This window comes from Trachurus japonicus, chromosome 9, assembly GCF_045865225.1.
Source record: "Trachurus japonicus isolate A0001 chromosome 9, Traja_1.0".
NCBI lineage: Eukaryota > Metazoa > Chordata > Actinopteri > Carangiformes > Carangidae > Trachurus > Trachurus japonicus.
The window spans coordinates 5,197,680-5,425,101 of NC_140915.1; the positions used below are offsets into that span (position 1 = coordinate 5,197,680).

At 41.9% G+C, this 227,422-nt stretch overlaps 9 protein-coding genes and 1 long non-coding RNA gene across 13 annotated transcripts; 5 read left to right on the top strand and 5 right to left on the bottom strand.

Annotated features, from left to right (window-relative positions):
- Window positions 1-6,943: 6,943 nt before the first annotated feature.
- LOC146980759 (dematin-like) lies at window positions 6,944-50,547 on the bottom strand. Its single transcript, XM_085785761.1, has 17 exons — window positions 50,526-50,547; window positions 29,709-29,772; window positions 25,941-25,975; window positions 24,634-24,714; window positions 24,379-24,507; window positions 23,022-23,066; window positions 22,072-22,255; window positions 19,603-19,647; window positions 19,320-19,472; window positions 19,115-19,218; window positions 16,543-16,648; window positions 14,949-15,007; window positions 14,806-14,848; window positions 14,245-14,252; window positions 13,062-13,118; window positions 12,886-12,966; window positions 6,944-10,191 (listed from the first exon to the last, which is right to left on the bottom strand). Exons 3-17 carry the CDS (start codon window positions 25,950-25,952, stop codon window positions 10,078-10,080), a joined length of 1,221 nt encoding a protein of 406 aa, XP_085641887.1. The 5' UTR covers window positions 25,953-25,975; window positions 29,709-29,772; window positions 50,526-50,547; the 3' UTR covers window positions 6,944-10,077.
- Window positions 50,548-54,601: 4,054 nt separating this feature from the next.
- Window positions 54,602-69,818, bottom strand: rsph14 (radial spoke head 14 homolog). 2 transcript variants are annotated; one of them, XM_085788062.1, is made up of 7 exons: window positions 69,639-69,818; window positions 66,340-66,442; window positions 64,679-64,797; window positions 62,872-63,145; window positions 57,488-57,624; window positions 54,934-55,013; window positions 54,602-54,882 (listed from the first exon to the last, which is right to left on the bottom strand). In XM_085788062.1, exons 1-7 carry the CDS (start codon window positions 69,808-69,810, stop codon window positions 54,670-54,672), a joined length of 1,098 nt encoding a protein of 365 aa, XP_085644188.1. In that variant the 5' UTR covers window positions 69,811-69,818; the 3' UTR covers window positions 54,602-54,669. The 2 variants fall into 2 exon arrangements, with proteins under 2 accessions (XP_085644188.1, XP_085644187.1); XM_085788061.1 differs by having other exon boundaries at window positions 54,602-55,013.
- Window positions 69,819-74,582: 4,764 nt separating this feature from the next.
- srp19 (signal recognition particle 19) lies at window positions 74,583-81,566 on the bottom strand. Its single transcript, XM_085788063.1, has 5 exons — window positions 81,338-81,566; window positions 79,762-79,837; window positions 77,981-78,052; window positions 77,784-77,892; window positions 74,583-74,884 (listed from the first exon to the last, which is right to left on the bottom strand). The coding sequence occupies exons 1-5, from the start codon at window positions 81,373-81,375 to the stop codon at window positions 74,754-74,756; spliced, it is 426 nt and encodes a 141-aa protein (XP_085644189.1). The 5' UTR covers window positions 81,376-81,566; the 3' UTR covers window positions 74,583-74,753.
- A 5,334-nt stretch (window positions 81,567-86,900) lies between these two features.
- Window positions 86,901-106,295, top strand: LOC146980762 (serine/threonine-protein phosphatase 2A catalytic subunit beta isoform). Its single transcript, XM_085785754.1, has 8 exons — window positions 86,901-87,006; window positions 89,137-89,175; window positions 92,302-92,472; window positions 96,800-96,973; window positions 97,823-97,912; window positions 100,085-100,246; window positions 101,382-101,500; window positions 105,320-106,295. The coding sequence occupies exons 1-8, from the start codon at window positions 86,905-86,907 to the stop codon at window positions 105,390-105,392; spliced, it is 930 nt and encodes a 309-aa protein (XP_085641880.1). The 5' UTR covers window positions 86,901-86,904; the 3' UTR covers window positions 105,393-106,295.
- LOC146980763 (GTPase IMAP family member 1-like) lies at window positions 106,193-111,161 on the bottom strand. Its single transcript, XM_085787995.1, has 4 exons — window positions 111,143-111,161; window positions 108,601-108,697; window positions 108,115-108,411; window positions 106,193-106,238 (listed from the first exon to the last, which is right to left on the bottom strand). The coding sequence occupies exons 1-4, from the start codon at window positions 111,159-111,161 to the stop codon at window positions 106,193-106,195; spliced, it is 459 nt and encodes a 152-aa protein (XP_085644121.1).
- Window positions 111,162-125,714: 14,553 nt separating this feature from the next.
- LOC146980764 (uncharacterized) lies at window positions 125,715-126,867 on the bottom strand. The gene is made up of 3 exons (XR_015036664.1): window positions 126,769-126,867; window positions 125,939-126,106; window positions 125,715-125,810 (listed from the first exon to the last, which is right to left on the bottom strand). It is a non-coding gene; the product is annotated as an uncharacterized LOC146980764 (long non-coding RNA).
- Window positions 126,868-128,070: 1,203 nt separating this feature from the next.
- Window positions 128,071-154,736, top strand: LOC146980765 (NACHT, LRR and PYD domains-containing protein 3-like). 2 transcript variants are annotated; one of them, XM_085785766.1, is made up of 11 exons: window positions 128,071-128,112; window positions 128,293-128,421; window positions 130,031-130,275; window positions 132,928-134,968; window positions 135,416-135,589; window positions 140,031-140,213; window positions 142,443-142,619; window positions 145,363-145,536; window positions 148,425-148,601; window positions 150,520-150,696; window positions 153,976-154,736. In XM_085785766.1, exons 2-11 carry the CDS (start codon window positions 128,312-128,314, stop codon window positions 154,028-154,030), a joined length of 3,513 nt encoding a protein of 1,170 aa, XP_085641892.1. In that variant the 5' UTR covers window positions 128,071-128,112; window positions 128,293-128,311; the 3' UTR covers window positions 154,031-154,736. The 2 variants fall into 2 exon arrangements, with proteins under 2 accessions (XP_085641892.1, XP_085641893.1); XM_085785767.1 differs by having other exon boundaries at window positions 130,037-130,275.
- On the top strand, window positions 154,377-159,704 carry LOC146980766 (caspase recruitment domain-containing protein 8-like). Its single transcript, XM_085787933.1, has 7 exons — window positions 154,377-154,443; window positions 154,900-155,147; window positions 157,214-157,266; window positions 157,512-157,726; window positions 157,946-158,202; window positions 158,323-158,381; window positions 159,557-159,704. Exons 1-7 carry the CDS (start codon window positions 154,377-154,379, stop codon window positions 159,702-159,704), a joined length of 1,047 nt encoding a protein of 348 aa, XP_085644059.1.
- Window positions 159,705-171,719: 12,015 nt separating this feature from the next.
- shld3 (shieldin complex subunit 3) lies at window positions 171,720-180,413 on the top strand. The gene is made up of 4 exons (XM_085788064.1): window positions 171,720-171,810; window positions 175,143-175,588; window positions 177,376-177,758; window positions 180,130-180,413. The coding sequence occupies exons 2-4, from the start codon at window positions 175,273-175,275 to the stop codon at window positions 180,331-180,333; spliced, it is 903 nt and encodes a 300-aa protein (XP_085644190.1). The 5' UTR covers window positions 171,720-171,810; window positions 175,143-175,272; the 3' UTR covers window positions 180,334-180,413.
- A 2,242-nt stretch (window positions 180,414-182,655) lies between these two features.
- LOC146980768 (phosphatidylinositol 3-kinase regulatory subunit alpha-like) lies at window positions 182,656-215,677 on the top strand. Of its 2 annotated transcripts, XM_085785768.1 has the most exons (17): window positions 182,656-182,825; window positions 187,741-188,267; window positions 192,068-192,197; window positions 195,317-195,409; window positions 195,497-195,568; window positions 196,137-196,253; window positions 198,326-198,524; window positions 199,917-199,999; window positions 206,503-206,605; window positions 208,176-208,274; window positions 209,536-209,716; window positions 210,693-210,818; window positions 212,179-212,321; window positions 213,123-213,299; window positions 213,387-213,461; window positions 214,369-214,539; window positions 215,324-215,677. In XM_085785768.1, the coding sequence occupies exons 2-17, from the start codon at window positions 188,076-188,078 to the stop codon at window positions 215,511-215,513; spliced, it is 2,151 nt and encodes a 716-aa protein (XP_085641894.1). In that variant the 5' UTR covers window positions 182,656-182,825; window positions 187,741-188,075; the 3' UTR covers window positions 215,514-215,677. The 2 variants fall into 2 exon arrangements, with proteins under 2 accessions (XP_085641894.1, XP_085641895.1); XM_085785769.1 differs by lacking the exons at window positions 182,656-182,825; window positions 187,741-188,267; window positions 192,068-192,197; ... (3 more) ...; window positions 198,326-198,524; window positions 199,917-199,999 and adding an exon at window positions 204,173-204,200 and having other exon boundaries at window positions 215,324-215,603.
- Window positions 215,678-227,422: the final 11,745 nt, after the last annotated feature.

A 227,422-nucleotide genomic window follows, 5' to 3' on the forward strand; every position in this document is an offset into this window, starting at 1 on the left:
TGTTTTGTAGCGGAAGCTTCTCTTCCCGGTTCGTCCAGGGTCTGTCCTCTTCCCAGTTCGTGACAATTCGGGCCATTTTAATTAATAATCACTATTATTATTATTCTATTTTATTTTATTTTATTTTATATTTTTTTTCTTTCTCTGCAAGTGGCAATGCGTCGCCTAGCATTGTCCCCTGCACTATTATTATTATTATTATTATTTTTTTTTTTTCTTTATTATTATTATTGTTTCTTGTTCATTATCTATTCATTTATTGTTCTTTCCCTGCAAGTGGCAATGCGTCACCTAGCATTGTCACCTGCATTATTATCTATCTATTTTTATTTTATTTTATTTTATTTATTTATTATTATTATTATTATTTATTTATTTTTTTTTCTCTCTTTCTGCAGGTGGCAATGCGTCGCCTAGCATTGTCACCTGCTGAGTAATTTCAACATTGTAATTGTAACTGCTGCTAAACACCCTATGGAGGTTATTGTCTATCGTTTTAAATGTCTGAGTGTAATTTTATTTAATTATGTGTCATGGGACTGCGGATGGAAATTAGCTTCCAGCTAAATCTGACATATTTACAGCAATTAATTGTTTTTTTTTTGTATGTTCATGAATATGTGAGGTCCCATTCCAAATAAACCTTTAAATAAAAATAAATAAAATAAAAATTTCGCATTTCGGGGCTTCAATACAAGACGGACATTACACATACGAGCAGTATGGAGGTATTTGGATGTTTTTTGATGTGTCTTTTTGTTACGAAGACAGTTGGTATCCATTTGCAACCGTCATATGGACATGCACTGCTACGCCGAGACCCCCTGTAACTCAGAGAAGCCACGGAGGACTCTGAAACTTCTCCCTGCAGCCTTTATTAGTCCACATGAGGGGGAGTAGTAGATAATGAGTGAAATTTCAATTTTGGGTGAACTATCCCTTTTATGTGAGAAGAAACACCAGATTCTGCCGGTGAGATGAAAACAGCAGCAAACATCTGCACACGTTCCTTCACACAGTTCACATTCAGCATTATTATGTTTTACTTCCTGTACAGTGTCTTTGACTTCTTGAAAAGCGCTTTATGAATAAAAATGTATTATTATTATTATTATAAAAACTAAAACCTGCACAACAACGCCATCTATATACTGTATACAGTATATTCTGTTTAAAGGCCTTTATGCTGTACAAGCATCTCTACATGTACTGCACTCATTTCATTCCAGTTTTTTTTTTAAACACCAACACAAACACAAACTCATTCTGCTTAATGAGACACTGATGAGGTCATCACCTGAACCACATCTGGTTTTATAGGAAGATTATAAACACCCATACAGTAGGTAAAATCACACCAAAACCGATGTATAAACTCTTCCTAAGTTAAAATATTCCTCTTGTGTTGTTAAGGAATGAATATGAACATGTTTTTTTGCACTATTTAAAAACAGATTAAAAACCTTTTTATCTTTTTCAACAGCTTCTGTTGAACTGTGTGTGTCCATGAGTGGTTGTGTGTGTGGGTGCACATGTGTGAGTTTAAGTGTGTATGAGGATGGCATACATGTATATGATTGTTTACTTGCACTTGCACTCTTCAATTGATTTCTAATTGATTTTTCTATCACTGTTTTTACTCTATGTATACCTGTTGTGAAGCACTTTGAGTCTGCCTTGTGCATTAAATGCGCTTTATAAATAAAGTTGAATTGAATTGAATATTCAAGGTCCATATTTTTTGTTATTTTGATTAGTTGTCATTTTCCACCAATAAATGCTGTAAATGATAATATTATCATTTCAATTTTGGGAGAAATGTTGTCAGTAGTTAAAGGGATAGTTCAACATTTTTGTCAAATTGGCCCATTGCCATAATAATTGCTATTTTTAGAACGGCGGAGCAGAGCCGTGAGCTGCTCAGACCTACGCTACGGAGGCGCATTATGGGATTTCTTTGTTTCAAACTCATCAAACTCATCAAATACACAATCCAACAACTCCACAACGCTCTGGTGGACAAGTTGTGAGCTGCACATTCACCACACTATGAGATAATAACACAACGTTACCAGACAGAGTTGTTTTAGAGGGAAATTCATGCAAAACCACTGATGCATGTTGCCTTCAGGGACAGTTTTTCATCAACAGTCTCTGCATTTCCCTCTAAAACAACTCTGTGTGGTAACGTTGTGTTATTATCTCATAGCGTGGTGAATGTGCAGCTCACAACTTGTCCACCAGAGCATTGGGGAGTTGTTGGATTGTGTATTTGATGAGTTTGATGAGTTTGAAACCAAGAAATCCCATAATGAGCCTCCGTAGCGTAGCTCTGAGCAGCTCACGGCTCTGCTCCGCCGTTCTAAAAACAGCTTGCACCGACAATTAAAGGTAACAAACCTACTGCTATGACTATAGGGATTATGGCAATGGGCCAATTTGCCAAAATGTTGAACTATCCCTTTAATAGAATGAAACAAAAATGTTCATTTTACTCCAACACATACCTTTGAATAGTAAAACCAGAGAAATTCATCATTTTGAAGTGGTCTCTTCATTTTTTCCCCCCATGGCTGTACATATATATATTCATATTTACAACTTGTTAGTTTATGAATGAGACTCTGGTGTCGTAGAGGAAGTTGCAAATAGAAATGCTCTTTATTATTATTATTATTATGGTCATTATCATTATCATAATTATTATCATTATCATTATTATAATCATAACTCATGGTTAATCATTCACGTCACCATTCATCTGTTACTTCACCAACAGCAACAATAATAATCCTCATGTTGTCATTCAGTGGTTCATATGTACATCAGCAGGACGAGTCACTGTCCACTGTCGTTAACAACTATCTGTTTCAATAAAGGCCAAATAAAAAACGTGACATCATCATCATCATCATCATGACATCATGCATACAGCAGTTAGGTACATTAGCCAATCAGGAGAGCAGACAGTGACACGCCCCTCCCCCCTTTGGGAAGTCGCCCGGCGTGTTCAAATAATTCAATAAAAACAGAATAAAACACTTTAAAATGTACAAAAAGAAGAGAAAAAAACAAAAACAAAGTCATGGAACAATCTTTTTGTGTCATCATGGTGTTAGTCACGGCAACCCACTTCACTTCCTGTTTCTACTGTAGCCTACGTCAAACTTCAACCAATCAGAACAAAGCTGAAACTCTCTCGGTGTCACAATCACTGCGCAGAAAAATCTAAAGGAAAACAAACAAAAAAGTAAATCATCTCAACGTAAAGTGACCGATGCTGCTCACACACACACGCACACACACACACATGCACACACACAGGGCCGTTGTATAGGGGGGAAAGGTGATGATAACTCTAGGGGCCCAGCGCCCAGTGGGGCCCATAAAAAACCCCAGTAGTCTAATCTTTGTATGACTGATTTAAAAAAAAACTCAACATCTTTCTAAGAATATTTGTCTTATTTCTTGTCCAAATGTCTCATTTCTAGTCAAAACTAATCTCTTTCCACTTAAAATAAGACTCATAACCTAAAAATTAACTTGTTTTTAGATCATTTTCACTTAAATTCACAATTAATAGAAAAATCTGCCAGTGAAAGTAAGTTTTTTGTGCTTGTAATAAGGAAGAAAAACTTGTTCCACTATCAGATTTTTTCTACTTATTCCAAGTGAAAATCTGCTTGAAAGAAGTAAAAAAGTGTCTAAAAACAAGCTACTTTTAATATGATGAGTCTTATTTTAAGTAGAATGAGATTTGTTTTGACTAGAAATGACATTTTGACTAGAAATAAGACAAATATTCTAGGTAAGATACTTGAGTTTTTGCAGTGTAATGCTGCATTAGCATCAAAACAAAGAAGGCTAAATAAAAAACGATAATACATACGTTAGTCTAAGAAAAAAAAAAAAGGAAAAGTTAGGGGGAGGGGCCCACTTTAGTATTCTTTAAGGGGGCCCAGAATTCCTAGCAACAGCCCTGCACACACACACACACCTTCACACTCCTCAGTCGCTGCTGCACTCAGGCAGGAAGCGTGGCGGTGGCAGACGTCGCGGCGCGTGACGGCGGTGATGATTTTACAGTGAGAGTAAACTTCGTCGGAAAAATTCACGTCAGCAGCTACCTGATCGAATAATATCTAATGATTTAAAACATAATGAGACATTTCCTGCATTTAATACGTTTAAACACGGTATCTATGGAAGCCCTGAAAGGCAAGTGAAATATAAATCTTATATATTTTTGTTAAAGGGACAACGAGGAGTTTCTATTTGGTTATAAAAAAGTCTTACGTTAATGTGGATGAATCTACGTTACCACTTGTTAATGGGCCCATTTTCGATAAATATATCGCTTTGTAATACTCATTTCAGCCACAAGGAGGCAGAGGTGCACAACTAACTAACTATCTAACTAACTAAGACTAAAAACATGCTTTTTCCAGGTGATTAAAATTCCTCCACATACTTTTTATTTAGCTGAAAATGTCGTTTAAATCTGCAAACAAAAGAACGATCATGTGATGAGCAGGTGGGGAAAAGAAGAGAGGCCTTCAGGGCTTCCGTAGAAATAAGTATTCAATGCGAAAACTGGCCCCTTGTGGTGTCTTACTACATTATAAATCATTTGACGCATTATTATGACGTTATATGAAACGGACGATTGTCTTCATTAGTGAAATGTCGTCATAATTGAAACAGAAGTGCAACAATTTAAAGGAATAGTTCGCCAAAAAATGAAAAATTCAATTTTTTATTCCTCAAAGTGCATCTGGAGACCCGGGAGGCCGGTTCGTAGTCCAGCGAAAACTTTATTTATTAAAGCGCCCGACACAAAAACGTCCATAAAACTACACAAAAACCATTTAAGGGAAGGGAATTAGTCCAGAGTTTACTGGAAACAACGTCATTTAGGACATTTTTACAGCCTAAACAGTGAATTTGCCTGGTGCACTTGCCTAAATGAGGTAGTTTCCAGTAAACTCTGGACTATTTCCCTTCAGGACACTTGGATTGCAGTGGACGAGCAGTGTGAAGGAATATTAAATGGTTTTTGTGTAGTTTTATGGATGTTTTTGTGTCGGGTCCTATTGACTCTCATATAAAGTTTTCGTTCATTGGACTAGGAACCGGCCTCCCGGGTCTCCAAATGCACTTTGAGGAATAAAAAACTACTCTGGAGTATTCATCAGCATGAGGGTGAGTCACTATTAATGACTGAATTTCATTTTTTTGGTGAACTATTCCTTTAACGGGAAAGTAGCAAAACCTCACACTGAAGAAGCTGCAGTTTTCTAATCCAACATCTCATCGCTGTTTGAAGCATAAAGTGTCAAAGTTGGGTGAACACTGACGACTTTATAACTATTAAACACTTCTCTCATTGGTTCACAGTCGTTCCCGCCGCCTGGCTTCGATTTATTGCCACATGAAATCCTCCTTATTGCACCTTTAACACCTGTGCTGCTTTTCCTAACGAGTGACACGTGTTCAACAAGTCGACTACTACCGATCAGCTGTAATTGCAGTGCAGGTCTATAGATCGAACCCATCCACGTCGTCGTGTATGGAGATCAGATATACAGGGCCGTTGTATAGGGCAGAAAGGTGATGATAATTCTAGGGGCCCAGCGCCCAGTGGGGCCCATAAAAGACCCCAGTAGTCTAATCTTTGTATGACTGATTTATTCTGCGTAAGACCCTGACTAATACTCATAGTACACTGTAAAAACTCAACATCTTTCCAAGAATATTTGTCTTATTTCTTGTCCAAATGTCTCATTTCTAGTCAAAACTAATCTCGTTTTTTTGTGCTTGTAATAAGGAAGAAAAACTTGCTCCACTATCAGATTTTTTCTACTTATTCCAAGTGAAAATCTGCTTGAAAGAAGTAAAAAGTGTCTAAAAACAAGCTACTTTTAATATGATGAGTCTTATTTTAAGTAGAATGAGATTTGTTTTGACTAGAAATGACATTTTGACTAGAAATAAGACAAATATTCTTGCTAAGATACTTGAGTTTTTGCAGTGTAATGCTGCATTAGCATCAAAACAAAGAAGGCTAAATAAAAAACGATAATACATACGTTAGTCTAAGAAAAAAAAAAAGGAAAAGTTAGGGGGAGGGGCCCACTTTAGTACTCTTTAAGGGGGCCCAGAATTCCTAGCAACGGCCCTGCAGATTCATATAGACGCTGGTGGACGTTAATACTTGATAGATATTTAACTACGGTGCTGAAGTGTCTCCGTGAGTCTGTTCATTTCACCTCGACTTCCAGCTGCGTCCAGGTGATGAATGTCCAGTGATTTCCCATCCGTCCTCAGAAAAGTCCAGAAGGGTTTCTTTTGTCCATTTTTTTTCGTCGGGATACATTTTCCTTTTTCCTCCCCCCCAACGTTCTCGTAGTACTGACGGATAGTTTTTTTCATTTTAAGGTTTTAATAACAAACATGCCACTTCTCTATGGAGGTTTTAAAAAAATAGCTGCACATCATTTGGTCACTAAGCAACACTATAGCCGACGCTAAATGTCTACAACCTGCTGAGTGGACGAACCAGAGCCGCGTAGAGACTCTGGTCCGAAGGTTATTATTATTATTATTATTATTGTTTTCTGCACAGCAACAACCCCTCATCAGTGTGTGTGTGTGTGTGTGTGTGTGTGTGTGTGTGTGTGCCTAGACACAACAGGGCAGTGGCTTATGCTGAACTATAAGGAAAGAAACAAGGAGACAGTTTAATCACCGTCTCGCGCTAATGAATCAACACACAAACTTTTTTCAACTGTTGTTTCCTTTCAGGTTCACTAAAATATTCCAGTTTTCTCCTTTAAAAAAAAAGCCTGGAGCTGTAACGTGAAAGCTAAATGGTGAACGATGGAAGAATTTGACTTGTACGGAAGACGACTGACGCCAAATGTGATTTTTTTCTTTTAATCCATTTTAAATCCTGAGATTCAAGTCTAAATTTATTCCATTTAAATGTAAATTAAACCTGTATTTCAGGCTGAGTGACTTCTATCAAACTGTCTCCTTGTTTTTCTTTTCAGTGCTGGGAGAGAAATGCTGTCACTATGACATCATAGCTGGCTAAGCCAATAGGAGCAATGCTCAATTCTTTTTTTTTTCTTTTTCTTTTTCGTCTTATATGACTCAGGAAGTCAGCAGGAATGTTGTTTGTTTTAATGCCCTGACTACAGCTGGAAGATCAATAATAAAATCCTGACTTCAGTCGAGTGTGTGTGTGTGTGTTGTGTGTGTGTGTCTGTGTGTGTGTGTGACCTTTAACCTGCTGTGGTGTGGAAAAAACTTCTTAAATAGTGCGATTAACATTTAAACCCTCTATAATCCAGGATATATTGAACCACCACTACAACCAAGCACCTGAGCGGTTTCACTTTCAGCTGCTGAAGAACATACTGACTAGAGCACTGGAAAAGAGAGTAACGACACCACCATTGACTCCCGTGGTAAGGGTTTAAGGGTTTAAGGGTTTAAGGGTTTAAGGGTTTAAGGGTTTAAGGGTTTTGCGCCCCGAGTGGCAGGATATGGGTATTGCAAAAGCGCCCAGAAAACTCATTCACTCCAATGTATGTGTGTTGCCCACTTGGTTGTAAATGGATGAAAACGGCCGTGTTTTTGTTTTTAGGTGTCTTGGTCATATCAAATTATACTTATAATTTGTTTATTACAAAATGTAGATTGAAACATTAATGTAGACAACTGTTTTTCATTTCACGTCGTAAATACATCCCAGAAACAACTGGGATGTATTTACGACGACAGAGTCGAACTGAAGGCATATAGGATTTTAGCAGATCCTAGTCACCCCCTAGCCAATGAATTTTCAAAAACTCCCCTCAGGAAGGCGCTATAGAGCTGCCAAAACTACGAAAAATATTTTTAAGAAATCATTCATACCGCATGCAATCACAATATTAAATTCATAAATGCAATTCAGGACACTTTGGAGCTATGTATATCACCTTTTTACTCTTTTATTCTTTTACTCTTTTGCTATGCTATTTATTGTGTGTTATTGTATTGTATTTTATGTGGTCTTATGCGTACTGTAAGTGGTGAAGCCAAAGACAAATTTCCACATTGTGGACAATAAAGATATTGAATTGAATTGAATTGAATTTTTTTTGTGTTAATGTTTATCTGTAAAGGATCCTCAATGATGCTATTAACGTGGGTGATCTATAAATGTCCTTAAATTATTGAAAACACCACACTTGCTCATTCACCAACAATGCAGAGATGTCAGTTCTTGGGCGCTTTTGCAAAACCCATATTCCTCCACCAGGAGGCGCTGCCATTGGACCAATGCTGTCGTTACTCTCTTATTCCAGTGACTCTAATACTGACCTCCTACTTCCTCCCTCTGACCTACAAACTTGCTGTGATGAACCTCGACCCCTCTACGTAGCCGCCATGCCCGCTACCCAGCGCCCAGAACCCACTTACCTGCACCCAGAACCCAGTTCACCGACTCTGTGCCGAGTCCCTACCGCATCACAATTCACTTGACTTTCAAAGGAGCTGTTTGTAAATCTGACGAGTTTCAGCCATCGTCGTCTTTATGATAGGCTACAAGATGTTTAGAGCTGCAACAATTAATCGATTAATCGAACAAAAATCGATTATCAAACGAATCGTCAACTATTTTGATAATTGAATAATCGGTTTGAGTAGTTTTTATAAGAAAAAAAGTCAAAATTCTCAGATTTTAGCTTCTTATATGTGAATATTTCTGGTTTCTTTGTTTGCTTTATGACAATAAACTGAGTCTCTCTTTGGTTTGTGGACAAAACAAGACATTTGAGGACGTCGTCTTGTGGTTTGGGAAACACCGATTGATATTTTTCAACATTTTATTGACCAAACAACTAATCGATTAATCGTTTAAATAATCGATAATGAAAATAATCGATAGATGCAGCCCTAAAGATGTTATAACACGTCCTCTGAGTTTTTTCTTTTTTGCTAACCTGCTCATCAACATCATCACATTGGTCAATCAGGCTGTTAGCGCTGCAGACGTAGGAGCTAGCTAGTTAAATCGTGTCACTCTAATAAACACACCACAGAGTGGATCACGTGCAAAACATTTTTTAGCAGTTATTTATCTGCAGTGATATATTCCCCAACATCTACAACGCTCTGGTGCACAGAGCTGGAGAGGTGATGCATCTTTGTAGGCTAACCCAGATGTTAGCATCACTGGTTCTGTTCAGTAGAATGTGATGAAAGATCTAAAGATGCTAATGTGATGTTAGCAGGCTATTTACTGTTTATGTTGTATAATTAAAGACCTTATTTCAGTCACTGAACCAAAACCACATTAACGAAACTCAGAGAACTCGTGGGGGAACAGGCGGTAATGAAACAGGCTGGGCTAGCAGGTTAGCATGCTAATTTCGGTAGGTAAGTAAAACGGGATGCGACAGTTAACATCGGTGTTTGGTTTCAACATCTAGAGACAGATGTCGGTGAGTAAAGGAATAAAGTTTGATCCTCCTCTTGACTGGCAAGTGAATATCTGCGAATGCTAATGTTAGCTATGTAGCAATAGCATAGCTTACAAACAGCTCCTTTAAGTGCCACAGTCGATTTCAGTGGCTTTGTCCTGCAGCTGAAGTTGTTTATTTCCTCTGGAGTTTGTTCAGAAAAAACTTTTCAAAACAACTTCTGAAGCCTAAACGCCGCTCAGTGTTTTTGCGTTTCCACGTCCGTCGCTCCCGCTAGCTCTAAAATCTTCACCGTGATCATTTGTGCTCAGTAGTTTTGTTGCTGATGAACTTTTAAAACAGACGTCTGAGGACTGAAGCGTCTTTTCTGGTGATTCAACGACGTGTGCGGCATCAAACCTTCACTGAGTCGACAGCCGCTGCCGCTGTGATGATGATAATAATGGTGGTGGTGGCGGTGGCGGTGGTGTTTGTGCTGCTGATTATGTTGTTTTATTCAGAGTCTGTGTTTGTTTTTTTTGTGTTTTTTTTTACAGATTCTGCCAGTGATCCGAGAAGAGCAGGGGATTGTGGGAGTTGGAGTCTTATAGCAGCGGCCACGTCAGAAGAGACAGACCCTCCTCTTCAGGTTGTTCCTCTTCCAGAGCGAGAGGCCGTCGAACTCCTCGATGGACATCCCGAAGACACTGAAGAACTCCTCCTGAGAGAGGTGTCTCTGCCAGGGCGAGGGACATCCACAGAGACAGGGACACAGAGAGAGAGAGAGAGAGAGAGAGAGAGAGAGAGAGAGAGAGAGAGAGAGAGGTTGCCGTCATGTAAACTTTCTGTTTCAATAGGCTCATGGACTCCTGCCAGCAGTGGCGTGCACAGACTTTTTGAAGGGCAGGGGCGAACAGGAAAAAAAAGGGCACATAATAGCACGTTGCCACTGAAGAGGGCACTTTAGCACGCGTTTTGGCTTCCCTGAGGGCAAGAAAAAAAAATTGGCCTTTTTTAACGTCGATTTGGCCCCCAAGAGGACACTTTAGCACGCGTTTTGGCTCCTAGAGGTCATTTTACCACATGTTTTGGCTCCTAGAGGCCATTTTACCACATGTTTTGGCTCCTAGGGGGCACTTTCAGGGCTGCCAAGTTTCAGAAAATGACAAGAGTGAGACTGTAGCGACATGGTGCGTTTGGCCGGCGACCACAGGTTGGCGGCGAAAAAAAATTGGTCTTTTTTAACGTCGATTTGGCCTGTTTTAACACATGTTTTGGCTCCCAAGAGGGCACTTTAGCACACGTTTTGGCTGCCATGAGGGCACTTAAGCACGCGTTTTGGCTCCTAGAGGGCACTTTAGCACACGTTTTGGCTCCTAGAGGGCACTTTAGCACACGTTTTGGCTGTCATGAGGGCACTTAAGCACGCGTTTTGGCTCCTAGAGGGCACTTTAGCACACGTTTTGGCTGTCATGAGGGCACTTTAGCACACGTTTTGGCTCCTAGAGGGCACTTTAGCATACGTTTTGGCCCCCATGAGGGCACTCAGCATGTGTTTTGGCTCCTAGAGGGCACTTTAGAACACATTTTGGCTCCCATGAGGGCACTTTAGCATGTGTTTTCCAAGAGGGCACTTTAACGCGCGTTTTGGCTCCCAGGGGGCACTTTAGCACGCGTTTTTCAACAATTGGGCCACGAGGGGGGGCGACCGTCCCCCCTGCCCCCCCTGTGCACGCCACTGCCTGCCAGGATAGTACTGTATGTTACCAGTGTTGCGCCATATGCAGACGATGTGTGTGTTTACTACAGTACAATATATTCCCATTATAGCAATATAATATTAAAACAAAGTTATCAAAATGTGATCATAGACCTCTGAGGGATCATTTCATATTTTAATAGACATCAAACCAATTCATATTTCACATTTAAAGAGGAACTAGGCTATGTAGGTTGCTTTTCCGCTGTTTTGCTAACCCTCGTCCTGGCCATGTGCATTTGTTTACAACAAAGCCAGCAAGAAATCAATCAATAGAGCGGTAGATAATGTTTTACGATGTTACGTGTATATTCATCTGTCATAAACAAGACATTATGGGTTACAGGGCGTGTTTGTGTCCAAAGCTGTTTAATCAAGGTAAAAATGTAGCATAGTTAAACTTCAAATAGCATAGTTCCTCTTTTAAAATTGATTTACAAATAGTAGAATAAAACTTTATTTGAATTAATGATTTACAGATACCGTACTTTCCGGACTATAAGCCAGCTCTTGTCTTGACACAAACGCGCTCCGTAACCTGTAATCTTTTGTTTATGATGGTTAAGACAACACAAACACACACACGCCGTAACATCGTTTATGTAACGTTATCCTGTCGCTCCATTTATTGATTTTTCGCCGGCTTCGTTGTGAACAAATGCACATGGAGGAGAGGAGCGTAACCAGAACAGCAGAAAAGCGAGTGGACTGTCACAGTTCCCCACTGTCTTTCTGTGTAAACATCTCATGTTACAACATGAAAACCTGCGGCTTATATTCAAGTGCGGCCTAGATATGTGTTTTCGTTTCAAATTTAGCTGGTGCAGCTTCTACTCAGGTGCGCTCTATAGTAGGGCTGGACGATTATGGCAAAAATCATAATCACGATTATTTTGGTCAATATTGAAATCACGATTATTTACACGATTATGCGGGGGGGGGGGGGGCTATGCAGGATTTATAGCTTGTCCATGCTACATTATTACCTTAAATAAACAGTGCCAATGTGTGTTTAAGGTTTTTAAGTTTATATTTTTAAATATTTATTCAAAAAAAAGTTTTATGATCCAGCAGCAGAAACTATACAGGGTGGGGCGGTGCGTGGCGCAGTGGGTAGAGCGGCCGCCCCATGTAGAGGCTACAGTCCTCGCCGCAGGCGTCCCCGGTTCGAATCCTGAGTCGGGCGGACCTTTCCTGCGTGTCATTCCCCCTCTCTCTGCCTCCCCATTTCCTGTCTATCTCTACTGTCATCACTATCAAATAAAGGCAAAAAGCCAAAAAATATAAAAAAAAAAAAAAAAAAAAAAAAGAAACTATACAGGGTGTTTAGCTTAACTAATAAACAGATTTGGAGTAATTGTCATGGTTGAACTTATTAAGAGGGAGAGTGGAGGCTCTCTGCTTCCGTGTGTGTCACTTATTGCATCTGTGGGATGAAATCCAACCTGGGAAGATCAGAGCCTCCGCCCCGCTGCGCTGTCCCAGCTCTCGTCACAAACGCACCCCATAACTTTTTTTTTTTTTTTTTTCCAGCCCTACTCTATAGTCCGGAAAGTACGGTATATTTATTAGTCATGAATAAGTAACAGAATATGAAAACTTTGAAAACCGTTTCTGTTTTCTGGCTGCTTTTCCTTTTCCTGATACAGTTGGCTTCTCCTGTTAGTTTACCTCCAGTCGGGTCCGGTCCACTCCGGGGGGCAGTTTGCTGCGTCCTCTGTGCGTCACCACCAACATCCCATAGGGGAAAATCTGCAGACGACATCGACCAATCAGCAGCAGCCGTGTGTTAGTCACAGACACAAAGAAAACAACGACCATAACAGCAACAAACACACTGATGTCACCTTGTGGTCCAACATGCTGGGCAGAGAATTCCCTCTGTCCATCCTGGAGTCTCCATTCTGCAACACACACACACACACACTCAGGCCTTGTCCACACGAACACGGGTATTTTATGGACCCCGGTTAAAAAAAAATTCGCGTCCACACCACCGGTGTGATAAAAAATAACTCCGTCCACATGAAACCGCAAATCCGTCTCAAACAATGTCATGTGCATTCCAAAGCAGTAGGTGATATCACTCCTCACAGGAAAGCAGCTGGAACTGGAGACGAGTCCGTGCTACTAATGTAACAGAGTTGAAATGCACCTTTATTATTTATTATATTTTGTTTGTGAATTGTATCTTATTTAAATAGTTTTCTTTTCTTTTTGCCTCTAAGAGGACGTTTTGCTTTCTTTTTGTCCCTCCTGGGCACCTGTAGCCCTACAGGTTTGTGTAGCCCCTCCCTTCTTCCCCTCACAGAAATGTTTTCCATGACTGAGGGCGTGAGCCACAAAGACGGATGCCGACATTTTGTGCATAATTGTCGCCCGCAGGTTTGACTGGAGAAAATAAATGCTGTGAACACTGCAGACCCCCTCTCCTCATTGTGTCGATCCACAAGTGTTACACTAACACACCCCGCCCGTAATCTCTTGTTTATGACAGATACGAAAATACACAAATACACACATGGTAACGATAATCCATCGATCCACTGATTGATTCTGAAAGGCTTCATTGAAAACAAACGTACAGGACGGGAGGAAGCAAAACAGTGGGAAGTGACCGCAATTTACAATTTGATAAAAGCCTATTTTCGCCATATCAACATTATGTTTACATATGGTGACCACGCGGTTTTGTATTAGTGTCCGGCTGTCCGCATAGTGATTATTGATATTCACAGTAGCGTCTGAGCGGTCAGCACATGGTCAGCGTCGGGAACAGTAACTAGGGGGGCGGGGGGGGGGGTGATTTATGAAAAATGTCCGGTTTTCCTGTCCACACATGAAGCTGAAACCGGAGTTTTCTAAAAAGTTAGTTCACCCTGGACTCCGGTTACAAAAAACTCCGGTTTCAGGAGCCCACAACTGCGGTTACGTGTGGACCGTGTAGAGAAACACACGGTGTGGACGGGGCCTCAGTAACAAACACACCAGTAACACAAACATCGTCATGTTGGTAAAGTCTGACTGTACCTGAAGGCCTGCAGGAAGAGAGAGACAGAGAGACAGAGAGAGAGAAAAATCTGAATTACAATCTCATAGTTCCTCGTTTTCACAAACACAACAACATTTTTTTTAAAGGGACAACGAGGAGTTTTGGAAAAGCGAAGTGTTTTCACTCTACATTTATGAGCCTCCGCACCGTGAAATTGTTTGACCGGCGCAAGACAGACTCATGTTTTCATTCATCAAGAATTAAAGTCAGAGGTTGGAAGACGATCACATACCGTCGTAGTTCCCACCATAAGCGGCGATTCGGCGGCGTTATTCTCATGACTCGCCACGAAACCGAAAGTAAAGAAACGCTGGTCGGCTCGCCCACCACCACTAATAATAACAAAATAACCATAGAGACAAAACCATAGATTTATCTAAAATGGACCATTAACAAGTGGTAACGTAGATTCATCCACATTAATATCAGACTTTTTATAACCAAATAGAAACTCCTCGTTGTCCCTTTAAATCTTTGATCAATTGATTTGACAACATAACGTCCTCGACTGATGATGTCATAAAACAGAGCAACTTTACCTGCAGCCGTTTTTTCTGAAGAGCTGAACTCTGCTGACTGCAGCTGAAAACACACACACACACACACACACACACACAGGATCATCTCATGTTCATCATGTGATCGTCAGCTCTGCTCTGATTGGACGTCGGCAGCTACTCACCCTGGACAGGCCGGTCTTAGAGGACGCTGGGAAATACACGGACTTGGAGGACTTGGACCCTGGAGAGGAGCAGGAGGGAAATAACATGGGTTTGATATCAGCTATTGATCATTATTATTATTGATTATTAGCATTTATTAATTATAACTATACAAAGAAGAGTTTAATCCTCCTGTCGTCCTTCTGGGTCAAACTGACCCAATCTGTTCCCTTCCTCCATCCTTCCTTCTTTCCTTCCTTTCTCTCTTCCTTCCTTCCTTCCTTCCTTCCCTTCGTCCTTACTTCTTCCTTCCTTGAACAAATCTGTTCTCTCCCTCCATCTTTCTTCCCTTCCCTTTTCCCTTCTTTCTTTCCACAATCCTTTTTGCTTCCCTCCCTCCCTCCCTTCCTTCCTTCCTTCCTTCCTTCCTTCCTTCCTTCCTTCCTTCCTTCCAGCCTTCCTTCCCCTCGTCCTTACTTCTTCCTTCTTTTTTGACCCAATCTGTTCCCTCCCTCCATCTCTCTTTCCTTCCTTTTCCCTTCCTTTTTCCCTCCCATCTTTCCTTCCTTCCTTCTTTCCCTTCGTCCTTCCTTCCTATCTTCCTTCCTTCCTTCTATCCCTTAGAAATTCCTGCATTCCTTCCATCCTTCCTTCCTCCTTCTTTCCCTTCGTCCTTCCTTCCTTCCTTCCTTCCAGCCTTCCTTCCCCTCGTCCTTACTTCTTCCTTCTTTTTTGACCCAATCTGTTCCCTCCCTCCATCTCTCTTTCCTTCCTTTTCCCTTCCTTTTTCCCTCCCATCTTTCCTTCCTTCCTTCTTTCCCTTCGTCCTTCCTTCCTATCTTCCTTCCTTCCTTCTATCCCTTAGAAATTCCTGCATTCCTTCCATCCTTCCTTCCTCCTTCTTTCCCTTCGTCCTTCCTTCCTTCCTTCCTTCCAGCCTTCCTTCCCCTCGTCCTTACTTCTTCCTTCTTTTTTGACCCAATCTGTTCCCTCCCTCCATCTCTCTTTCCTTCCTTTTCCCTTCCTTTTTCCCTCCCATCTTTCCTTCCTTCCTTCTTTCCCTTCGTCCTTCCTTCCTATCTTCCTTCCTTCCTTCTATCCCTTAGAAATTCCTGCATTCCTTCCATCCTTCCTTCCTCCTTCTTTCCCTTCGTCCTTCCTTCCTTCCTTCCTCCTTCTTTCCCTTCGTCCTTCCTTCCTTCCTTCCTTCCTCCTTCTTTCCCTTCGTCCTTCCTTCTATCCCTTCGAAATTCCTGCATTCCTTCCTTCCTTCCTTCCTCCCTTCCTTCCTTCCTTCCTTCCTCCTTCTTTCCCTTCGTCCTTCCTTCCTTCCTTCTTTCCCTTCGTCCTTCCTTCCTTCCTTCCTTCTATCCCTTCGACCTTCCTGCATTCATTCCTTCCTTCCTTCCTCCTTCTTTCCCTTCGTCCTTCCTTCCTTCCTTCCTTCCTTCTTTCCCTTCGTCCTTCCTGCCTTCCTTCCTTTCCCTTTCATCCTTCCTTCTTTGACCCAGGAGGACAACAGGAGAGTTCTTTGTTGTCTATTCTCATCCTGACCACCAGGTGTCACCAGAGTTGTGTGTGTGTGTGTGTGTGTGTGTGTGTGTGTGTGTGTACCTGTGTTTTGGCTGCGGTCCGGCAGGGAGCGGGTTTTCCTCCTCAGAGGAGCTGCAGACTTGTCCAGCTCCTCCTTCAGGATGATTTTACCCAGATTGGACTGGATCTGACAGAGAGAGAGAGAGAGAGAGAGAGTTGCCATGGTTACAGTCTGTGTCCATCTTCACATCAGGTAATTTCCTGGTTTTACTTTATTTAGCGACTCTTTGTTCTGTTATTGTTTTTGCATCTTTGAAGTTCTCAGTTTAGAAAAGTAGCTACAATGTAAATAAGGTAATAGTGATGTTAAAGGGATACGCCAACATTTTTTTTTGCGTGTCTTGCCTCACTCCTGAGTCCATGACCAGCAGATAGACACCATCCTTTCGACTGTGTGTGCAGTAACCATGGAGATAGAGCCGTATTTCCCGTAATTAGCTTAGCTCAAACACTGGAAGTGTATGGGTAGTGTTAGCCTGCCTCCTACCCGAGCAGAAATCAGCAGTCAGAAGCTGATTTCATTTTAGCTCTAAACTCTGTAAATATATCACCTTATCGACATTTCAAACATGTTTAGGTGAGAAAGTAGCCGTTTAGATCAGCAGTGTGTCGTTAATTTGTCTAAATACCAGCTGTTTACAATTTTGTTCGGACGAATTCGGCGCTACTCAAGCTAGCCGTTGTGACCAACGCACTTCTGGTTACTTTCACAAAATAAAACACCCGTTGCCCTTTACATACAGAAAACCATTTGTGTTTTTACTTTGAAATAGGAAGCTAACCTACCCTCGATGTAGCTAGCTTGAACCAAAATAAAGCATCTTTGCTTGAACCCTCAGTTTTGACCGATCTCGTCCCGTTAGCGGCATTTGACCGCTCAAGATGCCTTACCGGAGAGTTTTGTCAGCTCTGAGACGAAGATCGGCCCGCCGGTTTCCGTTTAGAGTTGCTGAAGAGTTTCTCTGATGACTTTAGGTGGAGGCAGGCTAACACTACCTATACACTTCCAGTGTTTGAGCTAAGCTAATTAGCGACTTTAGATGGAGGCAGGCTAACACTACCCATACACTTCCAGTGTTTGAGCTAAGCTAATTACGGGCGATACGGCTCTATCTCCCTTGTTACTGCACGCACAGTCGAAAGGATGGTGTCTATCTGCTGGTCATGGACTCGGGAGTGAGGCAAGACCAAGGGGGCAGTCGTCGGTCTGAGAAGTGAAGCTCACTTCCGCGTTCAAAAAACTGCAATCCCCCCGGCTTCCTCTGGGGGCTGGTGTCAGAAAGCAGCATTCTCCATAGACCCCCATGTTAAAATCGCCGATTTTACATCCTCAATAAACATGTTAAAAGCCTGGTGTCAGAACTAGGGATGGGCATGATTAATCGATGATCGATTATTGATCGTTAAGAATTTTATCGATCACGGAAATTTTTTATCGATTTATTATAAGGGATCATGTAGAGGGCAGAGGTTGTCATGGAGAAATAAACCACGGGTTTATTTATTCATAACAACCAATAAACTCCATATAAGTGTTATTATACAGGCCTATTATTATTATTACATGGTTTAAGAGTGAAATAATTCATTAAATATGACGGGGTGCGCCTGTGTAGCGGACTTGGTGCAACAGAGACGTGAGCTGTGACACCGCGGCTCCGCCCGCTCTGATCAGCAGGTTTGGTTTTCAGCAGCGGTGTGGAAGGAGCCTCCACTCTCTCTGTAAGTTACAAGCTACAAGTCATTTATGTAACATCACAATTAGTCCGAAGCTGTTTAACGACGGTTAAAATGAAACTTAAGGTAAATATCCTGCATAGTTAGTTTCTCTTTTCTGTGCCGCGCTGATCAGAGCGCCGCTCCGCCGTGTGTTGGCCACAGAAAAAACAATAAAACACACGCTTTCACAGTTTGAAAGTGCTTGCGATTGTTTTTTTGTATAAGTGCAGCCAAACACGAGGCTGAAGAGAGGGACAGCAGAGCTGCTCTGACAGCTCAGCTGCAGGTGAGCCAGGCAGCGCAACGGTGCTTTTTTTTTTTTTTTTTTTTTTACCTAAATGATGCCGGCACTGCCCTGGATTACTGGCACACGCCATAGCCGCACGCATTTTTTTTAAATTATGAATATTAATATTAATATTAATATTAACGATTAATCGATAATTGATCGTTAATTTTCCCGAAGATCGATCAAAAATATTTCTTCAAATGCCCATCCCTAGTCAGAACGTTTTTTCGTCTCAATCGATAGTTTCTACCCCCGCACACACTCTGAGGGGGGGGGATTTTTTTTTAACTCTACCGTTTTACTGTTATTAGGTTAAAAATCTGGCCAATTAGGGCGCGGAAACGTTGAGTGACAGGTCCGAGCAGCTCCGTGGACAGCTGCTTCGAGGCCAGTGGGCGGGTTCTCGGCCGGCCAATCCAACATGGCGCTGTTCAGGCCGCCATATTGGAGTCACAAAAACGACTCCGCAAAACCAATGGGGGACGTCACGGACGCTACGTCCATATTTTTTACAGTCTATGGGAAAGACACGAAAAAAAAACGTTGGCGTATCCCTTTAAACACACCTCACCACCTCACTCTCACCTTGTTGAGTTCCTGTTTCTGGAGCGCCTGCAGACCCCAGAGCTCGTCGTCCAGCTCCTCCTCCTCCTCCTCGTCCCTCTGCTCCTTCCTCCTCAACTCCTTCTCTGGAGGACGACAGTTTGAAAGGTCAGTATCGGTGTGTGTGTGTTTGTGTGTGTGTGTGTGTGTGTGTGTGTGTGTCTGTGTGTGTGTGTGTGGACCGTACCAATCACAGCGAGCGAGGGGGGGCAGGGCCAGTAGTCGGTCTCGATCTTGGACGGCAGGTTTGGATCTGGAGGTTGAGCTGCGGGAAACTTTGACGACTCGATGATCAGATCCTCGATGTGTTTCCCCTGAGGGACGGCGGGAGAGGAGGCGTCTGCACACACACACAGACACACACACACACACACACACACACACACACACACACATAGACAGTGTTAACACATGATGCCGAGCTCAGTGTGTGTGAACCACAAAGCGACAGTTTGAGCGTCAGACTGAACCTTGTTTGTAGATCGGAGGCTTCTTGTAGATGTTGGAGCCGTTTTCTGAAAAATAAAATCACAGGAAGTTAGTTTAGTTCATTAGTTCAGTTCGTTACTGAACATAACATTAGTTCAGTTAACGTTAGTTTCGTTCGTTATTCAGTTAACATTTCTTCAGTTAACCTTTCAGTTTTGCCTCAGTTTGTTACTTCTGTTAAAGCAGATATCAGTGGAATGTTTTTGTTAATATAAGTCCTAAATAGTCCTATTTTCCGTCAGCAATCACTTACATGAAGTATTTCAGCCTAAACACGAGTCTCTCCGTCACTCTGCTCTGCTGTAACCCGAGGAGAAAATTTTCCTTGTGGGATACAAGTGTTATCCAATGAGGGGAGAGAACGGCATGAAGGGCTGTGTGTGCAGCCAAGGGATGCGCGTGAATGTGGTGACGTAGCACGAGGACCAATTGATGCCTGACAAGGGCGGGGGCTGCTAACTCATGGTGCGTTCAAGGAAACTCGTACTTTGTGTTTTTCCTTCCTGTGAAGTCATACCAGTTCGATCTGGTACGAGTTCACGGGTCGGAAGTTACGAGTGGCCGTTATAGGGAACTTTCACAGACAACAGGACGGTAAAAACACGAGCTACGGGTTACCTGGAACGCTACCAAGTCGTAGTTGTGACTTGAAGCTGTAACTTACGGTTTCAAAAGCCTGCCTTGAACACAGCATTAGCCGAAACGGCCGTGCCGCTGTTATCTGCTTTAATGTTAGTTTCGTTAAAGCAGAAATAAGCGATATTTTTGTGTTAGTATGAGTCTTAAATAGTTGTATCTTCCGACAGCAATCACTTACATAGAGTGTTTGGTCTGAAACACGGGTCTGTCAGTCACTCTGCTCTGCTCTGAGCCGAGGAGAAAACTTTTCTCGTATCCTACAAGTTTTATCCAATGAGGAGAGAGAACGGCATCAAGGCAACTCGTAACTCGTGTTTTTCCGACCTGTGAAGTCGTACCAGTTCGATCTGGTACGAGTTCACGGGTCAGAAGTTACGAGTGGCCGTTATAGTGACTTTCACCGGTAAAACAGGTCGGAAAAACACGAGTGGGTTGCCTGGAACGCTACAAAGTCGTAAGTTGTGACTTGAAGCTGTAATTTACGGTTTCAAAAGCCTGCCTGGAACGCAGCATTAGCCAAAACAACCGGATTGCTTACTTCTGCTTTAACGTTAGTTTAGTTAACATTTGTTCAGTTAACGCTAGTTCAGTTATCCTAAATTCAGTTCACGTTAGTTGAATTCATTCTTTTAGTTAACATTAATTCAGTCCGTTAGTTCAGTTTGTTACTTCAGTTAATGCTAGCTCAGTTAACATTAGTTCAATTAACGTTAGCTTCGTTAACATTAGTTCAATTAACGTTAGCTTCGTTAACATTAGTTCAATTAACGTTAGCTTCGTTAACATTACTTCAGTTAACATTATTTCAGTTTGTTACATTAGTTCGTTACTTCAGTTAACGTTAGTTTCATTAACTTTATTTAACGTTAGTTCAGTTAGCGTTACTTCACTTCGTTACTCCACTTGACGTTAGTTCAGTTCAGTTAGTTTATTTAATGTCCATTTTTAAAACTCGTCCTAAAACCCATTTTTATTCCTTGGCTTGTTTTTTATTTTAATTGTTTTATTTAAATTCTAAATTGTTTTATTGCTTTTAAATTGTTTTAAAAGCAATAAACAATTATTATTTTATATTTATTCTTCTGCTAATTATTTTATTTCCATATGTTGCATTATGTAGCTACAGCACTTTGTTTCAGCTGCGGTTGTTTTAAAGGGCTCTATAAATAAAGTTGAGTTGAGTTGAGTAATGTTAGTTAAAGCAGATAACAGCGGCACGGCCGTTTCGGCTAATGCTGTGTTCAAGGCAGGCTTTTGAAACCGTAAGTTACAGCTTCAAGTCACAACTACGACTTGGTAGCGTTCCAGGTAACCCGTAGCTCGTGTTTTTACCGTCCTGTTGTCTGTGGAAGTTCCCTATAACGGCCACTCGTAACTTCCGACCCGTGAACTCGTACCAGATCGAACTGGTATGACTTCACAGGAAGGAAAAACACAAAGTACGAGTTTCCTTGAACGCACCATGAGTTAGCAGCCCCCGCCCTTGTCAGGCATCAATTGGTCCTCGTGCTACGTCACCACATTCACGCGCATCCCTTGGCTGCACACACAGCCCTTCATGCCGTTCTCTCTCCTCATTGGATAACACTTGTATCCCACAAGGAAAATTTTCTCCTCGGGTTACAGCAGAGCAGAGTGACGGAGAGACTCGTGTTTAGGCTGAAATACTTCATGTAAGTGATTGCTGACGGAAAATAGGACTATTTAGGACTTATATTAACAAAAACATTCCACTGATATCTGCTTTAAGTTAACATTACTTCAGTTCATTATTTCAGTTGACGTTAAATTAAATGACGGGTTTTACTCACCCGGCCTGTGGAAGTGCTGCAAGGCGATCTTTGCTCCAGACGTGTGTGTGTTCGGTGTGTTCGGTGTGTTCGGTGTGTGTGGCGGTGGCGGCGTGTGTGTGCTGTGGGTTCTGCTGGTCTGGATGGTGGAACTGGGAGAGGAACCTCCAGGAGAACGGTTCTCCAGCCACTCTTTGGACAGGTTCTAGACACGGAACACAGAGAGATTCAACCAGCGCAGGAAGTAGAACGTAAACAGGAAGTAGAACGTAAACAGGAAGTAGAAGGTAAACAGGAAGTAGAAGGTAAACAGGAAGTAGAACGTAAACAGGAAGTAGAACGTAAACAGGAAGTAGGCTATATAAGCAGATAAGTGCCATTTTGAAAAAAAATGGGCTGAGGCTTTGTAATTATTCTTTGCTAATTATTCTTTTCAATAAAACTTTATTTTTTTGAGATATGTCTGTTTTGTTACATCTCAAAGTCACTCAACTTTGGTTTGACTGATATCACCTTATGTAAATAAAAAATAAAAAATGAAGATTCTGGAATTTTTTAAAAACGGAGTTATCTGCTTTTGCAAATGAACTCTTCGAATGTAAACAGGAAGTAGAACGTAAACAGGAAGTAGAACGTAAACAGGAAGTAGAACATAAACAGGAAGTAGAATGTAAACAGGAAGTAGAACAGGAAGTAGAATGTAAACAGGAAGTAGAACATAAACAGGAAGTAGAATGTAAACAGGAAGTAGAACAGGAAGTAGAACGTAAACCGGAAGTAGAACGGAAACAGGAAGTAGAACGTAAACAGGAAGTAGAACATAAACAGGAAGTAGAATGTAAACAGGAAGTAGAACAGGAAGTAGAATGTAAACAGGAAGTAGAACGTAAACAGGAAGTAGAACATAAACAGGAAGTAGAACGTAAACAGGAAGAGGAAACTACATCGTGGTGGGGGAGGGGGGGTCTTACCTCTGGGGAGGGGGGAGGAGAGATGGAGCGAGGAGACAACGACCGCTGCAGGAGAGAAAGCACAAAGTCAAACATGAAAACAGTGCATTGCATTCTGGGATACGTTATGTAGGAGCCATATAGAGAACAGAAAAACCTGGATTATTTAATGAGAAAACGTGATGATTGGTTCAATTAAAAAAACTATTGTTAAGTTTGAAACACCGAACATTGTGTTTCTTCTTTTTGGGGTTTTTATTTTGCAAATCTAAAAACCATCTCAGTGTAGTGTAGTAACGACAGGTCGGTGTCAGCCAATCAGAAGAGAGGTTATATATGTGACAATGTGTAAACACTAAAAGACAGACATGTACTGTATGCTCAACAACTTTTTCAGACGTTTGCATATTTGCATACACAGGTCAAACAGATATTGAGTGTTAAAGGGATACGCCAACGTTTTTTTTTCCGTGTCTTGCCTCACTCCCGAGTCCATGACCAGCAGATAGACACCATCCTTTCGACTGTGCGTGCAGTAACAAGGGAGATACGGGCAGAATTAGCGCAACGCTAATTAGCTTAGCTCAAACACTGGAAGTGTATAGGTAGTGTTAGCCTGCCTCCACCTAAAGTCATCAGAGAAACTCTTCAGCAACTCTAAACGGAAACCGATCTTCGTCTCAGAGCTACAAAACTCTCCGGTAAGGCATCTTGAGCGGTCAAATGCCGCTAACGGGACGAGATCGGTCAAAACGGAGGGTTCAAGCAAAAACGCTTTATTTTGGTTCAAGCTAGCTACATCGAGGGTAGGTTAGCTTCCTATTTCAAAGTAAAAGCACAAATTCTATTGTCATGGTTTTCTGTATGTAAAGGGCAACGGGTGTTTTATTTTGTGAAAGTAACCGGAAGTGCGTTGGTCAAAACGGCTAGCTTGAGCAGCGCAGAATTCGTCCGAACTAAATTGTAAACAGCTGGTATTTAGACAAATTAACGACACACTGTTGATCTAAACGGCTACTTTCTCACCTAAACATGTTTGAAATGTCGATAAAGTGATATATTTACAGAGTTTAGAGCTAAAATGAAATCAGCGATCTGACTGCTGGTTTGGGCTCGGGTAGGAGGCAGGCTAACACTACCCATACACTTCCAGTGTTTGAGCTAAGCTAATTACGGGCGATACGGCTCTATCTCCCTCGTTACTGCACGCACAGTCAAAAAGATGGTGTCTATCTGCTGGTCATGGACTCGGGAGTGAGGCAAGACACGAAAAAAAATATGTTGGCGTATCCCTTTAACATTGTAGGCTACACTAATGTACATGTGGTAATTGTATGATTGCATTCTGACACTGAGGGAAAGCACTTGAACGCCTCACCTCCAGTGGACTGTAGCTGTAGTGCGGCTGGTAGATCATCAGGTCCGGTCTCTCTATGTCCAGGATGGCTTTGTCTCTGGGCAGCGCCGCCAAGTCCTTATAGCCGATGACTCCGTCCTCCACCCGCGCCTGAGGGGGGGTGAGAGGGGGGGGGAGGTCCGGAGATTAGAGATTAATGCCTCAAGATTAACTGAAAGATAATATAGCTCTGGATCTGTCTGTGTGTGTGTGTGTGTGTGTGTGTGTGTGCCTTACCACAATGGCGGCAGCGGGGGATCCTGGGATGCTGGTTCCTCTCAGCGATAACACACTCCCCGGAGACGTCTGAGCCAGCTGCTGCTCACACACACACACACACACACACACACACACACACACACACACACACACACACAGTGAAACCGAGTTAATGACACATTTAGCTTTTTGTTTTGTGTTTTTTCACTCTAATGATGCACTAATTGTGCTGCATTCACAGTCAACAGCTGACTGAAACATGAAGCTATAAATATTCAAAGTTTAAAGGTACAGTATGTAAGAATGTGGCCAAAAACGGTTACTGCAGTCAAATTCAAAACACAGCGATCTCATTTTTTCTCCCAGTCGTAGCGGCAGCTCAGTGGACCAGACCGGAGGCTGAAACGCCACTGACGCCGCCATGACTGGGAGAGAGGGCTAGGTGGCGCAACATGTAAACACGTAAATTCAAAACATAAACATGATTTGCAGTCTGCAAAAAAAGATTTTTAATGCGAATACTCTGGCTGTAGGATTGTTGTTGGTGAGTTCATCATGTTATATGAACATTATTCCTGAGTCTCTGTGACATATTAGGAGGATTTTACGGCCAGTTGCTTTAGATTTCTTACATACTGTACCTTTAAACTGGAATAAGTCTGTGAATATTCATATTCATCGTTATCCCCATAGAAATTTAAGTCAAAAGCAACTGGACAAATAACCAAGTCCAGTTGCTTTTGACTTAAATTTCTTTGGGGAATAACTGGAATAAAGACATATTTATTCAAGAAAGCTTTCCGCTAAATTTTAGTACACTTTTCATTGTCTTTTTATCAACTTTTATTAACTTGTGTCCCTTTTAATTAAGCCTGCACTGTAGCACTTTGAGATTGTTGTTGAGATTGTTGATTTTCCTTGTTGTGGTTCTGACACTCGTCTTATACAAAAGACGTATTGGAAAGAAAATTACATTTTAATTTGGCTTCAGTAATTAATGAAGGGACTTCTTTACTCATATAATTTTTATAATTATTATTTCTTTAGTCTGGAAAAATCCAAAAAGACTTGAGCGGATGTTGACGTTGTGTTGACTGGTCTGATATCTAGGTCAGTCACTGATGTGGTTCAAGTAAAAGAGGATTTAGACAGAAGTTGGTCTCAGACGGCGATAATCAGCACAAACACGTCGACACAACAGAGACGGAATCATCCTCCTTTTTTTTGATGATTTTTTTGGTGATTTTAGATCCTAAAAATAAAATAAAAACACACACACACACATTGATCATCAGAGGAAGAAACAGTGAACGCAGCATGTTTACCTTGGGCATCATCCTGACTTCTGATTGGTCAGTTTCTGAGAGAAAAACATAGACAAGGTGACGTTATTATTATTTTTTTTACATAAATGAAGTGTTGTGGTGGTAAAGAACAAATTGCAAAGAAAAAAATACGAACATTTCATTCCATTTTAATTTTACAATGTGCACTGTAGTGGACAACGGGACTATATAGCAAACATGCAATATTTTGATGCTTATAATGTACGGGGAAAGACTAGAATTAATCAACTAATGTCAATGATGGGGTTTTCATTCTTTTTTTTAATCAACTACACTATTTATCTTTGTGATTTCCTCATTAGACATTCTTCCTGAGGTGGAATTTCATTGAGCATTTATATTAGACGTTTTAGAGCAAAAGAGAAACAGGCTGCATCTTACGCTCCTATGCTAAATACCTCAACAAAAAGCTTGTTGTCCATCCATGAGCAGTTTTCATAGATTAATCATTATTTAGAGTCAAGAATTAAATCATGGGATCTGTTTTCTGGAGCATTTTCCCATGGGCAATTCATTTTGCACTGATTTAAAACCTCAAAATCCCATGTTTTGGTTTGGTTTTGGCCGATGGTTCACCTCAGCAGCTCTGTGTCTTAAAGGACACTAACGGGGGAATTCAACTCAGGCTGTATGTTCCTAACATTTTAGGTCTAAAAGAAGGAATCTGAAGAGTTTCAGTTTAATGTCTCCTGTTTTGCGGTAGTTGTGTCTGTCCCCGCGTCGCCACGGCAGCAATGAATGGGAGCGGATGGGAGTTCTGCTGCTTAGGCTGTTTCCATCCCTCAAAGCCACAGACAGCGTCAGATGGAGACTCAAGCATGCAGCCAGAAGTTTATTTACTTCAACAAGCCGACATGTTTGTAAAACTAGATCTAATTCAAAGTCTGGCGGAGTCGAGACCCAAGTTGAGGCTCGGTGTGTTCAGGTGCAGTGGGAAGCTCCCGTTTGTGTCATAAACACAGGAATATCAACTCTGGACTTGCTTGAAGTAAATAAACTTCTGGGTTAGGGATGTCACGATTACTTGTTTTCACAATTAATCGCGGTATTAAACGCCGCAATTAATTGATCACAAAGATTCCTAAATACCATTACTTTCCAAAAAAAGATTATGTATGAACCGTGTCGGCAGATGTGCGCCAAAGTAAAGGTAAAAGCACAGATACTGGTCCATTTACCTAACGTAGCATTGAATTGGTAGGAATTTAAATGCTAGAGTGTCATTTTTAATTTAAAAAAAAGATTAAAATTAACTTAAACATTTGGTATCGATGACAAGTAATGACTTTTTTCAAACTTTATTTCAAACACTTCCCCTAGCGGATTAATAATTGGTCATATTTTAATAGATATTTAAAATATTTTATAATTAGTAATGTATATTTTAACTATATTTGATTTTACACATTAATAGTGTTGTGAAATTAATTAATGCATAATAATCATGGTAATTGTGATTATTTCTCTGACAATAATCGTACCAAAAAAATCTATTATCGTGACATCCCTATTCTCGGTGCATGTTTGAGTCGCCATCTGACGCTGTCTGTGGCTTTGAGGGATGGAAACAGTCTAAGCAGCAGAACTTCAATCCGCTCCCATTCATCGCTGCCGTGGCGATGCGGGGACTAGGGATAGGTCACGATTACTTGTTTTCACAATTAATCGTGGTATTAAACGCCACAATTATTTAATCGTAAAGATTCCTAAATAACGTTACTTTCACAAAAATTTTATGTTGGAACCGTATCGGCAGATGTGCAAAAATAAGGTAAACGCACAGATACTGGTCCATTTAACTAACATAACACTGAATTGGTAGGAATTTAAATGTAAGCGTCTCATTTTTAATTAAAAAAAAGCAAAACAAAACAAAAAACGATTAAAATAAACGCAAACATTTGGTATAGATGATAATTTATGACCTGAATATTTCACACATTTCCTCTGGGGGATTAATAATTGGTCATATATTAATAGATACTTGAAATATTTTGTGTAAACAATGAGTAATGTAATTATATTCTGACTGTATTTTATTTTACACATTCATAGTGTTGTGAAATTAATTAATGCAGAATAATCGTGATAATCGCAATACTGTGATTATTTCTCTGACAATAATCGTACCAAGAAAATTTATAATCGTGACATCCCTATAGCGGGGACCGACACAACTACCGCAAAACTGGAGCAATTAAACTGAAAAACCTTCAGATTCCTTCTTTTAGACCTAAAATGTTAGGAACATACAGCCCCGAGTTGAATTTGCCCGGAATTGTCCTTTAATCTCCCTTTACCTGAACTTGACTCTCATCCTCCAATACAGTAAATCTATTTCTGAATCTCCCTCAATGATTTAGTAAATAATTCACTCAGCCTCTGTCTAAAGGAGGCTATTCAACAATGTAAAACCTTTATTTAGTCGGACAGAAGCAGGTACATGAAGAATCAGCTGACAGACGACAACGTGTGTGTGTGTGTGTGTGAGTCAGCTGGAAATCTGAAATTTGCTGCAGAGGCTTTCTATGACCGACAGCTGCAGAGCCAGAGCCGTATCTACTAGGGGTGGGACAAAAAAATCGATTCACATATAGTATATCGCGATATGTTTTTTGACGATTTTTAAATCGATTTTTTTTTTCAAAAATCGATTTTTTTGGGGGGGAAAAAAAATAATATTTGTTTTGAATTTTTTTTTTTTTTTTTGAAATTTTGTTCGCCTTTTTTACATACAGAGAGTCCAGGTTTTGAAAAGGTTTTAAGTTCACTTTATAATGGAGTATGTTAATTTCTAGGCTTCTACAGTATTTGTGTGCAGATAAATGTTAAAAATGCTAAAGACTAAAAATCGAGAGAATCGACAATATCGTAGAATCGTAATTTAAATCGAATCAGCATCCAAAAATCGTAGAAGAAAAAGCGTATTGTCCCAGCCCTAGTATCTACACCGCGGTTCGGTCGATCCCGGCGGGTCGCAGCTGCACTTTCCTCACTAGGCCACTAGGCCACTTCCTTAATCAGCGGTCGGTTAAATATGGGCAGAAATATGTGCCACCAGAAACCGAATTTGAATCATTCATATTTGAATTTGAATTGCTGAACTTGAATAATTGAATTGAATCAAATAATTTGAAATTGTATTTGAATTTGAATTGTGAGAGAGTTGGATTTTCAGCGAGGATCAAATTTCATTGGCTTTCAATTTCAAATTATAGCCTACTATTCAGATACAGTTTTTCAATGCAATGATTCAAATTAAACAATACAATTTTACAAATTATGTGATTCAAATTCATATTTTCAATTCAATTATTCAAGTTCAGCAATTCAAATTCAAATATGAATGATTCAAATTCAGTTTCTGGTGGCATGGCACATATTTCTGCCCATATTTAAACCAGATTAATGACGAGTCGACGCAACTCTGAGTCCACGCGGCTCTGCTCGGCCGCAGCTGCTGGAGCTCAGCGCTGCTTTGTCTGATGTGACCGACAGACACAAAGGGATTATTCCAGAGTCCACAGCTTTGTCACACACACACACACACACACACACACACACACACACACAGACACACAGACACACACACACAGACAAACACATGTGGAGGGATCTGGTGGGTAACATGCGGTCAGCAACAAGAAAAGTCCTGCACATGCTCGTGATGATGAAATACAGTCAGTGTGTTTGTGTGTGTGTGTGTGTGTTTCTGTGTGTGTGTGTGTGTGTGTGTGTGTGTGTTACCTCAGGGAGAATAAGGGATCATGTCTGTGTGTGTGTGTGTGTTGCTCTTCAGCCCGGTCAGCAGCTGCAACACAAAACACAAAGAAAAAAAACAGTCGTTAAGATTTCCCACCATCGGCAGCAACACTTAAACTACACACAGTCCAACACAGTCAGCGTTTCTGTTTTTGTGAATGTATCAATAATAAACGGATCAATAAATATCCCAGTGACGCTGAATGAATGATCTCTGCCGTCATGGTTACGATAACAAACATGCTCGCCGTCTGCATGGAAACTATAGTGATGTTTGTTGTTGTTATGTTTAGGAGCAGAATCGAACACGCGTCTGCCTCCTCATGATGTGGACTCTGTCTCTTTAATTCAGGGTTTATACAGGAATCTTGAAGTTAATTTTAATACCCTTTTAAGACTTTTTCAAGACCTTTTCAATATTTTTCAACACCTCACCGCCACTTCAAGCTGTAACCATTTACATCAGTGACACTTTTAACTTAACAGTTCTAGTTTGTGATAAAGACTACGTAGACCACTATGATACAACAGAATTCAAAATAGGCTGAGATAATAAATCAAAGGCAAAGTTTATCAAAAAAAACAAAAAACATTGCTCCACTCTCAAAAAACAAAAACAACAATCTTCTTTTCTTTTTTATGTACCGGTTCATCTTTGTTTTTTAATAAAATGAATAAATTCACACACTTTTACAATGTTTTTAGGACTCAAACTCTTGGACAGCTAATTCTGAAAAAAATACCTTCAAAATTTAAGACTTTATAAAGTCGTGAAAAGACTTTTTAATACTTTTTAAGGGTCTTAATTTTCCCAAAATTGATTTATCACCTTTTAATACTTTGCAAGACCCCGCGGATACCCTGTAATTATACGACGTTGCTCTGGTTCTGTTATTACCGCCAACGACCACTAGGTGTCACCTAGCAACAACAGCAAACAACACCCCCCCCCGCCCCGGTCCTGTATTGATCTCCGCTGGCGTCTCTGACTCTGAATAATTAATGAGTTCAAAAAACGTCCATTAAGCTTTTACACAGGAGAGCGATGACGGGACGATGTGTTCAGGGTCACATGGGAGAAACGACGCTGCAGCAACACCGGCGTCCTGAGGGTCTAAGGACAGAGGATGTTGTTACGATGCCATGTAAAGCCCTTTGAGACAAACTGTTTGTAAAAACGGGCTATACAAATAAAATTGCCTTGCCTAAAATTGCCTTGCCTCGTTCTTCTCAGAACCTTCGCTCAAACAAAACACACAAAACTTTATTGATCAACGTTCTGCACTGAGGACGCCCACGCTGCTCCTGTGAAAGATGAAAACTACTTTAGAAACGGAGCGATGTATCGTATCCCTCCGCCACTCTAGTTCCAGTCACTTCCTGTTTATCCAGAGTCATGTGACATGTTAAACGTCTTGGGGACATTAACCGACCTTGACCTTTGACCTTTGACCTTCAGACACCAAAATCTGAGGGGGGTAGGTAGAAAGAAAGAAAGAAAGAAAGAAAGAAAGAAAGAAAGAAAGAAAGAAAGAAAGAAAGAAAGAAAGAAAGAACTCAAAATCAGGAATAAAAGAAATGAGGTAGAAGGAAGAAAGAAAGAAAGAAAGAAAGAAAGAAAGAAAGAAAGAAAGAAAGAAAGAAAGAAAGAAAGAAAGAAAGAACTCAAAATCAGGAATAAAAGAAATGAGGTAGAAGAAAGAAAGAAAGAAAGAAAGAAAGAAAGAAAGAAAGAAAGAAAGAAAGAAAGGTGTCTATCTGTATCTGGAGAGAGATCAGTTACAGTCTTGTGGTTCTTGCTGATCAATAATCTGATCAATAATCTGATCAATAGCAGGGATCAGGTATCACCTCCTCCTCCTCCTCCTCTTCACTTTCACATCCACACGTTTTATTTTCAGGAAGTCGATTCTGTTGCTAAGCGACGACGACAAGCGTCAGAAAAAAGCCAAAACATCATCTGACTGAGAGTTTTCACAGTTAACGAGTGAACGAGGACGTTGATTGATTATTGATTATTGATCCAGAACGCTGAGTCTCCGGCAGCGACAGCTCTCATAGGAATGCTGCTGGGAGATATGGCTGCTAGGGTTGCTAGGTAACCGCATCCGGGCGTCCAAAGAAAGAAAGTAAGAAAGAAAGAAAGAAAGAACTCAAAATCAGGCATAAAAGAAAGGAGGTAGAAGAAAGAAAGAAAGAAAGAAAGAAAGAAAGAAAGAAAGAAAGAAAGAGGAGGGATAGAGAGAGTGGAAGAAAGAAAGAAAGAAAGAAAGAAAGAAAGAAAGAAAGAAAGAAAGAAAGAAAGAAAGAAAGAAAGAAAGAAAGAAAAAAAATCCGGCATAAAAGAAAGGAGGTAGAAGAAAGAAAGAAAGAAAGAAAGAAAGAAAGAAAGAAAGAAAGAGGAGGGATAGAGAGAGTGAAAGAAAGAAAGAAAGAAAGAAAGAAAGAAAGAAAGAAAGAAAGAAAGAGGAGGGATAGAGAGAGTGGAAGAAAGAAAGAAAGGAAGAAAGAAAGAAAGAAAGAGGAGGGATAGAGAGAGTGGAAGAAAGAAAGAAAGAAAGAAAAACGAAAGAAAGAAAGAACTCAAAACTGCTAGGGTTGCTAGGTAACCGCATCCGGGCGGCCGTCCAATCAGCTGGCAGGAATGTGGTAGAGACAAAGAGAGGTCAGACCACCATGACCGGCCCCACAGGTCGCCACGGTTACACACCAACCACACACACACACACACACACACACACACACCAGTCTTCTATCAGATTTCCTACATTTCCCAGAATTCCTTTTTCCAACAATCCCAAAGTGAAGAGACTCCAGCTTGTTGCTCTCGGCAACTGACTGTGTGTAGGAGGAGGAGGAGGAGGAGAGTGGTAGTGAGAGTGAGTCACAAACAACACAACACACACACGCAGAAAAAACAAAAACAAAATGGAGCCACATGAAGATGAAGAACAGCGTCTGGGAGTTTATCTGAATTTAAAGGAATAGTTCACTCAAAATTGAAATTTCACTCATGTGGCTTGAACTCTGAGTTACAGGGGGTCTCGGCGTAGCAGTGCATGTCCATATGACGGTTGCAAATATGGATACCAACTGTCTTCATAACAAAAAGACACACCAAAAAACATCCAAATACCTCCATGCTGCTCGTCTGTAATGCCCGTGTTGTATTGAAGCCCCGACATGAGAAATTGTTCCGAAAAAAAATGTAATAAGTCTATATTTCAAGCTTGTTTGCAGATTTGGATGGACCGGGAAGAGGAGCTTCCGCTGCAAACAAGCTTGAAATATCGAATTATTTAATTTTTTGGGGGACAATTTCGCATTTGGCCAGCCAGAAACATCCCCAACAACAAAACACAAAAACAAAGATAAAGAAAGAAAGAAAGAAAGAAAGAAAGAAAGAAAGAAAGAAAGAAAGAAAGAAAGAAAGAAAGAAAGAAAGAAAGAAAGAAAGAGGAGGGATAGAGAGATTTGATTTTTAAAACCAAACTTTTATTATCAGTCTGTCCTTTGTCACACAACTCTATCAAAATCAATCACAGGGATAAAGGGATAGAGAGAGTGGAAGAAAGAAAGAAAGAAAGAAAGAACTCAAAATCAGGCATAAAAGAAAGGAGGTAGAAGAAAGAAAGAAAGAAAGAAAGAAAGAAAGAGGAGGGATAGAGAGAGTGGAAGAAAGAAAGAAAGAAAGAAAGAAAGAAAGAAAGAAAGAAAGAAAGAAAATCAGGCATAAAAGAAAGGAGGTAGAAGAAAGAAAGAAAGAAAGAAAGAAAGAAAGAAAGAAAGAAAGAAAGAAAGAAAGAAAGAAAGAAAGAAAGAAAGAAAGAGGAGGGATAGAGAGAGTGGAAGAAAGAAAGAAACAACAACAAAACACAAAAACAAAGATAAAGACCAAAATACAGGCAGGGGGAGCTACAGTACTAATCAACTGTATAAACTAAAAATAAATAAGTAAATAAATTCAACATCTGTAAATATTTAAGTGCTGCCTTCACTTTGTGTTGAATAATGTCCCGAGTTGTTTGTACAAGACACTCTTTAAAAAAAAAAAAAGGTTCCCTGAAGGCGTCGCCCAGATAAATTGTTGTAAATTCAGATTGGACGAGCTCAAGAAGACGACAACTGAACCGACGGACGGAAGGATGGACGGAGGGATGGATGGACGGAGGGAAGGATGGACGGACAGATGGGACCTGACTGGTTGAGTGATGCGAAGGGGGCGGAGCTTCGTGTCTGAGCGAAGAGACAGGAAACGAAACGAGCTCGTTAACATCACAGAGGAGGTCGTTAGTGCCGGTCAGCGCACAAAACACAAAGCACAAAGCACTGGTCCTCCTGAGAACGTGCAGACCTTCCCCACAGATTTACGACTGACACACACACACACACACACACACACACACACACACACAGTCAAACCCACTTGATAAAATCAAATTTAACGACTTTTGTTTTCTGTTCTATTGGTTTTTCACAAGTGTTGTTCAGCGTGCTGCCTTCACTGACCCTCTAATATTTTTAAAGTCTGAGATGAAAACATAAAAACTATGAATTAAAAACTTTACGTTTTTAAAGGGATAGTTCAACATTTTGGGCAAATTGGTGGCGCGTTACCAGACAGAGTTGTTTTAGAGGGAAATTCATACAAAACCGCTGATACGCGTTGCCTTCAGGGACAGTTTTTCATCAACAGTCTCTGTATTTCCCTCTAAAACAACTCTGTGTGGTAACGTTGTGTTATTATCTCATAGCGTGGTGAATGTGCAGGTCACAACTTGTCCACCAGAGCGTTGTGGAGTTGTTGGATTGTGTATTTGATGAGTTTGATGAGGGAAACCAACAAAGAAATCCCATAATGAGCCTCCATAGCGTAGCTCTGAGCAGCTCACGGCTCTGCTCCGCCGTTCTAAAAATAGCTTGCACCGACAATTAAAGGTAACGAACCTACTCCTAAAACTGTAAGGATTATGGCAATGAACCAATTAAACGCCAAAATGTTGAACTATCCCTTTAACGTTTAAACTTGTGGCTGTAATTGTAACAGAACTTTTATTATTTCACTGTTTTTGGAGGGAAAACAGAGTGATTATGACTTTTTATCTCATTAAATTATTTCTTCTTCATCCTAGAAATTTCAGATGTTTTTCCTTGTGCGTCTTTTACAACAACAAATACGTAGGGTGAATTCAGGTATGTTGGGACAAATTTTGTAAATTCATTTTCTGAGCCATTTTTTGTCATCAAGATTAATAAATAACCCAACAAATGAGATATGTCTGGATTCCTCTAGGTGTCTGCATTCTTTATGTGAAACAATTATTCTTTTGTGAGAGCACAGCACTCTATTTTAAACTATTTTTTCGCAACTTGTTTGGTAAATTGGGACACAGGCTTGTGCAATGGGATTTTGCATGGAGCTGCAATTACATTAAAAAAGACATGAATAGATTGCTTATTTATGTATATTAGACTATTGACCTCAGGAGAAGCAAGCATGTTTTTAAAAAATACATTTATTTATTATATTTTATTATAGTTATATTTTGTTAAATATAAATATATAAAATAAAGATAACTCATGACATAATAAGAGATAAAACAATCTGACCTATTTTTGAACGTCACTTCACATATTCAACATTAACCGCTGATTTGATATTCTGAAATGTACAAAGGTACTTGTTTTCCCTATATGTGTAAGAATTTCTCACTTTTAAGCGTGTAAGATATGACTACACTATTGAAATATTTCAATATAAACCCAGAAACACTGTCCCAAATAACCTGAACATGCTGTCCCAAATTACCATACCACTATTGGTAATTTGGGACAGCAAGAAAATGTCCAAATTAAGAAAATGTAAACATCCTCACAAACCAATGTCCCAATATACCTGAATTCACCCTACATGTGTTAAATAATACATTTTATTTGTGTTTATTTATTAATAAGTTTAACTTTAATGTTCTGAATAGACACGGAGAAGATCAAACATGACATGAAGAAATGCTGATGTTGCGTTCACTGACCATGTTCAGTGTATGCAGTAGCCGAAAAATTCAGGGGGGATGGTCTATTTTTTTCACCTTAAAAAAAACGGGGGAGTAGCCTAATTCATGTAAATTCGATATCAAAACAAAACACTGAAAATAAGACTTCTTAATCCACTCAAATCAAATCAAGCCAAGTTTATTTGAATTTTTTTATTTGTGCCCTCAGATTTTATTATTTCTTTTATTCAACTCTCTAATGATGAAATAATTAGGGCTGTCAATCTATTAAAATATTTAATCCCGATTAATCTCATGAATGTCATACTTAACTCGCGATTAATCGCTAATTAATCGCACATTTTTATCTATTATAGCCTAAATGTCCCTTGAATTATCATTTTAATACTTTTATCAACATGGAAAAGTGGATATAGGCTTGATTTGTGCAAATGTTTTTTAATGAAATCAACTATCAATAGATAAAAATAAATTGACGCCGTTAAAATTGATTTGACAGCCTATAATTACAAGTTATATGTCCAACATTTAATGTAAAAAGGGGAGGGATGGTGAGGGGGGATGGCATTTTTTCAGGGGGGATGATTTTGATCGTTTTTATTTCAGGGGGGATGCCATCCCCCCTCATCCCCCCTCAACTCGACTACTGAGTGTATGTAAAGGTTGTTAACTGCTGCTTTCTATTCTACACCTACAGTATAGGCTACATCTGCAGTGACGCATCCAGATGTGGCGTTCAGGTTCACAGCAGCAGGGTCGTCCCTCTGGAAGGATGTTATACGTTACATAAAGCCCTGAGTCTGGCAGCGTATAGCCTATACTGTCTGGTCACGGTTTTTGTGCTGAGTCGTGAGTGACGCAGTGAAATGTAGAAACGTGTGGACGCCTGCGGCTGCAAGTGGGTCAGAGGATGAAGAAGTGCTGAGTCACAGCTTCAGTCACAGATTCTCACTGAGATCTCAGCGTCTGGATGCACCAGAAAACACACGTTTCCTTCCTTTTCCAGCCACACTGCATCTCTGAAGGAAATTCATTGCTCCATCCGCTATTATTATTATTATTATTATAATAGTTAAAGGGATAGTTCAACATTTTGGCAGATTGGCCCATTGCCATAATCCCTATAGTCACAGCAGTAGGTTTTGTTACCTTTAACCCTCCTGTTGTCCTCCTGGGTCAAGGAAGGAAGGAAGGAAGGAAGGAAGGAAGGATGAAGGGAAAGAAGGAAGGACAAAGGGAAAGATGGGAGGAAAGAAGGAAGGGAAAAAGGAATGAAAGATAGATGGAGGGAGGGAGGGAGGGAGGGAATAGATTGGGTCAATTGGGTCAAAAAGTAAGGAAGAAGTAAGGACAAAGGGAGGGAAGGAAGGAAGGAAAGAAGGAAGGAAGAAGTAAGGACAAAGGGAGGGAAGGAAGGAAGGAAGGAAGGAAGGAAGGAAGGAAGGAAGGAAGGAAGGAAGGAAGGAAGAAGTAAGGACAAAGGGAGGGAAGGAAGGAAGGAAGGGAAAAAGGATTGTGGAAAGAAGGAAGGGAAAAAGGAAGGAAAGAAAGATGGAGGGAGGGAGGGAACAGGTTTGTTCAAGGAAGGAAGAAGAAGGAAGGAAGAAGGGAAAGAAGGAAGGAAGGACAAAGGGAAAGATGGGAGGAAAGAAGGAAGGGAAAAAGGAATGAAAGATAGATGGAGGGAGGGAGGGAGGGAGGGAGGGAGGGAGGGAGGGAGGGAGGGAGGGAATAGATTGGGTCAATTGGGTCAAAAAGGAAGGAAGAAGTAAGGACAAAGGGAGGGAAGGAAGGAAAGAAGGGAAAAAGGATTGTGGAAAGAAGGAAGGGAAAAAGGAAGGAAAGAAAGACGGAGGGAGGGAGGGAGGGAGGGAACAGGTTTATTCAAGGAAGGAAGAAGAAGGAAGGAAGAAGGGAAAGAAGGAAGGAAGGACAAAGGGAAAGATGGGAGGAAAGAAGGAAGGGAAAAAGGAATGAAAGATAGATGGAGGGAGGGAATAGATTGGGTCAATTGGGTCAAAAAGGAAGGAAGAAGTAAGGACAAAGGGAGGGAAGGAAGGAAGGAAGGAAGGAAGGAAGGAAGGAAGGAAGGAAGGAAGGAAGGAAGGAAGGAAGGAAGGAAGGAAGGAAGGAAGAAGTAAGGACGAAGGGAAGGAAGGAAGGAAGGAAGGAAGGAAGGAAGGAAGAAGTAAGGACGAAGGGAAGGAAGGAAGGAAGGAAGGAAGGAAGGAAGGAAGGAAGGAAGGAAGGAAGGAAGGAAGGAAGGAAGGGAAAAAGGATTGTGGAAAGAAGGAAGGGAAAAAGGAAGGAAAGAAAGATGGAGGGAGGGAACAGGTTTGTTCAAGGAAGGAAGAAGAAGGAAGGAAGAAGGGAAAGGAGGAAGGAAGGACAAAGGGAAAGATGGGAGAAAAGAAGGAAGGGAAAAAGGAATGAAAGATAGATGGAGGGAGGGCCAATTGGGTCAAAAAGGAAGGAAGAAGTAAGGACAAAGGAAGGAAGGAAGGAAGGAAGGAAGGAAGGAAGGAAGGAAGGAAGGAAGGAAGGAAGGAAGGAAGGAAGGAAGAAGTAAGGACAAAGGAAGGAAGGAAGGAAGGAAGGAAGGAAGGAAGGAAGGAAGGAAGGAAGGAAGGAAGGAAGAAGTAAGGACAAAGGAAGGAAGGAAGGAAGGGAAAAGGATTGTGGAGAGAATTTACCTGCACCATTTTAGAATGACATCACGTCTCTATGACAACCAGTGTTTCCACCTCATAACAGCAACAACAGCATCAGGAGTCAAACAGAAACAGGAAGTGATCGCAGCTCTGCAGTAGCAGCATGTGTGTGTGTGTGTGTGTGTGTTGTGTGTGTGTGTGTGTGTGTGTGTGTGTGTGTGTGTGTGTGTGTGTGTGTGTGTGTGTGTGTGTGTGGCAGCCTGTTATCTCGGCTCACAGAGATGCGACCGCGCCCGTCCCGACACCGTTGAGGTAACGGCTGCTCTGATTGGCCGACACCTACGACATCACAGAGTCTGTGTGACGTCCAGCACACGTTGTTGTTCTGATTAACAGCTGCTTAACATTCCTCCATTCCTCCTCCTCTCCTCCTCTTCTCCTCTTCTCCTCCTCTTCTCCTCCTCTCTCCTCCTCCTCTCCTTCTCCACTCCTTCTCCACTCAAACCCCTTTTCCTTTCCTTTCCTACTTCCCTTTCCCCTCCTTCCTATTCCTACTTTCCTTTCCTTTCCTTTCCTTTCCTTTCATTTCTTCCTTTCCTTTCCTTTCATTTCCTACCTTCCCTTTCCTACTTTCCTTTCCTTTCCTACTTTCTGTTCCTTTCCTACTTTCCTTCCCTTCCCTTTCCCACTTTCCTTTCCTTTCCTTTCATTTAATTTCCTACTTTCCTTTCCTTTCCTTTCCTTCCCCCCTTTCCTTCATTCCCCTTCCTCCTCTTTACCCTTCTTTCCCATCTTCCTTTCCTTTCCTCTCCTTTCCTTTCCTCCTCCCCTCCTTTCCTTCATTTCCCTTTCTGACTCCTTACTTCCTTCCCCTTCCTCCTCTTTCACCTCCTTCCTTGCCTTCCTTTCCTCTTCCAATCCTCCGATACTCACTCTTTCCTTATACCTCCTTCTTGCCTCACCACACTACACCTCTTCCTTCCTCTCTTTCTTTCCCTCATCTCTGCTTTTATTTCCTTTCATTCCATCCTTTCCTTTCGTCCTCTTTCCTCTCCTTTCCTTTCCTCTCCATCCTTCCTGACTCCTCACTTCCTTCCCCTTCCTCCTCTTTCCCCTCCTTTCCTTTCCTACTCACTCTTTCCTTATACCTCCTTCTTGCCTCACCACACTACACTTCTTCCTTTCTTTCTTTCCCTTCCCTCTGCTTTCCTTTCCTTCCCTTTCGTCCTCTTTCCTCTCCTTTCCTTTCCTTTCCTTGCTTCCCAACTCCTCACTTCCTTCCCCTTCCTCCTCTTTCCTCCTCTTTCCTTTCCTTTCCTTTCCTTCCTTCCTGACTCCTCACTTCCTTCCCCTTCCTCCTCTTTCCCCTCCTTTCCTTTCCTTTCCTTTCCTTCCTTCCTGACTCCTCACTTCCTTCCCCTTCCTCCTCTTTCCTCTCCTTTCCTTTCCTTTCCTTTCCTTTCCTTTCCTTTCCTTCCTTCCTTCCCAACTCCTCACTTCCTTCCCCTTCCTCCTCTTTCCCCTCCTTTCCTTTCCTTTCCTTTCCTTCCTTCCTGACTCCTCACTTCCTTCCCCTTCCTCCTCTTTCCTCTCCTTTCCTTTCCTTTCCTTTCCTTTCCTTTCCTTTCCTTTCCTTTCCTTCCTTCCTTCCCAACTCCTCACTTCCTTCCCCTTCCTCCTCTTTCCTCTCCTTTCCTTTCCTTTCCTTTCCTTTCCTTTCCTTTCCTTTCCTTTCCTTCCTTCCTTCCCCTTCCTCCTCTTTCCCCTCCTTTCCTTTCCTACTCACTCTTTCCTTATACCTCCTTCTTGCCTCACCACACTACACTTCTTCCTTCCTCTTTGCTTTCTGTGTGAGAGGCTGTTGCCATGGCGACGTCCATCAGTGATGTGATGGATGTTTATAAAGTATAAAGTAGTAACTGCCGCTTCGTTTCAGCAGCTCAACTTAAAATTCCTGCGGTGACACACACACACACACACACACACACACACACACACACACACACACACACACACACACACACACACACACACACACACACACACACACACACACACACACACACACCGGCCTCCTGCTGCTCTCTCAGATAAGAGCTGAGGCCTCCGTCTCCGTGGAAACAAACTGTTATTAAAGGGACACTGCTTTATTTACAACAACCACAGCAGCAGCAGCAGCCGGGGGCACGACCTTCCTCTCCTTTCCTTTCCTTTCCTTTCCTTTCCTTCCCTTTCCTTTCCTTTCCTCTTCTTTCCTTTCCCTTTCCTTTCCTTTCCTTTCCTTTCCTTTCCTTTCCTTTCCTTTCCTTTCCTCTTCTTCCCTTCCCTTCCCTTCCCTACTTCCCTTTCCGTTCCTTTCCTTTCCTCTTCTTTCCTTTCATTCCCTTCCCTTTCCTTCCCTTCCCTTTCCTTCCCTTTCCTACTTTCCTTTCCTTTCCTACTTTCCTTTCCTTTCCTTTCCTACTTCCCTTCCCTTTCCTCTTCTTTCCTCTTCTTTCCTTTCCTTTCCTTTCCTTTCCTTTCCTTTCCTTTCCTTTCCTTTCCTCCCTTCCCTTCCCTTCCCTTCCCTTCCCTTCCCTACTTCCCTTTCCGTTCCTTTCCTTTCCTCTTCTTTCCTTTCCTTCCCTTCCCTTTCCTTCCCTTCCCTGTCCTACTTTCCTTTCCTTTCCTCTTCTTTCCTTTCCTTTCCTTTCCTTTCCTTTCCTCCTTCCCTTTCCTACCTCCCTTTCCTTCCATTTCCTACTTCCCTTCCCTTTCCTCTTCTTTTCCTCTCCTTCCTTTCCCTTTCCTTTCCTTTTTAAAGGCTTAAAAAAAAAAATCTTGGTTTGAATTCTATAAAAGTGGGTTGTGACTTAAAGACCATGGGAAGATGTGGAGCCCAGAGTGACACTAGTTGAGAACCCCTGTCTTAGAGTGTTTTATGTTTTATGTAGTGATTCCTTAAGTAGAAGACTAAGATAAAGAGAAATTCTCCTGTGGTCCACATGTTTCCAGGTGTTTCCAGGTGTTTCCAGGTGTTTCCAGATGTGCTGGCAGCCGCAGAGCGAGAAGCTGCTTCTATTCCTGCTGCAGTCGAGTCTCAGCGGAGCAAAGTTTCTATTGTGTAACAGAGTGAAGATGACTCATGTGTCCAGAAATAGACGAGAACGCCCACGGTGAGGCGTTCAGGGACCAGCAGCAGCACGGTGGTGAGGCGTTCAGGGACCAGCAGCACGGTGGTGAGGCGTTCAGGGACCGGCAGCAGCACGGTGGTGAGGCGTTCAGGGACCAGCAGCAGCACGGTGGTGAGGCGTTCAGGGACCAGCAGCAGCACGGTGGTGAGGCGTTCAGGGACCGGCAGCACGGTGGTGAGGCGTTCAGGGACCGGCAGCAGCACGGTGGTGAGGCGTTCAGGGACCGGCAGCACGGTGGTGAGGCGTTCAGGGACCGGCAGCAGCACGGTGGTGAGGCGTTCAGGGACCGGCAGCACGGTGGTGAGGCGTTCAGGGACCGGCAGCACGGTGGTGAGGCGTTCAGGGACCGGCAGCACGGTGGTGAGGCGTTCAGGGACCAGCAGCAGCACGGTGGTGAGGCGTTCAGGGACCAGCAGCACGGTGGTGAGGCGTTCAGGGACCGGCAGCAGCACGGTGGTGAGGCGTTCAGGGACCACCAGCAGGGTGGTGAGGCGTTCAGGGACCGGCAGCACGGTGGTGAGGCGTTCAGGGACCGGCAGCAGCACGGTGGTGAGGCGTTCAGGGACCGGCAGCAGCACGGTGGTGAGGCGTTCAGGGACCGGCAGCAGCACGGTGGTGAGGCGTTCAGGGACCGGCAGCAGCACGGTGGTGAGGCGTTCAGGGACCGGCAGCAGCACGGTGGTGAGGCGTTCAGGGACCAGCAGCACGGTGGTGAGGCGTTCTGGGACCGGCAGCACGGTGGTGAGGCGTTCAGGGACCGGCAGCAGCACGGTGGTGAGGCGTTCAGGGACCGGCAGCCCGGTGGTGAGGCGTTCAGGGACCAGCAGCATGGTGGTGAGGCGTTCAGGGACCAGCAGCAGCAGCATGGTGGTGAGGCGTTCAGGGACCAGCAGCAGCAGCACGGTGGTGAGGCGTTCAGGGACCAGCAGCACGGTGGTGAGGCGTTCAGGGACCAGCAGCAGCACGGTGGTGAGGCGTTCAGGGACCAGCAGCACGGTGGTGAGGCGTTCAGGGACCGGCAGCACGGTGGTGAGGCGTTCAGGGACCGGCAGCAGCACGGTGGTGAGGCGTTCAGGGACCGGCAGCACGGTGGTGAGGCGTTCAGGGACCGGCAGCACGGTGGTGAGGCGTTCAGGGACCAGCAGCAGCACGGTGGTGAGGCGTTCAGGGACCGGCAGCACGGTGGTGAGGCGTTCAGGGACCAGCAGCACGGTGGTGAGGCGTTCAGGGACCAGCAGCACGGTGATGAGGCGTTCAGGGACCAGCAGCACGGTGGTGAGGCGTTCAGGGACCAGCAGCAGCACGGTGGTGAGGCGTTCAGGGACTTTCCTTTCCTTCCCTTTCCCACTTTCCTTTCCTTTCCTCTCCTTCCTTTCCTACTTCCCTTTCCTTTCCTTTCCTACTTTCCTTTCCTTTCCTTTCCTACTTCCCTTCCCTTTCCTGTCCTTTCCTCTCCTTCCTATTCCTACTTTCCTTTCCTTTCCTTTCCTTTCCTTTCCTTTCCTTTCCTTTCCTTTCCTTTCCTTCCTATTCCTTTCCTTTCCTTTCCTTTCCTTTCATTTCCTACCTTCCCTTTCCCACTTTCCTTTCCTTTCCTACTTTCCTTTCCTACTTTCTCTTCCTTTCCTACTTCCCTTTCCTTTCTTCTCCTTCCTATTCCTACTTTCCTTCCCTTTCCTTTCCTACCTTCCCTTTCCTACTTCCCTTTCCTTTCCTACCTTCCTTTCCTACTTCCCTTTCCTTTCCTTTCCTCTCCTTCCCTTTCCTTTCATTTCCTACCTTCCTTTCCTTTCTTACTTTCCTTCCCTTTCCTACTTTCCTTTCCATTCCTACTTTCCTATTCCTACTTTCCTTTCCTTTCCTTTCCTTTCCTCCCCTTTCCTTTCCTTTCATTTCCTTTCATTTCCTACCTTCCTTTCCTTTCCTACTTTCCTTCCCTTTCTCACTTTCCTTTCCTTTCCTTTCCTACTTTCCTATTCCTACTTTCCTTTCCTTTCCTTTCCTACCTTCCCTTTCCCACTTTCCTTTCCTTTCCTACTTTCCTTTCCTTTCCTACTTTCTCTTCCTTTCCTACTTCCCTTTCCTTTCCTTTCCTCTCCTTCCTATTCCTACTTTCCTTCCCTTCCCTTTCCTACCTTCCCTTTCCTACTTCCCTTTCTTTTCCTTTCCTCTCCTTTCCTTTCCTTCCCTTTCCTTTCCTTTCCTTTCCTACCTTCCCTTTCCCACTTTCCTTTCCTTTCCTTTCCTTTCCTTTCCTTTCCTTTCTGCAGGACCAGCAGCATGGTGGTGAGGCGTTCAGGGACCAGCAGCACGGTGGTGAGGCGTTCAGGGACCAGCAGCACGGTGGTGAGGCGTTCAGGGACCAGCAGCACGGTGGTGAGGCGTTCAGGGACCAGGACGAGTAGCAAGAACTTTTCAACTGAGTTTCTGTTGTTTTGACGCAACGTGAACTTTGTTCTCTCCAGGTCGATCGATACTCGACTGTGTTGACTCGGCCGCTCTGTCCTCTCTCTGTCTTCACTCGCTCCACCTCTTTTTGTTTCTCTTTTCTATTTTCTCTTTTTGTTTTTGTTTCTTAACAGACATATATATTACAGATACTACAGGCTCTAATGAATGAAGTCTCTGTGTCTTCATCTACACTGAAGAATCCTCCTATTTTTTTTACTGTTTTTGACTCATTTAAAGGGACATTCCTTTATAAGTTTAACCCGTGCTCTATCTCAGGGGTTCTCAACTAGTCTCACTCTGGGCTCCACATTCTCCCGTGGTCATTAAGTCACGACCCACTTTTATAGAATTCAAACCAAGATTATTATTTTTTTAAGCCTTTAAAAACTCATTTAGCTCTTTATTGAGCAAAGTGCATTTCAGAGCACATGAATGAAACTGAGGAGTTACCATGACAACTGCATGTACGGAAGTGAATAAAAAAATATCAAACTGCACAAAATGGAGACCAACAAAACGATATATTTGACTTCTAATGCATCTCTGCATTCAGAGCATGTTCACTAAAGTGAATAAATATCAAATTTAACAAAATAAAGACCCACAAAACAAAACAAGATTCACTGCATTCAGGCCACATTAAAGGGATAGTAGCATTGTTTTAAAGTGTGGTTGTATGATCTCCAAATAGCCCCTAAGTACTTTAATTGCAGTAGAAGACTCTCTGCACTCCTCCCGTTAGCAACGCCAGCCCATAATAGCCCTGCCCAGAGATTTACATACAGTGTTGTGAACAGACCCAAAGAAACGGCCTATTTTCACGGCCTAAAAGAGGTTTTACCTGAAAAAAAAATACACAGTTCCATTGTTCACTATAATATAATTTTTTCCAGGAAAAACGCAGTTTTTATTTGGAGCTAACCAACTGCTGATCGGCGGGCGCTAACCCTGGGCGGAGGGATACGTGAGTTGGTTAGGTCCAAATAAAAACTGTGTTTTTCCTGCACTTTGAAGGGCTGGAAAAAATTATATTATAGCGAACAATGGAACTGTGTATTTTTTCCAGGTAAAACCTCTTTTAGGACGTGAAAATAGGCCGTTTCTTTGGGTCTGTTCACAACACTGTATGTTGTAAATCTCTGGGCAGGGCTATTATGGGCTGGCGTTGCTAACGGGAGGAGTGCAGAGAGTCTTCTACTGCAATTAAAGTACTTAGGGGCTATTTGTAGATCATACAACCCCACTTTAAAAAAATGCTACTATCCCTTTAATAAGAAACTGATATCTTTGCATTCAGAGCAAATGGAGCAAATAGTAAGAAACTGAGGAGGGCCATTACAACTGCATGTGTTCACGTGTCTCGTGTGCCTTTCAAAATAAGTTATTTTTCAAAATAAAAGTCCAACATCAGATGTGCATTAAATATTATTTACTTTTTTGACCGGCTGTCCCAGTGACCCATCCAGAACGGGTCCACGACCCACTTTTGGGTCCCGACCCACCAGTTGAGAACCACTGCTCTAGAGATCAAGTTTACTGACCACAAACTTCTCTAGTTGTAGCAGCTTCAGCTCAGACAGACAGAAACACACTGCTGTCTATGGAGCCACCAGCCGAACACCATCAAAATAATGCTCAGAACAGCACCAGACTTCATCAACAGTACAAACATGGTCCCATCCCATAATACGAGGCATGAAACACCTGCTAGCTTTGACTGGTTTCTATTAAAGCGATAGTTCAACATTTTGGCAAATTGGTCCATTGCCATAATCCCTAGCAGCAGTAGGTTTGTTACCTTTAATTGTCGGTGCAAGCTGTTTTTAGAACGGCGGAGCAGAGCCATGAGCTGCTCAGAGCTACGCTACAGAGGCTCATTATGGGATTTCTTGGTCTCAAACTCATCAAATACACAATCCAACAACTCCACAACGCTCTGGTGGACAAGTTGTGAGCTGCACATTCACCACGCTATGAGATAATAACACAACGTTACCACACAGAGTTGTTTTAGAGGGAAATGCAGAGACTGTTGATGAAAAACTGCCCCTGAAGGCAACGTGCATCAGAGGTTTTGCATGAATTTCCCTCTAAAACAACTCTGTGTGGTAACGTTGTGTTATTATCTCATAGCGTGGTGAATGTGCAGGTCACAACTTGTCCACCAGAGCGTTGTGGAGTTGTTGGATTGTGTATTTGATGAGTTTGATGAGGGAAACCAACAAAGAAATCCCATAATGAGCCTCCTCTGTAGCGTAGCTCTGAGCAGCTCACGGCTCTGCTCCGCCGTTCTAAAAACAGCTTGCACCGACAATTAAAGGTAACGAACCTACTGCTATGACTATAGGGATTATGGGCAATGGGCCAATTCGCCAAAATGTTGAACTATCCCTTTAAAAAGAGACCAAAAACACAGCTCGATAGTTATTGTTAGAAACAGAGAGGAACACCAGCTGGGTTTCCATCACAGTTTTTCACAAAATGAAAGCGTTATTTATAAAAATTTCCAAAAAAAGCAACAATTGCCATTTGCAGGTGTCGACAAACCTAATGAGAGACTCGGTTTATTGTCATAAAGGAACAGAAACCAGAAATATTCACATTGAAGGAGCTGGAATCAGAGAATTTGGACTTTTTTCCTTATAAAAAACGACTCAAACTGATTATTAGATTATCAATTTATCAATTTTTAATAATCGATTATTGTTTGATTAAATGTTGCAGCTCTAATGCTGTGTATGTAAATATCTAAAATTAATATCTGAGTGTGTGTGTGTGTGTGTGTGTTACGGCTAAAAAAAGAATCCCTAGTGTGAAGAGATTTAATTTAACTTAAGCACCAGTCCAGTCTGTCGGGCTGCGCACACACACACACACACACACGCACACACACACACACACTGCAGGCTCTTTCTAGCTCCCACAGGACTGAAACCCATTATTCACAGCTACTGTAGGTTCAATGGGACGGAGAGCTGATCTGTCATCAGTTACTGTGTTACAGTGTGTGTGTGTGTGTGTGTGTGTGTGTGTGTGTGTGTGTGTTGCCATGTTCACACAGCTGTGACCTCTGACCTCTGACCCTCAGCAGCAGCTTTTATTTTTTGTTGTTTTTTTTGCTCTTCACTAAAACCAACAGTTTTCAAGTCTCAGCGGTTCATCGTCGATCGGCCCGAGATGCTGTTGTTCACGCGTTACCATGACGACGCCCGTCTCCGAGCCGATCTGTTCTGTTCTCCACGGCAACAGGAAACATGGAGCCTGGTCGGAGCTGAACTTGGAGGAAAACCACCAGGTGCAGCAGCCAAAGAGGCAGCGACACCTGAACGCATCACTGCTTCATGTGCTATTGTGTCACCTGCCAAGTGTTTTTATTATATATACAGTATATATAGGCTATAAACGTCTCATTATGAGCTTTTATCAGGTAAATTCATATGTAAGTTACGTTACTTAAAGGGACAACGAGGAGTTTTGGAAAAGCGAAGTGTTTTCACATTTATGAGCCTCCGCACCGTGAAATTCTTTGACCGGTGCAAGACAGACTCATGTTTTCATTCATCAAGAATTAAAGTCAGAGGTTGGAAGACGATCACATACCATCGTAGTTCCCACCATAAACGGAGATTCGGCGGCGTTATTCTCATGACTCGCCACGAAACCGAAAGTAAGGAAACGCTGGTCGGCTCAACCAGCATTTCCACCACCACTAATAATAACAAAATAACCATAGAGACAAAACCATAGATTTATCTAAAATGGACCATTAACAAGTGGTAACGTAGATTCATCCACATTAATATGAGACTTTTTTATAACCAAATAGAAACTCCTCGTTGTCCCTTTAAAAGGTTCAGAGTTGTGATGTCACCATTATAGATTTTCTTGGTTCGATTATTGTCAGAGAAATAATCACGATTATTAAAGGAGACTATGAGACTACATTTCCCATGAGCCTCAGCGTGCACGGTGAAATTCTTGCGAAAACATTTGCCAAGAATGTTTTTATTGATCAAGAACGAAAGTCGGAGGTTGGAAGACGATCAGATACCGTCGTAGCTCCGACCATAAACGATGCCAACTAGCGTAGCGATCCGGCCGCGTTATTCCCATGACCCGCCGGGTTTATTTATGTGTGCGAAACTCACGCCCCTTGCTATAAAAGAATAATTATAAGGCTACGAAAACCAAACAAATTAGATTTTAGAGCGGTTATACACTTATACACGTATATTCATGGGTAGTTTATTCAGATTTTGCCAATAAACCTTGACAATTTTAACACACTGGATCTTTAATGTTGCCCTTTTTCAGTTTTTCGGTTTAGGCCTTTAACATCTGGACCAGGGACAGCGGATGAGAATTAGCTTTACTGGCAAACTCCGGATCTTCACTTTACAGTTTCTTTTAAATACTACTGTTGATTAGTGTTGCACTGTCCCTGTCGAACAAACCAATAAATAAAATAAAATAAAATAAAATAATAAATAAAACAAACAAATGTGTGCTGCCTTCACTGCCACCTGAGATAATCGGGAACTTTCTGTTCGCTCTGATTTTGGAGCAAGACGAAATAACAATTAATTGTGTCATGAAACAGCTTAGAAATAAGGGTCAATACCAGAGAAATATAACCAAGAAATAACTATTGATTGCGTATAGAAATAGCTCAGAAGTATCGGGCAATTGCAAGAAGACTTGGTGGAGAATAATTCTGGCCTTTACCCCAAAAAATTCAAAGCGTGAAATCTTTTTTTGCCTTCATGAAAAACATGACACTGACCGTTATTTCTAGGGTATTTCTAGACATTAGCGGCCTTTTTTTTAATTAAAGGGTTTCCCAAAACTCTTGTTCAAAATACTACTGTAAAACAACACAAAGACTACAGCAGATAGATAGATAGATAGATAGATAGATAGATAGATAGATAGATAGATAGATAGATAGATAGATAGATAGATAGATAGATAGATAGATAGATAGATATTTGTCCATGTCAAATAAACCAATAAATAAAATAAAATAATAAATAAATAAATAAAACAAACGTGTGCTGCCTTCACTGCCACTTTCTGTTCGCTCTGGTTTTGGAGTAAAACTCAGTAACCCTTTAATTTACCGGCCGCTAATTAGCTACGTGATAATGTCAAGAAATAGCCCAGAAATAACAGTCAATTCCATAGTAACGTAGAGAAATATAGACAAGAAATAACGACCTGTCAATTGCAAGAAGACTTGGTGGAAAAAAATTCAAAGCGTCTCTGCCTTTATGAAAAACATGACATTATATTAAACTGTTATTTCTAGTTTATTTCTAGACATTAGCGGCCTGTGAATTACAGGGTTTCCCAAAACTCTTGTTCAAAAGACAAAAATAAAACAGCAGGTAGATAGATAGATAGATAGATAGATAGATAGATAGATAGATAGATAGATAGATAGATAGATAGATAGATAGATAGATAGATAGATAGATAGATAGATAGATAGATTTTAACATATTAACTTGCACCATACCTGATTTATACCTATTGTAATGTATTTTATATGTAATATTGTGTATTTGTTATATTGAAATATGTAATATTGTATATATACTTATAATATCGAGATGTCTAATATTGTATATATGTTATACTGAAATATCTTTGTAAATAGTTTGTAAAAGGCTTTGGCAACAACAGATTTCTGTTCATGCCAATAAAGCTGTTTGAATTGAAAAAAATTGAAATAGAAACATGACATTATATTAAACTGTTATTTCTATTTCTAGACATTAGCAGCCTGTAAATTATAAAGGGTTTCCCAAAACTCTTGTTCAAAAGACAAAAACAACAAAAAGACAACAGCAGGATAGATAGATAGATAGATAGATAGATAGATAGATAGATAGATAGATAGATAGATAGATAGATAGATAGATAGATGTCATGGGGAGGATTTCAGAGAGGAGACCGGCAGATGTTAATACTGAATGAAGGGGGGGTGGGGGGGGGTTGTTACATAAAACCATCCTCCCCTCCTTAATCCATCCCTCCATCCCTCCTCTCCTCTCCTCCTCTCCTCCGCGCGGTGTGTTCACTTTTCCAGCGGCCTCTTACATAATTTGGGAGCATCACCATCATCATCATCATCACCAGCAGCACCTGACTCACTCACTTATCATGACGGGAGGAGGAGAGGAGAAGGAAGAGAGGAGAGGAGGAGAGGAGAAGCTCCGCAGACCGACCGGCTCTCTGCTCTCCCTCTCCCCGGACAAGGTCGCTCGGCAGCCGGGGAGAATCCGGACGGAACTCCCGCTGAAAAACCTCCGACCTCCACCGCATTTTGTGATTTCACCGCAACACGGCAACTTCTAGAAACGACCGCTGTGTGCGTAATGTCTAATGTAATGTAACGTATTGTAATGTAATGTAATGTAACGTAACTCCACCATCAGTAGGCAGGTATAGGCTACTTGTTTGTTTTTAATGGACTCGAACAGAAGCAGAGAGAAGCAGGTGAGTCTTACCTGGTGGTGGTGGTGGTGGTTAGAAACATCCAGCAGCTCTGATCCTCACCGCGCACCGTCCCAAATATAGTCTGAGTCTGAGTGTGTGTGCACGCGTGTGTGTGTGTGTGTGTGTGTGATAACAGCAGTGTGCCTCTCTCTCTCTCTGGATCAGTCCATTTGCAGTAGTGAAAGGGGGGGGCGGGGTTAAAAACATGACAGTGCAACATGGCCATGTGGAAGCTGTGTGAATAAATAACTTGTTTGTTTGACCTGAATTTAAAAAAAAAAAACTGTATTTAAATGAAATAAGATAAAATAAAAATATGAAAAGTCTTGGATTTCTTGTTTTTTTTTTACCTTTATACTGTATGGAAATTTAATACAAACATCTACCTTTATTTTGAAGGAGCTTTAACACAAACAACTACCTTTATTTTGAAGGAGCTTTAACACAAACATCTACCTTTATACTGTATGGAGCTTTAACACAAACATCTACCTTTATTTTGAAGGAGCTTTAACACAAACAACTACCTTTATTTTGAAGGGGCTTTAAAACAAACATCTACCTTTATTTTTGAAGGGGCTTTAACACAAACAACTACCTTTATTTTGAAGGGGCTTTAACACAAACATCTACCTTTATTTTGAAGGAGCTTTAACACAAACATCTACCTTTATTTTGAAGGAGCTTTAACACAAACATCTAGCTTTATTTTGAAGGAGCTTTAACACAAACATCTACCTTTATTTTGAAGGAGCTTTAACACAAACATCTAGCTTTATTTTGAAGGAGCTTTAACACAAACATCTACCTTTATACTGTATGGAGCTTTAACTTGAACTCCTTCGTTCACTGTTTGGTTCTTAAAGTCACGTTTATTCATTTACACATTACTTTTATTATCTTGAAAGTGATAATTGTGATAAAGGAAACATTGTATAGTTTTATAAAAGCAGTGACCTTCCCCCTCCTCCTCCTCCTCCTCCTCCTCCTCTTCATCGCCTGCAGCTCGGTGCATTAGGAGCTGAGTGTGGCTCCCAGATAAAGCTCCGTTATGTGGCTGCGGTGGCCTTAATGTGGCTGAAGTGCAGCTGCTTTCAGATCAGCAGGTCACAGGGAAACTATTCAGCAGCTCCGACGCTGTGAAGGTGACGCTCCACTCTCCACTCGAGCTGCCGAGTGTCGCCCTGCCGAGGTCACCGAGGTCACCGAGGCCTCCGCAGGATCCAACCTGAACTTAAAGGGATACGTCAACATTATTTTTTCCCGTGTCTTACCTCACTCCCGAGTCCATGACCAGCAGATAGACACCACCCTTTCGACTGTGCGTGCAGCAACAAGGGAGATAGAGCTGTATCGCCCGTAATTAGATTAGCTCAAACACTGGAAGTGTATGGGTAGTGTTAGCCTGCCTCCACCTAAAGTCGCTAATTAGTAGGGGTGTGACGATACACTCATCTCACGAGACACAAGATCGGGTTCACGAGATCGAGACGAGACGAGATTTTAAGAAAACTACAATGACAAAATATATGACTGGACCAACAGACTTTTATTTAACCAAGTTGCACATGCATTTTGAAATGTTTTATTGTAACTATTTACATGCATGATGTAAGCATGAGCTTTAAATAATTTTTTTCTTCCACAAATTGAAACTAAAACTAACATTTATAAAAGTTAAAATAAATGAAATAAAATTAAATATTTATTTCTTTTTTTTCCCCTCCCTCCCTCCTACGTCAGATGGTCTAGCGCATATGTTTATTACCGTCACAACGTGACCTGTCCATGTGCCCGTGTGTGTGTGCCAGCGAGAGAGAGAGAGCGTCGCGGCCGCCATAGAGTCGTTAATTAGCGCTGGATGCGCTTGGTTGATAAGTTTCGAACTCAGCTGTGACTGAAAAGCACCTAAACCAAGTCGAACCCTGCTTTACATTTTTTAACATTAAAAAAAAAAAAAATCTTGCGAGACAGATTTTTAACGCGACGAGAAATATCGTCGAGTTTAATCTCGCGAGATCTCGTTGGACGAGATCTCGTCACACCCCTACTAATTAGCTTAGCTCAAACGCTGGAAGTGTATGGGTAGTGTTAGCCTGCCTCCACCTAAAGTCGCTAATTAGCTTAGCTCAAATGCTGGAAGTGTATAGGTAGTGTTAGCCTGCCTCCTACCTAAAGTCGCTAATTAGCTTAGCTCAAACACTGGAAGTGTATGTGTCGTGTTAGCCTGCCCCCTCCTAAAGTTGCTAATTAGCTTAGCTCAAACGCTGGAAGTGTATAGGTAGTGTTAGCCTGCCTCCACCTAAAGTCGCTAATTAGCTTAGCTCAAACACTGGAAGTGTATAGGTAGTGTTAGCCTGCCTCCACCTAAAGTCGCTAATTAGCTTAGCTCAAACACTGGAAGTGTATAGGTAGTGTTAGCCTGCCCCCTCCTAAAGTTGCTAATTAGCTTAGCTCAAACGCTGGAAGTGTATAGGTAGTGTTAGCCTGCCTCCACCTAAAGTCGCTAATTAGCTTAGCTCAAACACTGGAAGTGTATGGGTAGTGTTAGCCTGCCTCCTACCTGAGCCGAAATCAGCAGTCAGAAGCTGATTTCATTTTAGCTCTAAACTCTGTAAATATTTCACTTTATCAACATTTCAAACACGTTTAGGTGAGAAAGTAGCCGTTTAGATCAGCAGTGTGTCGTTAATTTGTCTAAATACCAGCTGTTTACAATTTTGTTCGGACGAATTCAGCGCTACTCAAGCTAGCCGTTGTGACCAACGCACTTCCGGTTACTTTCACAAAATAAAACACCCATTGCCCTTTACATACAGAAAACCATGACGATAGAATTTGTGCTTTTACTTTGAAATAGGAAGCTAAGCTACCCTCGATGTAGCTAGCTTGAACCAAAATAAACCGTCTTTGCTTGAACCCTCCGTTTTGACCGATCTCGTCCCGTTAGCGGCATTTGACCGCTCAAGATGCCTTACCGGAGAGTTTTGTCAGCTCTGAGACGAAGATCGGCCCGCCGGTTTCCGTTTAGAGTTGCTGAAGAGTTTCTCTGATGACTTTAGGTGGAGGCAGGCTAACACTACCCATACACTTCCAGTGTTTGAGCTAAGCTAATTAGCGACTTTAGGTGGAGGCAGGCTAACACTACCCATACACTTCCAGTGTTTGAGCTAAGCTAATTAGCGATTTTAGGTGGAGGCAGGCTAACACTACCTATACACTTCCAGCGTTTGAGCTAAGCTAATTACGGCGATACGGCTCTATCTCCCTTGTTACTGCACGCACAGTGGAAAGGATGGTGTCTATCTGCTGGTCATGGACTCAGGAGTGAGGCAAGGCATGTAAAAAAAAAAAAAAAACAATGTTGGCGTATCCCTTTAAGAAGAAACGCTACAGGAAAAAACACTGTTTTTTCATAGTGGAAAGAAATCACCAAAAGTTAGTCTGACCCATGTCATGTCAGGTATCACTGAAAAATGGTCATTTCCTCCGTATCTGCAAAAAATTGTAAAAGTTCGATTGACAATAACAATCTCTGTAATTTTACAGTCCAAAAGGCCGTTTTCTCAGAAATAGTTTTTCAGACTCTGAGCTAGAAATCTCCACTTCAGCAGCACTTCCAGACACCAAACCTTCCACTTTGATCCCTTTCTATATTCTGAAGGTTTTTACAGAGGGGATTGTTGATATATTATTCACAGCCTCATTTATACAACATTTTATTACTAAAAACATGGAGACATTTCTTTTCTTTTTTTTTAGGGCTGGTGACAGTATTTTCTCATTTACAAAGTGATAAAAAGAGATATCCAGAATCCTCCTCTGTAAAAACTTCTGACTCTAATATGTCAACAAGATAAAACAAGAATTTTGAAAGTAGCTTTATCCATTGTTCAGATTTCTGTTCTGGAAATGTATGAAAATTATTGAAACATAAAATTTGACAAAACTTGTAATACAAAAAACATTTGTCTTAATGTGAGTGATAAACTTGGGAAGTTTCATGGTGATATCTGTTAGTTTAAATTGTATAATGTCTCACCTCAATGCGTTGATTGATTATCAATAATCAATAATATGACACAGATTGATGATAACGTGCATAGTTAGTTGTTTTTTTTAATTTTTATTTTATTCTGGAGGGGTCAGAGGTCATCAGGGCGTCCAGGTGACGACCCTGACGGCGGTCTGAGCCGCGCGCCGGACGTCCCGGTCCTCCTGCGCGTCGCGGCTCCTCCTCTCCAGCAGGGGGAGCTGCTCCAGCAGGAGGCGCCGCCCGTCAGGAGCCTCGGCCAATGAGGTGAGAGCGCGCAGCGAGTACAGGACGAGCGCCTTCCTCCTCCTCCTCCTCTCCTCGTCCTCCTCCTCCTGCTCCTGCTCCTCCTCCTTCTCCTCCTGCTCCTTCTCCTCCTTCTCCTTCTCCTTCTCCTCCTGCGTCTCCTTGGACACCAGGTGGAGGAGGACAGGGACGACGTCCAGGTCCAGACACCGCTCTTTACCTGCAGGAGGGGGGGGGGAGCCAGTTGAAGGTCAGGTGGGCGGAGTCAGCTGAGTCACTGCTCTGAAAACACCTGGTTGGTTGTATCGAGTGTGAACTGAACTCAACTACAACTCCCAAGATGCATTTCACCGATACAAATACAACCAGAGCTCCAGACTCAACTAAACGTTGTAATTCGAGAGAGGGGGGTGGATAGATAAAAAGAAGTAGACAGATAGAGATAGAGAAGGGTAGATAGAAAGAAAGAAAGAAAGAAAGAAAGAAAGAAAGAAAGAAAGAAAGAAAGAAAGAAAGAAAGAAAGAAAGAAGTAAAAAGACAGAACGGTGGTAGAAAGAAAGAAGTAAAAAAAGACAGAGAAAGGGGTAGAAAGGAAGGAAGAAAGAAAGAAGGGTTGAAAGAAAGAAAGAAAGAACGGTGGTAGAAAGAAAGAAGTAAAAAGACAGAGAAAGGGGGTAGAAAGAAAGAAAGAAAGAAAGAAAGAAAGAAAAAAGACAGAGAAAGAAAGAAAGAAAGAAAGAAAGAAAGAAAGAAAGAAATGGATGGATAGATGAAAAGAGGTAGACAGATAGAGATAGAGAAGGGTAGAAAGAAAGAAACAAAACTGAATTCAACTACAACTCCCAAGATGCATTTCACCGATACAAATACAATCAGAGCTCCAGACTCAACCTAACGTTGTAATTCGAGAGAGGGGGGTGGATAGATAAAAAAAAGATAGATAAAAAGAGGTAGACAGATAGAGATAGAGAAGGCTAGATAGAAAGAAAGAAACAGAGAGAGAGGGAAAGAAAGAAAGAAAGAAAGTAGAAGTAAAAAGACAGAATGGTGGTAGAAAGAAAGAAGTAAAAAAGACAGAGAAAGGGGTAGAAAGAAAGAAAGAAAGAAAGAAAGAAAGAAAGAAAGAAAGAAAGAAAGAAAGAAAGAAAGAAAGAAAGAAAGAAAGAAAGAAGTAAAAAGACAAAGGGGGTAGAAAGGAAGATGGAAAGAAAGAAAGAAAGAAAGAAAAAAGACAGAGAAAGGAAGATGAAAAGAAAGAAAGAAAGAAAGAAATGGATGGATAGATGAAAAGAGGTAGACAGATAGAGATAGAGAAGGGTAGACAGAGAAAGGGGTAGAAAGAAAGAAAGAAAGAAAGAAAGAAAGAAAGAAAGAAAGAAAGAAAGAAGTAAAAAGACAAAGGGGGTAGAAAGGAAGAAAGAAAGAAAGAAAGAAAGAAAGAAAGAAAGAAAGAAAGAAAGAAAGAAAGAAAGAAAGAAATGGATGGATAGATGAAAAGAGGTAGACAGATAGAGATAGAGAAGGGTAGAAAGAAAGAGAAACAGAGAGAGAGGGGTAGAAAGAAAGAAACAAAGAAAGAAAGAATGAAGGAAGTAAAAAGACAGAATGGTGGTAGAAAGAACGAAGTAAAAAGACAGAGAAAGGGGGTAGACAGGAAGATGGAGTGTGTGGTCATGTGATCAATGGCAGCCTTAATACTTCATATGAGGCGTCGCCCCGTTAAACATATTTCTGTTTGCCAGCTTTGTGTCCATGCAGACGCAGTAAACTATCCATGCCTGTGTAAAACAATGCATTGGGATGAAGCGTTATAATCACCAAGAAAAGCTAAATGATTACATGCATATTTAGCCATGAATTATGGAGGACCACAGGGGACACATTAATTAAAAAGAGGAATTTCAAAAAGAATTTGCAAAAGCAACATTAAAGCGCCAGTATGTAACTTTTTTGGCTTTTTATCAGCAAAAATCAAACATGTCTTTCATAAATCCGTATTTGACTGAAGGTGAATCACAGCTGCATCCAAAGTAAAGCTTTCTGGTTCCTTAGAATGAGTTGTTACAAGTCGTTACAAATACATAAGTGGGCGACGCACCGAACCGAGGCGGCCATGTTGCATCGTGACCGTAGGTAACCACGGAAACTGAGCGGAGCTGTGGGCTCGGCCTGTTAAAACTGTCACCACTGTGTAGTGTGAGGAAGGACGGAGGCACTGGTGTTGCATTCAGGTGCAGTCAGGCAGACGGCCGTCGGCAAACCAACCGGATGTTATTTTACTCCACCAGAGAAAGACGGTAAAACAATACCACATCACCATGACAACATGTTGTCACGCCTGTATTGTTTTGACCACTTGTTTACATAGACGCTTGTTTATCCTGTTACATGCAGCGTCTGTTGTCTGTCTGACGTCTGCCCCATTTCACCTGAATGCAACATCAAGAATACGTTCAGATATGCAACCGCACCGCTAGATGGGGGGAATTCCTACACATTATACCTTTAAAGGGACAGTATGTAACTTATTTGGCTTTTTTTTGGAATCAAATATCGCTTTCATAAATACGTATTTACCGAAGTCTAATCACAACCGCATACAAATTAAAGTGGCCGGTGCCATGTTGCCATCTTTAACAGACTTCACAGATTGTGTGTGTTTATGGTATTGCAGTGTGTGAGTGTGTGAGTACCCGTGGTGATGATGACAGCGTTCATGAGGACTCCTGCGGCGTTGGCCTGAACCTCGATGTCTTGGTCCTGCAGCAGCTCGACCACGACAGGAAGCACCGTCTCCTCGCACACCTGCCGCTTCCCGCTCTCAGGAACGCTGACGATGACAAAACAACCAATGAGCTGCAGTTCCTCTCCTGACCGACAGACCTTTGACAGCTGAAAGCGCGACGCATTCTGGGTAAAGACGGCATTGAGAACGAATACGAATCTCCTTGTTGTTTACAACTACTTCTGGGTAGAAAACCAGCATGAGAACAATAGTGACGGACGAGAGTTTCACTATATCTAATTTTTCATGTCACTATATCACCGTTTAGACTAATCTGATGTTTGTAAAGTCTATAAAACCAATGATTGGACAAACATTACTATTTCTGTGCGCATGTTTTTGTAATGAGTCATGGTTATCATAGATTAGCTGGGCTAACGGTTAGCTACCTGTTTAACTTTAATAACTCAGTGACTCAATAAACGCTCCATGAAAAAATATTTTCTCCAGCGGATATCTGAGTTCCAACATGACTGAGCTAACTGGAGTAGTTTCATGTCGTGTCCCACAACGGGAGGGTTTTAACAGCTGACGTCCTGGTGTTAGCTTAGCTACCGCCGTTAGCTTAGCTACCACCGTTAGCTTAGCCAGAGAATTTCTAATATTGAGGAGAAGTGCCACTCTCGTCCAACTTCCGGGTTTTCGGAACACGTCTCTGTCCATGTGGGGGCGCTCGCAGGCGAGTGCAGAATGAATGGGAGTCAATGGGAGTACACCCCTAAAAATCCACTTTTCTCTGGAAATAATTTTTGTCAAGTAATTTGAATATTATTATCAAAAGGGGGAAGCAATAAAATGCACTTGGCTGAATATTGGATTTTTTAAGTTCACTTTTCTGTTCTAAAAAGCTGTTCAAAAAACATGATGACGTCACAGACAAGAGGTGCTGCTTTACGGTAATTTCTGAGTCACCTCAGAGCACGATGACAGCCCGTCCAGCCCGTCTACGGAACCGCGGACTGTAACCATGTTATATAATATAACATAATACAAAATAAAATAAAAACATTTAATGCAGACGATCGGTTCATTGTCAAACATTTATTTATTTATGTAAATGTGGTGAACGTAGGAGGCTACAGAGCCCCCAGGCAGCGCTGCTCTCTGTCCAATACACACATGAAGCTTCACTTTGCATTCAAACAATAAACTAATGCTACTGCTACAAAAATTTCATCAATGAGACCAACATTTATCTCCTAAAAAGAATTTAACCAGCCGGTGGTAAACCTCTAAAAACCAACGGGTAAGTTAATTAGCGACCGTTTTCTCCGCCGGGATCAACGACAGAGGTAGGCCGACCGAGCACGTCAGCAGACCGGCTGTTGCCGCTGTGATGTCCCGGTCATTGCTCCACAGGTGGAGCTTCACTTCTCCGAAAACATCGGAGCAGACTTCTAAACAGCCGTTATTTGGATAAACTGACCGCATATTGGGAGACTAAACAGTTACTTTCTCGCTTGAAAAAATATTAAAAGTCAATAAAGTGCATAATAACAGCGTTACAGAAGGAAATAAAACAGCTTTTCGCCCGTTTTACAGCTATTGTGTCATCAGGTGGGATCTCTGGTCGTAAATAGTCGCAAGTCCGTCACTGACCAATCAGCATTCATTAGCAGAATGCTAGCGTTTTATGGGCAACAACAGCCCAACCTGTAGGAAATCGAAAGGACAAAACTTCTCAACAATTTCACTTTTAATCTATAATCCATATTGATCTAGCAGAAAATACAACAATATTTGCGATTTTTTGACTATTACCAGGTGCAAGGGACAAATTTAGCCTTCTAGCTCCATAGGGTCCCATTCATTCGGCACTGCACTCCTAGTGGAATTCTGGTGGAACTGCAACCAAGCAGAGATGGGGACTCGAGTCACTGTGACTTGGACTCGAGTCGACTCGAGTCGCCTTTTTGATGCGACTTGACTTGACTTGACAAAAAATAAAAGACTTGCGACTTGACTCGGACTTGAAGGTTAAAGACTCGGGACTTGACTTGACTTGAGGCACGATGACTTGAATGACTTGAATGACCAGCCGCCACCGCTGAATTTTTCACCGGCACGGCACCAGCTCAGTCGGTGTTTTGTTTTTTTTTTCCCAGACTTTTTATGCACTTATTTTGAAAGGAGCGCTGGAGAGAGAGAGGGAGGGGGAGAGAGTGAGAGAGGGGTTTGGTACGGAGGGGCCTCCAGGGTCGCTGCAGCGGGCGTGCTACATGGATCTATTATAATATAATACATCCATGGCGTGCTATGACGCTCGCAGCTCAGTGTTTTTAAACGGAGATTTCATCCGGAGTTTCAGTGACGGTGAGCAGCCTGACGCTGCTTCATTAGAGTCGGGACAAACGCACAGTAACCAATAGACCTAACAGTCACCTGTTACCAGCGTTACCATAGCGAGAAGCTAACGTGTCCTTTTTAAAAAATTTAAAAATCTCCTCTCCTTCACCCTCACGTTCTCACTGCTGCAGAATCTGCAGTGACTACACAGCTGTTTGCCTGTCAGTTAGCATCCAGGAATGTTTCAATGTTACACATTCTTTGACTTTTGAATATAAAATATCAAATTAATATCTAACTACTTGGTATGAGTGCAGGCTGAGAATGGTGTTGTCATGATAGAATATAGCTAATAGATTTTCTATTCTATTCTATTGATGTAGTAGGAGTTAACCTTTTGTGATCAGATCAGGTATGAAGAGGCTCATTAATGCATTATAAGACATGATAAGACATGAGACATAATAGATGTTCTATTCTATTCTATTCTATTCTATTCTAATATATTGTCTTCACTTTATTTAGATCAGATTCTGCGGGTGAAATTGCAATAATAAGGTGACTTGACTTGGACTTGACTTGACATAACCTGTGACTTGACTTGACTTGACTTGCCCAAAGAAAAATGACTTGGGACTTACTTGAGACTTGAAGGTTAAGACTTGAGACTTACTTGAGACTTTCACATGTGTGACTTGGTCCCATCTCTGCAACCAAGTTCGATACAATGAGGCTAATGGAGAGTGGCTTAGCTACTGTTAGTTTAGCTACCGTTAGCTTAGCTGCTGCCGTTAGCTGTCCCTGTCAGCTGCAGCCACTGATGCTTTCTAGACACCGTGATTCCCCCAAACTGAATAAATACAACACATAGCAACACAAAACACACACACAGAAATAGTAATGTTTCTTCAATCATTTCAGATTTGTCTAAACGGTGATAGGGCGTGAAAAACATGATATATAGCTAAACTCTCGTTCGTTACTACTGTTCTCATTCAAATTACGTGCTGGTTTTCTACCCGGATCATCGGGCATCAGGTTTTTTTTTCCTCAGCCAGATCACACTAGTCCACTTCATGCAGCACTACAGACACGGTGATCAACGGACTAGTGCTGCGGATTTCTCATTCCCCACCTGTTTGATTCAGAGTGTAACGGGATGATGAATGAAAGGGCAACATGAAGACAGATAAAATTCTGCTCGTATCAGCTCTATATCGCGCACTGGGCTGATTTTATATTATTATAGCCTATAGACCGAATCGCCTTGTTGTTTACATTCTACTTCCGGGTAGAAAACCAGCACGTAATTTGAATGAGATCAATAGTAACGAACGAGAGTTTAGCTATATATCTCATATTTTTCACGCCCTATCACCGTTTAGACAAATCTGAAATGATTGAAGAAACATCACTATTTCTGTGTGTGTGTTTTGTGTTGCTATGTGTTGTATTTATTCAGTTTGGGGGGAATCACGGTGTCTAGAAAGCATCAGTGGCTCAGCTGACAGGGACAGCTAACGGTAGCTAAGCTAACGGCGGTAGCTAAGCTAACACCAGGACGTCAGCTGTTAAAACCCTCCCGTTGTGGGACACGACATGAAACTACTCCAGTTAGCTCAGTCATGTTGGAACTCAGATATCCGCTGGAGAAAATATTTTTTCATGGAGCGTTTATTGAGTCACTGAGTTATTAAAGTTAAACAGGTAGCTAACCGTTAGCCCGGCTAATCTATGATAACCATGACTAATTACAAAAATGTGCACACGTAAATAGTAATGTTTGTCCAATCATTGGTTTTATAAACTTTACAAACATCAGATTAGTCTAAACGACGATATAGTGACGTGAAAAAGTAGATATATATAGAGAAACTCTCGTCCGTCACTATTGTTCGAATGCTGGTTTTCTACCCGGAAGTAGTTGTAAACAACAAGGTGATTCGTCCTATATCATTATCACATATCATTGAGGTTTCAATTTGTCCAATCAGACTGACCGTATGTATTCAACCAAGACCAAACTCAATGTAATTTTGCGTTTACACCAAGGGGGCAGTTGTCGGTCTGAGAAGTGAAGCTCACTTCCGCGTTCAAAAAGCTGCAATCCCCTCGGCTTCCTCTGGGGGCTGGCTCCAGAAGGGAGCAACTCCATTTGAGCCCCATGTTAAAATAGCCGTTTTTACAGCTTAAACAAACATATTTACAGCCTGGTACATTTTATTTTTTTGGTCTCAACCGATAGTTTCTACCCCCGCACACACTCTGAGGGGGGTGAATTTTTTTTAAACTCTACTGTTTTACTATTATTAGGTTTAAAGTTCTGGCCAATCAGGGCGCGGAAACGTTGAGTGACAGGTCCGGTGACCGCTGCTTCGAGGCCAGTGGGCGGGCCCTCGGCCGGCCAACGGCCGCACCGCTCCAAATATGGCAAGTAGAATCCAACATGGCGCGGTTCAAACCCCCGTAGCAGCGGCACAAAACAGACTCCCCCAAACCAATGGGGGACGTCACGGTGCTACGTCCATTCTTTTTACAGTCTATGGTTTACACCAAGTGTCAGAATTTCCAAAAGCCGCACATTCCCATAATGCCTTGCGCCGCATTAGGCTGTTTACGTCACAGTAGCAGGCTCTATCCACCTTTTTCCGAACGTCAAAAACGTAGCCTGTTTTGCCGGTATTGGAATGTTATGTTTACGTTTCCATGGTTTCAGTAGCCGCGGTAAATGCATGGATTTTTTTTTTTTTTTTTCCCCAATGAAAATCTGTAAAACGCATGGATCATCACAGCAGCTTTTAACAGTGGATATCACACAAATTGACATCTGTGTTAAAAGCCAGCGTTAATAGATCCATGCGTTTACCGCAACTATGACAACGCCTGAAAACCATGGAAACGTAAACGTAAAATTCCACCAAACCGGCAAACCGGAAGCCAGTTTTGACCATAGATGACGTTCGGAAACTTGTGGATAGAGGTTAGGTGAGGCGTCACCTGACCTACCTGAGCGCCAACATGGCCGCCGCCGCCTCTCTGCGGATGTTCGGGGAGCGATGTGAGAGTTTTTGTCCCAGCAGCGAGACGCCGTCGCAGGCCAGCGCCGGCAGAGCGTCGAGCCGGGAGCAGCAGGAGACGGTGGAGAGGAGCAGCACCTCCTCCTCCTCCTCCTCATCCTCCTCCTCCTCCTCACCTCCTCCTCCAGCAGCAGCAGCAGCAGCAGTCTGCTCTCGGAGCTTCAGCATCAGTTTAGGAACCAGAGTCAGGAGAGACTGAGCACCTGGACACACACACACGTTTCTTAAAGGTCCCATGATGCTGTTTTCACACAGGTCTAACTGGTCCAACTACTGTATTACTAGCGTGTCGCCATCAAATCAATCTGTGGTTCCAAATCTCAGCAATCTAAAAAAGACAGAGAAGGGGGGTAGAAAGGAAGAAAGAAAGAAAGAAAGAAGAAAGTAAAAAGACAGAGAAAGGTGGAGAAAGAAAGAAAGAAGACAGAGAAAGGGGGTAGAAAGGAAGAAAGAAAGAGAGAGAGAGGGGGTAGGTAGAATGAAAGAAAGAAAGAAAGAAAAAGACAGAGAAATGTGGTAGAAAGAAAGACAGAAAAAAGGGAAAGAAAGAAAGAAAGAAAGAAAGAAAGAAAGAAAGAAAGAAAGAAAGAAAGAAAGAAAGAGGGGGTGGATCGATAGATAGAGATAAAGAATGGTAGAGGGGTAGAAAGAAAGAAAGAAAGAAAGAAAGAAAGAAAGAAGTAAAAAGACAGAGAAAGATGGTCGAAAGAGAGAAGTAAAAAGACAGAAAAGGGGTAGAAAGGAAGGAAGAGATAGGGAGAGAGGAGTAGAAAGAAAGAAAGAAAGAAAGAAAGAGAGAAAGAAAGAGAGAGAGAGGGGGACGGATAGATAGAAAGAGGTAGATAGTTAGAGATAGAGAAAGGTAGAAGGAAAGAAAGAAAGAAAGAAGTAAAAGGACAGAGAAAGGGGATAGAAAGGAAGAAAGAAAGAGATAGAGAGAGAGGAGTAGAAAGAAAGAAACAGAGAGAGGGGGATGGATAGATAGATAGAGATACAGAAGGGTAGAAAGAAAGAAATAAAGAAAGAAGTAAAAAGACAGAGAAAGGGGGTAGAAAGAAAGAAAGAAAGAAAGAAAGAAAGAAAGAAAGAAAGAAAGAAAGAAAGAAAGAAAGAAAGAAAGAAAGAAAGAGGGGGTGGATCGATAGATAGAGATAAAGAATGGTAGAGGGGTAGAAAGAAAGAAAGAAAGAAAGAAAGAAAGAAAGAAAGAAGTAAAAAGACAGAGAAAGATGGTCGAAAGAGAGAAGTAAAAAGACAGAAAAGGGGTAGAAAGGAAGGAAGAGATAGGGAGAGAGGAGTAGAAAGAAAGAAAGAAAGAAAGAGAGAAAGAAAGAGAGAGAGAGGGGGACGGATAGATAGAAAGAGGTAGATAGTTAGAGATAGAGAAAGGTAGAAGGAAAGAAAGAAAGAAAGAAAGAAGTAAAAGGACAGAGAAAGGGGATAGAAAGGAAGAAAGAAAGAGATAGAGAGAGAGGAGTAGAAAGAAAGAAACAGAGAGAGGGGGATGGATAGATAGATAGAGATACAGAAGGGTAGAAAGAAAGAAATAAAGAAAGAAGTAAAAAGACAGAGAAAGGGGGTAGAAAGAAAGAAAGAAAGAAAGAAAGAAAGAAAGAAAGAAAGAAAGAAAGAAAGAAAGAAAGAAAGAGACGTTTTTGTGTGAACCTTGAAATGCAAATCAGACGTGTGAACCAGGTCTGAACTGTCCCTTTAAGGAACATGAGGTAGCTACAGACCTGCCGGCAGCCGGACGAGACGGTTCAACACTCGGTGGACGTTTCTCCTGCAGGAGGACGAGGAGTCGTCCAACAGCTGAGACAGAGGAGGAAGGAGGGAGGAGGAGAGGAGGGCCTGTCTGAGGGAGGAGAAGAACAGAGACTCTGAAGATAGACAGACAGACAGATAGATAGATAGATAGATAGATAGACAGACAGACAGACAGACAGATAGATAGATAGATAGATAGATAGATAGATAGATAGATAGATAGATAGATAGATAGATAGACAGACAGACAGACAGACAGACAGACAGACAGACAGACAGACAGACAGACAGACAGACAGACAGACAGACAGACAGACAGACAGACAGACAGACAGACAGACAGACAGACAGACAGACAGATAGATAGATAGATAGATAGATAGATAGACAGACAGATAGACAGATAGATAGACAGATAGACAGAGATAGATAGACAGATAGATAGATAGATAGATAGATAGATAGATAGATAGATAGATAGATAGATAGATAGATAGATAGATAGATAGATAGATAGATAGATACCGTATAGATAGATAGACAGACAGACAGATAGATAGACAGATAGACAGAGATAGATAGACAGATAGATAGATAGATAGATAGATAGATAGATAGATACCGTATTTCCTCTAATAGAGGCCGAGGCCTTTATTTACTTTAGCTGCCCAGGGGAACCGGCCTGTATTGGAGACCGGCTTATATTTGAGAGAGGCTATTATTTCTTCCTCTGTTTCATGCTGGTGCTCAAATTTGACAGTTACCGTGCTCAGTTTTCATTCTGCCTACAATTAATTATATTTTTTTACACATTACTGTAGCAGGTACCGCAACAGCAGCGATCAGCTGGACAGGATTAGGCTAATAAACGCTGGAGCACAAGTGGTCAGAATGAATGACCATGAATGACCATGAATGCCGTTAATGCAGTTTTGTCACAGATCGGGTAGCGTCGCAAATCGGGTAGTGACACGCCATGCTGCTAAAGCTCTCTTCGGTCGAGTTGTCAGTGACTGTTTCCTTGAAGCGTGGGTTCATGTGGCACTTCAGATCTAGCTACTGCCATCTGCTGGCACTTGTGGGTTACTGCATCCGTGTTTGGCCGCCTGAGACCAGTGCATCCACAGTGACTGAAATTCAGGTTTTTTCTGTTTGTTTGTTTTTTTCCCATTGACCCGGCCTGTATTTGGGGCCGGCCTTTATTTGTTCGTGTAAACCACGCCCCCGGCCATTATAACAGACCCGGCTATTAAATAGATACCGGCTACTATTAGAGGAAATACGGTAGATAGATAGATAGATAGATAGATAGATAGATAGATAGATAGATAGATAGATAGATAGATAGATAGATAGATAGATAGATAGATAGATAGATAGATAGATAGATAGATAGATAGACAGACAGACAGACAGATAGATAGACAGATAGACAGAGATAGATAGACAGATAGATAGATAGATAGATAGATAGATAGATAGATAGATAGATAGATAGATAGATAGATAGATAGACAGACAGATAGACAGATAGATAGACAGATAGACAGAGATAGATAGATAGATAGATAGATAGATAGATAGATAGATAGATAGATAGATAGATAGATAGATAGATAGATAGATCTACCTGCCGATGCTGTGAGCCGTCAGCAGGTGAAGCAGCTCACAGGTTTTCGCCCTGACTGACGGATCTTCATCTGTCAACAAAACCTTCAGCTGCTCCAGAAAACCTGCAGAACAAGAACAAGTCAGAAAAGTTACGTTTTTTGTTTCAGATTACAGTGAACGCATCATTTATTCCAGAAGTTTAAAGGTATAATATATAGGAGTTCTCCCCATCTAGCGGTGCGGTTGCATATCTGAACGTATTCTTGATGTTGCAATCACATGAAATCAGGCAGACGTCAGACAGACAACAGACGCTGCATGTAACAGGATAAACAAGCCTCTATGTAAACAAGTGGTCGGCCAGCACGAGGCAAAACAATACAGGCGTGACAACATGTTGTAATGGTTTACCGTTGAGTAAAACAACATCCAGTTGGTTTGCCGACGGCCGTCTGCCTGACTGCACCTGAATGCAACACCAGTGCCTCCGTCCTTCCTCACACAGTGGTGACAGTTTTAACAGGCCGAGCCCACAGCTCTGCTCAGTTTCCGTGGTTACCTACGGTCATGCTGACACTCAACGTAAAAAAAAAAAAATGACGATGCAACATGGCCGCCTCGGTTCGGTGCGCCGCCCACTTATGTATTTGTAACAACTCATTATAAGGAACCAGAAAGCTTTCATTTGTATGTGGGTGTGATTCCACTTCAGTGAAATATGTTTATGAAAGACATGTTTGATTTTTGCTGATAAAAAGCCAAATAAGTTACATACTGGGGCTTTAAAGGTATAATATGTAGGAATTCCCCCCATCTAGGTGCGGTTGCATATCGGAAAGTATTCTTGATGTTGCATTCACATGATATCAGGCAGACGCTGCATGTAACAGGATAAACAAGCCGCTATGTAAACAAGTAGTCCGCCAGCACGAGGCAAAACAATACAGGCGTGAGAGATGTCTTATTGTTTACCTGACCCACGTTTTACCGTCGACTAGTAAAGCAACATCTGGTTGGTTTGCCACGGCCGTCTGCCTGACTGCACCTGAATGCAACACCAGTGCCTCCGTCCTTCCTCGCACTACACAGTGGTGACAGTTTTAACAGGCGCTACCTGGAAAACTTTCTCCTCGCCCACTTTAACGACTTGTAACAACTCATTCTAAGGTGGGTCATTATCAAAATACGGTGAAAAACATGTCCCTGCACTTTCCAGACACATAAATGCTTGAAAATTTAAAAAGATCATCCACATTAAACCAAAATTATGTAATTTAAAACCATTTTAAATGATGATGATAATTTCAGTTTATATATTTACTGTTTTGTTTTATTTTTTTCAGTTTTAATTTCCTTTGTACCTAAAAAAACACTTGTCCCACTGCCATGGTTCAACGCTATTGGACAGTGTAAAAATATTTCTTTTTTTGTTTAAAAAAAAAAAAGTGGTCAATAATGAGCAAACACTGGGCTTAATATATGAATAAAATTAAATCTAAATTGGCTGTTTAATAATAAAAATATTTTTAAAAGAATTCTGTCCTTCGATTTGGTGTCATTGGTGTTACTGGTGTCACAGACCATTATTTTGAAAGGTTAAGAATATGTAAGAGAACTCCCAAGGTCAGAAAGAAAAAGAAGAAAAAGAGCCATTTAAGCCAATACATTGTGAGTGTCTCTTTCATGAGTAAAAAGTAAGATATTTCCAATTAAAATGTCATTTTTCAATGTGGTTCTTTTTTTGTATCATTGGTGTTACTTTGATTTGCGCTATAATGAAATATTTTTATGGAAAAAAAACAGTTTAATAAGTATAATTTATAGATTTTAAGGTGCTAACTCATGCTGGCTTTGAGCTAGCTTGGACACTATTTTGTGTAATTAGCCTTTTATAGATATTTGTCATTGGTGGAAAACTAAATACGTTTGATAGATGAAAAAAAAAAGAAAAATATTATAGTTGTCCATTATAGTTGGTAACATGGTCAACATGCTAATAAATAGTTCCCACTAAATTAAATTTGTGAAAACTGAATTAAAATTTTTTACTTTTTTGACTCGGAAAATCACCGTATTTTGATAATGACCCAGGTACCAGAAAGCTTTCATTTGTATGCGGGTGTGATTCGACATAAATAGGTATTTATGAAAGACATATTGGATTATTGCTAATAAAAAGCCAAATAAGTTACACACTGGGGCTTTAAACAGCAGTAAACAGGTGAACTTGACCCATAGATGGACTGACTGTCAGCATATCCAGGCACGTGCACACATAGGGCCCAAAGGGTGCTTGAGCCCCTGCCCTTTTTGCCTCGTATTAAAAAGTGCCCTTTTTGTTTTATGTTTTTTTTTTCTTCAATAAATGCATTCCTGTTGTGCATGAGGATGTAAACAACCGCGCTGTAAAAATGCCACAGTTATCTACCGTACGCATTTCCTTGTAATACACACGGTAGGCTACTGTGTGTAAGTTGGTGTGTGTGTTGTCCGCTGCTGCTCCGCTCTGTCCCTCAGTGAGGGGCGGGGGGGGGGGCTGCCCTGCGGTGCGCGCTCCCTCACATGCACGTCCAGAGAGAGAGAGAGAGAGAGAAGTAGAAGCTGCTGCCTCGTCGATAACTCTGTGTGTGTTGCACATAGATGAGACGTGACAGTGGAGCGACTTGTGTCGAATCTTGTGAGTTATAAATCCACCAACATAACTTCCTTGTCGGTTCTGACAAGTCGCCGTCCACTTATTCAACAGCTTAACATGAGTCATATTTCAGAAAAGCGCCCATTTGTGTTTGTTTAGCTAACTGCTTGTTAAGAGTTAAGCCCCACCCCGTCCTCTGTCTAACATCACCTGAATGTAGTGAACAACAGCAGCAACAGGAGGAATCACTCACTCACACTATTGCTGCTGTTCTGAAACATGCACAGTAGCAGTCACAGTAGTCATTTCTTGGTTTTGTGTTGTAGCCTGTAGGCTTAGCCTACTTCTATTTTGCACTTGCACTCACATGATTTTTTTTTCCTGCAAGCCATGTTAATGTGCACCCAATACCATATTAGCCTTAGCCTACCAGTTCAGAAGTCATGACTCTGTTTCGGGAAGTTGGGAAATTGGTCCAGTGTGTTGACTGCAGTCCTGAAGGCGTGCAGGCTTTCTCTACCGACTAAATAGTAACTGTAATTTATTTTTATTTATTTATTTTGATATTAAGGCCCGAAAAAATTGTAGGCTACATACTGCCCTTTTCTGATGTTGAGCCCCTGCCCCTCTATAGTTATGTGCACGTCCCTGAGCATATCTCTATGAAGTTGAAGTTGACCGACCTCCGTTGACGGTCTCGTAGAGCCGCTCCGGGTCGTGGACCAGGTCGCAGAGAGACGCCAGAGCCCGCAGCCTGGTGCCGCCGCTCGGCTGCAGCTGCTCGAACAGCCGCGGCACCGCCCGCCGGCCGAAGGCCACCGGGGCCCGGCTCGAGTCCACCAGAGCTGCCGCCATGGAGCCGAGGAGAGAGACCAGATAGAAACCAGGTAGAAACCAGCAGGAGAGAACCGAGCCGAGCCGAGCCGAGCCGGACCAGACCGGACTAGATGGTGAAGCGGCGGCTTGTTGCGGCTTGAGTCCGGGCTGAACTCCTAGCAACCGTTGCCTGGCGACAGCATGTAAACAACAGTAGCGACGATGCTGCGTTTCCGGGTCTGTGGGAAAGAAGAGTTTCTAAACTGTTTTTAACCCTCCTGTTGTCAATCTGTTCCCTCCCTCCATCCTTCCTTCTTTCCACAATCCCTTTCCCCTTCCTTCTTTCTCTTCTTCCTTCCTTATTCTTTCTTGAATGAATCTGTTCCCTCCCTCCATCTTTCTTTCCTTCCCTTTTCCCTTCCTTCTTTCCACAATCCTTTTTTCCTTCCTTCCCTTCGTCCTTACTTCCTTCTTCCTATATGACCCAATCTCTTCCCTCCCTCCATCTTTCTTTCCTTCCTTCTTTCCACAATCCTTTTTTCCTTCCTTCATTTCGTCCTTACTTCCTTTATGACCCAATCTCTTCCCTCCCTCCTTCTATCTTTCCTTCCTTTTTCCTTTCTTCTTTCTTCCCATTTTTCCCTTTGTCCTTCCTTCCTTCTTTCCCTTCGTCCTTCATTCCTTCCTTTTTTCCTTGACCCAGGAGGACAACAGGAGGGTTTTAATGTTTTTAATTTTACAATGTTCCGTGTTCAGTGTTATTATTACTGCGAACACCTGGCTCCTCTTTTATTTAATCATTCAGGCTATTTGCAATGGGACGCTGCATATTCATTAACATACATACTGTATATAGGCTAGCCTACAAAAATAATGTGTTGTAGTCTAAATATGCCAGATTTAGCTCAGGATGAACTCATTTCCATCCGTAGCCCGATGGTCCACAAATAAAGACAAAAAACAAAACAAAAGATAAGATAGTACAAATACAATACATCACACAATGGTTGCATCAGTAGTAGTTAACTATATTTAAGATTCAAGATTCAAGATTCATTTATTTGCCATTTTATGTTTAAACATAATTGGAACGTATCAGACAGTAAATGTCATAAAGTGCTATTTGAGATTCACTAAAGTGCATTTATAAGACAGAATCTGTCATAAGTTGCTATTTTTAAAGCGCCTAATGTTGTAAATAAAACAAGATTAAAAAAGACACTGGTTTGTTCTGAACCATGTTTTTAGCTGTTTCTTGAATGCTGTGTTTTCTCTTATGAAGTTATGTTAAACAATCATAAATCCATAAAACTTTTTGTGCAAAATAGGCTATGGACCTCACAGACGAGTCCCCTCCAGAGGCTGACCTGTCTCCACCTGGCTCAGGTGTGTATCAATGACAGAGCATCAAAAAAGTCTTGTACCCGTGTCTTCTTCCTTTAAAAAAGTAGATAAATAAATAAATCTCGTCAGTGGTGAGTTGAGCTCACAGTGTCTCAGACTGAATGAATGTGGTCCACACCAACTAGCAATGTTAAAACAGCTGGCATTGTCCCTTTACTGTCCACTTTCCATAACAACAATGGCCAAATAAAAAAAGAAATCAAGAGTTGTATAATATAAATTTGCTGATCATTTTAGGGAAAGACCATATTCATAAAACCAAATTTAGTCACTCAACTTCATTTTAGAGCCTTTGAAAGTGAAACTGAACATCCAAAGTATATCTGACACAGGATAAAGAAAAGAAAAGCTGCTAAAACTTTTCATTTGTGCTCATTATTTGATATCTTTAGTTGAAATCTCCCTGTTTGCATATCTATTATTTGTGTATTTATAACTGCACTTGTACTTTCCTGCTGTTAACATAAAGACCAAAACAACAACAACAACCAGCGTGTTAGGTCAGACAGGTCAAACTTACAACCTGGATGTTGGTTTCACCTCTGACCCACAAGGTGTTATGGTCACAATGTCGTGTGTGTGATGTCACTGTGACTTTGCCCCCTTTGACGAGTTCAAATGAACCCTTGGGGTTAAAGGGATAGTTCACCCAAAATTGAAATTTCACTCATTATCTCCTCCCCCTCATGTGGACTAAGGGCTGGGAGAAGTTTCAGAGTCCTCCGTGGCTTCTCTGAGTTACAGGGGGTCTCGGCGTAGCAGTGCATGTCCATATACAACGGTTGCAAATGGATACCAACTGTCTTCGTAACAAAAAGACACACCAAAAAACATCCAAATACCTCCATGCTGCTCGTATGTAATGTCCGTCTTGTATTGAAGCCCCGAAATGCGAAATTGTTCCGAAAAAAATTAAATAAGTCTATATTTTAAGCTTGTTTTGTAGCGGAAGCTCCCAGTGTCTCAGTTCACTGCTTTAGTAAAAAACAAAGAAAAACACGCACTCTCCAACAAAACTCTCAGGAACAAACTAAAGAGGTGCACGGCCAAAAGATAAACTTAAAGAAACAGAAGAAAGGCCAGCAGCACTCGTGTCCTTCTCATTGTCTTTTATTACATACCTGTGTGCACACTGAGGAAGACGTTGTCGAAACCGGTCTGTGCATGTTAAGCGTCGACGCAGTATGAAATAAAAGAGAGTGCTGCTGGCCTTTCTTCTGTTTCTTTCAGTTCACTGCTTTGCCTGTGTCTGTGCAAATCGTGCGAGATTTTTTATTATTAGGTATATTTGTATTATATAGGTATATGGATGTTTTTTGGTGTGTCTTTTTGGATGAAGAAAAGTGAGCTCCGTTCTCAACCGTCATATGGACATGCACTGCTACGCCGAGACCCCCTGTAACTCAGAGAAGCCACGGAGGACTCTGAAACTTCTCCCAGCCCTTAGTCCACATGAGGGGGAGGAGATAATGAGATGAAATTTGAATTTTGGGTGAACTATCCCTTTAATTTCTGATCGTGTCACCGCCGACCACTGGTCCACCTCGTGTGCGGTCAATACCTGACACAACAGCTCCACCTGCAGGCCGCTTCACACCACTGACTCTGATCCAAACACACAAATACCTGAAAACCGTCCTCGAGTCAAAGTACAGATACTCACCCCAAAGAAAACTACATGAGTAAAAGTATTCAAGTCCATCACATTATAGTCTACTTGCCAACAATGGGTACCCGGAAATGTTGAGTACCCCAAAGTTTTATGTTAGAAATATATAGTATGGGTCCCCAGTATTCAGAAACTGCCGGATGCTAACTTATATATATTGGACAATTAGCATAACAGACATAATTAGCATAAATTAGCATCATTGCCTATATGGGCAATATTTCAACAAAATTGACTTAACTGATCTGGGCAATATTGGAGTGGTTTTAGGGGTTATTGATGATGCTGAATCCATTTCTGACATTTTCAAAATCCAAAATGGCCGTCTAAACCGATGACCAGATTTTGAAATCCATCAAAATCAGCCCACTGGCGGTTAAAATCTGGTCACTTCCGGTTTAGACAGCCATTTTGAATTTTGAAAATGTCAGAAATGGATTCAGCATCACCAATAACCCCTAAAACCACTCCAATATTGCCCAGATCAGCCAAGTCAATTTGGTTGAAATATTGCCCATATAGGCAATTATGCTAATTTATGCTAATTATGTCAGTTATGCTAATTGCCCAATATATATAAGTTAGCATCCGGCAGTTTCTGAATACTGGGGACCCATACTATCTATTTCTAACATAAAACTTTGGGGTACTCAACATTTCCGGGTTCACAATGGGGCCCTATGTCTAGTAGACTATTAAATGTACTTTAGTATCAAAACTATCTGCTGGTAAAATGCACCTTTAAAAGTACAAGTACGTTGTCGTCTTCAGTGTGGGACAAGGAAGTCGTTTGATTTCCACACAAGAGGAAACTCGTCCTTATAGCTGGACCTCTGCTGTGAAGACTCAGCTTTACAAGGAAGGAAGGAAGGAAGGAAAGAAGGATAGAAGGAAGGACAAAGGGAAAGATGGAAGGAAAGAAGGTAAGATAGAAGGGGGGAGGGAAAAGATTGGGTTAATTGGGTCAAAAAGGAAGGAAGAAGTAAGGACGAAGGGAAGGAAGAAAGGAAGGAAGGGAGGGAGGGAAAAAGGAAGGAAAGAAAGATGGAGGGAGTGAACAGATTCGTTCAAGGAAGGAAGGAAGAAGGCAAAGAAGGGAGGGAACAGAATCAAAAGAGGAAGAAAGTAAGGACGAAGGGGAGAAAGGAAGGAAGGAAGGAAAGAAGGAAGAGAATAAGGATTGTGGAAAGAAAGGGAAAAGGGAAGGAAAGAAAGATGGAGCGGTTTTGCATGTATTTCCCTCTACAACAACTCTGTCTGGTAACGTTGTGTTATTATCTCATAGCGTGGTGAATGTGCAGCTCACAACTTGTCCACCAGAGCGTTGTGGAGTTGTTGGATTGTGTATTTGATGAGTTTGAAACCAAGAAATCCCATAATGAGCCTCCATTAGTAGCGTAGCTCTGAGCAGCTCACGGCTCTGCTCTGCCGTTCTAAAATCAGCTTGCACCGACAATTAAAGGTAACGAACCTACTGCTACTATGACTATAGGGATTATGGCAATGGGAACAATTTGCCAAAATGTTGAACTATCCCTTTAAAATTATAATGAACTCAACTGAACCAGTTAGTTTCAGGACGAGGAGTCGGTTTCTGTGAAGAAAACATTTATTCATCTGGTCTCGTGAGATTTTAACAAAACTTGGGGGGGGGGGGCGGGTGTAAAACACAAACACAGACACACGTCTTCATCCATCCCATAATAATAACCCCCCACCCCCCCACCCTCTTCGTCCTTGTCCTCTTCGTCCTCGTCCTCCAGAGCTGGAAAAAAAAAAAAAAAAAAGAGTCTCCGTGTCGAAACCTCCAGAAGTCCAAAACGCTCCGAGGCTCTGGGTTCGATTCCCGGCTGAAAGCGAGCGCCGCGTTCATGTTCCTCTAAAACCGTCAAATAAAACAGCTGCAGGTCTACTTCTTCTTCTTCTTGCTCTTCTTCCCCCCCTCCCCCTGCTGGGAGCTGCTGTCTCCTCCGCCGCTCTTCTGGGTCCGAGTCTTCAGCTTCGGGATCATCTCCGCCACGTACAGCATCACGTCTTTACCTGGGAGACAACACACACACACAAACGGAAAAAAAAGAAAAGTCTGTTCACATCACAGAAAGAGGCCCAGACTCAGCGTGCAGCGATTATTTACACAATCACACCTGTGACTTCTGATGCATTTTGGTTTCATGTTTATTTTTGGTGCTGATGTCGATCCATTCATGAGAAACTGCACGTTTTATGAACCAGCAACAACCGGTCACAGGAGCTCCATTAGGTCAAAATGTAATAATATACAGGGATGCAAACAGGAAATTCCCGGGGGGGCGGGGGGGGGGGGGGGGTGTTCACCATTAACAAATAAGTACATTAAGTCAATTTCCAGTAGTTCAACCCCAACCAAGTAGTGCATATAGATGGACATAGTTTTCAGAAAGCCAACATTTCTATATTAAAAATGCTTAAAAAAAAAATTCCTTTGCAATATTTCCATTTTGGAGAAACTGATTTTTAGGTCTTCACTGAATGTTAGTCATAATTATTACTATTAAAATAAACTGAATAAATAAAGACATGGGATGTTTCATTCAGTGTGTAATAGGGCTGTCACTTTTTATTCGACATTCGAATATTCGTTCGAATGTGGGGGGAAAAGTTCGTATTGGAGCAGTAATGACCTGCTCCATATGCAGGCTGCAGCAAAGATACTCTATTTACCGTCTTTGGCTGCAGCGCCCGGTGCCTGCATAGCGCCGCGGAACGTCCACCGGACGCGGAAGGGCTGCGAAGAGCCGAGAAACGGAGCCAGTTTACTTTCTGTGCCCATATTAAAGCAGATAACAGCGGCACGGCCGTTTCGGCTAATGCTGTGTTCAAGGCAGGCTTTTGAAACCGTAAGTTACAGCTTCAAGTCACAACTACGACTTGGTAGCGTTCCAGGTAACCCGTAGCTCGTGTTTTTACCGTCCTGTTGTCTGTGAAAGTTCCCTATAACGGCCACTCGTAACTTCCGACCCGTGAACTCGTACCAGATCGAACTGGTATGACTTCACAGGAAGGAAAAACACAAAGTACGAGTTTCCTTGAACGCACCATGAGTTAGCAGCCCCCGCCCTTGTCAGGCATCACTTGGTCCTCGTGCTACGTCACCACATTCACGCGCATCCCTTGGCTGCACACACAGCCCTTCATGCCGTTCTCTCCCCTCATTGGATAACACTTGTATCCCACAAGGAAAATTTTCTCCTCGGGTTACAGCAGAGCAGAGTGACGGAGAGACTCGTGTTTAGGCTGAAATACTTCATGTAAGTGATTGCTGACGGAAAATAGGACTATTTAGGACTTATATTAACAAAAACATTCCACTGATATCTGCTTTAACCGCTGGTGTGGTGTCGCGGCGTGCACCTCCGCGGCCGGCTCGCGCCGTGCAGCGTCTGGTCTATTTTGTGCGAGAGCCGCGAGCAATCGCGTCAAGCTGGGCAGGAAGTCAAACATGAAACAACGAGAGTATCCGGTCAATTTTCAAAATAAAACACCGCGACTGTGTGTGCTGCGGCGGCGCGGCGGCAGCGCCGCGGCGGGGGGGGGTGTAATATTCGAATATATCCGAACGAATTACGGGTCATTCAATAATCGTTCGAACCTCATTTTTCTAAAAACTGACAGCCCTAGTGTGTAATGGACATATAGGCCTATACAGGTAATACTCAGAAAATTAGAATATCGTGAAAAAGTTCATTCATTTAAGTAATTCAACTTAAAAGGTGAAATGAATATATTATTTAGACTCATAACAGGCATTGCAAGATATTTCAAGCTTTTATTTGTTAGAATTTTGATTATTATGGCTTACAGCTTATGAAAACCCCAAAATCAGAGTCTCAAAAAATTAGAATATCGTGAAAAAGTTCAATGTTGTAGCTCAAACTGTCACAGCCTCGTCAGCCAATTAATCCAAAACACCTGCAAAGGGTTCCTGAGCCTTTAAAAGCTCTCTGTCTGGTTCAGTACAGTTCGCAATCATGGGGAAGTGAATGAACTTTTTCACGATATTCTAATTTTCTGAGTATTACCTGTATGATGTGTTCTCACAGAATCTCTTTTCATTTTCACAAGTTGTAACATATTTAACTCAAGGAGGCTTGTCCCCAATTAAATTATGTCTAGTTCAGTTTCACTTTAATTGAACACATTCTACATCACGGAGGCGACGTCTCTCCTTCACCTCTGAAACGGGGCAGATCTCCGTGGGAACACCTGCCTGACACAGCAACGTAGGGAACCGTGCATCTCCGCGCCCACAGCTCCACGGACATGCACGGGGGGGAAACGCCGTCGCACCGACTGCACGCGGTTACGCGCCGCTTTAATGAGCGCACATGTCACGTCATTTTGTAAGAACACTGTTGAACACAATATGTAATGAGCTCTGCTGCATTTTGTATTAAGTTGTGACATAATGCACCGTAGTATAACACAATGCAGGTGTTGCACTTTATTTTATGAAAAAAATGTTTTTAATAATTCAGTGCATTATGTAACAACTTATTATAAAACGCGGCAAAGCTCAGTTATCTCAGTTGGTAGAGCACCTGCCCCATGTGTAGAGGCTGTAGTCCTCGCTGCAGGCGGCCCCGGTTCGAATCCTGCACCGAGCGGCCCTATGCTGCGTCTCATTCCCCCCCTCTCTGCCTCCCATTTCCTGTCTTTCTCTCTCTCAACTGTCATTAAAGGCCAAAAAGCCCCAAAAATATACTTTAAATTTTTTTTTACAAGATACAGCCTTATTACATCATGAGATGAAAATGTATTCATGAAAAACCGCTGATGCGCGTTGCCTTCAGGGACAGTTTTTCATCATCAGTCTCTGTATTTCCCTCTAAAACAACTCTGTGTGGTAACGTTGTGTTATTATCTCATAGCGTGGTGAATGTGCAGAGTGTGTGTGACGTACGGGAGCTGAACTTCTCCAGACAGAAGCTGCCGTCTTCCTGCTTCAGCTGAACTCTGACTCGACCTCGGAACTGAACGTCCCTGTTCCACTCTCTGGGATGCATCTTGTTCTGTCACACACACACACACACACACACAGCAACGTCTTCATGTGATGTGTTTGTAAGTCCGAAAGGAGAGTGTGTGTGTGTTTCTTACCTCCATGTAGACGTTCACCCCAGCAGCCGTCAGGACGTCTCTGATCTCAGAGCAGGACGGATTCTCCACAGCCTGCACACACACACACACACACACACACACACACACACACACACACACACACACACACACACACACACACACACACACACACACACACACACACACACACACACACACACACACACACACACACACACACACACACACACACACACACACACACACACACACACAGAAAATGGACCAATCAAAACCAACCAACGCTGACAGTGCCTGAGCGATCGGATTTCCCATGTCTCCTGAACGCATCCCGAGGTAACTTATTTTGAAAACTCTGCACTTGGATCTTATTTTGAAAACTCTGTGTGGGTCTTATTTTGAAAACTACACACTTCGGTTTTATTTTGAAAACTACACACTTGGATCTTATTTTGAAAACTATACACTTGGATCTTATTTTGAAAACTATACACTTGGATCTTATTTTGAAAACCACATGCTTGGATCTTATTTTGAAAACTATACACTTGGATCTTATTTTGAAAACCACATGCTTGGATCTTATTTTGAAAACTACACACCTGGGTTTTATCTTGAAAACTACTCTCTTGAGTCTTATTTTGAAAACCACATGCTTGAATTTTATTTTGAAAACTACACACTTGGATCTTATTTTGAAAACTACACACTTGGGTTTTATTTTGAAAACCACATGCTTGGATCTTATTTTGAAAACTATACACTTGGGTTTTATTTTGAAAACTACACACTTGGATCTTACTTTGAAAACTACACGCTTGGATCTTATTTTGAAAACTACACACTTGGGTTTTATTTTGAAAACTACGCACCTGGGTTTTATCTTGAAAACTACACGCTTGGATCTTATTTTGAAAACTACACACTTGGGTTTTATTTTGAAAACTACGCACCTGGGTTTTATCTTGAAAACTACTCTGAGTCTTAATTCGAAAACTACATGCTTGAATTTTATTTTGAAAACTACATGCTTGGGTCTTATTTTGAAAACTACACGCTTGGATTTTATTTTAAACTACATGCTGGGATCTTATTTTGAAAACTACACGAGTGGGTTTTATCTTGAAAACTACTGGAGTCTTAATTTGAAAACTACACGCTTGGGTTTTATTTTGAAAACTACACGCTTGGGTTTTATTTTGAAAACTACACACTTGGGTTTTATTTTGAAAACTACACACTTGGGTTTTATTTTGAAAACTACACACTTGGGTTTTATTTTGAAAACTACACACTTGGGTTTTATTTTGAAAACGACACGCTTGGGTTTTATTTTGAAAACCACATGCTTCGGTTTTATTTTGAAAACTCTGCACTTGGGTCTTAATTCGAAAACTACATGCTTGAATTTTATTTTGAAAACTACACGCTTGGATTTTATTTTAAACTACACGCTGGGATCTTATTTTGAAAACTACACGAGTGGGTTTTATCTTGAAAACTACTCTCTGGAGTCTTAATTTGAAACCTACATGATTGAATTTTATTTTGAAAACTACACGCCTGCGTTTTATTTTGAAAACTGCACTTGGATCTTATTTTGAAAACTCTGCGCTTGAATCTTATTTTGAAAACTACACACTTGGGTTTTATTTTGAAAACTACACACTTGGGTTTTATCTTGAAAACTACTCTGTTGAGTCTTAATTTGAAAACTACATGCTTGAATTTTATTTTGAAAACTGGACTAGGCTTTTAGTGTGAATCCTCAGAGGATCTACTTCCTGTGTGAGACTCACCTTGTCCGAGGGGATGCGCCGTCCCTCGGCCAGCGTCTTCTTACTGTTGATGTAGACGGGGTAGACGCAGACGAACCTGCAACACGGGAAGAGGACGAGACGTTTAGAGTCGGGAGTTACAGAAGGAAAACAGAGAATCGTCACCTGAGCTGAAAATGACAAATGTTTGAAACGTTTGCTTTTTTTATTTAAATTATATTTCAGCCAATAGACCAATCAAATCGATGAATCAACATGTTTCTGCAGTTCATAGAGATGAGAAAACAAAGACGCCTCAATGAAAACGAAGTGAAAAAGACATTTATAACAAAAAAAAATGTGATGATACATAAAAATTTAGACTGCATGATCTGTAAAAACAAAACAAAAACATCCCATTGTGATCACATGACCAGACGTAGTGATTACAGTGTGATGGTATTGATCACACACATAGAAAAAATGATGAGTTTCTCTGGTTTTATGTGTGTTTGAGTAAAATTAACACTTTTGTTTTATTCTATAAACTACCGACAACATTTCTCCCAAATTTGAAATGGAAAATATTGTTATTTAGAGCGTTTATTGGGAGAAAATGACAACCGGTCAAAATAAACACAAAGTATGATGTCTTTTCAGACCTTGAATAATAATAATAATAATAATGCAAAGAAAACATGGATATTTTACCTTGGGAAGAGTTTATAAATCAGGTTTGGTGGGATAATGTTATTAATGTTTCATCCCAGCAGTGGTTTTATGGTTCATCAGTGTCTCATCAAGAAGAAAATCAGTTGTGTTTGTGTCATCAAACCTGGAGAGGAATGAGTGCCGTGCATGTAGAGAAGCTTTTACAAAAACATAACTGCTCTCTTCATTTATCTAGAGATGTAATATATATGTTTATATAGTCTTCGTATAACCGGTTATAGAAAAGTTTGTGTGTCATCAAACAAAAGGTTTATAACTCACTGGTTAAAAACAATGTTAGTTTAATTAAATAACTAACTAAATGTGAGACTTGTAGCAGATTTATCTCATGTTATATTTTATATTTTAAGTTGGACACGAGATCGCGGACCGTGGTGCGCCGGGCGGGCGGTGTTAACGACTAGAACACGTCACGCTAAAGACACCGAGCACCAAACCAAACTCCATTAAAAACGACACTGTTTTAGTGTTTTACAGCTTACGACCTCGTAAACCGTCGCTATATAGAATCTACTATAAACTATAGACTTATATACACAATGAGGTTTTAGTGTAGTTTATATTTAGCCTGGGTTGAACACACAGTTAGCCGCTAGCAGCCGTTAGCAGCTGTTTCTGCTGCAGCGAGTCGACTACAACAAACAGGAGGTTTACGTTTCATTTTCGTCTATAAATCAATAATAAACACAAGCCGAGTTGAAGAGTGGTCTTTAAATGTGATATATAGACCACTGTGATACTGAGAAACCGAGTCTGTCTCGGTAGATAAACCGGGTTGTCGTTAAAATTCACAAATCCACAACACGGGTTTCGCCTGTTAGCGTTTAGCTTCAGCTAGGCTAGGCTAGGCTAGGCTAACAGGTTAGCTTGCCCATAGTGAGCTCACCTCTCCTTATCCGCCGGGTTCTGGGTGAGATGAGCCATCGTTCAGGCCGAACCAGCTCCTCTGGTGTGTGTGTCGATAGCTCAGCAGCTGTAAACGCTGTAAGTTAAAGATATGATTCAGATTTTCCCCGCTGAACACACACGAGTCTGTGGGTAAAACACGCAGCCACACGGCCGCAGCTCTGGCCCGTTCACTGACTGTTGACAACCGGCAGGAGCGCTTCATTCAGGGCAGCGAGTGCGACGGAGGGGCGGGGCGTAGTTATTATCAGACCAATGATTAAATAATACAGTATGAATGAAATTAGGTATGTAGAATTAATGATTGAATTAAACACGATACGCGATTAGATGTTGTAAACCAGGGGTCTCAAACTCAAATGAGCTGGGGGCCACTGCTGGCACTGTCATCTCAGTGGGGGGCCACTTCAGTGTTCGAGACAAGTATAAAAAAAAAGTCACAAATATTTCTGAAAATGGGGTTTATTTTCAAATATTGTATGATAGTTAGGGCTGTCAAACGATTCAAATTTTTAATCGCGATTAATCTCAAAATTTCCTGAGTTAATCGCATCTTGTTTTGCTTGAAATACCAGCAAGATTAATGGAAAGCATAAGAAACATCCAGATCTGGACGTTTCTTATGCTTTCCATGCTTTCCAAATACCATTTTCGTGGTATTTAAAAATCAGCTGTCAGAGAGAGAGAGCGGCCTCGTTTGGTGACAAGAAGAACAAGTTCTCTAGTGTAGGACATGAGGAGAAAATGCAGGTTTTCTGTAACATTATAAGACGGCCAAACTACGGAGCGGCCCGAAGTTAGCGCATTAATTGCGCGTTAAAAAAAATAGTGCCGTTAAAAGCATTTTGCATTAACGCGTTAACTTTGACAGCCTTACTTTTTACATCAAGACACGGGCCGGATGTAGGGGGGCCGCGGGCCGGATGTGGCTCCCGGGCCGGGAGTTTGAGACCCCTGCAATACGTGCTCGGTGTGTTCACGTGCAGTCGGAAGCTCCCGTTTGTGTTTTTTTTTTCCGCAGACAGCGTCAGATGGCGACTCAAAACATGCACCCAGAAGTTTATTTACTTCAAGCAAGTCCAGAGTTGATATTCCTGTGTTTCTGACACAAACGGGAGCTTCCCACTGCACCTGAACACACCGAGCGTCAACTTGGGTCTCGACTCCGCCAGACTTTGAATTAGATCTAGTTTTACAAACATGTCGACTTGTTGAAGTAAATAAACTTCTGGCTGCATGTTTGAGTCTCCATCTGACGCTGTCTGTGGCTTTGAGGGATGGAAACAGCAGTGGAACTTCCATCCTGTTATTTTTCTACCTTGCACAAGGTATGTGATTATTATTTCTTGACTGTGCTTCAATTATTTGTTAGAGCAAGGTGAGGTCATGTTATAAGCCTTTCGGGATTCAGACCTCACCTGCACATTTCTTTTTTTTTCGTATCTTTCTTACTAGTAAGAGAGATAAATAAATGTTTTGTTCTATTTTATATGGGCAAATAAATAAAGTCTAAAAAAAAGTCTAAAAAAATCCATTCATTGCTGCCGTGGCGATGCGGGGACAGACTCAACTACGGCAAAACAGGAGACATTAAACAGAAAATCTTCAGATTCCTTCTTTTAGACCTAAAATGTTAGGAAGATACAGCCCCCAGTTGAATTTGCCCGGAATCGTCCTTTAATCTGGTAAATCTATAATATTGTGCATGTGGTGTTGATTTATTGTTTATAAAATATTTAGTTTTTTAAAGGTGTACAGAAACGGCCGTTTGTCCTGTTTGTCGCGCCGAGTCGTCACGAGCTGCCGCGCCAGTTTACCCGAGTAAGGAAAACGAATTTGATTGGTCGTTATCGAGCGGGCGGGATATTCAAAGCTTGGGGCGAGACCGAGCTCCGTGTGTGTGTGTGTGTGTCTCAGACGTTTGAATGACGGATTACGGATCCAATATCAGTGGCTGGTGAATCGTGTACAGGCTGACGTGACGTATAATCCGTGCGCCTGCATTATCCAATGCGAAAAAAAAAATACACACTTTCATCCCGGATTTCTGGTGCGTTCAAGACAACTCGGAAGTCGGAAAAAAACGAGCTCCGAGTCGTAAATAACGAGGGTTGGAGCCTCTGTTTATAGCCTCTGTCTTTATGCTAAGCTACGCTAACCAGCAGCTCGTTGTAGCATCACACCAACACCCAGGTGACAGTGTATTTCCATTCAAACCTCCACAGTGAGACGATTAGATCATGAATTTACAGCTGAAACACGACTGGACGGTTTGACTCCTCAGCTGGTTCACTAACAAAACGTTTTAACTACCACTACTAACGAGCTCCGAGCTGTAAAAAATGAACTGAACGGTGGCGAACTCGGAAATTACAGGTCGGAAACTCGGGTATCATATCAGAGCTCCGACTTTCTGACTTGACGTCACGACAACATCAAAACATGGCGGCCCTCGTCTTAAACTGTTATAATTTATAAATTTAAAGTTGTTGGTTGAAGTTTTAATGCATATTTTTGTGTATTATTGCAGTAGCCTATATGAAATACGTTTATATTGAGCTGTATTGTGTGAAATTGTGTTCCTCGTATGTGACGGAAATAACTGTTATCAAGGCTGTAACATTGTGTGCACTCGTCTGCGGCGTCTCCTCTCCTCTTCATTTGCCTCCAAAATAAACATCATTTACTGCTGCATTGATTTTTCGTATTCAGCGATGAGCCACAATATGTCAAACTTCCTTCAGGTATCCATGTTTTTTTTTTTTTTCTTCCGAGTTCCTGCAGCGTGAACGCAATGATGTCGGAAATTTCCGAGTTGGGAATTTCGACCTCCGAGTTGTCTTGAACGCAGCATCATTTTATGACCCAGAGTGGGCTCAAATTCAATTTTCTTTTCTGTAGGCTACAGACAACCAGGAGTTTCTATTCGGTTATAGAAAAGTCTGATATTAATGTGGATGAATCTCCGTTACCACTTGTTAATGGTCCATTTTCGATAAATCTATGGTTTTGTCTCTATTGTTATTTTGTTATTATTAGTGGTGGTGGAAATGCTGGGCGAGTCGACCAGCGTTTCTTTACTTTCGGTTTCGTGGCGAGTCATGAGAATAACGCCGCCGAATCTCCGTTTATGGTGGGAACTACGACGGTATGTGATCGTCTTCCAACCTCTGACTTTAATTCTTGATGAATGAAAACATGAGTCTGTCTTGCGCCGGTCAAAGAATTTCACGGTGCGGAGGCTCATAAATGTAGTGTGGAAACACTTCGCTTTAACAAAACTCCTCGTTGTCCCTTTAAATATTTTTGATTACTGTATATGATTTTTTTTTTAATATACGCTGCGTCCTCTCCTGCTGACACGGGGTCATGCCTATGTTCCCTCATTTCTAACTTTTGTTGTCACTGAAAATTAGGCCCTATGTTCCCACAGCCCTTTGGTCCCACCATTGGTTGGGTTTAGGCAATGAAGAAAAGAGTTGGTTAAGTTTAGTATAAAGACCAGGTAGAGGCTAGACAGGCCAGATAGGTAGAGAGAGTCCAGAGGGAACATAGGGCTGTGGGAACATAGGCACGCTCCCGCTGACACGACCCATATGTTTACCACTGCTGCCTCACACACACACACACACATGTTGCAGTTCAGCCTGTGTCCGCTGGGTGCTGGGTGACTGACTGTGCGCGTCCTCGCCTGTGCGATATCAGTGGCTGGTGAATCGTGAACAGCCTGACGTATAATCCGTGCGCCTGCATTATCCAATGCGGGGAAAAAAAACCTCACTTTCATCCCGGATTTAAAGGGACAACGAGGAGTTTTGGAAAAGCGAAGTGTTTTCACTCTACATTTATGAGCCTCCGCACCGTGAAATTTTCATTCATCAAGAATTAGGGTGTTTTCACACCTGCAGTGTTAGTGCGCACTAAATCTAGATCGCACTGAATGTGGTCCAGTTTGGGTCGGTGTGAAAGCACATCGCACTCTAATGCACCAGAACTAGTGCGGCCTGAGGAGGCGGTCTGGTCTGGTCTCGGTTCGGCTCCAGCCGAACTCTGGTGCGAGCCAACTGCCAGGCGAACTCAACAAGTTTGAGCTAAAAGGGCTCCCGTAGTCGTTGACAACGGGTTAACGCAGCAGGGAGACGCAGCTCTGTCCCCACAGACGAAGCAGCAGCAGCAGCAGCCGGTCAGTGCGTGTCCGCTGAGTCGCTCAGACACCGGACAGGTCGGCGGGTCTGTCCCTCGGGTCCGCGGAGCAGCTGGTTACCGTGGTTACCAAGCAGCAGATCGAGGTCCGCCCGTGTTTAACGTTTAACCGGGAACTAACGGGACCGAGCTGGGTGAACGCAACCGGAAACCAGCCGGAACCAAACAGAGTTATACATGCAAACAATATAGAAATAAATGACCAGAGCTACTAACAACCGGCCCTACTGGAGTCTCCATCATGGAAGTTTTATCAATCAGCGCTTCCAGATTCCAGCCGGTAGTCATGGAGACGTGACGCTCTCCAAGTTTGGTCCCGTGTGACAAAAAGCAGGTGTGAAAGCAACCGCACTAACTGAAAAATGAAACAATGCATCATTTTAACATTTGGTGCTGCACTAAACAGGTGTGAATACACCCTTAAAGTCAGAGGTTAGACGATCACATACCGTCGTAGTTCCGATCATAAACGGCGATTCGGCGGCGTTATTGTCAACCGAAAGTAAAGAAACGCTGGTCGGCTCGCCCAGACAAAACGATATATTTATTGAAAATGGAGCCATCAACAAGTGCGGGTAACGTAGATTCATCCACATTAATATGAGACTTTTTTTTTATTGTCGCAGAATTTTTCGTTCTGCTGATGGACAAACTCCTCGTTGTCCCTTTAAATATTTTTGATTAGTGTATATGATTTTTTTTTTTGGTTTGTTTTATGTACGCTGCGTCCTCTCCTGCTGACACGACCCTTATGTTTACCACTGCTGCCTCACACACACACACACACACACACACACACACACACACACACCCACCCTCATGTCATGCTGCAGTTCAGCCTGTGTCCGCTGGGTGGTGTCGTCGACTGACTGACTGTGCGCGTCCTCGCCGCCTGTGCGCGCCGCCGCTGCCGCCGCCGCCGCTGCTGAAGTTCCCGGATGTTATTGCAGCTAGCTCTTTTAGCTCCGTGGGCTCGCTGCCGCTCCTGCAGCTACACGGTCCGGTCTCCGCTCTCTGTCTGCCGCATCATCTGGGACTTTCAAACCTCTTTTTTTCTCCGACTTACCTACCTACTCCCCCCGGCCCCCTTTAAAAAAAAAAAAAACCAAACAGATTTTTTATTTAAAAAGTCGATAAAACATCGGTTATTATTTATCATGATAGAGGTCGAGTGAGGGATTCGTTAATTTTTTTTTTTAGGCGTTATCGGTTAGATTTTCCAACCCGGTTTGGCGGGACTAGATCGGGGTTTTTAACCTAGCGAACACGACGACGACGACGACGAGCTAACGGTGCTAACGCGGCTAACGCAGCTAAGCTAACGCGGCTATAACGGCTGTTGTCATGGAAGACAAATCCTTCACTAAAGAGTTAGACCAATGGATCGAACAGCTAAACGAGTGCAAGCAGCTAACGGAAAACCAAGTCCGGACGCTCTGCGAGAAGGTAAGAAGTGTTTTATTTAATTATTTTATCTCCCCCTTTTTTTTTTTTGTCACTCGGCCTCGCTGTGGCCTAGTTAACTACCGTAGATTGCGAAAGCGGCGCCGACTAATTCCTGGATTGGGAGCAGCAGCAGCAGCGGAGAACGAACGAACGAACTGGGGGGCAACAAGGCGGCTATTTTCTTTATTTTTTTTTATTTTTACCCCCCGTTTTCAACCAGGCATCGATGCTGCTTTGCCCATCTGTAGTAATATGATGATTTTCATGCGGTTCCGACCGTCCAGCACCGTGTGTTTTCCGACACCGACTCAACAGGCCGAGGAGGAACTGGTTTCATTACATCATAACCAGCAAATAGACGGCGACCATTTTTTTTTTTTTTTACTGCCCTTTCATTAACAAGCGCTCGGTTTATGTTGCATTTTGTCCTCTTATTCGATGTTACATGTGTGTGTGGATGGGTCTATACACCGTGTGCTCTCCTCGCACCGCGCCCTGTGTTTTATTGATCAGACAGATTATTATTATTATTGCATAAACCTGTCAATGAGCCTCTCTGGTTTTCAGGCGTCACCTCCGGGTTGTTGCACCATCAAACAACTCGTTGGGTGGCTTTTCTTTCTCCTTCCTCCTTCTTCTTATGCATCATCGACCTTTTATTATTTATTATTATTATTATCATAACACAATCTAGTATAATAAAGGTTTTGATGGCAGGGCCGGGAAGCTGCAGGCTGTTGATCCCTCTCCTGGGATAATTCAAGTCCTCTGGGGTTTTTTTTGCCAGAATTAAAGAAGCAAAGACTAAAAAATGTGAAGTGTTTTTTATTTTTTACAGATACTGGGTAAAGAAGGAATGTAACTCAGTGATATTAAAGTGGATCACAACCGGTAGCAGCTCATGTGAGCTCCACAGAGCTGCAGGGCCTCAAACTGAGCTGAAACAGCCACTTAATTATTCAGTTTGTTGAAATAATCAGCTGCTTTGATAAATGATTAAAATAATGAGCTCATTTTTTAAGGTGCTACTGTAATAAAAGAATATTAGAATAAGATGTTTAAACATGTCGCTTCCAGCTTTAAAAAGCAGCTGCACTGTTTTAATGTTGTATTCCATGTAATCGTCTTTTTAATGTGAATTAAGAGCAATCAATCGATCGATCAATCGCTTGTATCCAGGTCTGATGAGCCTGTGAAGCTGCACAGACCCGTCACTCTGTTTTATTTATCTGTTAGTTGTGATTAAAGTCTCTGAATCGTCTTCTACACAGAAAAATGTTCAGTTTTTACACAGAAACACAGAATTAAATCTGTAGCATCCGTGTCATCGTTTCAAATTTGAAGCGATGGATCGATGGATCGATCGGTCGATCGGTGCATCCACATCTGTGCTGGTTTTTTTCCCTCTGTAATTGATCGATCACCCGATGGTTTTAGTTCTAATGCTGCTATTGGATGTTATATATATATATATATATATATATATATATATATATATATATATATATATATATATATATATATATATATATATATATATATACACACATACAGTGAATAAATCCCACTGTAATTAATTTCATTAGTTTTATGGATGTTAAGTTTTTGATTTTCACAGTTTGATCCTGTGTAGGAATACTTGATCACATCTTGTTTGATTGTGGAGCTCTGACCTGGATGAATAATAATAATAATAGTAGTAATAATATAGTAATATAAGTAATCTGACCCTGGGACATGATGAGCATTAACTTTCACAGATAGATATATTTATAGATACTTTATTAATCCCGAAGGAAATTCCTCTGTCAGCTGCTTCATACATTTTAATAGAAATACTAAGAAGAATAATGCCAGATAAATATATATCGGCAACACAAAAACAACTTAAAACATAAAATATATCAAAGAGTTGTTAAAGAGGCCGATGCAGTTTAGTTCAGTAGTTTACGCTCATTTCCACCACTACGGTGTCCTGTGAGGTCACAGCGACTCCACGTCTCTAAATAACGCGGCGCTCGGCTAAACGTGGACGCGTCTGACATGAGTTACTGTTTGTGTGTCTGTGAAGAGTTTTATTTTAACCTCTGTGTGTCTCTCTGTGTGTGTGTGTGTGTGTTTTTCCTCCAGGCCAAGGAGATTCTGACCAAGGAGTCGAACGTTCAGGAGGTGAGTTTCCTCTGGGACCGTTCGTTGTTTTCAGTCTCGTACGAAGGGAATTTAGACGACGGCGATAGAAACTAAATGAAGACGAAACCTTATTGACTGAAGACACACGTTGGTCAACGTACATGTAATTATTAGTGTGTTATATAACAGATCTGTGTGTTGCTACTGATTTACTGGATCGTTTTGAATGAATGAACCTTTATTTGAACAGAATAAAAGACACAAGACGACAACGCAACATAAAACAAGAACAAAACTTACCACATTTATGTTCAAACGGAGTGGGAAGAAGCTGGAGCTCATTAAATCCCACCTCTTCTCCCTACGTTAACTCAATATATATACCATAATAAGTTATAATATGTAATATTTGATTCTGATTCGATATCAATATTTCAGTTTTTATATCAGTTGGCTTGGTTACGAAACAGATTTTCACAAAACTAATGTTGCAAATTGTACAAAGATGGAAGGAAAAATATTCATGTTTACATTAAATTGACTGTAAAGCAGCGACGTCGATGCACAGTTATTTATTTATTTAACACAACCCACTCCAGATTTTTAGTGCAAAAATCACAATTACAGTGCAACAGCATACGTACATTAAAGGATCGATTTTATGAATCAATATCGGATCTTTCAAATGAAGATGATATGAATCAGAAAATAGATTTTTTTAAAAACCCAGCCCTGTTATATAATACGTAGACAGCAGCTCTACTTATTATATAATTGGTCGAGTTAAGTGTGGAGAGTAAACCAGTCATGTTAAATATCTTTACTCGTATCAACCAACTTCAATGGTTTTAAAGGAATCATTTGCAAAAAAAATGCCCCAAAACCCCAAACAACCAGACCAACAACCAGCAGAGAAGCAGCGACACCGAGATGGTGAAACGTTGAGCTGCTGGAAAAGAACTAGAATTAAAATAATAAAGAAAATAGAAAAGATGATGACAGGTTTTTGTGCAAGAAGTCACGTTAACGTCCTGAACAACAGATGCTTCAGCTGCACGAAACTCTGTCTATAATAATTAATAATGGACGTTGATGATGTTTCTAAAGGGGAAAAAACAAACAGAATCTGGTTTTAAACAACTCAAACACTTTGTAGAAACAGTTCCCTCCCAGAGTCGGTACAAGGAGAGAAATAGTTTATTATCAATAAATGTAGAAAAACCAAACAAACCCGTTGTTTCACAGATTAAAGACTCAGTCAGTTTAACCTGGTTGTTTTGTGGCGCTGTGATTTACAGACGTCCCCTAAATGCATCATGTTAAGGTCTGTGTGTTTGTGTGAAGAGTGAAATAAAGTTTTAATGTGAAACTCTCCGTAACCTGCGTGGTGGGCGGGGCTTAACGCACCTGTCCAGGCTTCAGTCGTTAGTTAAACACTGTGAAGTCTCCGTTAGAAGTCGAAGTCTGTTTCTAGTTTCTGTTCAAGTTCATGTAAAAGCCCACGATCGCCTGTTTGAGCCCCGTCTAAGCTGCTGCAGCTCTCAGCGGGTCAGAAGATTCAGTTATAAATGTTTTCAACCTGAACTAGAGCTGCAACACCATTATTTTCATTATTGATTAATCTGTGGATTATTTAAACGATTAATCGATTAATTGTTTGGCCAATTAAATGTTAAAAAATATCAATCAATGTTTCTCAAACCACCAGATGACGTCCAGTTTATTGTCATAAAGGAGCAAAGAATCCAGAAATATTCACATTTAATACAATACAATACATATTTATTTATATAGCACATTTAAAAATACAACGCAGGTTGTCCAAAGTGTTGTACACTTAAGACATTTAAGAAGCTGAAATCAGAGAATTTGGACTTTATTTTCTTTAAAAAAACTACTCAAACTGATTATTAGATGATCAAAATAGCTGACTATTAATTTAATAATAGATTATTGTGTGATCAATTGTATTAAACAGTAACAACAGAACCATTGGAGAGGATTTTCATCTTTTCTGAGCAGAAGATTTGTTCTAAATGAAATGAAAGCCTGTTTCTGCTATTGGAGGATTTACTTTACATATAATAGTTTATTTCAGACACATGGTCCGATATGACGATAAAGAAAATTAAAAGACGGAGAAAGAACGGGAGGAAGTAGATTGTACAGCACTTAAAACAAATTAAAAAACACCAAAGTCTGTTTATAACTTATGGTTAAAGGTTGAATATGTAGAATATTTATTAAAAGCTATATTTTTTCAAAAATAATACATCCATGGGGCCTTTAGAGGGGTACAGAATGAAAGTATTGCTTTTCCATAAAAAAAAATTTTTTAGTCTGAATTATTATTTTTAATTTTTTTGACGGGCTCGACAATGACTTTCTGTCAACGTTCTGTTTACATTCGTACCTGCCTGTAGCCGACACGTGGCTCAGTTCTCCGCTGTTTTCCTGCCTCCTCCCGGTCGGATGCGTTTGTTTTCAACCAAGCCTTTTTAATAATCAATCGGTGGATCAATGGATTATCATATACTTGTTAGGATGGGTGTATTTGTGTAGTCTTATCTGTCATAAACACGTTTATCGTCGCGAACTTTCGGTGCCACGGAGCTCCTTTTTTTTTTTTTTTTCCCAACTTGAGGAGAGCAGTGACAGCGGAGGCTCTGAGGCTCTGAGCAGCAGCGGTGTGGAAGGCAGAGAGCCTCCACTCTCCCTGTAACACGCTACAAGTCATTTATTATGCTGTTAATGACGGTAAAAATGAAACATAAGGTAAATATCCTGCATAGTTCTCCTCCTCTGCTGTCCTCTGATCAGAGCGGAGTCCCTAGCAACGGCCCGTTTTACCTAGCAACGGTCTGGCAATCGACTGCTGGAATTCTTTTTCTGTTGTTTTTCTTGTCATTCTACATAGTCAACCTTTAAGTATTATTATATTTATTGGCTTCTTAAGAAAAATGAACAGCTCAACGTAAAGGGACAGTACAAGGAAAAACAAGTAGTTATAAACATGGTACAAAAACAAACATGTTTTTTTTTTTTTACTTTCACAATATTGTTTGTCTCCAAAATGAAACCGTTTATGAAGAACCAACTTAGAATCTAAAAAGTCCAGATTTAACAGTGACCTGACCTGTCTGCCCCCCCCCCTTCCCTCCGCAGGTTCGATGCCCGGTGACGGTGTGCGGCGACGTCCACGGTCAGTTCCACGACCTGATGGAGCTGTTTAAGATCGGAGGGAAGTCCCCGGACACCAACTACCTGTTCATGGGAGACTACGTCGACAGAGGCTACTACTCCGTGGAGACGGTCACGCTGCTCGTCACGCTAAAGGTACACGCCGCCATCGCCAGCGGCAACGGCAACAGCTGGAGTTCTGTCTGTAATCTATTTATATTACTATTATTATTATTATTATTATTATTATTATGAACAGCAGGGAAACACACTGAGATTTGTTCAGTTTTTGCGTGTTGCAACAAACTGCAGCCTTTTTTTTTTTTAAAGTATATATTTTTTGGCTTTTCATGCCTTTATTTGATAGGACAGTTGAGAGTGTGACAGGAAATGGGAGGCAGAGATGGGGGGAATGACACGCAGGATAGGGCCGTCCGACGCGGGACTCGAACCGGGGCCGCCTGCAGCGAGGACTACAGCCTCAACACATGGTGCGGGTGCTCTACCAACTGAGCCAAACACCGCCCCAAACTGCAGCCTTGATGTAACGATGCGTTCAGGGTCCTCGTCCCCAGTTTAGTTAGGGATGTCAGATTGTTTCTTTCTTGGTACGATTATTGTTATCATATGTCGTATGTATATGTTATCATAGAAATGATCAGAGTATTACGATCATCACGATTATTATGCATTAATTACTTTCTCAACACGATGAATGTGTAAAATCTAATATCGTCAAAATTATAATGATATTACTCATATACACAAAATGATATATTACTCAAATTTGATTTATATAGCGTGTTTAAAAACAACATGAGTACAGTCCAGTGCCAGCAAATATAAACAACAGTTAGAAAACAACATAAATCAACAATAAAAGTTAACAAAATGACAGTAAAAGCTCAAGGTGAGAAGAGGTGGGTCTTTAAAAGTCAGGGACATTGTGTGTTTATATAAGTATCTGTTAATATAAAACCAATTATTGATCCGACATTAACCGTCATCTGGACCAAATGTTACATTTATTTCAATCATATCTTGTTTTTTCCTCTTCTTTTCTTACAAATGACACACTAACATTTAGATTCCTCCCAGTTACATTAGGTAAATTGACATTATGGTATTAACTCATTTATCTTTGGTGGAGAAACACATTACAGACGTATTTAGTTCATTAACGGTGGATTTTAATGGTGAAAACGAGTGATGGAGACGTAAAACCAGGGAAACTTTGGACTTATTCAGATGAAGATGATGATGTGCCGTCCTGTCAGTTCCCATGAAACCCGTGTGTGTGTGTGTGTGTGTGTGTGTTGTGTGTAAACAGAGAGAGAGAGGAACAGAGGACGATTCTCTGGCTCCTTCAGGGACTTTTTTCTTTCTCCACAGTCATGTGAGACGTTCACTGTCCCGCTGGTCTAAACTGGTTTCCTGTGGTTCCCACTCGTGTGTCACAGAGACTGAAATATCTGAGTTGAAGATTAGATTTATTTATTTATTTATTTATTATTTTTCGGGAGTCGAGCAACAAAAAACACAGAAATGATTTAAAATACAAAACAGCAACGGTTTTAATCGATACAAATGAACACAGAACTCAATAAAATAGTACGTTTTATACATTGAGAGTTTTCCGTGGTGTTGGATTAACTTTCTTGATGAATGAAGATCAAACCTGCTCATCCATCTGTATTGATTAACCCTCTAGGCGCCAAAGTCGCATTATTGCGACAGGCAGCATGCTTGGATAAAACAGCCCATATCTTTAAATCTACTGCCCTATATTGTTATTTATTTATTATTTGTGGGTGTGTTTTTCTACAAAATATCTGAGAAAAAAAAGTTTGATTGGTGCACAGGCGCTCCGCTTTTTCTCACGCAGCTCGGAGCGACCAGGAAGTGATCTTCAGGTCTTGAGAAACACCGTGCGCCCCCCCACACACCACACACACACTCGTCAAGGTCTTTGTGAATATTTTTCTCATTTACACCATAGATTTATTTATCTCTGACCACTTAAAAGCTACACAGCCTTGTGAAATCCTGAAATCCAAACTTAATATTTTCCTAAATAAACTCTGGCGCCTAGAGGGTTAAGGTCTGTATTGACAGGTGTCTGTGTGAATGTGTTGATTTGGTCTCTGACACCAGGAACTGAACCTGATGGAAAAAATAACAAATTCCTCAAACAGAAGTGATAAAACAGAGGAACAGGAAGCTGAAGCTGCTACGGCGGCGTTGGTGGTGTTGGCGGTCGTCTCGTCTCGTCTGTGTTGATGAGTTTGAAGTTTCACTGCGTCATAATAAACACGTCTGTAGAAACACGCGTGACTCTGATGCCGACGCAGGAGTTTCTTGGAGGGAAACTGGAGCCAAGATGGTGGAAAAGGAATAAAGATCAATAAATAAAAGAGAATATCATGGAAAAGTCTATGATAGTCCAGTAGTTCAAAGTATTGAAGTCAAAGTATTGAGAGCAGTAGATGGACAAACCTTTCAGAAGGACAACTTTTCCATATTAAAATGTTTTTTTTAATTGGTCTTTTGTCATATTCAATATTTTTTTAGATACTGAATTTTAGGTCTTTACGACGGAGTATTAGGGCCACATTGAGAAAAAAACAACAACACAGACTTTGAGAATAAAGTTGTAAAGTTACGACTTTATTCTCGGTTTGTGATTTTTTTATTTGTCAATGTGGCACTAATACTCCGTCGTAGGTCTTTATTAGATGTGAAGCCGTAATTATTAAAACAAAGACTTGGATCAGATTCATCCTGTGTAATAGTGGATCTATATAATGTGTTGGTTTCACTTTTTTGAATTGAATCACTGACGTAAATAAACTTTTCCATGATATTCTACTATATTGACATGCACCTAATACATAACTACAGTAATAGTAATATCTAAAAGAAGCATCGGGCATCTGAACAGGAGCTTGAATCAATAAATCAATACTGTGTAAAATCAGTCACATGATCAGTGTTTGGTGAGTTAAACCAGGAAGTGATGTCATCGCCACAGCAACGTTCAGTCAGTGCTTCAGTTTTGCTCATAAAATCTAAAACATACCGACCGCCGTCCTTCCTGTCAGCGTTTCAACACATCTCACCTTTATTTATTTATTTATTTTTACCCAGAATTCTTTGCAGTTCCGGTGGTTACGGTTTGATTGCGACTCAGAAAATGAAAACATATTGATTGATCGATCGATTGGCAGAAGAGTTTTTAACTGTTAAAAGGAAACGACACATCTTCATCTTCATCATCAATAATCAAGATGTTAATTGATTATGGAACAACCATCGATCAGCTGTTTGATTGATAGATGGATGGATGGATGGATAGATAGATAGATGGTAAATGGTCTGTATTTATATAGCGCTTTTCCATCTGAACGATACCCAAAGCGCTTTACAGTACATCACATTCACCCATTCACACACAGATAGATAGATAGATAGATAGATAGATAGATAGATAGATAGATAGATAGATAGATAGATAGATAGATAGATATACTTGATTGATCCCAAGCTAGGAAATTACAGTGCAGCAGCAGCATTACACAGACACACAGTGACGATAACAACATATAGGCAAGGCAAGGCAATTTTATTTGTATAGCCCGTTTTTACCAACAGTTTGTCTCAAAGGGCTTTACATGGCGTCGTAGCAACATCCTCTGTCCTTAGACCCTCACATCCACTGAGGAAAAACTCCATGGAAAACCCTTTTAACAGGGAAAACCAGGAGAAACCTCAGGGTGGGAAACAGAGGAGAAAGCTCAGGGTGAGCAACAGAGGAGGGATCCCTCACCCAGGACGGACAGACGTGACATAAATGTTGTTACAGACAAGAAAACAGTTTATAGTTTATGACACAGAATGTGCGAAAAAAAAAAATATTAGTATAAGAATATAAAGAACAAACTATTAGGGGTGTCACGATTCTCCAAATCCTCGATTCGATTTGATTTTCGATTTTAGGGTCACGATTCTCGATTTATTTCCCCTTTTTCTTACAGCACAGACGCCTATACTATGCTATTTTCTGACTAGTCTAGTCTACCATCATTGGTTTTATTCATAAAATTTTGTACAGTAAATCTTATTTCAAAAGATGGGCTACATATAAGTGATGCAATTTCCATAATGTATCACATTAGGCACTAATGGTCAAATTTAAATAATTTATTTACAATATAAAGGTAACAATCCCCCAATTTTACCAACAATGCCCCCAAAAATCATGATCCAGGGGCCAAAATTGCCCCCAAGTTTTCAAGTTTTCGATCCTCTCTTTGACTTCGATGCTCGAGACCATGACGTAATTTTGATCGATTTCGATAAAAAACCGAAAGCGTGACACCCCTACAAACTATACATAATAAAATAGTAAAATCTAAAGAACAAACTGTGGTCGGTGTAGAAGCTCTGGCTCTTTGTCATTAACTGGTTGTTTGTTTGTTTTCAGGTTCGATTCCAGGAGCGAATCACCATCCTGCGAGGGAACCACGAGTCTCGACAGATCACGCAGGTCTACGGCTTCTACGACGAGTGTCTGAGGAAGTACGGCAACGCCAACGTGTGGAAGTACTTCACAGACCTGTTCGACTACCTGCCGCTCACCGCGCTGGTCGACGGACAGGTCAGTCGCTTTGGTGTTCACAGACTGAGAGAAGAAGAGTTAGTGGTTAAAGGGATAGTTCAACATTTAGGCAAATCGGCCCACTGCCATAATCCCTATAGTCACAGCAGTAGGTTTGTTACCTTTAATTGTCGCTGCAAGCTGTTTTTTATCTATTTAAAATCATGGGATTTCTTGGTTTCCCTCATCAAATACACAATCCAACAACTCCACAACGCTCTGGTGGACAAGTTGTGAGCTGCACATTCACCACGCTATGAGATAATAACACAACGTTACCACACAGAGTTGTTTTAGAGGGAAATACAGAGACTGATGATGAAAAACTGTCCCTGAAGGCAACGTGCATCAGCGGTTTTGTATGAATTTCCCTCTAAAACAACTCTGTCAAGCCGACATGTTTGTAAAACTAGATCTAATTCAAAGTCTGGCGGAGTCGAGACCCAAGTTGACGCTCGGTGTGTTCAGGTGCAGTGGGAAGCTCCCGTTTGTGTCATAAACACAGGAATATCAACTCTGGACTTGCTTGAAGTAAATAAACTTCTGGCTGCATGTTTGAGTCTCCATCTGACGCTGTCTGCGGCTTTGAGGGATGGAAACAGCCTAAGCAGCAGAACTTCAATCCGCTCCCATTCATCGTTGCCGTGGCGACACGGGGACAGACACAACTACCGCAAAACAGGAGCAATTGAACTGAAAACCTTCAGATTCCTTCTGTTAGACCTAAAATGTTGGGGAAAATACAGCCCCCAGTTGAATTTGCCCGGAATTGTCCTTTAACCCTGTTTGATGAAGTCATAGAACGAGTGTCTGAGTTGAAAGTGAAACTCGTTCCTCTTCGTGTTTCAGATCTTCTGTCTCCACGGAGGTTTGTCTCCCTCCATAGACACTCTGGATCACATACGAGCTCTGGACCGCCTGCAAGAAGTCCCACATGAGGTACACACACACACACACACACACACACACACACACACACACACACCAGGCTCGTCGTACACCAGGGTATCCGCGGGGTCTTGAAAAGTATTAAAAGGTGATAAATCAATTTTGGGAAAATTAAGACCCTTAAAAAGTATTAAAAAGTCTTTTCACAAATTTATAAGGTCTTAAATTTTGAAGGTATTTTTTCAGAATTAGCTGTCCAAGAGTTTGAGTCCTAAAAACATTGTAAAAGTGTGAGAATTTATTCATTTTATTTAAAAAAAACAAAGATGAACTGGTACATAAAAAAGAAAAGAAGATTGTTGTTTTTGTTTTTTGAGAGTGGAGCAATGTTTTTTGGTTTATTTTTTTGATAAACTTTGCCTTTGATTTATTATCCTAGCCTATTTTGAATTCTGTTGTATCATAGTGGTTTATATAGTCTTTATCCAGGGGTGCAAACTTGTCACCTTTCGGCGAAATTCGCCGTTTTGGATCCCAAATTGGTCATTTGTGTGATTCGTGTAAATCCGCAATAAAAAAAAAATTGAGGGGGGGGGGTCCGGCGAGGCGAGGCGAGCCGAGCCGAGCCGAGCCAATGCACCTGTCTCTTTAAGGTGCATGCACCTTACCTGGATGACAGCGAGTGGTGGCAGCGCTCCTCTTCTGTCCAGCAATACACACCTGAAGCTTCACTTTTAATACAGACTAACTAACGCGACTTTTTGAGCATGGCGAGTGAAAGAGTCGGAGCTAGAAGATGCTCCAGCAGCGTTGTATAGGTGCTGTATGGGACCGCGTGTGTGTGATGATCGCGATCGCGGCCAATTAGCGACTAGCGCGTTTAGCATTTATTAGCTCCAGTGTCTCCTTCTCTGGAGGAGGGTCTGGCGAGCGAGACTAGCTCCAGTGCGACCTGAGCAGCTGCAGCAGGAGGAGCAGCAAGAGGAGGAGGAGGCTGACTGACTGTGGCAGGACTCCTGCCTCTGTTTCACTTTATGTTGCTGGTAAATAATGTGGTTGTAAAAGTAGTAGGCTAAAGTTAAATTATTTAGTATGCACTAATTAAAGGGGCAGAGCTTTAAGAGACCTTTTAGCTTTTATATTTTATAAGATACATTTTTTGTAAGAACCACAATTATATATTTCAGTGAATATCTAATTGTTCTTAGCATTTTAGATAACTTTATTTGCCCAATAAATTAAAACATGTTGGAACTATCGATGTCTCCTCTTGCCGCCAGAATCTCACCGACTTTTAACCTCAGACTGTCACAATAATGTATCAGATGTCAGACTGCCTCATTCTTTCAGTTTTAACCTGAATATACAAGACCTGATTGATTTTCCCAACGATCAAAGTATACCAAACCGAACCGAACCCAAAACCATGACCACAAAACCGTGAACCGAACCGTTTGCTTGAACATCTTTTAAATACATATTGCCGCTTAATATGTTTTATGTAGCCTATGGCATTTTTAAGCTTCATGTGTGTTATTGGACAGAAAGAGCAGTGCTGCCTCGGAGCATAGCCTACGTACAGAAAACACATTACATCAATAAATAAATGTTTCACAATGAACCAATCAGTCTGTATTAAATTTTATTTAGTTTGAAGGCAAGGTTTGCAAGGTTCATCTGATGGACATCAAGGGACAGATTCTCTAAGTTTTGCACAGCTTTTGCTCATGCTAAACCTGCATAGGCTGAAGACCCCCTTCACATATTTAAAACCAAACACAGAGAGACAGATTGTGCAGGTTTAACAGGAGCAAAAGCTGTGCAAACCTGAGTAAATCTGGACCCTAGTCTCATGCTAAAATTGACTGTAAATTCACCTTTAAAGTTGGTTTTAAAAAAAATTTCCCCGGGGGAGCATGCCCCCGGACCCCCCTAGGGGGTCGGTATCTTGTCACCTTTTTTACCCCTGATGAGTTTGCACCCCTGTTTATCACAAACTAAAACTGTTAAGTTAAAAGTGTCACTGATGTAAATGGTTACAGCTTGAAGTGGCGGTGAGGTGTTGAAAAATATTGAGAAGATCTTGAAAAAGTCTTAAAAGGGTATTAAAATTAACTTCAAGATTCCTGTATATACCCTGTACACACACACACACCAGGCTCGACACACACACACAGACAGAAGCTGACGGTGTGTGTGTGTGTGTGTGTGTTTTCCGCTCAGGGCCCGATGTGCGACCTGCTGTGGTCGGACCCCGACGACCGCGGTGGGTGGGGCATCTCCCCCCGCGGCGCCGGCTACACCTTCGGACAGGACATCTCCGAAACCTTCAACCACGCCAACGGCCTCACCCTGGTGTCCCGCGCCCATCAGCTGGTCATGGAGGTAACACACACGCATCACATCACACACACACACGACACACACACACATGAAACACAGGAAGTGGTTGAACTGTGATGTCACATGACTTGAGAACGACCAGGACATGAAGTTTAGATTCAGATTCTCCACGTTTCCACCTGGCGCTAACCTGCGTCTCCAGCCTCCACACTGACATCAGACTGGCGAGCCGCCATTAGTGGCCAAGTCTCGCCCTTCGTTAGCCTCGTAAACCAGCCGATCCCCGTGTCTCCATGGCAACCTGGAGTAATGAGGATGCGAGGCCTCTTCCTCCTCCTCTTCCTCCTCCTCCTCGTGTGTTTCCTGCATCTGTATCGTTCAGTTGGACCTCGACACTCGAACTGGTCTGAGGTTCAGGAGGCCAAAGGTCAAAGGTTACAGTGACGTCACAACTCAAGACTTCACACCAGACGGTTTATCCAGATGTTTCTGGAGTAGGGATGTCACGATTATACATTTTCTTGATACGATTATCGCCAGAAAAATAATCACGGTATTGCGATTATTACGATTATTCTGCATTAATTAATTAATTTCACAACACTATGGATGATGTGTAAAATCAAACATAGTCAAAATATAATTACATTACTCATTGTTTACACAAAATATTTCAAGTATCTATTAATATATGACCAATTCTTAATCCCCCAGGGGAAGTGTTTGAAATATTCTGGTCATGAATTATCATCTATACCAAATGTTTGCATTTATTTTAATCGTTTTTTGTTTTGTTTAGCTTTTTTTTTTTTATTAAAAATGAGACGCTAACATTTAAATTCCTACCAATTCAATGTTACGTTAGTTAAATGGACCAGTATCTGAGCATTTACCTTTATTTTTGTGCACATCTGCCGATAAGGTTCCAACATCAAATTTTTGTGAAAGTAACGGTATTTGGGAATCTTTACGATTAAATAATTGTGGCGTTTAATACCACGATTAATTGTGAAAACAAGTAATTGTGACATCCCTATTCTGGAGACCGTTTGTTGAAGTTCAGAAACATGTGGATAGGGTCAGGGATTCGTCCAGTCGATAGTAAGTTTTATTTATTGATTCTAAAGGTAACTTGAGTCTGAATCTAAGGTGCGTTTGTTTTGCGTTGTTCCCTCAGGGCTACAACTGGGGCCACGACAAGAACGTGGTGACCATCTTCAGTGCTCCAAACTACTGCTACCGCTGTGGAAACCAGGCGGCCATCATGGAACTGGACGACACTCTGAAATACTCTTTGTAAGTACAGAAACAAAAAAGCTATGAAAAGGAACTGTGATAGAAAACCCTGGTTATTGATATTATTGGACTATGATGGATATCTCTGGCAGTGTTTTTTTTTTCTTTCCCTCTTTTGTTTTTCTTCTTTCTTACTTTCTTTCCCTCTGTCTTTCTTTCTTTCTTTCTGTTCTATTTTTTTTGTCTTTTCTTTCCTTCCTTCCCTCCCTTTCTTTCTGTTTTTTCTTTCCTTCATTCCTTCTCTCCCTTTCTTTATGTCTTTTCTTTCCTTGCCTCCTTTTCTTTCTGTTTTTTCTTTCCTTCCCTCCTTTTCTTTCTGTTTTTTCTTTCCTTCCTTACCTCCCTTTCTTTCTGTTTTTTCTTTCCTTCCTTCCTTCCTTCCCCCCTTTCTGTTTTTTCTGTCCTTCCTTCCCTCCCTTTCTGTTGTTTCTTTCCTTCCTTCCTTCTCTCCCTTTCTTTCCATTTCTTTCCTTCCCCCCCTTTCTTTCTGTCTTTTCTTTCCTTCCCTCCTTTTCTTTCAGTTTTTTCTTTCCTTCCCTCCCTTTCTTTCTGTTGTTTCTTTCCTTCCTTCTCCCCTTTCTGTTTTTTCTGTCCTTCCTTCCCTCCCTTTTTGTTTCTTTCCTTCCTTCCTTCTCTCCCTTTCTTTCTGTTTTTTCTTTCTTTCCTTCCTTCCCTCCCTTTCTTTCTTTCTTTTCTTTCCTTCCTTCCCCCCTTTCTTTCTTTGCTTCTTTCCTATTTTCTTTCTTTCTTTCTTGTTTCAACGATTTCTCCAGCTCATTCAGCGTTGCTTCAGTGATGGCGTTCAGCTGCTTTCAGCATTCACACGCATTTCCTGCTGGAAATGCTTTCTTTTTTCTAGTTGTATTTATGCTTCTTTCTTTTTTTTGTTTCCTCTGGCTTTTTGTTATATTTATGTGAATTTACATGTGTGTAGGGCTGCAACTAACGATTATTTTCATTATCGATTAATCTGTGGATTATTTAAACGATTAATCGATTCGTTTTTGGTCAATAAAATGATTAAAAATGTTGAAAAATATCAGACGACGTCCTCAAATGTCCACAAACCAAAGAGAGACTCAGTTTATTGTCATAAAGGAACAAAGAAATCAGAAATATTCACATTTAAGAAGCTGAAATCGGAGAATTTGGACTTTTTTTCTTTAAAAAACGATTCAAACTGATTATTAGATGATCAAAATAATTGACAATTCATTTAATAATCGATTATTGTTTGATTAATCAATGAATTGTTGCAGCTCTACATGTGTTTATAGTGTTTTTTCTTTACTTAACAGTGTTTCAATGTGGCTGTCGTGCTTCTGCGCTTAAAAAATGCTAAAAGCAAAAGTACAAACTACGACGTGTTGCTACGACGACGACAATGATGATGTCATTAACACCCTCTTTCTCTTTTCCTCCTCCTCCCTTCCCCCCTTTTATTCTATCTCTTCTTTCCTTCCTCCCCCCCTTTCTTTCTATCTCTTCTTTCCCTCCTTCCCTCCCTTTCTTTCTATCTTTTCTTTCCTTCCTCCCCCTTCATTCCATCTCTTCTTTCCTTCCTCCCCCCTTTCATTCTATCTCTTCTTTCCTTCCTTCCCTCCTTTTCTTTCTATCTTTTCTTTCCTTCCTCCCCCCTTTTAATTTTATCTCTTCTTTCCTTCCTTTCCCCCTTTCTTTCTATCTTTTCTTTCCTTCCTTCCCTCCCTTTCTTTCTTTCTTTCTTTCTTGTATCAACGATTTCTTCAGCTCATTCAGCATTTCTTTAGCGATGGCGTTCAGCTGCTTTCAGCATTCACACGCATTTCCTGCTGGAAATGCTTTCTTTTTTCTAGTTGTATTTATGCTTCTTTCTTTTCGTTTCCCCTGGCTTTTTGTTGTATTTATGTGAATTTACATGTGTGTGGGGCTGCAACTAACGATTATTTTCATTATCGATTAATCTGTGGATTATTTAAACGATACCTAATCGATTCGTTTTTGGTCAATAAAATGATAAAAAATGTTGAAAAATATCAGACGACGTCCTCAAATGTCCACAAACAAAAGAGAGACTCAGTTGTCATAGTAGTTGTCATAAAGGAACAAAGAAACCAGAAATATTCACATTTAAGAAGCTGAAATCAGAGAATTTTGACTTTTTTTTTCTTTAAAAACTACTTAAACCGATTATTAGATTATCAAAATAATTGACAATTAATTTAATAATCGATTGTTGTTTGATTAATCGATGAATTGTTGCAGCTCTACATGTGTTTATAGTGTTTTTTCTTTACTTAACAGTGGCTGTCGTGCTTCTGCGCTTAAAAAATGCTAAAAGCAAAAGTACAAACTACGACGTGTTGCTACGACGACGACAATGATGATGTCATTAACACCCTCTTTCTCTTTTCCTCCTCCTCCCTTCCCCCCTTTTATTCTATCTCTTCTTTCCTTCCTCCCCCCCTTTCTTTCTATCTCTTCTTTCCCTCCTTCCCTCCCTTTCTTTCTATCTTTTCTTTCCTTCCTCCCCCTTCATTCCATCTCTTCTTTCCTTCCTCCCCCCTTTCATTCTATCTCTTCTTTCCTTCCTTCCCTCCTTTTCTTTCTATCTTTTCTTTCCTTCCTCCCCCCTTTTAATTTTATCTCTTCTTTCCTTCCTTTCCCCCTTTCTTTCTATCTTTTCTTTCCTTCCTTCCCTCCCTTTCTTTCTTTCTTTCTTTCTTGTATCAATGATTTCTTCAGCTCATTCAGCGTTGCTTCAGCGATGGCGTTCAGCTGCTTTCAGCATTCACACGCATTTCCTGCTGGAAATGCTTTCTTTTTTCTAGTTGTATTTATGCTTCTTTCTTTTCGTTTCCCCTGGCTTTTTGTTGTATTTATGTGAATTTACATGTGTGTAACTAACGATTATTTTCATTATCGATTAATCTGTGGATTATTTAAACGATTAATCGATTCGTTTTTGGTCAATAAAATGATAAAAAATGTTGAAAAATATCAGACGACGTCCTCAAATGTCCACAAACAAAAGAGAGACTCAGTTGTCATAGTAGTTGTCATAAAGGAACAAAGAAACCAGAAATATTCACATTTAAGAAGCTGAAATCAGAGAATTTGGACTTTTTTTCTTTAAAAAAACGACTTAAACCGATTATTAGATTATCAAAATAGTTGACAATTAATTTAATAATCGATTATTGTTTGATTAATCAATGAATTGTTGCAGCTCTACATGTGTTTATAGTGTTTTTCTTTACTTACAGTGTTTCGATGTGGCTGTCGTGCTTCTGCGCTTAAAAAATAAAACACTGGAAGCAAAAGTACAAACTACGACGTGTTGCTATGACGACGACGACGATGATGTCATTAACACCCTCTTTCTCTTTTCCTCCTCCTCCCTTCCCCCCTTTTATTCTATCTCTTCTTTCCTTCCTCCCCCCTTTCTTTCTATCTCTTCTTTCCCTCCTTCCCTCCCTTTCTTTCTATCTTTTCTTTCCTTCCTCCCCCTTTCATTCTATCTCTTCTTTCCTTCCTTCCCTCCTTTTCTTTCTATCTTTTCTTTCCTTCCTTCCTTCCTTCCCTCCCTTTCTTTCTTTCTTTCTTCCTTTCTTTCTTTCTTTCTTTCTTGTATCAATGATTTCTTCAGCTCATTCAGCATTTCTTTAGCGATGGCGTTCAGCTGCTTTCAGCATTCACACGCATTTCCTGCTGGAAATGCTTTCTTTTTTCTAGTAACACTGGAAGCAAAAGTACAAACTACGACGTGTTGCTACGACGACGACGATGATGATGATGATGTCATTAACACCCTCTTTCTCTTCTCCTCCTCCTCCTCAGCCTTCAGTTTGACCCCGCCCCCCGCCGCGGCGAGCCCCACGTGACCAGACGCACTCCCGACTACTTCCTGTGAATGTCCCAAAGCCGCCGTCGCCGCCGCCGCCGCCATCCCCTGTCAATCATCCACGAAGCTCCGCCCCCTCACCCTCGCCCTCGCCCCTCCCACTCCTTCTTCATTTTGGATGGAAAGAAGATATTATTAATAATGATGATGATGAAGATGATGATGATGATGATGATGATTACTGTACCAGGGAGAAATAGAAACAAACGATTGGCTGATGATGAATCCAAGATTTTAATAACAAAGAGCAAGAGCGGCCCCCTCTACAGTCGTGTTTCAATATGCTGTCATTAATTAATGCTGTGCTTCTGGGGGAAAAAACAAACGACACGTACAACTATGATGATCTGTTTCCTTTCTTTCTTTCTTTCTTTTCTTTTTCCTTTTCTTTTTGTTTATTACATGTTTGAAAACGAGATAATAAAACTACCAACGTGGACCAAATGTGCCATATTCTGATCCTTTTACAACATGTACAACGCGCAAGGCTTTTATTCTTTTTGTTCTTTCTGTTTTTTCTTTCTCGTTTTTTTGTTTTTTCTGGTTGGTTTTCTTCTTTTTTCTTTTTTTGTTTTTGTTTCTGGTTTTTTTGTTTTGTTTTTTTTTAGACCAGCACTATAACCCGACCTACCTGACATCTCCACCACCTCCACCTCCACCACCACTCATCACATCTCATGGCATATACAGTATGTGCTTTTTTTCTGTTGCAAGATTAATTTTAAAAAACAAAGGAGGACAAAAAAAAAAAACGGTAATAAAAAAAAAAGAAAAAAAAAAGTTTGCTTCAAGTAGTACAGCTGTCAGTTTTAGCTGTCCAGGCTGCAGCCGGTGGTCATCTCAGCAAGTATATTACTGTAATTTGAATAAAGACAACAGACGTATGAAATAAAATGTCCTATTGACAAACTACTGGGCTGCGTCGGTGTCGTTTCTTTAGCTTCACGCCAAACCTGCGAACGTACGATCGGTTAAATAATGCCTTTATTTTGAAAGTACTCCTTCAAAATAAAAGTAGATATTTTTGTTAAAGCTCCTTCAAAATAAAGTTAGATGTTTGTATTAAAGGTCCATACAGTATAAAGGTAGATGGTTGTATTAAAGCTCCTTCAAAATAAAGGCAGATGTTTGTGTTAAAGCTCCTACAAAATAAAGGTATGTTTGTGTTTAAGCTCCTTCAAAATAAAGGTAGATGTTTGTGTCAAAGCTCCTTCAAAATAAAGGTAGAGTTTTTTATCAAAGCTCCTTCAAAATAAAGGTAGATGATTGTATTAAAGCTCCTTCAAAATAAAGGTAGATGTTTGTGTTAAAGCTCCTTCAAAATAAAGGTAAATGTTTGTATTAAAGCTCCTTCAAAATAAAGGTAGATGTTTGTATTAAAGCTCCTTCAAAATAAAGGTAGATGCTTGTGTCAAAGCTCCTTCAAAATAAAGGTAGAGTTTTGTATCAAAGCTCCTTCAAAATAAAGGCAGATGTTTGTGTTAAAGCTCCTTCAAAATAAAGGCAGATGTTTGTGTTAAAGCTCCTTCAAAATAAAGGTAGATGTTTGTATTAAAGCTCCTTCAAAATAAAGGTAGATATTTCTGCTGTTAAAGCTCTTTCAAAATAAAGGAATATGTTTGTATTAAAGCTCCTTCAAAATAAAGGTAGATATTTCTGTTAAAGTTCCTTCAAAATAAAGGTAGATGCTTGTGTTATAGCTCCTTCAAAATAAAGGTAGATATTTGTATTAAAGCTCCTTCAAAATAAAGGTAGATGTTTGTGTTAAAGCTCCTACAAAATAAAGGTAGATTTTTGTGTTAAAGCTCCTTCAAAATAAAGGTGGATGTGTGTATTAAAGCTCCTTCAAAATAAAGGTACATGTTTGTGTCAAAGCTCCTTCGGAATAAAAGGTAGATATTTCTGTTAAAGTTCCTTCAAAATAAAGGTAGATGTTTGTATTAAAGCTCCTTCAAAATAAAGGCAGATGTTTGTGTTAAAGCTCCTTCAAAATAAAGGTAGATGTTTGTGTCAAAGCTCCTTCAAAATAAAGGTAGATGTTTGTATTAAAGCTCCTTCAAAATAAAGGTAGATATTGCTGTCAAAGCTCCTTCAAAATAAAGGTAGATGTTTGTATTAAAGCTCCTTCAAAATAAAGGTAGATTTTTGTGTTAAAGCTCCTTCAAAATAATTTTGTAGGAGCTTTAACACAAACATCTACCTTTATTATAAAGGTAGATGTTTGTGTTAAAGCTCCTACAAAATAAAGGTAGATTTTTGTGTCAAAGCTCCTTCAAAATAAAGGTAGATGTTTCTGTTAAAGCTCCTACAAAATAAAGGTATGTTTGTGTTTAAGCTCCTTCAAAATAAAGGTAGATGTTTGTGTTAAAGCTCCTTCAAAATAAAGGTAGATGTTTGTGTTAAAGCTTGATTCTATAATTTTTACTCTAAACCGGCCACTAGATGTCAGTGTGACACAACTACCAACAGGACTCTGCTTCAATCAGTGATATCAGACACTTTGATGGTAAAAAGATTCTCATTTTATTTCAGACCTTGTTTACATTAACATGTAATGTGTAAAGTGAACATGTTGTAGCTTCAACTCATTCTCTACATAATGTTACAGGACCGTTCAGCCCTCTGACCACCACGCTCCTCTTCCTCCTCTGCCTGCCTCCGTTGTTCCTCCTCTTCCTTCATTCTCTGGAGTTGATTCCGCTCTTCCATTTTCCTTGTTTCTTCCTGGAACTTGTCGTTGGTGTAGTATCCTCCGTTCTCCTGGACCATGTTCCTGACCTTGTGGAGCAGCTCGGTGACCTGAGACCGATCCTTCCCCTTCAGCTTGTTGTTGAAGACGTGGTACCGGCCGTTACACCGGGCCACGAGGTCTCGCTGGTCTGGGCTTCGGTCCAGGAGCTCCTCCATCGTGTCTTCTAGTTGGTCTCCACCGGTGAAGAGAACCATGCAGTATCTGTCCACATCTGGACTGAACATCTCTTTCATGTCCTGCATCAACTGCTTTTCCTCTGCAGTGAATCTGTCCAGCCTGGAGACCAACAAGAAGACATGCGGTCCAGGAGCAGATAAACGGACACACTGGTCTATCAGCCTTAGATGTGGATATTCGATAAGCTCTTCTGGGGTGTCAACGACAGAAATGTGTTGTCCATCTACCACAGCACTGTCCTTGGAGCAGTGAGGAGTTACACGCATCCAAGTATCAATCTTAAAGCACCATTGTCCCAGGATGGTGTTTCCACTGCTGCTCTTCCCAGTCCCATGTCTCCCCACGATGACGATCCTCAGCTCCTCCTCTTGTGTTGAGAGAAACTCTGTGTAGGACGATGACAACAGGTTGTTGACACAATCATGTACATGTACATATAAACAGCATTGGATGTCAACCACCAGGGCCTTACCAAACCATAATATATAATGTAATGTATATTATGTTATTCCAGCAGTAGGTAGCAGTAGCAGTACTAGTACATTGCTGTCCACCAAGTACAACAAGGTGACACATGAATAGGCTGTAGGCTATTACAGTATTACCACTGTGTTAAAATAGTAGCCTAATAGTTAATAAGATTCAATTCAGATACGACTGTAAAGGTTATTCTGTTCATCTAATGTAACACTGAGGACTGCAGCTTTTAGATTATGATTAGAAATAACATATTACAACAATTTATCTTTACTTGATGTAGTAGATCATCAATTATCATAATTATTCTGGTCAAAGACGGCTTATGAATTAAAAATAGAGTATCTTTGCACGGCCAGAAAAGTTTGGAAATTGACTAACGTAGCCTAACAGATGATTGCAGCTTAAACATATGATTAGACGTAGAACATAGGTGAGTGCAGCTGTGGTAGCTGTCATGTAGATCGTCAATTATCATAAAATTTAAAAACAATTCATTGAAATCAGTTTTTTTGTTTTGTTTTTATCGAGCTCCTTCATCAGGGTGTTCCCGCCATGACCGAACATTCATTAAACGACCCAAGAAGTCGTTCTTTGTCGCCATGGGAACATAACAATGGAATGGTGTGACGTCACGAAAGAAAAACTAAGAGGGCGGAGTCTCAGGTAAAGTTTGCTGTCAGGAAAAACCCGTCTGACCGGTATCTCTGTTTTTTGGTTTCTTATCACTGTCGCCTCGCAGCAAAAAAGATTCTGTGTTCGATTTAATCTCTGAGTCCCAACAAATATCCAACAAATGGTCCGCAGTGTGTGAATGTGAGTGTGTTGTTCGGCTTCTATGCCACCCCACCCCATAATGACATGGACTCAGACAGTACAGCAGCTCTTAGGGGAGAGTGGGGTAATGTGAGACACCCCCTATATCTAGAAAACGGAACACATTTATGGTCATGTGACCATTATGTTTTCAAGCCCCCCCCCATTTCTGTGGAAAGCATGTTTTTTTCACAAAAATATGATTTTTGCATGTAAAAGTAAATTTTCTTGCTGTCAACTTAATCAACTGTTGTGCCAAAGCAAATTGATTCAGGTAGAAAAACTTCTATGATACATGATGATGAACTACCAACACATAAAACCATGTGATGATGCTGGCTGAAAATTAGCCTGAATTTCTAAGAGAGGTCGTTTTTTTCTAAAATGGGGGTGTTGGGGTAAAGTGAGACAAATGCTGCGGGGTAATGTGAGACCATATTTTATTCTTTTTATTTTATTTTATTTTATAACTGCTGTACATCGGAGTTGTCTTACACAGGTTCTTTGATGTGGATGATAATCTGATGGTACAGAATTAATGTAAGATTTTGTTGACTTGTCTTTATGTTGTGATTGCAGATTTATGTTTAAATGTATTGGTTTTAACTGTGGACCCCAGGAAGACTAGCGGCGTTCTAGAGCGCAGCTAATGGGGATCCTAACAAATAAACAAATAAACAAATGGATGCATTATAATAAATCCATGAGTGAGACAAGTTGTGAGCACCACACACAAAGATTTACACTAGAATCTCGTCCCCCAAGCCAGAAATCTTGCGTGATCAAACATGATCTGTAGCCACACTGCTTTGTTATGCTAGGTGCTCTCAGTCAGCTCACTTCTTTATTGGTTAATTATCTTGCGTGATCAAACATGATCTGTAGCCACACTGCTTTGTTATGCTAGGTGCTCTCAGTCAGCTCACTTCTTTATTGGTTAATTAACTCAATTTTAGTCACATTCCACTTTGTCGGCTCCCCCCACACACAAGAGGACTTTTGATCAAAATGGTCACGATTGTCGGGGCCTACAATCTGACCCCCAGACTATCTAACTGGTTCTATCTGTCATTTGAATGTTAATTAAAACATTTTGTGTTGTATTTGATTTTGTTCTTGAGTCACTTTGTGTTGAGAAAAAAAAAGTGCTTAATTGACCAATCCCCATGATTCTGTTACTAGTCCGACATTAGTTCTGGGAAGTGTGGTTGTCAAGCAGCTGTCAGGACTCTAACTGTTACAACATGTGTTGTTATGGTAGTTTCAGACTGGAAAAAGTAAGTGGATCAGTTTACCCCCTTGATTTCTCTGGTTTGTCTCAGTTTACCCCTGAGCTGGGGTAAAGTGAGACACGAGACCACTTTTAAAACTATCATATTTTCACTGCCCTTCGTCCTAAATACATTCTGAAAATTTCCATTGCTAGGAAACATCCTGAATTAATGGGAAATGTGTAAATTTTACTGATAAATCATTTTAGCTCGCTTAGAGGGGAGCAAATGTAAAAAGTGTCTCACTTTACCCCACTCTCCCCTACCTGAGTTATTATGAGACATGTCGGCGTCACAGAGAGAGGAGGACACACAGCAGCGGAGGTGAAGAAGCTGAAGAACAAAGTCTCTGACTGACTGCACCGTCAGTCTGCGTTTCACCACCAGCCCCTTCAGACTAAAGTGAAACTAACTCTTTGGTCTCTTATTGGTCAAAGAAGAATCGGAAGATACAGGTGAACACAATGAAAACCAGTCAGGCTACATTACACACAGTTCGTCACACTTTTTTTTTAATTTAATGAAGTTTTTTGTGCCATTTCCGATTGCTTATGAAGGATAAAGAATGACAAATGTATTATTAAATATCTGGGTTTTTTTGACAGACATTGGACATAGAAAAAAGATGCAGGAAAGTGTTTGTACTCAAATATCTTGAAAAATATATTTTTATACAAAATGATGTATAAAGGATGTAGCCTATATTCACCTGGTACAAATTAATTTGGACCACATTCATGGCTGCTTCACACTTTGTTGAAACCATACAGAATTTTTCATTTATTTATTTAAAGGAGCATTATCGCAAATCCAAATCCTTAATTCGGCCACTAGATGGAGCCAGGCGGAGCTTATCAGATATAAACAAGTGGGCAGCTGTCAGAGAGAGAGAGGAGCCCTTCTCCCCCTCCTCCTCCCTCCTCCCCCCTCCCCCCTCCCCCCTCCTCCTCCTCCCTCACCAGGCTGAATTAACGTGCAATCGCGGGAAAAAGAAAACTCGCTAGTGGAAGCGGCAGCTCTACGTCGCGCACGACCACAACAACGACAACAACAGCAACTGCAACTTCCTCCTCCTTAATAACGCTGAGAGGACAGCTGAATAAAGACACGTGACGTGGAGACAAAGTGTTCTACCGAGCGATTCAGTGACTGTAAGCAGCCTGACACTGCTACATTACTATTTACTGTTGCGTTTTTCCGGTTCGGAGGTCGGATTTGCGAGTTCCGAGTGCAATTGAACGCAGCAAGCCCCGGGCCTGCTTGGATCATAACAAAGACAAATTCTGCATTCGGCGATTTTTTTTGTAAATTTAGTTATGGCTCCCCCCGACCCATCTTTTGCATATTTCAGCTTATTTTATGCTATTACTGCTGTATTTGCGATAATGCTCCTTTAATTGTGTTTTTGTGTGCTATTTGCGGCCAACACGGCTGAGTTTATGCAGTTTGAGAACAACGACGACTGGTTTCATTTCAACGGGCGCCAACTATCAGTTTGAGACCGAGTTTACTGAAGACGAGCTGAAGGAAATGGAGGAGAAAAGTGAAAGAGGGAGAGCTGCGGTGGAGTCTAAATGCTGGGGAAGTGGTCAGTGTGGTCACTGCCTGACCATGGCCGCTGAAACCAGATGTTTGTGCTGCTACTCGGACTCGGACGTGTGTGGTCAGGGCCTGGACATGGAAAGCTGCTGCATAGCGTATCACTGGAGGAGAGTGGGTGAGTTGTTTTCGTCTCTTTTCAATAGAAACCAGGCTAAGCTAACAGATGTTTGATGCCTCGTATTATGGGATGGGACCCTGTTTGTACTGTTGATGACGTTTGGTGCTGTTCTGAGCATTATTTGTGGCTTTAAGGGGCTTTTTGATCAGTGGATAGTGGATCCGTATACTGTGCTGTTTGTTATGGTGCGGTCATTGCTAAAGTTGCTACAACTAGAGAAGCTAGCGGTTAGCAGACTTCAGAGGGGGGGTCTAACTCGATGTCACGGTGCGTTGGACCATGGGTTAAACTTAAACGGAATATCCCTTTAAAGCTCCATACAGTATAAAGGTAGATGTTTGTGTTAAAGCTTGATTCTATAATTTTTACTCTAAACCGGCCACTAGATGTCAGTGTGACACACAAGTGTAAACATGTTGTTCAACCAGTTGCAGACTGAAGCTTCAACTCATTCTCTACATAATGTTACAGAAGCTTTCATCACTCTGACCACCACGCTCCTCTTCCTCCTCTGCCTGTCTCCGTTGCTCCTCCTCTGCCTGCCTCCATTGCTCCTCCTCTTCCTCCTCTGCCTGTCTCCATTGTTCCTCCTCTTCCATCATTGTCTGCCTCCGTTGTTCCTCCTCTGCCTGCCTCAGTTGTTCCTCCTCTTCCTCCTCTGCCTGCCTCCGTTGTTCCTCCTCTTCCTCCTCTGCCTGCCTCAGTTGTTCCTCCTCTTCCTCCTCTGCCTGCCTCCGTTGTTCCTCCTCTTCCATCATTCTCTGTTTCTCTTCTCCAATTTTCCTCGTTTCTTCCTGGAACTTCTCGTTGGTGTAGTATCTTCCTCCGTTCTCCTGGACCATGTTCCTGACCTTGTGGAGCAGCTCGGTGACCTGAGACCGATCCTTCCCCTTCAGCTTGTTGTTGAAGACGTGGTACCGGCCGTTACACCGGGCCACGAGGTCTCGCTGGTCTGGGCTTCGGTCCAGGAGCTCCTCCATCGTGTCTTCTAGTTGGTCTCCACCGGTGAAGAGAACCATGCAGTATCTGTCCACATCTGGACTGAACATTTTTTTCATGATCTGCATCAACTGCTTTTCCTCTTCAGTGAATCTGTCCAGCCAGGAGACCACCAAGAAGACATGCGGTCCAGGAGCAGATAAACGGACACACTCGTCCATTAGCCTTCCATCTTGATATTTGACTAACTGGTCTGGGGTGTCAATGACAGAAATGTGTTGTCCATCTACCACAGCACTGCCCTTGGAGCAGTGAGGAGTTACACGCCTCTGGGAATTAGTCTTAAAGCACTCTTTTCCCAGGATGGTGTTTCCACTGCTGCTCTTCCCAGCCCCACCTCTCCCCACGATCACGATCCTCAGCTCCTCCTCTTGTGTTGAGAGAAACTCTGTGTAGGACGACGACAAAAAGGTTGTTGACACAGTCATGTACATGTACATAAACACTGCATTGGTTGTCAACCACCATATAGGACCTTACCAAACCATAATATAATGTAAACATATTATATTGTCCAGCAGTAGGCTATATTGTGCATTGCTGTCCACCAAGTATAATAATGTGACACATGAACAGGCTGTTAACATAGGTTATTACAGTATTACCATTGTGTTCAACTAGAAATAATATTTAATTTAATTAAATACAACTGTAAAGGTGATTCTGTTCATCTAACGTAACACTGATGACTGCAGCTTAAACAATTACAATCAGGACTAGAAGTAATAACATCGTACAATAAATGTCTTAACTTGAAGTAGCCTATAGATCATCAGTTATCATAACATTTAAAGGGACCTTTCCTCTGTGTCTCTAACCCTCCTCTCCTCCATGTGCATCTGTTTCCAACAACAAAGCCGGTGAGAAATCAATCCATGGAGCGGTGGATAAGGTTATTTATCATCTACCATGTTACCATGTGAATATCTGTGTAGTCCAAGGGTGCAGTTGTCGGTCTGAGAAGTGAAGCTCACTTCCGCGTTCAAAAAACTGCAATCCCCTCGAATTCCTCTGGGGGCTGGTGTCAGAAGGGAGCATTCCCCATAGACCCCCATGTTAAAATCGCCGACTTTACATCCTCAGTAAACATGTTAAAAGCCTGGTGTCAGAACGTTTTTTCGTCTCAATCGATAGTTTCTACCCCCGCACAAACTCTGAGGGGGGTGAATTTTTTTTTAACTCTACAGTTTTACTGTTATTAGGTTAAAATTCTGGCCAATCAGGGCGCGGAAACGTTGAGTGACAGGTCCGAGCAGCTCCGTGGACAGCTGCTTCGAGGCCAGTGGGCGGGTTCTCGGCCGGCCAATCCAACATGGCGCTGTTCAGGCCGCCATATTTGAGTCACAAAAACGACTCCCCAAAACCAATGGGTGACGTCACGGACGCTACGTCCATTCTTTTTACAGTCTATGGTGTAGTCTTATCTGTCATCAACAAAAGATCCTGCTTAGTTTCTCTCTTTAAAAACAATTCATTGAAATCAGTTGAGAAACATTAACAATTTTTTTTGTTGTGTTTTTATCAAGCTCCTTCATCAGGGTGTTCCCGCCATGACCGAACATTCATTAAACGACCCAAGAAGTCGTTCTTTGTCGCCATGAGAACATAACAATGGAATGGTGTGACGTCACGAAAGAAAAACTAAGAGGGCAGAGTCTCAGGTAAAGTTTGCTGTCAGGAAAAACCCGCCTGACAGGTATCTCTGTTTTTTGGTTTCTTATCACTGTCGCCTCGCAGCAAAAAAGATTCTGTGTTCGATTTAATCTCTGAGTCCCAACAAATATCCAACAGATTGTCCACAGTGTGTGAATGTGAGTGTGTTGTTGTTGGTCTTCTATGCCGCCCCACCCCATAATGACATGGACTCAGACTGTACAGCAGCTCTTACCTGAGTTATTATGAGACATGTCGGCGTCACAGAGAGAGGAGGACAAACAGCAGCGGAGGTGAAGAAGCTGAAGAACAAAGTCTCTGACTGACTGCACCGTCAGTCTGCGTTTCACCACCAGTCCCTTCAGACAAAAGTGAAACTAACTCTTTGGTCTCTTATTGGTCAAAGAAGAATCGGAAGATACAGGTGAACACAATGAAAACCAGTCAGGCTACATTACACACAGTTCGTCACAGATTTTTTTTTTATTTAATGAAGTTTTTTGTGCCATTTCCGATTGCTTATGAAGGATAAAAAATGACAACTGTATTATTAAATATCTGGACATAAAAAAAGATGCAGGAAAGTGTTTGTACTCAAATATCTTGAAAAATATATTTTTATACAAAATGATGTATAAAGGATGTAGCCTATATTCACCTGGTACAAATTAATTTGGACCACATTCATTGCTGCTTCACACTGTTGAAACCATACAGAATTTTTCATTTATTTATTTAATTGGTTTTTTTGTGCTATTTGCGGCCAACACGGCTGAGTTTATGCAGTTTGAGAACAACAACGACTGGTTTCATTTCAATGGGCGCCAACTATCAGTTTGAGACCGAGTTTACTGAAGACGAGCTGAAGGAAATGGAGGAGTAAAGTAAAAGAGGGAACGCTACTGGTGGAGTCTATGTGCTGGTGAAGTGGTCAGTGTGGTGGTCACTGCCTGACCATGGCCGCTGAAACCAGATGTTTGTGCTGCTAGTCGGACTCGGACGTGTGTTGTCAGTGCCTGGACATGGAAAGCTGCTGCATAGCGTATAACTGGAGGAGAGTGGGTGAGTTGTTTTCGTCTCGTTTCAATAGAAACCAGGCTAAGCTAACAGATGTTTGATGCCTCGTATTATGGGATGGGACCCTGTTTGTACTGTTGATGACGTTTGGTGTTGTTCTGAGCATTATTTGTGGCTTTAAGTGGCTTTTTGATGGATTGATAGTGGATCCGTATACTGCGCTGTTTGTTATGGTGTGGTCATTGCTAAAGTTGCTACAACTAGAGAAGCTAGCGGTTAGCAGACTTCAGAGGGGGGGTCTAACTCGGTGTCACGGTGCGTTGGACCATGGGTTAAACTTACGCCGGAATATCCCTTTAAAGCTCCATACAGTAAAAAGGTAGATGTTTCTGTTAAAGCTCCTTCAAAATAAAGGTAGATGTTTGTGTCAAAGCTCCTTCAAAATAAAGGTAGATGTTTGTGTTAAAGCTCCTTCAAAATAAAGGTAGATGTTTGTATTAAAGCTCCTTCAAAATAAAGGGAGATGTTTGTGTTAAAGCTCCTTCAAAATAAAGGGAGATGTTTGTGTTAAAGCTCCTTCAAAATAAAGGTAGATGTTTGTATTAAAGCTCCTTCAAAATAAAGGTAGATGTTTGTATTAAGCTCCTTCAGAATAAAGGTAGATGTTTGTATTAAAGCTCCTTCAAAATAAAAGTAGATATTTTTGTTAAAAGCTCCTTCAAAATAAAGGTAGATGTTTGTAGTTATGATGTAATCTTAAGAATGATTTTTACTCTGAAATTAAAACTGGCCACTAGATGTCAGTGTGACGCTGATGTACAGACAACCACCAACAGAACTCTGCTTCAACCAGTGACATCAGCTTCATCAGAGACATTCTGCCCCTTTTCCACAGATTAAACTAGTTCCCAGGTTCTTAAAGTCATGTCTGTTCTGCTTCAGTCAATGAAAATCACAGATTTTTTTTGTCAATTCTCACATTTTGGGGGCCGAATGTCAAACCAAACACACAAATATATGTTAAAGAGCCTTCAGAAAGTGATATTTTCATAATATGATATCCCCTTTAAAACATGAAGACACTTCAGATTTTGTTGATTCTCATTTTATTTCAGACCTTGTTTACATTAACATGTAGATTAGATTAGATTAGATTGTCTTTATTGTCATTGAAAAAAAGAATTCCAACGAAATTCACGTTGCTTCTCCGCTGTGATACCACACAACACATACAAGACAGAATAAATACAAAACATAAAACCTATAAAAACATCATGAAATATTAGTATAAAAGCATATGGGAACATTAGTCCACACACAAAAAAAAAAAAGAGATATTGCATATTGCCCGCTGGGGATTGCACAACCCATTGTTGCCTATCTGTTCTTTAGGCTGCTATTTAGTTCTTTAATGGCACAAGAATAAAAACTGTTCTGGAGTCTTGATGTGCGACTCTTCAGGCATCTGTAGCGCTTTCCAGAAGGCAAAAGTGTGAAGTGGTGGTTTCCTGGATGTGATGAGTCTTTAATTATGTTATTTGCCCGTTGTAGGCAACGAGACCTGTAGATGTCTTCGAGGGCGGGGAGTTGTGTGTTGGTGATGGACTGTGCCGTCTTTATTACCCTCTGTAGCGCCTTCCTCTCGGCTTTCGTGCAGCTCCAGAACCACACAAGGATGCCCTGGCAGAGGATTCTCTCCACAGAGCAGCGGTAGAAGGACAGCAGCAGCTCTTTCGAGAGGTGGACTTTCCTCAGAGTCCTCAGGAAATAGAGCCGCTGCTGAGCCTTCTTCACGAGGGCAGTGGTGTTGGTAGCCCATGAGAGGTCCTGTGACATGTGTGTGCCCAGGAACCTGTATTCACCGACCCTCTCGACCTCCACACCCTTGAGGTACAGAGGTGCTGGTTCTGCCCTCCTCCTCCTGAAGTCCACAATCATTTCTTTTGTTTTGTTGGGGTTTAGTGCCAAGTTGTTGTTTGTGCACCAAACTATCAGATTGTGGACCTCGTCCCTGTATGCTGTCTCGTCACCGTTTTGAATCAGCCCCACCACTGTTGTATCATCAGCAAATTTTATTATTCTGTTTGTGTCATGGATTGTTGTACAGTCCGAAGTGTAAAGTGTGAAGAGGACAGGAGAAAGCACACACCCCTGGGGAACTCCAGTGCTGAGCGTCAGGACCGGGGAGTGGTAAGACCCCATCTTAACAGTCTGGGGGCGGTCTGTCAGGAAGTCTTTGATCCATCTGCACGTGCTCTCAGCAACTCCAAGTTCAAGCAGTTTGTCTATTAGCCTGCTAGGGATGACAGTATTAAAGGCAGAGCTAAAATCCACAAACAAAATTCTTGCATATGAGCCTGGGTGTTCTAGGTGGGTCAAAACAGAGTGCAAGGTGGTGTTTATGGCGTCCTCTGTTGACCTGTTTGCTCTATATGCGAATTGATGCTGATCGAGGGAGGGTGGGAGTAATGATTTAATGTGTGCCAGGACCAGCTTCTCAAAACACTTCATCACTGTTGAAGTAAGAGCTATTGGTCTGTAATCATTTAGATTACTGATATATATACATATATATACATGTTGTTCAACCAGTTGCAGACTGAAGCTTAAACCCATCACAGCTAAACTCTCTTTATATAATGTTACAGGAGCTTTCAGGCCTCTGATCACCACGCTTTTCTTCTGGGCACCACTACAGGTCTTCGTTGTTTCCGCTCCTCTTTTTTCCTCGTTTCTTCCTGGAACTTCTCGTTGGTGTAGTATCTTCCTCCGTTCTCCTGGACCATGTTCTTGACCTTGTGGAGCAGCTCGGTGACCTGAGACCGATCCTTCCCCTTCAGCGTGTTGTCGATGACGTGGTACCGGTTGTAACACCGGGCCACGAGGTCTCGCTGGTCTGGGCTTTGGTCCAGGAGCTCCTCCATCGTGTCTTCTAGTTGGTCTCCACCGGTGAAGAGAACCATGCAGTATCTGTCCACATCTGGACTGAACATCTCTTTCATGACCTGCATCAACTGCTTTTCCCTGTAAGTGAATCTGTCCAGTCTGGAGACCAACAAGAAGACATGAGGGCCAGGAGCAGATAAACCAACACACTGGTCCATCAGGTTTCCATATGGACATCCCATAAACTCGTATGGGGTTTTAATGACAGAAATGTGTTGTCCATCCAACACAGCACTGCCCTCGGAGCAGCGCGTCACTGACTCCAAAATAAAGCACCATTGTCCCAGGATGGTGTTTCCACTGCTGCTCTTCCCAGCCCCATCCATCCCCACGATGACGATCCTCAGCTCCTCCTCTTGTGTTGAGAGAAACTCTGTGTAGGACGACGACAACAAAAGGTTGTTGACACAGTCATGTACATGTACATAAACACCATATCAACACCATGTCAACCACCATCAGGGATGCAAACAGCGCGCCGAAAAGCGAAACTCGCTTTTTTCATGACCAATTAGGTGACTTGTGTGAATCGTTCAGATCCGAAGAGTTTTTGTTTTGAGGGAGGACTCAGCGTCTCAGCGTCTCAGCTCGGGTCAGTAAATGTTTTTCTAACAGGCTGACAGTGACAATCACGTGAGGCGAACTCATTCATGGTCTCTGATTATACTGATAACAGCCGACCTCCAAAGTAGACGCGCGACGTGCACGCTCATTAAAGCGGCGCGTATCCGCGTGCAGTCGGTGCGACGGCGACGCCGTTTTTTCCCCCGTGCACCGTGGAGCTGTGGGCGCGGACATGCACGGTTCCCTACGTTGCTGTGTCAGGCAGGTGTTTCCACGGAGCTCTGCCCCGTTTCAGAGGTGAAGGAAGCCCTGAGTGGAAAGACGTCGCCTCCACGATGTAGAATGTGTTCAATTAAAGTGAAACTAACACATTAATATATATATGTCCATTACACACTGAATGAAACATCCCATGTCTTTATTTATTCAGTTTATTTTAATAGTAATAATTATGACTAACATTCAGTGGAGACCTAAAATTCAGTATCTCCAAAATGGAAATATTGCAAAGGATCTTTTATTTTATTATTTTTTTAAAGCATTTTTAATATAGAAATGTTGGCCTCCTGAAAACTATGTCCATCTATAATCAATCAATACTTGGTTGGGGTTGAACTACTGGAAATTGACTTTTCCATGATATTGTAATGTAATTATTTGTTAAGCCCCCTCCCACGCCAGACAATTCCTCTCTTTTTTGGTCCTGACCCGTTTGCATCCCTGCACCATATACAATGTAATGTATATTATGTTATTCCAGCAGTAGGTAGCAGTAGCAGTAGCCTACTAGTACATTGCTGTCCACCAAATACAACAAGGTGACACATGAATAGGCTGTTCAGGGCGTTAGGCTAGTTAGTTACTTATCACTGCAGCCTGGCTCGCAGCAAAACGATTCTGGGCTCAATTTCCTCGCTGAGTTTACAACACATATCTTGTAAAGGTTGATTTACGACTCTAAATTGCCCGCAGTGTGTTAATGTCAGTGTTGTTGTGTTGGTCTTCTTCCCTGCGAGCCACACGCTCACGTTATGAATGCCACCATGCTGATAACCTAATCACCTCCCCGTAATGATAACACTACTTTACAACATGTGGACTCAGACTGTACAGCAGCTCTCACCTGAGTCATTATGAGACATGTCGGTGTCACAGAGAGAGGAGGACAAACTGCACCGTCAGTCTGCGTTACACCACCAGCACCTCAGACGAAAGTGAAACTTAACTCTGTGGTCTCTTCTTGGTCGAGGAATAATTTAAAGAGACAGATCAACACAATGAAAACCAGTCAGACTAGCCTCCATCACACACAGATGATTTTCACCTGGTATAAATTAATTTGGAGCACATTCATTGCTGCTTCACGCTTTGTTGAAACCATACAGCATTTATAAAAAATATTTAATCATGTTTTGTGTCATTTGCGGTTTACTTTTGAAGGACTTCTTTTTAATTTACCAGACGTTGGACTTAATAACTATTTTTCAAAAAGATGCAGGGAAGTGTTTGTACTCAAATATTTTGAACAATACTGAAAAAAGAAAGGAAAGTTTTGAAATGTGATTTAAAACCTAAGGAAGACGAATGTAAATTCTACAAAGGAGCTGATGAATTCAAACTTCAGTCACTGAGAAAGGTAGATGTTTGTGTTAAAGCTTCTTCAGAATAAAGGTAGATGTTTGTGTTAAAGCTCCATACAGTATAAAGGTAGATGTTTGTGTTAAAGCTCCATACAGTATAAAGGTAGATGTTTGTATTAAAGCTCCATACAGTATAAAGGTAGATGTTTGTGTTAAAGCTCCATACAGTATAAAGGTAGATGTTTGTATTAAAGCTCCATACAGTATAAAGGTAGATGTTTGTGTTAAAGCTCCATACAGTATAAAGGTAGATGTTTGTATTAAAGCTCCATACAGTATAAAGGTAGATGTTTGTGTTGAAGCTCCATATGGTAGATGTTGGTTTTCTGAGTTGGAGCTGGAGTTATGATGTAATCTTAAGAATGATTTTTTCTCCACTAGATGTCAGTGTGATGTACAGACAACTACCAACGGGTCTCTGCTTCAACCAGTGACATCAGCTTCATCAGAGACACATTCTGCCCCTTTTCCACAAATTAAAACAGTTCCCAGGTTCTTAAAGACGTGTCTGTGACTGACACGCTTTGGTCAAAATCCCCGAATGATTAAACATCACAGCTCTCTCCGTTCAGAACGGCTGGTGTCAGTGCCTGTCACTGTAAATGCAAATGAGACACTGCTCACCAGGCCCCGCCCCCTCTACCTGTAGCTGTACTGGCAGGTAGGGGTGGGATTATGCAAATATGAAAACTAGAGCACTGGAAAAGAGAGTAACGACACGCATTGGTCCAATGGAAGCGCCTCCTGGTGGAGGAATATGGGTTTTGCAAAAGCGCCCAAGAACTGACAACTCTGCATTGTTGGTGAATGAGCAAGTGTGGTGTTTTCAATAATTTAAGGACATTTATAGATCACCCACGTTAATAGCATCATTGAGGATCCTTTACAGATAAATATTAACACATAGGCGAGTAAAAACAAACGAACAAAAAAAAACTGTTGTCTACATTAATGTCTCAATCTACATTTTGTAATAAACAAATTATAAGTATAATTTGATATGACCTAGACACCTAAAAACAAAAACACGGCCGTTTTCATCAATTTACAAGCAAGTGGGCAACACACATACATTGGAGTGAATGAGTTTTCTGGGCGCTTCTGCAATACCCATATCCTGCCACTCGGGGCGCAAAACCCTTAAACCCTTACACACTTAAACCCTTAAACCCTTACCACGGGAGTCAATGGTGGTGTCGTTACTCTCTTTTCCAGTGCTCTAACAAAAACTAATGACGTCACTGGATAACAACTGAGGGAACGGCTGGTAAAACCACATGGATTTCAACCCCAGGAGCCTGAAAATTACAGAATTTTTAGTCAATTATCAGATTTTGAGGGGTGAAAGGCAAACTAAACACCCTTTAAATGTAAAAAGCAGCGGCTGTGTGATGTTTTTCCCGCCATGTTTGTTTCCATCTCCGTGTTCATGGCGCCGTGGTTCTGGTCTGGGCCGGTGATCATGTGTACATATCCAGTGTTTCCAGTTTCAGACCAGTGAGTCCTGCTGTGGGCGGGGCCAGGGGAGTCCTGGACCACTTCAACACACACTCTGGTTTCTAACTGTGTCCACGTCTGTCTGATGGGGAGGGATCAGTGTGACGTTACTCTTTGCTGTCCTCTGATTGGTCGACAGCTGCCTTCTTTGACTGTGATGTTTGATTTATGGACGAAACCCCTCCCTCACTGCAAAACATCTGACTTACAGGTTTTCAGGCATCTTGTTGCTTGTTCATCATTTAATAACCTGCACGCTGCGTCTGCACCGAAGCCATGTTTTTCTTTTTTAACAAAGGAAGGATTTGTTTGTTTCTTGTTTTTTTCTTTCTTTACTTTAATGCAAAGATTTTATCGAGTGTCCAGGGACCAAAGGGTCAGAAAACTCAACAGGAAGTCACTGGATGTATTAAGAAAACTACATTTTGTTGTGACCAACGCCTTAAGCTTCCCTCGCCAAAGGAAAACACAAACATTTCATGTACAAACAGGAAACAAATACTCACCTAGATGAATATAGAGACAGATTTCTGCCTGTTTACAGTAGTGTCAGCAGGTGGCGCTGTGGTCACAGTTCAGTCTCTGCCCATCTGATTTTAAAGACTTTGTCTCTGTGACTTTGTTCCAGCGTCCACAGATTCCTGATAGTGAACGGAAGTTTATCTCCAAATAATCAAATAGCCACGTTTGTTTTTACAGAGATAAATGTGTGAATGTTTCAGGTAAATGTTGGCACAGATCAGTCAAAAGGGGGCGCTGTAATCAGGCTGAACAACAATTTGATTCTCTTCTTTCTGTTCTGCTGATTTTCTGTCTGCTTCAGTAACAAACATGCTTCTCATGGATCTTTGACTGTTTATATTGGTAATCTGTAATGAGTTTCTCAGCTGTACCTGTTCATTGTACGACCATGGGATTCAGTTATTTGTAAATAAAGTATATATACTGTATATACACCGAGGAGTCTGCTCCATGTGTCATGAAATCAAAAAAAGTGAATCAAGAAGTGTTGGAGAAGAACTTTTTTTTAAAATTGATTTTGACATCTAGAAGATCAGTTCTTATCATTTATCTCCATATTCCTTGTGTTATTCAAGCCAAAAGAGATTCTTCTGTCTCTTTAAGAAAGGTGAAGTGTATGCACAGACACACCCTGAGAGTCACGTGATTTACAGAAGTAGAAGAGCGGAGGAGCAGCTCATTAAATTCACAGAGGGAGGATGGAAGGCAAGGCGAGTTTATCTGTATAGCCCTTTTTTTGTCTCAAAAAGCTCTACACAGCATCATCACAACATCCGCTGGCCTTGGACCCTCACACCCACTGAGGAAAAACTCCCTAGAAAACTCTAAACAGGGGGGAAAAAAACAGGAAAAACTTCAGAGTGAGCAACAAAGGAGGCATCCCTCAACCTGCAAAATGTGTTGAAAACAGTTCACTGGAAAAACGGCCTCTCCAAAAATAAGCAAAAAAAAATTAAAACAAGATATTTTTGCTTGTAATAAGCAAAAAAATCTGCCAATGGAACAAGTGAAAATTCTCTTGGTAAGATTTCTTGAAATAAGACATTATATTTAAGCCTTATAAGATAAGAGTGATCTTGAAATTAGCTGGGAAAACTCATTTTTAGCTATATTTTACTCTTATTGTGATGTTTTGTGTCTCATAATAAGCTTGTGATGCTCAAAAATAGTACTTTCCCCTCAAAAGTAGCATTTTTTGGGGGGTCATCCTGCTTGTTTCAAGTGTATTTAACTTATTTTTAGTTCTATAATTGTGACTCTGTTCTAGATTTAAGTCCACCACCTACTTGAAATAAGATTAGAAACTGGCATTTTGAGACAAAATGTCTTGAAGTTAGCATTCCTGACTCATATTAGGCAATGCTCTTTTGCAATAATAAGCCGTAATTTACCATCCTGTCATCATCTCAAGTGTATTTAGCTTATTGTAAGCTCTACAAAAGTAATACTGTTCTAGATTCAAGACATTCACCTACTAGATTCAAGACATTAACTACTACTAATAAGACAGACAAAATAAAAACTAGTCTTGCATTTAACCAATTTTTTTTTTTATTTAAACAGCAAAAAGTCCCAGAGGACTGCATAAAAGGGAAACAGCTTAATTTTTCTCAACATTTTGGCTCACAGTATTTATGGAACTGCAATATGAAAATAGCAGAGCATGCCAGTTAAGGCCAGGTCCAAACATCTGACCAATGTGCCCCTCAATACACGTACAAAATCTGTGCTTTGCACACACTCAAAGCATATAGACCCCTACTCACACCTGCACTTCTCAATCAAACTCTGTGTGATGACCTGATGATATTTCAGGGGAGTCGCAGGCGTCACCACAGGAGAGGTTACCGCCACATCTCCTACCGCTAGGAGGCAGTTGGACGGACTCACAATCAGGACTGAGCAGGAGAGAGGGCGTTTTCTTTTTCCTGTAACACATAACACAGACATCCTTCTGTCAGGATCATGCATTTTGGTCATTTGGAACCTACAGTAGAGGGTTGTTTACAAACATATAACTTACAAAGCAAAATTCTGACAAAAGTTACAGTACTGAGAAAGCTCCATCTGAAAGTGCCAGCAACACTCAGTGTCTTTCGTTTCAATTTAATGTCTCACTGTCACGATATCAATATCAAACAAAGTGGACTAATTGCAAAATTCAAAAAGCTCCTTTGAATCACTGAACCTGTCCAATGTTTTCTGGTTCAACCTATGAAATGTGTAATCTATTTACCTGTTCATCATGGATGTTTAAAAGCCAGAGCAACTGCTGCCTTCCCAGTTTTTGCTGCCTTCTGTCTGAATAAGGTCATCAGTCGACGAACATGGCAGTCTAGCTCAGAATGTGGTTCTGATTCGTACTCCGCTGGAGCTCTGCATACAGCACAAAGACAAGTCAGCAACAACACTTAAACAGTTCGCACATTTGTAAAGCAGCAAATAGCTGACAAATGGGTAAGAATTACAATTTCCACTTTAAAGAGAGAGCTGATCCATATTACCTCAAACTCTATTTGGAGAGCAGGCCTGAGGTCCATGAGCTCACTTCACTGGTGGGAAGGACATCACTGTCTGTTGGCGCCGGGGAAACAGTCTCCATCATCTTTCTAGTGAGGCCAGGGCAGGTTCTTCTCAGTCTGGACTTCTTCTGCCTCAAACATATCTGTTATCTGAAATTATTGCACACACAGTTAATGTCATATCATCCTCTGAACTCTGATTTATTCATCTTTGTCATGAAAACCAGCTGGCATGCTGAAGCAGAGTTGTTTGTTTTAAAACGGACGCAGGCAGTTAATTTGTGGTCTGTTAACAGCAATCTCTGTGTCTCAGTGTTCATACAGAATTTAAAACGAGCGTCTATAGAAGGTATGAGACACACAGTCAAGACACACAGGCAGTGTGCCCAAAGACGGTTTATATTTTAATATTATTTTATTTATTGAATATCTTTGGTGTGCCTGCCCTGTGCTCTACTAACTTAGTGGCTCTCTAACTCTGTTAACAACGTGGCATTTGAAAGGGGAAAGTCTCCCGATCACACGGATAGTTGAACTGCTTTCTACGGCGTAAAATGACCGAAATAAACAAAAACATGTGAGACCTTTGCCGACCCCAGAGGGTTGATGCAACCAAAAAAACTTCTGACAAGAAAACGGTTGGAAAGCTCTGACTGCAGACAGTTAGCTCTGCTGCAGCCGTTAGCCCCTTAGCCCTGCTAGCACAACGTTTCCTTCCGGGAGAGCGGCAAAAAAGCACATAAATAACACAGACCCGCCGGACAGCACTCAAAATAAATGTTAGTATGTTAACATTAACATTCAAAACTTACAGTAAGTCCGGTGATGCTGGCTGCAGTCCACTGCTCCTCCGTGCTGTTTGTTGTTGCTGCTAACTGCTGTTCCGTTCAAACCGTCCTCTTCTGTTGTTTTCCAGAGCGGTAGCAATCAGTGTAAATGTGCATTAGCGCCACCTGCTGCTTCGGAGGCTGAATCACAGATTAACTCAGAATAAAAAAAAGTAAAAATAAAATAAAGGCTACATTAAAGCGATAAGACAAAGATTCAGAGCGATTAAAAACACCTTCCACTAATGTCTAATGCATTTAAGATGTTATTGTTGTTATTGTATTTATTTGAAATAGAGGACTTTATCATTAATTACTTAATTCTATTAAGTTGTTATTATAGGCTACCAATAGTTTAATTTAATCAAAAATAATTAGGCTAGTTTAAATTACTCAAAAATGAAATAACATGTTACATGAACGTGACATAATTAAGTTAGTAGAACCTTTTTTAAAAAAAAAACTTTTAGTATACTGTACTCAATCTATTTAATTACTTTAAACATTCAGGTTTACAGTGTGAAGGAAATGAAAGAAAAATAGCCCCACTGTACTGTCAGTTGTTGTGAGTTGGGCATGTCAATAATAATAATAATAATAGATTACATTTATATAGCGCTTTTTCCCAACACCCAAAGCACTTTACAGTAACCATTATTCATTCATACACATTCACACCAGTGGTGGTAAGCTACGTGTAGCCACAGCCACCCTGGGGCAGACTGACGGAAGCGTGGCTGCCAATGTGCCAAACGGCCCCTCCGACCACCACCATGATCATTCATACACATTCACACGAGGCAAGTTGGGTAAGGTGTCTTGCCCAAGGACACTATGACAGCGACTGGGACAGAGTGGGATTCGAACCGCCAACCCTCTAGTTATTGGACGACCCGCTCTACTGCCTTAGTCACTGCCGCCCCATGTTGACCTGCAGTTTCAATAAAGCAGATCTGTTGTCTCAATTTAAGTTAAGTCTATTTCTTGAAACAAGACGATTCATCTTTTACAAATAACACAGCAGCTTAAAAATCTTATGAAATGTCAAAAAAGCTTGTTTCATCTGAGATATGACTCAAAACAAGATGTCTTCAAGACTATTTCACTTATCAAGATTTTCAAGATGCACTGTCTAAAAACAAGCTACTTTATCTCAGTTAAATCTTACTCTTTAGGTGATTTTGTCTTATATTAAGTGTGATTAGATATTTTGACTAGAAATTAGAAAAATATACTTGGCAAGATTTTGAGTTTTTGCAGTGTTGACAAATTGCAATATGGAAAAACATGGAATTGAAGTCTTTACTCAGATCAGAGCAGGAGAACAAGGTGAGTTCTGTCTTAATGATTCTGTTGTGTGGACTGTGGAGAAGATGAGGATCTGTTGGTTGTGTGAGGTGCAGTGTTGAGTTTAACCGTGTGTGTGTTTGTGACTTCCTGTTCTGTCAGACTTGGGGCTACTTCCTGTATTTATGCGCTAACCGTCAGTGTTACTGGTTTGACTCTCAGACTGACTGAAGTACAGAAGATGAGTGGTTGTGCAGAGGAGGAGGGGAACACAGGAGAGACTCCAGGATCTGAAGACAGTAATCCATCTGAAGATGATCCGTCCTCCAGTCATGAGCCTCCAGCTACAAGGTAAGAGACCTGCAACATCCAGCATTTTGTTTCTGTGCTGATGGCCGACAGTCCAGAGAAGACAGGAAATGAGAGAGAGATAAAGATAATGCATATTGCAGTTTATGGTTGATGCTTTGATCTGAAGTCCACCAAGTCTCCTCGCTGTGAAGCATTTGTCAGTTTCAGAGCTCCTCTAAGGTTCATCAGGGCCGACAGGCAGGAAGAAAGCCGATCTGAAAAACTACATAGATCCACATGTAGATACATGTTCCTCACTTCTGGAAAATAGAAACTATGATTGAGCAACATTCAAAACTAGAATCTCCGCCTCCTCCATCTCAGAATCCGAATTGTTGTGTAAAGCCTTTGACCTTAAAGACCCACTCCCATGAAAATCGTGTTTTTCGTGCTTTTCACATGTTCCTGTGGCATTTTTCTTGTGTTAGAGGACATATCAGCAGAAAAGGAAGTGCAAAATTGTATTTCTGAGTTTTTCTGCCTTCAAACTGCTGTGAACCAATGGCAGACGCAAACTGGCAGTTTCAAGGAGACTGGAGCTGACGTGTCACAGCTCCAGGGGAGGGCACTAGTGCTACAAGCTCCCGCCCCGCTCTGCATCTGGCTCAGAGGTGAAAGACTTGTCAGCTCGGTGTAGCTGTCAAAGTATAACAGGTATAGCTCACCTGGTAGAGCAGCTTGCACTGTGAGGAATGTCTATGTTCCAGTCTGGGATCAAATCCCAGTGTGGAGTTTTATGCTAAACGCGCTGAATCTGTAATTGTACAATGTCCAGCTGTCAGCAAGCGGGGGGTGGGGTGCGAGGAGGTGGCTGGGCGGGTGCAGAGCAGCGCAGTCTCCGCCCACCCTCCAGAGGTGCATTGCTAATGAGCTGGTTTTAAAATGACCGAAAAGGGTCACGGGAGTGGGACTTTAAAAGGGAAGTGAAACACCCAGCCAATTAAACACAATTCATTAAACTGATTTACTTAAAGCAGAAGTAAGCGATCCGGTCGTTTTCGCTAATGCTGCGTTCCAGGCAGGCTTTTGAAATCGGAAATTACAGCTTCAAGTCACAACTTACGACTTTGTAGCGTTCCAGGCAACCCACTCGTGTTTTTCCGACCTGTTTTACCTGTGAAAGTCACTATAACGGCCACTCGTAACTTCCGACCGGTGAACTCGTACCAGATCGAACTGGTACCACTTCACAGGTCGGAAAAATACGAGTTTCCTTGAACGCACCATAACAGTCCTCGTCCCTACGTCACCACATTCACGGCGTCCCTTGGCTGCACACACAGCCCTGCATGCCGTTCTCTCTCCTCATTGGATAAAAACTGTAGGATACGATAAATGTTTTCTCCTGGGCTCAGAGCAGAGCAGAGGGACTGACAGACCCGTGTTTCAGACCAAACACTCTATAGAAGTGATTGCTGTCGGAAGATATAACTATTTAAGACTTATATTAACACAAATATATCACTTACTTCTGCTTTAAACATGGTCAAACTAACACAGACTCTGGACAAACAGGGGTCAGATCATCTGGAACTCGTCTGAGAGGAGGAGGAAACGACCTGGAGGAGGTGGCTCTAGTTTAAACAGAAATGTGTCCATGTCTTCACAGAGAGAGGAAGAGGAGTGGTGTCTCTGTGGACCAGCAGCTGTCCTGCTGTGGTCTCTGTCAGGACGTCCTGAAGGATCCAGTCTCCACCAGCTGTGGACACTGGTTCTGCAGACAGTGCTTCACCTCAGACTGGGACCAGTCTGGTTCTTCAGGACCCCCCTCCTGTCCCCAGTGTGGACAAAGACCCAGAACCAGAGGTGGACTGCAGACAGCCAATCAGAGCAGCTCTGTGATGGACTGGACAGGTAAGTCTTTGTAGCTGTTGTGTCTTACTCGTCCAATAACACAAACTGATCTAAACCTGAAAATGTAGGTATTTAATTAAACAAATGAAACCAACAGGTGTTTGTTAAATTATAAAATATATTTACGAACAATCACAGCAGTAATGACAGGGAACTGTATTGTAATGGCCTCTAGTCGGACACATGGACGATGTGGTCCATGTGTCATTTTGCTTCATACTGGGTATGTCATGTTCAGGTGCCCTTCTTTTAGTTTTATGACTTCTACCTGACACTTGGCCTATTTTAGGAGGACGGACATTTAAAATGATGTCACTATTGGCAATGAGGAACAATAACTTACATGATTTTCAAACTAATGTAAGATGGAATTCATTTTTGTGAAGAGTTGATTAAACAAATTAAAACATAAAGGGATTTTGTTATTGGTTAGATGTTTTCTATGATTAGAAAAAATCATGATGTGATTAATATTCTGTATACTGTGAAAATTGGGAGCTACTTTGTAGTTTGTCCTTAGTGTTTTCATTGGTTTAGACTGGGCAGACAAGCTGTTCCTTGCTGTTTTTACCCATGAGCCAAACATTTTTAAAAACCAGAGAGTCTCTGATGTTCTCTGTTCTGCTCCTAGAACTTGAGAAATTAAAAAATAAAACATCAACTATGAGTGATGACTTTCATTGTTTCTAATTTTCTCTCTTAAATAATCTGATCAGATTGTCAGACTCTCTGGGCCCTAGTTTGGTGACGCAGTGCAGGTGGCACAAAACCCAGAACCAAAACCCATGGTGAGGTGGCATTTAGCTATTATGGCCCCCACCTGTGGAACAGCCTGCCGGAGAGCCTCAGGACCGCAGAGACAGTTGATATTTTTAAGGGAAGGTTAAAGACACACCTTTTTAGTCAGGCTTTTAACTAGATTTTAAATTCTTCTTATGTTCTTATGTGGTTCTATCTTATTTTATGTATCTGCTTCTATCTTGCTTTTAAAGATGTTATTAACCTTAAATAATTTTACTTGTTTTACTTATCTTTTTATTTATTATCTTACATATTTTTATCCTTTTAAGCTGTTCACTCTGTTTACTTATTTTTTCAGGGTTTTTATCCTATCTTATGTTTTTAGTTAGCACTTTAACTCCAGTGTTTCCTCAGGGGGGTCTTCCACGCTGGGAGCTGTGTCTGGGCTGCTGCTGGGGGCGCTGTCCCTGGGTCCCTTCGGCTCGGCTGGCTGTGGTCTGTCGGGGTCGGGGGGCCTGAGCGCTGGTGCCCCTGTGGCACGGCCTGCCACTCCTCCCAGTGTGGACGGCCCCAAAGATAGCGCTTCCTCAATCCTCAGTGTCATGCCATGTCTCCTTAGTGTCAGTAGTGTGTGTGTGTGTGTGTGTGTGTGTGTGTGTGTGTGCGTGTGTAGTGTAGTATGGAGGGGCTTCATTTGTAATAGTTTTTTCTATGTTCCTATTTATTTTAGTTTATTTTTTAAATGTTTTTTCTTTCTTTCTTTTCTTTTCTTCTTTTTCTCTGTGTGTAAAGCACTTTGTGTTACATGTCCATGTAGGGAAATTGCTCTATAAATAAAGTTTGTTTGCTTGATTGATTGAAGGTAGCGCAGCCGGTGTAATGCAAGTTTCGACCAGCGCAGCCTGGCTCAAGGTCAGTTTGGCAGATTGGTAGATCTTGGTAGATGGGTGTGGCAGCGCAGCAGGGGGAGGCGTCACAGATTCAGCTTGGCGCAGTGGAAGTTTCGTGCGAAAATGCCCCTCCGAGGGTGCGCTGAAAGCTCGCCTGCTCCAACCAGGTCTACTCTCAGCGCAGGGTGAAGCGCAGCCAGCGCAGTGCTAGATTGGTTCACCGGCGCGCAGTGCACACACGTCACCAAGACCTCACAGGCAGGTTTCCACAGTTACAGGCACATTTAGATGCAATAAATAACCACAATAACCACTATTTAATGCAACTAATGGAATCAACACGTAAATTTATATCTATACAGATTGTTACATCTGACGGTCAGATCAAAGGCTGTTGGCACGCGTAATGGAAACTCCACCTGAATTAACACAGCAGGGATGAACTTAATTAACTTTTTTTAATGTTGTGATTAGTGTACACCTCTCATCTTTCTTACACAGGGTTTAAATAAATGTGAGTTTCTTTATTAGTTTATTAGTTGTTGTTTTTTACACTGGGCAGCGGTTCTCAGTGTATCAGGTCAAACCTGATTAAGGGTATTAGTAAACTCATTATTCGGTCACTCTGAGCTCGGACCTCCGGACCAAAACAGCTGTTTCCTCCTGGGAGAGGTTCGGCCTCTGGCATCGCTGTCTCCTCCGTCCATGTCAAAGTATAAAATGACAAACTTGCACCGGCATCGCCCGCGGCGCAGTTAAAGGTGAGGAGAGGAGCTCATTTGATTGGTGAAGATCCGAATCGGCTGTGTTAATCCCACTTCACGCCTTTCTCTCCTCCTCCTGTCTCCCTCCCGCCCTGTCTCCTCCCTCTTTGTCGGACTGCGCTGTCCACCAAAATTGCAAAATACACCTGGACACGCCTCGTTGGCGTGGCGAAGCTGCTCTGCGCTTAGACTGCGCTCGGTCTAGGAAACTAGGGCCCTCTGTCTTCAGTCTGACTCTGTCTCTTCTCTCTCAGCAGATCGTGGTCTGCAGGAGGTTTTATATCAATATAAGATCAGTCTGAGGAGCAGATGTGAACGAGTGACTGAAGGAACTGAGGGAACAGGAAGTGCAACCCTCCTCAACAGGATCTACACTGAGCTCTACATCACAGAGGGACAGAGTGAAGAGGTTAATACCCAACATGAGGTGAGACAGCTGGAGACAACGTCCAAGAAGAAGACCCTCCATGACACTACGATCAAGTGCAACGACATCTTTAAAGACTTACCTGTCCAACAGAGAGAGGACGTCTCTAAGGTGTCACCTGTCCAACAGAGAGAGGACGTCTCTACGGTCTCACCTGTCCAACAGAGAGAGGGCGTCTCTACGGTCTCACCTGTCCAACAGAGAGAGGACGTCTCTACGGTCTCACCTGTCCAACAGAGAGAGGACGTCTCTACGGTCTCACCTGTCCAACAGAGAGAGGACGTCTCTACGGTCTCACCTGTCCAACAGAGAGAGGACGTCTCTACGGTCTCACCTGTCCAACAGAGACCCATCAGAGTGGTTCTAACCAACGGTGTCGCTGGCGTTGGAAAAACCTTCTCGGTGCAGAAGTTCACTCTGGACTGGGCCGAGGGCTTGGAGAACCAAGATGTCAGTCTGCTGGTTCTGCTTTCGTTCAGGGAGCTGAACCTGATCAGAGATCAGCGGTTGAGTCTTCTCAGGCTGCTCCATGTTTTCCATCCAACATTACAGAAGGTCACAGCAGAGCAGCTGGCTGTCTGTAAACTTCTCTTCATCTTTGACGGCCTGGATGAAAGCCGACTGTCACTGGACTTCAACAACAGGGAGGTTGTGTCTGACGTCACACAGACGTCATCAGTCAACGTGCTGCTGACAAACCTCATCCAGGGGAATCTGCTTCCCTCGGCTCTGGTCTGGATCACCTCCAGACCTGCAGCAGCCAATCAGATCCCTCCTACGTGTGTCGACAGGGTAACAGAGGTCCGAGGCTTCACTGACGCCCAGATGGAGGAGTACTTCAGGAGGAGGTCCGGTGATGAAGATCTGTCCAGAAGAATCATCTCACACATCCAGACGTCCAGGACCCTCCACATCATGTGTCAAGTCCCAGTCTTCTGCTGGATCAGTGCTACAGTTCTGGAGCACATGTTGACCACAGACCAGAGAGGAGAGCTGCCCAAGACCACGACTGACCTGTTCTCACACTTCCTGCTGGTCCAGACAAAGAGGAAGAAGAACAAGTACGGTGAAGGACATGAGACGAGTCCACAGGAGCTGACGGAGGCCGACAGGGAAGTTCTTCTGAAGCTGGGGAGGCTGGCGTTTGAACAGCTGCAGGAAGGAAACATCATGTTCTACCAAGAAGACCTGGAGCAGTGTGGTCTGGATGTCACAGAGGCCTTGGTGAACTCAGGAATCTGTACTGAGATCTTCAAAACAGAGAGTGTGATCTTCCAGAAAACAGTCTACTGCTTTGTTCATCTGAGTGTTCAGGAGTTTCTGGCTGCAGTCTACATGTTCCACTGTTTCACCAGCAGGAACACACAGGTCCTGGAGAACTTCCTAGGAAAACAACATGTTGGTTTAAACCTGGATGACTTCCTGTGGTTAGCCATGCAGAAATCCCTCCGCAGTAGAAACGGTCACCTGGACCTGTTTGTTCGCTTCCTTCATGGCCTCTCTCTGGAGTCCAACCAGAGGCTGTTAGGAGGTCTGCTGGGTCAGACATACAACAGTCCAGAAACCATCCAGAGAGTCATCAACAACCTGAAGGAGATGAAGACTGATAAAATCTCTCCTGACAGAAGCATCAACATCTTCCACTGTCTGACGGAGATGAAGGACCAGTCAGTTCATCAGGAGATCCAACAGTTCCTGGAGTCAGAGAACAGATCAGAGAAGGAACTCTCTGAGATCCAGTGTTCAGCTCTGGCCTACATGCTGCAGATGTCAGAGCAGGTTCTGGATGAGTTGGACCTGGACAAGTACAACACATCAGAGGAGGGACGACGGAGACTGATCCCAGCTGTGAGGAACTGCAGGAAGGCTCGGTGAGTCCAGACATGATCAATATAATTATCGATCAGTGGTTTAATTGAGTTCAGATTCAGATTGAGTTCACACAGTTTTCACTGATTTTCATTATTCTCGGTTTGACTTTGAAACATTTCCAAGTGAGTCGTGTTTTATTTTTTAAGGTGAAAAGCTGTGAGCTCCAACATGTGGATCTTCAGCTCGTTGTGGTTGTTGCTGTTTAATCAACAAAAACACTCATTTAGTTTTCTTTATTTTTACCCTTTGGTTTTATTCAAACCTGATGAATCTTCATCTAAAACACAGATCCAGATTAAACCAGTGCAGGTCTCAGAGTTTCCTGTCAAACTGCTGAAGCTCAGATGTTCATCACATCATCACGTCCTGTCATCAGATGCATCAACTGTGTTTTTACTGCAGCTTTCATCTCATTTCATTCTGACACGTATTTTCTCTCTTCACAGACTTGTTGGTTGTTGGCTCTCAGAGAGTCACTGTGAAGTCGTGGCCTCAGCTCTTAAGTCCAACCCCTCCCACCTGACACAACTGGACCTGAGTGGAAACATCCTGAGTGATTCATCAGTGGAGGTTCTGTGTGCTGGACTGGAGAGTCCAAACTGTAGACTGGAGACTCTGAGGTGAGTTCACTGACTGGACCTGTTGGACTTTTGTCTGTGTTCAGTTCAAATGTGTGAAGTTCAGTTTGAAGCAGCGACTGATTGTGACTCCATGTTACTGCAGCTGGTAGAAGGTGAAGGGTCAGAGGTCACTCAGAGGTCAGTGTGATGATGGTGATGATGATGATGATAATGATGATGATGATGATGATGATGATGATGATGATGATGATGATGAGCTGCTCTCAGATGAAGCTGCTAACAGAACAGCTGGATCAGCCACTGTAGCTGAAGCTGAGCAGATGTGATGTAGATCTGAGTTTTCCCTCTTTGCTTGGTTCAGGGTCAAAGGTCAAAGGTCAAAGCAGCTTCCCAGTGTGAGAGGTCAGGTTAAAGTCCTGTAGCTCAGAGAACAGTGTTGGTTTGATGATCCCACTGTGGAGACCAGTGGCGGACTGGCACCAAAAAGAGGCCCTGGCAATTTTGACAGAGAGAGGCCACATCGCCTTCTCAGGGGGATAAGTCTTAAAATGTGTGCAACACCTTCTCATCACAATCCACGCGGCATTTGGCTGATCAGCTGTTATTAAAATCCAACTCATCGATAACAGGATCACGATATTAGACCACCACTCACATTACACAACAAACCATTAATCCACACTCAAACCGAAGCAACAATAATGTCAACTGTAGCCTACTCAACAAGCTGTTACAAGGTATACAACAGATATGACAGACAACCTCCTGTGTGTGTGTGTTGTGTGTGTGTGTGTGTGTGTGTGCGTGCGTGCGTGCGTGCGTGCGTGTGTGTGTGCGTGCGTGTAAGAAAGAGAGGGGGAGAGAGAGATAAAGTAAAAGCTGCTAGCTGTTAGTTACCGTAGCTCAGGCGTTGGTCTCCGTCAGGTAAAAGCTGCCGTTTATTCCTCAAATGAAGTTTAAAAAGTTGTTGAGCCTTGAGTTATCCATCACTGCAGTTGAAATACCCGCTTAACTGCTGGACGCAAAAACCGAGGGGGCGTCTGTTTGTTTACAGTTCACGTCTGGGGGGGCCAGATACACACCGGGCAGGAGAGCCAGAGCAGCTCTGTGCCTCTCTGAAATACAACGAGACGGCGAGTGGCTTCTACGGCCGCTGCCTGGCCGGACGTAAACTCATTGAGTCCCCTGACCGCATGTCCCTGCTTGAGAGCACTGTGTGTGTCTCTCTCTCTCTCTGTGTGTGTGTGTGTGTGTGCCTGTGCGTGCGTGATTGAATGAGTGAGACAACCTACAGTAACCCCCCCTCTCCACCCCTTAGAATAAGTTTTAATGTTGAAACATGTTAAGAGTTAGTTTTGTGTTAGTCCGTGGCATAATTTGCGGCCGCCTATTAACGCAGCCGCTCCGCTTTATTTATGTATCTATTTAGCCTATTCATTCATTTATTTATTTATTTGTGGCTGCAGCCGCCTATTGATGCAGCCGCTCCGCTCCACTTTATCTATTTGGTGGAGCCGCCTGCGGCCGCAGTGGCATTTGCCCACATTGCCCAATGGCCAGTCCGTCCCTGGTGGAGACACTGAGGCTCATGAACATCAACACTGGGCTCCACAGGAAGGAAGCTTCAGCTCATGGTCACATGACATTAACCTCTTCCACTCCCACCCTATTTTGAAGCAAAAACGCATACAATTCCATGCTCAAATTATTATAGCTGTAGCTTCCGAACCACTTTGACTATATCCATAAATGAGGGCTTGCCAGGAAAGGGACACTGTAGAGTTTCTTGTGAAAGTGTCAGAAACACTTCAGGTATTACTGGAACAGAGCAGTGGTCTAGTAAGTGTGCAAAAAATTAAGATTTTTTGTCCGCCTAAAAATTAATAAATGATTAAAAAATAAAAAACAGCCTTTGTGACTTTATCCATGAAGGTAAATTAAAGTATGAATCTGTAAGCACACTATCAATGAACACCAAGTTCAAATTTGAAGAAGATAGCACAAAGTATGACCATTCTGCAGTGTTTTTTTCATGATAAGATCCAGGCGGACATGAGAGTCAAAATGGGGAAAATAGGCTGAATCTGAATCCAAGTCAAGCAATTTATTGAGAATCAAATCACTCAAATCAATGAATGATTCATGATTGATTTAATTGTCAACAACCCCCTCCCACGCACACACACGCAGGAGGGGGAGGGGGGGGCGGTTGCTCCGTGTTTTGCCCATAGCTTACAGTCTATGGTTGTGACATCGTGACGTTCCGTTCAGCTACACAACACCGCGACCGCGAGCAGCCGTTACAGCAGGGACACGGACACACACCATAATACATTCATGACACACACACGCACGCACATACATACACACACGTGTGACGATCGTGACGATTTGCTCCGTGTTTTGACATGACGTTTAACAACACTGCGGATTTGCGCACACTTAGGCTACATTTACAATTCTTCTTCTTCTCCATCTTGTACACATTTACTATGTAATAAGTTAAATCTGTATTTATATTGTCCATTGACCTTTCCGGAAGCTGGTAACATCAACATCCGTCTTCCTGTAACTTCAAAATAAAATTGTGAGACTGTCTCCCTCGGTTGAACAGCGGTTGAAATGAGGGGGAAAAAAAGAAAAAGATTTATAACGACGGTTATACTTTTGGACTGATATTTTGTTTATTCTTGCACAAAGTAAATGATAAATGAAATAAAGACAATGCTAAATTTGAAAAAACAAACAAATAAAAACATAATGAAGCCACAGATACCAAAAATGCCATGTTTAGTGTTGTAGTAGCCTGGGCAAGCTGAGATGCCGGCGTCCCCCGGGAGTTGAAGAGGTTAAAGGAGTTTACTTCCTGTCCACAGTGTGTGTGAAGCAGCCTCTGGTCACATGACTCCAGTGTCAGTGAGGGGTCAGAGGTCAGCTTCAGACAGTGGACAGTGTCTCCTGAGCCACTGTGACTGTGTCCACAGCCTCTGGAGCTGAAGCTCCATCCAGCTTCAGCTCCTCAGCTGCTCTCTGCCAGTGGAGCTGTGAGGAAGAGACCACTTCACAGTCAGTGTGGACAGCAGGAAGCAGCTGGGACACAGCAGCTCTCCGTCTACCTGACAGGAGCCTGAAGCTCGGCCTTCAGCAGCATCTGGTCTGATGTGGATCGGCTGTGGATCCGGGTCCTTTCAATGTGTTTGTGCTGCAGCGTCTCAGTGAAGATCACACTCGTTCTTCTCCATCATCAGTGAGGTCAGCTGAACACCTGTCAGGTGTTGGTGCAGGAGGCTCTGGACGTTAGCTGAAGGTCACCTGGTTGTTTCTGCAGGTCTCAGTAGCTCCGGTGGTGGACTGAGGCCCAGCACTCGTCCTCCTCCAGGTCCCAACAGAACCAGAACCAGAACAGGGACCAGTTCTTCCTCCTGGAGACGCCACAGTCCACTGTCGCTTCGTTTGTTTACGTCGTGAGTCAGAGAGTCACAGAGACTGAACAGAGATCTGATGAGGGATTTATGGTCCACAGAACCAGAACCAGAACCAGAACCAGAACCAGAACAGAACCAGAACCAGAACCAGAACCAGAACCAGAACCAGAACCAGAACCAGCTGTCAGGATCAGACTGAGGCCAACAGGTATTGATCAGATATTGATTGTACATGGACAGACTGAGCTGAGGTCAGCAGCAGCTGATGAATCTGTGCTGACATGTGGATGATGTGTAGAAGGCCACATGATGAAGATCCACCAGAACAGCTTCTCATCATCACTATCAACTGGTTTAACACTTTGAACCCCAAACGAATGAAAACGAAATGAATTAATTTTGTTTCTTTTTGAAACATTCAGTACAAAAAGTGAACGAGCCATCTCAGAGCAGCTTTACTGAACAAACACTTTATGAAACAAGAAGACAGGAAGTGACTGAATGTCTGCTGTAAAAACTTTATTTACAAAGAAACAGAACAATCTGCATCATAGGACCACACGTTCTGATCCACATCACACCTCACATCTTCCTCATCGTCCTGCTGCTCGTCTTCCTCTCCTTCATCTCCCTATTGGTCATGTGACTAAAGAGTCTCAACACCTGAGGATGTTTCCTGGATGAAGCAGCTGGTTGATCTGTTACACAACTTCAATCAGCTGTTTGTCAACAACAATGAAAAGACAAACTCATCAGTGTGTTTCAGTCCCAGTGTGAACTGCTGTTCACTTCAGCTTCAGTTTACAACCAGAGGTTTTCTGTTCTGACAAACAGTGAAAGAAACTCAACATGGAGCTGTTCAAACCTGTTGTTTGGACTTTGTTGAGCTTTAACATTTTTAAAATGTTTTAATTTTGTGTCAAAAGAACAAGAAACATGTTGATTGTTCAGTCCACACAGACTGATGTGATGTTGTGTTCACTGAGTTAAAAGAACTGAAAAAGACACATTAAATAAAACAACAACTCAATCTTCTTCTTTTATTCTTTATTCAGATTGATCGGCTGCAGGTTGTCAGAGATCAGCTGTTCTTCTCTGGTCTCAGCTCTGAAGTCCAACCCCTCCCACCTGAGACTCCTGAGACACCTGGAGCTGAGCAACAACAAGCTGCAGGATTCAGCAGTGAAGGATCTGAGTGGTTTTCTGGAGAGTCCAGACTGTAGACTGGAGACTCTGAGGTCAGTTCACTGACTGTTACTGTTGTAGATCTTAGATCTTTGATCCACAACTGAACCTGATTGATCTTCACTCAGAACTTGAATCATTGACTTTGATGTCATGAATGAAGGACGTTTGAAATAGTTGTTGTCTCATGTTTCCACTTGTTCTTCTCTCACACTGACAATGACTCTTCACTTTCAGCTCATTTCACTCCATAGTCATCAATAATCAATAATCTGATTGTGTGTGTGTGTGTGTGTGTGTGTGTGTGTGTGTGTGTGTGTGTGTGTGTGTGTGTGTGTGTGTGTGTGTGTGTGTGTGTGTGTGTGTTGATGATCCACAAGAACAGCTTTTTACCATCACTATGAACTGGTTTAAACTAGTTTTAACATTTTTTCTAAACTGTTAAAACACAACTGCTGAAACAGTTCATTTAAAGCAAAACTAAAGAACTTTCTGTTTTGGTTGAGTTTGGCGGCGCCAGTGGACCAAAGCAGTAGTGTTTTGCCTGAAGGAAGACTCCATTTCCCATGAGCACCAGCGCGTAGCGTCGTAAACATCCAGATCTCCTGGTGCATGGAAATGAACAGAAGACGTATAACCTAAGTTTCTGTCTCCAGCAGCTGTTTGAGGGATGAATAGTGATGAGCTAATGTATCTGTAGTGGCTGTTTGTCAAAAATCTAAAAAGTATCAAAACACTAAAATAGACAAAATCAAATCAAAGGGCCACTGAGGCACCTGAGCAGTGACTTTACAGCAGGAAGAACATAATGTCCAGGCAAAAAATAAAGTTTCTCATCATGGGTTTATTTCCAACAGTGAAGAGAACAAACAAAGAACAAAGGGTCCTTGCTGCCTCCCTTGTCTGTGGTAAAAAACCATAAGCCCACCCAGGTGCCTGGCCTCCTCTACCTGTCCACCATACTTCTAAACTCCCCGGTGCCTTCAAAATAAAAGCATTAACAAATTACTCAAATTAACTCAAATAATACTAAATATAATAAACAAACTAAAAGTATATTTCTGAAAACTAAACAACAAAATATAACTAAATAAGGGATTAAATATTACAAAAATAACAAATAGCTCCAACACCATCTACACAACCCGACAGGAAGGTGTCGCATTGCTTGAATATCACCATTATTTGCAAGAATCCCTCCTCGTCATGAAAGTGAAAGTGAAACTTAAGTGAGAGCCGGGTTCCTAACATCCACCTCGAAGCTGCTTAGTGCCAGTGAAGGCGACACAGACCCACTCAGGCCATGACAGAGGTGGTGACTTTGTGGAACAGTCTGGAGCAAGAGATCAAGTACAAACGTAAATATATTTAAAAAGAGGTTCACACATATGGAAAGCCGTTTTAGTCATAATGAAATAAATTAATAAATGCATAAATAAATAAATATAGCCATGAAATGAGTCCCGAATTAAATAAATAGGATGATAAATAGATATAAATGAAATATAAATACATATATTTTTATTTTAAAAACAACATTTTAATTTTTTCAGGAGACTTTTATTTTCTAACGTCACATTTATTTATTTCCAGATACTTTTATTTCATAACGTCACATTTATTTATTTCTGGGGACTTTTATTTCATAACGTCACATTTATTTATTTTATTTATTTTTTCTTCTCAACCAGAGTACCAGTACTAACACATAGCGAAGTGGATAGGAAAGTAGATTGTTCAACAATTCACAACAACAGCACTTCCGCACACTAGATCCAGCGCAAAATAAGGTGAATAGGCCGTCGTGTGATGTTTTACTCTGAAAGGGTCCAGATAAACCCGCCCCCTCATTTGAATATTGCAGCATGAAATAAAAGAGCAGTGAAATAAATGTGACGTTATGAAATGAAAGTCCCCAGAAATAAATAAATGTGACGTTATGAAATAAAAGTCGCCGGAAATAAATAAATGTGACATTAGGAAATAAATAAATGAGGCGAAAATAAAAGTCTCCTGAAAAAATAAAAATATTGTTTTCAAAATAAAAATATATGTATTTATATTTCATTTATATCTATTTATCATCCTATTTATTTAATTCGGGACTCATTTCATGGCTATATTTATTTATTTATGCATTTAGTAATTTATTTCATTATGACTAAAACGGCTTTCCATACACACAGACTGATGTGATGTTGTGTTCACTGAGTTAAAAGAACTGAGATAGTTCAGAGACAAACAAAAAACAACTCTTTATTCTTCTTTTATTCTTTATTCAGATTGTGGGGCTGCAGTTTGTCAGAGATCAGCTGTTCTTCTCTGGGCTCAGCTCTGAAGTCCAACCCCTCCCACCTGAGAGAACTGGACCTGAGCTACAACAACAAGCTGCAGGATTCAGACCTGAAGGATCTGAGTGGTTTTCTGGAGAGTCCAGACTGTAGACTGGAGACTCTGAGGTCAGACTCTGTTTTATTTCTGTGCTCAGATGAATGTGATGTGAAAGTTGTGTTGACACTGAGCTGCAGACATGAGGCTGATGTTATGGGAATGGCTAGTGTCACGTCACGAGTCACTTCCGTGTCCAACTCCTGCTGCGAGGTTAACTTTACAGCTGTTTCCTTCGTCCCCACAGTGACTCCCGACACTTAAACCTGAGCTGCTTCTCTACTGAAAAACTCTGACAAGTAAAACTTTAGGATGTTAGAGGACTGATTAATCTGTCTAACCATCTATGACACCTGAAACGGTAAACACAGCTGATCGATCGAAATAAATCACCGAGTGAATTCACTGAAATATATATATATATATATATATGAAGAGCTCTTTTCCAAAACGCGATAAACGCCAAATTTAAAAAAAATGAGTTTGTCACGCCATTTTGCTGTGTACTGAGCCTATTCACTGCTCCATCAACGTCTCACGTCAAATCGCTACATTTCCCTGTTTAAAAGGCACCGCAAGATGCAGTTTCCCTCCAAACCGCGATAAGCGCCAAGTCTATTTTTAGCCAAAACGCGACATCTCCTCCCTCTCCTCAGAATTCTATGAGCAGCGCTCCATGCAGTCCAACATGGCGGTGCTCTGAACCCAGGTCTGTTTTCAGTCATTCATTCAGTAGTTTCTGGGTTCTGTGTTAATTACTGTATCTGTTTATGTGGTGGACACTGTGCCGTTAAGTAGCCTATACCCCCACAGCCCCCGCATACCGTACGAGCCCCGCCCCCGCCTGTAACGCCGGGTGTCCTCCGTATCAACGATCGATTTCTTTTTTTTTTTTTTTTTTACAGCAAAGACGTAGTTTTGTTTACAGCAACATGTGCTCACATCATGATAGCGTCTGTATTTTGACTATTAAAACTTTCATAGTCCATAGTTCTCTTTGTTTAACATGTAAAGAGACAGACATCATTACCGCCCCCCTCCCTCCCCCCGACGTGCGCGCGCACACACACACACACACACACACAGAGAGAGAGACACGCAGCACCTCAGTGATGTTCTCATGTCATGTTGGTTGGTTTTTCAAGACAGAAACCATCAATTTTTGTTTTTTTAAATGTGGATTTATAGCGTTTTGAGAAAAAATAAAATAAACTTTGAGTTTTTAATCAACAATATTGTTGTTTGATTTAATAATCATTGTTCAACATGTCCAGACTGAGCCAACAATCATTTTAACAGGATAAATTGAATATTAACAAAAAGGGTGGGTCTAGGTAAAAAATGTCATTTTCTGGAAAACTATTAAAATGGATTTATAGCGTTTTGGAAAAGAACTCTTCATATATATACGTATATATGCTATATTGTGCATTGAATTCATATACATGAATATATATGTTTATTTATTCATAAATGAAAGCTCCCGCTCTGTTTTTGACCCGGCTCTGCCTATTGTTTCTATCCTGAATATCCTGCGATTGGACACGGAAGTGATGTTTTAGATTGTGATGACGTAGCCACTAGCCATTCCCATACTGATCCACACTGAGGGTCGTCATGGTGACGGCTGTTTTCTTCTTCTCTGCTTTTAGTCCAGTCAACTACAGAAACACATGTAATGTGTCAGACAATAACTGATCTATAATCAATAGCTGGTGGCTCCTCCTCTTTCCTGAGGCTCTGTGGTGTTTGTAGTGAAACATTCAAAGCTAACATCCCATAATAAGCAGATGTGTATGCTGGTCAGCAGGTTTTTGTCTCTGACCTTTAATTGTCATGTTTGTATACATCTGTTGTCATGGCAACACAGTTCAGCCTCACATGTTTGTTGTCATGACAACAGAGTTCAGCCTCACATGTTCGTTGTCATGTCAACAGAGTTCAGCCTCACATGCGTGTTGTCATGGCAACAGAGTTCAGCCTCACATGTTTGTTGTCATGGCAACAGAGTTCAGCCTCTCATGTGTGTTGTCATGACAACAGAGTTCAGCCTCACATGTTTGTTGTCATGGCAACAGAGTTCAGCCTCTCATGTGTGTTGTCATGACAACACAGTTCAGCCTCACATGTTTGTTGTCATGACAACAGAGTTCAGCCTCACATGTTCGTTGTCATGACAACAGAGTTCAGCCTCACATGCGTGTTGTCATGGCAACAGAGTTCAGCCTCTCATGCGTGTTGTCATGACAACAGAGTTCAGCCTCACATGTTCGTTGTCATGTCAACAGAGTTCAGCCTCACATGCGTGTTGTCATGGCAACAGAGTTCAGCCTCTCATGTGTGTTGTCATGACAACAGAGTTCAGCCTCTCATGTGTGTTGTCATGACAACAGAGTTCAGCCTCTCATGTGTGTTGTCATGACAACAGAGTTCAGCCTCTCATGTTGTTGTCATGACAACAGAGTTCAGCCTCTCATGTTGTTGTCTTTAAAACTTGAGCGTGGTCAGTAAACCTCTGATCAATGTGGCTGCTCAACATGAGTTTGTCTGGATGGAGCCACAGGTGGAGCTGACAGGTGAAGAGGCGGAGTCACTGCGTCTGTGTTGAAGCAGCAGCAGCTTCTCATGAATATTAATGAGCTGTTTTCTCTCTATGTGACTGTTTAACCTGCTTCCTGTTGCTTCAGCTGTTGGACTTTGATTTTCTAAACTTGTTCTTTCTGAAGCTTCTTCAGCTCTGAACAGATGATGAGACACTGAACGCTGTCAACAAGGAGCTTTGTCCTCAACTCACTGCTTTTATTCTTTATTCAGATTGGAGGGCTGCAGTTTGTCAGAGATCAGCTGTTCTTCTCTGGGCTCAGCTCTGAAGTCCAACCCCTCCCACCTGAGACTCCTGGACCTGAGTGGAAACTACCTGAAGGATTCAGGAGTGAAGGATCTGAGTGGTTTTCTGGAGAGTCCAGACTGTAGACTGGAGACTCTGAGGTCAGACTCTGTTTTATTTCTGTGCTCAGATGAATGTGATGTGAAAGTTGTGTTGACACTGAGCTGCAGACATGAGGCTGATGTTATACTGATCCACACTGAGGGTCGTCATGGTGACGGCTGTTTTCTTCTTCTCTGCTTTTAGTCCAGTCAACTACAGAAACACATGTAATGTGTCAGACAATAACTGATCTATAATCAATAGCTGGTGGCTCCTCCTCTTTCCTGAGGCTCTGTGATGTTTGTAGTGAAACATTCAAAGCCAACATCCCATAATAAGCAGGTGTGTGTGTGTGCTGGTTTCAGCTCTGTGAAGAAGTTGTGTATGCTGGTCAGCAGGTTTTTGTCTCTGACCTTTAATTGACATGTTCGTATACATTTGTTGTCATGGCAACAGAGTTCAGCCTCACATGTTTGTTGTCATGGCAACAGAGTTCAGCCTCTCATGTGTGTTGTCATGGTAACAGAGTTCAGCCTCTCATGTGTGTTGTCTTTAAAACTTGAGCGTGGTCAGTAAACCTCTGATCAATGTGGCTGCTCAACATGAGTTTGTCTGGATGGAGCCACAGGTGGAGCTGACAGGTGAAGAGGCGGAGTCACTGCGTCTGTGTTGAAGCAGCAGCAGCTTCTCATGAATATTAATGAGCTGTTTTCTCTCTATGTGACTGTTTAACCTGCTTCCTGTTGCTTCAGCTGTTGGACTTTGATTTTTAGGGTCCGGGCAGCTAAGCTGCCGGGACACTATTGTATTCCTAGGAATTCTTCTTCTTTCTTTCTTTCTTTCTTCTTCCAAGGAAGTCATACTTCCCATGGGCGAAAACTCACCAAACTTCACAGAAACATCCGACCCCATGCCAGATTCACTCAACTCCAAGGACATGTGCCCCCCCCTCCTAGGGGGGGCACAATAAGCGTTTAAATTTAAAAACTTTAAAAATTCCTACCAAACCAACGGTAGATGCTACAGTGTTGAAACTTCACCACAATGTAGCCTCAATACTGCTGAAACTTTTGTCCACTTAAACTCATTACAAATTATGAAGTCCATCACTCTGTTTTTTTCAATAACTGTAAAACTTTTAAAATGTATCTCCTCCCACAATTTTTGCTCAATTGTCACCAAACTTGCTACAGAGCATCTCCAGACCGTCCTCCACAAAACTTGTTTCTCGGATTTTTGATTAAGCAAAAATTGAGCCTACAGTGCATGAAAACGTTTGACTGTAAACACTACTGTAAACATATACCATCAAATTCTTGCTAAATACATTTTCAAACTTCCTGAAAAAAAATGAGAATATTCTGGAGTCATGGTTAATGAAGTTTGGCAAATATCAGAATTTTAATTCAAAAACTGAATTTTTGAGAACATTTTGAATTCTGCTCTCATGGGAACAACTGCAATCAATGTGAGTGTGGAATTTTTAAACATCAGATTTTCTCTTATGAAGCAAAACACTTATCATTAAAAACAAATCACCAACATTTCCATGCTGTCAAGATGCAATTTATGTATTATCAGATTTTTGTTTAGATGACTGAATTTCTGAAATTTTGACCATTTCATCACAACAGCTGCCCGGGCACTGGCTCACCTGAGTGGATAAATGAAGCTACACAGCAGGTCTCACTACCAGCCAATTAGCTCAGCGAGTTAGGAGCTGGTTCTTGGTGTCAGAGGTTGTGGGTTCGAGACCCAGCAAGGGTGATGATGATGATGATGATGATGATGATGATGATGATGATGACAGATCAAAATGTCACATGTCCTCAAGCTGTTTTGCTGTCTAAATGCAATTTATGTGTTAACAGATTTTTGTTTAGATAACATAATTTCTGACTTTATGACCATTTTTGAAATCTGCCTTTACAACAGCTGCCCGGGCACTGGCTCACCTGAGTGGATAAATGAAGCTACACAGCAGGTCTCACTACCAGCCAATTAGCTCAGCGAGTTAGGAGCTGGTTCTTGGTGTCAGAGGTTGTGGGTTCGAGACCCAGCAAGGGTGATGATGATGATGATGATGATGATGATGATGATGACAGATCAAAATGTCACATGTCCTCAAGCTGTTTTGCTGTCTAAATGCAATTTATGTGTTAACAGATTTTTGTTTAGATAACATAATTTCTGACTTTATGACCATTTTTGAAATCTGCGTTCACAACAGCTGCCCGGGCACTGGCCCACCTGAGTGGATAAATGAAGCTACACAGCAGGTCTCACTACCAGCCAATTAGCTCAGTGAGTTAGGAGCTGGTTCTTGGTGTCAGAGGCTGTGGGTTCGAGTCCCAGCAAGGGTGATGATGATGATGATGACAGATCAAAATGTCAGTTGTCCTCAACATGAAACACAAGACAATTGTCCTAATGGTGGCATCACAGCAAGCTTCTAATTTTAAAAATCCAAATAGCTTGGACTGGACTATGTGCGAAGGCTCCTAACATCTTAGAGTCACAGTAGATGTTTAACAAATACATATCATTACCTCAAAAACTGATTTTTCTTTTTACTGTGGTTTCAAATCTGCCTACACGACAGTGAATGGCTTACTCAATTTGTGAAGCCACTATTGCACTCCCACTTGTCAATTAGCTCAGTGCGATAGGCAACGGTCTTTGGTTCCCGAGGTTGTGGGTTCAACCCTCAACTGGTCCAAATTGGACATTATAAGGACAACTGTCTTGTCTTCCTATTCTCCTGTTTGTTGCTCAGAATTGCCAAAATTTGCCCAAAAGTAGCCCGGACCCGACCCATCGCTGCGCAGCAGCTATAATCTAAACTTGTTCTTTCTGAAGCTTCTTCAGCTCTGAACAGATGATGAGACACTGAACGCTGTCAACAAGGAGCTTTGTCCTCTACTCACTGCTTTTATTCTTTATTCAGATTGTGGAGCTGCAGTTTGTCAGAGATCAGCTGTTCTTCTCTGGGCTCAGCTCTGAAGTCCAACCCCTCCTACCTGAGACACCTGGACCTGAGCCTCAACGACAACCTGCAGGATTCAGCAGTGAAGGATCTGAGTGGTTTTCTGGAGAGTCCAGACTGTAGACTGGAGACTCTGAGGTCAGACTCTGTTTTATTTCTGTGCTCAGATGAATGTGATGTGAAAGTTGTGTTGACACTGAGCTGCAGACATGAGGCTGATGTTATACTGATCCACACTGAGGGTCGTCATGGTGACGGCTGTTTTCTTCTTCTCTGCTTTTAGTCCAGTCAGAAACACATGTAATGTGTCAGACAATAACTGATCTATAATCAATAGCTGGTGGCTCCTCCTCTTTCCTGAGGTTCTGTGAGGTTTGTAGTGAAACATTCAAAGCCAACATCCCATAATAAGCAGGTGTGTGTGTGCTGGTTTCAGCCAGAGATGGGACCAAGTCACACATGTGCAAGTCTCAAGTAAGTCTCAAGTCTTAACCTTCAAGTCTCAAGTAAGTCTCAAGTCATTTTTCTTTGGGCAAGTCAAGTCAAGTCAAGTCACAGGTTATGTCAAGTCAAGTCCAAGTCAAGTCCTGCATAGGTCAAGTCAAGTCCAAGTCAAGTCACCTTATTGCAATTTCACCCGCAGAATCTAATCTAAATAAAGTGAAGACAATATATTAGAATAGAATAGAATAGAACATATTATGTCTTATGTCTTATCATGCATTAATGAGCCTCTTCATACCTGATCTGATCACAAAAGGTTAACTCCTACTACATCAATAGAATAGAATAGAAAATCTATTAGCTATATTCTATCATGACAACACTATTCTCAGCCTGCACTCATACCAAGTAGTTAGATATTAATTTGATATTTTATATTCAAAAGTCAAAGAATGTGTACCATTGAAACATTCCTGGATGCTATGAGTGACAGGCAAACAGCTGTGTAGTCACTGCAGATTCTGCAGCAGTGAGAACGTGAGGCTGAAGGAGAGGAGATTTTTTTTTATTTTTAAAAAGGACACGTTAGCTTCTCGCTATGGTAACGCTGGTAACAGGTGACTGTTAGGTCTATTGGTTACTGTGCGTTTGTCCCGACTCTGAACAGCGGCGGCGACGCAGCGTTAATGAAGCAGCGTCAGGCCGCTCACCGTCACTGAAACTCCGGATTAAATCTTCGTTTAAAAACACTGCGAGCGCGATAGCACGCCATGGCCATGGATGTATATTATAGCCAACAGATCCATGTAGCACGCCCGCTGCAGCGACCCTGGAGGCCCCTCCGTATCAAACCCCCCTCTCACTCTCTCCCCCTCCCTCTCTCTCTCCAGCGGTCCTTTCAAAATAAGTGCATAAAAAGTCCGGGGGAAAAAAAAAAAAACACCGACTGAGCTGGTGCCGTGCCGGGGAAAAATTCAGCGGTGGCGGCTGGTCATTCAAGTCATTCAAGTCATCGTGTCTCAAGTCAAGTCCCGAGTCTTTAACCTTCAAGTCCGAGTCAAGTCGCAAGTCTTTTATTTTTTGTCAAGTCAAGTCAAGTCGCATCAAAATAGCGACTCGAGTCGACTCGAGTCCAAGTCACAGTGACTCGAGTCCCCATCTCTGGTTTCAGCTCTGTGAAGAAGTTGGAGCAGGTTCAATCTGTGAAGTCAGTCAGCAGGTTTTTGTATCTGAGCTCATGTTTGTTGTCATGGCAACAGAGTTCCGCCTCACATGTGTGTTGTCTTTAAAACTTGAGCGTGGTCAGTAAACCTCTGATCAATGTGGCTGCTCAACATGAGTTTGTCTGGATGGAGCCACAGGTGGAGCTGACAGGTGAAGAGGCGGAGTCACTGCGTCTGTGTTGAAGCAGCAGCAGCTTCTCATGAATATTAATGAGCTGTTTTCTCTCTATGTGACTGTTTAACCTGCTTCCTGTTGCTTCAGCTGTTGGACTTTGATTTTCTAAACTTGTTCTTTCTGAAGCTTCTTCAGCTCTGAACAGATGATGAGACACTGAACGCTGTCAACAAGGAGCTTTGTCCTCAACTCACTGCTTTTATTCTTTATTCAGATTGGAGGGCTGCAGGTTGTCAGAGATCAGCTGTTCTTCTCTGGTCTCAGCTCTGAAGTCCAACCCCTCCCACCTGAGAGAACTGGACCTGAGCTGGAACAACAAGCTACAGGATTCAGACCTGAAGGATCTTCGTGCTCTTGTGGAGAGTCCAGACTGTAGACTGGAGACTGTGAGGTCAGTAGAGGGATGGATCAGTCCATGCTGCTCTCATCTCTGTTGTCATTCTCAGTGTAGATTATGTTGGCAGGTGCTGTAGATGTCCAGGAGTGAGGCACCAATGACCTTTCTTCCTGCACTGCAGGGTTTTTCAGTTGGAGGTAGGGGTGGTGAAAAAAATCGATAATCGATTAATCGCGATTATTAAATGACAGATTATGAATCGATTATTAATTTTCCAAAAATCGATTATTTATATTTTTCAAAATTTTTTTTTTTTTTTTTCAAATTTTTTATTTTTATTTTTTTTTTTAAATATTTTTCAAATTGTAATACAAAGGCGAGTCCTCCTGTTACTGGATGTCATACAGGATTTAACCACAAGGTGGAGCGGTCTGTCTGTCATAACAAGAGGCTGTGTAACTGAGCCAGCGAGCAAGTGTGTAGGTGCTAACAAGGTGCTAACCAGGTGCTAACGGTGCTGGAGCGAGACAAGATCGATACAATTGAGTGGCGACAGCTTTTGATGTCGCCGCCAGCGCGGTCACGTGGTTCATGTTCCAAACTAGGCTGCCGCTGTCATGTTTTTCTATGGGACAGACAGCAGTGAGCTTGCTTTTGAAGCATAAAGTCCGCTAGCTTAATGCTAACGTTGTATAATGTAAAACACCATAGACGGGCTAACAGAAATTAGCATCGCTACAACCATAGCAGTAAAGCTGCTAAAAACTGTTTTAATTCTGGCTTTAGCGCTGTTAACATGTCACAACATGAGGACCAGCTGGTCTTCCTCCATAAGAATCTGGTTGCTCCAGAGCAATGATTTGATCACTGAAGTTGAAGTTACACAGCTTGCTCTGTTTTTATAACAGTAGGCTAAAGTAAAATGTGTGCAAGCTGGTTGTTCCAGATCACTAGTTACGTGTTTGTGTTCTGTTTTTATGTGTACATTATCTAAAGCCTACAGTAAAATATGTGTTGCATCTGTCTTTCAAAAAAAGTGACTTACTAATTTAAATCTCCTTTGTGACACGTCCAAAAATACAAAGGGTCCATGATCAGTTAAAGTAACTTATTGTAACAAAAAATCCAAGAATCAAAAAATGAGCCAACAAGCAATCAACGCACAAAGAGAAAATGAATATGTGGTTTTCAATAAATAAAAATAGGCTAATAATAATTCAGCAACTGACTGATAATAATCATGACAATAATCATTGATAATCGAAAATCGAATCGATAATCGTTAATAATCGAAAATCGGTCTGTAATCGAATCGAGACTTCAATAATCGTAATCGAATCGAATCGGGAAATTGGGCCAATTAACCACCCCTAGTTGGAGGTGGTTCAGTTTCTAAACCACACAGTGATGCAGCAGGTCAGAGTGTTCTCAGTGTCTCCTCAGTAGAAGGAACACATGATGAGAACCAGGGCTGCTTTTTGAGACAAACTGTTTGTAAAAACGGGCTATACAAATAAAATTGCCTTGCCTTGCCTGGGTTTCATTGGCCAGTGATGTGATTAAAAACCATATGGGGGATTTGAAGACATGCAGAACAATCACAGAGCCACTACTGCACTAATTATGAAAGAATATAGTAATATTATATGTCAAATTAAACAGCAGAAGCTGACCCACAGCCTGTAGAAACCATGTTATTATGATCCAAACACAGCCCAAACACTACTCAAATAAACAACTAGACATCAAACTTCATGAAGCACCTCTGTGTGGACCCAGTCGCCACATTTCTGCCTCGTATACTACTGTACATTATGCAAAACACATCAGCTACCGCTCATATGAAAGAGCCGGCTGCAAAGATTGGAACAACACATAGCACCCACGGCTACACAGAAGCACGGCAGAGACAGAAGCCAAAAACGAGCAAAGTCGAACAAACACAGACACTGCTTGGCCGAAACATGGTTGTACATTTCCTCTAACCTTTGCTGTTTTGCCCTGAAAAGTTTGTCTTATGGGTAAATCCACAATATTTCCAGTTGAACTTTGACCGGTGTTACATCTAAATCGGTCCGGACGGGCTTTAGGAGCGGGGAAACCTTTGTGAGCGCCGCACACAACAGCCTGCACGTCACTCATTTCAGGATTCTGCTGATTCTGATTGGCTCATGAGAAGAATTCTGATTCTGATTGGCTGCCAGTACTGTCAATCACATCAACGTGGGTACAGCATCATTCTATTGGCTCTGACGGTTCGAATGAGCTGTCAATCACTCGAATCAACCAATCCGCTGCAGAGATAGAGCCAGGCGTAACTGCACCCACATAAGCTGCTCTCAGTGCAGCTTTACGCCTAGAAAGGAGTTGTTATTTAGTCCCGGTTGATTCTTTTTCAGTTAGTTTATGCAAATTGTGTGAAAATAAAGACTCAATAGTGGTTTATAGTGGCAGGTGGTTCCAAGCTGTGCCAACAATTGATATTTTGTAGTAAAATCTCAATAATTTTGTACTGCTTCACTTTATCAGAATCAACCACTGCAGAGATAATGTACATACATTGTACAATCATTTAATAGAGGTTTTGAGCTTTAGCAGCATCATTCTGAAGGACAGTCATCTAAAATGTGATTTTTTTTTAGGCGAACATTAAATTTCTTTAATTTTTGCTGTGTGTCGTCTTCATTTACTCTTCACCAGTAACACATATGCTGAAATTTACACATCTCAGCAATTTCTCAATTTTTTCCCTTTACTATGACACCAAAAGTATTCAAATAGACCTTGTCGTTACAGAGATATACTCATTTTATTATGGATATGCAATTTTCAAGAATGCACACAGCACTTTGACTGACAGTCACTGAAAATACTAACTATAGCACTTTATATGATTTTATGTTGTTGATATTATGTTTGTCCTTTTTTAATGATGCTCCTCATGCCTTTTAAATTGCCCCTCGGACAAATAAAGTGTTTTGAATTGAATTGAATTATTGAATTGAATTATATTATATGTGTAATGTGGAGAACGTACGTAACCCCACCCGGATTGTGGGCTGCAGTAAAATTGTCCACCGGTGAACGGTCCACAGTGATGAAAAGGTTGGGAGTGTGCACACTTTTTCTTTGAGGTTGAAAGCATCACAGCCTAAAACACATCTCCTGCTAACCATAATATTTTTTTTTTCTCAAATTTGAGGAGTGGCCGCCCTCTTTACCGTGGAGATTTTGTGTGTGGTCATGTGACTGCCTGGCTCTGTCTGATTGGTGAAATGGAGTCAAACGTCACCTGAATATTTCCCTCTGACTCTGTTGTGTTTGTTCCTACAGGATCGGTAGGGGAGAGGTGATTAAAGCTTCCAGAGACAAAACCAGTGAGTACTGAACCTCTGTCTCCTCTTCATCAGTCTGACTGGGAAATGAATCTGGGCTCATTTCACCTCCAATAGTTTTATGAATTGCATATTGTTTATACTTAATTTTTGGCTTGAATACAACAAATGAAAGAAAGGACAACTGACAGGGTCATCATAGGCAAGAAGTGATATTTCAATTTCGATGTGTATGCATCTTTCATATCAGAAACTTTCCATTGAAATCATCAATTGTCTTTATTTTCACTGACTATTTCCTGTGGCAAGGCAAGGCAATTTTATTTGTATAGCCCATTTTTACAAACCAAGGTCTACCCAGTCGATGTTGGCTGCAGAGGGTTTGTGGGCAGACAAACAATGAGGCTCCTGAAGGATCTGGGGATCCGAGGTCAAGCTCTGCGGCAGGCCATCAACTCCCTTTCCAGTACTGCAGAGCAATCAAGTCGCTGGCTCTGTATTAAGAGGAACGTGTCGAGGCTGCAAGGCAGCAGCAGTAGCAGCTGAGTAAGCAGGAGATCCAGTGCAGAGGGGACACCAGGTGGTGCTGATGAGCCCTCTGGAGGTGTCGGGGGTTAGTCATCAAAACACCAATGAAGGAGGGTGCCCACCTGACGACGTCTATGAAGCCTGCAATCCCCTGCACTCAGCTGAAGACCCTCTCCTGCAACGCGTGGAACCCCCCACTCCCATCAGCATGAAGAACAATATACAGTAGTCTTAAGGGATTGTAACACCTAGTCGATCTTTGAACTGAATTGAACTATTGACAGACAGCAGCATAAACCACATGGTCAGGTGGAGTTTATATCTGACATATGATAAAGAGAAGAATAGCAAACACTGATTTCTGAGATGTTCTTTGTTTCTTCTCTTTCAACAGGTGACCCAAAGCTGAAGGTTTTTGTGGGTGACACAAAGCCAAAGGCCTCTGAGGACAACTCAAAGCCAAAGGTCTCTGCGGCAGAGCTGAAGACCTCTGAGGATGACTCAAAGCTGAACGTTTTTGAGGATGATTCAAAGCCAGAGACCTCTGAGGATGAGTCCAAGCTGAAGACCCCTGAGGATGACTCAAAGCTGAAGAGGTTTGATGAAGACTGCTTGAAGGTTAAGGAAAACACAAAGCTCAAGGTGAGAGAAAAACATTGTATCCTGATTTTCCAGACAGACTTCAGGGCTCAACAGAGGGGAAAAATATTCAGAGAATATCTCCTGCACTGGTAACAACAATGAGATCTTCAGTGTAGAAACAAACTCATAGTTTAGATAGTGTAAGATGAAAGTTATGTTTTAGGTGCAAAAGTTAAGGTTACATAATGGGTTTAATGTATTGTTTTGGAGAATTGTTCATTATGGTGTTATCGAGGTCAGCCGCTAGGCGGTGCTAGTGGGACAGAAGGAATTGTGAGGAGGAAGGAGAAGAAGAGAGGAGAGAGGTCGGTGGCGATCTGTTAACCTGTTGTGTGTTGAGACTTACTAAAAGATTGGAGTAAGAACCCAGTACGTTGTTGGACTCCTTCATTTACACACCCGCATCCACGTCGCTTACAATAGTTTAGCGGTTTCAGTCGGCACTAGACAAGTTGCATAATAATAATAGTAATCTATTCTATCTATGTTCTTCCACTTTTCCGGGGCCTGGTCTCAGTGGTAGCAGGTTAAAGGGACAACGAGGAGTTTTGGAAAAGCGAAGCGTTTTCACACTACATTTATGAGCCTCCGTGCGCACCGTAAAATTCTTTTGACCGGCGCAAGACAGACTCATGTTTTCATTCATCAATAATTGAAGTCAGAGGTTCAAAGAGGTTCACATACCGTCGTAGTTCTGACCATAAACGGCGATTCAGCTACGTTATTGTCATGACTCATTGCGAAACTGAAAGTAAAGAAACGCTGGTCGGCTCGACCAGCATCTCCGCCACCACTAATAATAACAAAATAACGATAGAGACAGAATGATATATTTATCGAAAATGGGCCCATTAACAAGTGTGGGTAGCGGAGATTCATCCACATTAACGTGAGACTTTTTTATAACCGATTAGAAACTCCTCGTTGTCCCTTTAAGTAGAGGGTTCCAGATGTAATGATCTGTCTGTTGGTCTCCCACTACATCCTACCTTCACCCATGCACAAGATCCCAAGATACCTCAACTCCTTCACTTGGGGCAGCAACTCACCTCCAAACCAGAGAGAGAAGCAGTGTTTTCTGGCTTGAGAACCAAAGCCTCAGATTTGGAGCTCCTGATTCTCATCCCTGTTTTCCTCTTCTCGGCTAATCCTTGAAATCCTTCCCATGAATATCATGAACAAGATCGGGACAACTTTGGTTAAGTCCAACTTACACTGCAAATATGTTTGGCTTTCTTCTGAGAATCCAGACACATCTCACTCTTTGCTTGTACATGGACTGAATGGCTTGTAGCAACAAGCGTGTTACCTCATAGTCCTGGAGGACCCCCCCACAGAGTGTCCAGGGGCACATGGTTGTAAGCCCTTTCCAAGTCCTCAACACACTTGTAGACTAGCTGATCAAACTCCCATGCCCCCCTCAGAGCTCCTGCAAAGGTAAAGATCCACATCCAGGACAGAATCCATATTGCTCCCTCTGGTTTGACAATCGGTCAGAGCTTCTCTTCCAGCCCACTGGTGTGAAATTATCCAGGGAGGAAGAGTAATATGTAATAGTTGGAGCACACAACTCTGGTTTACCACTTCACAGGTATTGTAACCAACCTTCACATGACATTGAAAAGATGTGTAGGCCAAGACAGCCCTACAATATCAGGAGCCTTAAGCATCTCAGAGCGAATCTCCACCCTAAAGTCCTCCTACTTCAGCTTGGTAGCTTCCCTCCTGCTGAGATCCACCAGTGGGTTCTCATGTTGCTACAGGCACTAATGACCTTGAGGCCACAGCTACCAATGACCGCCTCGGCAATGTTGGCTGTCTCTGTGACCTCGAGGGGATGAAGGGAATACAGAAAATAAATAAGTACATAAATAATATATAGTTGTTACAGTCTGTAAATTATTACACTGACATCAAATCCCTCCGTCACCCTGTCAGTCCCCTAAGACTCTGTCCACTGTGCCTCAGGTCACTCGGGACTGTGGAACAAATCTGTTGGCTTCACTCAACACAATGTATTTTTAATTGTAATAAACCAGCTTACATTGTTTTTCTCTGAATTGCAGCAGTCAAGCTTCAAACCTGAACTGGAAACTAAATCTACACAAGTCTCATACAGGTAAACATGCAATAAACTCAGTCAACACAGTTTTTGCCAAAGGACCTTCCTCTTCCTTCACAGCTTCTCCTGAGCCGCAGCAGACGTGTCTCTGCAGTGTTGGTCTCATGGTCGACTGTGTGAGGGAACATCAGCTGGATCAGCTCTCACTCAGCTGAGTCAGGAGGAACACAATGTTTTAGCCAATGTTGAACCTTTTTCATCTCAGGGTCTGAGGTGGTCACTCTGCCTTCTGTGTCCTGCAGGTTCAGGTGTCCTGGTCCAGGCCAGTTCCAGTGTTCTTCAACTGGACTGGTGTTTGTTGTGGCTCAGGAGGCGGAGCTGCTCTACAGGACTGTCCAATGGGATGAGAGCCTCCTCCACTCAGTTGGCAAGATGGCTGCAGGACCGCTGTTCAACATCCAGTGTCCTGAGGATGCCGTCCGTCAGCTCCACCTCCCACATTGTGAAACAAAGGATGGTGAGCAAGTGATTGTGTTTGTTAGAGCAATGATGGGAACTAATGATGTAACTTAAGTTGTGTGACCATCTAAATAACGTGTACATTTATTACATGACTATAATGTAAAATCAGGGCACTGTCCTTCACCAGCCTCCTGATTAATTTCCTGATGTTGAGAACAGTGACTGAAATGATCACTGCTGTTGTAACCAGGTTGTTGTCTCTGTGTTTCCACAGCTCTCCTCTGTGACGGTCTGCTGTCTGTCGCCCACATCACTGATGATGGAATGAGCTTCATCGAGCCACTGGAGGTCACAGACACTCATGTGATCATCTCAGTCCCTCATCTTTCTGCCTTTGGCCTGCTTAGCTGGTTGTGGAACAACAAGGAATCAGTTCACAGTCAAATTCTGCTGTTCCAACAACCAAACTTCGCAGAACTGAAGCAAAGCCTCAACGTTCATCTGCTGCCTAATAACGTCCCCCTGGAAGAGGTAAGGCTACAGACTGAAGTGTTAGAGATTCACTCTGCTTCACTTTCCAAATTCATCACTAACAGACCTGATGTCGTGAACTAACACCCGTGTCTCAGTGTCTCCTTGACACCACTTCAGCAAGTCTTACACAATCATTCAAAGATCAGTGTGACTTCAGAAAGGACTCTCTCAGTCCTGTAGGTCCAGCCCAGTAGAACCAATCTGTCTGTTCAGGCTCAGGCCCAACCCAATGAAATGATCTGATTGTTCTCCAGGTGACGGCAAAGCATGACGACTGTGTGTTTATCAAGATGCCTTCTGAAAGCACACTCGTCAAAAATAAAACTTACACAGTTCAATGTCCACATGCCGACATAGTCCAGCCTGAGGTGAGTGTTTCAGACTAAAGCTGACATGATTCCTCAAACTGCTGTCACTCACCTGGAAACACTGATGCACATGCTGCTGCTTTTCAGAAAAAAGACTTTCATCCAAACTATGGACCAAATTACCATCCAACGTTTCAGATCATCTTACCTTCAAGCACCAAGATTACCAACGTAGTGGTCCGAGACGAAACCAAGACAGCTGTGTGGAAGTGTCAAGTCCCTCTGCCAGGTAAAAGTCTACATCCGCCTGATGTAAACCTGACTGATGAGTGGTGTCTTTGTTCTTATTGGGCCTCAGATCATCTTCTGTTTATTCTATGGTCTATTCTTGTTGACAAGGGAGAGTCAAACTATAGTGGGAAACCGTTCAGAGTAGGACCAAGGAGATTCATGAAGGAGCTGAAAGGACCTTCAATAAAATAAGGACTAAAAATATTTATGCTCAGTCCTTCATCAGGTCCTGAATCAGTCATACCTGTTCTCCTTCAGGTGTTGCTCAGAAACTTCACCTTTTTTTCTTCAAGTATAGTATAGTATCTAAGTAGGCCATCAGATTTAGATTCAAACCATGGCCAGCTGCAGTGAGGACTGTAACATCTGCCTGTAGGGCACCTGCTATGAGCTGTACGGTGCCTCACACTTCACTTTCTCCAAGTTCCTGTTGATATGTCTGTAACTTGTGAGTCTGTCACATGTCGTCGTCCCAGAGTCAGAGCTCGTCACCTTAAAATCATTAGAGCTAAAAATGTTCAGAAGTGGTGTTGGATGGACTTTATAGTTGTGTTTGGCCTAGTGTGATCACTGGTGACTTCTGGGTTACTGCTGTAAGGACTTTCTACAGAGTCCTGAACTGAGACAAGCAAACTGGACGAGACAGATTGTTTTTCATGAGTGGTTCCATCCCCACTGTGTATACACTTACGGTATACCACGATTGAATTTGCTTCTTTTGAACACAAGTATGTTTTTAGTTCATCTTCCAGGTCCTCGTCCAGAACCGACTCCAAGTGTCTCAGCTCCTTCTCCAAGTGTCTCAGCTCCTTCTCCAAGTGTCTCAGCTCTGACTTCAAGTGTCTCAGCTCCTTCTCCAAGTGTCTCAGCAGCAAAGAGGCTGAGATCTGCTCGGTCTGAGTTCATCAAGAGAGTGACTGAACCAGTTCTCCATGAGCTGCTGGATAAACTCCTGGACTGTGAGGTGGTAACTGACGGTGAAATGGAGTCTGTTGCTGCGATAGCAAACAGAACAGAGAAAGCTCGAGAGGTGATCAACACCGTACGAAAAAAAGGAGAAGCAGCTTGTTCTGATCTGATCAGAGTTCTGTGTGAGGTGGATCCCTGCCTGTCAACAGAGCTGAAGCTGAGCTAGAAACAGTCTGTCAGCTGTTTGTGTCTGATACCAGAAGAAGCTAAATGTATTGTGTGTGCTGTGTGCGTCAGCTGGCTGGCTGAGCCACATGACTGTCGGTGCAGCGCGGCTGTTTGTGTTGTCTGTCAAAACATGGATGAATGAAACCTATCGACTTTATATCGACCGCAGACGTCAGGAATAGATTTTGGGCTTTTGGCTCGTTCCGTTCATCTCCGCATAGCGCTCATTGTCCGTTATTGGCAGAGAGAGAGAGAGAGCGCGAGAGAGAGAGAGAGAGAAGCGCGCACTGCATGACAGCAGCGCGCGGTAAAGTGAAACTGACAGTGACATGTTGCCTGTTCATTCACGAAACCATCCTGAAACACTCTCAGTCAAACAAGGTGGGGAATGAGAAACTGCGGCGCTACTGTAGCCTAGAGTAGTTCGCTAATTTTAAAAACACACCGGCAGCAGCGCCCGCGGATCTGTACTGAGACGTGTCACGTGAGTTACTGTAAATGCTGCTGTGTGGAAAACCAGCTGTGGTCTGTGATCGAGGTGCAGACGGGTGAGTTTGGAGCTGACGAAATGATCGCGCTACATTTTTCTCATTGAAAAACTATACAAATGGCATTTAGATGATGTTCTGCATAAAAAAATAAGTGAAATAATAAAAATTCGGTTTTTATAATCAACCGCTTATAATGATCAAATTGACTCTGGACCAACGTGATCACTATAAGCGGATTCCACTGTATTCATTGATTTCATACCACCCAAAGCTTGTTAACTTTTACACTTTCATGTTATTATGATAATGAATACTCATATCAATACTGTAACATATTAAATTAGCTTATTTACTTCACCTTGCTAGCTAGCAAGTTATTAGAGTGTTGCTACTTGCTGTCAAGGAGGCCGACAATTAACGTTAAGTTAACCTTGTATTTTTTTTGTAACTTCACAACCTTGAGTGCCAGAGCACCGAGTCTCTCAGTCAGACCGACTCGAGTGCAGTCCGACTCGCTAGCTAACCAAGCAAAAACCTGAAGTAATAAACTTAACATTAACGTTTGTTAATCTAACGCAGTCACTGGTCCGACGCTAACATTAGCTGCCATTCAAATGTCTCCCCGTTTGTAAGACTAACAACATTTGTTCAATAACAGCAGAATTTACTGTTCTCATTATACGTAATCACTCCACTTACCACTGTCTCGCTTTCTTTCTACTTCAGCCTCTTTTTTCCTTCTCTTCTCGGTCCCAGACGGATAGCTCCTCTTCTTTTTCCTTTGGCTTCATTTGAAACTCCCAGGATGATAACTCAGGTGCATCATACAGGTTCATTTTCTTCTCTCTACTTTTTCTCTCTCTTCTTTGCTCTTGCTTTTGACTCTATTTTTAATTTTTACAATTTTTTTTTTTCATTTAAAAAAAATGTTTGTTTTTATGCTGTTTTATGCTGTTCTTTTTAAATGTTTTGTCTTTATGTAAAGCACATTGAGTTGCCTTGGTATGAAATGCACTATATAAATGTAAATAATTGCCTAATGTTAGATGGGATCATGGGAATGACATCCTTTACGGAGGTTTCCTACTGAGCTGCCTTCTTTGACCGTGATGCTTGATTTATGAACGAAACTCCTCCCTCACTGAATAAAAACCACAAAACACCTGACTAACAGGTTTTCAGGCATCTTGTTGCTTCTTCATCATGCACCCAGGCCATATTCATATTCTATTTTTAACAAAGGAAGGATTTGTTTTTTGTTTTGTTTCTTCTGTAATTTAATATAAAGTTTGTATCGAGTGTCCAGGGACCAAAGGGTCACAAATCTCAACAGGAAATCACTGGATTTATTAAGAAAACTACATTTTGTTGTGACCAGTTTCCCCCAAAGAAAAGCACAAACATTTCATGTACAAACAGGAAACAAATACTCACCCAGATGAAGATCTCTGCCTGTTTAGAGTAGTGTCAGCAGGTGGCGCTGTGGTCACAGCTCAGTCTCTGCCCATCTGAAAGATGTTTTCTCTGTGACTCTGTTCCAACGTCCACAGATTCCTCACAGTGAATGGGATCAGCAACCTGGGGTAAAATATTATCAGAGAAAGTTTATTTCTAAAAAATCAAAACAGCCATGTTTGTTTTTACAGAGATAAATGCCTGTGAATGAACAGCAGCTTAATGTCAGTTTGTTTCAGGTAAATGTTGGCACAGATAAGTCAAAAGGCTGAAAAACAACGTGCTCTTCATATTGGATTCTCTTATTTCTGTTCTGCTGATTTTCTGTCTGCTTCAGTAACAAACATGCTTCTCATGGATCTTTGACTGTTTATATTTGTAATCTGTATCGAGTTTCTCAGCTGTACCTGTTCATTGTACGACCATGGGATTCAGTTATTTGTAAATAAAACACAGTGTATGTCCTCTAGCGGTTTATGCGTTGTGTATAGTTTCACAGATGACCACCAGGACAGTCACTGCCAGACTCTGATGCAACTTTATTTGTATCAGATTATGAAGAAAGTAAAAAATATCTCTCCACCAGGCCTCGCAGTCACAGCTCAGGATAAAACACACTGGAACAAAACAAAACACATGAGACTCACTGCCTGGGGTTTAGTGAAAACTCTGAGTCAAATCCAGAGTCCCCCATTTGGGGGACTTGAAGACATGCATAACAATAACAGAGCCCCCACTGCACTGATTATGAAAGAATATGGTCATATGTCAAATTAAACAGCAGAAGCTGGGCTACAACGTGTAAAAACCATGTTTATATGACCCAAACACAGCCCAAACACTACTTAAACAAACAACTAGACATCAAACTTCATGAAGCACCTCTGTGTGACCCAGTCGCCACATTTCTGGCTCGTATACAACTGTACATTATGCAAAACACATCAGCGACCTCTCATCTGAACCTGAACATCGGGGCGTTCCCGAACAACCGCGGCTAACACAGCAGCTAGCAGCAGCACGGCAGAGGGAGAAGACAACAACCAGCAAAGTCGAGCAAAACCAGACGCTGCGTGGCCAAAACATGGTCGTACATTTGCTCTTACCTTTGCTGTTTTGCCGTGAAAAGGTTGTGTTATGGGTAAATCCACATTATTTCCAGTTGAACTCTGCCTAGTGTTTACATCTGAATCAGTCTGGCCGAAATCCGACGGCTCTAGGACCCTGCACGGAGCCTGACGGAGCGCACACAACCCCACGTTGGCCTGCACGTGGATCTGCTGATCTGATTGGTTCATGGCTGGCATATGGCTGCCAGTGCGGCCAATCACATCGACCTGGGTCTAGTGTCATTCCTCTCTCTCTATTGGTCAGAATGAGCCGTCAATCACTCGAATCGACCACTCCGCTGCAGAGATAGAGGCTGAAAGCCAAACCCACCCAAATAAGCTGCAGAGTGCAGCAGGACGCAGAGACACTGAATCCACTATGTTAGTTATTTACAATCGGTCCCAGTAGATTTATTTTCAGTTAGTTTATCCAAATTGTGTGAAAATAAAGATTAAACAATAGTTTATAGTAGCAGGTGGTTCCAAGCTGTGCCAAAAATGGACATTTTGGAAAGTTCGCCTGGATATTTTGTAGTAAAATCTCAATAATTTTGTCCTGCTTCACTTAATCAAAATCAACCACTGCAGAGACAATGTTCACATGTTGTACAATGATTTTATAGAGAGTTTGAGCTTCATCAGCATTATTCTAAAGGGCACTCATCAAAAATCTGATTTTTTTTAGGCGAATATTAATTTTATTAATTTTTTTCTGTGTGTCATCTTCATTTACTCTTCACCAGTAACAGATATACTGAAATTTACACATCTCAGCAATTCCTCATTTTTTCCCCTTTACTATGACACCAAAAGTATTCAAATAGACCTTGTGGTTGCAGAGATATACTCATTTTATCATGGATATGCAATTTTCGAGAAAAGGCCTAAAAAATAGGCTCGTTTTTAAAAGGCAAACTCTGGGTTTTCCGTTTCAGAAAGGGAGGTAACTCAAACCAGAGAAAGAGGAGTAACTCCAGCCCGTTTCACAATAATATGAATAAGCTAGTGCAAAAAGCCAGAAGGGAAAAAAATCCATTTATAGTCATTATATTGAATGTTTTAAAATGATACTGAAGAATGTTTGCATTACAGCTCATGGTAACTGAAGCTTGGAGTCAGTTACTATGGCAACACACTCTGGAGCAGGTTTTCTCCAACTAACCCCTGAGTTTCTCCTTTTCATCTGAAGCTGCAGACTGAAAGCAGCGGCTGACAGGACGTGTAAACTCCCTCAACTGGATGCTTTATTCTCTATGAGGATTTGTTTGATCGTTCCCGTTGTTCTGCACCGTCAGTTTAACTGAACAACCCTCACATGACACCACACGGACACTTCTCTCTCTCTCTCTCTTATTTTTTCATAGTAGGTCGGTCCACTTCTGGATTATATCCGGGTGATTGATGACTACACCACATCCCCGTCACATTATAATGAGACAAACTTGAACATATCACACATTTGGAGTTGCACCTGCTCAAACACACAATGTTGAATAACTCTCCAGATTTCTTTTTTTTTTCGATTACAGTAATACTCACGTAATGTCCCGTGGTAAAAAAAAAAAAAAAAATCAGAGCTCACGTCCATTTGCTGCTGCTACAGATTTTTCTTTCTTCAAGTTACCTCAGAGTTGATTGAACTAACTGTTGTCACCTGTTCTGAAACCCAAAACTCTGAGTTTCCTGTCTCAGAGTAGATCAACTCAGAGTTCAGAATTAGACTCAAGAGTTTGTTGAACCTGCTTTGTGAAACACACCCCTGTTAAACAGCTATGCTGCTAGGATTAGCCACAACAAGCTAACACTGAGCTAACAAAGCTACCGAACAGCCACATTAACAGTTTACTCCTCGTGTATCTCACTCAGCTTCATCACAGAACATCAGCAGTTGGAGCAGATCTTCATGTATCTATAAATAATGTGCAATTTAACCATCAAAAATAAAGTTTACTGACCTGTAGGCTACAAGTCAACCTACCACGAGTCCTCCGACAGCAGACTGTTGCCTAGAAACGGGGCGCCCCCGTGAAGTCTGCAGGGGCTCGTCAGTGTGGCATTTCAAAATAAGAGCTTGTAGCTCATTGATCATAATAAAAAAACAGAAAACAATAACAGACAGGTTAATAATAATAAATTAATTACAGTGCAGTCAATAATGACAGAATTAGGCCTACCGTTAGAAATGTAATTACTTCCTTATTAGTTGGTTGGTTGGTTGGTTTACTTTATTAATCCCTCTGAAGGGAAATTGATTGTCACTCTGTACGCACAACATCCAACACACAATACTACAACATGACAAGCATTGACAACTCAGGCAGTACAATAAGTGCAATGCAATGCATTACTCAGCATAGCACACAACAGAACAACAATGTTCATTAAAAAACTTCACTGCACCAGGTACAAAAGACCTCCTGAATCTTTCTGAGGAACATCTCGGCATCACCAGTCTGTTGCTAAAAGAACTCTTCAGTTCATGGAAGAAAACATAGAGTGGGTGGTCCTTATTATGCAGAATGCACCAGAGTTTCCTCCCCACCCTCTTCTCCATGACCACCTCTAAGGAGGCAAACTAAATTATCCATCACATCAAGCAGATTTTATTTATACATTTAGCCTAGCCTACTTTTTATACATGTAGCACAAAGTGCTTTACACCAGCCTTTCTCAAAGTGGGTGCCGCGGCACACTGGGGTGCCGTCTGACTGCGTCAGAGGTGCCGTGAAAAAAATACCTCTTTTGACATTTCATATTCTTTTTACATATATGCAAAGGGGGCGTGTCCACCAGACACCGGACGCTATGAAAAAACGGGTGCTACGTCCATATTTTTTACAGTCTATGATAAAAACACACTGCAGTGCACACTTTTTTTTTTTTTTTCATGGTTGAAGGAGATTGGCTTGCATCCACGTAACGTAAACGAACCCGGAAACACGGCTTGTGACTGACGGACGTAAACAGACATCAAACTGACGATAAACATTAAAGTGGTCCCTCACTTTATTGTGTCCCCAGAAACCCAGTGTTTGTCAAACTGATGAAGTTGTTTTGTGAATTTGTAGCACATTTATGTTTTTGTTTTCTGAGCTCTCAGTTTCAAAATTAAAAGTCTTTGTCATTATAACAGGAGTTTGAATCATTTTCACCTTTGACGACTTTATTTACAATTTCTTACATGAAATTAAACTAAAACGCTTCATCATCAAAGTTTGTTTGGCGAGCTCATCAGGAAACCACCACAGACCATCTTTATATTTTTGTTTCCACAGATTTGAATACATTTTATTGATTTGTTTTATTGTGAAGTTTATACTAATAACAGTCTGACGGATTGATTTATTGGCATCAAGTCTTTATTATTACTGGTTACCGTGACGATCCCACAGTTCAGTTACTGGTACAATCCAACAACTCCACAACGCTCTGGTGGACAAGTTGTGAGCTGCACATTCACCACGCTATGAGATAATAACACAACGTTACCACACAGAGTTGTTTTAGAGGGAAATTCATGCTAAACCGCTGATGCGGCTGATGTTGCCTTCAGGGACAGTTTTTCATCAAGCAGTCTCTGCATTTCCCTCTGTCTGGAACAGAACTGTGAAAATGAATTTCCCCTCGGGGACAATAAATCATGAATCTGAATCTGAATCATGCAGTGCAACACATGTCGACCAACTAGTTGCAGAATGAAGTTTCAGCTCATTTCCGCTAATGTTAAGAATAACAATAAGAATGACTTTATTAAAGGACAATTCCAGGCGAATTCAACTCGGGGGTGTATTTTCCTATCATTTTAGGTCTAAAAGAAGGAATCTGAAGATTTTCAGTTTAATGTCTCCTGTTCTGCGGTAGCTGTGTCTGTCCCCGCGTCGCCACGGCAGCGATGAATGGGAGCGGATTGAAGTTCCGCTGTTTAGGCTGTTTACATCCCTCAAAGCCACACTTTTTTTCCACAGACAGCGTCAGATGGAGACTCAAACATGCACTGAGAAGTTTATTTACTTCAAGCAAGCCGACATGTTTGTAAAACTAGATCTAATTCAAAGTCTCCCGGAGTCTCGCGCGAGACCCAGTTGCCGTGCTGGTGTGTTCAGGTGCAGTGGGAAAAGCTACCGTTTGTGTCATAAACACAGGAATATCAACTCTTGACTTGCTTCAAGTAAAAAAACTTGTCGTCGCATGTTTGAGTAGCCATCTGTCGCTGTCTGTGGAAAAAAATGTACACTTCAAGCAAGTCAAGAGTTGATATTCCTGTGTTTATGACACAAACGGTAGCTCCCACTGCACCTGAACACACCAGCACTGCAACTTCGGGCTCGCGGGAGACTCTGGGAGACTTTGAATTAGATCTAGTTTTACAAACATGTCGGCTTGTTGAAGTAAATAAACTTCTCGGTGCATGTTTGAGTCGCCATCTGACGCTGTCTGTGGCTTTGAGGGATGAAAACAGCCTAAACAGCAGAACTTACATCCACTCCCATTACTGCCGTGGCGATGCGGGGACAGACACAACTACCGCAAAACAGGAGCAATTAAACTGAAAATCTTCAGATTCCTTCTTTTAGACCTAAAATGATAGGAAAATACACCCCCGAGTTGAATTCGCCTGGAATTGTCCTTTAATCTCCAAAGATACATTTATTTGTCTGTCAGCTCGAGAACTAAAAAGTTTGATGTCTGTTGGTACAAAGGATCTTCTGTGTCTCTCAGTTACAGGACCGTTCAGCCCTCTGACCACCACGCTCCTCTTCCTCCTCTGTCTGGATCGGCCGTTTCCGCTCTTCTTTTTTCCTTGTTTCTTTCTGGAACTTCTCGTTGGTGTAGTGTCGTCCTCCGTTCTCCTGGACCATGTTCCTGACCTTGTGGAGCAGCTCGGTGACCTGAGACTGATCCTTCAGCTTGTTGTTGAAGACGTGGTACCGGCCGTTACACCGGGCCACGAGGTCTCGCTGGTCTGGGCTTCGGTCCAGGAGCTCCTCCATCGTGTCTTCTAGTTGGTCTCCACCGGTGAAGAGAACCATGCAGTATCTGTCCACATCTGGACTGAACATCTCTTTCATGTCCTGCATCATTTTCTTTTCCTCCTCATTCAATCTGCCCAGTCTGGAGACCACCAAGAAGACATGTGGTCCAGGAGCAGATAAACCGACACACTGGTCTCTCAGTCTTGGATGTTCGATAAACCGGTCTGGGGTGTCAATGACAGAAATGTGTTGTCCATCTACCACAGCACTGTCCTTGTAGCAATGCACACGCCTCTGGAAATTAGTCTTAAAGCACTTTTGTCCCAGGATGGTGTTTCCACTGCTGCTCTTCCCAGCCCCATCCATCCCCACGATCACGATCCTCAGCCCCTCATGAAACTCTGTGTAGGACCAGAACAACAACAGTCAGTCAGGAACCTTTCACCCAGTGCAACACCTCTGAAAATTATAAATGCAAATCAATGTATTTTTGTGCCACACATGTACATAACATATATATATATTTTTGTCATTCACAAAAACATACACCTTGCAGGGAATGTATGAACGTTGCATTGGTTGCCAACCACCATATAGGACCTCACCATACAATAATATATAATGCAACACATACTATAGGCTGTTGTCCAGCAGTAGGCTATATTGTACATTGCTGCCCATCAAATACAACAATGTGTAATATGAATATATTATAAGCATTGTATTAAACTAGTAATAATACATAATATTTAATTAAAGGGACAACGAGGAGTTTTGGAAAAGCGAAGTGTTTTCTCACTACATTTATGAGCCTCCGCACCGTGAAATTCTTTGACCGGCGCAAGACAGACTCATGTTTTCATTCATCAATAATTAAAGTCAGAGGTTGGAAGACGATCACATACCGTCGTAGTTCCCACCATAAACGGAGATTCGGCGGCGTTATTCTCATGACTCGCCACGAAACCGAAAGTAAAGAAACGCTGGTCGGCTCGCCCAGCATTTCCACCACCACTAATAATAACAAAATAACCATAGAGACAAAACCATAGATTTATCTAAAATGGGCCCATTAACAAGTGGTAACGGAGATTCATCCACATTAATATGAGACTTTTTAATAACCAAATAGAAACTCCTCGTTGTCCCTTTAAAGTACAACTAAGGTTGAGTTTTACCTGCTCTTTATGACAGTTATTCAGTGATGTGGTTCATCTAAGACAGGGATTCCCAAACTGTGGTGCACAAGCTGCTGCTGGGGGGTGGGAGTTGGGGGCCATGACATGAAAGGGTAACGGCGACGCTACGGTGTTATATTTTACTTACAAATAAATAACTCATATTTAAAATGGGGATTTTCACAATGTAAATATAGTAAAATTCAAGAAAATCTTTTGTAAACCTGAATTAAAAATGTTTTAATAAATAAATTAAAAAGCCCAAAATCTAGTAGATATTTTTTTTTTAAATGAGTTGAGCATTGGGGGTGCATCAATAGGTTGGAAAGTAGTTTGGTGTGCATGGTCAAAATAGTTTGGAAACTGACTAACGTAGCCTAACAGATAATTGCAAATTAAAAATGCTGTATTCACCCCCTGGAAGGAAATTCAAATCGTCCAGCAGCTTACATAACCTATATGATATGATATGATATGATATGATATGATATAAATGCCAAATGCAAATCGCAAATCCTGCAAGATGGCGCCGACTGATGGCGACACGCTACGAGCCTCTCTCTCCCTTTTCTTTGTTTTTATTGATTGATTGATTGATTGATTGATGTATTTATTGGGGCTTGATGTTGTATAATGTCTGCTTTAAATGAGTGTGAATGATAGTGAATGTAGGAATGAATGAACGTGTAGGTCGCAGATCATTGATTGTTTGACTTATTTATTGATGTTTATGGTACATGCTTTTTTTTTTTTTTTTTTTTTACTGTCATTGTTTATATGATGCTACTGTTATCATTAGTTTTTATTTTCTTTATTGTTTACTTTTTAAGGGTTGAGAGTGAGCCAGGGCAGACTGCATTCCAATGCATTGACTGTACATTGTACTTTTTAATGTATATGACAAATAAACCCGAACTTGAACCAAGTAAACGTGTAGCCTATAGCCTCCCATCACAGAGCTGCATTTCTTGATGAGCTTGTCTAGTCTGTTCCTGCCCCTGATGTTGTTACTCCAGCAGACCATCGCAAAGAATGTAACACAACAATGATGGACTGGTAGAGCAAGTTTGTTGTCAGGACCGGTGTCTCTGTTTAAGGCGGCTCAGTGGTGCAGTGGATAATAATCACTGTAGCTTCGTAGCAAAACCATTCTGGGTTTGATTTCATTTAATCTCTGAGTGTCCAACAAATATCCAACAAATTGCCTGCAGCGTGTGAATGTGAGTGTGTTTGTTTTTGGTCTTCTCTGCCAACCTTCCCCATCAGGACAACGCTCCTTTACAACATGTGGACTCAGACTGTACAGCAGCTCTCACCTGAGTTATTATGAGACATGTCGGTGTCACAGAGAGAGGAGGACACACAGCAGCGGAGGTGAAGAAGGAGGTGAAGAAGTAGAAGCTCTCTGACTGGCTGTCTCCAACCTGGTGGTGGCGAGCAGTCCCAGGTTTAGCCTCCAGTCCAGACGGATAGGCAGTAGAAGTTTAGAGTATCGATGGTGACAGGTGTAGGGAGTGTAGGATAAGGGTGTTTTTCTTTTTTTTCTTTCTTTTTCCATGTATGGTATTTGTTAAAGGGATAGTTCAACAAATTGAATTAAGTTCAACAAATTGGCCCGTTGCCATAATCCCTATAGCAGTAGGTTTGTTAGCCTACCTTTAATTGTCGCTAACCCTAACCCTAACCTACTGCTAAGACTATAGGGATTATATGATTATATGGCAATGGGCCAATTTGCCAAAATGTTGAACTATCCCTGTAAATGCCAGTGAATTACTGCCATCTAGTGGCCGGTGAGCAGGGTATAAAAGGGAGGAGACCATTGTCACCTGTAAGCTCCTCCTGTGTGTCTATGGGCTCACCTGTGCGCATCTCCATCATCCCTTCCTTTGTTCCCCTCTGGCTGGCGCGGCGTTTGTGCTGCTGGCCTTTTGTTTGGACCATGTTCGTGGCACTTTGAGTGAGTTTCTTTGGAGAATTATTTACAATCTTTGTGTTGGTGCGGGTCTCCTCATAGTTTGGTATTATTTTATTGTTATTAGGAGACAGACATTAGAGACGGCACCCTCCATCCTGCATTAGCTCCCTTGGTTTGTGGAACAAGGTAGGCTATGTCAATTTTGGGCTAGCCTACTTTATTTGTGATGTCTTGTTTTATTTTTTGTTTTGGGTGATGCCGCTCACATTATATTTTAATTCTTTAATCAGGTTTAAGTAATATTGTAATGGTTTAATAAAATGTAGTTTTTTTGTTTTGTTTTTTGGATAGTGATAAATTTGGCGCATTTTGAATCTGTGTTGGGGAAATTCTAAGTGTTTAATGTGTTTAACTTTTTCTTCTTGTGTTTTTTTTGTATAATTCTCTATTTCATAGTTTTCACGGTGCTACATCGAGGGCAATAAACTTATGCACCCGTATGTAACTCTCCGCCTCCATTCTTTGGGAACCTAGGGTCTGCTACAATCCCTAAAAGTCTTGTCTGGCTGACACTCCAGGACACAAGATGGCGACAATGCACCAAAGATCTGGATGCCAACCGCCGTGAAATATAGAGAAGAAGATATCGCGAGATATCACGAGAGTTCCCGGGAGGCGCCGCATAGCAACAACAAACCGTCTCCTCCGTGTTAGCCGCTCTACCGTTAACAACTGAAACAAACAGGTGTGTGTATCCATGTTGCTGTTCATGTTTTGTTAGAATACGGTCTGTCGAGTTCATGTTGAACTTCTGACACACAAATCACCACTCGTCTGTCTGTTTTCAACACATTTATCCCGCCGCGTTGAGCTCGTCGCGTCAGACAGCTAACGTTAGCATAACAAGCTAAAAACATTAGCTTCCCTGGTGACAGAACCGAACTTTTACTAAACTGTGACCGTAGAAAAACCCCGTTACCGTCCGTTAATGTTGTTTTTACACACTGGTCTCGTATTTACCACCTCTATTTATCTCATAGACACGAAGTTTATCTGTTTATTTCTCTTTTTATCTCTCGGGCGCATGACGTCTGTCCGACTAATGCCAGGGACACACCGAGCCGACCGTCGGGCGTCTGGCCTCGTCGGACGGCGCCGGGAGCTCGTCTGTTTGGTGTGTTCCTCTCCGTCGGGGAGCTTCGGCTCTTGCCGGATCTCGTCGGGGCAGATTGAACATGCTCAGTCGGGACTCGTCTGCCGTCGGGAGAGTAGACTCGTCGGGTACTCTGATTGGCTGTGTGCTAGCTATGGCGATTCTGATTGGCGGTGCCCTAAGCGAATCAGCGCGGTGTGTGGGAGGGACGGAAGTGACCACAGTAAACAAACTGTCCTAGCCTGTGCTACAGTAAAAATGGTTTACTAAATAAAAAGAGGAGTAAAGCAATATATTAAGCGGCAATATATATTTAAACATCAAAGATGTTCAATCAAACCCACATAGTTTGAAACAACGTTCAAAACACACACAGCTCACAACTAAGCATATAAAGCCCGTTAGCTTAATGCTAACGTGTAATGTAAAACACCATAGACGGGCTAACAGAAATTAGCATCGGCTATCGCCAATTCGCGGCAACCGAGCCACAGCAGTAAGCTGCTAAAAACTGTTTTAATTTCGGCTTTAGCGCCGTTAACACGTGGCTGGTTAAACTGTTTTGGGGAGATTAATGTTGGTCTCATTGATGAAAGTAACTGTGGCAGTGGCATTAGTTTGTTTGAATGAACAGTGAGCAGGGCTGCCCCTGGTCTGTATGGGTCTGTATTTCTATGGGGGAGTCCTCGCCACTCAGTCGCTCTGGTCGGCAGTCGGGGCAGTGTGTTTCACTTTTTCCTTTCTCCCGACGAGAGGCGACAGACTCGTCGGCCAAAGCCGTCGGCGTCGGGACGCGCCGGGAAGCGTCGTGGCGGTGTGTCAGGGGCTTAACAGTTACCCATTTCTCCGACCACCCATTTCTCCGACTCCGACCATACATTTCTTTATTTTTGCGTCATCAGTCCGACCTCCCACTTCTCCGACTTAAGTAGCCCTAACCCTTAAAGGCCCCATGGCATGAAAAATGTGATTTTGGTTATTTTTTCATGCTTGGGGAGGTCTCTGGGCCATGTATATACTGTCCCATGCATCAAACTGGTCATAAACGGAGAAACACACACCGCCCATTTGTAGGAACATTCTCTTTAAGACGAGCAGATAGCACTTCCTCCTTTCTGTGATGTCACACACAAGGTAACTCCGCCCACCGTGACCAGTTGTTATTTTTCAATTTCTATGAATGCAGCTTAGGTTTCAGTTACTTGCCTGTGATTGGCCCGACCACATGCCACTCTAAAACAGTCAGCCAATCAGAGGAGAGGTTCTCATTCTCTCTTCTGATTGGCCAAATGACCTGTGCCTGTTAGAACTCCAGAAAGAGGCAACAGAAAGGGGCAATATAGACGATATTAAGCAGATCACAGGTACTCAAAACCAATGATACATCTTGTTAGGGATATCAGCAGGTAAATAAACCCAGAGAAAAGTGCACAGCATGGGGCCTTTAACCTTACCCTAAACCTATCAGTACGTTTACATGACACTTGAAAAAACCGAATTATTGCCTAATCCGACTATAACTGGACAACTGAAGCGCATGTAAACACCTTAGTCCGACTGAAATCGGAGTTGAGAACTCCGATTAAGACACCCAGATAATGCGATTGGAATTCGAATTTCTCCGTCATGTAAACACCTTAGTCGGAGTATAACTGGACAATGCATGCGCGCATGCTCCACAACAGTAGAGACGGCACAAAGTGGAGCAGAGAAGCCGCCCGAATCCGGCGAAGTAAAGAAAAAAACCCAACAACAGCGCTGATTGAATGCATTTCACACAGCGCAACCAGCAAGAGTGTTTAATTAAAAAAAAAAAAAAAAAGAGAGAGAGAGAGAGGAAGAGAGGAAGCCCGTATCCTATTCTCAGTGCGCATCCAGCCCAGACTGGCGCGTCAGGTCAGGAACTGCAGTTGAGAATTTATTATTAAGCTTACTAAGTTGTTTATATTCAGTTTTTTTTACGAGGTGACAGAGAAGTCAACCGTCAGTTATTCGGTTTTCTCAGTTGCATGTATATTGAGACAAGGACAGAAGTCCGACTTGAGCCAAAATCGAATTTTGAGCATAGCTCGATTAAGCTCTGCATGTAAACGTACTGAGTAGAATGGGTAGTCGGAGAAGTGGGCAGTCGGACTGACGTATGCTCCCCCATCTACTCTGAGCTCTTACATGTGTTATCATAGTGTCAGTGTTACTAAGACAAACTAGACACAGATTGGTTGATTTATTTTTGAAAGACGCTGTTTATTATTAATAATAATAATAATAATAATAATAATGATAATAATAATAATAATAATAATAACACAGGTTAGTGCTAGACTGATCCAGAAGAGGATTTAAATCCCAAGACTCTAGAAAACTTGATGTCATCAGAGAGACAAACCAGAAGAGAGACAGGACAGAAAACACAACAACATACCTCCTTTTAAAATTATGTTTAGGCCCTTTTGCACTCTATTATATTGTATTTCAATTATGTAACGTAATCAAATCATGTAGCAGCACTGTATTTAACTTGTATTTAGGCTGTTCCTTTTGCACTAGTATTGTATATTTGTTATTGTTTCACACATTAAGTCTGTGTGTATTGGATATAATATGTAAATATGCAGCTGGCTCCATGTACTTTGCTCTGTTAATTAGACAGTTTTAAAATAACTTCAAAAATATCTGGCCCTGAATAACAATGCTTATTTGATTGACAGCGTGTTAACGGCTTAAAGTCAGTTTATGGGACACGTACACAACTTAAATGTTGTGTATTACCACACTTGATTCCCCTGATATAGTTTATTACACATGTGTTACGTGTTGCATGTGCCCATATGTCTAAACCTGTGTTTGAGGGACACAAACGAAGACCGGACTGAGGTCAAAGTGTTGTAGCTGTGATGTTAATCTGTGTTGCTTTTTTCCCACAGGTCGCCTCCTCCCCGACAACCTGGGCTGATATGAAGATGATGATGATGATGATGATGAGGATGAGGATGAAGATGAGGATGAGCGTGTTGCCGTCGGTCCTCTGACCTCTGACCTCTGAGCTGCGTGTGGATGGAGGATGTGGTTCTTCACTTCCCGTCCGGAGCGGCGGAGCTCGGCTCTCTGCTGGAGACGACTCAGAAGCTCCTGGCCCCGTTCCCCCGTCGTCCGGCTGCGCTCTTCTCTCCCTGGTTCCCCTCCGACGCCGACGCCGCCCAGCGCCCGCCGCCCATCAGACCGGCCAGACGCGCTCCCGTCATCACCGCCTCAACACCGCCACCGCTGCCGCTGCTCGTCTCTAACAGCAGCTCACACGCTCACACGGCGACGAGAGAAGACAAACGACAGAAACACGAGGTTTCCATTCCACCACAGGGCTCCTACACAAGTATGGAATTTGATTTTATACATTTCCAGGTCTGGAAAAGTATGGAAAATGGAAACTATTGTATGGAAATACATTTATCTTAAAGCAGAAGTAAGCAATATTTTTGTGTTACTATAAGTCTTAAATAGTTCTATCTTCCGATAGTGTAGCAGCCGATTGTCAAACAAATAAAAGTATCAAATCAAACTTCAAATTATACTAATCAAAGGGCCACTGTTGCACCATGGGTTGTGGTGTACGCGGATGGGAAAAACATAATGTCCAAACAAATGTCCAGTTTCAACAAAAAGCGTGGTTTATTTAACCAAACAGCGAGCAAACAAAGAACAAAGAAAAATTCCTGTGCCTCTCCCGCTCCGGTAAAAAACCATTTGCCCACCCAGGTGCATGCTGGTCCCTTACCGACAGCCTACCTATATAACTTCAGGTGCCCCCCTACCGTGCCCAAATGAAACAAAACACAAATAATAAACAAGAAACACCTAAAGTAAACAAATAATAAACTAGAATACTAATAGAAATGTAATCATAATGAAATCAAGCAAATTGATTGAGAATAACCAAAACTAAATACTCACTAAACAAAATAATAAACTAAACAGCACTAAATACTACAAATAAATAAATAGCTCCAACAGATAGCAATCACTTACATAGAGTGTTTGGACCGAAAAACGGGTCTGTCAGTCCCTCTGCTCTGAGCCGAAGAGAAAACTTTTCTCGTATCCTACAACCTTTATCCAATGAGGAGAGAGAACGGCATAAAGGGGCAGTCCTCTCTGTGTGTGCAGCCAAGGGATGCGCCTGAATGTGGTGACGTAGGGACGAGGACCAATAGATCCATGACGAGGGCGGGGGCTGCTAACTCCGTCGGCTGACAAGACGTTATGGTGCGTTCAAGGCAACCAGTAACTCGTGTTTTTCCGACCTGTGAAGTGGTACCAGTTCGATCTGGTACGAGTTCACGGGTCAGAAGTTACGAGTGGCCGTTATAGTGACTTTCACAGGTAAAACAGGTCGGAAAAACACGAGTTGCGGCTTGCCTGGAACGCTACAAAGTCGTAAGTTGTGACTTGAAGCTGTAATTTACGGTTTCAAAAGCCTGCCTGGAACGCAGCCAAAAAGACCGGATCGCTTACTTCTGCTTTAATATTTATCTGGGTTTAGTCTTATCTGAAGTTATTTGGGTTAAAGGTGTACAGAAATGGCCGTTTGTCCTGTTTGTCCTGTTTGTCGCGCCGAGTTGTCACGAGCTGCAACACGAGTTTACCCGAGTGAGGAAAACGAATTTGATTGGTCGTTATGGAGCGGGCGGGATATTCAAAGCTTGGGGCGAGACCGAGCTCCGTGTGTGTGTGTGTGTCTCAGAAGTTTGAATGATGGATTACGGATCCAAAATCAGTGGCTGATGAATCGTGTACAGGCTGACGTATAATCCGTGCGCCTGCATTATCCACTGCGAAAAAAAACCAAAAACACTTTCATCCCGGATTTACTCAAAAATAGAATTTTGCACAAAGTTTGGCCTACAACGTCTGATAGATGAGTTATTATACTAATTTTATGATCCAGAGTGGGCTCAAATTCAATTTTCTTTTCTGTACACCTTTAATTATTTTGTACACGCTATTGTACCTAGCTACAATCTCCTGGAAATTATTTGGTGACATAATGGCATACACATTCAGAAGAACGAAAACAAATGATTAATTGCATGATTTTTTAAATATAATGCACAACTATTTACTCAAATCACACATTTTTTTTTTTTTTTTTTTTTAAATTAGGGTCTGGAAAAAGTATGGAATTTGGACATTTCAAATGTGTAGGAGCCCTGCTGCCACCAGAAACCGTCCAGACCGGCGGAGACGTCCTCTGTCTGTCGGAGACGCCGCTCCATCTCCTCCCCGCTTCCCAACGGCAGCTCTCTCCTGACGAACCTCAGACGGGCGGAGCAGCAGCAGCAGCAGCAGCAGGTTTCAGCGGCGCCGACTCTCCGATCAAGCGCACCTGGAGCGTCTTCTCCTCTCAGAGCGGCGGCGGCGGCGGCGGCCGGTCGCTGTCCGGAGCGTTCGGCCGCGTGGTGGCGCTGCACAAGCTGCACCTCCGTCAGAGAGCCAAGTGGGTGATCGGCCGCAGCAACTGTGGACCGGACCGAGACCTGGAGCAGGTGAGAGACGACTCGACTCCCAACTGCTGCTGATGATGCTGCTGGGAGGGTTAAAGGGATAGTTCAAGTTGTCGAGTTGTTTTAGAGGGAAATACAGAGACTGTTGATGAAAAACTGTCCCTGAAGGCAACACGCATCAGCGGTTTTGCATGAATTTCCCTCTAAAACAAACAACTCTGTGTGGTAACGTTGTGTTATTATCTCATAGCGTGGTGAATGTGCAGGTCACAACTTGTCCACCAGAGCGTTGTGGAGTTGTTGGATTGTGTATTTGATGAGTTTGATGAGGGAAACCAACAAAGAAATCCCATAATGAGCCTCCGTAGCGTTTTCATTCATCAAGTGGTAACGTAGATTCATCCACATTAATATGAGACTCTTTTAGAACCAAATACAAACTCCTCTGGGTTTGTTTAATGAGATAAAAGTAGTGGTTAGAATAAATAAAACCATGCAAATGAATATTCCTCCTCATCTTTAGATGTTTACAGATTGTGTCTGTTGGGAAGATGATCTCTGAGTGTCTGTCTCCATAACGAAACCATCTCATTAGTAGAGATTAACGCTTCACATGTTTACTCAGTGCGACGGTTTCTGACTGCGTTGTTCTGCTTTTATCTTCTTTATCTAGTTTCTATGTAAAATCACTTCCTTCTTGTTCTGTTCTTTTGTGTCGTTAGAGGGACAGTTCAACATTTTAGTCAGATCCTCCTCTCACCATAACCTCTATAGTCACAGCAGTAGGTTCAATACTTTTAATTATCGGTGCATGTTGCTTTGAGATCGGCGGGGCAGAGACGTGAGCTGCTCAGTGAACACAAACTCATCAAATACACAATCCAACCACTCCAAAACGCTCTGGTGGACAAGTTGTGAGCTGCACATTCACCACGCTATGAGATAATCAATCAATCAATCAATCAATCAATCAATCAATCAATCAATCAAATTTTTTATAGCACCTTTCAAAGCAAATAAATGCCGTTCAATGTGCTTTACATTTTGATTGAAAAAGTATATAGGAGGTGAAACAAGAATAATAACATGGAGACTAATGCACGAAGATTAAAAACAACAATAAAATATAGCAATAGAAAATAACTATATAAAATAACAACTTTTAACAACATAACACAACGTTACCAGACGGAGTTGTTTTAGAGGAAAATGCAGCCGGAACTACTTTCCAGACACGGCTGCTGGGCGGAGGGATTTCAGAAGAGAAAGTAGTTCAGAGTATTTGCTTCATGTGTCGTAATGTTACATAATTATACGTTATTTGACAGTGTGGAGGTCATCAGTCAGTGGCGCCGTTTGGGAACCCGTGTTATATGGTTGAATGAATGAATGAATGAATGTTTTTATTTTCGTGTCATGCCACCACTGTGGCCCATCCCATATGAGATTACAAGACACAATAACAAATACAAAAACAAAGACTAGACAGTCCGTCCTGTTGGTGTTACCTGCCACTGTGACATAAATAAACAATTTAAGATTACTTTCAGTTCTCATCTATATATATCGCTCTTCGTCTCGTTGCCCAGGCCTTTTCAAGAAATAAAGAAAATGCAAAAATATTCAACTGAAAAAGATGTTTTAGCTTCTCAGCATCGTCCAACCACACCAATTTGTTATTTGGATCTACTTTACTAAACAGTTTTTGTCTTAAGCTGCGTTCACACCGGACCTTTTGTTTTTAGAACGAGCGGCGAGTTCACATGTTAAGTGAATGCAAACGAGCGATGGAGCGTTTAATCGTCCAGGCGAAAAAACGCTGGGGCTCGGAGCGATAGCGACCGAGCGTCGGAGCGTTTTTTCGCTCGAGTCGCTCCTGTCGCTTGAGATGAGAAATCCCAACTCTCCGGCCGTCAGTCACTCGTCGCTCAGCGCTGATTGGCTGCCGTAATCCCGGTGGTGCCGGTGTAAACAGAGACACATGGCAGTGGGCATGACGTCATCTAAGCCAAAATGTCTGTGGCTCTGGGCCAAATTGACGAGCGACTGCACCTGAGCGACGGGGCGTTTTTTTGGGAGCGATATGAGCGACAGCGACAAAAATAAAAGGTCCGGTGTGAACGCACCTTTACAGAGTCATAGAATGGACAGTAGAACACAAAATGAATTTCATTCTCCACTTCTTGGATGTCACATAAATTACAAATTCTATCGTGCTCTGCTGTGCCGACGTATCTCCCTGTCTCAGTATGAAGACGAAGAATACCAGCTCTCAATTGTAAAGACCAAAGTGATGAGGCATTTCCATCTGCTGTTGGTTTGTTGTCTTGTCTTCTCATCTTCCTCCTCCTCCTCCTCCTCCTCCTCCTCCTCCTCCTCCTCCTCCTCCTCCTCCTCCTCCTCCTCCGTCCAGGTGTGGCGTTCTCTGAGCCGCTCGGTCCGGAGCGCCCGGCTGCCGACGTGCAACGCCAACATCCAGCGCGAGCGAGCGGAGATCTGGGTGTTCTGCGACGTGCTGCACTCGGAGCAGGTGGGTCGACTGCTGAAGGAGCAGCTGCAGCTGTCGGGACGGATCAGCCTGTCGGTGCGTCGCCTCGGCAACGTCTTCACCGCCTAGAGGAGGAGAGACGGCGCTTGCCATAATCCCTATAGTCATAGCAGTAGGTTCGTTACCTTTAATTGTCGGTGCAAGCTATTTTTAGAATGGCGGAGCAGAGCCGTGAGCTGCTCAGAGCTACGCTACAGAGGCTCATTATGGGATTTCTTGGTTTCCCTCATCAAACTCATCAAATACACAATCCAACAACTCCACAACGCTCTGGTGGACAAGTTGTGAGCTGCACATTCACCACGCTATGAGATAATAACACAACGTTACCACACAGAGTTGTTTTAGAGGGAAATTCATGTAAAACCACTGATGCGCCTTGCCTTCAGGGACAGTTTTTCATCAACAGTCTCTGTATTTCCCTCTAAAACAACTCTGTGTGGTAACGTTGTGTTATTATCTCATAGCGTGGTGAATGTGCAGGTCACAACTTGTCCACCAGAGCGTTGTGGAGTTGTTGGATTGTGTATTTGATGAGTTTGATGAGTTTGAAACCAAGAAATCCCATGAGCCTCCGTAGCGTAGCTCTGAGCAGCTCGCGGCTCTGCTCCGCCGTTCTAAAAACAGCTTGCACCGACAATTAAAGGTAACGAACCTACTGCTATGACTATAGGGATTATGGCAATGGGCCGATTTGACAAAATGTTGAACTATCCCTTTAACATGGACGCTATCACTCAGGTTCCTCAAAGTCAAGAGTAAAAAACTAGTTCAGGTTTCTGATGCCAGAAAGTTTGTTTAAACCAGTTTAAACCAGTTCGTTTTCAGAACCATAAGGTGGTTATTTTATTCACATACAACTAGTTTCTGTTTTTGCAGGATTTCCTTTTCCATTATCAACTTTTAAAACCCATGGACGCAGCCTCATGAGGATTGAGAATTATTTTAACCATTTTCTCTTTTTAAACTGTCAATAAATAAAACGAAAGACAGAAATTAAGAAAATGGCCAAACGTATATTCAGATCATTCTTAAATCTGTTGTTATTAATGGTCCAATGTGAGCAGAGGAGGAAGAGGGAAACGGCATCGTCAGTTTTTAATGGGTAGATCCCAACAGAAAAATCAAAACTGTGAATTAAGATGTAAAAACAAAAGCAAACACATGACAGACTGGTAGGAAAACTGAACGACTGCTACTCTGGGACAAATACAATAAAACCTCAGCAGCTCGGCATAACTACAGTATCCATTAAATACTGAATCCAATAAACACAGTGCAAAGCCTCATTGATATTTTATTTTTAAGGATTTTTTTTATTTCATTAATGAGCTGCTTTATCGTTCCTTTGTGTCTTGTGATTTCATATTTATACATTTGTGGAACAGATGTTGTGTATATTTGTCATCGCACTGATTGTAAATAAAGGTTTAATAATATATTTTTTTTAAATATAATATTGAAGTGTCGGTGTGTGATGTTTTTTAGTTTTGTTTTTTGGAAAAGCAGCAGCAGCAGCAGCAGCATCGGTCACATGATACGGGAGTTACCCTGCTTTTCACTGACACAGAAAGAAACTGGTGCACACACACACACACACACACACACACACACACACACACACACACACACACACACACTGCATTGCTTGTGTAAGACCTGAATGAATGGGGGCAGCGTGAATACAGTACACCCCCCATCACACACACACACACACTCTCTCTTTGTTGCTAGGGTCCCTTGTCTTGACAGCGCTGTGCACACTGCATTAAAATCTAGGTTACCGGAAGTGACGTCAGAGCCCAGCCTCCCTAGCCTGGCCAGCCAGCCAGCCAGCAGCTGTAATCGTTGTTAATCTCTTTAAATCCACGTTTAGTTTAGTTTTCCTTTGACGGTACTAAATATGCGGCAAAAGAATAAAAATAAGAAGGACAAAAACTCAAATATGTTCTTTTTTATTTTTATTGTTAAGTATTACCCGTGAAAACGCTGCCTCGTATGTGTGTGTGTGTGTAACGCATTAATTTTGCAACACATGTTCGCTACTAGACGTGTTTTATTTTGAAGGGGGATGTCCGGAAGTTGTCAATTACGCTCACTTTACACGGTTATATAACGATTATTGGCGTGGGAAATAAATCGTTAAAATGGCATATAAGTGAATAATAGAGCCTAATCTGCGCATATGTGGTGATAATATAACAACGCAGCGTTAAAAAACACCTTTATTTTTTAAAAATGTTTTTGTTGCGCCGTGACGTGAGGAAACAACGGCCCTTTTATTTTGAAAGTCCGCACCGGAAGCTCTGCGTTGTGTTGTGTTGTGACGTCGCCACTTGACGTTCTAACATCCAGACGTTGACGCTGAGCTGAAGCTGCCGAGCCACACGAGCGTCTTCATCTTTGGAAATAATCGATTAAAAACAGCGAATAATCTTCAGTTTTTTGGGGAAACATCGTCTTGTTGTGTCCATGTCAGCTCGCTGCTCCATCATGGCGTCCGCTGTTCGCTCTGCGGGGCCGGTTTCCTGGTGAATTATTAAAACAAAGAGAGAGAGAAGGTGAGTCCGTCGTGGCTAACATGCTAAGCTAACGCTGGCGTGCATTATTACTGTCGTTTCCGGTTTCCTGGAGGGATTTACTTGTGTTTGTGCTTCACCCCCGGGGCTTTTTTCACCCCTTTTATACAATGATTAAGAGTTAAAATGTTAAATTTAAATGCTCGGAAGAGTTTCTAAAACCTTAAGTTTAAAAACATTCAAGTTAAAGTCTGGTTTGGATGATTTAAAAACCTTTAAAATCCAGTCTTGTTTCACCTTCCACCTTGTTTTCTTTCTCTAAAACCTGAACCTGTTGTGTGTTTGTGATCATCTGTAGCAGAAATATATAAACACACTTTATAATCTATTATATATTTACATGTTACACACTTTTGTTTATTTCTTTTCGGCTTCTGTAGTTCTTTTTTTCTTTTCTTAAATCACAGTAAATCCTGTTAATAGTCGATAGTCTGTGTGTTGGGACGATTTTAATGACAAAAAATATAGTTTTTAATATTATTTTGATAGTCGATTAATTTTTAAACACTTCTATTTTATTTTCTATACTATTATCTCACGGTTTCACCTTTTGTGACAGTGAACATTTGATTGGTTTAGACATCTTTCTTTTGTTCCTGACATTTAACGGACCAAAACAGTGGTTAATTGATAAATTATGAAAATTATTGACTGATTGATAATGACATTAGAAGGTCTAAGTCTATTGGTTTTACAGTCCATCCAGCCATATTGATTATTGATGAACAGCCATAATTAATAATTTATTTAATATTAATTTTAATTTGAGCTGCAGCCAATAATGATGTCACCGTCTGATCAGTTTGGTCTCAATCAATAGTTTGAGTGAAAATTACAGTACAAATAGTGTCTTCAGATGTTTTTAACCATTGTTAGATATCATATTCATTTAAATGTGTTTTGTTTTTTGACAGTCTGGCAAATTAAAGCTCTATAATATAAGGGTTTTTATTGTTTTGTACATGTGGATTTGTTGAGGAATGGATAGATAGATAGATAGATAGATAGATAGATAGATAGATAGATAACTTTATTGATCCCTTGGGGAAATCCCCTCAGGAAATTGTGGTTCCAGTTGCAGCGCCAAAAGAGAAAAGGGCAAGAAGAATACCACTAAACAAAATGCAAACACAATTATTATAACTAAAAAGAAAAAGTAGTGCCAAATGTCATATCAATATGGTCTAGCAAAAACTAAACTAAACTAAAATGTGCAGATAGCAGATAAAGGCAGTAGTTGCAACATCCTAAGTGATTTATTAATTAAATGACAAGAAAATAAATTAGAAAAGACAAAAGTTACATAATAAATAATAAATAAATCCCAATTCGCAAAACTAATTAACATAACAACATTATTGTTATGATTGATGAGTTTTCCAGCCGTTCAAGTTCTCAAACCCGCCAAATTAAAAGCGTTCAAGATTTACGATATCTTTATTGTCCCTGAGGGGCGATTTGTGGATCAGCAGCAAAACAATAGAAATACACAACAATGATGTGAGATTAGGGATGTCACCATTATAGATTTTCTTGGTACGATTATTGTCAGAGAAATAATCATGATTATCACGATTAGTATGATTATTATTATTATATTAAATAATTTTACGACACTATGAATGTGTAAAATCAAATATAGTCAATATAATTGCATTACCAATTATATAAACAAAAAAATATTTAAAGAATCTATTAATATAGGACCAATTATTAATCCTTCAGAGGAAATGTTTGAAGTATTCAAATGTTTGAATTTTATTTTTTTTTTACTACAAATGAGGCACTTTTAAACTTTACATTTAAACTGCCACCAGTTCAGTGTTACTTTAGGTAAATTGACATTAACATAATTTAACCCATTACTGTGTATTTACCTTTACCCTGGGGTACAAAGCCAGGTGATTAATATCCCGCAGGTGATGATTCATATTGTTCATAATGTTGCGTAACTTTGTTTACATTCCATGCGAGTTGCGCTGATCTGCCCACATGGTTCCCACATAATCTTTTTTTGGATTTAGGAACCTTTACGATTAAATAATTGTGCCGATTAATTGTGAAAACAAGTAATCGTGACATCCCCATGTGAGATGACAGGTAAAAAAGAGCAATTAAAACAAGTACAATAGAGAGTAACAACAAATAGTAAAAACAGTTAAGTCCACCTTAAAATGGCCGTGTTCAATTATCAATTAACCTGTTAATTGTGTAAATGATTGATCGATTAGTTGTTTGGTCAATAAAATGTTAAAGAAAATGTCAAAAAACATCAATCAGTGTTTCTCAAACCACCAGACGACATCGTCCTCTAATGTCTTGTTTTGTCCACAAACCGAAGAGAGACTCAGTTTATTGTCATAAAGGAACAAAGAAACCAGAAATATTCACATTGAAGAAGCTGAAGAAGAGAATTTGGACTTTTTTTCTTTAAAAACGACTCAAACTGATTATTAAATTATCAAAATAGTTGACGATTAATTTAACAATCGATTATTGTTCGATCAATGGATGAATTGTTGCAGCTCTAAATCAGTTGAACAGACTGAAGTTAGTCTCCAGATGAGTTCAGCCCGTCGTCGTCTCTGATTCACTTCCTGTGTGAGGTTGTTGTTGTCGTTGGTGACAGCACCATGACGACGGCGCAATGAAGAGGAGACAGGAAGTCAAAAGGACGTCGAAACACAACAAAACAAAACACTGAACTAGTAGAGTTTGTTCCAGGTGTAGAAAGACGTCGTCTCCTCACGTTGAAATAATGTTCAACTGTCTAATTAACCTGTAGAACTCAGTCTGTCGTATCGGATCTAGTTTTTAAAGAAAAAAAGTCAAAATTCTCTGTTTCAGCTTCTTCAATGTGAATATTTCTGGTTTCTTTGTTCCTTTATGACAATAAACTGAGTCTCTCTTTGGTTTGTGGACAAAACAAGACATTTGAGGACGTCGTCTGGTGGTTTGAGAAACACTGACTGATGTTTTTCAACCTTTTTTAACATTTGTGACCCGTTCTATCAAAATGAGTCGGATGTCGCAGCGTTCTATTTTTAGATAATCAGCTGATAACGTGGAAAACCCATAGAAAATCCCCCCAAAATTTTTTACCCTAATTTCAAAGATATGACATTCAAAAACAATTTCCCAAAGTTTCACAGTCCGGATAATTGAGAAAAGGCACGAAAATGATGATTAAAGTTGACCTGCAACTTAAACCCTCTGAAAATGAGTGCTGCTTCGGTGCAAAACATGAAATATCTTCTGAACCGTTCATGATAGAGACGAGCTGTAAACTGCATCTGAATCGCGGGATTCTCCGCTTTCCAACGGTCATTGAATGGTGCCTCTATGATGAGAAGGGACGGGTACAGAAACAGATGCTAAACCGAGTAGCATCAACGCTAACAGAGCGTAGCATCGATGCTAACAGAGCGTAGCATCGACGCTAAACCGAACGTATCATCTACACAACGCTTGCACATGTTTTACAAAACATGACCACTTCTGAACCGTTTATGATAGAGACGAGCTGTAAAAAGCATCTGAACTGTGAGATTCTCTGCTTTCCGAGGGTCATTGAATGTAGGGCTGAAACGATTCCTCGAGTAATTCGAGTACCTCGATTACAAAAAATGGTCCGAGGATTTTTTTTCTGCCTCGAGGAATCGTTAATTTAATTGTAGTTCAAGCGGCCGCACGGACTTTCAATGTGGCACAACGTGCGCCGTAACGTAACCTATGAACGTAACCGTGCACGCCCCCCCCCCGCGCGGCCGTTCGCCGCGGATGACGGCGGAGATGGGGAGGGGGGCGGCGGCGGCGGCGAGGCGATGGCCGCGATGACGGGGGGACGGTGGCGAGTGGCGACAACACAGCAGAACAATCCTGCCTAGGAGCTATCCATGGTTAGGCTACTTAACCAAAGTCTCTTGAAATATCAAACAAAGAAAAGGACTATGGACTGTGGAAGTTTGAATGGCCAAAATACTTAAGTTATCATGACGTGAACCATCTGTTGCGGTGAGACCGTTGATTAGGTAGAAACCTTAACGGGGGGCGGACGTGGGTGTTTGACTGAGGGAGAAAAAGGCGACAAAAAGACAGAAAATGTCTCTCTATAGGCACTCTAGTTGTAACACGGCCCTTGCATACCACAGCAGCACGTCTTCCATGTTGCAGCATCTCCACAGAAAACATTTTTGATATCTTGAAAGTAATTTAATTGTATTTATTTTTGATATCTTGAAAGTAATTTAATTTAATTTATTTTTATTTGTGTTTTATTTATTCTTATTTATGTTAGCAGCAGTCGCCTCTTTAGTAATGTTTCAAGACCAGAAAATACTTGCTTGTGAATTTAAGAAATAAAAACAGTTGATTCTACAAAAGGAAACCAATTGGTCATTCATTATTGAGTGAAATATGTTATTTTCTCTTGTGTATTCATAATTGCTCTTTAACCAAGCAAAAATACGTTTTATCCGATTACTCGATTAATCGATGTAATTTTCAGTAGAGTACTCGATTACTAAAATATTCGATAGCTGCAGCCCTAATTGAATGCTGCATCTATGACAACAAGGGACCGTATAGGGTGCGTGTAATCACGTGGTACAGGAACAGATGCCAGAGTCACTGGCAAAAACTTTAACTGCAATTTTCTCAGGTTTTAGAACAGAATAAGAGAGTAGAGAATTCAAATGGCCACATCTCGAAAACCATCAGATGTAGCCTATGACTCTGACTAGGGTATCATTTTAAAGCTTATTTTCTAATCTTTCCATTGATACCAAAATCTCAACTTTGAAATGTGGGTCACTGTGACTCATTTTGATGGATCGGGTCACATTTTATTGACCAAATAACTAATCGATCCTCCTCTTCCTCCTCTTCCTCCCGTCAGGTCGCCCGTCGGCTCCTCCAGATGTGGCTGCTACCTCTGCTGAGACTCCTGTTCATGAACGGCGGCGGCGGCGGCGATGGCGCTGTGATCGAGCGGCTGCGGCTCGGCCTGGAGGGATGACAGGACTTTAGTCGCCATGGAGACCGGGGAGACTCACACACAGCAGCCGACGACGACGACGACGTCTTCACTTCCACGTCTACGTTCTCCGCACTAGTTTTCCTCAGGGTCTCAGCAGAGAAACACAACAAACTATTTTTATATTTCTTTTCTACGAGGAGAGTTCAGGGTTTTTTTGTATCCGAGGGTCGTAGCCATAGCAACCAAGCAGCAGGATGAGCTCCGAGGGCTTTCAGTACCGGGCGCTGTACGACTACAAGAAGGAGCGGGAGGAGGACATCGACCTGCACGTGGGCGACATGCTGCTGGTCAGTAAGGGGGCGCTGCTCGCCCTCGGCTGCGGCGGCGGCGCCGAGGAGCGGCCGGCCGAGATCGGATGGCTGCCGGGATTCAACGAGACCACGCAGGTAACGCAGAGAAAAAAATAAATTCTCCTTTCATCATAATCCCTATAGTCACAGCATTATAGGTTCGTTACCTTTACCGTATTTTCCGGACTATATGTCGCACCTGAGTATTAGTCGCATCAGTCAAAAAATACGTCATGAAGAGGAAAAAAAACATATATAAGTCGCACCGGTTTATAAGTCGCATTTATTTTTCAAACATTTAATTAATAGCCGGGTGTCATATAATGGCCGGGGCTTTGTTTACACGAAAGGCCGGCACCTATAGCGCGCGCTGCTGTTATGCATGCACGCTTCTCTGTGGTGTGTAGTTATGTGTGTGTGAGGATGCGGAGATGAATGAAGGCGATCGTCCGACGGGGGGCGGCGGCGGCAAATATCGCTACTTTTTTTTTTTTTTAACACGTTAGTTTAGGCGGCAGCGCTGGAAACCCTGTGATCAGAAACCCTTTGTGGACTGTCTGTGAAGACGGACGGGAGTGAAGCCGACCTCTCCTCTGCTTCAGAGAGGGACAGGCTTGCACTGTCGGACCTGGCTCTCTGCTCCGTGTCCGGAGCCCAGTCGGGACCGGAGCAGAGACCGAAGACTGACCGCAGAATACGCTGTGAAAATACTCTGAATTGACGGAGTGAAGCGCTACGGCGCAACGGAGACAGGTCAGACAGCGCAGCGAGGAGAACAGCACGTGAGGAAGATGAGCTACTGAATGAGGAGGGATTTAGAAATAAAAGCCGTGCTTCCCTCTTGTGGTCATAGCGTAGGTTTTTTTAAATATATAAGTCGCTTCTGAATATAGGTCGCATGGCCAGCCAAACTAGAAAAAAAACGCGACTTATAGTCCGGAAAATACGGTAATTGTCGGTGCAAGCTGTTTTTATAACGGCGGAGCAGAGCCGTGTCGTGGAAATTCTTAGCCGTTTGCTGTTGGTGAATAATGAAATAGAGACTTCGCCGGCCGACATGCATTTATTTCCTTGCAAGGAAAGGTCAGTTCCTACCCGAGTGGGTGATGGTAAAGAAAAGACCAAGACAATGGGGAAAACCTAAACATTTAGAGCTGAGGGAAGGTCCACTTCTGGGGTGTGTTTGTGTCCTTTGGCCGGCCCCTTCCCTGATTGTGTTTTCACACCTTCACCTTTGAAGGTATCATCACCGGTCTCCCGAGGTATTATATGGAGTTAAGAGATACAATTTAAAATACAAAGGGGTTTGAGTGTGAATTAGGAAGTGGGAAGTTGGGCATCACAGATGGTGAAGTGTAAAGGAACTTGAATTTACAATTGCAGAAGGAAGTCTGGGAAAGTAGGGTGTAGGAACATCTCAAGTGATTAAAACAAAGGAATGTTAAGATTTACCATTACAGCCGCGAGCTGCTCAGAGCTACGCTACGGAGGCTCATTATGGGATTTCTTGGTTTCCCTCATCATTAAACTCATCAAATACACAATCCAACAACTCCACAACGCTCTGGTGGACAAGTTGTGACCTGCACATTCACCACGCTATGAGATAATAACACAACTGTTACACCCCAGCTAGGGGTGTCTGAGGAGCAACATGAAAGTGTGACATTCTCTCCCCAAAACTCAAGCAGCCGCGGAGCCAGAAGTAAATAAACCAATATTTATTGGTACAGATTAAATGATAATTAAATAATGACAATGTTCAGTAACTTCGGGGTGGACCTAGGCCAAAATAACAAACAAAAGAGGATCTAACTCAGAGGGACAAACTAACCTGCAAAGGAAACCAAAAACAACAGAACACAGGCTGACCTCCCTGACTTAACCAAAAACAGGAGAAAACTGGATAACTCAAATGGCGGTCCACCCCTACGGGAGAACACAACAAAAACTAAAGGTGGCTGGTTGGGTGAGGGGGAGGAACGCGTGGTCTGCCTCGCTCTGGCCCAGCTGCCGACTGCCACTCGGGGTTTTTATGCCAGGACCCAGGCCCGCTCTCAGACGCCGCACCAATCCCCAGCCAGCTCAGAAGCACCAATCGGGACCAGAGGGGGAGGAGTCTGGCCACCCGACTAAGGAGCTGCAAAGACATAAACACACACGCAGGCACACCTACACACATACCCAATACACACCAATACACACCAAGCCAGCGACGGCAGAAATACATATGCACCCTTATAATCACCCAGGCCAAACGACGGCAGTCGTAACACAACGTTACCAGACAGAGTTGTTTTAGAGGGAAATACAGAGACTGCTTGATGAAAAACTGTCCCTGAAGGCAACGCGCATCAGTGGTTTTGCATGAATTTCCCTCTAAAACAACTCTGTGTGGTAACGTTGTGTTATTATCTCATAGCGTGGTGAATGTGCAGGTCACAACTTGTCCACCAGAGCGTTGTGGAGTTGTTGGATTGTGTATTTGATGAGTTTGATGAGTTTGGAAACCAAGAAATCCCAGGGATTAGGGATTATGGCAATGGGCCAATTTGACAAAATGTTGAACTATCCCTTTAAAGGAGAATTCCGGTCATTTTTGACCCCTAAATCCAGTGTTGGTTGGAGCAAAAAACATGACTAAAATTGATGCAGGCAAACCAGAGTTACCATGGCTACCCGGCGCTAGGGATAGCCACAACGCTAATTTATGAGGGCAATTCTTTCAACCACAACAAACACTCAGAAAACAAATCAAATATCTCTGGTACATGACTGGAATCCTAAAGCTGCGTTCACACCGGACCTTTTGTTTTTAGAACGAGCGACGAGTTTACATGTTAAGTCAATGCAAACGAGCGGTTAATCGCCCAGGCGAAAAAAACGCTGCGGCTCGGAGCGACGGAGCGTTTTTTCGCTCGAGTCGCTCGAGATGAGAAATCCCAACTCTCCGGCCGTCAGTCGCTCGTCGCTGATTGGCTGCCGTAACCCCGGTGGTGCCGGTGTAAACAGAGGCACATGGCAGTGGGCATGACGTCATCAAAGCGAAAATGCGAGTCTGTGGCTCTGTGGCAAATTGACGAGCGAATGCGAATGCAGTTGTTGGAGCGTTTTTGTCGGAGCGATACGAGCGACAGCGCAGCTTTAGAGACGCCACTGAACTCATATAGTTACAGTATAAACAGTATAAACTCTGTGTTTTTGCATGTAGCCACTCACCTCAGATAGCTGAACTCTGAAACATCCTGGAAAGACATTACTATCCCATCACAGAGCGCCTGCTCTCCCCGCCACAGAAACTAACACCTTTTCCTTGTTGTGATGATTTCTATACAAATTCCAGTTTGCCTGCATCAATTTTAGTTGCGTTTTTCGCTCCAACCAACACTGGGTGACCAACAGGACAACGATTTAGGGGTCAAAAATGACCGGAATTCTCCTTTCAATACGTTTTTACTTCTTCCTACTCCTTTTCAAACTTTATTTTATTTATTGTTATTAGTTAATTAGTAGTAAAATGTTTAGTTTTTTTTAATATATATTCTTTCTATTTTTTTCTCTGATTATGGATAGTTAGTTAGTTTTGTTTTGATTTCACAGCTCACACATGTTCAAAATAAAGATTTCAGTCAACTAATCAATCAATAACAACATGTTATAACTATGTATTTATTTATAATATATTCACATATTTAATTGACATATTTACAGAGTAATACTGGTGGTGATAGTAATACAGTAGTATTAGTACAGTAATAGTAATAGTATTGTGATATTAGTAGTGAAGACGATATGATCAAACTCGGCCGTTTCCATTGATCAGGATCAATAACTCTGATCAGCTCCAGTTAGTTTCCTTGCTTTTGTTTCTAATCTCTGTGTTTGTGTCTCGTCAGGAAAAAGGCGACTTCCCGGGGACGTACGTGGAGTTTGTGGGCAGGAAGCGGATGTCCCCGCCCACGCCGAAGCCCCGCCCCCCCAGACCGCCGTCGGCCGCGTCGGCCAGGACCGACTCCGAGTCCGAGGGTGAGTGACGTTTTTTATCGTTTTTAATCGACCGGGTCACGCACGGTGGCGACCGCTGCGTCTGGTCTCGACTGCTATTGGTCGGTTGGGACGGCCAGGCTCCGCCCACCTGGACGCAATATTTTTTTTCGTAGGATGAGTCCGGGAAAGTCCCGCCTTCCCTGCCTCTGATTGGCTGGATGAATTCTCCTTCGATTGACGTCATCTCACAACAGTACTGTAGTAAACTAAAATACACACAACTGAAATACGAAATGTAATCAGATGCCATGGCGTAGCGGTTTGCGTTTGCACCTGCGGTGTGGTGAATCCGAGTTCGATCCCCGCTGGTTTCACATTTTTTTAAAAATTAGTTTTTAAATTAATATTCCAAGTTTACATTTTGAGTTTGAGAGAAGTGTAATTGTGCCATTGGTTGGGTTTAGGCAATGAAGAAAGGAGTTGGTTAAGTTTAGTAAAAAGACCAGGTAGAGGCTAGACAGGCCAGATAAGTAGAGAGAGTCCAAGTAGATCCAGGCACTTATCACGCTTTGCCGACAGCCTGCGTTTCACAGCCGTTACACAGCCGTTTCACAGCTGTTTCACAACCAAAACAAACAACCAATCAGGCGAGAGTCCATCTAGCCAATCAGAGGCGGGAACGGCGGGAAAGGCGGGACTTTCCCGGACTCATCCTACGAAAAAAAATATCGCCACCTGGACGCGTCGTCACCACGGCGACCGGGACGCGTCGTCACCACGGCGACCGGGACGGCGCCGCTTCTTCTCTGGAAGCTGGAGAAACAGTTTCCAGCCTGAAAACGGCGGCTCGGTGTGACTCACACACACTTCAGCTTCCTTCAGCTGCTTCCTCACACACACACGTACGCGCACACACACACACACACACACACACACACACACACACACACACACACTGAACTTTAACCCACGAGATGGAAAAAACACATTATAGAAAACCTCAGAACCACATGTCTACATTAAAAGCCTTCAGTTTTGGGAAACACACACACATACATGCACACATACCAGCTGTGTGTGTGTGTGTGTGTGTGTGTGTTCAGGGCTGCGGTTGCTGACTGAACAGATCTCAGCTCTGTTCTGTTCTACCACACAACACAGGAAGTGTGTGTGTGTGTTGATGCTATCGGCCGCTGTGTGTGTGTGAGAGACCTGGCTGATGATGTCACCTCTTTCTGAGCGTTCAGACTTTTCGAGCCCCCCCCCCCCCTTTTAACCTTGGTGTCATTACAAGTCGTTCTGATGAAATGAGCTCCAGCCGAGAGCCGCGTGTATCCAGTTATAAAACGTAAAAAGTGAAATCCGGCGATCTGATTGGTTGTTCCAAATAGGAACCGGTTCCTAACGTCCGGTTCCAGAATCGTTAAGGACCCGTTTGAATTTTGATCCTTTTTTTCGGTTCCTAAATGCCCGCACTAGTTTGTTTGTTTTACTCCGCTCGCACTAGTTTGAAGTAATTTGACCCGCCCCGCACCACCGCATCTATTTTCACAACCATCCCCGCCGCTATTAAACGTCAGACTGCGGCGTTTTACTTTGAAAGGGCGGACAGAGGCGCTGTGCTGCCGGTAGCTTGTCAGTGTGGAGCTCCACCCAGTCCATCGAGCTAGCCAGACATGATTATCTTCTTAAAGGACAATTCCAGGCGAATTCAACTCGGGGGTGTATTTTCATATCATTTTAGGTCTAAAAGAAGGAATCTGAAGATTTTCAGTTTAATCGCTCCTGTTTGGCGGTAGTTGCGTCTGTCCACGCATCGCCACGGCAGCAATGAATGGGAGTGGATGTAAGTTCTGCTGTTTAGGCTGTTTACATCCCTCAAAGCTGCAGACAGCGTCAGATGGAGACTCAAACATGCACCGAGAAGTTTATTTACTTCAAGCAAGCTGACATGTTTGTAAAACTAGATCTAATTCAAAGTCTCCCAGAGTCTCGCGCGAGCCCGAAGTTGCAGTGCTGGTGTGTTCAGGTGCAGTAGGAGCTACCGCTTGTGTCATAAACACAGGAATATCAACTCTTGACTTGCTTCAAGTGTACATTTTTTTCCACAGACAGCGTCAGGTGGCTACTCAAAGATGCGCCGAGAAGTTTTTTTTACTTAAAGCAAGTAAAGAGTTGATATTCCTGTGTTTATGACACAAACGGGAGCTTTTCCCACTGCACCTGAACACACCGAGCACGGCAACTGGGTCTCGCGCGAGACTCCGGGAGACTTTGAATTAGATCGACTTTTACAAACATGCCGGCTTGCTTGAAGTAAATAAACTTCTCGGTGCATGTTTGAGTAGCCATCTGACGCTGTCTGTGGAAAAAAATTGCGGCTTTGAGGGCTGGAAACAGCCTAAACAGCGGAACTTACATCCACTCCCATTCATTGCTGCCGTGGCGATGCGGGGACAGACACAACTACCGCAAAACAGGAGCAATTAAACTGAAAATCTTCAGATTCCTCCTTTTAGACCTAAAATGATATGAAAATACACCCCCGAGTTGAATTCGCCTGGAATTGTCCTTTAAACAAAAACTGTTTTTGATTTGTCATCATGACTGCTCCAGTGTTTGTTTTATTTTGTTGCATATACATTCACCTGTTCTGCAGCTTTTTGTATGTTAGACTGCTTGCCAAGTTTCAGTTTTATAGTTACAGTTAGGGACCCTCCCTTTTAATTGAATATCATAGTTGGCAAAAATCTATTTTTGGAGGCCTTTTGGAGGTCTTACAAGCTGTGTAAGATGTATGTTTGAAGTCCAAGCATTCATGCAAAAATGGCCTGTGTGAAGAGTTTGTCAAATAAAAAAATATCCTGTGAAATAAGTTGTGACCTGTTGACCTGCACCTCAAATAATCGGAATCGAGAATCGTTTAGAACAGGAATCGAAATAGGAATCGTTAAAATCCAAACGATGCCCAACCCTAACGACTGATAATATTTCAATTTCCCCTCTTGAAGTTTTATATTGAGTTGGTAAAACGTAAGTGTGTGTAAATGTTACATAACAGAATTAGTTACGTTAATAATAAGCTGGTAGAGGTGTAATGAGCTAAAAAATTTGAATGTAATTTCAGTGAAAAGGTTGTTTGTTTGTTTCTCTCTCAGGCTTCATGCTGCCCGACCTGCCGGATCAGTTCGGACCCCCGGACACGGCGCCGCCGCTGCTCAGCCGCCTGATGGAGGCCGTGGAGACCAAAGGTAACGGACTCACCGGCCCAGATGTTCACCAGGTGTTCACCAGCTGTTCTGCCTGTTTAACCCCTTCCTTCCTGTTTTCTGCTGCAGGTCTGGACAGTCCGGCCGTGTACCGCACCGCGAGCGGAGCCGGTCCCGACGCCCGCCAGCTCGCCGACGCCGGTGAGGTTTCGTTTTGACTCTCGTGTCTCTGTCAGAACCGGACGACGTCCACGTTTCCACCGAATCGGGAAATCGGGGGTTAAAGGGATAGTAGTTCACCCAAAATTGAAATTTCACTCATTATCTCCTCCCCCTCATGTGGACTAAGGGCTGGGAGAAGTTTCAGAGTCCTCCGTGGCTTCTCTGAGTTACAGGGGGTCTCGGCGTAGCAGTGCATGTCCATATGACGGTTGCAAATGGATACCAACTGTCTTCGTAACAAAAAGACACACCAAAAAACATCCAAATACCTCCATGCTGCTCGTATGTAATGTCCGTCTTGTATTGAAGCCCCGAAATGTGAAATTGTCCCGAAAAAAATTAAATAAGTCTATATTTCAAGCTTGTTTGTAGCCTCAAGAAGCTTCCGCTACAAAACAAGCTTGAAATATAGACTTATTTAATTTTTTTCACAACAATTTTGCATTTTGGGACAATGAGTGAAATTTCAATTTTGGGTAAACTATCCCTTTAAAGGTTCTGTGGGTTCTTGACTAAAGCGAATCCTGTGTGTGTGTGTGTGTTTCAGACCTGGAGCAGCTGGACGTGGCGTCCCTTTGCGACGCCGTGGTCCGATTCCTGCTGGACCTGCCCGGCCCCGTGCTGCCGCCCTCGCTGCAGGGCGACATGATCCACGCCGTGCAAGGTCGGATATTAACCCCTTAATCTTCAACTATTCTGATAATCTAATAATCGGTTTGGGTAGTTTTTTAAGAAAAAAAAGTCAAAATTCTCTGATTTCAGCTTCTTAAATGTGAATATTTCTGGTTTATTTGTTCCATTTTACCACTTTTTCTAGAATAAAATAAAAATTTTTTACCTTTTTTGTTTGTTTTCTTTAGAAATCTTACCACATTCTTCGTGAATTTTTTCCTTTTTTTGGGAGAATTTTCACAACTTTTTTCTAGAAATGTTTAAATGTTTTTTGAGAAATTGTACCACTTTTTTTTTTTTTTTTAAGAAATTGTTCTATTTATTTTTTTATTTTTAGAAATCTTACCACTTTCTTCTAGAATTTTTTTTTTTTTTTGTACTTTTTTTGGGAGAATTTTTTTTCTAGAAATGTTTAAATGTTTTTTGAGAAATTGTACCACTTTTTTTTTTTTTTTTTTTTTTTCAGAAATCGTACCACTTTCTTATAGAAGTTTTTTTTTTTTTTTTACCTTTTTTTTGTAGAATTTTTGCAACTTTTTGCTAGAAATGTTTAAATGTTTTTTGAGAAATTGTACCACTTTTTTCCAAATTTATTTACGGTATTTCCAAGAATTCACGCCATTGGCCCTAATTTGAACGTACATCGACTAAAAAAGTAACGTTCTTCAGTCTCAGAACAAATAGTTGTGCATTTCTGGTGTTTGCTGTGTTAATTTAGGGGTTCTTGATGTAGAAAAAGAAGAGTTCCCGCACACATGGCCAACTTGCAGAATTTATTGTATTGCAACGTTTCGGTGCTAGACCTTTTTCAAGCAAAATGAGGGGTTCTTGATGTAAAAAAGTTTGAGAACCACTGGTTTAAATAATCAACAGATTAATCGGTAATGAAAATAATCGTTAGTTGCAGCCCTCGTCAGCAGAACCTGCAACATTACTTTACTTTACTTTATTTGTTTATTTGGGTGGGACAGTGCACATTAAAGCAGAAGTAAGCGATCCGGTCGTTTTGGCTAATGCTGCGTTCGAGGCAGGCTTTTGAAACCGTAAATTACAGCTTCAAGTCACGACTTACGACTTTGTAACGTTCCAGGCAACCCACTCGTGTTTTTCCGACCTGTTTTACCTGTGAAAGTCACTATAACGGCCACTCGTAACTTCTGACCCGTGAACTCGTACCAGATCGAACTGGTACGACTTCACAGGTCGGAAAAACACGAGTTACGGGTTGCCTTGAACGCACCATAACAGTCACCACATTCAGGCGCATCCCTTGGCTGCACACACAGAGAGGACTGCCCCTTTATGCCGTTCTCTCTCCTCATTGGATAAAAATTGTAGGATACGAGAAAAGTTTTCTCCTGGGCTCAGAGCAGAGCAGAGTGACTGACAGACCCGTGTTTCAGTCCAAACACTCTATGTAAGTGATTGCTGTCGGAAGATACAACTATTTAAAGCAGAAGTAAGTGGTCCGGTCGTTTTCGCTAATGCTGCGTTCCAGGCAGGCTTTTGAAATCGTAAATTACAGCTTCAAGTCACAACTTACGACTTTGTAGCGTTCCAGGCAACCCACTCGTGTTTCTCCGACCTGTTTTACCGGTGAAAGTCACTATAACGGCCACTCGTAACTTCCGACCGGTGAACTCGTACCAGATCGAACTGGTACGACTTCACAGGTCGGAAAAATACGAGTTGCCTTGAACGCACCATAACAGTCCTCGTCCCTACGTCACCACATTCACGGCGTCCCTTGGCTGCACACACAGCCCTGCATGCCGTTCTCTCTCCTCATTGGATAAAAACTGTAGGATACGATAAATGTTTTCTCTTCGGCTCAGAGCAGAGCAGAGTGACTGACAGACCCGTGTTTCAGTCCAAACACTCTATGTAAGTGATTGCTGTCGGAAGATATAACTATTTAAGACTTATATTAACACAAAAATATCGCTTACTTCTGCTTTAATGAACATATAAAAACATGTAAATGTGCCGGATTATAGCAGCAATGCTAATTTCCAAACCGTCTCCGACTTCTCACCGCCCTGTTCTGATCTGTTCTGTCCTCAGAGGTGCGGGACCCGGAGGAATGCGCCCAGCTGCTGCGCGGCGTGGCGAGCTCGCCGGCCTGCCCGGCCCAGTTCGGCCTGACGCTGCTCAGCGTGGTGCGACACCTCGCGCGGCTCTGTCTGCACGGCGCCAGAAACCAGCTGAGCCCCCGAAGCCTGGCCGAGAGCTTCAGTCCACTGCTGTTCAGACAGAGCGCAGGGTGAGACACACACACACACACACACACACACACACACACACACTGATCAGCTGAATAGAGACGTCTGAACCAAACTACGATAAAGAACAGGAAGTTGTCATTAAAGGAGTCTGAGTCACTTCCTGTTGACAGTCTGGTTTATTTTAAAACGCTTCATTATGAGACACTTCCAGGCAAAAACATTGTTATTTCATGAAACGTGTCTTCTTTCTGATTAGTGGAAAGAAATGGTAGAAAATCAACTTTAAGGTTTTTATTTTTTACTTCATTTTATCTGTAAATTCCTCCTAAATTCACCAAGAGTCTCCTTGTATAGGCAACAAATCATAAAAGTACGATTGACAATAACAATCTATGTAATTTTACAGTCCAATTCTTAAAAGGCTGTTTTCTCAGAAAGAGTTTTTCAGACTCAGACCCTTTCTATATTCTGAAGGTTTTTACAGAGGGGATTGTTGATATGTCATTCACAGCCTCATTTATGCAACCTTTTATTACTAAAAACAGGACGAAATTTGTTTTTTTTTTTAGGGCTGGTGACAGTATTTTCTCATTTACAGAGTGATAAAAAGAGATATCCAAAATCCTCCTCTGGAAAAACTTCTGACTCTAATATGTTTCAAAGGAGGTTAAATGGAAAGCAACTGGACTTATTTATTTGTCTAGGAAGACGTTTCACCTCTCATCCAAGAGGCTTCATCAGTTCATGTAGCATCTGACCAGGCTGGGACTGGTCCAACTATCTGGTGTGGAGACTCACTATTTAACCTCTTGTGTGGGCGTTCACAAGGGTGATGATGTCACTGGTTCCCTTTTGTGCTCCAAGTGCCAACGACAGTCGTTTAAATGACTGCCTTTGGTGGGAAGTTGGTTTCGACTTTGTTAGTGCCCTATTGTGTTATACCAACATAGGGCACTAACGAAGTCGAAAAGGGAACCAGTGACATCATCACCCTTGTGAAACGCCCACACAAGAGGTTAAATAGTGAGTCTCCACACCAGATAGTTGGACCAGTCCCAGCCTGGTCAGATGCTACATGAACTGATGAAGCCTCTTGGATGAGAGGTGAAACGTCTTCCTAGACAAATAACTAAGTCCAGTTGCTTTCGATTTAACCTCCTTTGAAATACTATGACCTGGACAAATGAGAATATGCACCAAACCTTCCACTTTGATCCCTGTCTATATTCTGAAGGTTTTTACAGAGCCTCATTTATGCAACCTTTTATTACTAGAAAACAGGGCGAAATTTGTTTTTGTTTTTTAGGGCTGGTGACAGTATTTTCTCATTTACAGAGTGATAAAAAGAGATATCCACAATCCTCCTCTGTAGAAACTTCTGACTCTAATATGTCCGACTGTTTTAACTTTAGATCTGTGTCTCTGTTCAGGTCTGAGTCCGGTCTGGACCCTCTGGTGCAGGTGCTGGATGTTCTGATCACCAGTGAACTCAACATGAACCAAGCTGCACCAGGTGAGTCGTCGTCTTTCTTTCTTTGTTTCTTTCTGGCTGCTTTGTTGACATCACAAAGTGACAGGAAGTCCTGACGGCTGGTTTTAAGGCTCAGTTTCTGAATACAGGCTGTGTGCATTTCTCTGTGGACTGAGGCTTTGATACTTTCACAGTATTAATATAGAACCTAGAGCTGCTTTATAATCACACTACACATTGACATCTACCTTTATACTGTATGGAGCTTTAACACAAACATCTACCTTTATACTGTATGGAGCTTTAACACAAACATCTACCTTTATACTGTATGGAGCTTTAACACAAACATCTACCTTTATACTGTATGGAGCTTTAACACAAACATCTACCTTTATACTGTATGGAGCTTTAATACAAACATCTACCTTTATACTGTATGGAGCTTTAACACAAACATCTACCTTTATTTTGAAGGAGCTTTAACACAAACATCTACCTTTATACTGTATGGAGCTTTAACACAAACATCTACCTTTATACTGTATGGAGCTTTAACACAAACATCTACCTTTATTTTGAAGGAGCTTTAACACAAACATCTACCTTTATACTGTATGGAGCTTTAACACAAACATCTACCTTTATACTGTATGGAGCTTTAACACAAACGTGTACTTTTATTCTGAAGGAGCTTTGATACAAACGTGTACTTTTATTCTGAAGGAGCTTTGATACAAACGTGTACTTTTATTCTGAAGGAGCTTAAACACAAACATCTACCTTTATTTTGAAGGAGCTTTGATACAAACGTGTACTTTTATTCTGAAGGAGCTTAAACACAAACATCTACTTTTATTCTGAAGGAGCTTTGATACAAACGTCTACTTTTATTCTGAAGGAGTTTAAACACACACATCTACCTTTATTTTGAAGGAGCTTTAATACAAACATCTACCTTTATAATGTATGGAGTTTTGATACAAACATCTACTTTTATTCTGAAGGAGCTTTGATACAAACGTCTACTTTTATTCTGAAGGAGCTTTGATACAAATGTATACTTTTATTCTGAAGGAGCTTTAACACTAAAATCTACTTTTATTCTGAAGGAGCTTTAACACTAAAATCTACTTTTATTCTGAAGGAGCTTTGATACGAACATCTACTTTTATTCTGAAGGAGCTTTAACACAAACGTCTACTTTTATTCTGAAGGAGCTTTAACACAAACATCTACTTTTATTCTGAAGGAGCTTTGATACGAACATCTACTTTTATTCTGAAGGAGCTTTAACACAAACGTCTACTTTTATTCTGAAGGAGCTTTAACAGATGTTTTCTGGTCCTGGTCTTAATCTCATCGTCTCATCGTCACTTGATTTTCCTCGACAGTTGGTTTTCACTTCCTCTATCGACGATGAGGCGTCGTCACGTCGTCTCTGTGTCACTCTCACGCGTCGCAGCTGTTTCTCAACCGCCGAGGTCGAACGTCAGCTGACGACCTCGTCACGGGTTTTAATTAGTGTGCAGCTGGTTTTATGGTTATTATCATCACATGATCAATGAGTCTTCCTCTGCACGCTCTCATTCAAATAAACTTTATTGTTTTTTTTTATCTTAGGTAATAATCCATAATAGTTGCAATAATGGATGAATAATATTTCACTCTGTGTAAAGAACAGAACAGGATTAAAGAGATTTTCTGACCTGCACCTGGTAGATGTTTGTGTCATAGCTCCTTCAGAATAAAAGTAGACGTTTGTGTCAAAGCTCCTTCAGAATAAAAGTAGACGTTTGTGTCAAAGCTCCTTCAGAATAAAAGTAGACGTTTGTGTCAAAGCTCCTTCAGAATAAAAGTAGACGTTTGTGTCAAAGCTCCTTCAGAATAAAAGTAGACGTTTGTGTCAAAGCTCCTTCAGAATAAAAGTAGACGTTTGTGTCAAAGCTCCTTCAGAATAAAAGTAGACGTTTGTGTCAAAGCTCCTTCAGAATAAAAGTAGACGTTTGTGTCAAAGCTCCTTCAGAATAAAAGTAGACGTTTGTGTCAAAGCTCCTTCAGAATAAAAGTAGACGTTTGTGTCAAAGCTCCTTCAGAATAAAAGTAGACGTTTGTGTTAAAGCTCCTTCAGAATAAAAGTAGACGTTTGTGTTTAAGCTCCTTCAGAATAAAAGTAGACGTTTGTGTTTAAGCTCCTTCAAAATAAAAGTAGACGTTTGTGTTAAAGCTCCTTCAGAATAAAGGTAAAGCTCCTTCAGAATAAAAGTAGACGTTTGTGTTAAAGCTCCTTCAAAATAAAGGTAGACGTTTGTGTTAAAGCTCCTTCAGAATAAAAGTAGACGTTTGTGTCAAAGCTCCTTCAGAATAAAAGTAGACGTTTGTGTCAAAGCTCCTTCAGAATAAAAGTAGACGTTTGTGTTAAAGCTCCTTCAGAATAAAAGTAGACGTTTGTGTTTAAGCTCCTTCAGAATAAAAGTAGACGTTTGTGTCAAAGCTCCTTCAGAATAAAAGTAGACGTTTGTGTTAAAGCTCCTTCAAAATAAAAGTAGACGTTTGTGTTAAAGCTCCTTCAGAATAAAGGTAAAGCTCCTTCAGAATAAAAGTAGACGTTTGTGTTAAAGCTCCTTCAAAATAAAGGTAGACGTTTGTGTTAAAGCTCCTTCAGAATAAAAGTAGACGTTTGTGTTAAAGAAATGTATGGTTATTATCATGATCACGTGATCAATGAGTCTTCCTCTTCACGCTCTCATTCTTATTTGAATAAACTTTATTGGGATTGTTTTTTTGGATTGATTTTAGCTAATAATCAATAATGGATCAATAATATTTCGCTCTGTGTAAAGAACAGAACAGGATTAAAGAGATTTTCTGACCTGCACCTGTTAAACGTTGGTGCAGCGAGTTCAATGAAGCCGATCGGCAGATTGATCGGCTTCATTGATCGGCTCGTCCATGTGATCGATCGGGTCTGTGACTCGTGAGTCAGTCGGCAGCTGAAACGATGACATCATCCATCCAGCGAGTGAAGGATGCAGCAACCGAGGAGGAGGAGGAGGAGGAGGAGGAGGGAGGGAGGGAGGGAGGGAGGGAGGGAGGGAGGTGGTGTTGCCTCGGTGATATCACTGCCATCGCAGGATTGGCTGGGGGCAACGGTGATGTCACACATCTCCAAGCTGCTCTCCTGAGCTTTGAACTGAGAGAGAGAGGGGGAGAGAGGGAGGGAGAAAAAGAGGAGAGAGAGGGGAGAGGGAAGGAGAGAGAGAAAGAGTGAGAGAGAGAGAAAAGCGAATTTGAATTTGAGAAAAGGAGAGAGAGAGGGAGAAAAAGAGGAGAGATAGAAAAGCGAATTTGAGAAAAGGAAAGAGGAAAAAAAGAAGAGAGAGGTGAGAGGGAAGGAAAAAGAGAGAGAGAGGGAGAAAAAGAGGAGAGAGAGGGAGAAAAGGAGGAGAGAGAGAGAATAAAGAAGAGAGGGAGGGAGAAAAAGAAGAGGGAGAGAGGGGAAAAGGAGAGAGAGGGAGAAAAAGAAGGGAGAGAGGGAGGGAGAGGGGAAAAGGAGAGAAAGAGAGAGAGAGAGAGAGAGAGAGAAAGAGGAGGGAGAAAAAGAAGAGCGAGAGGGAGAAAAAAGAAGAGAGGAAAAGGAGAGAGGGAGATAGGGGGAGAGAGAAAAAAGAAGAGCGAGAGGGACGGAGAAAGAGAAGGGAGAGGGAGAGAGGAAGGGAAAGTTGCGTCGTTTTAAACGCCTGAACAACTGAAGAAGAGACGAAGCTGAAATCACATGATGATGATGATGATGATGATGATGATGATGAAGGCTGGAAACAGTTTTGAGGTCGATGGTGTAATCTGAGCGACGGAGAGAGAGAGAGAGGAGAGAAAGAGAGGAGAGAGGACATCCTGCAGGTCTCGGTGCAGTCGAGTAGAAACAGAGAGGAGGAAGAGGAGGAAGAGGAAGAGGAGGATGTAGCCGCGGCGACCCGTTTCCTTCCACATGACGTCAGGTTTTCTCTCCGAGGACGAAGAAGACGAATCGTCCACATCATGAGATCCAGAGAACCGCGGTCGTCCGTGTCGGTCGTCTGGTTTCACCCGTGAAGCGGCGGCGGCTTCGGTGGCGTGAAGCGGCGGTCGTTGCCGTTGGTTTTTCGTTAGACGGTCGCCATGGAGCGAGAGGTGGCGGAGGGGGGAGGAGGAGGAGGGGGGGGGCGAGAGAAAATCCTCTGCTACATCAACATGCAGAGTCCAGGTAAAAGGATTCAACTGATCAACTTGAACTAATTTAACTTCTTCACCTAAACGTCAAACTTACTGCTCACTGATTGGTCGATTGATTAACATTATCACTGTTGTGCGATCAATAATTAAAGAACCAGATCGTTATTAATTGGATCTAATGTTGATTGAATAGAAAAGTTTATAAAAAAAGAAAAAAAAAAGAAAGTGCAGCAGGTGTTTTGTGTCGATGGATGTGATTGGTTGTTGATGTGGCGCAGCAGGTGTGTTAAAGCTCCTTCAAAATAAAGGTAGACGTTTGTGGTGAAGCTCCTTCAGAATAAAGGTAGACATTTGTGTTAAAGGTCCTTCAGAATAAAAGTTGACGTTTGTGTTAAAGCTCCTTCAGAATAAAAGTAGACGTTTGTGTTAAAGGTCCTTCAGAATAAAAGTTGACGTTTGTGTTAAAGCTCCTTCACAATAAAAGTAGACGTTTGTGTTAAAGCTCCTTCAGAATAAAGTAGGGCTGGGTATTGTTGAGAATCTCACGATTCGATTCGATTTCGATTCATTAGGTCACGATTCGATTCGATATCGATTCGATTCGATATTGATTGAAATGCTTCGATATCGATTCAGTATCAAGCAGAAATACACAAATAAGAGTACCAGATTTTTTTTTTTTTTAATAATTATTTGTTTAGTTTCATGCCTTATGAACAGCCATAGTATAACTCATAGCATAACAAAATATGACACTGCTTTAACACTGAACTACAGTGCAGCTAAATTTAAATTAGGCTATGTGATACTTTACTCTTGGAAAATAACTCATAACATTTTGAGTAATAAAACAATACAAAACAATATTATTAATAATAGTTGACTGCACAACTGAAAATATTGTAGCGACCCCGCAGTAATGTTCTTGTTATGATGTTTAAGTTCTGTGATTTCTGACTGACTGTCAATGTGTATGGTACGGGCAGGTGGGATGAGAAACTGAGGGGCTGGGGTGAGTGTGAGGAAGACAGTCCTGTCTGTGTGTAGGTGAGTGAGTGAGGAGGAGCAGAGGAAGAAGTGAGAGCAGCTTCAGGGTTTCCCGCAGCGCTTTCCTGTTAAGGCGGCCGCCTTAACAACAAAGAGCTGCCGCCTAAACTAACGTCTTAAAAAAAAAAAAAAGTAGCGATATTCGCCGCCGCCGCCGCCCCCCCCCCCCCCGTCGGACGATGGCCGCATCCTCTCACACACATACACACCACAGAGAAGCACGCATGCATAACAGCAGCGCGTGTTGAAAGCGAAAGTTAATACGGCACGGCGCGGTGCGTCCCTCCCCCGACGATCGATCCCCGCTGCTGCTGCTACTCACTCCCATATTGTTATGGTTTGGTCTAGTGCGGCCCCCGTCCGTACAGCGCGAATCACACGAGGGTGTTGCTCGCAGCGCCCCCACTGGCCAGGGGCTTGAATCGATTCAGAAGATTGCTGAATCGATATTGAATTGCAGAGAAAAGAATTGCAATGCATTGCTGAATCGATATTTTTACCCAGCCCTAGAATAAAGGTAGACGTTTGTATTAAAGCTCCTTCAGAACAAAGGTAGACATTTGTGTTAAAGCTCCTTCACAATAAAAGTAGACGTTTGTGTTAAAGCTCCTTCAGAATAAAGGTAGACATTTGTGTTAAAGCTCCTTCACAATAAAAGTAGACGTTTGTGTTAAAGCTCCTTCAAAATAAAGGTAGATGTTTGTATTAAAGCTCCATACAGTATAAAGGTAGATGTTTGTATTAAAGCTCCATACAGTATAAAGGTAGATGTTTGTGTTAAAGCTCCATACAGTATAAAGGTAGATGTTTGTGTTAAAGCTCCTTCAAAATAAAGGTAGATGTTTGTGTTAAAGCTCCATACAGTATAAAGGTAGATGTTTGTGTTAAAGCTCCATACAGTATAAAGGTAGATGTTTGTGTTAAAGCTCCATACAGTATAAAGGTAGATGTCCATGTGTAGTGTGATTATAAAGCAGCTCTAGGTTCTATATTAATACTGTGAAAGTATCAAAGCCTCAGTCCACAGAGAAATGCACACAGCCTGTATTTAGAAACTGAGCCTTAAAACCAGCCGTCAGGACTTCCTGTCACTTTGTGATGTCACAACTAAGCCCCGCCCCCTCACCACCTGGACCCACCATTCATCCAACAACAGCAACTTTGCAGGATTTAGTTTCTCTGAGTGTTTCATTCTTCTCATGGATCAACACTTAAGAGCAGAAGATATGGGGCTCATTGATTGATTGATTGATTGATTGATTGATCTTCTGGTTTCATCCTCTCAGCTTTGCCTCCTAAACCAGTGAAGTCGACTCCTCCACCTCCCAGCAGCTTCAACAACAGTATAGCTCTGCAGGACGCCGAGTGGTACTGGGGAGACATTTCTAGGTAACACACACACACACACACACACACACACACACACACAAACACACAACTGGAGGTTCAGATTTCAGATTTTTATTTTTTAAATGGGAACAGTACATATTGATGTAAATATGTGGGATTGTAGCCAAGTGGCTAATTTCCATCCCCAGTCCCATTGGCAGGTTGATGTTAGACATAAAAAAAACAATGACGATAAAAAGTACAAAAAGTAAAAAATTACAAGAGGCAGGACTAGGACAACAAAACACCTTGACATCTTCAGGGATGCAAACAGCGCGCCGAAAAGCGAAACTCGCTTTTTTCATGACCAGTTAGGTGACTTGTGTGAATCGTTCAGATCCGAAGAGTTTTTGTTTTTGAGAGGTGGGGGGGGTCTCAGCGTCTCAGCTGGGGTCAGTAAAATGTTTTTCTAACAAGCTGACAGTGACAATCACGTGAAACTGAGGCGAACTCATTCAGCCGACCTCCAATGTAGATGCGCGACGTGCGCGCTCGTTACCCAAAGCGACACGTATCCGCGTGCAGTCGGCGACGCCGTTTTTCCCCCCGTGCATGTGTCAGGCAGGTGTCTCCCACGGAGCTCTGCCCCGTTTCAGAGGTGAAGGAGAGACGTCGCCTCCGCGATGTAGAATGTGTTCAATTAAAGTGAAACTAACACATTATGAAACATCCCATGTCTTTTATTTATTCAGTTTATTTTAATAGTAATAATTATGACTAACATTCAGTGAAGACCTAAAATTCAGTATCTCCAAAATTGAAATATTGCAAAGGATTTTTTTTTAAAGCATTTTTAATATAGAAATGTTGGCCTTCTGAAAACTATGTCCATCTATATGCACTCAATACTTGGTTGGGGTTGAACTACTGGAAATGGACTTTTCCATGATATTGTAATGTAATCATTTGTTAATGGTGTGCACCCCCCCCCCCCCCCCCCCAGTTCCTCTCTTTTTTGGTCCTGACCTGTTTGCATCCCTGCATCTTACACAAAACATATATGAACAACATACATAAACCACCAGTTAACTGACCATAGACGGTTAAAAGAGTGGGTAAGGGGACCAAAAGATTACTGAGAAGTTATAAAGTGCTACAGTGCTAGTTAAAGTGCTATGTGCTAAAGTGACGAGTGCATAAGTGCAAGATTGAATTTAATTTAATTGCAAGATGCCCCAATAAAGTGCAGGATCGACTTAAATTGCACTATTATATTATATCCCATAGCACACGATTGCACCTGCAGATGTGTGTCCAATATTGCACAAAGTTTGTATACATAAATGTATTATGTACACACCATTGTATGAAATTGAGATACATATGTGTATGTATACACAATACAGAAAAGGAAGGGAAAAAAATACAGAGTGGTGCCCCATACAATCAACCAATCAGGCGAACATACACTTCTAGACTTCATGATCACAGGTCTGATTTTGTAATAGCCATGCCTTAAGAGCTTTGGTAAAAGAGGTAAGAGTTACAATGATCCCTGTTCAGGTCCCGTTGTGTGTCAGAGCTGACCAGGTGTGTGTGTGTGTGTGTGTGTGTGTGTGTGTGTTCACAGAGAGGAGGTGAACGAGAAGCTGAGGGACACGGCCGACGGTACATTTCTGGTCCGAGACGCCTCCACGAAGATGCACGGCGACTACACGCTGACTCTGAGGTGAACATCGTCTCCCCGGCTCACTTCAGATTTTAAACACGTTTCATTTTCTACTTTGTAAAAAACACGGGAACGGACAAGAAACCTTGAAACATCGTGCTGTCTAGTTTGATATGAACAAGAGTTTAAAGTCTGTGTAAAGTGAAACTATATTATATTTGTGTCCAATTAACCATCCGGAACAAATTTGAATGCTAGAAAAGTTTGTTTAGTATGTGCAATTAGATTTAAAATCGTGACAAAATGCTGAGCTTCGTCAAATTCCAACTGTCAAATCAAATCAACTCCCACCAAATGACGTTAATGGATGTTGACCGTCACATCGTACCCGAGCAGCTACGGGTTCGAGTCCAGCTCCGATTCCAGTTCACTCGGCTTCCTCTTTAGTCCCGCCCGAAGAAACAGAGAAATCCTCGTCCTCCTCACATTTGAGAGGCTGAAGCAAAGATCTGAGACGATTAATGCATCAGTTGAGAGGGTTCAAGGGCTTCAAGGCCCAAACCTTTTCTTGAAACTTTACCACTTTCTTCTAGAATTTTTGAACTTTTTTTAAAGAAGTTTTTACCACTTTACCACTCTAGATTTTTTTTCTTTTACTTTTTTTGGGAGAATTTTTTTTTTACTACTTTTTATTATTATTATTTATTCATTTTTTTGTTTTAGAAATTTTACCACTTTTTCTAGAATTTTTTTAACACACAAACGTCTACTTTTATTCTGAAGGACTTAAACACAAACGTCTACCTTTATTTTGGAGGAGCTTTAATACAAACATCTACCTTTATTTTGAAGGAGCTTTAACACAAACGTCTACTTTTATTCTGAAGGAACATTAGAAATTATTTTTTCCTTTATTAATTTTTTTTTTTTTTTACCACTTTTTAGCATTAATATTTATTTATTTTTAGAAATTTTAACACTTTTTTCTAAAAAAAAAAATTTTTATTTGTTTTTGGGGAATTTTTACCACTTTTTTTTCGAGAAATGTAATTGTTTTTGGAAAAATTGTACCACTTTTTTTCCATAAATTTCTCTACAATTCATGTATTTCTAAAAAGTCACGCCATTGGCCCTAATTTGAACGTACATTGACTAAAAAAGTAACGTTCTTCAGTCTCAAAACAAATATTTCTGGTGTTTGCTTCAAAATTTTGTCCATTCGGGGTCCATGGTCTACTTTGTGTCAATCCTTGATGTAGAATATCTGTGCAGCTCGGTCTGCAGCCGCTGTAACGTCCGTTTCGTCCGCGTCTCTCTGCAGGAAAGGAGGCAACAACAAGCTGATCAAGATCTTCCACCGCGAGGGGAAGTACGGCTTCTCCGACCCGCTGACCTTCAGCTCGGTGGTGGAGCTGATCAACCACTATCGCCACGAGTCCCTGGCCCAGTACAACCCCAAACTGGACGTCAAGCTGCTCTACCCGGTGTCCAAGCACCAGCAGGTCTGTAGCCTTTTCACATATCAAAGTTAAAAAAGATATAACATATAAAATCCAAAACAATGTGAAGGGGAATGCCCAAAAAACCCTCCAGGGGCTTGTAGGGTGGCATTCTCCGACTACAGTTCTAAGCTAATGAGCATAGACACATTTGTGAGGTACAAAAGTCGTTCATACATAATGAATACAAACATGGTTTAACATGATTTAACATTGTACAATGCAATACAAAAATCTTGATAAACATATGATAAGAAATATAAAATAATCCCAGTTTAGATAGGCAGACCATGTGGAAAGTATTGACTGGTTAGCAGGAGAGACTTTAGTGCTCTCCTAAATTGTTGTAAAGATAAATCAAAAACATGTACAGGTAATAAATTCCATATTCTTGGTCCACGATAAAGTACTGATCAAACTGATTGTTTGATCTGTGTGCAGGGTTTTTACAGATCCTTAAAAAGTCTTAAAAGGCATTGAAGTCATTCATCTAAAAACAAGGTCTTACAAATGTTAACTCTTGGTAAGTGGGATTTTATGATTGTAATTAGTCTCAAATCTCAAAATAATTGGTAACATTTCGACATAGAGAAGTTTTAGTGGCGGCCGTCGACGCTACATTTCTCACCGCCACCAGCTCCCAAGTCAGTTTTTTGTTTTGTTTAGTTTTTTTTCTGGACTTTTTATGCATTTATTTTGAAAGGACAGCTGGAAAGAGACACAATCCAATGTTCATGTAGCAGTCACTTTACCTTGGATCACATAGGAAAGTGGGTAAAATTGTCCCTATAACCCTATGTAATTGATGTGGTGTTTTTCTTGTTATTTTTCTGCATTTGTGTTTATTGTGAAGTCGGTCTTAAATTTCATTTCAAGTGGCTTTAAAAAAGTCTTTAAAAGTCTTAAATTTAACTTGGCTTAAGCTGTAGGAGCCCTGTGTGTGGTCTGACCGGTGCTGTTGTGTTGTGTTGTTGCTCAGGACCAGGTGGTGAAGGAGGACAGCATCGAGGCCGTGGGCAAGAAGCTGCACGAGTATCATCTGCAGTACCAGGAGAAGAACCGAGAGTACGACCGGCTGTACGAGGAGTACACCAGAACCTCACAGGTACACGCGGGTCACGGCCCATCAATACAGGGCCGATTAAAGGGATAGTTCACCCAAAATTCACATTTCACTCATTATCTACTACTCACCCTCATGTGGACTAAGGGCTGGGAGAAGTTTCAGAGTCCTCCGTGGCTTCTCTGAGTTACAGGGGGTCTCGGCGCAGCAGTGCATGTCCATATGACGGTTGTGAATGGATACCAACTGTCTTCGTAACAAAAAGACACACCAAAAAACATCCAAATACCTCCATGCTGCTCGTCTGTAATGTCCGTCTTGTATTGAAGCCCCGACATGAGAAATTGTTCCGAAAAAAATTTAATAAGTCTATATTTTAACCTTGTTTGTAGCGGAAGCTCCCAGTGTTGCTCGGCGGGAATCTCGCGCAATTTGCGGAGCCGTGAACTGGGCGTCACTAGGTGCGTTTCCATCAGCTGTTTAGATGCATCGAGATGTATCGCATCGGAAAATGATGATGGAAACGCCGTGATTCGAATTAAAATCCCCTGATTCGCACAAACTGAAATACGCTCGCTAAGTTCCTCATCCCAGCATGTCGCCCACTCCGTCCGTGGCCGACAGCTTTTAAAACAGTGTTTCCCAACCTTGGGGTCGGGACCCCACGTGGGGTCACCTGAAATTCAAATGAGGTCGCCTGAAATGTCTAGTAGCCTAATTGATGAATTAAAAAAAATCTGACCAAGAAAGGTTAGGAACCAGTGCCACTGTTTTAAAAGACACTTGGGTTTTTTTTAATGCACTTGCATAGATCTTTCAGCACTCACAATGGGCCGATATAGGCCTAAAACTTTAAACTTGTTGTGCTTTTTTGATGAGCAACGGCAACTGGAATATTCAAAAACTGTCAGAATAGTCAATAAACATTTACTTTCTTTGAAAATTAAGTTTAAAAAAATATTTTATTTGAAAACTTTATAACCACTTTCGGTATTCGGTATTATTCGGTTATTCGGCCAAGCGTTTTGATTTTATTCGGTATTCGGCTTCGGCCAAAAAATGCCATTCGGTGCACCCCTAATAATGATGTTACTGCACTTCTTCATAGTTCCTCCTCAGTAAAAACGAACGAACGGGTGCAAAGTCCGTAGATGGAAACACACACGATTCGAAATTTCTTTTAATGCGCATTTCCCAGTAATTCGAATCACTTTGGATGGAAACATGGCTAATGCAAATCACGTGAGATTTGCATTGACACAGGCAAAGCAGTGAACTGAGACACTGGGAGCTTCCGGCGGAGGAGTTGTTGTTGTTGTTGTCAGTTGATCCAACGTGGCTGCTGTTGCCGCGACAACGACACATGACGCTCTCTCTCTCTCTCTCTCTGTCCGGCCAATAGGAGATCCAGATGAAGCGGACGGCCATCGAGGCGTTCAACGAGACCATCAAGATCTTCGAGGAGCAGTGTCAGACCCAGGAGCGTTTCAGTAAAGAGTACATCGAGAAGTTCCGCCGCGAGGGCAACGACAAGGAGATCCAGAGGTAGGAGGCTGTCTCCACGGCAACGCTCGCCTTTTTACACCACACACACACAGGTGAATGAGGGGGTTGCTGCCATGGCAACAAGAAGAAAAACGACCTGCAGGTGAACTTGAGTCTGAAGCTGAAGGTTTGTTCAAGACAGGTCTTTCTTTCTTTCTTTCTTTCTTTCTTTCTTTCTTTCTCTCTTTGAGTTCTTTCTTATTTTGAGTTCTTTCTTTTTTCCTTTCTTTCTTATTTTGAGTTCTTTCTTTTTTCCTTTCTTTCTTATTTTGAGTTCTTTCTTTCTTTCTTTCTTTCTTTCTTTCCTGATTTTGAGTTCTTTCTTTCTTTCTTTTATTCCTGATTTTGAGTTCTTTCTTTCTTTCTTTCTTTCTTTCTTTCTTTCTTTCTTTCTTTCTTTCCTGATTTTGAGTTCTTTCTTTCTTTCTTTTATTCCTGATTTTGAGTTCTTTCTTTCTTTCTTTCTTTCTTTCTTTCTTTCTTTCTTTCCTGATTTTGAGTTCTTTCTTTCTTTCTTTTATTCCTGATTTTGAGTTTGTTCTTTCTTCCTAGTCCTTTCTTTCTTTCTTCCTAGTCCTTTCTTTCTTTCTTTCTTTCTTTCTTCCTAGTCCTTTCTTCTGCTCTTCTTTCTTTCTGTCCCTTTCCTCCGTTTTTGTTAGTTTCTTTCTGTCTTCCTTGTTCACCTGCCCTCCTCTCTCTCTCCAGACACCAGAGCTAACCTCTCCCTCTCCCTCCCCCCCTCTCTCTCTCTCTCTCCCTCCCCCTCCCTCCATCCCTCCCTCCCCCTCTCTCCCTCTCCAGGATCATGGAGAACTACGACAAGCTGAAGTCTCGGATCAGTGAGATCGTGGACAGTAAACGCCACCTGGAGGTCGACCTGAAGAAGCAGGCGGCCGACTACAGGGAGATCGACAAGAAGATGAACAGCATCAAACCGGATCTCATCCAGCTCCGCAAGACCAGGGACCAGTACCTCATGTAGGCCTCTCACACACACACACACACACACACACACGGATCACATCTAAACACACAGTACTGACGTCTGTTGTGTGTGTGTTTCAGGTGGTTGACCCAGAAAGGCGTCCGTCAGAGGAAACTGAACGAGTGGCTCGGTCTGAAGAACGAAACCACGGAGGAGTAAGTGTGAACTGTCCATTTTGGAGCTATTTTCTTCCTCATCATGTCTTCTTCCAGAATAGTGGAAAGAAATGGTAGAAAATCCATATTACAGTTTTTATTTATTTTCATTTTATTTAATTTCATCTGTAGATTTCTCCTAAATTCACCAAAAGTTAGTCTGTCCCATGTTATGTCAGGTGTCGTTGTAAAGCTCTCTCTATACTGAACAACGATGTAGGCTCTTAGTATCAGCAACAAATCATAAAAGTACGATTTACATTAACAATCTATGTAGTTTTACAGTACAAGTCTTTAAAGGCCGTTTCCTCAAAATGAGTTTTTCAGACTCAGACTCTGAGCTAGAAATCTCCACTTCAGCAGCACTTACAGACACCAAACCTTCCAGTTTGATCCCTTTCTATATTCTGAAGGTTTTTACAGAGGGGATTGTTGATATATCATTCACAGCCTCATTTATACAACATTTTATTACTAAAAACATGGCAAAATTGGATTTTTTAGGGTTGGTGACACTATTTTCTCTTTTACAGAGTGATAAAAAGAGATATCCAAAATCCTCTCTGTAAAAACTTCTGACTCTAATATGTCAACAAAATAAAACAAGAATTTTGAAAGTGGCTTTATCCATTGTTCAGATTTCTGTTCTGGAAATATATGCAAATTAGCACATATTTAATTAGATATTGCCTCATTTACACATTGAAACCTCAAATTTGACAAAACTTTTAATACAAAAAATATTTGTCTTAATGAAAGTGATAAACTTGGGAAGTTTCATGGTGAAGTCTGTAGGTTTAATTTTTTACCCTATTCACCTGTATTGTCTCACATTAAACCTTTAAATCTGACAATACGAGACCTTATGTATCTGTGGTCCCACGCTAACCTAAAGGTTCTTCCTCAGTGAGTACAGTATGGTGGAGGATGAGGAGGACCTTCCTCACCACGACGAGCGACTGTGGCGTCTGGGAAACATCAACCGCGGTCAGGCCGAGTCGATGCTGCGAGGGAAGAGAGACGGCACCTTCCTGGTCCGAGACAGCAGCAAGCCGGGCTGCTACGCCTGCTCTGTGGTGTAAGTTTTAATTCCTCTTTTTTTTTCTTTTGTATACTACATACTTTTTAAAGGGATAGTTCAACATTTTGGTAAATTGTCCCATTGCCATAATCCCTATAGTCATAGCAGTAGGTTTGTTACCTTTAATTGTCGGTGCAAGCTGTTTTTAGAACGGCGGAGCAGAGCCGTGAGCTGCTCAGAGCTACGCTACGGAGGCTCATTATGGGATTTCTTTGGTTTCAAACTCATCAAACTCATCAAATACACAATCCAACAACTCCACAACGCTCTGGTGGACAAGTTGTGAGCTGCACATTCACCACGCTATGAGATAATAACACAATGTTACCACACAGAGTTGTTTTAGAGGGAAATTCATGCAAAACCGCTGACGCGCGTTGCCTTCAGGGACAGTTTTGTCAAGTTTTTCTCTGTATTTTGCGTTGTGGAGTTGTTGGATTGTGTATTTGATGAGTTTGATGAGGGAAACATCCCATGACATCCCATGAGCCTCCGTAGCGTAGCTCTGAGCAGCTCACCGCTCTGCTCCGCCGTTCTAAAAATATCTTGCACCGACAATTAAAGGTAACGAACCTACTGCTATGACTATAGGGATTTTGGCAATGGGCCAATTGGGCCAAAATGTTGAACTATGCCTTTTAAATGTGTGATCCCCAGTCGTCTTTTCTAAATCGGCAACATCTGTCTAAATCGTGTAGTGTGTGGGGACAGTAGAGCTCAGTCCAGCGTCTGTGTTCTCCGCCTCACTCTGTCTCTTCTTCTTCTTCTTCTCGTCCCTCAGGGTGGACGGCGAGGTGAAACACTGCGTCATCAACAAGACCAGCACCGGTTACGGTTTTGCGGAGCCGTACAACCTGTACGGATCGCTGAAGGAGCTGGTGCTGCACTACCAGCACACCTCGCTGGTGCAGCACAACGACTCGCTCAACGTCACGCTGGCCTTCCCCTTCTACAGCCAGCAGCGCCGGTGACCCCCCGGCCCCCCGGCCCCGCCTACACCAACATCGTCATCACAGACCAGCAGCCAGACCTCGTTTACACCCCCAAACCCCGACCAGACCAGACCAGACCAGACCAGACCAGACCAGACCAGTATCTGACCACACACCGACACATTTCAGTCTGAACATTCAATCAGTCCTGCAGAGATTCAGGTAAAAAAAAACTACATTTATAGAAAGTATAAACTTGTCAGAGGTCAAGGCGATGCTTCGGGACACACGAGAACAAACACAAACTTTGATTTTAAGCTCAAGTTCACTTTTATTTACGTACATGCATTTATCAACACACAAAACATGCAAAATATTAGCCTAGAAATCTAGCTGCACCCTAGCGGCAGCAGATCTCTTTGCTCCGTAGGTCGGTCTAGAAACGAGCCATAGGAACTTTGGAGTCTCCAACACCGTTTGTGTTCACCAATCATACATATAATTGGCATACATACATTTTAATTGGCTTGTCAGGCTAACGTCATCCTGCTCTTTGCTCTGATTGGTCGTAGCGCTACCCTATTGGTGCAGAGGCAGTTTGAAAGACAGCCTTCATCCCGCCCCCTGGATTGAGCCGAGGTCTACTGGTCGTTGCCAGACTAGACATGGTAATGATATAGTCTGGCTTGTCAGGCTAGCAAAATGTTGAAATATTAACAGAAACATGGAAATGAGGCTGCACGTAACGGCTTAAACAAGCCTCTATGTAAACAAGTGGTCCGTCAGCACGAGGCAAAACAATACACGTGACAATATGTTGTCATGGCGATGTGGTATTGTTTTACCAGCTTTCTCTGGACTTCTGTGACTAAAATGAGATCTGGTTTGTTAGCGACGGCCGTCTGCCCGACTGCAGGTGAATGCAGCATCAGTGTAACGCTCCATTCCTCCTCACTGAGTTTCCGTGGTTTCCTACCGTCACGCTGCCACTGAACGTAAAAACATGGCGACACCACATGGCAGCAGCACCGAGCTTACCCGCTCCATGGAGATATGAATGATATGAACGGCTCATTCAGAGCTGAAAGGAACACTTCACTTTGTTGATGGGGGGATTACTGAGTAATGAAAAACAGACTTTTGAACCAAATAATCGATTTTCATAATAGATAACGGGAGAAGTTACACAATGTCCCTTTAATAAGAAGGCGTCTTCGAGCTAAACCAGAGTCTGATGCTTCGATATGTCAGTTGACTGACTGCGGATAAACAAGGTACTGAACTCGGAGGTCGATGCTGGTCTGGACTGTACTGGACTGAGATCTGATTTAAAGTGACGACAGACTGCTCCTTTAATCCAGAACTGAACTGCTGGTGCTGCAACCAGAACCAACAACCGCACCGGTCTGGTTTTGTGGACTGATGATGATGATGATGGTGGTGATGATGATGATGATGATGTCAGATGCAAAATGGCGGACAATCCAGAGAGAGACTTCTTGCAAACACTGTGAGTGACTCTGAACGAGGTTTAAAATGAGAGCGAATCAGCAGCTGATCCGCATTTCATATCAGGAGAAAAAAACAAACCTGCATCCAAAGCCCCCACCCCACTCCCCCCCTTCCCCTACCCCCCCCCGACCCCCAAAATAACCCCCAAACCCCCCCCCACCCCACTCAACCATCAGTGTTTTCCAGGTTCCTGGTTGTTCAGGTTTCATTTGGACATTGGACGGCTGGTTTCTTCTTTTTTTTTTTATTTGGAAGAATGGTCAGACTGAATCCTTTATTCTATCATTTCAAAAGAAAAGACAAAAAAAAACCCCGTCGGCCCCGAGTCCTGGTCCTGGATACTCGGAGATCCACTTTGTGCTGGATCAAGACTGTGAGAAACCGGATCTCATTTTTGCTTCCGAACACGAGTGGATTTAACGTCGCAGCGCTCCGCTGAATCGCAACATTTTCGTCATTACGGATTATTATTATTATTATTTTATTTTTTCTCCTTTTGTGAATAAATACGACTTCTTCAAAAGAGGCACCAGGTACAAGAGAGGAAACTGACAGACTACGAGCCTGTAGTCATGGCAACCACCTGGTCCTCACAGCACATATTTCAACAACATGTCTGGAAATGTCCGGAATTTTTCAAGCTTTGATGTTGATTTTTTTCCTCCTTTATTTTCTTCTTCCTTCTTTCTGTGAGTGTGAGTGTTGTCTGTAACATCTGTAGATTATGTGTGGGAGGAGCAACGAAACACTTCAAATGAAAACCTACAAAACCCTGTAACATTAGAAGATAAGAAGTCATGAAGAGTTAATTGTTTAGGAACCGATAAATAAAACAGTTGGTCTGACTATCTCGAAGGCCTTTATACTGAAATACCAAAACTTCCTGTCTGCTTTGTTCACAGTTACCCACAGAACTGATCAAACTGTGTGATTGTACACATCTGTGTGCGTTTGAGTTCATCATTTTGAAGCTGTAGCGCCTAACTTTTACATGTCTGTTAAAGGGATATTCCTATGGCAAGCGGATTTAACATGTAAAAGCTAGCCTAAGTGTGACTGTCCGGAATTAACATTGTAGATATCAACAACGTCTTTCTGACTAGTCGCAACTACATTTTGAATAGTTGGATTTTTATTCAAGATATCTGTAATTCAGTTTTGCCTATAGTCAAAAAGAACATTTCAGATATACACAACTACATTCCTCCTATCCACTTTGTCATTTCAAATATACACAACTACTTTCTTCCTAGGACAAATGACGTCACTTTTACCATTCATGTGTATGGGGTTTGTCATTGCAGATATCCACTATGTGAATTACGGATATCTGTAACTGAATTACAACTATTCCTAATTCCAGTTACAGATCTACAACGTAATTTCGCCTAGTCAAAACTTAATTACAGATATCTGAAAATGTTCGGAAATGTTCTTTTTGACGAGGCAAAACTGAATTACAGATATCTGCAGCACACATCCAGTCTGGCTTTTACATGTTAAAATGGCTTGCCATACATTTCAGCATAAATTTAACCCATGGTCCAATGCACCGTTCCTGAACCTACAGCTTTCACAATTTGGTGCGTAATTCGAAATGGAAGGGACAGTGAAACGCAACGGAGGTTCCCCTGCATCTTTATTGTGGTATTTCTGCATCGATTGCAACAGTGGTTTGTGTTTGAAGAGTATTATCTCTATAAAAAAATAATAAAAATGATTCCACAAGTTCAACAAGCACATTCACTGCCCCACAACAACCCATGTTAACACAAGCGTATTCATTGTCCTCACCCCCCCATTCCCACTTACCCTTATGACTCTTTATGAACACAAATCGCCTTTTTAAACCAGTAAAATGTCCAGTACAGACCACTAATATCATTGTAATATTTTTTCCTGTTGAATTCTTTTTGGCCAGTAGATGGCCTAGTAGAGCAACTGAAGCCCCAAGAAGCTTTTTCCCCTTGAGTGAACCAATTTGATGAAAAGCTTCAGTGCTTCATGAAGCTTCATCTCTCCATCACTACTGATGGGACGGCCATCGAAATGAAACCAGTCATTGTTCTCAAACTCCATAAACTCAGCCGTGTTGTCCATTCTGTGATTACAGAAGTATCACAGGATTGAATAAACTTAGAACAGACAATCATATACCAGGGGTTGACAGAAAAACAGGAAAAAGAAAAACTTAAATAAATATTTTGTAAAGCTTACAGAGATCATTCGTTTTAACAGCTTTTTTATTTTCACAATCACAGAGGGAGGAGATGTATTGACCAAGCTATGCGGACAGTTCCAGGAAGTTTGGCTTTTTACCAGAAAATTTAGATTTGTGTATCATGTAAAATTTTGATAAAAAATAATTAAGAAATTAATCAACTGTGAGTTTAGTGTTTTATCATTTCAGTGTAGCCAAACAAAACATTTTTCCAGTATAAATTAAACTGGGGGTAATCTTACAGACAGTCTCTTCCGGTAACAAACGTCATCCTGAATCGCGTGTGACGTCACGTCTAATCTCGCGCTTGTTTACGTGATTTTCTCCCGCAAATATCTAAAGTTAGAAACGCCCAACTCCGTTCATTTCCCTGGGAACACTCGATAATAACTTTTATAAGCTGATAGATAAGGTATAGGAACTTTGCCTGCATTATATAGAGTAATATAATCACACATTTTCATCCTTGAGCTGCGGGACTCAGATCGTTTCCACACCAGCGGACTAACTACCTGTAACCATGGCTAAAAAGGGCTTTTATTTTGAAAGACTATGTCAGATTGACGTGAGTATTTGTTACGTCCTCGGGACTTTGTGGAAGATTGCTTTTACTTTGAAATGAGGCGTTTGTCGCTATTACCGTATGCGCGCACCGCAAAAAGACGTGTGGGCTGGCTTGACCAACTGTTTCTAGTTGTATGCTGGCTGGACCGCAGTGACCGTTTGTCCTGTTTGTTGCGCCTCCTTCGACGAGTTGCCGCACAAGTTTACCAGAGTAAGAAAAACTAATTTGATTGGTCGTTATCGAGCTGGCAGGATATTCAATGTTTGGGGCGGGACCAAGCTCGCTGCGTGTGTGCGCGAGTGTGTTTAGCTAACTGTTAGCTAGTAGGCTTGCTACATTATAGCTTCCTAACTTAGCTAGCGAGGCTAATGGAACGCAGGGATCCGGAGGAGGAGAGTGGAGTAGAGGCAGAGGAGAGTTTGTGTCGGTGGTGGTGGACGAGTCTCCTCCATCGTACCTGTTGAAATTCTCATACGTTTGATTGACGGATGACTAGTGATGGGCAGATGAAGCTTTTTGAAGCCATGAAGCCTCACAGCTAAATGGTTCACAAAAAGGTTCATTTCTCGAGGCCTCATGTCCACTCAACCCCCCCTGCTGGTCAAAGACTGTTTAACAGCCAGATATGTTGTAACAGTGAAGCCATAGGAATGACTACAAGTAAAAGACAAAAATTGATCCTAATAAATGCATTTCATGTATTGTTCATATATTCACTCATTTCACACACTTCTATTTGTGTTTATTTCAGTGTTTTAACAAAGTATGTGGCAGTGGAAGTGCTTGTAAACATGAAGAGGGCAATGAAAGTGCTTGTAAACATGAAGAGGGCAATGAAAGTGCTTGTGCAACTTCAGGGGTTTATCCATTTTTATTTAAGAACAAGACTTGTTCAACTGTGCTTGGTTTAAGACGATTCCTTCTTTTTGAAACAATTTCTCCTGCTTTGGAGAACACTCTTTCGCAGGGTACAGATGAGGCAGGGGTGCAGAGGAAATCAATAGCCAGCTTGTAGAGGTTTGGATAAATTAGGCGTTGCCTCTCCCAGTACTTAAGGGGGTCCTCCATTCTCGGAATGTTGGGTTCCGCCAGGTACCTCTGTACCTCCACTGTAGCATCTGCAACCACATTGTGGCTGCGCTGTGTCTGCTGCACTGTGGCATCAAGGTGCTGCCACAGTCTGTTTCCTGAGGAGCATAAACACATTGTGTTAGAGTCATCATAATTAATTAAGACTGACCTTAAACCAAAGGAAATAATATTACCTGGTCTTTCAGTTCCAGGACCACGTGCGGATGTTGATGCTGTTGCTGCAGCTGCAGCTGGGGATGACGAAGACCTAATAACAGCAGTGCATTCTGCCATCAAACGTTTCACCGCTTCGTTGGCCTTTGTTGGGCTCAAGAAAGCAAGCTCCTTAAAGCGGGGATCCAGCAGGGTGGCCAGGGACATGATGCTCATGCTTTGAATGTTGTGGAGCCGTTCCCTGAGGAGCCTGATGAGGTGGTCACAGAGCTCCCTCGCCAGTGGAATTGAGGCCTGTCTGGCTTCATCTTGCAGCATCTGGTCAACCATTTTTAGTAATGGTATTACTTTGGACCCAGATACCCTTTTCTCTTCTGACAGTTCAACGGTAGCTTCATGGAAGGGTGAGAAGATGGACAGACATGCGGTAACATTCTGAAATTCATCACAGGTTAGCCCAGGGATATCAGTTGGGAGACCTGCCAAGGCTGCAGCCACAGGCTCCCTGAGCTCCACCAGTCGCTTGAGCATGTGGAACGTACTATTCCACCTTGTTTCGACCTCCTGAAGCAGTTTCATTTTGGGTCTGCCCATCTGCTCCTGAACCACAGCAAGTTTCTCCTAAAGACAAAAAATGAAGTTATTGTGACATGCAGAAATATAAAAACAAAGAATACATTAACAGATGTGAAAATAACCTTTGCAGTTGTGCTGCTCCTGAAGTATCCCACCAGCCTTCTTGCCTTGGTACGAATTGCAACCAGGACAGGGTTCTGATCAAGAGCCTTTTTCACAATCAGATTGAGAACATGAGCAATGCAAATGGCATGTCGGAGCCGCAGGTCCCTACCACATGCAATCATGTTAGCTGCTCCATCAGTTACCAGGCAGGTTGTTTTGGAAGTTATTTCCCATTCCTCCATGAGGGATGACATCACATATGCCAGATTTTCAGCTGTGTGTGTCAATGGAAAATGTACTGCACCCAGTAAAGCTGACTGCAGAGAGGTATCTTTATCAATGTAATGACACGTCACAGCCAGATATGCGTCCATGTTCATGGACGTCCACATATCGGCAGTTAAAGTGACTGCTGAAATATTCTGCACCGCAGCTTTGGCTTTGGCCTTCTCACTGCGGTATCTCTCAGCAACCATTGCCTTTACAGCCTAAAGAAAAGGAAGAAAAAGGATAAAAGAAGAAAAAATTAACCACTGTGTCACATTCAATAGTGTTCTTATGCTTCATCCCTGTCACCAAACATACCTTTCTAGTTGGGAGGACGTAGGTAGGATCCAGCTTTGCCACAAACTCCTTGAATCCTGTGTCCTCTACGATGCTGAATGGCTGGGTGTCTTTGACAATCATTGTCACCAAGGCCTCATCCAGCTCCTTCTTTCTGGTCACTGGAAGAGAAAGAGTGAGTTTTTCTTAATAACAGTAGGCCTACTACTACTTGTGTTAACTTTATTACAGGTGATTAGGAAATATGTAATGAAAAGTATGTTCCTTCAATGGACATATTGCAGTTACTCACCTGCGCTGGGCCCAGCCACATTGCCCCCACCATTATTCTCATGCAAAGCACGAAAATGACGGAGCATGGATGAAGTGTTGTTGTTGTATCCAAGCTCCTTTGCACACAACAAACACTTCACCTTGGATTATGAGAAAAGACAGTGAAATTGTTATTATTATTATGACTATATTGCATAATACACATGTAAAAACAAAAAACGTAATAACGTTACAAAAGTGTACTTACCTTATTGGGAGCGATCTGATCAACATGTTCCCACACAGGAGAAAACTTCCTCTTGCGCACAGGCTCCATCCGAATAAGCAGCAGTCCAACAAATCCAACAAAATACTCTCAAAATCCAAAAAATCGCCAACACTAACCCACAAAGTTTGAGCGGATCCATTGCGGTTTAAATGTGTTCAAAGACCGCGCCAATTACTCGAACCACTTCCTGAACCGGCGAGGCTTCAAACGTCATCAGTGACGTCACTCTCCCTGCACGACGCAAGCGTCGATACGCGCTTCACTAAACACTTCCTGGATTTCTCGACACACGCTCCGAAGCCTCGGCACAGTACGTCCCATCACTACGGATGACGGATCCAATAGCATTGGCTGATGAACCGTGAGCAACGTGATGCATAATGCATTATCCAATGCGGAAAAAAACTACCCCACTTTCACCCCGGATTTACTCAAATTACACTATGTTAAGACCCACAGTGGGCTCAAATTCAATTTACTTTTCTGAATACCTTCAAATTTACGCCGGAATATCCCTTTAAGTCGTCACTAGATGAGTAACAACACTCATTAAACCGATTTTCAGTATTCAATGTTTTGAATTTAACGTTGACATTCCCGTGCTTTGCACAGGAAATGATGCGCTCTACCTCACGTGGAGGGAGGAGGAGCAGTGAGTCTCCTAGCAACAGGTAGGAACAATGCTGTGCTGACAACCAGAAAAAGTGACAGAAAGTGACGGTTCAGATGTGGATTGTGTAGCTAACGTTACTGCACAGAAAATAAACAAGGCTGGTCATTTAGCAGAAGTTAAACAATCAAAAGAAGAAAATGACAAGCGGAGAAGACAAATAAACATTTAAATTGGTGTCTTTTTTTTCGTCGTTGGAGAACTGAAGGCGAAAATCAGACTGAGGGCGGCAGACACAGCTGTCACTTCTCTGCTGTTGTAAGTAGGATGAGTAAGTGAGTAGAACTTTTTTTTTCTTTTTTTTTTTTTAAACATACACTGGACTGAAAAGTTTTGAGTTTACTGTAATGTATTATAGAAGATGGTGGCGCGACTGATGTTTGCGGTAGTTACTCTCAGTGATAATGCAGTGTGTTGTGTGCTTTGTGGAGCGACTAGTATGACTTGTGATAAAGTGTGTGAATGTGCCACGATATAAGACATCCATAGCAAATTAGCTACGTAATCCTGTTATGACAAAAAGTGTTGCTGGCTGCGTGTTATTCCATAAGGTAGCAGTGCCTAAAGTCTCATGCTTGCAAACGTTTGCTCTCACGTCAACAACAACAAATCTTTATGGCAGCAGCAAAATACATGCAGTTATTAATATACAAACTGTAGGAGCCATGTTTCATTTATGACATTGTACCTCTAAAACACTAGGGGGCTGTATTTCATTTGTTTACAGCCCTGAGCTTGTCGTTGGTTGGGGGTCAGGCAGGTCACTTTAGGTTTTTTGAAAAAGGGTGAAGTCCACACACTGTTGTAGATCCTCAAATGTTTATTGTAGGCTGAAAGATCAACATTTCGATCACATAGATCTTAGTCAGGACGAAGCCCCCCCCCCACCACCACCATTAAATGTACACAAAATACACAATATCAGATATTATTTTTTACGTTATTCGTACATTCAAAGGAAATATGAGCTGTTTGGAAATTACGACCAATTAATATACTCTTTGTTTTGAAAACATTAAACCTTGATTTTCTCTACTTTCAGTTCCTTCCAGGGAGCCAACTCTGCTCTCCAGCCATGTGCTCTCCTAACAATGACTGTTAGAGTAATTACAAGTATACTTAACCTTTAAAAAACATCCCTGAAGTTACATTTTGTGGCGTGTGGTGGAAATGACTGAGACCCCAAGGAACAGGTGTTCTTTTTATCAAATACATAAAACACTGTATCTTACAACATATGATACATTTCATTAAAATAGGAATTTATGTACCACTTGTCTATAAAGTTACTATTAGATCACAATTTAATTCAATATTAAGAGGGATTGTCACAAATCTGGACCAGGGACAAAGAGAATATAGTAAAAACCATACAAATCTACGGTTTATATAGTAAAATTAATAAGTGATCTATAATTACATTTTTCAGAATTCCTCTTAATGTCATGTTAGTTAGTTTCATTTATTGTCCACGGTGTGGAAATTTGTTTTTGGTCTCATAAAAACAACAAGCAGGACAACAACAACAACAACAACAACAACACTTACACACAGACATCCTCAGGGCAAAAAGCAGGACGACAGTGGCAGTTACATTACAACACATCAACGGGACATGGTGTTCAGTGCCCCAATTGCATTAGGAATAAAGGAAATATAAAATATTAAAAAATATTAAAATATTACGATTTGCCCTTGGCACTTTGTAACGTTTACCAGAGGGAAGAAGTTCAAATTCCCTATTGAGTGGATGAGAGGGATCGTTTGCTACTTTGACAGCTTTTTTCATAAGCACTTCCTTGTACATACAACTTAAAGCAGAAGTAAGTGGTCCGGTCGTTTTCGCTAATGCTGCGTTCCAGGCAGGCTTTTGAAATCGTAAATTACAGCTTCAAGTCACAACTTACGACTTTGTAGCGTTTCAGGCAACCCACTCGTGTTTTTCCGACCTGTTTTACCGGTGAAAGTCACTATAACGGCCACTCGTAACTTCCGACCGGTGAACTCGTACCAGATCGAACTGGTACCACTTCACGGTCGGAAAAATACGAGTTTCCTTGAACGCACCATAACAGTCCTCGTCCCTACGTCGCCACATTCACGGCGTCCCTTGGCTGCACACACAGCCCTGCATGCCGTTCTCTCTCCTCATTGGATAAAAACTGTAGGATACGATAAATGTTTTCTCCTCGGCTCAGAGCAGAGCAGAGTGACTGACAGACCCGTGTTTCGGTCCAAACACTCTATGTAAGTGATTGCTGTCGGAAGATATAACTATTTAAGACTTATATTAACACAAATTTATACCATGGTCTGGGTGAATCCTCGATTCTGATTGGCTGCTGGGTGTCCATTAAAAAGTGATAATGGACACCTATGAAGATGTTCCGGTCAAATTGCCTGATGACAGTTCTAAATGACTGCGCTGGCTCAAATGCTTTGGTAACCGTGGCAACAGAATCACAGAACATACGTTATTTCACAGTTTATTTATCACAACGGCAATACAGTTGACAAAAAACATGAGCGATTTCATAGTTAACTTTAATTTATTTGGTGAATTCAATAATTTTGAAGACTGGGATGCAGCAGAAGAGAAAGAGAGGAGAGAATATGAAAAGAAGAAGGAGATGCGACAGAAGGAGATGAGACACAAGGAGGTGACACCGGAGGAACTTGACAAATTAGAGGATGATAAGGATGAGTTTAACACAAAGAAAACAACGAAATGGGCAGTTAAAATATTTAGAGACTTCCTGGCTCAAAAGAAAATGGACATCAACTTTGAGAGCTACACTTCCACTGCTCTCAATGACATTTTGCGGCTGTTTTATGCCTCTGTCCAGTCGACCAAGGAAGGAGGAGAATACAGTGTTGCCAGTTTTAGGTGTCTGAGAGCCGGCATTAATCGCCACTTGAAAGATGTCAACATCATCAGCGATACAATGTTCCAGACAAGTAATGCTGTTTTCAAGGCGATGCTGAAGCGCTACAGGAAGAGTGGAAAAGACACCAGCTTCCATCATCCTCGTATCCCTGAGTCGGACCTTGAGGAAATCAGAAATTCACCTGCGCTGTCTCCTGATACGCCCCTCAGCCTCGTCAGAAAGGTGTGGTTTGATATCCAGCTGTGTTTCGCTCGGCGTGGCAGGGAGGGGAACCGTGAGCTGACGAGGGCATCGTTCATCATCCAGAGAGACGAGGATGGCGTGGAATATGTCAGTCTCGCACATAATCCTCAAACAAAAAATCACAAAGACCCCAACGACCCGCAGAAGGAAAACCTGAGAGGTTTCATGTTCGCCAGGTGCGGTGATCCTCTGTGTCCAGTAACAAGTTTTAAGAAATACATTTCTAAATGTCCCCAAGAAGCAACATCTTTTTATCTGCACCCGAAGCGCTCCTTCACCGTGGCATCTGATGTGTGGTACTCCAGGGAGCCGATGGGTGTCCACTACCTGGGAGACATGCTCAAAAAAATCAGTGATTTCTAATAATAATGTAGCCCTATGTAGGCTATAACCTCTTCTGTCCTCAATAATAGCCCGTGTGTTCATTATTGTTTTTTTCAGGTTGGTCTGCCGCGGGTATACACAAACCACAGCCTCCGGAGCACAGCTGTAGGTCGACTCTCAGACGCCGGGCTGGAAACTCGCCAGATCATGTCGGTGACGGGGCATCGGTGTGAGAGCAGCCTGCAGGCTTATTGGGCTCCGTCAGTACAGGAGAGACGAGAGTGGAGCAACATTTTATCGTCTCCCAACGTCCCAACCAGCAGTGGTCAGGGCCCACAAACGTCAAATCTCCGTCCTTCAAGTGCTATGATGGACATGCCAGTGTCTATGTCAAATTTTACCATCAACGGCAATGTTGCATTTAATTTTAAATAGCTAGTTCGTATTACCTCTTGCCTAGCTACTGTCATATCTGTCTTTCTGCTTGATTTCCT

Bases quoted from the DNA above. Each gene is read 5' to 3' on its own strand.
- LOC146980763 (XM_085787995.1), bottom strand. The intron at 108,412-108,600 runs GTGCTTTAAGAT...GTTGGTCTCCAG, and splicing joins AACACCATCCTGGGACAATG to GCTGGACAGATTCACTGCAG. The intron at 106,239-108,114 runs GTTCCAGGAAGA...TTCAAATTACAG, and splicing joins GGATACTACACCAACGACAA to TAATATACTTGCTGAGATGA.
- LOC146980766 (XM_085787933.1), top strand. From the start codon at position 154,377: ATGAGGCTCCTGAAGGATCTGGGGATCCGAGGTCAAGCTCTGCGGCAG. The intron at 157,727-157,945 runs GTGAGCAAGTGA...GTGTTTCCACAG, and splicing joins ACATTGTGAAACAAAGGATG to CTCTCCTCTGTGACGGTCTG. The intron at 158,382-159,556 runs GTAGGTCCAGCC...TTCATCTTCCAG, and splicing joins GAAAGGACTCTCTCAGTCCT to GTCCTCGTCCAGAACCGACT.
- LOC146980768 (XM_085785768.1), top strand. From the start codon at position 188,076: ATGAGCTCCGAGGGCTTTCAGTACCGGGCGCTGTACGACTACAAGAAG. The intron at 196,254-198,325 runs GTCGGATATTAA...TTCTGTCCTCAG, and splicing joins CATGATCCACGCCGTGCAAG to AGGTGCGGGACCCGGAGGAA. The intron at 210,819-212,178 runs GTACACGCGGGT...TCCGGCCAATAG, and splicing joins AGTACACCAGAACCTCACAG to GAGATCCAGATGAAGCGGAC.
- LOC146980762 (XM_085785754.1), top strand. From the start codon at position 86,905: ATGGAAGACAAATCCTTCACTAAAGAGTTAGACCAATGGATCGAACAG. The intron at 92,473-96,799 runs GTACACGCCGCC...GTTTGTTTTCAG, and splicing joins CGCTGCTCGTCACGCTAAAG to GTTCGATTCCAGGAGCGAAT. The intron at 96,974-97,822 runs GTCAGTCGCTTT...TTCGTGTTTCAG, and splicing joins CCGCGCTGGTCGACGGACAG to ATCTTCTGTCTCCACGGAGG.
- srp19 (XM_085788063.1), bottom strand. From the start codon at position 81,375: ATGGCTCATCTCACCCAGAACCCGGCGGATAAGGAGAG. The intron at 78,053-79,761 runs GTGAGTCTCACA...GTGTGTGTGCAG, and splicing joins GGCGCATCCCCTCGGACAAG to GCTGTGGAGAATCCGTCCTG. The intron at 77,893-77,980 runs GTAAGAAACACA...TGTGTGTGACAG, and splicing joins GGGTGAACGTCTACATGGAG to AACAAGATGCATCCCAGAGA.
- shld3 (XM_085788064.1), top strand. From the start codon at position 175,273: ATGGAGGATGTGGTTCTTCACTTCCCGTCCGGAGCGGCGGAGCTCGGC. The intron at 175,589-177,375 runs GTATGGAATTTG...TTTTTAAATTAG, and splicing joins ACCACAGGGCTCCTACACAA to GGTCTGGAAAAAGTATGGAA. The intron at 177,759-180,129 runs GTGAGAGACGAC...TCCTCCGTCCAG, and splicing joins CGGACCGAGACCTGGAGCAG to GTGTGGCGTTCTCTGAGCCG.
- LOC146980765 (XM_085785766.1), top strand. From the start codon at position 128,312: ATGAGTGGTTGTGCAGAGGAGGAGGGGAACACAGGAGAGACTCCAGGA. The intron at 140,214-142,442 runs GTCAGTTCACTG...TTCTTTATTCAG, and splicing joins TGTAGACTGGAGACTCTGAG to ATTGTGGGGCTGCAGTTTGT. The intron at 148,602-150,519 runs GTCAGACTCTGT...TTCTTTATTCAG, and splicing joins TGTAGACTGGAGACTCTGAG to ATTGGAGGGCTGCAGGTTGT.
- LOC146980759 (XM_085785761.1), bottom strand. The intron at 16,649-19,114 runs GTGAGAGTGAGG...TCTCTCTGTCAG, and splicing joins AGAAACAGGAACTCAACAAG to ATCCAGTCCAATCTGGGTAA. The intron at 14,849-14,948 runs GTGAGTAGCTGC...GTGTGTTTTCAG, and splicing joins CTAAGACCGGCCTGTCCAGG to CTGCAGTCAGCAGAGTTCAG.
- rsph14 (XM_085788061.1), bottom strand. From the start codon at position 69,810: ATGGCGGCAGCTCTGGTGGACTCGAGCCGGGCCCCGGTGGCCTTCGGC. The intron at 63,146-64,678 runs GTCTGTAGCTAC...GTGTGTGTCCAG, and splicing joins TCTCGTCCGGCTGCCGGCAG to GTGCTCAGTCTCTCCTGACT. The intron at 57,625-62,871 runs GTAGGTCAGGTG...TGTCATCGTCAG, and splicing joins GCGGCCATGTTGGCGCTCAG to CGTTCCTGAGAGCGGGAAGC.